This window comes from Glycine max, chromosome 13, assembly GCF_000004515.6.
Source record: "Glycine max cultivar Williams 82 chromosome 13, Glycine_max_v4.0, whole genome shotgun sequence".
NCBI lineage: Eukaryota > Viridiplantae > Streptophyta > Magnoliopsida > Fabales > Fabaceae > Glycine > Glycine max.
This window is the reverse complement of record NC_038249.2, coordinates 20,968,973-21,209,451: the sequence shown is the minus strand read 5'-3', so window position 1 is coordinate 21,209,451 and position 240,479 is coordinate 20,968,973. Positions and strand designations below refer to the sequence as shown.

Below are 240,479 nucleotides of genomic sequence, written 5' to 3'. Positions count from 1 at the left end.
TTTTATTAGTAAAATAGATTGCACTTATAATCTCTTTTTTTCTTAACCACCCATCAATCTTATATCTCTTTGGAAATATTTGTTAGCATGTAGTATATTTTTATGATATATACGTTGAAAATTAGTTATGATAATTTTGATATTTGCACAAAATAGTTGGCAATAATTGTCCCTCGCATATATTACTCAATTCAAATCACATATTCAATAGGGGTTTGTTTCGCAGGAATTTGAGACGTAAAGTATTGCCTGCGAAGATTCTTAATCAAATAACACATACACATGTGTATTTTTTGTTATTAGCATCACAGTTTATGAAATCATACACCTTATCACATGATCAAATAAAATCTTTTCATTTTATACTTTTTAGTATTTTCTCAAAATTGTATGTGTGTGTTTATTATGCATGGGCATATCTATTGATATTTGAAATATGGATTGAGTTTTTTTAAAAGGAAAAAAACATGCAAAACTTTAAATTGTGCTTTTAACAAATAAGTTCCTTAAACTTTCATTTCACTTTAATTGATTCTTAAATTTCTATTATTGCTGCAATAAACCATTTTATATGTCCACCATTTAGATTAAAGATACATTAAGATAAACTAAGATAATTCAATATATGTTCTTATCACAGACACAAAGTTTATAAGGTAAATAAGAGGTTCAATTTTATTTAGTAAATCCTAAACTGATAAAAAAATTCTACTATGATGATTCTAAAAATTTGAAACTTATTATTGAATCAAAATAAAAGTTTAAGATATTTTTTGAGAAAAAAACTCAAATTTAAAATTTAAAATAGCTTCACCTTATATTTCCTTTTTTTTCGTCTATACAAATTATAATTATAATAATGAGCTGCATACAATGATAACTCATGTCATTACAACTTATTTCAACACTCATGTGAGTAATTCTTATTTTTATTAATTTTAATAAATAAATAAATAAAACACGCATCACCCTAATTCTATGAGACATAACTCACTTTTATACGCCTCATATAAGCTTTAGCAAATAATTGAACCATAGAAGTAAATCATAATCATCCAATCTTTTACGTATGTGTTTAGTTGTAACTTCCATAACATATATAAATATACTTTCCTTCTATAATGAGAGCAACTTTTGAGGAAAAATGTTATATATCTAATTACAATATGACTGTATTTGTCTATTCTTAAAATAAATAAAAAAAAAAGGAAAATGAGGGTTCGAAATGTGCAAATTATGAATTTTCTAACAAGAAGTGAGGCATTTACAATTACAGCCATTTTTTATTTTATTTTTTCGGTATAATTCGCTGGCACCTAAATATTTTATTAGCAAAATAATTGGAATGAGAAGAGAAGTTTTTAATACAGAGTTACGGACATTATGGTCGGTATTGATGTACTAGTAAGTACGTATGACATGGCAATCACGTTCAAACTCAAGTCCATAAAAATCGTAACAATGCAACTCTGACCCCAGATTCCTACTCCCTTCATGACTTTTAGTATAACACTTCATGTTAAAAAGTTAAAAGGTTTATGCTGTCTTTTAGCCTTTGAAAATTATTTATTTATTTTTAAATCAATATACAGTTTTTATTCTTGTATTTTTAAAAATACTCAAATTTTAGTCTTCAATGTTAACTCTTTTTCCTTCAATACAGATATCGAAATTAGAATATTTTAACAAATATAGGTAATAAAATCAATGTTTTGAAAGTCAGGAAAAATATCAAATTTTGAAAAAGTAAATAAATACTAAAATTATTATTAACCTAGGCTAAAAATTGAGAAGTGGTCATGGTAATTTTCTTTATTTATTTTGTTTTTCATTTATTTTATTGTTATGTTTTGGAGGGAAACATATAACATGAAAATAATACACAATAACAGAGAGTATCATGTATTTCTCCAAAAACATTGTGATAAACAAAATAGAGAAGATATGTTTCTCATAATAAAATGATTGATGCTTATTTATAAGAAAATTGCATGAAAAATAAATAAACTTTCAATTTTATCATATATGAATCCACGATTCTAAACATTCATGTCCATCGTGTTATAAATTCTTAATATATGAATTTTAACCTAACTCAATTTTAAAATTAAAAAATATTTTATACTATAAGAATTATCTCTACATACATATTTTATATTGACATTATCCTTAATCGGTATGAGATTTAAGTTTTTTTTAATATAAGTATTTACTAATTAGATATTTTTATTATTTGATATACAAAATACTATTTCTTTAACTCCAATAATGTACTTATTATCATTTACAATTTTTTCTTTTTCGAGAGAGCAAAGGCCATGAGGATGTTTATAGACGGGACAATGAAGACAGTAGGGGTGCAGGGTGAAAAACAATGTTTATAGGTATTGGATGAGTCAAAATATAAATTGAGATATCATGGTGGTAGTAATAAAAAAAAGATTTTGAGTTTGATAATGGTATTGAGGATTTATGTGGTTATTATTATAGTTTGGAAGGTGGAGACGAAGAAGGCTGTATAACTTGGAAAATGTGATGGAATAATTGTAAATGGTTTTCTTTATATATTAAACTTTAACACGAAGAATATAATTAAACTGTGATGAGGTTGGCAAATGTTATTTTGGTGATCTTCAAGAGGCATATTTGTTTTACTCTTGATATGCTAATAGCTTTTGTGTATGCAAAAGCAAAGTTATTAAAAGTTGCAAGGGTGGAAAACTATAATTGAAATTAATATTTATGATTGAAATAAAAAAACAATATAACATATAAATATGTTATCGTGTCAATTTTATCTAAAAAAATATATCATGCATTCATGAGAGTGTTTGCTTAGATCTTCATTTTTTTTTTATTAAATTTTAAACTAAGATATACTGTAATTTTTTATGATAATATATATATATATATATATATATATATATATATATATATTATTGTGTGCTGGTACAATAGTTACCAAACTCTTAAAACATCCCAAGGTCTTAAGTTAAAGTTTTCTAAATCACCATTTATAAAAAAGATTATCGCAGGTGCAAAATATTTTACCGCATAAATTTTTAATAAGTCCATAAATTATATAATAATAATAGTAATAAATTTTGTTAATAGCCAGATTTTACAACTACGATTTAGGGTTATTAGAAGCACAGCTAGGAAAGAAACCGTTGGCGGTGGCACTTGGCAAAATGCAAATTCGTAAAAATCTCCCAATTGGAGCACATGGTTGGGTCTCCCTCATGGTAACACCTTTCTTTTTCCCTTTCCCTGTATGACCCATAAATAAAGTGTCCAAGACAAATTCGTTTGATTAACTGCTTTCAACTTTCCAACTCTAGCTTTCTTAAGTTCCATTTATCATCTTTAATAACTAATTTTCCACTCAAACAAAAAAAATCTTTAATAATCATCAATATAAAATTTAACTATGAATATTAAAATAATTATTATGCAAGTTAACAAATTTATTATATATAATAAATTATGAGGATCAATCCTCCAGCGGGTGGCCGGTCTCTAGATTCAAGCTCTATGGTTATTTAACCTTTAAAATAGGTTACTAAATACACTTCTCTGTTTTTCTTTGAATTGTGATTTTAATTTCCATATACCATGCCTTTTTATATTAAATGCATAAATAATGTACAAAAATTATATACCATAATCAAAACATGACTTATAATTTAACTAAAAGTTGTCAATTTTGAATTAATTATTTTAAAAGGTATATGTAGGATGATTTTTAATTAGGTGACAGTATATATTTTTTATAAATTAAAAAATTAAAAGATTATTTTTACAAGACCAGGGTCAACGGGCTGAATGGCTGGTCATAATCAAGGATATTCGTTTCTGTCAGTATGTTGCAAGTCATATTAGCCATGGATACACCCGAACTTTGTCAGTCAATAGAAATAAGTCTACGAATTTCGTAGAGCTTTGTCAGTCAATAAAAATCTTGCAAGTCAAACATAATTATGTCATCAATAATACAATCGTTAAATTATTTTCTTATCTTTTAATCTTTCAAATCAATTCAATTTAGTTCTGTCATCCAAATTAGATTACTCATATTAAGAAATTACATTTTGTCATAGTTTAAAACAATCATAATAATAATTTTAAACTACCACAAAAATATATTTTTTAATACCAGTAATTTAATTTAGATGATATGATTAATGAATCAATTTTAAAAAATAAATGATTAAATTAAAAAAAAATTAAAAGATCAAATCTAAATAATAAATTAAAGAAAAAATTAATTTAACCTAATACAATTTGACTTAAATGAAGACAACAATACGTCGATTTTATTTTCTGGCTACAAAGTTTTGAAATAAAAAATTTCAACGTGTACATATTGTTTGATTTGCTTCAATGAAAACTTTTTATAAAAAAGATTATCCGTAACCAATTTTGTAATGATTACCCAAACGTACAACGTTCTCATCGTAACAATCAACGGGAGATTTGATGCTTTCCCCATACGGCTTTACAACCATTACCAGACCAAATTAGTAGCAAGTAATACTACATATTTAAGTAATGCGCTGTCGGCTCGCAATTTTGCTAAGCACGGTAACTTGAAAGCATCACCTTAAATAAGATATTATATCTCGAGAAATTAATCTCTAATTTTCAAAAGGAATTTAGCACCTCAAGAAATTAATCTGTAGCTTTTTGCTGGAAATATCCCAGATTTACCAAGAAAAAAAAAAAACTCTTGCCCAATATGATACTACCTTGCCGATTTTGCAGGCTGATTTTGTTTCAAGAAAAACTTGGTTGGGCCTTGCAGGATGACATCTATTTTTGCTGGCTATCCAACATTGGTAATTGGCAATAAATAAATTAAGACGGGGAACAAATCATAAATAAAGGATACAGACATGTACAACCATGCATTTTCTCCAATTCAAAAATTAATTTGCAAACAAAGCATTTATGAGTACAAATACGGCGCGCAATATCTAAATCAGGAATAATCATACAGTGATATGCTCTTGTCATCTGATACACTAGCAAGTCGAACACCTCGCACATCACTCCCTCCAGGTGATCTAAATGCCACCCCCCATACCTGGTCTGAATGGTTGCTCATTGTCTGCACAGATGCCCTCATGTTAAGATCCCATAGCCTTACAGATCTATCACTTGAACCTGTAGCAATGGCCGCCCCATCTGGGCTCACGTCCACACACAATACCCAACTAGCATGACCTGACATGGTCCCAATTAAAGCTTTTCCCTCAGCATCATACATGTGGACGTTACCATCATCCGAAGCAGTAAACAGCAGCCTTGGATCATAAGGAGAATACACAAGAGATCGCACAGGCATAAAGTGACCTTCAAGGTGGTGTAAAAATTTGGCACGGGGCACATCAAAAACAGAAATGGTGCCATCCATTGAACCACAAGCAAGTCGTTTCCCATCAGGACTCCATGCAATGGACAGGACAAATTTCTTGCTGCCACTTTTGTCTGTGGGCTTCTGCCCTTCTGGACGAGGAATTGACAGAGTGGCAACAAGTTCCCATGAGGAAGTGTCCCAAAGCTTGACTGATGCACTACCTCCGCCAGCAACTGCTAGAATAGCACCCTGAAGGGAGGGGACTTTGGTTGATTAAATATGTGGAAATATGATAAAAAGGTTTAAATTAAAGACTAAGGATGAAATGCTCATTTGCCCTAGTATCACAAGGCATCAAGGCAATGAATGATTTCTACTACACTGCAAATTCATAGTGGAACAAGTACAGTTTCCATAGAAGGGCACATACTGACAGTGAGTCAACAGAACAAGCAAATAAATAGTTTTAGCAGTTTGACGAGTACGAGCTGAGTAAGTCCCTTTATTTTATACAATAATGAGCTATATGGGGATTGAGATTTCATGCTTATAGTTTAGTTGCATACATCCTTTAAGAATGTTGATGAAAAATATATGGATGAGTTTTCTAATAATTTTTTCACATAAAACTCATCCCTGAATTTTTCACCCCATTTTTAATACATCAAAGAATATTTTACATGACCATAGAATCAAACATTTGCAACCATCAAAGCAATCATGATCCTCCATATTACAAAAACTTTGCATCATAGAATATGATAGTAGTCAACAGAAAAAAAAAGGGCAAGTGAACTGAAGATATAATATATAACTGCAGAAGAGAAACACTGAACAAACCTGCAGTTGGTACAAGTATAAGTTAACCAATCAAATTCATGAGATGTTGAACTTAAGCACACAAAATTGCCAGTGCACGGGTGCCGACAAAAACAATGAAAGAGTCAATTTCAACACTTGTCGCTATCTCAAGAAAAAGAGAAAAGATAATTAGTACAAAAAATCAGTTACGAAATAAAACGAATAAAGTGAATATAACGTACAGACATTTCATCAAGTGATTTTTCCTATTCAGCACATGTATGGATGTGATTGATTGGTCAAAAAACTCTTTTGCCATTTTTCGTATAAATTTCTTTGTACTAAATAGCTCTTATGCAAGAAAAATTAATAAAACTTCAGCCAGCATGTATGGTTGTGCTTGGTCAGTCAAAAAACCATTTTGTCTTTTTTCGTATAAGTTTCTTTGTACTAGATAGCTCTTATGCAAGAAAAATTAATAAAACCTTCAGCCAACATGTATGGACGTGCTTGATTGCTCAACAACTGTTTTGTCGTTTTTCGTATAAATTTCTTCATACTAAATAGCTCTTATGCAAGAAAAATTAATAAAACATGCTTTCACACAAGGGCAATTTCTACTTGTTTTGAACTTTAATAAGCCTATTCCCACAAAATATCTTAAAAAGTGGCAGGGTAGGAAGAAAAACCTCTCCAGCAAACTGGATGCATTTGCATAAGAATGAAATCTTATCTGTGATTAAGAAACATCACTTCATAGATCATAAGTTTCAGCTTTCAACAATCATTGGTAACAAACACGTTGCAAATCGCGACAAGCATTTAGAATGTAAATAATAAAAATTGAGCCCTGTTATAGCATACAGGTTTTTCACCTAGCCTGACCTAGGGTTCACGAAACATGCATCACAATCATAAAAAAAACGAAAATTTGCAGTTGTCCACCATCTTTAACATCAGAATTATCACCACATGTCTTCATAAAAGATAAGTCAGCATAGCATTTTCATACACAACAGGTTTCACTCTCAGTTGATGAATTTTCAGTTTTTCTGTTTTAGGTTTTCGGATTAGCACAATCGTTGTGAAGTGTTACGAATAATAAGGCCGGTGGTTGTTGGAAAGAATTGCAAAAGGTAAAGACAGGAAAAAGCCCTATCCTATTATACATACCTTGGGATCGAAGCGCATTTGCCAGACTTCAGAGGGAGGAGCCTCGAGGGTGGCGATGGTGGCGTTGGAATCGACATCGAACACGCGGACGAAGCTGTCGAGGGAGGAGGAGGCGACGACGGAGCCGAGGGGGTGGGCGGCGACGGAGGCGACGCCGAGGCAGTGGCCGGTGTTGGTGAGCTCCAAAACGAGGTCGTCGGAGCGCCAGAGCCTGACGGTCTCGTCGAGGGAACCGGTTAGGAGGAGCGGTGGCCGGTTGGCGGTTGCGGGTACCCATGTGACCGCCCACACCGAATCATCGTGCGCGTTCTCCACCGATTTCAGTCCACTCAGCTTCATGCTAAATTGTCTCGTCGCAAACTCAACTCTGCTATTGCTATATCCTCTTTCCTCACTTCACTTTCGTGCCTTCAAATTTGGTTGACTCTGATGGGCCTTACTCTAGTAGCTGCTGGGCCCATTCACATCACCTTTTATAAGTTGAATATTTCCTTTTTTGTTTTTTTTCCTAGGTCAAATACATATGTGTCTTCTTATTGCTTGGTCAAAAACCTATCTCACTTGTGATGTATTATTATCGCTAATTAAAATATTAAAGTCGAATATTAATTTTTTTATTAAATAAATCATTCTTCATATCGATGTAACATGATTTTACATTATTACGTCAAACATTTGAGATGTTTGTTATGTTTGGACATTAGAAAATAGGAATTAAGATAGTACTACAAGGATTTGCTGCATTGTTATTTGTTAGCTTAGCTACGTAACTTCTCTTCACCTGTAAATTTCTAAATACCATAGTTTGTTTTGAGTGAAAAATTATACCTTAATTGGATTTTGTTTTATTTGCATGTATTTTGATATTGACCGTTCATATTCAGAATCACACGACTAAGAGAATACAAAGGTTTCTTTTGGTCCATTTTAGGCCTTAGGAGTAGCTCCCTTATTATTTATAGTACATCTGATGTGATACAGTGGTCCATAGAACTAAACAAATTCGATAAGACCTCATAAAAATTATTAGATCACTTATATTATTGAATATAAAATATTAACAATTTATATAGAATATATGGACATTGTAAAACAAAACATTGTTAATAATAGTTTTAAAAGTCATATTTAAATTGATTTTTAATTGGTTTACAGTACACAAATTTTTATCGTACTAGATTATCTTATTTAATTACAAATGTAGATTTATTGATTTTTATAATGATTATTTTAAAATTTATCCTAAATTGATTTATAATATTTTTTGGTACAATGACGAAAATAAACACAAGAAAGACTAACCAACAAAGGCTAGATCACGTAAACAAAATCTATTTATATTGATTTCTAATTGGTTGTTAATAAAAAAACTTTTACATTTATTGTGCATAAAAAATAAACTCAAAATATTGATAGATTTTAATTTTGATATATTATTTGTAAAAAAAAAACTCCACTTTCAATCAATTAAAAATCAGTCCGTTTAGGAAACAAATTAGGAATTTACAAAGTATGGTGCACTCTTTAGTTTTTTTTTAAAAAAATAATTATGATCCTCAAGATGTTGAATAAAATAATAAACGCAAATTGATTGGAGCTAGGGTACATTTATAATTGGAGCGAAACAAAAAAACCCTAACCTGCTCTGTAAAGGCTTAAACCCCAAAGTTGCACAGTCCTCACGCTTTCTGGGTAGCAAGTAGCAACACAACCTTAAAGTTAAAACTCAGATATGGTTTGGTTTCAATGCGAAGATTGCGGAGACAACCTCAAAAAACCCAAGTTGTCTAGTCACTTCCGAACTTGCTCTGCCTACAAAGTTCACATCCAAATCCACTTGTCACTAATTCTTCTCCACAACCTGTTTCGAATGGCGATGCTAATATTTTTTTTTTCTTCTGTTGATTTATTTATGTTATGCAGTTGTCGTGCATTGACTGTGGGGAAATATTTGGGCGTGACACCGTTCAGGATCACACGCAGTGTATCACAGAAGCGGTGAGTCTCTCATTCTCACTTTCTTGTTCTAATCTATCAATTTCTACTAATGGGCAAAATTTTTTTTCTGATGTCTCACTTTTATTATGATCACACTCTCAGGATTGAACTTATCTAAAGTGAGGGGGTGCATTTTTAGAGGATAAGTTCACTGAGGCTCTCTTCTTACTTTAGAGGAGCCAAATTTGTATTCTTTTGGCAACATATTGGATTTTCATACAAGTCTTAAAAATATTAATCTTATTTGCTCAACCTCCTACATTTTACTTTGAATTCCAGGAGAAATATGGACCAAAAGGCCAAGGCAAAACTTTGAACGTTGCAACTGCAAACCCTAATAAGGATAGCAAACAAAGGCCCGACATTGATATTAATGTGGGGTTATCTGACCGGCCTCCTTGGTTCTGTAGGTATATAATCTATTGGATACAATTTCTAAATTCTAATACCATGGTAGTCACTAGTTGTTAGTCAGCGTATTTATAGTACAGAGTAAATGTTGATCAAGATCCTGCATTATATGTTTTAAAGGCTACCCGAGAGAAAGATAATTATCAATTTATCATGGTCATAGAATCCAATTGCAGGGTATGGGACTTGAGTCCCACATTGTAGAAGTATGGAATTCTAGTGTGTGGTTTATAAGGCCTCGGGGTCTCCAACTACAATAGCTAGCTGCCTAGATTTTGTAGTGTGGTTTTCCCAAGGTTCTTATGGCATGGCTTACATATATGTTTGGATGGGATTTAGACTTCTAAGTTCTTACTCCTTGCATTTGAGTTGCCTTATTATGTCTTATGGGTTCCTTGGATCGTCAAGGTCTTAAGTTTTAACCTTTTCTTTTTTTTCTTTTTATCTTTATGTAATGTAAATAATAGGTGTAAAAGGGCACTAAGTTTAATGTGCCTTTTGTTACTGAAATATGCAAAGTTAAGATGACAATGGGTACGCTACTACAAACTTTGCCCTATTCCCATGTAGGTGCAGCAACTTCAATACTTGAGACACATTTTAGAAAGTATGTTGTAGTAAAGAGTGGGAGATTAATTGTTCTTGGCCATTGTCTGCAAAATCTTCACCAAGAAAGATTTTTTCTTATATTGTGTCACCCTTATGGTGTTGTCTGATTTATTATACTCATTTGTGGGTTTGCAGTCTTTGCAATACGAAAGCTACAAGTAAGCAAACACTTCTTCTCCATGCTGATGGAAAGAAACACAGGGCAAAGGCTAGAGCATTCCATGCTTCAAAGCAACAACCAGTTGAGGCAGACAAATCTACCACTGATGCAAAGGTTGCTGTGGAGACTGCTCCTAATGATGATGTGAGAGATGGCAAAAATGGAGGGCTGCCAAAATTGCAAGAATCTTCTGAACAAAATAACTCAAAACCAGGGAATGAAATTTCATCAGCAAAGAAAAAGAGGAAACTTGAAGCATTGGAGGATGACCGTATTAAGAAAACCAAGAATGACACTTCAGTTGACATGGGAAATGGAGAAGTAATTCAGGGTGAGGAAGCAACAGGAGAGAGCAATTTGAAGAAAGAACGGAGTGCTGTCAAAAATAAAATTAAATGGAAGAAGTTCATCAAATCAGCCTTGAAATCTGTATGTGTTTTGAATTTCAGAATGACATCCTTTCTTGGTTTGTGATTGATTTATGTGCTGTTATATTGATCTTATCTTTTTACTGTGAGCATAAGATAGATAGAATCAATGAATTTTAAGATGGACTTAACTACAGCTACAATGACATCTATAATGAGCTTGCTCAAAATTTGTATTTTTGAATGTTGCTCCACACATCTAATTTCCTTAGTGCACTTAAATGTACTTATTTTTTTGTTCGTGGCAGCATCCTGATAGAATTTTGAAGATGAAGAAACTGAGAAAAGTTGTCCTCAGAGCACTGCAGGAATGTGGCATTGTAGTGGATGACACTGAATTGAGTGAGGCGCTTGAGCAGAAGGTAAGCCGATCTAATGGATTATGTTTTTGTTAATTTTTCCTTTAAATAATTATAAATATCGGTATCCTTATGAAAAAATTGTGTGGACAGATCAATTCCAGCTCTAGATTTGCAGTTGAGAACAAGTATGTGCGATTGCTGGCCAAAGATTGAACACTAGTTAAAGTTCTTATGACTAGTAATCCATGCAATTTTTCGTAATTCTCTTGTTGCTTGGTAGACATTCATTCATACAAAAAAAAAATCCTCATAAAGAAATTTTTTGTAACGAATACTTCATTGTTACTTTGTGCAAAATTATTCAATTATTATCTTGTAGAAAAACCAAAGAAAAGATCAAGGCAGAGAGATTCGTTTGGTTATTATGTTGAATTACTAGCAATGAGTTGTAGAATCTGCAGAACATGGTTCTTAAATCTTATGTGACCCTATGTGAACTCTTTTAGACGAGTTTAATAATCAAGTTTTACTTTTTATTATGTACTTTTTAACCGAGGGTAAGTTTCATTTTAATCGGGATGTTTATACTAACTTCCCTTGAGGTTAGTAGTAGTTACACCTAGATCTTGCTTGATTTTAGTATTACGCTTACACACATTTTATATACTATTCTTACGTTTTAACTTTATTTTTTTTAATTTTTTATTAAATTTATGCATATTTATTTTGTTAAAATAAGTTATAGACCAAAAAGTTCCAGGTGTTACTATACACACCATGCAAATTGCTGGTACATTTGGCATAATTCACACAATTTTCATTTTTCATTTTGTCCTTCTGTAAACAAATTAATTATTAGATCAAAATTAATTGCTATAAAATTTATTATCTAAATTTATATGTGTATTAAATATATATTATAAATTTCAATGTTACATATAATAATATTAATTATTTTATAATACAATTGTATTATTAGTTCGATTGGATAGAGTTTCCTGTTAATAATTTATGGAAGAATAAAATAAAAATTGCATTGATTTGCTGGATGTATCAGTACTTGTGCTGGATGTGCGTAACAACAGTCAAAGTTTCATGTTTTGCGGCCCACATGAGTACATGACCCGTCCCTATATGAAGGACAGAATGAAATGATTAGCAGTGTGCATCAGTTATCTTGCGTTAGTTTTCTACCTTCGAGCCTTGCACCTTTCATATCTATAGGAGAACATATATAATAGCACTTCCACATCCAAAGGGTATAAATGAAATAAAATTAATAGTGATTTTGGAAGATTCATAAACACTCGTCAAAAGATTTCTTTGAGTATACATCAGCTCAGAAAATAAACAAATAAGGGATATGGCGCATTATCTTCTCTCAACTTATGGTATAGCCAACAGATTTTCTTGCTGTGATTTACTTCACCAACAATATATGCAAGTCTTTTTCCATCTATTTGAAGTTCTTATATACATATGTCCAATTGTTTCTAATATCCCGCCGGAATTGATTCCAAATGCTTCTACTTCTCAATTTTCACCTTTGCATGTGAATTAGACATAGAGGTACCGTAACACAAGAATTACTCCAATCATCAGCGACGCTACCGAACACACTAATGCCTGCAAGTTTATCACCATGCTAATTTAGACATCACTCAAGCAAAGTGATATGCAATAATTCATAATGTCTGCAATGCAGAAAACGAACTTGCGCAGCAAGAATAATACGTACAATCAAATTGAAGAGCAACCTTGACTTTATTCATAGTAAAACTGTTCGAGCTCATTATGCTTGATCAAGTTATAGTTTTTTTGGTTTATATCTCTCTTAGCGTGGCCTATTTAACAAGTTGAACTGGTAGGCTGTGGCCCGATTCCCAAAACCATTCAACAAAAGAAGTTTACTAAATGCCGGTAGCATTGAAACACATTTCGAATGAGTATGTTTGAATAAACTTTTCTGTAAACACTTATATAAGAGAAAAAAAAAATACAAAGGTAAAAAGAATTGAACTCTTACTCCAAGTCAAACTTTTCTGTAAATGCTTATATAGTGATCTTGAATTTTTATAAAAGTTCTTCCATCTAACTTTTTCAAAAGTTGAGGTGATAAGTAGATTTTAACTTGTAAAAGAAACTCAATTCATTTTAACTTGCTATTTCTGTGCCCTCTTATCAGTGCTTATGAAAAGGTTTCCCCAAACAGGGCCTTGTCATTTGGCGTGTTTACTTGTATATATAATTCATGTTCATAAAAAACTAAAAAGTGAGGTTTTATCCGTGAAACTTGCCCCATAAACTGGAGTTTCTAAAGCTTTCTTGTTTATTTTAGCTTGATCCAAGCTGAGCAAGGTAGTAAGTACTGGCCTCTGGTCAAAACAATCCTAGTTGACAGCAGATTTTATAGTGCACAACGTTGTTAACATATATAAGGGTATGCATGAGCAAACAGACACAGACAGATAGACAGAAAGAGCTGAGAGAAAGGGGAGAGATTACAGCAATTGCAGAGGCTCCCAGCCCTGCTCGCTCCCTAGGATCCTTCCGATAGTGATTTCCAAAATAGAGAATTGTAGCATAGAACCACATAGGAGGGCATAGAAATCCAAAAAGAAATCTGCAATTCAACAAACAGCTGTGAGACAAGATGAGGCAATTGGGGAAGATAGTATATTAAAATTACTTACGAGAACCATCCGATTCCACATCCAAAAAATGGAAGGGGCTTATCATAAACTCCCGTTTGGAAGACCTCTGGGTCTCTAATTAAGGCATACTTTCCTTTTCCATGGCCAGCTGCATCTGTTGATTGTCCTGCCACAGCCATAAAATTTGTTAATATTTTGGGGAAGAAAATCGCGTTGAGATCAAGAGACAACTGTGAAAAAAAAGAAACTTTGATTTGTGCAGCTGTCTTTATCAAGTTAAATTAGTTAATACAGCCCATTATCACTGGACTTGTTATCCCCAACCCTATTCTTGACCTTGTTTTTCAAGGAGGAGGTGCTGCTTGGACAAAATTTATGCATATTTGTCATGGTACATAGAATAGTACGTTCTTTAAACTCTAGTAAAGGGACAACTGGGTCGTGAGATTGAACTCAAGGACAAAGGGTAAGGTTCTGAAGGAAATTATCCATAATTCTATATAAATATAATGGAAATAGAAGTCAAGTGTCACTGAAAATGTGATGCAGAAAAAAACATACAGTTGCATCCATTAATTATGCGAAGAGAGCTCGTTCTTTATGATGTAATGCAAAGGAAAAGGCAGAAAGCAACACAAACAAAAAAAATAACCTCCAAAATTGTTAAATTTTGAACAATAGATGCACTAAAGTAAGATATACTATTCAGTAACATATATCCCTTGCCGCATCCCCTCCCTCCCTATATAAAAAACAAATGGAGGATGATACAATTCCATTGGTGCAATCAGCATATTAGTCATTGTGTACTAATAGATCCAATTTTATAATAGAATACTTGGAAACAAATAGTAAAATTATATATTTTGCATTCCAGTATATAGACATATCGTTAATATTGTTACCTCTCGAAAGGTTCCGAGCAGATGGCCTCAAAAGATCATGATGCTTATCAGAGACTGATCTAACCAACTCCACATTGGTTCGCAAATCAACAGTCTCTTCCACCCTTGCATCTGCAACAACAAAGGAAATCTCATTTCACGGCAAGCAAGTGCTTTATTTCTTCTCGAGTTTCAATTCCCCTACTTATATCACGAATGCAGTTATATTCTACAAGCATATTAACATGCTAAGCAGAGGTGACAAAGCTTGTTCCTATGGAAAACCATGTTTTCCTTGATAATTTGATTTAGGTTTAAACAAGATTTTGATCCCCACAATTTTCATTCATTTGGGATAGTCCTTGTATATATACATATACATCTATATATTCTTTATTGGGATACGGTTCCTATATTCCAACCATGAAGGTTTTGGTCCCTTAGGAGCTGGTACCTTAATAAGTTAAAACTAAAAAGGATCAATCCATCATTGTAAACAGGGATCAGCGCCTTAATGAGTAGAAAACTACAGGGTCCAAAATCCAAATGAGTGGAAAATATAGGGACCAATATGTAAACGGAAGGGACTAAAAACCCACATGAGTGAACACATAGGAACTAAAACCTAAAAGAGATACTCAAATTGGCGAAAATTCAGGGACTACAATCAACCTTAAACCTCTAATTTATGTTGGTGCGAGTATATTACAGTCTGATGACAGAATACACGTCCTCTCTCCATGAAAGCTTATTACATGGAGGTTAATTCTCACAATTTGGTCACAAGGAACAAATTATATTATGAAACTCTTCCATGCTTTTGGCAGTTTATTCATAGCTTGTCAAATGTCAATTGTAATGATAATGTAATTCTAACTGTGACATTTAGAACCGAAAAACTTAATAGCTCACTTATCCAAACAATGGTAATTGATAAGCTATGTGATAAGACTGGAAATCAAGTAGACTGGAGCTAACTAACATATTATTCAATATAATTGTTTGGACTTTGCATAAATTCTTGTACCAACTTATGTGATAACTTAAAAGGATAAGTATCAGTGTCAGAATAGACAAGTCAGGACAGGATGTTGTGCATATTGGAAAAAAGAGATAAATAATGAAGTAACATTTACAATCAAATAAGTATATGCAATTGTACTTATATCCATAGGATTTTGTTGGCTAATAATAAGAAAAATGCTAGAGTACCTTTATCCATGGATTGTGGAGTTAGTTTGCACTCTCAGGCCTCCAGCAATTCAAACAACGCTCAAAATCCCTGTTTGGAGAAATCCATCATGTTAGATAAAAAAAATGATTTGTGAGACTAGCATCTTTCCACTTACAAACAGATAAATCAAAAGAATATTTCAACAAACTCGCCACTAACAAATCCGAACAGGGAAGCAAGAAGGCCTCCCATATTCTTAGAAATATTTGATGTTTTCCTCAAAAACCATACATAATCTCTTCAGTTTTCAGTAATTCTGAGAAATTGGGAAATTCTACTTTATTCTTGGTTCCCAGTATAAGCATGTATGAGACCTAAGCATTCGAATCAACAAACCGTTCTCGTAAAAAACCAAGAGCTTCTTAATTAAGATACAACACACCCGCAATTCAGAATTTCAGCTCACATAAAACGCATTGAAATTTTAATTCATGCAGACAATACAAGTAAAAAACATGCCAAAAAGGGTGATGGGCAACAACCAAAAGAAAGAAAAATCCCTGAATCTACCCAAATAGTCATCAAGAAAAAAACAAAAAAAAACTTGGATCAAGGAAATAAAAACCAAAAAAGAGAGAAACTTTATCTGCATCAGAAGGAAAACTGGAATACCCATTTAGATAAAAGAAACAGAGAATTAGGAAAATTGAAGAGATACTGGCCTTTGAAGGAGTCCTACTGGTTGGTCAGAAGAAGGAAGAAAGGAACAGGAAATAATAATTAAAAAAGAGAGTCTCTTTGTCTTTGCATTCGATGGGTATTGAGCAAGAAAAGTTGGTGCTGCTGCTTCTTTTCTAATTCATCTGTTCGTGGCGCAAGCGCAACACATTCAACAATTCAAAGCTTGACTATGCTGTGTACTTGTGTGTCTATGCCTCTATGGGTCTTAAGTTAATTATGAATTGGATAATAAAAAATTCAAGAGAAAAAAGAAAAGAATAAATGATGTCTTTATTTACAATAATTGAAATTGTAGTTGCGGGTTAAGACAACTTTAAAAAAAATAGCATATCAATTATTGGAAAATATTTTAGACATCTTTTTAATTTTAATTAAAAGTTACCCTTTATACCTAAATTTCTACAAAATAAGGAGGTTGCGGTTATTTATGCAGATTCTTTGGCTGCTTCGCGTGTTTTTCTCTGGCCTTTGTCTTGTCTACGCAATCTTTAGTTTTGCATAGTTTTATTATTTAAACATTAAACAAATAATACTGTAAGAAATAGTATATATAATTACTCGTATTTATTTTTCATCTGATCTTTTTATATATAAGTCTAAAACATACTTTTTAAAATAAAAGGTTAATATTTATTATTAATATTTTTTACATAAGGATGTTTTTTACTAATATTCTCTTCTAGGGGCTGTTGCCCCTTATTCACACACAAAAAAAAATGTTTTTTTAATAAATCGCGTCCAAAGAAGACAAATTATTGAACAAAAATACTTTTGGTTGTTGGTCTGTGTCTGGCTGGCTTAGTGGTTATGAAATTATATTTGTTCACTCTCGCATCATTTTTTTTTTACAAATTTAAATTTATAAAAAATGATATTAAATATTCTTTCGAGGAAAAATTAAATTGAATAACCCATTGCCGTGGCAATGACTGCATCTGAGCTAGATGGCCTGAATTAGAGTAGTTTCAAAATTGAAAAATTTTCTTTTCAAAGTAAACTGCGAATATGTCACGTAACAGTTATGAACTTTAAACAAAATAAATTACACTCAGTTTTTTTTTTTTGAAGTATACGCTCAGCTTTGCTTATTAAGAAAGGGTGTCATTCATTAGTGAAACAATAAATTGTGTAAAAATCATCATATCAATGAGCTAGTATCAAACAAGGCACGTATGAAAGAAAAAAAAAAAGTCATTCTGTTTCTTATATTGTGCACTCAACAATACATGAATTAAAAACATAATTGATATTTTTTTTATTCATATTAAAATTATTTTATTTCATAATATGACTTTTGTTATTATAAAAACATGAAATATTTGAAAATTAACTATAAATAAGAGTATATTAATAAGATAGCAATTAATGTTACCTAAAACTTTTAAGTGGACAAATAAAAACAAATATTTTTTATTGTAAAAGTAGATAAATAAAAAAGAGTAGTAATCTTAATCTTTAAATTATAGATCAGAACTAAAATATAAATAATTATGTAATTTTTTTTAAAAAAAAAACATCTGACATTAGTCATTATGATTGTAAGATAAAAATTTGTTCTACTTACTCTTATAATAAACAACGAATAAATCTAGTAAAATGATTAGAAGAGTTAACCTTAAGCATATAACAACACATTAGGTTATTCATTGTATATTAGGAGAATAAACTTGTAATAATATGTATATCTCAAAAACATTGATTCGACCAATCTCTCTAGTTAAATTAAATAAAAAAATGTTAAGTAGCTAAGTTTCTTATATATATATATATATATATATATATATATATATATATATATATATATTATATATATATATATATATATATATATATATATATATACAAATGCTATACTATAACAAAGGTTGCTATTATAATATATATTTGCTAGATGATTAGATTATACTCTATAAAAGAAATACTAACAATATATCCTCTAACATACTCTTTTAAATATATATTTTTATTAACTAAAATTTATTAAAATTATAATTTTTGATGATTTTACTATCATTTAATATTCTTTTTTATTTTATAATTTTCAATATATTTTAACTAGCATGTTGCATCTCTAGTGATTCGGATTCGCATCCGGCAACGAAAATATTTGGGCTTTTTCTCTAATACCCAACATCGTAGACAAGGGCCCAAAACCCACAAGTAATACTTTGGGAAAGCCATATCCACGATTGGATTGGCCCGGGAGCAGCAGATAAACTTCTCAATGTTGCAGGGGAAGAAAATAAAAATAAAAAATAAATTAAACATATATTGATTTTTTATTACAAAATAGATATTGATTTTAATTTATTTAAAAAAATCCTCTTTATCTTTATCCCACAAATGCATGTAAAATTGTTTATTTTAATTTATGCAAAAATTTAGTTCATTCTCAGCTCTTTATGTTTCTCCCAGGAGAACGTGTGAAAAATGTTTATGGCAACAATCATTTAAAAATTCGATTTTCAATTTCCTTGCGTGGAACAGTCATATATGTGGTTGAGAGATGAATCGAAAAATATATGTGATTGAGAGCAATTGTTGAGCCTTTTGCCAGTTTTCATCGATCGAACTTTATTACCTTTTTTTCTCTCTCAAGTGGTCAGTAGAACAATAAATTATTTAAGTATTTTTTTAAAGTATTAAATATTTATTATTTTAGTTTCTAAATCAATGTATTTTAATAAAATTTAGGATTTTTTTTTTGTTTTAATACTTAGAAAACTATTAATATAATTTATTTTTGTCTCTCTTTTTTTAGATTTGAGATTGAATCTAGTGATATCCTCTCCATGAAACTAATTCTTTAGAAAATAGAGTATCAATTAAGGAGAATTTTCTTTATCTACATTTTTTATTCTATTAACATAATTAATCAGAAGTTAAACTCCATATTTATGACACCTTAGACAATCTTCAATAGTGTTAATATAAGAAATTTAATTTATGTCACATTAATCTTAAGCAATTTAATTAATTTTCTTTCTAATATTCCTATTAATAAATTACTTAATTCATAAATATTTTATTTTTCTCTCCTATGTTTGATATATAAAGTTAAGCAACTCACAAGTAATACTTATATGAACAATCATCTCCAATTTTAAGTAACTAAAAATCATGTATAACATACAAAAATAATATTTTTTTTGTTAAGTAAACCATCAACTAGTTCTCGTTATAGATGTTCTTATGAGTATTATTATTATAATTTTAATACTTATACAATTATTTCATTATTTTTTTATACTTTAAAGATTATATTTAAGAGAAAAGGTAACAGTTAAAACATAAAATTGATGGTTACTTGAAAAAATAGACATTGTGATATGAAAGTATAGTGGATATGGAAAAATGAATGACATTTTCGTATTGCGTTGGAAAAGTGAGTTGACACCTCCTGCAGTTAAAATTCCACAAAAGTGGGACCTAGGCTAGGCTAGCTATTACAAGGTCATCATCAAAGTAGGAAATAAGGATATTTGACTAATAAGGGTTTAGGGGTACTTGACTAATTAGGTTACTTGACTAAGTAGGATTTAGGGGTATTTGAAAAATTAGATGTTTAGGGTTACTTGAGAAATTGGGGTTTATGTGTGTTTGACTATTTCAGATTTATGTGTACTTGACTAATTAGGGTTTTGTGTTACTTAACTAATTAGGGTTTATGGTTATTTGACAAATTAGACTTTAGGGTTACTTTGCTAGTTATGGTTTAGGGGTATTTATGGTTATTTGACAAATTAGACTTTAGGGTTACTTTGCTAGTTATGGTTTAGGGGTATTTCAAAGATAATGGTTTAGGATTACTTGATTGATTGAGTTTTAATGGGTATTTGACAAAGTAGGGTTCAGGGTTTCTTTACAAATAAGCTTTTAGTGGTATTTGACTAATTATGGTTTATTGTACTTGACTTATTAGGGTTTAGTGTTACATGACCAATTAGGGTTTAGGATTATTTGAAAAGATAGGGTTGCTTGACTAATTGGGTTTAGGGGTATTTGACAAATAAGGGTTTAGGGTTACTTGACGAATTCGGATTTAGGGGTATTTGACTAATGAGGGTTTATGTGTAGTTGAGTTAATTAGGGTTTAGTGTTACTTGGCCAATTAGGGTTTAGGGGTATTTGACAAATTAGGGTTACTTGACTAATTAGGGTTTATGGGTATTTGAAAATTAAGGTTTAGGGTTACTTGACAATTTGGGGTTTAGGTGTATGTGACTAATTAAGATTTATAGGTACTTGACTAATTAAGGTTTAGTGGTACTTGACTAATTAGGGTGTAGGGTTATTTGACAAATTAGAATATTGTGTTACTTGACCAATTAGGGTTTAGGGTTATTTGATTTATTAGGGTTTATGAGTATTTGAAAATTTAGGATTCACGTGTTACTTGACAAATTGGGGTTTATGTGTACTTGACTAATTAGGGTTTAGTGTTACTTGAATGCTTAGGGTTTAGGGTTATTTTACAAATTAGGGATACAGTTACTTGACTAATTAGGGTTTATCTATATTTGATAGATCATGGTTTAGGTTTACTTTACTAATTGGGGTTTAAGTGTGTTTGATAAATTAGGGTTTAGGGTTATTTGAAAAAATAGGGTTGCTTGACTAATTGGGTTTAGGGATATTTGACAAATAAGAGTTTAGGGTTACTTGACAAATTCGGGTTAGGGGTATTTGACTAATGAGGGTTTATAGGTAGTTGAGTAATTAGGGTTTAGTGTTACTTGGCCAATTAGGGTTTAGGGGTATTTGACAAATTAGGGTTACTTGACTAATTAGGGTTTATGGGTATTTGAGGAGAAAATGACTTTTATCTTGTTAGTGGCCTGCACAAAATTGCAGGAATGAGGAGAAAATGAGTTTGTTGCAGTACCAAATACCTTAAATACTTCTTCCTCATCACCTAGGCACCAAGTCAATTTCCCTTCCTTGACATCAATCAATGTTCCTATTGTGTTGAGGAAGAGTTTTCCCAAAATAATTGGTGTGACTTCATTCTCCTCTATATCTAGAATCATAAAGTCCACAGGGAAAATGAATTTTCTGACCTTGATCAGTAAGTCTTCCACTATCCCTTGTGGGAAGCAGAGAGTCCTATTTGCAAGCGGAGAGTCCTATTATTATTATTCTTGTTGTTGTTGTTGTTGTTGTTGTATTATGAAAGAAAACTGAACAACATTGAAAAACAATAATTTTGTACCCATCGTCATCATTTATTTGCCGAGTAAAATCAAGTAATACCCAGAAAAATATCTTGGAATGAGTAAAGATACCAAGTACTAATCCAAATCAAAATAGTCAAATACATAGAGTTTAGTTCAAATGCAAACAAATTGATCAAAAAAGTAAAGACGATAATATCAGTCACATATCAAGATGATCAGAAAAACCTGAAAGATGGAGCTAACCTCATTATTTGAAAACATTGAAATTACCCATTTGTTTCCTATAGTTGTAATAACTTTCCCTTTTAATCCGTATAGTTTAAAACATCTCATTTTGGTGCCTATAGTTGCAATTCTTTACCTTTTTGGTCCTCACTATCAAGTATTCATTTACATAGTTTGAAACGAATGTGGCATGGCTCATTTAATCCACCTTCATCTCAAAGGTGTTAGGTGACTTTAGACAACAAGGAGAAAAAGGTGATTGCAAATATAGGGCATATAATCATGGATTCAATTTCTCATTTATTTTTTTGGCTAGCGCTTGTAGTCTACATGGGTGGAGTTTGAGAAAGACACATTGATTCATTTTCTCTCTCTTCTTGTTGAATCATAACCTCAACTACTCAGATCCACCTTCTTTGGTTCAAATCATGCACTATAAGATTAGATATAATCTAGCCCAATGACTTTCCTAGAGACATGAGCCTAGCTACATTGCTTTCCCAGATTAATCAGTCTAGTCTCACAATGTTAGGAACAAAATTGAAATGATGAAGAAAAGAAAGAATTTTACTAAATATAGGAACAGAACAGAAAATAGAAGAGAATATTTCATATCCTTCTTCCCCTATTTATATCTAATAAAACCCTTTAATTAACTAACTCATTAATAGTCCAAATATCCTTCTCATTGTATCCTAAATCCTAACACACAACTTTACCACAAGTATCACTAAACCCTAAATCCTAAACCCCGAGCCCTAAACCCCAAACCCTAAACACACAACTTTAATCCATGCATTGAAGGCTTCAAATATTGCAAGCCACTTGTGCAATTAGATGGGACATTTTTAACTGGCAAATACCATGGTACTTTGTTAACTCCCATCGGACAAGATTGTAGTAGGAACAATTTTCCACTGGATTTTGCAGTTGTTGAGAGCGAGACTAGAGAAGCTTGGATGTGGTTCTTGCATTATTTGCGAAGATATGTTACTCCGCAACCAAATTTATGTATTATATCAGACAGGGGAACCAGTTTGCTAGCAGCTTTACAATCCGAACGTGTTGGTTGGAATGAACCAGATGTTTCGTCTGTGTATTGCATTCGTCACATTGCATCAAATTTCAACAAACAGTTTAAAAATGTTGACTTAAAAAAACAAGTAATCAATATGGGTATGTTTCTTCCTATTTCATGCATCATATTCTTGCTTTATTACATGTTTACTATTTATTACTCATTTTTCTATCTTTTCGCACATGGTATGAGATGAGGAAACTACGATTTGAGGCTAAGTTGCTCGCTATGCGAGCAAAGTTTCCACAAGCAGCATATTAGTTGGATCAAATTCCTAAGAGTAAATGGACTCAGGCGTATGATAAAGGAAAACAGTATGACCATATGACTACCAACCTTGCTAAATGTATGAATTCTGTTTTGAAAGGAGCCCGAGCATTACCTATTGCTGCCTTAGTCAATGAAACATTTAATAAAATAAATGATTCATTTGTTACTAACGGCATCAAAATCATGAATATGATAAAGGCAGGGCATAGGTACTCCAAAGACGTATATGTCATGATGCAAGAAAATCAACACATTGCTACCTCGCATTATGTTCGCATGTATGTTCGAGAAACAGGAGAGTTTGAGGTTCAAGAAATTGCAAATACGCGACTTGATCGACGAGCAATGGCATGCACTGTCAAATTGAATGAATGGTCGTGTGATTGCGGACAATTTGAAGCACTTCGACTACCTTGCTTGCTTGCAATTGCAGCGTGTGTTTTTTGCAATTTAAATTATGATGACTTTGTTGACCCTGTATACAAGTTGGAAAACATTTTCAAAGTTTATCAACATCATTTTCATTCCCTTGGAAGTGAAGACACATGGCCACAATATTTAGATTCGTATTTTATGTCTGATCCTTCGAAACGACGATTGACATCAGGCAAGCCGACCACTACTCAAATACATAATGAGATGGATGAACCAATTCCAAATAGGCCTAAGAAATGCTCATTATGTAAAAGTGAAGGACATAATCGAACTAACTGTCCATACAAACAAGTACATGACTAAAATAACTTGTAATTTTTATGTTTTTCTTTCATTTGTATTGTGCGTTTTATAGTAATATATTAATTATGTTATTTTTAATTTTTATTGATAGATTATTTAAACTTTAAATAAGAAACATTTAAAGTAAACTATATTCAAAATATATATAACATGTTTTTAATAATAAAACATTAAAATAAAATAATAACATATCAAATAAAATCACAAAAAATATACTAATAAAATCAACTTAATATTATTTATTATATATTTAAATATATTTTTAACTTTTTTAATTTAAAATAAAAATAAAATTGTAAAAAATATTAAATTTAAAAGAAAAAACATATTTACGAAAAGAAAAAAAAAAGGTTAACATAACAAAAATATGTCTACAAATAATAAAAAAGCATTTAAAAAATTTAACAACTTAAAGCAAGTTGGTCCATGCTATCATAAATCATGTTTACAGCATAAGTTAAATTTGACTACTTTATTTCTGGCAAGATTCCATGCTATCATAAATCATTTCACCATAAATGACCTTATAAGCATGCTTCATGACTACTTTTATTCTATTCATGCATGTGCAACCTTCACGGGTGTAAATTATTGGAGCCTATGAAGCTTGTTTTCAGCATTATTGTTCTAAAGTTATTCTCTTGACGGTTGTTTTCTGCTATTTCAGTGTTGTAATGTGAGTGAACAATGCATTGCATTAACGTGAGTGAACAATACACTACTGATCTAAAGCTTGTTTTTCTTTGCTGCATGAACAATACACTACGCATGCTATTTTCAAGGATGCGTACTTTTTCTTGTTTTCTTTGCTGCACAAGTGAACTAATGACATGTTCTAAAGCTTGTTTTTCTTTTCTGAAAATAACTAATTAGTTTTGCATTTTTAATATCACTTAGTTATTATTAATTTATGGTTTAGTGTTAAATTAATTTTGGTAAATTATTATTTTGTGTTTTAGAATAATAGTGTTTAGTTATTATTAATTTACGGTTTAGGTAGATAAATTATTATACATGATAAATTAATTTTCTTAAATTATTATTTTATGTTTTAGAACAATAGTGTTTAGTTATTATTAATTTACCTCTTAGTTAGATAAATTATTATACATGAAAAATTAATTTTGTTATTAAATTATTATTTTATGTTTTAGAATAATAGTGCTTAGTTATTATTAATTTACGAATTAGTTACATAAATTATTATACATGTTAAATTAATTTTGTTAAATTATTATTTTGTGTGTTAGAATATTAGTGTTTAGTTGTAGCATGAACGGTTCAATAAACACTGTTCACTCGCGTGAAATTTATAAAAGGAGGGTTCATTCTCACCTCGGTGCATATGTTGCATCCAAACAATTAATTGGTTCTCTGATTTTGACGTGTTTCTTAGAGTCATACTGACATAATTTTTTTAGTGTTACACACACGAAAAAGATATTTAAAAATGTTTTTTTTACGTTACATAGAATCCAATGATTCCTTACTAATCAATAATTCTTTTACAGATGACTATTGAACAACCCATAATAAGAGATAATGTTAGCGGTGATGACGAGCAACAACATGATTTTGATGAACATGGTGAACCAAGCAATTATGCGTTTTATTTGTATTGTGTGTTTTATATTAATGTATTAATTATGCTATTTTTAATTTTTATTGATAGATTATTTAAACTTTAAATAAATTTTTTTAAAAGTAAACTATATTAAAAATATATATAACATGTTTTAAATAATAAAACATTAAAATAAAATAATAACATATAAAATAAAATCACAAAAAATATACTAATAGAATCAACTTAATATTATTTATCATATATTTAAATATATTTTTTAACTTTTTTTATTTAAAATAAAAATAAAAATGTAAAAAATATTAAATTTAAAAGAAAAAACAGATTTAGGAAAAGAAAAAAAAATAGGTTAACATAACAAAAACATGTCTACAAATAGTAAAAAAACATTTAAAAAATTTAACAAAAAGAAAAAAAAATAGTTTTACGAATTTTTAAAGTTGTAAAACAAAATATGACTTCCGTTTTAAAAAAAATGACTTTAAAAGTCGTAAAAAAAATAACATTTGCACTGAAGTCGTACATATTTTTACGACTTCAGTTAAATTTTTTTTTAAAAAAAATAACAAGTCGTAGCCGGTGTTATTACTTCTGAGTCAGAAGTCCTAACACCTGTTTCGACTTACCCCATTTTGAGTAATTTTTTTAAAATATATCCCCAATTGAAAAATTGAATATTTTTGTTTATCCCTAATTGATAAAAAAGCTCATAAGTAGACTCTTTTTCCCTTATTTTTACCTAATGTCAATAATATAAGATGTTCAATTTTATAATTATGTTGATAATTTTCTTTTTTATATATATAGATAGTGAATAAAAGGTAAATGTAATAATCTCCTATTCTTACCAATATCAATAATATAATGTTCAATCTTATTTTTAATATAGAGAGAGTGAGAGTTTGGTTTTATATCCGTTAGCGGTGAATTTGGCCATTAGAATATAATAATATAATGTCCTTTAGCGGTTTTCTGTTATATATAGAGAGTGAGAGTTTGGTTTTATATCCTTTAGCGGTGAATTTGGCGGTGCATTGACATTGGAGGAGGGACTTGAGAAACTGAAGGAGGCTCTCCAAATCTTGAATTCTCCTTCCCCTTCTTCCCCTACTGTCCTAAGACCTTCACTTTGTTTTGCTCCCAACCCCACTCCTCCTCGGTCTTTCCTCTCATTTATGTATCCAAGAACGACGCCGACTCTAAATCACTCTATGTCAATTTCGATGATAATGTGAGTCACCAGAAAGAAAGGTTCTTTTTGGTTTTCCATACCTCAGGTAAAGGTTCAACAATCTTATTGCCATTACTTTAATAACTTTAAATACTAATTCTTTTGCGGCTCCCAGATTGAGTTAGATGAGCTGGAAAGTGTTTCCATTCTGTCAATGACCCTTGCATGGGATGAATTTTCCTTCTCTACTTTTCAAGAAGCCCATTATTCGCTTCAAGATTCTCTAGACCAGGTGCCTGACATGCCTTTTTGATATCTTTTCTGCTTTTGTTGTTTTATTTACCATCGTTCCCTGCTTCTATCATTTTTCATGTAATTTGGAATATTTAAAGTTAAATGGTCAATTCTTTTTTGTATCAGTTTTTACACCTTTGTGAATGAAAAAAGGGAATCTTTCATTATGGTTTGGTTGGGCCTTTCTCTTTGTTTTCTATAATCTAGAGGATCCTTATCTTCTTGGGTTCTGAAAAAATAAAAACATCAACTCCCTCCTGTATTTATGCTTGATGTTATTTCCTACGGTGTGGGTTATGTGTCATGTCTGGTCTACGATTGACACATGTAAATCCAAATGCACTAGAGCTGCTCTCAAAAATCTCAATTTGGTAGAAGATAGATCTATTCCAAGGGTACAAGCTCATTTCTTTCCTAAGAATATGTAAGTTTTACTTGCAACTAGTTGTTACTTCCCTGAATTCCTTGTCCAAAAGTCAATGATGAATGTAACCATGGTTTTCTTGAACTGAGAAGCATATTGGGTCAACATTTTGTCTGAGTTAGTGTGTAAAGCAAAAGAACTAGTGCAAGCATACAGACAACTTCTGTTCATGTTTGAAGCTTGATAGAAACACAGATGTTAGCTATAGTAATATGAGGAAGGCTGCTTCTTGGGAAGATTTGACTGACAACTATTTATTCTGTTCTAAAGCTGTAGATCCTCAGTACAAGGATTTAAGGCATTTTCAGTGGCATTGGGAAAAGGGGGAGCCTGTCATTGTCAGCAATGTGCTTGAATGTACATCTGGTTTAAGCTGGGAACCGCTTGTCATGTGGCGTGCATTACGTCATGTAACTAATACCAAGCATGGCCAACATTTGGCGGAGAAAACAATTGATTGCTTAGATTGGACTGAGGTTTGCTTAATTTCCCAATCTTTAACTTTATTGACCATGGAGAGCTTTTTACACAAATTTCATTCTTCACCTTCATTCTCATGAAGATTATGTTTAATTGTTTGATGTTGGTACTTATTTTAACTGGAACCACTGCAGTTATGGCATTTGGAGAATTATTTAATATTAGCAATTTTTATGTTGTTGAATTTCCTACATGTTTCCTGAATTCAGTAACTCCACCTTTTCTGGATTGAGACTTGAGAGTTATTTCAGTGCATTTAATATTGTCAGTTATTGAATTCCATAGTGTCATCAGAACAGAATGTCCTTGAAATATTTTGTGAAGTACTGAAAAATTACAATTTTTTGGTGGATGGTTCCACTTTAAGAAACAGTTTGTAGATGTTCTGCTATCTGGGTCATAAAGAGATACCGGCCTAAGGTGGAATGTTGGTAAACAAAACGCACATTAGGGTGATAATTAGAAATCATTTTTCTGAGTGTAGTTTTTATATCAGTCTCAAATTTTAAGCCCTTGTTTCATGCTTTATGCTGTCTCTCCATCATTCTCAAGAAATATGGCTAGTGTGATCAATTTATCCTGCTACCATCATCATCATATTCATCTTCTTAGTCCTAGGTTTTGCTCCTTATCATATCATCTTAGAAAATTTTATCTCAATGTTTGGCTGTTTCTTGTCCCTGCCCCATTTTGCTGTTTTTGCTTTGCCTGCCCAGACCTTTCTTGTTGCCCTTGCATCCTTTGGTATGTTTGTCTAGTTCTTAGACTTGCAGCATCTAGCTGATGTTGGGTAAAATGTACTTTTTATTTTTTTTAGTTTGTTGAAAATGTTATTTTCGATTTGTACTCATTCTGTTTTTCTGTTTAGTAATCAGACTAGAGTAAATCATATCTGCTTTATTTTACTGATTTAGTAATTCTTTACTGGACTTGTTTATTCAGTTGCTGCTGATTTCTGCATTTCTCTTTTGAGGTATTGGTTAAATGCAGGGGGAAATTAATATCCACCAACTTTTTACTGGCTATACAAATGGTCGTAGGGATTGGCTTGCTTGGCCACAGATATTGAAATTAAAAGATTGGCCTCCTTCTAATTTATTTGAGGAACAATTGCCTCGTCATTGTGCTGAGTTCATATCTTCCTTACCCTTCAAGGAATATACTGATCCTCACAAAGGTTCTCTTAACCTTGCTGTGAAGTTGCCTAATGGTTCTCTAAAGCCAGACCTGGGGCCAAAAACATATATTGCTTATGGATTTCCTCAGGAGCTTGGACGTGGTGATTCAGTGACTAAGCTCCATTGTGATATGTCTGATGCAGTATGCTCTATTTGCTTATTTCTTTCCTGGGCTGTTATTTTCAAGGATTTCTTCTAAATTATTTGAACTTTTTAAATAGATTTCATATTGGATGGTGTATAGTTTGTAGGATGTATAAAGTGTTGTCTTTGATAAGCCATTGCATTTCTCTGTTCTGTTTCTTATGAGTAGTTTGTGGCTTCAATTCCATGTCAGTTTTTAAGTTCTGTGCATTGTCTTCAATTCATAAACTCTCATTTGATTCTATATTTGACGAGTTATTTCCCTGGTTGTTATAATGATTGATTGATAATTAGAAAAACTACTCTTGTTATGATAGTAGAATCATCACATTAGTATGGTTAAGGACTTGAAATGAATGATGCCTTTGGCTTAGAGAAGGCTTTAATTTGCGTATATATACTTATGTCAGTTGCATAGATTTTCCTGATCAAACATTGATTAGTGTTTTGTATATTTTGCTGTATGTGGCCCTGAGTGCATGCTTATTAATGAAGGAATTGAAGCATTTTTTTATATAATAATTTTGCTGTTTTAGGTAAATGTGTTGACTCATATTGCTGAAGTGAAACTGGATTCTGATCAACTTACTGTCATTGAGAAGTTGAAGCAAAAGCATCTCGAGCAAGAGAAAAGGGAGCTACTTGGTGATGATCAGGATGGAGAAACTAATGTTGACATGCTTAATATAATTCATCTTCTACAATAAATGCTTTGGACAGGCAAAGTAGTGTTGAAGTCATGGAACAAGAAGGTGGATTATGTGATGGGAAAGAAGTTGATCAGTTTCATCAACCGTCTGGTAGTAATGAGGTTGCCATTGCTAATGAGGATGGTATTTCATATGGATCAGAGCTCATAGAGGTTGACAAAGTAAAAATAAATCAAGGTGATTTGTTGTTTGGGGGGATGCTTCAGATGGTGCTCTCTGGGATATTTTTTGGAGACAGGATGTCCCTAAGTTGCAGGAATATCTGGAAGAATTTCAGAGAGTTTAGGTATGTCCATTGCTGTCGTTTAAAGCAGGTAAATTATTAAAATGATTCAGTTATCTGTCTGAGTACTCCTTATCAACCTGAGTCATTTATAACAAATATTTTCACCTTTAGGTTATATTTTTAAATTTTAATATTTGGAGCTTTGCACCCTTATAACATTGACATTCTCCCATTCCCTTATTTTATTCTGATAAAAATTTCATTAAATATGCATGTCATAAAGGATTGGGTGAAGGATCAAGCTGCTAATAAATAGTTATTTAGAAAATAAAAAAAATGTTTTCGTGTTTATTTTATTATGTGGTAAGGAGCTTTTCATTAATATGACAATAGATGTCATGCAATTGCAACTGTGTTCGTTCTTTAAACAAAGTCTGGGAATAGCATTATAGTGCAATTAAAAACTTCGTACCTCATTGTCCGGAGGCTCTTCGCTATGCGAAGGTATGGGGGAGGGATGTTGTACGCAGCCTTACCCTTGCATATGCAAAGAGGCTGTTTCCGGATTCGAACCCATGACCAACAAGTCACCAAAGCATTATAGTGCAATTACCAGTCCAAAATACTCATTAATTTTTCAAATAAATATGTTTTATAATTTGCAAAGTGAGAGAGTACAACTGGGAAATTGAGTGTATCCGACTAGACCGAGTTTCCCAGTTCTTACTGGTTCAATGTTGGGTTGATTACATGGCACCGGGTTAGATGCATATCCGATTTGATATGTGACCCGAGCCGGTGCTATGCCCGGGTTCCGGTTTAACCGGTTGGCCTGGCTGGTCCAGTCTGAGTTTTATAACACTGCACACAAGATCCCTTTGGTCTTGAATCACAGACAGTACACTGCCCACTTACCTTGTACTGAAATTCAACATTTTATTAAAAGAACGAAGACAGCACGTTTGAACTCTATTCATGTTACATTAGGTAAAGTTTATGAATTGTTTATACTCTTTTTATTACAGCTCTAACAAAAAAACTAATTCAAATTCAATTTATAATTTTTTTTTTTTGCGGGATGATTGACTTTTGGATGTATAGGTCTTTACGCCTTTATCTTATTCTGCAATGACTCTGTGAGAGAGGAAGAATAAAAGGGAATGGAAGTTTGGAAAATTTTAGACTAGAAGAAAGCCAACTTAGAGTTGAGCTTTTTAAGAACAAATTCTATCTCAAAATCAATTATAAGATGAACAAGATTTTTAAAATTTAAATAACCAAATGGTCTAGATCTAAAAATAAGCTCTATTTCACCTAGATATCTAGCTTTGATGGTTGCCACCTTAGATTTTGGGAAATTTAATTCCTGTACCATAGAAAAAAGAAGAAAATTATTCATTTGCCAGGTTATTTCTAGTTGTTATGTTTATCTGTTGTATTTGTCTGAAGTTTGTCCTTGTTATGTTTGTCTCTTGTATTATCAGTTGGATCATGCCAATGAATTATCAAACTCCCTGAAAGAAAGTGCCAATATTAACACTGTTTGGGCATCGCTTATTGTTGAAGAATGCACAAGACTTGGTTTGATGGTGAGATGATCTGATAAATATTACATATGCACCAATATTAATGCATGATTCTGATTTATTCTTTTGTTTAGTATTTGTGTATTGCTCCTGGATCTAGACCTTCCCCTGTTGCTGTTGTTGTTGCAAGTCACAAATTAATCACATGTATTTCATGCTTCGATGAGCGTTCACTTGCATATCATGCTGTTGGATATGGAAGAGGATCTCACATTCCAGCAGTAGCCATTACATCATCAGGCACTGCAGTTTCCAACCTTCTTCCTGCTGTATGTTTCATTAATATTGCTTGTTTTACATGGATGTCCTTATTTTCATGAATTTATTTTAGGGTAAAATACATTTTTGGTTCCCCTATAATGCTCAATCTGCAATTTTGGTCTCCTAGATACTTTTATTTTTCACTCAATGTTTGACCATGGATAATCAATTAACGGTCAACTAACAGAAGAACCAAAATCGCTGATTTTGAAAATTTGGGGGACTGAATGTCTTGATTTGGAAATAGGGGGACCAAAATTGCGGATTGAGCATTATAGGGGACCAATAGTGTATTTTAGCCTTTATTTTATTTTGAATGTGTGATGATTTATTAATTTCTTTCCTGTGACTTGGTTTGTTGTCATTCTGAATGCTGTTGCTAATACATGCATTGTTGGAGTTCAATTGGTTGCTTTGCTGGCTCTTTTTTTGCACTTAGTTTTTATTTTTATTTCCATCAACTTGATTTGTAGTTTTCTCTTTGAGTTTAATTCCCCTCAAGGTTTGAATTGTATTTGCTTTTAGAGTTTAATTCAAATTCACTAACTATGATAAAAATCTGATCATAAATTATCAATTATGATAAGAGTATTGATTTTTATAATAATTATTTAAAAATCGTATCTAAAATAATTTTTTAGAATAAATAATACATAGTAAATAATTTATGCACTGAAATTTTATAAAAACTTTTTACACTTTTATTTAATTATAAATTATCATATATATTAAGACTGTTAACTTTTATAATAATTAATTTAATAATTTTTTATATGTCATCATTTCTAGTTAGTTGATTGAAAGTGTAAAAAACTTTTGCACTATTATTTAATCACAAACTGTCATATGTGTGATAAATTTATTGATATTCATGATAATTATTATTAAAGTTATATGATAAATATTTCTAGTTGATTGATAATATAATTTTCTTGCACAAACAATGCACATGCCTATTAATTAACTCAATATTAAATTAATTTACAATTTTTTTTTTACATTTGACAGTATATCAAAACAAAACTTATGCTTTTATACAAAAACATGAGATCCTTAATGCACGTTGGTTTTATATTTTGTTATATTGTGTTCATGTATTTTTTTATTTTTTTTTTATACAGTGTTCTTGTATTCAATATACTTAAAAATGAAACACTTTCATGCATTCAAGTATACCAAACAAAATTCCAACACTATATTTTGGAGAAATATGGTTTCAATGTGTATTCTTTTTCAAATTTGTAAGAAGAATTTATTACTGTTTATGGTTAATATGGGCTGATATATATTTTTCCTGTAGGGACTGCAACCTAATCTACTAACTACTACTGACCTCTAATGCAGGTCAAGTCTGATCTGGCTAAAAATATCCAATCATTAGAACCAAACTCTAAATGTTATGTCTTGTAATGAGTGATTCTCTTACACTCTGAAGTATAACAATTTTACCTTATAAGGTTTCAATTCAATCAAAGTAAAATGGAAAGCGTTTCCTTATTTATCAAATATGCTTATGTTTTGTAATGTTCTTCTACTAATATGTGGCGAGCTTAATCCAAAGTGATCTTTCTTTTGGAACTATCCAGTTGAATAGCAGCATATTTTCAGCCTTGAACTTTATATTTTATTTGTGACTGTTCTTCTTTAAGAGTGGTATTGATATTTGATGCACGATAACTGGCCTTCTATCAGGTAAAGGTTCAACTTCTTATTGCCATTACTTTAATAACATTAAATACTAATTCTTTAGCCGCTCCCAGATTGAGTTAGATGAGCTGGAAAGTGTTTCCATTCTGTCCATGACCCTTGCATGGGATGAATTTTCCTTCTCTACTTTTCAAGAAGCCCATTATTCGCTTCAAGATTCTCTAGACCAGGTGCCTGACATGCCTTTTTGATATCTTTTCTATTTTGTTGTTTTATTTACCATCATTCCCTGCTTCTATCATTTTTCATGTAATTTGGAATATTTAAAGTTAAATGGTCAATTCTTTTTTGTATCAGTTTTTACACCTTTGTGAATGAAAAAAGGGAATCTTTCATTATGGTTTGGTTGGTCCTTTCTCTTTGTTTTCTATAATCTAGAGGATCCTTATCTTCTTGGGTTCTGAAAAAATAAAAACATCAACTCCCTCCTGTATTTATGCTTGATGTTATTTCCTACGGTGTGGGTTATGTGTCATGTCTGGTCTACGATTGACACATGGAAATCCAAATGCACTAGAGCTGCCCTCAAAAAACTCAATTTGGTAGAAGATAGATCTATTCCAAGGGTACAAGCTCATTTCTTTCCTAAGAATATGTAAGTTTTACTTGCAACTAGTTGTTACTTCCCTGAATGCCAATATTTGTTTGACATGTTTCTTTAGTTTATATTTGTCTTTTGCATTTTCTTTTCCTTGGGTCTGGTTAAATGTTAATGCTCAAAAGGCTATTTTCGTTATTGTTGTATTTTTTTGTATTATATGCTAATATTTTAAGATTTAAATACAATGCAGTGCAAACTATATTTGGGCCAAGCCCATATACTTTCAATAGTCTAATTCTAACTCAATCCATAATAACTCTTTAACATTGTTCCCAAATCCCAAGTTTGAGCATAAATATTAATCATGCCTAGCTTGTTACAAATGAAATAACAGTGTTTTCCGGTCACAACCTTTGGCTAACAATTTATGGGTAAGCTTGTCTCCCTAAGGCAGGCAGGACCATCAACCATGTAGCAATTCTTCATTCCAGGTCAGCTTCCTTTCTCCCTTTCTTTCTTATACATAGTCTTATGGTGTACCCCTGGCCATCTTTGATTTTCCTTTTATCTGCACCCCTGGCTTCTGTATTTGGACCTCTGGTTTGTGTTCTCTGTTAACTGCCCCTTGTTCCTCAGCTTTTGTATCAGTATTTTCCTTTTATCTGCACCCCTTCGCTTTTGTATAATGGTTTTTTTTTAAGAGTGTCTATTATGCTAATGAAAAAGGATACGCTCACTGCACATTCAAAATTCATTTATGTTAATCACTAAATATGCATTATAATATTCATAATTAAATTCCTATGCTGCCATATAGTGCTCATCCAAAGTGATGGATGATGCTTTATTTCTAGCTTGGTCTTGGTTAAAAGCTAGAGAGAAAGATTTCAACACTCTTTTTAACCACTGGTCTACCAATCTTTCAGAGTCTTTTGGTTAAGTTGGGTTGGGTTTCCTGTATCTTCTGTGGTGGGGTCTTGGTTGGGTTCTTCTCTTTTTTGGAGGGCGGCACCATAGGTGTCTTGTATTTGTTCATCTTTCATCCGTACCTCTGGTACTGATATGTTTATATTAATACTATATATTTTCTGCCTTCCAAAAAAAAATATTCATAATTAAATTGTGCCTTCCTCAATGTGGGAAAGAGGAAGGGAAAATTAATCACAATGTGGGAGGATGAAGTGGGGCCAGAATATGTAATGGTAATGGTTAACAGACAAGTTATTTAGGAGAGACAAGATTCAACAAAGGCTGGAAAAGAGGAAGGGAAAATTAATCACAATGTGGGAGGATGAATTTGTGCGATGTAGCCAGTTTCCTTCTTTGATCCTTAAGGACAAGGCTGTAGCTCCAAGAAAGGGCCATGTTAGGACACATGGTTCAGTCATGGAGTAGACAACATAAGAGTTGGTCAGGAAAAAGACAGATCAGGAAGCTGGTTAGCAGGAGTTAGTGAGTAATGATGAGTTGGAACTAGTTAGTTAGACTTGGGCATTGTTGAGAGCAGGCCAGCCAGTTATTTAATTTTAACTTGCTAATCACATTTCTAGTATGCATGCTAAAGTGAACATAAGTATCATCACAAGTATGTTCAGCTTAGCAATAACATAAATATTGAAAAATTACAATGTTTTGTTACATTTATGTGGTGCCACTGCCTAGCTACTTCCTAAGAAACTTCTGTGTTTTAACCAACATGTTATTTTGCAGAAAAGTTGGCATCTAATTTTTTAGCCATTGAAATGCCTTCCCTGGCTTGCTGTGGAAAATGTCTTAATTTATGGTTTAAGAAGGATCTGATTAATATCTGACTAGTTGCACATTTTACATACCTTGTTTTCTATGGTATTTTAGAGTCCAAAGAAGGTCAACTTGGTTGCTGCTCTGGTTCGTGGTATGCTTGTTAAAGATGCATCGATGCAGTTGGAATCGACAATAAAACGAGCAGCAAAAACTGTATATCAGGTAGTAACACTAGGTATTTTCATTGTCACCTCATTGGACAAGCTTGCAAAATCTATAATTTTAATGATCTGCTAATATAATATGCATTGTAAGACATTTTTCTGAAGGATTTACTGATCCTTGTTTTGTTTTTAACTAATGGAGCAGGTTAAAGAGTTCCATAGAAGAGATGGTTTTGAGGTAGCAAGTGCTGACAAGATGGCTAAGTCATGCATGGTTTATTTTGAAATGCATCTATCCCTAAGGAAAAAAATAATTACAAAAGCTTTTAATGGTAGTTATAGTATCTACAAGGAAACTTTTTGTAACCAGGTCTATTGCCTTTTTGTTTGAGTAACTGGACATGCAGGTACAATAATTGTTGTTGAAGATGACAAGGGACCTGAAAGAGGAATGCCGAGCTTCAATTCTGAGTTACCCAATTCCAATTCATGGTAAATTTTGTCTTTGCAATAGTTCTTGGATTAGGCTTTGCATATGTGGAAAAATCTTGTTCATTTGTTCAATCATTTTCTTTACTTTCTGCTGAATTTTTGTTGTGAAAGCTTTGTTTTACTTATTAGTTGCTCACTCGTGTGGTACATAAGATGTTTGTTGTGGTTTTACATTGAGATGTTTTTATTAGCCCTTTAATGATGTTGGATGATACTTAGAATATTTATAGCATTGTGATATTTGTGGTTGCTTGGTTTTCTTTGTTTATGAATAAGGAATAAAATACTAAAAGGGTGATACTTAGAATATTTATAACATTGTCGTATTTATAAACAGGGTTGAGGATGTTACAAGAGTTTGGGATCCTTGCTGACCAGTGACTAGGGTTGAGGATTTTACCAAGAGTTGAAGACCGTTGCTGCTAGAATGTATGCAGCTTTTCTTTGTAAATGAATTTGAGCTAGTTGTAAGATTGTCACAATAGTTTTCCTAGCTATAGGAATTTGTTGGTTTTGAGCCAATTGATGACAATCATAATCTTCTAGGCTGAGAGGTAGTTGATTTGTTGTCTCTTTTGATGTGTAGGTCAAGGTAAAGAGAAACGTTGTTAATTAGTATCCTTTTAAGGTAAAAAAAAAGGGAAGATTTTACCTATAAGCGGAGCTTCACAAAGGTACGTAGCATTTATGATTTAACTGTTTGTTGGGTTGACTTGGTTTTCTTCAGTTTTGTAGAAGGTACTAAGATGTAGGCATGCTAGATCCTTATTGCTTGACTGTTGACTATGCATTCTGGTAATACTAATTTCATATGGCTTATACTCATTTCAAGCTTTCTGGTAATACTCATTTCATAACGGCACTTAAAATTTTTTCAGTTGGATGGAAAGGCTACTTGTGTGTTACTGATTTCATATGGCTTATACTCAATTGGATGGAAAGGCTACTTAAAATTTTTTGTTTTTCTACTCTACTCTAGGTCCATTCTAGGTTTCTCTTTGACTCCTTGTTCGCTTTTGTGTGCTTTTCATTGCTTTAATTATTGAATAATCCTTGAAAATTTGTCTTGTTAAAACTCTATTGGTTTAGCTTTCATTTCATTTTTTTTTGTCTTTGCTTATTGTTTGTCTCTTTGTTTCCTTGCTTGTGATTTGTCATATAGGGAATTGGAAAGGAGGATTGATGTCATACCTTGAAGAATTTGAGTCAAGAAGCAAGGGGTCAACCACCTTAAGAGCTATTGGACTAAGAAGCACTCCAAATTGAGTGAAACACATAAGATAAAATAGCCACCACAATTGAGGACTTTTTTTTTGTAATTTTGTAATGAGTATTAACACCAAAGATAAAATAGCCACCACAATTTGTTTTGCTTTCAAATTTTGTAACAAAAAGGTCTTTCATTGGAAGTAAGTTGGGAGCCTCCAATAGGTTACCATCCTTCCATTTGTGTGTAATAATTTTAGGCAATTTTCCCTTAGGATAGTGAGTGTTTTGTTGGGAACCTTAAATAAGATCATCCAAACACTCATAGGATCCGCCTAGTTTGCATTTCTTGCACTTTAATTTCTTGCTTACTTTCATAGCTTATTTTCTTTACTCTCAATTGTCAAACCGCCTAGGTAGCTTGTCTTTGCTTATTGTTTGTCTCTTTGTTTCCTCGCTTGTGATTAGTCATATAGGGAATTGGAAAGGAGGATTGATGTCATACCTTAAAGAATTTGAGTCAAGAAGCAAGGGGTCAACCACCTTAAGAGCTATTGGACTAAGAAGCACTCCAAATTGAGTGAAACATCAAGATAGAATAGCCACCACAATTGAGGACTTTTTTTTTGTAATTTTGTAATTGCCAATTTGCTTTGCTTTCAATTTTGTACCAAAAGGCCTTTCATTGGAAGTAAGTTGGGAGCCTCCAATAGGTCACCCTACTTCCATTTGTGTGTAATAATTTTAGGCAATTTTCCCTTAGGATAGTGAGTGTTTTGTTGGGAACCTTAAATAAGATCATCCAAACACTCATAGGATCCGCCTAGTTTGCATTTCTTGCACTTTAATTTCTTGCTTACTTTCATAGCTTATTTTCTTTACTCTCCATTGTCAAACCGCCTAGGTAGCTTGTCTTTGCTTATTGTTTGTCTCTTTGTTTCCTTGCTTGTGATTTGTCATATAGGGAATTGGAAAGGAGGATTGATATCATACCTTGAAGAATTTGAGTCAAGAAGCAAGGGGTCAACCACCTTAAGAGCTATTTGACTAAGAAGCACTCCAAATTGAGTGAAACATCAAAGATAGAATAGCCACCACAATTGAGGACTTTTTTTTTGTAATTTTGTAATTGCCCATTTGCTTGCTTCAATTTGTAACAAAAAGGCCTTCCATTGGAAGTAAGTTGGAGCTCCAATAGGTCACCCTACTTCCATTTGTGTGTAATAATTTTAGGCAATTTTCCCTTAGGATAGTGAGTCTTTTGTTGGGAACCTTAAATAAGATCATCCCAAACACTCATAGGATCCGCCTAGTTTGCATTTCTTGCACTTTAATTTCTTGCTTACTTTCATAGCTTATTTTCTTTACTCTCCATTGTCAAACCGCCTAGGTAGCTTGTCTTTGCTTATTGTTTGTCTCTTTGTTTCCTTGCTTGTGATTTGTCATATAGGGAATTGGAAAGGAGGATTGATATCATACCTTGAAGACTTTGAGTCAAGAAGCAAGGGGTCAACCACCTTAAGAGCTATTGGACTAAGAAGCACTCCAAATTGAGTGAAACATCAAAGATAGAATAGCCACCACAATTGAGAACTTTTTTTTAGTAATTGACAATTTGCTTTGCTTTCAAATTTTGTAACAAAAAGGCCTTTCATTGGAAGTAAGTTGGGAGCCTCCAATAGGTCACCCTACTTCCATTTGTGTGTAATAATTTTAGGCAATTTTCCCTTAGGATAGTGAGTGTTTTGTTGGGAACCTTAAATAAGATCATCCAAACACTCTTAGGATCCGCCTAGTTTGCATTTCTTGCACTTTAATTTCTTGCTTACTTTCATAGCTTATTTTCTTAACTCTTCATTGTCAAACCGCCTAGGTAGCTTGTCTTTGCTTATTGTTTGTCTCTTTGTTTCCTTGCTTGTGATTTGTCATATAGGGAATTGGAAAGGAGGATTGATGTCATACCTTGAAGAATTTGAGTCAAGAAGCAAGGGGTCAACCACCTTAAGAGCTATTGGACTAAGAAGCACTCCAAATTGAGTGAAACATCAAAGATAGAATAGCCACCACAATTGAGGACTTTTTTTTTGTAATTTTGTAATTGACAATTTGCTTTGCTTTCAAATTTTGTAACAAAAAGGCCTTTCATTGGAAGTAAGTTGGGAGCCTCCAATAGGTCACCCTACTTCCATTTGTGTGTAATAATTTTAGGCAATTTTCCCTTAGAATAGTGAGTGTTTTCTTGGGAACCTTAAATAAGATCATCCAAACACTCTTAGGATCTGCCTAGTTTGCATTTCTTGCACTTTAATTTCTTGCTTACTTTCATAGCTTATTTTCTTTACTCTTCATTGTCAAACCGCCTAGGTAGCTTGTCTTTGCTTATTGTTTGTCTCTTTGTTTTCTTGCTTGTGATTTGTCATATAGGGAATTGGAAAGGAGGATTGATGTCATACCTTGAAGAATTTGAGTCAAGAAGCAAGGGGTCAACCACCTTAAGAGCTATTGGACTAAGAAACACTCCAAATTGAGTGAAACATCAAAGATAGAATAGCCACCACAATTGAGGACTTTTTTTTTGTAATTGACAATTTGCTTTGCTTTCAAATTTTGTAACAAAAAGGCCTTTCATTGGAAGTAAGTTGGGAGCCTCCAATAGGTCACCCTACTTCCATTTGTGTGTAATAATTTTAGGCAATTTTTCCTTAGGATAGTGAGTGTTTTGTTGGGAACCTTAAGTAAGATCATCCAAACACTCTTAGGATCCGCCTAGTTTGCATTTCTTGCACTTTAATTTCTTGCTTACTTTCACAGCTTATTTTCTTTACTCTCCATTGTCAAACCGCCTAGGTAGCTTGTCTTTGCTTATTGTTTGTCTCTTTGTTTCCTTGCTTGTGATTTGTCATATAGAGAATTGGAAAGGAGGATTGATGTCATACCTTGAAGAATTTGAGTCAAGAAGCAAGGGGTCAACCACCTTAAGAGCTATTGGACTAAGAAGCACTCCAAATTGAGTGAAACATCAAAGATAGAATAGCCACCACAATTGAGGACTTTTTTTTGTAATTTTGTAATTGACAATTTGCTTTGCTTTCAAATTTTGTAACAAAAAGGCATTTCATTGGAAGTAAGTTGGGAGCCTCAAATAGGTCACCCTACTTCCATTTGTGTGTAATAATTTTAGGCAATTTTCCCTTAGGATAGTGAGTGTTTTGTTGGGAACCTTAAATAAGATCATCCAAACACTCTTAGGATCCACCTAGTTTGCATTTCTTGCACTTTAATTTCTTGCTTACTTTCATAGCTTATTTCCTTTACTCTCCATTGTCAAACCGCCTAGGTAGCTTTCCTTTTACCAATTAATTTTTACCTTATCTTTCACACCTCTTTTAGTGTTTATTTTGGCTAGTTTCAATCATAGTTTCTTTTACCTTTTGTTTTCAAACCCCCAACAAGAAAGAACCATAACTTAGGAACCAACATGAGTCTTCATTCTTCATCTAGTGTTAATGGTGAGGGTTTTACTCCTAAGGACCCCTTGTATAAGATATTAGATGAGTTGAGATCCCTTAATTAGGGTTTAGAAGTATTGACTAATCAAGGTTTAGGTCTAGTTGACTAGTTGGGGTTTAAGGGTATTTGACAAATTTGGGTTTATGGGTATTTCACTAATTAGGGTGATTTGTACTTGACTAATTAGGGTTTTGTGTTCATTGACCAATTAGGGTTTATGACTATTTTAAAAACTTAGGGTTTACGGATACTTCACTAATTAGAGTTTACGGGTATTTGACAACTTAGTGTATAGGTTTTAGGGGTATTTGAGTAACGAGGGTTTATGTGTAGTTGAGTTATTAGGGTTTAGTGTTACTTGACCAATTAGCGTTTAGGATTATTTGACAAATTAGAGTTACTTGACTAATTAGAGTTTAGGGTTATATGACAAATTAGGGTTACTTGACTAATTATAATTTAGGGGTATTTTACAAATAAGGTTTTTTGGTTACTTGACAAATTAGGATTTAGCGGTATTTGACTAATTACGGTTTATGGGTACTTGAGTAGTTAAGGTTTAGGGGTATTTGACAAAGTAGGAAATAAGGATATTTGACTAATAAGGGTTTAGGGGTACTTGACTAATTAGGTTACTTGACTAAGTAGGATTTAGGGGTATTTGAAAAATTAGATGTTTAGGGTTACTTGAGAAATTGGGGTTTATGTGTGTTTGACTATTTCAGATTTATGTGTACTTGACTAATTAGGGTTTTGTGTTACTTAACTAATTAGGGTTTATGGTTATTTGACAAATTAGACTTTAGGGTTACTTTGCTAGTTATGGTTTAGGGGTATTTATGGTTATTTGACAAATTAGACTTTAGGGTTACTTTGCTGGTTATGGTTTAGGGGTATTTCAAAGATAAGGGTTTAGGATTACTTGACTGATTGAGTTTTAATGGGTATTTGACAAAGTAGGGTTCAGGGTTTCTTTACAAATAAGCTTTTAGTGGTATTTGACTAATTATGGTTTATTGTACTTGATTTATTAGGGTTTAGTGTTACATGACCAATTAGGGTTTAGGATTATTTGAAAAGATAGGGTTGCTTGACTAATTGGGTTTAGGGGTATTTGACAAATAAGGGTTTAGGGTTACTTGACGAATTCGGATTTAGGGGTATTTGACTAATGAGGGTTTATGTGTAGTTGAGTTAATTAGGGTTTAGTGTTACTTGGCCAATTAGGGTTTAGGGGTATTTGACAAATTAGGGTTACTTGACTAATTAGGGTTTATGGGTATTTGAAAATTAAGGTTTAGGGTTACTTGACAATTTGGGGTTTAGGTGTATGTGACTAATTAAGATTTATAGGTACTTGACTAATTAAGGTTTAGTGGTACTTGACTAATTAGGGTGTAGGGTTATTTGACAAATTAGAATATTGTGTTACTTGACCAATTAGGGTTTAGGGTTATTTGATTTATTAGGGTTTATGAGTATTTGAAAATTTAGGATTCACGTGTTACTTGACAAATTGGGGTTTATGTGTACTTGACTAATTAGGGTTTAGTGTTACTTGAATGCTTAGGGTTTAGGGTTATTTTACAAATTAGGGATACAGTTACTTGACTAATTAGGGTTTATCTATATTTGATAGATCATGGTTTAGGTTTACTTTACTAATTGGGGTTTAAGTGTGTTTGATAAATTAGGGTTTAGGGTTATTTGAAAAAATAGGGTTGCTTGACTAATTGGGTTTAGGGATATTTGACAAATAAGAGTTTAGGGTTACTTGACAAATTCGGGTTTAGGGGTATTTGACTAATGAGGGTTTATAGGTAGTTGAGTAATTAGGGTTTAGTGTTACTTGGCCAATTAGGGGTGTCGCGCTGAGCGCGCCTACGAAGGCCCAAAGCTCACTTCAGCAGCTATAAATAGAGAGTCAGTCCAAGGGACAGACACACCACAACAGAACCCCCTCTCCTAGGGGTTTCATTTACTCTCTTTCTTTCTTTCACCCCTTCTCATTGTAAAGCCCTCAATGACCATGAGTGGCTAAACCCTTAGTTAGGGTCTGGCAGGCCTAGAAGCCAATGTGATGTATGATGTACTCTTCACTATTTATCAATGCAATACAGGTTTTTCATTCCTATTTTCTTTTCTGTTTTTATCTTGCATACTCATCTTTTATATTCCGTTGGGGTTAGTCCACTCGGGAGAGGGTAACTTCTAAATAAGATTTAAAGAAGATATGCATGCATTAGTTTTAGGGGTTCGATGCTCGGGAGAGGATAACTTCTAATAGAACAAGAAGAAAAGATATCATAATAAAATCATTGCTAGGCATAGAGTGATTGCATTATGCCCATGCGTCAAAACAAACATCTAGAATTTAATCTTAATGCACCTTAGTTATTGAGTCTTTGCAAAGGCATTTGGAAGATAGGTAATTAAGGTAGGCTTGTTATCGTGAGGCATCAGGGCCAAGTAAATGAATAGATGTGGGTAGGATAGAATCACCTGAATTGGTAAAGAAAAAATCATAAACTCATACATCCTAGGCAGGCTAGGCAAGTCAGTTCCCAACATTATCTTATCTTGACTTTATCTTTTTCTTTTATTTTAAATTTTAAAAATCTTTTATCTTATCTTATCTATTATCTTTATCTTTTATTTTAAATTTCTTTCATCTTATCTTATCTATTGTCTTTATCTTTTATTTTAAATTTTAAATTTCTTATCTCTTGCTTTTAAATTGGATTTGCATTAATCTAAGTACAAACAAAGTCCCTGTGGATTCGACACTCGGACTTCCGAGATTTACTACTTGTGACGATTTGGTGCACTTGCCAACGAGTTAACAAGTTTTTTGCGCCGTTGCCGGGGAAATAAGGAAAACATAAAAAAATCAACTGCCTCCGCCCAAGTCTGCCCATGGGCCCCAGTCAGCGGTGGCTAAGTCAGCAATGAGGTCCTCATCGACTGTAGGATCCTCAGCGGCTCCAGAAGGCTCTTCCCCCCTGTCAGTGGAGGGCTGGTCTCCTGGCCAGGCGACTCGCTGACGATAAGCCTCTGGAGTGGTGAGCGGGGGGTCCATCTGCAGGTGTAGGGACAGCCTGTGCATATTCTCCATGATGAGCTGCTGTCCAACGTGAAGGGACCTCAGCATCTGCCCATGCGTGTCCATGGATGCTGAGGTGGAAGCAGGTGGATGTCGCGGTCGCTGGGATGGCTGAGACGGAGACTGGGTAGGAAGAGGGGCCTCGGAAGCTGATGCTGAAGCTCTGGTACGTGTGCGGCGAGGCCCAGGGAACGTGATCGATGGGTCGGCGGGGTTCCAGCAGTTCTTCTTCACATAGGCTAGGTTGATCGCAGGTCTGAGTGACTCAAAGATCAGGGTATCAGAAACCACCCCCTGAATGTCACACAGCGCTATAATCAACGTTGGGAACCCGAGCCTCGAGGTGCTGGACTGGGCAATCTGGCTGATCTGCTGTGATATAAAGCTGCCCACATCCATGTCCATGCGGCTCACCAAACCGTAGATCAAGCAGGCCCTGTCAAGATTAACATCAGAAGTGTGAGAAGTGGGCGCAAGATCGTAGTAAGAAAGGACACTCCATGTCTGAGCAAGTTTCATCATGTCCTTCCAGGAGCTTCCAGGGGAGACCATCAACATTAAGGACAAAGCGCCCCCCTGGAGTGCACAGTGTGGCCGCGATGGTGTCAGGATCGGGGTGAGTGCTGAGGTATCTGGTGTATGCTGGATACTCCTCCCCGTCCTCCAAAAAAACCGGGGTGTCGAGGAAGTCGTTAATGGTGTCAGCATCAAAACGAACGACCTGTCCTCGCACCCTGCAGAATCTGGGACTGTGGTCCTCTGGATCATAAAGGTTCGAATAGAACTCTTTCACCAGAGCCACGTCGATCCGCTTCTCCGGAAGGTGAGTCAGCACCTGGTCCCATCTGCGCCTCCTGAGTTCCTGGAGGAACTCGTCAAACATCCCGGGTCCCAGTTCAACATTCCTCTCCGGAAGGATGTTCCGGAGCTGAATGTTGTCTTGGTACCTGTGCCAAGCTATCTCAGATGTGAAGCGGGAAGTGTCCCAGTTGGACGCTTCCCCTGGTGTGGGCACGGCACGGCGCTTGCGAGAAGACATCCTGGTCTTGAGAACCGCGTGAAAAGCACAAGAAAAACAGGTAGTTGCCGATAGAGAAAGAGAGAATGCAGAGAAGAAAGGAGAGTATAGATGCTGAGGCGTAAAGAAAAAGAAAAAAGAAAATATGGGTTCTGAAATAAAAACCCCTGGGGGCAACTGAGGGGTTGGGGAGTTTCGAAAACTCCCCAGAATTTATGACGTTCGCGCTTAGCACGCCTGAGGGCGCTAAGCGCACCAAGGGAAAACGTCCCTTGGTTGCCCCTCAGCTTAAAAATTCAAATTTTAAAAACTTACCTGGGCGCTTAGCGCGATGTCGCGCGCTAAGCGCGTGGCTTCGTGTAGCTCACTTGACTTCTGCTATTGGCACCCCTTCTTTTGCTATCTGTACCTTGGGCTTTTGCTTTTCGTACCCCATGTTTGCTGTTTGCACCTGTTGGGCTTTTTTTTTTTTTTTACAGAAATAAAACTCTACATTTTTACACTAAATGTTGGGTTGCCTCCCAACCAGCGCTTAGTTTATTGTCCTTAGCTAGACAGTAGGCTCTCTCAAGGATCATTTAAATAGATAATGGTCGTCAATCGCTCTAATTGTCCTCCGTTATACGGCTTTAAGCGCTGGCCATTGACGATCCATTTCTTCTCGAAGCTCCCTTCTCTAGGGTCCACCAATTCTACTGCTCCATGAGGTCTAACTTCTTTTATGATAAACGGCCCAGACCACTTGGATTTCAGCTTACCTGGAAACAGCCTTAGTCTTGAGTTAAAGAGCAATACCTGCTGTCCTGGCTGGAATTCTCTCCTCTGCAGCTTCTTATCATGATATGCCTTTGTTCTTTCCTTGTAAATTCTGGACGATTCATAGGCATTCAGTCTCATCTCTTCTAACTCCTGAAGCTGCAGTTTCCTCTTTTCCCCGCATGCATTATTGTCAAAGTTAAGCAATCGGAGTGCCCAATATGCTTTGTGCTCCAGCTCCACTGGTAAATGGCATGACTTCTCATACACTAGCTGGAACGGTGATAAGCCGATGGGGGTCTTGAACGCTGTCCTATAGGCCCAGAGAGTATCATCGAGCTTCAAGGCCCAATCCTTTCTGGATGATGCAACTCTCTTCTCTAGGATTCGCTTGAGCTCCCTGTTAGAGATTTCTGCTTGGCCATTCGTCTGAGGATGATAAGGTGTGGCCACCTTATGTCGGACATTATAGTGCTCCAGGACTTTCTTCAACTGATTGTTGCAGAAATGCGTTCCTCCATCACTGATCAAGGCTCGTGGGACTCCGAAGCGGGAGAAAATGTTCTTCTTTAGAAACTTGATTACAACCCTGGCATCGTCCTTCGGCGTAGCTATGGCCTCCACCCACTTGGAGACATAGTCAACTGCTACCAAGATGTAAATATTCCCGTATGACGAAGGCAGGGGTCCCATGAAGTCTATGCCCCAACAGTCAAAGATTTCCACCTCCATGATGTTCTGCAACGGCATCTCATTTCTCCGTGATATCCCCCCTGTTCTCTGGCATCTATCACAACAACGCACAAACTCGTAAGCATCTTAAAAAAGAAAGGGCCAGAAAAAACCTGATTGTAACACTTTTGCTGTTGTTCTGTCCCCGCTATGATGTCCGCCGTATGATGAACTGTGACAGTGCCAAAGAATGCTTCGTGCTTCTTCATTTGTGACACATCTTCTCAATACATTATCTGCCCCTGCTTTGAACAAATGGGGGTCATCCCAAACATAGAAGCGTGTGTCATGTAGGAACTTCTTCCTCTGATTCCAAATGTACTCCTCTGGAATGACTCCCGTGGCTTTGTAGTTTGCCATATCTGCAAACCAAGGTCTGGTGGTAACCTGCAAAAGAAACTCATCAGGAAATTCATCTCTTACCTCTGGCTCTTCCTTAGTGACTTCTTCATTCTTTAACCGAGATAAGTGATCGGCTACCACATTCTCGGATCCTCTCTTATCCTTGATGACGATGTCGAATTCTTGCAATAAGAGGACCCATCTAATCAGCCTTGGCTTCGAATCTGTCTTGGGAAGTAGGTGCTTGATGGCAGCATGATCTGTGAAAATGGTGACCTTCGATCCTATCAAGTATGATCTGAACTTCTCCAAGGCAAAGACAACAACTAGCATTTCCTTTTCCGTGGTGGCATAATTCAACTGTGCTTCATTCAGGACCCTGCTAGCATAATAAATAGCATGAAATACCTTATCATGTCTCTGTCCAAGGACTGCTCCTATGGCGTAATCACTGGCATCGCACATCAGCTCAAAGTCTTTACTCCAGTCGGGTGCAATCATCACAGGTGCAGTAGTAAGCTTGTCCTTCAGTGTCTGAAATGCTGCTGAACATTCTTCATCAAACTTGAAGGCCACATCTTTATTCAGCAGGTTGCTTAGGGGTCTAGCAATCTTTGAAAAATCCTTGATGAATCTCCTGTAGAACCCTGCATGCCCTAAGAAACTTCTGACACCTTTAACATTCAGTGGTGGTGGCAGCTTCTCTATAACATCTATCTTTGCCCGGTCAACTTCAATCCCTCTAGCTGAGATCTTGTGGCCTAGGACTATGCCTTCTCGGACCATGAAATGACAATTCTCCCAATTCAGGACTAGATTAGTCTCTACGCATCTCTGAAGTACCATCTCTAGGTTCCTCAAGCAACTATCGAATGAGGATCCGAAAACCGAGAAGTCATCCATGAACACTTCGATGCTTTTCTCCACCATGTTTGAAAAAATGGCCAGCATGCACCTCTAAAATGTGGCTGGTGCATTACATAACCCGAATGGCATCCTTTTGTAAGCAAAGACGCCAAAAGGGCATGTGAAGGCCGTCTTCTCCTGGTCTCTAGGGTCCACCGCAATCTGATTATATCCTGAGTATCCATCCAAGAAACAATAATACGCCTGCCCTGCAAGTCTCTCCAGCATCTGATCCAAGAACGGTAGAGGGAAGTGGTCCTTTCGGGTGGCCTCATTCAGCTTGCGATAGTCGATGCACATTCGCCAGCCCGTGACAGTTCTTGTTGGTATCAGGTCATTCTTCTCATTCCGCACCACTGTCATTCCACCTTTCTTGGGAACCACCTGTACTGGGCTTACCCAAGCACTGTCAGAGATGGGGTATATGAGTCCCGCCTTCATTGTCGGATTTAGCCGTCTCTGGGGTTGCCGGATTGGCTTGTAATCCTCTTCCATCATTATCCTGTGCATGCAATAAGCAGGGCTGATTCCCTTGAGATCCGATATATGCCATCCAATAGCTTCCCTGTGTTTCTTGAGGATACCTACTAACATGTTTTCTTCTTCTATTGTGAGTGCATTGCTGATTACTACAGGCTTGTCTTCCTCCAAGAACACATACTTTAGGTGATCTGGCAATATCTTCAACTCTACCTTCTTCTTCTCGGACGGAACTTTCTCTTCTAGCGTCTCAAACTTGGCTTCTCCCTCCGGAATACTGTCTTGTCGATCCAAGTCTTCCAAGCAAGCCTTTAGATCTTCCTCCTCTTCACTGGTCAGACAGTCCAAAGCATTTACCATTGCTTTCTCCAGTGAAGACTGTGGTGTCTCGAGAATACTGGCATCTTCCTTATCAATCTCTTCTACTCTGAAACACTTCCAACCTTCCTGTGGATACTTCATTGCTTTGAAGAGGTCGAAGGTGATCTTCTGGTTGTCAATACTCAGCTCCAAGTTCTCATTCCCCATATCCACCACACAGTTGGCAGTCAGCATGAATGGTCTGCCTAAAATGAGGGGAATGTCTGCGTCTTCTTCGATATCCATGACCACAAAGTCCACCGGGAAAGTAAAGTGGCGGACCTTGACTAGGACATCTTCTACCACCCCGTAAGGTCGTGTAATCGAACGGTCTGCTAGCTGAAGCGTCATCTTGGTAGGATCGATCTTCAGATTCCCAATTCTTTTACACATTGACAAGGGCATCAGATTGATGTTTGCTCCTAAGTCAATGAGGGCCTTGTTCACCGTCTCCTTCCCTATGGTGCATGGGATGGTAACACTTCCGGGGTCCTTAAACTTCTTGGGTAGCTTCCTCTGTATTATAGCGCTGCAGTTACCCCCTACCACAATGTTCTCATTGTCTATGTACTTCCCCTTCTTGGTGAGGATGTCCTTCATAAATTTGGAGTAGAGGGGCATCTGCTGTAAGGCTTCCCCGAATGGCATAGTAATCTTCAGCCCTTTGAATATTTCCAAGAAACGCTTGAAGTAGCGTTCTTTGTTCTTCTTGGTGGGCACCACAGGATATCGGAGATCTTGTGGTAGGGCTGGTGGTTCTTCTTTCTTGGCTTCCCGCGCTTTCTGGCTCTTGGTTGTAGGTGGTGGTGCCACCTTCTCTTCTTCTTCTTCTGTCCTTTCCTCCTGTGTCTCTGTCCTATCTTCCTCTGTCTGGTCTTCTTCTTCAACCTTACCTTCCTCCTGTGCTTTCTTTTGCCCTCGAGTCAGCACGGCCTTGCATTCTTCCTTTGGATTCTTCTCTGTGTTAGCCCCGAAAGTTCGAGTGGGCCGTTCAGCTTTGTCTTGTGCCAATTGGCCCATTTGAACTTCCAGATTCCGAATGGCTGCATCCGTGCTCTTCTGATGGGACCGTGTCTCCTGGATAAATTGCAGCAAGAGTTCTTCTATGTTGGTGGGCTTGTCTTGCTGGTTGGGGCCCTGACTAGGATGTTGGTATGGCGGTTGGTATGGTTGTTGATTCCTCTGCTCCTTGTACTGGTTTCCCTGATTCCTCCACCCTGAACCTTGCGTGAAGTTCCTTCCTTGATTGAATCCTGGTGGCCCATGATTGAATCCTGCCCCCCCTTGGTGGAATCCAGATGAGTTCCCCTGGTTGTAGCCCTGGAATCCGCGATTTGGTACGCCCATATAGTTTACTTCTCGAGAAGTATCCTGTTGGCTTACACACTGGCCAGGCTCATGGGTTCCTGCACATGTGGGGCATCCTTCTACCTGCAAAACAGATGAGTGAGAAGAACTTACCGCTTGTAACTGTTGAGGTAATTTGCTGAGGGTTTCAGTAAGGGCTTCAATCTGCCTCGTCAACAGCTTGTTCTGTGCCAATGTCGCGTCTTGCGTGCCAAGTTCCAAAAGGCTTCTTTTTGTAGGCACAAAGCTTCGATCACGAAGGATTGCTTGGTCACTGGCCGCCATGTTCTCGATAAGCTCCATCGCTTCTTCTGGAGTCTTCAGTTTGATTTTTCCCCCTGCGGACGCGTCTAGTAGCTGTTTTGAGTGAGGTCGCAAGCCATCGATGAATATATTTAGTTGTACCGGCTCGCTGTATCCGTGTGTCGGTGTCTTTCGTAACAGCCCGTGAAAACGGTCTAATGCTTCGCTGAGGGACTCATCCGGAAATTGGTGGAAGGAGGAAATCTCCATTTTCCCTTCGGCGGTCTTCGACTCTGGGAAGTACTTCTTTAAAAACTTTTCCACTACTTCTTCCCAGGTTCTTAAGCTGTTGCCTTTGAAAGAGTGCAACCATCGTGAAATTCTGATACTGGGGACAGATGTCGTACAGGATGTCACGACATCACGCTTCAGAACATGCAGATTATATTTGACAGTGTGTACAGTTTAAACAAGTAAATTACACAAGAGAATTGTTAACCCAGTTCGGTGCAACCTCACCTACATCTGGGGGCTACCAAGCCAGGGAGGAAATCCACTAAAATAGTGTTAGTTCAAGGTCTAACAGCCACTGTTTACAACCTTCTCACCTAACCACTACCCGTGCGACCTCTACCTAAGAGCCACTCTTAGATATGAGAACCCCGCTCACTCCCTCTCAATCACACTCCCGTGTTTACAATTAAATCAAAGACACACCAGAGATTGCTCTCTGAACAATAGAGATCAACTCCACACACTAGAGATCAACTCTACACACTAGAGATCAACTCTACACACTCAGGTCCAACACTTGATGTTAGGGTACCATCAAGGTGGCTCACAAAACACTCAAGTCCCAAAACTCACAAAATAACTCTTCAATCCCGGACTTGGTACAGAACTCGTGCAGCCTCCATGTTTATATAGCAGTGTGCGTTTCTGGGCTGCAACTACTTGTGCTGGATGAGATCTATCATTCTTCCTGAAAATCTGCACTTAAAGAACTAAAAGATACAGTTTGATCTTTTAGTTTTTATCTTTAATCTTTAATCTTTAATCCCTGAACGAACTCTTCTAGTTTGTAATTCGAACTTTAATTATCTTTTAATTCGTTCCTAAAGATAGATCATCTTATCTCTTGCTAACTGCACAATAATCTGTTAAAGATATAACAGATTTATATGTCCAGTATTTTCGGGCAAGATGTCCTGGACATCGTATCCGACATCGTGGATCCTGCAACTTCAATGCTTTTAGCAACTCCAGTATTTTCGGGCAGGATGTCCTGGACATTGTATCCGACATCGTGGATCCTGCAGCTTCAATGCTTTTAGCAATTCCAGTATTTTCAGGCAGGATGTCCTGGACATTGTATCCGACATCGTGAATCCTGCAGCTTCAATTCTTCATTTGACACTTTATCTTGCCTTGTGCATTGTGCAGCCCGATCTTATTCTTTGACATAACGTTGGACATCATGTGCAGCAACTCCAGCTTTCCTTCATTGTCTAAGTGCTTATGTTTTAACAAAATCTTAGCCAATCTTTTAAAGCTTAGTAAAGCTAAGCACTAACACATCGTTTTGCCTCTCCTGCTAGAGAAAAAGAGAAGAGGTTAAGGCGTACCGCATCTTCTGGGACTCCAGCAATCTTTACGGTGTTGCATATTTCGATGTACGAGGCAAGGTGAGCATATGGATCTTCGCTTGGAAGACCATGGAAGAGATTCCCTTGGATTAACTGTATAAGGGAATGCGGGTAGGAGATATTTGCGGCTTGCACCTCCGGTCTTGCAATGCTTATGAAGAACTGAGGAGTGGCGGTGTTGGAGAAGTCCTCTAAGGTGACTCTTCGTGCCGGTTCCCCGTCCATTTCAGCGTGATGTGGAGAGAGAGGAGGTGATGTGTGACTGCTTCCTTCGGTGTCTTGTTCCCTTCTTCTTCTTGCAGCGTTGTTACGCCGACAAGTGGCTTCTATTTCCAAGTTGATAGGGACCACGTCTCCAGATGCAGTTCTAAGTCGCATAAAAACAAGAAGGCACTACCCGTGCAATTATAGAAGAAAGAAAGAAAGAATAGAAGTAAAGAAAAAAAAATACTGATAAAGTAAGCCAAGAAAAGAAGAGTTGGGCTTACAAACTGATATAGTATTAAGTGCGAAAACAAAATCCCCGGCAACGGCGCCAAAAACTTGTTAAGACTTTGGCAAGTGCACCAAATCGTTACAAGTAGTAAATCTCGGAAGTCCGAGTATCGTGTCCACAGGGATTTTATTGCACTTATTAAATACTCCTCAATTTGTAAGCGAAAGTAAAATATTAAAAACAGGAATAAAAGTAAGAATAGAGTGCTATTACTAAAACAAATAAGTAAAAGGGAAAACAATTGATAGAAATGCCAAGACCAGACAAACCCAATTGGCCTACGATGCATGTAAATATGATATTCATTATCAATGAAATGGTATTAGTTCTACCCACATCTATTGACTACTTGCCCCTGATGCCTCACGTTGGCAAGCCTATTTTAACTACCTATCTCCCAAATTCCTTTGCGAAGATTCAATAATTAAAATGCATTAAGATTAAGTTCTAGATGTTGCTTAAATGCATGGGCAGTGAGTTATCATTCTATGCCTAGCAATGCTAACCCAATGATTCTTTTCTTTAGATGTTCTATTAGGCGTTACCCTTTCCCAAGCGTATAACCCCTAAAACTGATGCATGCATTGAATCTTAAATATTTATTGGGACTTACCCTCTCCCGAGCGAATAAAACCCAAAAAGAGATCTAAGAATGAATGCAAGAATACAAGAAACGAAATAGAACAGAAAAACCTGGAATAAATTCCTTTGCATTGATAACTCTTGAAGCTCATTGTACATCGTTGGCTTTTTAGGCCTGCTAGGCCCTAACTAGGGGTTTAGCCACTCATGGCCATTGAGGGCTTACAACTGGGGATGAAAGAAAGAATAGGCTAACAAAACAAAGAATATAGAGAGGGAAGAAAACTCAGGCTTGAAGTACTGAGAGTGGTGCTCTAAGACGGGATGAAGTTTCCTTGGGACTGCCTCTCTATTTATAGTTGCTGAAGTGGGCTTATGGGTCTTCGTAGTCGCGCTCAGCGCCACATCTCGCGCTTAGCGCGTTCAGATCGCGCGCTGGGCGCGCCATGCACGCTGGGCCTGTGCTTCTGTTGGATCGCGCGCTGGGCGCCTAGCTGGGCTTAGCGCGCGTAACGGTTTCCACCTTCGTGCTTAACGCCACGCTCAGCGCCTGCAGTTAGTTGTTCGCTTAGCGCCTGATGCGCGCTTAGCGCCCCTATTGGATTGGGCCTGCTTCAGAATTTCTTCTTTTTTTTTTCTTCCTTTCTGTGCCATTTTTGCTAAATGCAACCTTATTTTTTGTATCTGCAACCAGAAATTCAATTAAATTAATTTTCTCACTTTTAATTACAAATAACTGCTAAATAATTAATTTTAAACCAAAATTTGACTATTTAACTCCTATAAATTCACAATTATTTAGCAGTTATCAGCTAGCTATTACAAGGTCATCATCAAAATCAGTGGTCGTGGTTACTTATTGCTTAGTACTACTGTTTTACTAGTATTTTCTTGAATGAATGGAAGTTAATGGCTGTGACTTGTTATTGTTACTCACTCGTGCATTAATTTTGCAGACACATGTGCCAATCATGTTTCTTTCTCACCATGATCCAATCCTAAGTCCTTACCCTCAACCTGTGATTCTCAGTGAATTGGATTGCTTAGCAATGTGTGTTATGTTTGCTCCTTAGCATTCGCTTCTTGTATATACCAATAACCCAATCGTTCTATAGTGAGCTCAATAATGATATTTCATGTTCAAATCACCAATTAATATGCATATTAGTTGATTGTTGGTGTGAACATTTTCATAGTTATATAAAAGTTTTTCCAATAGTTTGTAACGAAAAATTATAATCTATTTTATATTAAAAAAATCTATAATAATAATAAATAGAGAAAAATAAGTTTGTGTATTGGGATATGTGTTTTTGAAGTAATAAAATTTTTCTTCAATAGTGTAAAGACTAATGTATTTACACTACAAAATCAATTTTTGTTATCAACTTTTTTATGAGTGAAAATGTGAAAAGACTGTTAACACATTTAATCAATGTTTAAAAAACTTTTTTCTTCTTTCATTCAATTGTTCTTACCAATGTCTTAATTTTATCATAAAGCTCAAATTCATTGTCTAGAGTTGGTGGATTCCTTTTTAATTAATCATTAATTCTACAAGTATTTAATCATATTCAATATTCATTCAACTAGTACTCTAAGGCATTAGGTGTTCAAAATTAAAATATAGCAAATAACTTGTTAATTACTATGATATTTCTTCTTAAGAACTTTCTATTGACATGTTAAGGTAATATTAATTATTAGAAATTCTCAATTAAATAAGTTCAATGATGACATTCACATATACATCATTTATATATGCAATTTAATAAATGAGATCTATTAATTTTTATCCAATAAAGATCATTACATATATATTCATCTATCAAGATTATTAATGTCTTATTTACAATAATCCTACAATCAAAAACAATTTAGATTAAAATTATAAATGACTTATTTTTCATTATCATAATCTCTATCATGACAATAAACTTCTAATTTTAATCAAGAACTTGTCAAATTAACAATTTAATAAAACAATAAATATGATAATAAAATAAAGAACAATTCTTTACTAAAATTGATAACATTATGAATTTGATTTTGGACATACATATTTATCTCCAACATATTTTGCTTGAGTACTATCCATTAACGCCTTTGTTTTCCCTTCACCGGATGAATAATTAGTGCTTTAATTAATTACTCTATGTAAACAATTTTTATAGTAGTATTTTAGTTTCTAGTCCTAAAAAGTAATTGTTGCATTATCTACACATTTTTAACTCGTTATAGTTTATATACAGTTTTTAACATGTTTTAATCCTGTAACTGTGGATAACAGAGACTAAAACGAATAAAAAAATATATGAATAAGGACTAAAACAAGTAATTTTAACATACACATTGAACTAAAATCTAAACATTGTATAAGTATAAAAACAAAAGAGTAACTAAATGATAGTTAATTAATACAGTCGTTTACTAGAATTTTGCTACATTAATTAATACAACATTGCTGTATTAATTTCATCCTAGACATGTCAGTGTTCATCAATGAAATAGTGATACTCTTCTTTATAATTGCCAAATAGGAGAACTCCATATAAAGAACCTGAAAGAAAAGTGTTTTGTGTTTAAGGAGAGGGATTCCAAACTCATGAGGTCCAAAATGGTGCTCGCAGAAACTATAACAAACCAGCTTGTTATGTGCAAGCAATTGATGTGATAACTGAAAAAATTATGGAGCTGCACCAAGCAAGGCCACCAAAAAAGGTTGGCTACTAACACTGAGTGGGGACATTTGTTTTGTTGCAGAACTCTTTGGCATTTATATTTTGTCTAATTTTCTAACAGCACATGCTATTTATTATTTTGATTGATTAATTCAATTTGAATGTCTCCCAACACTCCTAGGCCCATTCCAGCCAGGTAGCAATATCTGCACACACTTGAAACAAAGTCTTTTCAACATACTAATATAATATCTTCCTCATCATTCCCTTCCCAAGTTTTTTCCAACCACGTGTTTCTCAGTGCCTTCGTTACTTGAAAGTGTTTTTCTTTCTTTTTTGAGATACTATCAATTATTATCTTCTCCCTTCTCTTTTATATTCTTGGGTCCTTGGCTAGTCATGAAATTTGACAAAAATTGAGACATAAAAAAAATCTACCAGTATTTGTTTAATATTGTTGACTAGAAAATTAACAAGCCAGATTGAAGAACAGGTTTGAAACGTGTTTTTTTTTTTTTGTCTGTGGACGTCGATGATAACAATTTCCACTAATACTTTGGCTGGAGCATTCATAGTTATCTAATGATGGCATTAATTTTTTGCATAAATGTGTTAACAAAGCCGTGCGTTTAATTAAGCCATTCATTGAAGGTTTAGAAGATTGATGGTATGGTTGGAATTTGTTTTCAAAATAATGCAAAAAAATCAACTTTCCTTGTCTGATTTAATCTTAAATGTATCATGTTGAATAGACAACTTATCTTGATATATTAAATAACCAGCTTACTTAAAAAAAGACGAACACGAAATTGACGTCACTAATTCTTGTAGAATGACATGTAAAAAGATGGTGGTGAGTAACTGTTTCTATTCCAAATGAATTTGAAAATATTGGAAGACACTTGTTAAAAAAGTAAAAATAAGCATTTAACATTTGTTTTAAGTAATTAAAATAATAAATAAAATATATCTAATATTCTTTAATTACCGACCATAATTTATAATTTGGAAAAAATAATTTTAAAATTATTAAATGTGATTGAAATCCATACCTAAATGAATCTAATCCTGGGTGTATTTATAATGAGATATGAGTAAAGAATTGACTTTTACACTAACAAATGTAAAAGATATTTTTATTATCAACCAATTAAAATTTTTATAAAAGTAAAAGAGGAACCATCTAATATACCTGTGAATTTATGATGACTTTCACATAAGATTATTTTGTGAAAAAAATTTACACTTGAGAAAAATATTATCAAAATACAAGTAAAGTGAAATCTAATATCAAATATGAATGAAAAAATTAAATATCATATAAGTAAAAATAAAATTTATAAACATAAATATTATGTTTTAAGTTAAAATAAATATTATGTTTTAAGTTAAAATATGATATAATGTTTATGTTTATCTTCTTGAGACTATTCAACATTGTTATATATGACAATTTTGTAAATTTTTACGATAACCATCTTAAAAACAAATTATATTTTTCACAATATTAGAAATGATTTTTATGACACCAATAATCAAAATTGGAAATCTATGGTACAATAATATGGCTGATGATTTTGATTATTGTATTTGGACTTAGCAATATCAATATGCTCTTTTTAAAATGAAAAATCGTGAAGATTGTTGGATAATTGTTTCAAGTATATTGCTGAATCACATGTTACATGAAACAATTTAACTAACGCAACATTAATCATATATATTACTTTTAAACATGGTATCTGGGTATTAGCACAGTATTGGTGTGGCAAAAAACGATGGAGAAATGAGAAAAATCAATATATTGCCGACTTACTCTTCTTGTTAATGTCAATAGGGCAGGCTTCCTTTTCTTTGTAAATAAAAAAAAAAAAAAAACTAGATGAAAGAATCTTAAGAGGCGGCAAAGAAACTTTTGCAAAATTTAGAAAGGAAGAGAATGACTGTGCACATTAGATAAGGGATCAAGGAGCTAATCTCTACCAAAAAAACAAAATAGCAGCAACAGTACATTATCCATCATCTTCCAATCCTCCACAATTTCTATAGACACACGTTCACACACAATTCCACAAGCATCAATTAATCTAACCATTTTATGAATAATGAGTTTGTGTTTTTTATGCAATGTATTTGTCCTATTTTAGTGTTGGTATGTGTGAGAAAGAATATTGAAATGTTTTTATTAATATGGTGTATGATATAATTGACAATTTTTTTTGTATATAAAACAATAATTATTGAGAAAACTAGTCTCCAAATAAACTTTAATATCTAAACAGATTAGTATTTAACTTTTGATTAAGAAATAATCTTAGTATTTTATTAATATGATACGTGATATAGTTGATTTTTTTAAAGTACGTGATCAAATATTCAATATACTAAAAGAGTAACTATTGTGAAAAATTGTCTCCTTTGATAAATTTTGACATGAAGAAATCAGTATTTGATTCTTGACTAGAAGATATAATCCAGATTTAGAAAAAATAAATATTGAAATGTTTTTTTTTTTAAGGAGAAGAAGAGTGTGGGACCCGGGTAAATTGGCCATAAAGTCTGAAAAGTCAACAACAGTTCCATCTTCAAAGCTGCTTCTTTCTTCAATCTTCAGTTCGTCAATGGTGACTGCTCTCTGTCAACCAATCACAAAATTTAGAATTTTCAATGTATCATTTTTAACTTAAATACTGGTACTAATAGTATATCCTATTGTACTATGTCTTGATTATATATTATATAGACACACAGAGATAGAAAGAGAGAGAAAGAGTCTAACTAGAATTTTTTTTCTCTCTTTCATAACCTAGTGAGACTCTGTGTCAGAGTTTGTGAAGTGAATCCCATAATCATGAAGAAAGGAAACTTGGGACTTGGTCTCAAACTCTCAGTTCCTGTGTCTGATCAATCTAATTTTGCCAGGTTCCTGTGAGTCTCGCCCTCTCTCTCCCTCTCTCTCTCTCTCTTTGTGATGTGTGTGAATGTGATTGATTAATTATGTTTGGCTTTTGAGCCAATTGAATTATTGGTATGTGTAGGACTGAAAGTGGGACTTTTAAGGATGGGGATCTGCTTGTCAACAGGGATGGAGTTCGAATTGTCTCTCAGAATGATGTCGAAGCTGTAACATATTTCTCTCACTTTTTTATGCATTCTTTGCCTTTGTAATTGTTTATTTGTTAACAATGTGTTTATTTCATTATGTGTCCAGTCCGATTGCTCAATTATTTGTTTTTATGCATTTGATCTTTTGGATCTGATGAAATGCCTGATAGATAAGATAACAAGGGATTCATGATTTTTCTGTAGATTCCTTATTCTCAGGTTTCCATACCCAAGTGAACTATTATATGATTTAAATTGAATAAAAAAATTATGAGATGGATTATTTGCTGTTTCTCCTTGGCCATTATTTTTCGTGTGTGTGTGTGTGTTTTTGGGGGTGGGGATTGAGCCTACTTTCACTTTTCCTAGCCTTTGCTATTGTTTTTTAAATGAACCTGATATTGTTGACGAGATTATGCATTTCTCATCTTATTTGCATTGTCTTTAATCAAATGGAGAACAAGTTGCAAGTTTATGAAGTGAAATTGTGCTCAGCATACGCCATCCACTTCATGAGCCACTAAACAAATTGAGTCTTTCATTTCTACTCTTAAACGAAGTTTGTTGCATAAAACTGTTTGCATTCTGAGTTAATGTTGGATCCTCTTCTTCCTTCCTACGTCTTATTTTTTTTTTTTTGGGTGGGACTCGGAGGCTTTCATCAATTTCTGATGTATTACACTGTCAATCATGAAAAAAAAAAAAAATAATCCGACTAATTATATTGAAAAACTTCCTATGCATACTCTTATATGGTCAATACATTTTAGAAGACAAAATGAGTTGATTGTAGATACATAGCCATGTTAAATGAGGACCCAAATTTATAAGTGAGTAAGTTTAAATTTGTTCCTGTTAAACTCCGCATATCTATTGTTGTGCATTCCAACCAGTGGCTTATGGTATAAAAAGAGCAGGACAAAGGAGAATTGAACATTGAAATTCGTGCATATTTTTTTTATCTAGTCACAATACACAATACAATGCTGGCTGAATTCTGACAATATGTTGTGTATGATTCTAACATTCATGTTATTTTTTCAGCCACCTCCAATCAAGCCTACAGACAACCAGTTAACTTTGGCAGACATAGATGTAATCAAAGTTGTTGGAAAGGGAAATGGAGGGGTAGTTCAATTGGTGCAACACAAATGGACTAGTCAGTTTTTTGCGTTGAAGGTACACTTGCTGCATGTTGCATACCATGCTCTGAATTTGCATGGTCTGTTCTCTCATTTTTAGTTAATTTATCCTTTTGTATTGGCATTGTCTACCCATATTACATACTTTTTGATAATGTCATTCCCCTCTCCATTACATCCATTTCATAGAGCAAGGGTGTTTGAAAACTTGTTTTCTCTTGGAATTTCAGTGTCACCCAAAGTCATTATTGGTAAGTTTCATAAAATGTTATTTCTTTCAATCAATATTTAATGATTTAATTTCATTAGGAGTGGTTCATTTTCATTCAAATAGTAATTTAGTTCAATGCTATTATGCTGCCAGTGCTTTCTTTCTTTGTTATGTCAGAACATGATATGAACCAATAATTAGGAATGGGAAAGAAAAGAAAGATTTTATTGAATAGGATGAAAAGAACCAGGAATAGGAAAGAAATCTCTCTTCCAAGGGTCTCCACTCCAAGGATTTCCCCTTCAAAAAGAGCTAATGCTCTATTTACAAATGACAACTTATTCTCCGAATCTTGCTATCCTACCTCCCCTATTTATATCTAATTAACCCCTCTAACTAACTGGTTAATATTCTAAACTTTTCATCTCCTTATACCTTAACAGAACATCATTTTGTTCACCCAACTTCGAACATTTGAATTGTGTTTAACATACTGATTGAAAGTGGTTCTCTTCCGTAGGAACTTGTATATATTAATCAATCATTGAACAAGACAAATTTAAACTTGTATTTAACATCTAAGGTCTTCAATCCCCCCTCCCCCTTCATTATTGAAATGTTCAGTCTTTTGTCATTCCTTTTCTATTAATTTTCCTACTAGTTTTTGAAAATAGAGCAGCAATGATTGGGTAACATGTCGCATATTGGTTTCCCTCCTGCTTTTAGCAATTTTAAATTTCCCTCTTGCTTGGTTAACAATTTAGTATTTGTAGTTGTACTAATAAACTAATTACTTTCATTTTTTTCTGATATATTCACAACCTTAATGTTATCATTTAAATCTATTCCTCTTTTTTCATTTGTCGCAATGTATGCATTCTTCACAATTCAGGTAATTCAGATGAATATTGAGGAGTCTATGCGCAAGCAGATTGCACAAGAGCTGAAAATTAATCAACAAGCACAATGTCCTTATGTTGTTGTCTGCTACCAATCATTCTATGAAAACGGTGTCATATCAATCATCTTAGAGTACATGGATGGAGGTTCCTTAGCTGATCTGCTGAAGAAAGTTAAAACAATTCCAGAGGATTATCTTGCTGCCATCTGTAAGCAGGTACGGAGTAAGGAATTTCCCTTCAGTCTAGTACCCATAATTCTTTTCACTGAATCGCAAACAAGATCTGATCTCTTTCTTTTTTAATGATGTAGGTGCTGAAGGGTTTAGTTTATCTCCACCACGAAAAGCATATTATCCACAGAGACTTAAAACCTTCTAATTTGTTAATAAATCATATTGGTGAAGTAAAGATTACTGACTTTGGTGTGAGTGCAATTATGGAAAGTACATCTGGTCAAGCAAATACTTTCATTGGAACCTACAACTATATGTCTGTGAGTAATATGTACAAGTATATTTATCATTTTACCACCAAAATTTACCAGTGTTTCCTAGAATATACAGTAACAATCACTGCCAATTTTACAGCCAGAGAGAATCAATGGAAGCCAGCGAGGCTACAACTACAAAAGTGATATATGGAGTTTGGGACTAATATTACTTGAGTGTGCTTTGGGTCGGTTTCCATATGCACCGCCTGATCAAAGTGAAACATGGGAAAGCATTTTTGAGCTTATTGAAACCATTGTCGATAAACCTCCTCCTATCCCTCCTTCTGAACAATTTTCTACAGAATTTTGCTCATTTATCTCAGCATGGTAATTGTTATATGTGATACTAGTTTTAAGCAGTCAAGAGTCTTAATCCACCATAAGAAAATGAAAACACAACCAAACACACACACAGAGAACACTAACATAACGGTAGTAGTTTTTTAAAGGTCATCCTGAAATTAGTGCATGGATGCTTGAGTGTTTATGTTGACAAACCATTATTTTCATTTTTTATTCTTATTTTTAAGGTATCTTTCATAATTTCATTAAACAAACCATTTAAACATGTATAAATATTAGCACCTTCCATTACTATTCTGCTGCCTGTTTTGCCAAAAACTCTATTTCACTGTGTGCTTTTTATGTGTCTACTGATCTTCCTTTTTCAATCTTGTTGTTTAGTCTACAGAAAGACCCAAAGGATCGACTGTCAGCTCAGGAATTAATGGTATGCGTAAATCTTGCTTATGAACACACACCATGTAGAATATTGTCCTTCTGATGCTATATATTTGATTGAAACTCCAGGCACATCCTTTTGTCAACATGTATGATGACTTGGAGGTGGATCTTTCAGCTTACTTCTCAAATGCAGGATCTCCTCTTGCAACCTTATAAAAGTTTGTATGTTCCAATCTTGGACTCTATTATTAATTTAAGTAAAAGGTTATTCTTTTGTTCTTTACTTGCGAATCTATCAGGTGTTTTTGAATGTAGATCCCTATATAATGTATTGATTTTATCATAAGTAGAAATATTTTTTCTTTTATATTAAGAATTTGTTTTTTTGTTCTGTAAATGATACTAAGGGTATTGTTTTCTAAATTATGATGATAGGATGTGCTCTCATGCAACCATGCAGTTTCAGATATTAATATTTCTGTATAAATCTGAGTACCTTCTTTCTAAACAATGAGTTATTTGTAACTGTAGTTTTCCATTTCTGTTGTACAGCCCTGCTTGCAAATGAGGAGCGTTTGCAGATGAGTTGAAGAACCAGCTCCTAGAGTCACTTCAAGGATTCTGTATTTAGTTGTTGAGTGATTGAGTTCAATTTGTTGAGAAACTCAGATGCAAGGGTCAAGAAATTGCAATAATTGACATTTGAAGAACTTTAATGCTGAAGTTAAGTATCAGGGGCTACTTGCAACAAAATGTTTGAAATTTATGATTGCAACAAAACGTATCACTAGGATTTGCCTGAGTTGCTGATAATATGATCTGATGTACAAATTTTCATGAGATGAAAGTTTTGTCAAGCTGTCCCAAATGAACGTTTTGAGTCACACTAGGTGAACAGTTCCTCAAGTTATATTTGAGACTTTTTATTTGGTTAAAGCTTGTCAAATTTCCTGATTGATGATGGGTTTTCATTGCTTGCAAATTACATATCAAATTTAAGACTTGGAACCATTTTGTTACGTGATGCCCTAGGGATGACATATCCGCATCTGTAGTCTTCAGTTGCTGCTTTGTTTCGTTTTCTGTTTTTTCTCTTTACGTAACCAAAATAAAATAAAATTTAAGAGTGTCTCCAAGGTGCGTATGTAAGAGACAATGAGCTGATCAATTGATTAGCTAACACAATATTGGCTCTTAACATTTAAAAAAAAAAAAAACCTTTGTTATGCTTGGAAAGTTCTCAGAGACAGAGTGATAACTCATCCAAGCTGAAGGTATCCTTGTAAAGTGCAAATATTAGCATATATAACTTAGCTTAGCCCTGGTGAAAAACTGACGGGCTAAAAAGTGCCAATGACTCTAAAATACAATAAATCAATAGCTTACAATGAAGATATGCCAGATGTAAAACACATCACTTTATGGCTTTCTCTTAATTTTTCTTTGAGCCTTTAAGTCTATCACAATTACAGAGATGTTATCTTGGCTTCCCCTGTGGATGGCAAGCTTAGTTAGATACTCTGCAGCTGACTGAGCTGCAGGATCCGCTCCTTCACTGCGTCCTGTTGTGCCGTTGTCACCATACTTCTTGTGCCAAAGAAGGATTCGCTTCTTTGCAACCTCGCATGCTTCTTCATTTGTCATTACATCCCATAAACCATCACTTGCTAGAATAAGACACTGATCATTTTTTTCTCGACGCACAATATTGACTTCAGGTTCTGGAATTATCCATGGTTTCAGGTATCTATCACCTGTTGGGCAAGAAGAAAAATTAGACAACAAAGATTATTTGAATAAGAAATTTATGTAGAAAAAAAGTTGTAGACTGAAATCACATTGAAGGAAGCGTACTAAAGTCACCTTTTGCTCCAAACGTATTGAAGGATGTGGAATGAAAGAAACTTATCTTGATAGGTAAGACTTAACTTTAAAATAAAAGAAGAGTTTGTGCTCTATGTACTAACACTGTCAAAATTTCCACAATCATGATAGGTAAGACTTAACTTTAAAATGACTATTTTTAAGTTCATAAACTTATTATACATGATTAGATGACCATGTAAAAATTGCATACATTGTTGTTTACTTGTAAAAGAACACTTGCATAGAAGAACAATGTATGTCCTCACATTCAACTTCAGCACAGACTCATGATTAATAATATTGTATTGTAGTAGAGATGTAGAATTGAAAAAATAACGGTTAAATCATTTGATTATAGTTTCATATAACCACATAATATTACAAGAAAACCAATCATATTCTAGAGATCATGCAACAAACACATACCTATGGACCTTGACATCGCCAAGACACCAAGAACTCGATATCCTTTCCAATGTATGACTCTTCCTCCCGCAGCTTCTATCCGAGCCCGCTCATCCTCTCTATTTGGCTGCAAAACAGGAAGTCAAGTTTCCTCTATCAGACATCTTCAGCTTCTAATATACATTCACCAAAAATACTATAAAACTAGAATGAAATGCCTTACTTTGTGGTCAGAAGACAATGGCATGGCTTCTTTTCCACGGTATAAGACAGTTCTTGAATCTCCACAATTTGCAACTATGATGTGGGTTTGGCTTAAAATGGCAACCGCTGCAGTGGAGCCAGCAGTCTCAGGAGCAACAGTTTCAATATTAGACTCAGACCCACCACTGTTGTTTCCTTTGTTACTTGCACCAATTCCTCCAACCTCATCATCCATTTTCTGAAAACAATTGATGAATGCTTTCTTCCATTGGTCCTGCCAATCATCTCTCCCATTTGTTTCAGCCGAACTTGATTGTGCAGTCTCTATCTCCTCAATCAACGTTGAATGAAGACGTTCCTGGCAGTAATTGGCAACCTATGAAAACAAAACACCTCATCAGTGAAACACTAATTTCAACAATACAATTTGTATAATTTGATAGAGTATTTTTAAGCCATACCTGAAGGCCCCCATGTCCATCGTAGACAGCAAAAAAGTGGGCTAGTGACTGTTTTCCATTCTCATTCACATGGTCATTAATCAACATCTGTGAAGAAACTTGAAAAAGTTGAGGTCTAACAGAAATAGCATCTTCCATCTCCTGTCTCATTCCACAAATTGATGAACAACCCCAGAGAGGGCCACTATTCAATTTCAAAGCATTCGGGTTGCTTGTTCTCCATGTTTTATTCTCCCCTGGCAACTGATCAAGAAGCACAGCGGATGGTCTAGGATCAGACTCATCTGATCCACTTTGATCCTCGTTAGTAATATCCATAGCAAAACAAACTGTGTCCTCCACTAGCTTCGTTGATGGACACAGCTTGCTTATTCCAGACTTACCATCAACATCATCATCCACCTTAATGATGATTGGTGAATCTATTTCAGAAAAGCTACTCTTCCACAACGCAGCTTCCTCCCTACAAGGATCACTTTTGCCATTAGCCACAGATTGAGAGCTTGAACTATGCAGACACTGAAAATCCACTGCTAACATTAATTCATCTTCCTTTCTTGCCTGGTTAAGGCCTTCATTCAAGACCCAATTACTCTCACATTCAATAACCATTTCTGAAACAAGAGCAGCTCCAACTTGATTCTCCTTTAAACACTCCACTGCCGGATTTAACATCAAAGCAGCAGCTGCTGTATTTGCCATAAGCTTCAGCCCAGTTATCTCCATGTGAGTGGTCACTGCAGACTCCTTTTGAATCAAATTTCCAACACCAAGTGTAAAAGGTACTGCAACACTAGAAGATATTTCCTCCATTGGTTTACTTTGCCTTGTAGCAATAGTCTTCTTATCCTCTAGTATCCAATAAGTTGCTGTCCCTTTTAACCACTTTTTTTCCACCCTTTTCCCTCAAGCCTCCTCCTTTCTATGATATAATTCCAATCGACATCAAAACACCAAGAAGGCTCCTACGGCAAGAAATTGAAGGAGTTTAGAACCAACCTCCTAAGGAAACAGTCAAATACAGTGTAACAAAATTCAATTCTAAGGTTATTTTTATTATTCTCAAAGACTAGAACAAACAAACAAACAAAACAGCCCACAAGATCCTTTCTGAATTCACCTGTTTTGGACTTTTTATAAGCCAAGAGAAGAGGTCCCAAAACCTTGTATTTCTTCCTCCTTATGATCGATCCCCGGAAAAACCAGACAACAGATTATTCAAGAAACTAAGCACCACCAAATAATTGACAAGGTAACTGCCTTATCCCTTTCTAAAACGGAGTCAAGGGGGAAATGGGGTCATTGAAAATGAAAAAAAAAAAAAAAAAGCAAAGGAAATAAGAGAGGTTTCCTAGATCTGAGGCAAGTCACACCGGCCACTGAAATTTCCTTTCAATTCCCTGGGTTTTTTTTACCTCTTTGTGTTCCTTTCATGTGTCAACTACAAGAAGCCTTCACCACCCACCCCGCAAAATGAATAATAATCATATCAAACCAAAGGCAAATAATTTTGGTCATGTCAACTCGTACCCACTTTGTGCCTTCACCATCTATGCTGAAAACTATGCCTAGATTCCTTCTCTAAAGTGCACTCAGTTTAATACAAATAATGAAAAAAACATAAACTTTAATTCAGTAATCTGAGTTATGAGTTATATTTACCTTCGTAAAATGAAAATAGTGCATGAAAAGTGAAGGGAGGGAATGAAGGAGGAAGAGAAACCTCAACAAGCAATATGCAGTACGAACATAGTATTTCATTCATGGTTTTTTATTTTTGAGTTTTGACGATTAAAAAAAGAATAAAGAGAGGAGTTTCAGCTTTTGAAAATAAATTATATTACGCAACAGATGAATATGTTTTCTTCCTTTCTTTATTTTTACAAACAAAAAGTAAATGTATTATTAGCAGGCTTTCCATTTCTTCCCCTGCATGACCGACACATAGCCCTTTCTTTTTAAAAAAATAAATAATAATAATTAAATATTTAATCGTTGGCTTGAGTTTTGTTACATCGTTTCCCAAGAAATGGAACTCTTTCTTTAATCTACCAATACAAGAGTAAGACGTGGAAGTCATTCTAATCTCAGTCTCTCTCATCCATTATAGACTTTAGCATCTTTTCCAAATGTGCTCTTTATTTTATATACTATGTTATGTTATTCACTGTTCATTGTTGATCAAAGATCAAAGGTTGAACCATCCACAACATTATTTTTGTTTTTTAACAGAAAAACCACGCACAAAAATAAAAAGGGCCAGTACGAGGAAGCCACGTGGGCGTGAGAATCGATAAAAGGAGGGGGGGGGTCCAATCACCCAAGTTCAAAGGGAGATAAACATGTACGAAACAACTACTAACATAATAATACCAAATTCTCTTTTTATAAATAAAAGTAGAATAAATTTTGTTATTTATTTTAATTTTATTTAAGTATTTCTTAGATGTTTGTATTTGTCTAGAGATAGCATATTTTCTCCACAAAAGTAATTACTTTTTAGTTAATTAAGATTATTATAAAACAATAAAACTCTTTTTATTCTACTATTTAAGTCAAGATTCAAATTTGATCCATATGATTAAATTAAAATAATTTCATATCAGAAATTCTTTAAATATAATTGATAGATAGTTGAATTTTTTAAATATATTTTGTATCATATGAATGAAGAATACTTTGCCTAGAGAAATAAAATTTACTTTAAATAATCTTTATGCTTTAAAACAAATTAATCTTCTACTATCAATTAAAGTATATATTTTTTGATAAATAATAATTATATGTTGGTTATGTATGCATCTAAAAAGACTCAAAATATTCGGAGATAAAAGTATTATATTTATATATGAGTATTAAATATAAATTTAATAATTTGATAGTAGTATTTTACTAAGAATGCAAATGGGGGGATGGAACAGAAAGGGGAGTTGCTGTATTTAGAAATAGGGAATAGAGAGATGCATGAACTGAAGTGACAGAGACAAGCAAGACAGTTGACGCGTACAACATGAGCATGCTCCAAAAAAGAGATTCTTTTGCAATGCAATTGGTTTTGTGCCGTAAGAAAGAAAACCATGAACTTCAACTTCAACCTCAACCCCTTCCCTTTGTCTCCACGTGTTCTCCATCTTTTATTTTTGGTGCTGACCAACCAACCATATCATATTCATTTCTCATCTCTCTCTCTCTCTCTCTCTACCCGTATGCGTATGTCTCTTTCCATACGTATTTTAAGCCAAAAAAAGGAAATGAATTTACAAAAATAACTAGTATGAATTTGTTCATTTCACCGCTGCGTTCATATCTAAATATAATTTTTTATTTAGATAGAATTGATCATTTCCATCTCCCTCTCTCTCTAAATTGGTAAAATTGGATTTTTTTTCCACTGAATTTGAATATCACGAGTGTCATACTATTCAGTCGATCATAAATTAATTTCGTTCACATACAGTAAAAATTAAATACATATTTCTTTATTAAATAAATTATTTTCTAATCTATAAACAAAATCTTACACCATTTCGTCAATGATTTGAGTAATATATTTAAGTTCCCAAAATTATTTTAATTGTATACATATTGTAAAGATTATTAAATTCACTTGTTCCATATTACATGTTTTTATATCACAATTTATAAATTATATTATTTGTTATTTTTATATTGTACTATTATAGTTGGAAAAATATAAAAATTTATATTATTATAAACTATTTTTCAGCATATAAGATAATGCTTTAATAAAATGGTAGTTAAAATAAATCTTTTATTAGAATTATTCTATTTTTATTTATATAAACTGTTTTATTACAATTAACTTCTTATTTTTATTATCACTAGTGCAAAAAGGCATTCCTTACCTGGACTTGAAAGTTACCTGGATATGTAACTAGATGTAACTTATTTTAAAAAATGTAACTGTTTTTGGATCTTAAAATAAGATGGTGTAGTAGTTTATAATAATTGAGGGTAAAAACATTCATGACACCAAATGGAGTAAAAACAATTTTCATACACGTTATTTTTTTTACCATAAAACTCATTTAAAGAATTGTAACTTTAAAAACTATTTTTGTTGTACTTTCTCAAGTCCGTTAAACATATTTCTTTTTATTATAGTAGTATTGTTATAGTATTAAAATTATTATCATATTCAAATGGATAAATAGATAGATAAACATATAACAAAATATGTCTTAATTTATTTGCTTTCGTCAAACTTTTCTACTTTTTTATATAATTTACTTCTCTACGTTTTTTCATTTTAGTTTATATTTTAATATTTAAATCAAATGTCCCTTCTTATGTAAAATAATGTTAAACTATTATAATAAGTTTATAGTACAATAACAGAAAATATTACTATAAAATATTATACAATTATAAATTGATATTTTTGGATGACAAAATATTTATTAAAGGATAAGTAAATATAAATATTTTATATGTTAAATAAAAATGTTAACTTTTAAGCATCTAAACTATAATCAATCTTTTGTTATAATAGTCAGAAATTATATGAAAGGATTTATTAATATAATTACAAGGCACTTCAGTAAATACATAAAGACTACTCCTAGTCTTCGGTCGTTCAATATATTGGCTTAAAAAATAAGTAATAAACAGATATCAACATAACCTATACTCAGCAGGCATCCGCGGAGGATTGACCAAACGGTTTTCTTTTAAAGGTTTCTGAACGAGAATCGAACTTCAACTCTCACAACAAAACTATATTGAATCCCATTATCGATCAATTATTTTTTGTTGCATTATTCTTAATTTTGAAGCAGACAGCCATGTAAAAATTAAAAACTAAACTAAATTGTTGACTTGTTCACATCAAGTCCCAATATAAAGGAAAACCCTGGTCACAGCAACCTATAATATGTAATTACATAGAGGAAAGTCTCTGGCTTAAGGAGGAAGATAATCCATGTGAGCCGCATGAATTTTATGCGTGTTTGATGTCCCAATGTAATTTTACTACAATATCATCGAATAGTCTTCCACTATATACACATGAAAATTTAAATAGAAAGTTTGAAGTTAGGAAGGCCAGAAAGGATTCAAAACTTACCTCCCTGCATAAAGGGAACTGCAGCTCAATTTCATCAGGGAAGAAAATTCCCTGACACATTAATTTCTTACAAAGGTTAATCCTGTCAAGAATACTTGAAATTACTCAAAAAGGTCTCCCTTCAATCATCAAAGGTTGTAATTCATCCAATGACGGCATCTGAGAAGTCAAAATCAACTAGAATGAATATTAACAACTCTCAGCTCTTTTGCAAGACCTTTTATGCATGGGTTATTACAATATCAGGCAACATGTGTAATCCAGATTCATTTTCAACCTTAATTGGACAGAGAGAGAGAGAGACTGAGCGATGAAATACCCAGAATCTGCTTCATATACCTAAAGTAGCACAGCAACTGGATTATCTGGAGCAAGGCAGACAAGACAACAATCAGTTGATCACATTCACATCAGTATCAGTTTTTCCTGGGAAACCTCATACAATAAAGTGGATAATACCTGGATGAAGCCACTGAAGCAAACCACTTGCACTATATCACATTGAGTTACGTATCTGCAAAACACAAAGTGCCAGGAAAAGAAAACCCAAGGAGCAGGGGGAGAGAAGGGAGACCAACAGAGTGACCAGCTAGGTGTAATTTCGGCAAATGAAAAGCTGATTTTATTAGAAATATTAAATGTATGTACAAGAGGTCTTGTTCTCTGATTTGTAAGAGCTACAACCAGGAAGTGTTTGCTAAGATATAATTACCAGGAATGCTAACTTGTACCTTGAACAAAAAGATCTTTACAGTGGAAGTCATGAACTTTAACACGAGCAAAATCCGAAACAGCTGGAAAGGTCACTCAAAAACAACTTGGAGGGAATAGTCTACCAAAGAATCTATATAACCTAATTGTGGACGGGATTAGCCATAAGACCATCCTATGTAACTAGTCATTTCTTCAACGTACTTTGTTTGCTTTGTTATTGGTATACTGAACAGGACTATACAAAAAAAGCAGCTTCAAACCATCATATTCAAGTCCGATAGATCATCCATTGGGATTTCAAGGCCGCCCATAAAGTCATCATGATCTTGTAATCCATCATCATCAATATTCAACCACGAACCAAGATCCTGACCTTGGTCATCACCAACACCAAGTACATCCATTCCAGGTAGCTGCAGGTTGGACAAGTCAATAGGCTCGTGGTCATCCAATCCACCCAAGCCAAACTCATCCTTTTCCTTTGCATTGCTATTTGTAGGCATTTCATTAGACTTTGGAACAGAAGGCAATGCTGGTTTTGGTTGCTCTGTTAGCTTCCCAAGGAGGCCATTCACAGAAACAGAATTCTGAGTTGCTTTCTGCTTAGGCTTTGTTTTAGATTTTCTATCTCCCTTAGCACTGGATGATGCTGGCCTACCAACTTTAGTAGTTCCATTTCTGGATAGTACCTCCCTGCTGTGCCCCTTTCCGTCTCTGTCTCTCTCACTTCTCTTTCCTTTTGCACTGCTTGTTACAGAACTTCCGATGCCTGGAGCACTAGAAATACCTGGAGTACCGCCAACATCGTCAAGGGACAATTCCCTCTTCTTCACTCTGTTTGACCAGAGATCTTCCTTCCCACTTGTTTGCTCAGATGAGTAATTTAAACCAGGAAGCACATCTGATGAATTGAGATCATGATTATCCATATTCTGACTAAACTGTGATGGGCTCTGCTGTGAACCCATGGAAGCTGCAGCAAGTAAACAAATAAATTTAAATATCAAAATCCAGTGTCTGTTGAGATAAACAAGATGACTTGACATAGCATATTAGACAAAGATGGTATATACAATCAAAGTTATTAGAATGTAAGCTAAAATGGCAATGCTGAACACAATTGAGGTAGAAGAAACAGAGTAGATCAAAGCATTTATTCCAAGAAAGTAATGAGGAAGACACCTGTTCTTGCTTCCACAGAAAGGGAAGAGGCATAAGGTTTTGAGGATTCAGCAAGGAACATATCCTTGAATAAAGGATCACTGAAGCAGCTCTTGCCAGTATCTTCAAATTGATGGCATCGCCCCAATGTCCGTTTGACAAATCCCAATGCAGCTTGCTTGGCCATTTTGTTGCTTGTATTTTTCCCACCAGAGGGACTAGGACCCCAACAAGCCTGTCAATCAATCAATCATTTGTCAATTACTCAGCCATGTGACCTAATTATACAATAGGCAAAATTCAGGGCATTTTGAGGGTGAGCCTTGCATAGCAGTAAGGGTAACAACCTAGTGACATGGTAGTTATGGGTTTTAGTTGCAGAGCCTCTTTTCTCACAAGTAATAACACACACATCTTATCCTCCTTAAACCCTGTAACTCTGACTTAGGAGCCTAGTGCATGGACCAACTTTTTATTGACATTTGACTATACTAGTAAACGGAAGGCTTGGTTCTTTTTTCTACAACAATTTTGATTATTTTAAACAAGGCAATAAGGCAAAGCATGAATTTTGGTTTTACTCATAAAAACCAAGAATAGGTCAAATATATCACGTCTGAGTTTAAATAATAGAGCACAGATTTCTTGAGACTACCTACAGTCCTTGTTCACTTTGATGTGTCTCTACTCCCCCCTCCCCCCCAAAAAAAGGTTTTATTAACATAGGCCCTAAGAGCTGATGTTAAGCAATTAAAATTGGAAAATATAAACAAAGGATTTATTACATCAGAAATACAAAAGAATAGCAAATGTTTCGCTTCCAAATAAAAACCTTCCCCATTTAGTTGATTAAAATCAGCCCCAAGGGCTGATGATGACAAAACTAGGGGGAAAACGCTACTCGTACCTAGACAATCATAGTTTCTAGACCAGGCTCTCACAATCCCTTACCCATTACTGTAATATAAGATCTCCAGCCTTTTCAATAGGTGCATAACTAAAATAGCATACGAAAATTTTATTCTAAAATTGAAAGCATATTATTATATACACAAATAGTATTGAATGTTAGGAAGATTACCATGTATTTCTCATAAGCCATCACAACAAGTTTATCTAGAGCACGTTGCTCAAAATCCCTGTTACACAGAAGTTTATATTTCCATTAAGAAGAATGAAAGCAAAAAAAAATTAAAATAAGCAAATAATTAGGCTATAAATGCCAGTGTAATTACTTTTCTTGAAGTTCTTTATCCACTGAGGCAGATTCGAACAATCCATATAGCAAGTTTTTCTTCTTGGAAATCTGTGAAATACAAGAAAATAGAAATCAAAGTGAATTACATACGATAAAGAACGAAAAGCATTAAATGTTTAATGAAATCTACAAATTGAAGGTTTCCATCTCTATGACTGATCTATATATTTATATATTGGAAAGCAATATATAAAATCTAATATGGGAAATATCACATAACAAATAATAGTTATGGGAAAAAGATTTTGACAACTAATAAAGTATAACTAGCTACAGCATCAATCAGTACCTGTCCTAGGTAAAGCTCCTCCAACCTAATAATATCCTCTGATATTCCTTCATCATCTGTTTGCAACATATCAGGCTTGAAAAAATAAAATTAAAATCAGTATCAAAGTAACATTAAAGATTCAACAACAAAGGTCAAAACATCTTGAAGTATATCTATTAGTTGCATGAACACAAAGAATGAACAATATAGTTTAAATCCTTTGGATTAGGGAAGTACACTTACCACTGGTGCTGGGGAAATTCCAATACTTTTAAGCTCCAAGAGAAGCTTATCATTTATATCCAAGCTATCATATTGTAACTCTGAACAGGTGAAGCTAGACATTGCTTTATCATGAAGAAAACCATTTACGGATTTATCAAAGCTTGAATTCAACCCAGTTGGAGGAATACCAACTATATCCCTTTCAGTTTCATCCTGTTCTGGCTTGTCCAAAATCCTGAAACCATTATAAGCAGAATGACAAGCAAACTGAAAATCTGTTCCTGAGTGGTGATCCAAACCATTCAATTCTGGTTCCCGATCAGGCTCAAATTCATTATCATATGCATCAAACTTGAAGTGTTCACTTCCACCACTACACTCCTCCTCTGAGATTAAAGCAGCTATAAGCCTTTGACAGAGAGGAATCACATTATGATCTCCCTTAGATAGTTGTGACTGTTCTGCAACAATTCCAGCATTCCATTGAGCATCAAATCCAGCATCTCTTTCACAGCCCATCAACCCATATCCATTAACAATGGTTTCACAGCCATCTATATTTGAAGGAACGGGAGTTGGTGTCAGAGTGCTTGATTCAAGATTTACCTGAAGGGCAAGTGAAGTATTAAAAAAAGTTTTAATAATCTATTCCTATTCTAGGTTTATCTCAGAAATTCCAAATTTTCAAATGAATTTAATTTTGCTTTAATCATCAATAAAATTAAATACAATTTATAAAACAATAAAGGGAGTTTTTTTAAAATATATCAAAATAAAACTGAACAGATATATGAAACAAACATAACTAAACCAAAAAAAGTTGATAGCCATAGTTCTATGCTGCATCAGAACATAATAAACATTTGTAGTTTTCAAAAAAGTTCTAACACTGAAATAGTCAAATCAAGGTCACATCAATGCTATCTGTTGCTCGAAATTACTAAAGCCAAAAAAGTTGTATTCATTGACCTCATTTTGATAAACTTACTACCAAAATAAGAAGATATAATGAATTGAATTTTGCACATAAGCTAAAATCAACTTATGCACTTAATTTTTATAAAAGCTCTTTTCGTTTATCTTCTCCAAAAGATAAGGTGTATAAGCTGATTTTTTAGCTTATGGAGAAGCTCAATGCATTTTACCTTCTCATTTTTTCCCAAGAAGTGCTTATGGAGAAGTTTATTCCACACCCCACCCCACCCATATTCCCAGATACAAGCCAATTACAGTGAGCATTTTCAATTTAGATTCTGGGTTTAGTTTAACCTAAACAAGAGGTAATGGAAGCTAGCAAATACAGTTTTCAAATGACATTGGATACATACAGAAATTGATCAGTGTCAATGTCATATTAAGCTACAACAGTCAATGGCTGTGCTGTATTTTATCTTCTAGATCATATCTATAACACCAAATAAATATCTAAACCAAAAGGCAATATTGCATGCTTGATCTACTTGACATTTAACCACTTCTCAGTAATAATAGTGACGTATACCATTAACATCATTGCATGCAATAGAACTAATAAAAAATATCATAAGTAAACAAAATAAACCTGCCAGTAGTCAACAATAGCACCCAGGTATGGTATCCTCATTAATAATTACTAATACATGATTGAGTTAATCAGGTACTGCCCATGAAATTAAGATATTATGGAATATGGACACCATAAAAAAAAAGTGAAAGTAACATTTCAAGAATGTACTCTCTTTTTTTGAAATTTTGAGCTAAAAAAGCATTACTACAAATCTAATGCAAAAGAAAAAGGTTAAATTAAAAAAATTGGGTCTCACACTTTGCATCATTTCTCGTTTTTGTCCCTACATGAATAAACTTCACATTCTGATCACTATATTAAAAAATTTCACTAAATGTTTGTCTAGTGTAAGGACCAAAAATATAAAGACCAAAATGAAGTGTATAATTTTTTCATGTAAGAACTACAATGGAAAACCATGTCAACTAACAAGTATAGGGACCAAATCTAACACTGGTGTAACATCAACAAACAATAAGGACTGATTCACATACATTTATTTTCATGTAAGAACCACAGTGTAGAGTTTTTCATGTCGGAGTTAAAACAAAAAAAGGTGTCACTAGGGTCAAAATTATTAATTTAACCAAAAAAAAAAGTCATTTGTAATCCTTGAAAAGGCAAAGATTACCTTTTGCTTCCAGTAAGTAATATCCTCCTCAGTTATCAAACTGAAGAAAGGCTCCATCTGCCTCCAGAAGGGGCTGGAGAATGCATGAGCTGCAGCAATAAGAAAAATACCAAACAACTCCATCAGGGGGAAACATTTTAGGCTGCAAATATAGATAGTATTCAGTAAGATTCAAACCAGAGTTGATAACACCCTTTACAGCAGCTAGCAGCTCTTCATGTCCATCTTCCGACCCAACTAAACCAAATAAACCAAAAGTGAATAACAATATAATTGTACTGCAGTTAAGAGTTGAGTTCATTAAATCTTTTCTAGAAGAATGAACTACCAAAAAAATCTGCAGCTGCATTAATAGCAGGCTTTTGACGTGCATAGGCCTTGCGATCAGAAAGTTTCCTGGATGGTGGACGACCTGCCTTGCTGCAAGGGTTTCATCAAATCATAGACTTTAGTCCATCTGTCCAAAAAAATTGCAACTTAAACAAAGTGCTTAGATAGAAGGATGTGAAGTGTGAACCTTTCATTCTTATCGGATCCTAGTCTTGCACTTCTAAGCTGTTTTGCAGTTCCTATATTCCCAAGCTTCTCAGATGTCATTGGAATCATTGACCTTGTGGCAGCAAGACTGCGTCCTGTCCTCCCTTGCCTCCGAACACCATCTCCATGTTCTTCCCCAGAAACAAGCTTATTCTTTCTTGTTGGCAATACCATATTAGACACCTTTTGAACATTTTGTCCAGATTTCTGATCTATCTCTTCCGCTTTCCTACCCTTTTCTTTTGGTTTAACATCAGCTACCCCTGACTCTTCACTTTCAGACAAGGCAGCTGAAGATGAAGGATCACCTTTTTGTTTAATTTGCTGAGGAGAACTGCCAGCCAAGCGTCTGGCAAATCCTAACCCAAGATCATTACCAGCCACATCAGATGCAGTATCCAAAGCTGAAGCTTCATCACTATTTGGAACAATAGGCATGAAATTTGTTCTTCTAGCAGTGCGAGAGCTCTTTTGTGGTCTCTGCCAGGGGACAACAGGTGGGGAAGATGACCGTGCTGATGCTACACGTTTACGATTGTTAGTACCACCAGCAGCAGGGGGCTTTGTGGTAGAGTGAGACAGTTCCCAATCATTAGAAACACCTGCTCTATGGACAACTGGTGACAACTTGGGGGCAACTCCAGAACCTGATCGTGGAGCCCGAATAGCAGTGTTTATTTTGGCACTTGAGGTAGGGCTAGCTGAATTAAATTCATCACGTGCAGTTGCCCTGGTCATAGAACATAACACAGATACTGAATCAATCATCAATTGCAGAAAAAATATCACAAAGATGAAGAGATATATGAACTATAATCACAAGGCTCCATAGCAAACAGAAAGCAAACAATTGAACAATTCTACCAAAACAAGACGAAAATAAGGAGAAAATGAGAAAGCAACATGCAAAAACATTTTAGTGAAGGACAATTCTTTTTCCCAAACGCACAATCATATAAAGAAAAGGGGTTCCACAGCTTGTATTTACTTGTTTACAGCTCTGAAGTTCACCCTTTCCTTGTCTGAACTAACAGGACGACCCCTCCTATCATTGACAAGGGAATTATTATCTTGGTTGTTTCTAGGGGTAGAAGCTCGTATGCCCAACCCAGTTTGTTGAGAGATACCATCTGATTTTCCAGCTCCAACAGTTCCATTAGAAACTACTGGCCTAAAAAAAATACATGAAATTATTATATTTATCGGCTAGGTTTAAGCAAGAAAATCAATCAGAATTGGATAGAGCAAATAAATAAATAAATAAATTGTTACATGATATCATCCATCAAAGATTTTAAATTCATGACCCTTAATATCAGCAAAATCCCTCACAACTGTATTGTTTTTCTTTGAAGAAAATCCTTTCACAATTAACACTCTGGAGAGAACTCCAAACAGTTACTGCCTATAATTTATTTTCATTCTCCAATTGTAACATTTGGCAGCAAACAGGAGGCTACAATTCTATGGAACTAAGCAATTTATACAGTTATCAGGCAGATTATTAGAGAGGAATTGGAATGATTGCATTTTCAAGAATGTCTCTTTGCCCCATCATTCATGTATGGATTTTCTCTAGGGATATGCTCGTGGTTATTTCAAAGGAATTTCTTTTGTTGATGTGCATAAAGATTGAAAAGCCTAACATTTTTTTTGGACATTTTGACTCTTTTTTCCTCATTTTAAGGGAGGATTTTCTTATCCTAAATCCTCCCACAAAAAATGTGCCTACTTTCTAATCTTCCCATAAAATATTATTTTAGCCTAAAATAAGAAATATTATATGAGAACAAAAAAAAATTAATTGCATAACACATTCATACCTGAAAGAATGAGAATCATTAGTCAATTTTGATCGCGAATCGGTAGCAAGTCTTTGTTGCATTCCCTGTTTAGTTTCTTGGAAGGTGTTAACAGGTTTAGTCAATGTTGTACTTGGAGAAACATCTAGTTTGATACAGGAACGCTTCTTCTTCATTTTTGACTTTTCCCAACCATCACCTCCAATAGGTAAGGTTCGTTCTTCACTCTGAACGACACCATTGTTGGCAATCCGTAGCTTTTCCTTATCTCTGTCAACTGTCCCTGATGGCCTGACGAGAGAATTAGTCCGCACATCCATCTGAAATTTATAAAAACAAGTCAGTTTTGCTCAAAAGGTTTTATTACAAGTCACATTAATCTGAAAGATAATTCTCCATATAAAGGAAAGAACAAAATTTTAAAGCTGAGTCTACCACTTAATTATGCCTTATTAGAACCTAAAAACTGAAAAAGTAGAATATCCTATATTTCACCCCTTCCAGAGAAAAAAAATGGGAAAGGCATAAACGAACATAAAGCTCTTTACAAGCTTCAGACAGAATACATAATGTAAACAATAAATCTACATATATTTTTTTTCAAGAATACCACTGGAGAAATGTTCTAGCAGGCAATTTTTGCAAAGACAATTTTTAAAAAAGGCGGTTTCCATGTAAATCAGAGATACTACAAAATCAAAATATACTACTAGGCCATATATACTATTATTTATGACTGTACAGTATTTATTTTAAATTTTGAAACAGTAAGAAAATGAATAAGCAATTGTAGGAAGAATTAAAAAGAGTGAAATTGAGCATGTTTACACTTGCAAACAAGCATGGGGGAAAATCAAAGACACATACCCTTACATCAACCATAGAAGTTCGAGTGCGCTTGTTTGGAACAACATTTTTGGTACGTTCATCAGACTTTTGCTGCTCAAGTTCAAAACCACCTGTGACAGGATGACCTTGAACTCCAACCTTGCCTATGCTTGGCCCCAAGACTGGACGATCACTTAACATGACATTAGAACGGTCATTAGAAAAACCTTCAGCTCGAGATCTTTTCTTTGAAGTTATAGCTGGGAAAACTTCATGGAATACAGATAAAGCCTCACTAAACATTTTCACACGTTCCCTGTTGAATAGTGCATATTATGCAATGTTATAAACTTAATTACACACACCTAACTTCAATGCAAGTAACAAAACCTACAAAGAACTACCTTGCCTTCACAATGTTTGCACCCAAAGCATCCTTTACCCGTTTCATGTCTTCTGGTACAGGCGATGGCAGTAGCTTGCCTTTTGAAGAACTAGATGGAGATTCATCAGGTGAAATTCCAAGAGCAGCATTAACATGTCGCTTAAAATCCATTTGACGATTAGACTTATGCTCTAGTGTTAACAACTTTGGATCAAAACGCACATAATTGAAGAAGCTTTCCACATCTCCATTTGTTGCTAGAGAACTGCTTCTTAACATGTTCGGAAGAGAAGACAGAATTGGATTTTCCATGCTTTCGCGAAAGCTACCTGATCTATCTAATGAAGCAGCTATGTGGGATCCACGTTGCCCAGGGTACAATGGTTTGTCCGGGCTACTAGAAGATGGATCAAACTTGCTAGATGTTGCCATTGCCCTAGTTCCCACACATCCTTTGAGTCAAAAATACAGAGCAGAGACTGGTGCATGACAAGGATGCAGCACTATGGCACATAAAGGGCAAATCTAAATTACAAGAGAACAATTGAACAAAGCACCTGAAAGGTCAAAATAATCACAGAAAAATTAAATTATTTTGACTGAGAGATGTTATGTGCACCCCAACAATTCATCAGAGGTATGACTTGGGATTGCAAATAAGGACTCATACTCAGGCTATCACAAACTCGTATGACCAAAAAAAAAACTTTTAAATTTATTAAAAGGTAAAAAACTAGTAACACATCATAAAAAGCTTATCTGAATGGTTAAAGTTGTATTATTTTGTTATTCCAAATCTCAGTACTCTATAGTAAAAAAAAAGTAAAATATATGACATATATTCTAATAATTTCCACATATGATGAAAACAAATCTACATAAATGTCAAAAATTATAAATATAAATAAAACTACCAGTGGCAGCAGCATTCTAATTAAAAGCTACTTAAAATGGTTACTCCCGGAAAAAAAAATATTACATCCTTAACTCCAATCTAATAGACAAATCTCATAAAAATTAGATTAAATTGCATCATATATTTCACAAATTCTGCTCTGTGTAGGATTAGATCCTCATTTGTATATAACTAATTTACCATTTCTCCATATAGTATACCATTTCAACCAAAAAAAGAAAAATTAGAATGCCTGTTTGTTGGTGAATTTTTTAAATATATATATATATATATATATATATAATTATATATTTTGAAAAAAAAAGACATTTTAGTGCTTTATTTAGGCTACGAAAATAATAACTCCCGGAAAAAACACTAAAAAACTATAGTATAGAATCACTTTATTTTAAGAATAAACAAACATGTCATAAATCTCTTATATAAAATCTCATTTTAGTAATATATACACAATGAACAAGCACTTGAACTACCAAAGTTACAGTTGAAGTGAGGCTAAAGATTAAAAAATCATGTAAAATGTTTGTATGATGTAATATGCATACCTTTAATCTTAATCTTAAGGCAAATGCTAACTGGTACCCTAAGGGGACTAGTTAAGGAATTAAAAGAGGAAAGTTTTTTATTGGGATGCCTAAAATGCACTCCCTATGATTTTTAAATGCACTCCCATATGATTTCCAATAATATCTTCCCCTTTTAATTCCTTAACCAAAGCCCTTAGGGCACTGGTTAACAAGATCCTAATCTTAATAGCAATTATCTGCCACTAGGCATGCTTATGTTATAAATGTAGGTAGCTTTTGAAGTTGCAAATTATTGAACAAAGGAATCTTAAAGTTAAATTATTAACAGACACTCCCAATCAATTTTAGGGAAAAAATGATTCATATAACCATGTGTAAGAATTTTTCCAACTCCGACAGTCAACATTGATTCTGACCATATAGAACAGACAAGCAAGCTCATCATATGCAAGTCAGACGCTCTAGCTCGTACTTTACCAAACATTATGACCATATAAAGAAATATAATTTTATGTAAATAAATGTTTAATAATTGTAAAATCTATATTGTTACAATAAATGCTATGAAGATTTGTCAACAATATGCTACACACAAACCACTTACTATAACTATTTATGCTGACTAGACTTCAAAACACCAATCAAAGCCATTAATTGACTCCATTTATCCTATTCACAAAAAACAAACAGAATGTCAATCTTTACATACAATCAACAAAATTTTTGACAACGCGAAAAAACAGTTTAAGTCCCACCCTCAGAATGTGCCAAGCAGCAACATCAGACACGCACTTCAGTTTACAATTTGTCCTTCCTATACTCACGCCCATCTTCTTTGGTTCTAAAGTTTACTTCGCCAGTTCAATGCACTACTATCTACCAATATATTAAGCAGTGACAGCACATTAAAATTTACCATGCAGTCTTTACTTTTTAACATAACATAAAAACATAATGCAATATAAATGCAATTTTAGCCAATTAATATCCTAAGTGGTAAACTATTTCTAATACAAAACAAAGGAAAATAAATATGCATCAATCAACAAGATAACTCGTGCTGCCTATGCTGAAGCAAGTTCATTCAAGCAGATACCCCTTCTCCAGTTCTCCCTAATTGCCTCCGTCTAAATTTGGTTGAAAGCACAATTTTAATTTGAATTTTTTTTCAGGAACACAGATAAGCAAGAAGGAGAAACCCTAGGGATCAAATCAACGAAAAAAGGTAGACGAGAAATAACGAAATACCTTCGTGAAGCAGCAAGAGCATTACAAACTGCAGAAAAACAAAACCCTAGAAGTTGAATCAGGAGAGATGGAAAAAAATAGAGCGAAATTCAAATTTGAAGACCTTGAATATCGCAACGATGAGAGAGTGCAATTGGCGATGGAGAGAATCGAAGGGAAAGTTGGAATTAGGAAGAGTTGAGTTGCCCGACTCTGAGTTGGAGCTCCAAATTCGTACAAGGCGAAGCCATGGAGTCCGGTGTTTTGATCATGATCGCCAGCAATTGGACCGACTTCAAATTACCCTTTTGCCCATCTTTTCCCTTTTTCCGAATTTAGGATCCCCATTCAATCAGGGGCGTTTTCGGAATACCGCTGTTCCAACACCGTATAACTGGCAATGTGTTACACACATGTGCTATGATTATTATGGCATCATGTAAATTATTGTAATCAACTATATTACAATTAGTTAAGATTCAGGTATTGTTTCCTGACCAGAATAAAACACTATAAGAGTAAGATAAAATAATCTTATATTATTTACTGTGTGTATTAAATAATCTTTTATTTTAATTTTATACATTATTTTTACTTTCTAAATTATAAGAATATCAAAATTAAATAAAAGATCAACGATACAATTAAAATTTAATATTTTATAATAAAATATAAAATACAAGATTACAAATATATATATATATATATATATATATATATATACATATACAAATGTTATAATATTTCTTAAATAATTAATTTAATTTTCTATTAAAATATAATATTTATAAATTTTATTTTCTTTAATCTTAGTCTCACAGATTCTATTTTAAAAAAAATGATTAATAATATATTTAAATTTATATGTCAAATTTTATATATATATATATACTATAAAATAAAGTAATATTGTAATATTCTTTATCATTGAATGTACGAGTCAACTCACTTAAATTTGTTTTAACTAAATCATTTTTTACCCATCCTTATATAAAAAAGTAGCTCATGAAACAAATAGTAATAACTTAATATAACATAATGAAAAGAGATCCTAAAAATTATTTCAATGTTAAAAAATAAAAAATAAACATCATGATTATTTAAAAATTTAAGTTATGTTTTACTTATATGTGTGTGAACACATATTTGGTGAAAGTATAAAAGATGTTTATGATTTTTTAAATAAATAGATAGAGAATTTAAACATATTTTTATCATGTCAAAATTTAACAGGATGGATTCGGAAGAGATCTTAAAAATTATTTCAATGTTAAAAAATAAAAAATAAATATCATGATTATTTAAAAATTCAGGTTATGTTTTACTTATATGTGGGTGAACACATATTTGGTGAAAGTATAAAAGATGTTTATGATTTTTTAAATAAATAGATAGAGAATTTAAACATGTTTTAATCATGTCAAAGTTTAAAAGGATGAATTTAGAAGAGATCCTAAAAATTATTTCAATGTTAAAAAATAAAAAATAAACATCATGATTATTTAAAAATTCAGGTTATGTTTTACTTATATGTGCGTGAACATATATTTGGTGAAAGTATAAAAAATGTTTATGATTTTTTAAATAAATGGATAGAGAATTTGAACATATGTTTATCATATCAAAGTTTAACAGGATGAATTCGAAAGAGATCCTAAAAATTATTTCAATATTAAAAAATAAAAATAAACATCATGATTTTTTAAATTTTTAGGTTATGTTTTATTTATATGTGCGTGAACACATATTTAGTGAAAATATAAAAGATATTTATGATTTTTTAAATAAATGAATAATGAATTTGAATATATTTTTATCATGTCAAAGTTTAACAAGATGAATTCTTTTAGAGCTCACGCCTATTATTTTGGAATAGTGGTTTTGGACTGTAAAATTATTATGTCGTCTCTTCGTGATTTTGTTTGCTCCCATATTAAAAGGAAAGCTAACTAATTAGCTCAGTTGTTAGTTAGATTTGCCTTATAGTTAATGATGACTTCATTTGGATAGAAAAGGCTCTATTGTATTTTTTTCAGCTTGGGCCTCTGAATTCTTACTTAGCTCCCAGTTTGTTTCTGAATAATACTGCCCTTTCTTGTAAAAAAAATCAACTTTAATACTTTTATGAATATTAAACAAGTCTCACTTATTCAATATTTATTATCATAAAAACAGCGTTGTGGTTTGTCTAATTTTTTTAGTAAAATCAAGAGAACAAAAAACAATTAATATCACCGGTTATCTTTACTGGTATTTCTTTTTCTAATCATCTTTATGATTTAAACTTTAATGTTTGTTTTGGATGTCAAGGACCAATGAAATGGTATTTTATTTTAGCTTTTAGTTTTATAAAGCTATGATGTTATATTTATGTAATAATATTCTATGTATTACTATAATTATTTTATTAATATTGATTCGACCGAATCATTAAATCATGAATAAGTGCATTGACTAACTTAATTACCAATTTGATTTTAAAAATATTTATTAAATACTACTATCAAAACTTACATGGAAATTAATATTAAATTATTTCTTTAATATTTTGGAATTTCACATCATATTACTTATTAAAAAATTTACGATATCACATAAGTCATTCAAATGACAAAAATAATCAATCTTCTTTCGAGTAATTATAAATAACATAGACTAATTTTTTTTTGTATTTTAATGTTTTTAAAAATTAACATCCCAAATGCTTAAAGGACTAAAATAATGATAAGTAAATTTTGTTTTTTTTACCGTAATGGTTATTCCCTTGTTCTCAATTGGGCTCCTCATCGTGGACAATCACAGCATAACCCTATTCGTTGCTATCGTGAGCGAGATCTCCTTTATCCTCGTTTGCAAGACCACGACAAATTTATCATCTCTTAAATGTCGAGCCTTTCATTGGGGATACCAAGGAAGCTTTCCCACCCTACATCGTCTGTTTAATTAAACAATTTTGTCACCATTGTAGAAACGACGAAGACGGTGGAAGGGAGAAAGAGAGTTTAGGAGTTTGTTTAGGGTTTTGAGGATTTGGTCTTTGGAGAGTAAGAGGGAAAGTGAAAGGGAGAGGAAGAGTGAGCACGAGACAATAGCTAGAGGGACACATATTCAAATATTAAAAATAGTGGAAAGTTTTTTAAAAAGATATCATCTTAAAATGACAATCTTTTAAAATGATTTTTGAAAAACCACGATAGAATGATTAATTTTATTTACAAAAATGTCATCGCGTTTTTTCTAAGATGATTTTTTATCAACCGATATTAAATCAGCGTCATAAAAACTCTTTTTTCTAATAGTGGATAAGAAAATTTTGAAAAACTAAATTAGTAGTTTGATGTAGATAAGATTAAAGTATTCAAATTTTCAAATATACTACGGTCCGAAATATTAGTATATTGATAATTTATTATTTAACTGGTTTTAAATTACAAAATAATAGCTTCTAGTAGCAGTACAAACGTAGATATAATTTTATTTTATTAGTATATTTTATTCTTTACAAACAAAGAATCTCCTCTATGGGCGCACTGTAAAAAAAAAAATAGAATCTCCTGTATGCGGATAAAAAAAAACTCCCATATCACCAAATTAAAGTTTAAAGTTTAAACTAGTTAATAATGAACAAAATTACATCATTTAAAGCTTCCATATAGGTTCTATGCAGTCTGCATACACGTTGGAAATCGTTTTCATGGCAGGCATTGACACTCATACTCTGATCTGATGCATTATGTTATGGATGCCTCTTTCTTGTATAGGCAAGCAAAGATCATGTACGGCATAATTTAGAAAAGTGCAACCAAAGCAAAGCACCATGAGACACGAGCCAGTCAAGACGAAGCACGTGTGTATAAACTGGAATCAAAAAATGAGTCAACGACAACAAATCACAATCCGTACAATTACAAAGTTGCAATTGACATTTTATCACTCAACAGTTAACTAACACTGAAAAGCTTACTATTTCGTTAGCATTCCACTAGCCAACAACTATGGTAACATCATAGATCTTCGGTTTCAACTTTAATGCAGTTCAAACTGACCAAAGGGCCCTCAATATGGACTATTATCAACGAATGTTCAAAAATTATTAATTAATTTTTTTGGTAAAATTAGAAGTACACTCACTGATAATATTGAATAGTATTAAACTTTTTTATATATATTTTTCCACTTTTATTCGTTAACAAATACCTATAAAATAGTATTGATTAACAATCTATATTGTTGACAAAGTACTATAAAGGAAATTATCAAATGAAGATAAATGTTAACTATATTTCATTATTTTTTTTTCATCTCCATACAACATTTTGTACAAAAGAGGAAAGAAATAAAAATGTATAATAAAATGAAATTAAAAAAATATTATAAAAGCATCTAAAATATATTGTACAAATAATTTAATTTGGAAACTAATAGCTTGCCTCACTACAAAAAGGCGAAATGATGACAGATGATTCAAAATTTACCACGTGTGATGGCATGTATCTTTGGTCATGACCCTGTGACAAGGGACAACTTTACAAACTTGTACTTTATCTAGTTATCTTCAAAACTTCCAAATTATATATATACTCCTGCTTTAGCTGAGCTCTACTGAACCCAGTGCTTCAGCTATGAGTTTGAGTATGACACTATGACGATATCTCTGTACACTTGTGTTGATATGTCAACTCGAAAGAAGGGCAAACCTTACTTTACATTATTAATTTGTTGTTTCCTTTAGACGGGAAATGGATTATTTTTTTTTGGTATTGAAGGGAAATGAATCTTTATTACCTTAAATAACCAGTTAAAGATCTATCTGATTTGATGGTGAAATTACTATCATGCATCTTTATTAATTTATTTCCTTAAATGACAGTTGAGGTTGTCATTATCAGTTAATCATCAGCATGGGCCCTAGGCATGGGAGTAATAGTGAAATACAGGAGGAGACTGAACATAAATAAATAAACAATTGCAATACAATTATTATCATCAAGAACCAATTTTCCCAAAAGCTTAAATTATTATTGGATGAATGTTCATGGCTAGTTTTATGTCTAGCACGCACACCACACAAAAGCAGTTTTAGAGTACAGACCCACCTTAAATTATACATAAATTTAAATTTTATTTTAAAATAAACGGTGTCAAAGATTCAATTTTACACTGCTTGATCATTAATTGAATCTATGAATACCACCATATCAAGAACTGCCTCTTCCAAAAAGTAGCTTAAATTATTAGGAAAAGGCTAATGAATGGCTTTAAGTTTAACACCTACAAAGTGTGAGTTTTACCGATTGATTGCATGTGATGATGTGAAGATTTAGTAATTAGTACAGTATATTAGGAATACAGATAAAGACATTAGGCGCTTGACTAAGTTTTGTTGACATAAATGGTCGAATGATGCCTAGTTTTGGATTATTCAGGGACACAAATTGCAGAGACACATATTGTAAAACGTACAAATAGATATTATGTCAAGCTTCTAATTAGGACTCACAATTGACTTTAGCCTTTATTTTCTCCATTTCAAGCGACAGAAGCTTAACACAAGTTTGGATTTGTCTGGAGCAAAATAAACAGTTATTCAGGAATCATCAAGGGAAGAAATAGCAATAATATGAATCTTGGGTAAAGTATTATGCATGTGACAACTGTTGTTGGCTTTAATTACACCTACTTCTGGCGTTAAGAACAACCTGCGTCACATAAATCTTGGATATGACACTCACCAGTTACCAGGGCTGCAGGTAATTAAGGAAAGATTTATTTTTTTTAAGAAAAAGGAAAGATTTCATGAATAGTAGCATCTTAGGATGAAAAATCATTAATTGTTATAAGTCTTATTTTTTAATGGTTCTGAGAGAATAACTCGGATAATTGTTAGATTAATCCAATGGCTGAGATCCTATTATAGATAGAAAGACTGCTACAGACTACAGGGGTGAGAGGACTCGACTTGATAAGTTTTTAGTCTTTCATTTTTTTTAAAGTTTGATTAAAGTTCTTTAATTTTTTTATTAAGAATTTTAATGTCTAAACTTTTGTTTAAATAAAATTTTAAACTCGATCATTCTTATTATTTATTTAATGAGATTTTAGAAATTAAAAATTATTTTTTTTAATATTAGAAACTAAAACCTTTAATGAAAAAAATTAAGAAACCTTGATCAATCAAATTTTTGCTTAAAAATTAAAAGACCTTGATCAATCACTAAAAAATAAATTTCAAAAAAAGTAGTAACTAAAAATTTAGTTAATCCTAACTGATAATAATGTGATGAATGAAAAAAAAAACAAAAAAAACAAAAATCAACATTCAGGTGTGTGAATAGTATTAATATATTGCAACAAATCAACAACATGTTCTCACATAGGATACGGAATAAATACATCTGAAAGAAAAAGAAAGGAACTTTGGAAACATTATTCACGACATAAAATAAGCACTAAAACATGTAGAAGCTACCAACAAAATCTCAGTGAAAAATTACAATGTCTTGCTCGGGATAGAAAGAAAAGAAAAAATGCTGTCATGTCAGGTTCGAACCTGCAACTCCATTCTCCTTCACCACCCTATCCATGTGATTCTCCGTGTCTAAAACCTTTTTTCTCCCGAAGAAAACAAAAGAGAGGGTAGAAGGGAACATCTGAGATATTTTTATTTATTAATTTTACTCCATCATATCGTTCTCTAACGTCATTTTCCGTCACACAGGTGCTCAGTGGTTGTTAACATTTACGAAAGTGCATGCGTGTAGTTTGAACCTGGAACATGTCGAGGCAGAAGGAAACATCTATTAACATAAGAAACCGTGACTTGTATACGTGTCTTCAAAAATCAAAATAGTCTTAACTCTCGAATGTGAAAAGGGTGAAGGTAGTAGTTGGGGGGTGGGGTTGCAGGGTACTGTGAAGCAGAAAAAGAAAAAGAGTAAAATTTTAACGCGAAAACGGACAAATTAACAACTCAGCTGCCACAATTTTTTAAGAGTGGCCATTCATAAACCATTCTGATGAGACCAGCAGCGTTCCAAATGGAAAAATACAACCAAAATGTCTCGCCGTTATTCTCTGTAACCATAATCTTGGGAGCAATACCTACGAGAGGGAAAAATTAGACATGACAAGACGTGACTGGACTTTTAGTATATTCGATTTAAATTAGAAAAATAATTTTTTTATAAAAAAATTTAATTTTAAAAAAAATATAAATTAATTGTTGAATATTTATTTTTTAACTATTTATATATTAATAAATTTATTATAGTACATATATCTACAAAAATCGTTAAGAAAATAATATTAAATTATATAAAAATTTTAAAATAAAATTAACTATTAATAAAATTTTTAGATCTTTTGATTAAATTATACAAAAATTTTAAAAATTTTAAATAGCGAGACAGATTTAGGTTAGGACGGATCTAATAATCTCATGTCGTACCCGTACAGGTTAGGACAGATCTAATAATCTCATGCGTACCCGTATATTACTATTGGTTATGGAAAAAAATCTAAACTCAAACTCATACTCAATCAACTTAAGTATTATTATAAAATACTAGAATCGAATAAGGAAAAACACGTTAACTGCTATAAATAGAATATGAGAAATTCTAACCATATATTTTTAACACATTCATTTAAATTCCTTTTTTTTATAAAAAATCATAAATTTTTATAAATCTCACTTCTCATTTAATCATTAATCATTGTTTTGCTTAATTTTTATAATTTATAATAAGTTTTAAGGAAAGAGTGTGTTGCTTGTAAGTCTCATAAAAAGAAACATGCCACAGAATCAAAGCTTACATTGATTGAGGAGTTTTTAACGACCATCGCAACTCGAACCCCAGCAAGTTGTTTTGTTTTTCAACAAAAAACAGGAACAACTAAACAGAAAATCTCTGAAACCTTACGGACATGGGCAAAAAGCTTTCTAATTGAGAAAATAAAAAAATAAATATTCATTCATTTCCTTTTTTAATTGGGCAAATTAAAGATATCTATACAAATTGATACATACCAATACCCATTAACATCAAAATCTTATTATAATGTGACTATAATAATAAAGCCATAGCCAAAAGAATTAATGAGAAACTCTGATACCCCAAGTACAACAACACATGACTATGACCATGGCACAAAATCGAAACTAGAAGTCTACAAAAAATTAGTCCCTGCACGACCATGGTGCAACAAATAGTGCGCTATCTGATCTCTGGCTTGCTCTGCAGCATTAGAGCGAACGTTATTCTCCGCCACCATCTCATCATCGAAGATCTCAAACTTCCAGTGAGGATCCATTTCCTCATCTCTCATCTCACAAATATTATGCAAAACACAGCACGCCCCAAGAAGCACGGGCAAGTCCTCAAGCTTCACTTCGGTCCTCTTCTGCAAGCAAGACCACCTCCCTTTGAGCCTCGCGAAAGCGTCCTTAGCAATGCTCTGAATCTCCCCAACCTTCTGATTAAACGCGTGCTGCGTCCAAGTAAGATTCTGATGCGTGTAAGGAACCAAAACACCGTCCATAAGAGGGTGTCCAGAGTTTCCCACCACCCAAACGTCCTTCAAAGTCCCCATAGTCGCTCTCTGATACAGCGCGCTTTTCTCCAACACTTGATCGTCGGAGAGAGAACCAGGCCAACCGATACAAACATCACTAAAGACACCTTTGGAATCAACCACGCCCTGAACGGTTATAGAGTAACTAGTCTTCTGGTTTCGTTCTGTGTGGTGCTTGTTGAAGTAAGCGTTGACGTTGGACTTGGGTGCAATGATGGGAATGTGAGTGGTGTACATTGAGCCTCCCACGTAGGGGATTCCGGAGAGAGATTCGAATTTTTGGGTGATGGGTTTCATTTCGGCTTCGTTTGGCCAGTGGAGGAACTTGGGCATCAGAACGGTTTTTATGGCGGAGCAGACCTCCAGCACGAGCTTGTGACACGTGGAGATTCCCAAGCCGAAGCGTTTGGAAACCTCGCGGAGGGGGTCGCCGGTGGCGAGGCGCCAAATGCACACCGCCACGCGCTGCCGCACCGGGATCGCCTGGCGGAGCATCGTGTTTTTCTTGGTGACGGCGGAGTCCAGATGCTGGCAGATCATGTCGAAGGTGGCCTTGCTCATGCGGAAGTAGCGCCGGAATTCCTCTTCAGGGAAGTCCGGCTGGTTGCAGCGGTCCCACCAGTCCTTGGAGCGATCCTTGACCCACAGGCGGCGTTGTTGTTGTTGTTGTTGTTGGACCGTGACATTGTGGATGTCTTCAATGGCACGACGAGGTCTCTTGGTTGGGGGGGAGGAGTCGAATTGGAATTGAGTAGGATCCATGAGGGTTTGTTTGTTGTCTAAGTGGATGAGGGAATTGAGGAGGTCGTTGAAAGCGGTGTCGTTTCCACGACGCTTGGGATCCATATCAGGGAAGAAGAAGGAAGAATAGTCTTCGAGGGAGCTGATTTCCATGTGAAATGAAGAAAGGTGTGAAAAGGTTGTGTGAACGCTCAAGAGAAGGAGAGGGGTTCTGGTTTTATATGTGCTGCAATGGGAACGCGATAGCTTTGACCCCCTCGTGCGTGGAAAAGAAAACGTGGCTTTTTCTTCAACGCGTTCCCAAATGAAAAACGTTGGAATTTTTTAGGAAACTTGTCAGAAGTGTCGGATCATCCTTCAAGCCCAAAAGCCAACAGGGATTGGGAAATCAGCTTTTTCTCGGCACAATAATATATTTACCATTAGATTAAATTGTATTTTTCTCATATTATATTTGTTATCTTTCCTTTTTTCTTTTATAAAATATTCTTTAAGTTCATATTAGATTCGACTCTCATCCTTCTTAAACACTTTTTAATTATTTTTAAAAAAATAAACATATGTTTTTCACAATATTTTTAATAAAAATTTATATTTAAAATATTCTCTTTTTTTTCTTAACTTCCTAAAGACATCATTCTCTTTCTGAAAATATTTTAACATTTAAATCCAACTCTTTGTTAGACATGAACCTATCTTATTGATAGACATATATTAACACTCTTTATTATTTTTTTTGTATCTGTTGAGTCGTTTAATTGTTGATTTTTTTGGACGTGTTTCAAGTAATGTCTATTCATTAAATGTGATTTTTTGTTTCAAATTTTAGTGGTTTGCTCTTGCATTAATGTTTATATCTCCTTAATTTAAAATATTTTTTTTGATAACTAGGTGTTTGATATAATTAATATTTCAATTACAAGTTGCATCTTCTTCAAATGTTAACAACAATAAAGTAAGAGTTAAATATTAAAAAAAAATTGTTATTGCCTTAAGAGATGTTCATTCACATGACCAATTATTAATTTATTTTTAAATATTTAACAAATATTTTAGAACAATTTCTTCTATTCATATATTTTAATTGATGTTAATTAACGATACTAATAAAATAGAGATAAAAATAATGTAAAAAAGGGGAGTATCAATTGCAACAAGAAAAAACATAGAAGGTGTGAACAAAAATATTAGAACAATTTCGTCTTTTTATATATTTCAATTAATGTTAGATAAGGACGTTAACAAAAAAGATAAAAGTAATATAAAAAAAGAAAAATATCGAGTATAATTTAAGAAAAATACATGAGATACAAGTATAATTTACTCTTGTCTTTAATACCTTTAATAATTTTACTCTCATCGGACTATTTTATTTTTTCATACTACTCTTACAAATTAAGAAAAATATAAAATAGAAGGAGTTATAAAAAATAAAAGTAATAAATTTTACAATAAAATACGGTAAAAATTATTATAAGTCGGTTCTTACTTATTAACTTTACCGTAGTTTGAATGTTTGATTTTTAGGGTCCGGCTAAAAGTGTGAAAATACTATTATTGGCTTAGATTAATGAAATCCTAAAAAAAAATTGGATTATTAAAATAATGTAATTAATGCCATGATGATATTAGTATTAAGAAAATTAAATTAAAAACACTTCACTGTGACGTGATTAATCAAAATATTTACTTATATAATATAAGGGATATAATAATAATTAAATACTTATTTTATTAAATAATTTTCTTATATGGATCAAACAACACGAGCATCACTCAATATACTAAGTTAGAAACTAATCTTATTCATAATACGTACTTGTTATTCACTTAAGGAAACTTTATAAGCAAGGAATAATAAATATATCTTTTTTTATTAAATAGATTGTTCTCACATATATAATTATGAAACAAATTTTACATCATTGTATCAATTATTTAGATTATTTTATTAAATAATTAAGAATACTTCGTACTGATGTATTTAATGTATCTCAACATTCTCGCTCGCTGAGATCTTTAATAAAATTTTAATTTAAAGGCAAATGTGTACTAATCTTTAAGAATATTGGTTAAAGAATTTAAAATAAAAATAATTTTATTGGGAGACAAAAAAATTACTATGTCCATGATAGTTTTTAGGCTCTCTCATAATTTACAGTAATTTTTTTTCTTTTTAGTTTCTTAATCAATGAAGTAAATATATAATTTGTGAACTCAAATTTTATTTTCCGTGTCCTGAGCATTTGATTCTATTAATTTGTTTTATTTTTTAAAACGAATAAATTGGATGAATTTATTTATTTTTTGGTAAAAATTGAATGAATTTATTGTAAATAAATTGAATAGCCAGTGAATAAATGGATTCATTTGCCACCCATTTTTACCGGCCATTTAGGAACTTACAGGATATTAGGAACTTCGTTTCTTAGGAAACTTCCAGGGTTTGGTTTCCCCCAACCCCGATATATTTCATGCGTATAATAAATGAGTTAATTGAAGGAGACTCCTTTAACCTCAATGGTCTGAACATTAATTGGCAACTGTTATAAAAATGGTATTTCCGATTTCGATTATAAGAAAGAAAAAATACATATTTTATATTTATTAAAAATTAATTAATTTCATTAAATTATATAATTTTCAATTAAAAATGTATTTTTTTTTAAAACTACCATTCATTTAAACTTAATATCAAACATAAAAAATCTTTGACCTTAATAAATAAAAAATATTTTAAGAATAATCTCATTAAATAAGATATAAGTAATTCAAATTTATTTATATTTAAAACAAAAAATAAGAGAGTTTTATTGTTTATATTCGAGATGAATTATGTTAATCTCATTTACTAAGGGTGTTTGTTATTAATCTAGATCAATTTTACATATCAACAAAATCAAACATAAATTTTCTTATTAAATAAATTATTTTTTTTCTCTCGTGTAAACACAACAAAAATCTACATCATTGTGTCAATCCTATATAACATAATATATTGAAATTAATTTTTATAATAAATCTTTTTTATTCACATTATTTATTGAAAAGCCTTTTAGGAAAAAAAGTTTATTTTCTAAATATAATTAATATAAGTAAATTACATTAACCAACTTTCATAATCAACTTAAAATTAATCATCTTTACTTATGTTTAGGTTCGGGCAGTACTAGTTAAATTTTTTTGTGTGTTGTGCTTGATTTAGAAGAGAGAAATGAAGATAAAAATAGGAGAAAAATAATTTGAAAAGAAATAGTGTAGAAATAAAATAATATGTTTTGTAAATAAAGTGAAAATAATTGAATGAACTATTTAAAATATAATATTGTCCTCAACAGTTGCATGATACTTAAAAAAAAAAAATCAAAAGAAGATAATTCATAAGGGTAAAATAGTATATTTATTATTAGAAGACAAAAGTTATCATAATGGAGCCGATCAAATTTAAACTAAACTTTTTTACTTATCTCATGTGTAAACCAACAATTGTTATTTTTCTCTTCTCAATCATATCCCCGTCTTTACTGAACACAACCTTAGTTTTTGGTATATTGGTTATTATAAAGATGCTCAATAAATAGTAAAAAGAAAATTGTTCAATTACTCTAAAACTTTAAAAATTATTCTTAAGTATTTAATGATGGATGAAATAAGGTGAAGTTAAAGTTTTATTTAGATGTTTTTATAATAGAATCAGGAAAAAAAAAAAAGTATGATTCCATTTCATATCTTTAAAGTTCGAGGAATGGAAATAAGAGATGCACATGAAATGTATTTGAATTTGTCTAATTTTATTTTATTTATTGTCGTTTTAAATTATTCAGATAATAAAATATTATATACAAGTTTAATTTTTGGTAAAAATAATTTTTATCAAATTTTATTTACTATCGATTGAATCTCATCATATATCATTTCATTTTGGTATTTTTCATATTTTCCATCATTTTAAATATAGCAAAAGGTTGATTAAAACTATCATGTTTAATTATAAATTTATAATTATGCAAATAAGTTGAAAAGCGATAGTTAATAAATTGCTACAGTTATTATGTGATCCGTATAAAAATGAATTAGACAAGTAAATTTCAAGAGTATGTTGTCCAATCATAAAATTATCTCACCATGTCATTTTCTTTCCAAAAGCCAAATATAAATATTAAACTTAAATTTTAAATTAATATATTAAATTTAACTTATATATATAACACTAAAAGATTTATAATAAATGACCATTTATTACCATTTATTATAAAGAGTGACATTTATATAAATTAAATACATGGGAATTTTTAATTTAACGGTAGATTTTAAAATCAAATTATGATTAAAATTATCCAATAGTGTAATAATTAATATAAATTTAAGTCTTATAAAGCTTGACATTTTTAATTAAATAGAATTCTTTAAAAAAACTAAGTCTAACAATAAGTTAGGCCAATCCAGGCCGTTTAGGCTATGTTTGATTTTTCCTTTAGGATGTTGCAAACTCATTTAGAGAGTAAATTAAATTTTTGATAATCTTAAAAAAAATTGTACAGTCAACTTTTTATTAAAACTCAATTTTGTAGAAATAAGAGTTAGATTGTTTTTGCAAATTAAAAATTTGCAGACTTATGTTTGATCTAAACTTAAATATATAGACTTTAAATATTGGCAATACAAAAATCTCATATGAATTACTCGGGGTTCCAACCTAATATTTATTTAGTTGTGAAAACATTTGACTTTGGCAAAACAGCTTACATCAATTGAAGTATTTATAAATGAATAAATCATATTTAACTTTCAGATCTATTTCCTTTTGGTATTATACTAGCCACTAGGAATCAAATTTAACATTCTGTGCATATGTTTCAATCAAAGTTAATGTTCATCGCAACCAAATAGTTTTAAGCATCAACAAAATCAAATTAGAAACGAAAGATAATAATAAAAAATACTAGGTCAACTGCTGTAATTAATATCATGCGTAACACGTGAAGATATCATTATATTTAAAAAACGTACATATAATTTATTCAATTTTTACTCCTAAATCATTAAAAAAAAAATGAAACCATATTTCAAATCATTTCCAATTTTAAGCATCTCGTGGAGCCACATGCATTTTTTTTTTTTTGTATACGTGTGGTTGACCATTATGCCGGGTCTTAAGCTTACTCGTCTTTTTCGTCAACACAAATTTCTATCCTAGCCCTCGGTTGCTTGAGTATTTTCAGGTGTAGGTTATGTTAGATAAAATTAGGTAAAAATTAGTTAGTGGTTCAAAGTTAAAAAATAATTGTTGAAAGTTTAAAAATTATTTTATTAAATTATAAATATTTAATAAAATTAACTGTTTAAATAACTAAAAGTATAAAATGATAGAAAATAATAAAATAATAATTTATTTTAAAAAATAATTAAAAATAAAATAGATATATTTAAGATAAAAATAAAAAATATAAAAAACTAAAAACTAATATTTTAAAAAATGTTACTGATATTTTTTAAAATTAATAAAAAAAAACAACCAAATAAACTTTTTAAATCAATAAAAAAACTAAAAATTAATTAAAATATCTCGATAAATATAACCTTAACATCACATATTGAATATTTTTTAATTATATAAGTGATTAATCATATTAATTAGACATATAAGTAATTAACTAATCGAAAATAATTACAGCATCTCCCGAGAGTTTGGTCAGGGGAGTTTCATTGTTGTCATAATTGCAATGCTAGAGCAACTTCTACAACTGTCGTATGATTGGATTCTTAAATTTTGGGTTGTTAAATTTAAGAATCAAACCCTTACATAATTTTGGGTTGCTTTTACAAGCAATAATTATTGCTTGAGAATAAAGTACAAGGAAAATGCAAATAAAATTGTTCACAAGCAATATTTTAAATCCAAAAAAGTTCTCAACAACAAAGTCCCACAAAACACGCCCAACGTCCAAGCTTTATAAACAAAGCAATCAATCAATATAATATCCAAAGAGAGAAAAGAAGAAGTCAGGAAGGGTCGGTTTAAATTTATTTTAATAAAATACGTTTTTTTTAAAATTCTTTTAGTGTGTTTATCTAAATTGTTTTTATTTTAAAAAAAAATATATTTTTTCTTATTTTAAGAAATAATTCTTATATATTTCTTAAAAAAATGTTTATATAAAAAATATTTATTTTAATTTTTTTAAAGTTTAAATAAACTCACCCATTTTTTATTATATAAGTGCTTATATTATAAAGTATTTGAATGCATTTGTACATCAACACTTATAATATATTAGCTTATTTTAAAAAATTATGATTGAAAATAAATTAAAAAATTCAAAAACTATTTAATAATTAAAATTGTTCTATTCGTATGAATGAATTCAAATAATAGCAAAATTGTATAAACTCAAATATATTGTTAAACTCACAATTAATTTTATAATCGGTGCAAAGAATGAAGTCTGTGGAAATACTCCTTGATTCACTGGGAAACCAAGGATCCTGGTCAATGGTAAAAAAAAATATACATACTGCAACAACTGTATTAAGAAAAACTGAAAATCAATATTCTTGCAAAATGTGAATGCTCTCCATAGTCTATCATATTCACAGATCGGTCTCTATTATGTTGGGATTTTATAATAGTGCGCTGTACCAAATTAGTGGCCAGTGTTTAGTGTTTACTCTGAAATTTGAGGAGCACCAGAAGCTGGTAAGGGTGCTGCGTCCACTCATTATTACTCATTCGGGGTTTCCAAATTAGATGAGTTGTTGTTCTTGCTCTGCCATGGCCTTCCTTCTCAAAGCACCTTCCTTTCTCCCTCCTCTTAACCAAAAGGTGATTTTGCAGCAATCTCTTGTCACTTGTATTCTGGGCTTTTCTGTTTTGCTTACAAGATGCCAAATTGGGTGTCCTATAATAATCACCAGGGATTTTAATTTGTGTTTCTACTGTGGGGGAGGGGGGGCGGTTAGGATTGGTGACTTTGGTGGATGTGTTTGCCAAATTTTTTCTACATGTTGTGCAAACTCATGGTGCTTTATTGCATGGTGCAAAATCCATGCATTTCTAATGCATGAGCTACTCATGTTGTTGGGATGTTTTAATAACTAACTAGGAGTGTAAAAATGTTCAGGAAATAAGTTACTGTGTTATCACTTGTTTCTGATACTGCCCTTCTCTTCCTTACCCTTGATGTTTTGATATGTTTTGTACCACTTGTCCTCTGGTCGTTGGTGGTAAACATGGTCATTGTCCATCGATAAGTGTTATCCACTGAAGGGCTAGGAGGGAGGAAAGTGAATTTTCTTGGGCATTTTGATGCCTTTTCAGATTGTAAAAAAATCATCACTGATTGGGATTTTGGTACCATCTGACTCCTTCTTGCCTCTGATTGTTTTGACATGTTTCTGTCTCTTTAGTGTTTTTTTTTTTTTTTTTTGTGTTGGCAGTAAACATAGTTGTTTTCGTCTTTTTGATTTGAATAACTTGATTTGATACAATTTGGCAAGCTCACAATTTGTATCATGTGATAAATCACAAATGCCTTTGAATCTTATGATACATGGATGAATAGCTATGATTCCACATCACACAATTTAGTAATTAGCAATCCACTATTTTTTATTTTTAACTTTTCTTTCAATTAGCAATTAGCATATGTTGATATTTCTCAATCATATTGGGGAAAAAGAGGATTAATTAATGGATTTTGAAAGTGTGTAACTTCAATTATTTCAAACTGAATTTCCACAATTTCTGACACTTCACCTCAACCCTTTTTTGTTGCAGTTGAATTATACCCATAAAAGCTTTTCTCCCATAAACCTGCAATCCAAATTTTACCATGCTAGTGTCAGAAATGGGAGATGGAACGTTCCTAGCATGACAATAAAAGCTCAGGCAGCTGTTGAAGGGGATGTACTACTTGACGAAGAATCCATCTGTGTCAATGAAGAAAGTGGTATGCAGTTGGTTATTGTCCATTGTCTGCTTTATTCATGTGTTTCATAGTTGCTTTTGATCCATCATTTTTATTTTGATTTTGATGTTGCTGATATTTTTCAGATTACGGGGTCGTTTGTATGCACCATGTTGGAATTTTATGTGAAAACCTAGAAAGATCACTTGACTTTTATCAAAATGTTCTAGGTATGGCAGCTTGTCAAACTAATATTTTCTGGTACATTGTGTTTAGTGTTTACAATGAAGCAAGTATATGAATAACTAAATTGAATGGAATTTAGGCCTCAAGATAAATGAAGCAAGGCCACATAATAAGCTTCCATACAGGGGTGCTTGGTTGTGGGTAGGCTCTGAGATGATTCATTTGATGGAGCTTCCAAACCCTGACCCTTTAACTGGACGACCTCAACACGGTGGTCGAGATCGTCACACGTGTATTGCAATTCGTGATGTTTCTAAGCTGAAAGCAATCTTTGATAAAGCTGGTACAACTTCTTTCCTTCTTTAAACAACATAACTTGTGGTTCACCATGATTTACAGCATTTTAAATGACGTATGCTCTAGGATCTATTTTATGTTACTTTCTCTTTGGTCTTCTACTTTCTAGGTATCGCTTACACACTTAGTCATTCTGGAAGACCAGCAATCTTTACACGTGATCCCGATGCAAATGCTTTAGAGTTTACACAAGTAGATGATTGATATCTATGGATGTTACCTGCTAGGCCACACCCCTTTGCTGCTATAAGTCACCAGAAGGTAGAAATAAATGTACGAATGATTACATGTATGTAAAGGCTGAAGGGATTGTAACTAGTACACCATAGTAAAGTAGTCTGCTACTCTGCTATGCAGTGGCACTAGCAGCAATAGAATACTGGCTCATCTTATATATAGCACATTTGTAAGGATTAACGGAACGTGAATACTGAGAAATAAGATTGAAAGAAATTAGATTATGGAAAGTGATGTTTTCAGTCAAAGTGCTAGAGGCTCCACGAAGGGAAGCATACAAGTAGGGCGTAAAATTGAAGATATTCAGAAGCCAAGACTTTCATTGTTTGAACGAATGGGATATCGTGTACAATTATTTTTATCTTACTTTTTCCTTTATACACAAGTAATTAGTAATTTAGTATGTTCTATCTGTTCTGATCTCACAAGTGTAAATAACTACCACCCGAGTAACATCATTACATCATAAAGCCTTAAATTTCATTATGAATTACAAAATACCCTCAATGACATTAATTAACTTCGGAACAATTATTGATGTTTAGCTCAGTTAGTTAAATAGGATGTGAATTATTGTAAATTCTTAGGTACTTGTCTTCAATTTCTAGGATCAAAAACGAAAAAATTAACTTTGGCACAAACAAAGGAAATAAAATGTCCATTATATTATGATCGTTAGATTTATAACGTGTCAATACTAATGGAACAATGTTACGATATACATGAATTAGTATTTCATCCGCAAAAAACTTTCATTTTTGTTCAACAAGTTCGTAAGAAAAGTCTGCACGTTGGCACGTTGCTAACATTTCTCTTTGTGCTAAATACAATGGCTAAAGAAAGTTTATATACAACCTTAAATGAAAAAAAAAATTAGGAGCACGCGCTGCTAAATTCTCAAATAGTTATACTTTTCATACAACAATTTCTTACTATACTTTTTACAATATTATTTTTTTTTTCTCTATCTCTCTCCATCCCATCACCTATCTTACAAACCTTTTGTACAATTCAAATTGTGACTGGTTTTATGCTGCAAGTAAAAGTGGGTTGTGATGAGCAGTAACTAGTAAGATATTCACTGCTTACTAATCAAAAGGTCACTCCAGACTTCCACTCCTGAATGGCTGAACGTAAAGTATGGTTTGGAGTCAGCACAGAATACTGAAGTTTAAGCTTTGTCATGGGTGACACATTGTGTTTGCTGAGCCATGCCTTGATTGCTATGTACTCATAAGTGAACCCATCCGCAGCAATATATGGATCATCCATGATTTCCTGCAGTACTCACAAATCAACCAAGAATTAACAAATAACTGAAAATGATATGCATCACTAAGATATCAAAACACAATAATCAAATGTTCATCAGATAAGTGCAGGTTTATACCTGAAGGATTGGACAATAATACTGGCTTGGCACACTTACACTATTTATTCCCATCCTTGTACTAGAATTTGCCGCATCAGAAAATCTTTCAAGCACTGGAAGAACTTCAGTATCAATTTCTGGTCTATCTCTGCATCTAAGTGCAGAGCATTTAAGGGCTACTTGAGCCAATTCCACTGTCACGATGAGTCCACGTGCATGGCGACCAGTTATCAATTGGAGAGTTATGACTCCAAAAGCATATACATCTGATTTTGGTCTGACAGTGCCAGTTCTCTGATACTCTGGGTCCATGTAATGCAGAGTACCGGCAAGAATTGATTCTCTGTACTCAGTGACATTGTCAGGCACTACTTCTACAAGGAGTTTAGCCAGCCCAATATCTGCAATTTTGCTCACATAATTTCTGTCTAACAAGACATTGCCAGGTTTTATATCTCGATGGACAATAGGCTCTGGCTTTGAATTATGCAAGAATGAGAGCCCACAAGCCATTTCAAAAACTATACAAAATCGAAAAAACCACGGAAGTGGGGGTTTTCCATTTTTTTTTTTTTTTGAGAAGATAGTCTTCTAGACTTCCATTTTCCTTGTATTCATAAACAAGACAACCACTCTCAGGACAGGCTCCAAATAACAATACCATATTAGGATGATGTAGTTGACTAAGAATCTCAACCTGCAACATATGGGAGACTACAGAAACTCAGAAAGGAATGCTTTCTCTTGTTATTGCAGCTTTCAGATATTGAATTGAATTCATTTAATATATTTAAAAGGCACCTAACATTAGGAAGCATTGGAAAATGAGATGCAAGGGAGTAAAGTTTGAAAATTCAATAAACTTTTAAATCAGCAAATTTCATATGAGAACTATTGCAGCACACAAAAAATGAACAAAGAGTAAATCCTAAGGAAGCTTGATCTGTCAAGGATTAGTTTATTAGTAATTTTTTATCAGTCTGCTTTTCCTGCAGTAGAGGTAGTGGGATAGCCAATTTTTAAATTTTCCAAGGCACTTGGATACTTGAGCTTACATTAGTAAGTTTTATAAATCAGTTCATGCTTTAGATTCTTAGATCATTTAAAATATGATATGAAGAACCATACTAGAAGGACACGACAAAGAGTTAGTCTCAGAATCTCACTCTCATATAAACAATTTCAAAGGGAAGAAAATTCAAGCACAAGAAGGACCTCTTTTAGAAACTCATCTTTCTTGTTGATTGCGTCTTGATGCAGAACCTTTACAGCTACTGGTGAGTGATCAAGATTACACTTGTAAACTTTCCCATATCCTCCTTCACCAATTATCAAGTCCTCAGCAAAAAAGTTCGTTACTAGCTTGATTTCATCCATGGTGTACTTTCTGTATCTCCTGTCATTTGAGAGCAATGTATCCACAATTCTCTGTTTTTCTATTGATTCTTTAAGGACATCAAGTTCAGCCATCTGTCTTTCATATGACTCTTTGGAAAACTTATTTTGGCCTCCTCAAGCTCCTTCATGACTTTTAAATACTTTGTTTTCTCTTCAGCAGGCAACTTTCTCAAAATCTCCTCTCTTTTTAGGGAAGCATTGACTATTTTAGTTTCTTCAAGAGATTCAGAAGAAAGTAAAAGGGCCTGCAAGTAAAAAGGGCTAACTCGTAAAGACATAAATTTCTCTGGTTGGAGCATAATTACTGTGAAGTGCCAAACTCGAAACTAAAGATTTAATTCAAGTCCAATTTGAGCAACTGTGCCACAATGAAGCAGACATGGCTGTGATTTTTAAAAAACTAAATTTTGAATTAAAAATTTGTTGAAATTAAAGAGTGCATAAGCTATATGTTTGAATATAATTGAAACCAATTATTTTTCATTTTGTTGACTTCAAGGCTCTTGATCAGGTTTTAGTCATCCAAAATTTTATGTTTAAAAGTAATTGATAAGCAGCATTATATGCTCGCAGGGAAAATGATTTGCCTTTTCTTTTAACAAATAATTTGAGTTGATACCTTTCATAGGCATTGACTTAGGCATTGAGAACGTGGGGGGAGGGAGGGGGATAAAAAGAAAGTAGCTTAGCTGAATTAGAGATCCAAACATGTATTTCCTTTTACAAACAAAAGAGAACTCAAATATTATCCAACTCTCACCTCGTTTTGAGCTTGAACCAGCTCTCCACAGACCTGTTTATACATGGTGATAGTATTTTGCAACTCCAGCTGCAGCCGTTCCACTTCTTCTTGCATGACTAACTGCATCAGACATATAAGTACACATCATATGAACACCACATCCATGTTGGAGAATAAAAAGAGTACCGCTTTCACAAGAATTTATTCATATGTGACACCCCCCCAATAATTCCTTTTGACTAAAAAGAAGAAAGTTACCTGTTCACGTTGTGCAGAAGGAATGAAATCAAATGAATGGAGGCTGATAGTTTCAATATCATCTCCGCAGTTTTCTGGATTTTCTTCTTCATTTTTGGTAGTATTTTCAAAAGAATCCCTACGACTAGATGATTGCAGACCAATGTAACTACGCTCTGATATTGATAAAAACCGGAAATTCCTTAGAATTTTAGGTTCAGTCGAGAATGAACTAATTCCAGACATTTCTCTGCCAATACCAGCACGATTGTCCGCTTTGTTTACTTTAGTGGACACGAAGTTCCTTGGGCTAGTTTCTGTCGGAGGGAAAATAAAAAAACTCAGAAATTATACAACTTCTTCCATAAAGATTTAATTCAAGACCCCTAATTCTATGAAAGCATCATCCAAAACCAATATAAGATGGTCGTGTGTATCAGGGCATAGGTGCAGACATCAAAATCCTGAAATGCAAGATCTTCAATCATACCACAAGAACGGGAAGATGAAAAATCAGCCAACTTGGATATAATTCTATCTCTAGCTACAATATATACAACACAACTGTCAGGAGCACATCTTAGAATGGTAGTTGGTATCCCAGGTCCTTTTAGCTTCCTGGAAGAAGAAAACTGGAATTTAGAAGACAGTAACTAGTAAAGAAGCATTGTTGTAAATTACTTTATGATCCATTCTCTCTTAGATGAACTGTTTGTAAAAAAAAACTGAAAATTAATTTCGTTGTACTTCCAATGATAGTTTTCAGTTGAGGTGACAGGTTTAGCATGCAAGTGCCAAACTCCTAATTGGAAAAATCTAATTAGATAAAAGATGCCTACAGAAAGTTAACATCTTTCCGTGGAATTTCAAATTCTCAATTTTAACAAAGATTAAAATTCCGACAGATATTCAATTCCCTTTAAATTATTATCTAAATATTAGATTTAAAATGACAGATATTTAATATTTCATTTATTCATCTAAACACGAACACAACATAAGAGAATTTAGAGAGATAATAAGAAACAAGAGATTTGTATTAAGAAATTCAATCTAACTAAAAACAATTTACAATTCTTTTATACAGGATTTAGATTTAACTAACCTAAGTTATTCAGTGACAAGTATAATACAATTGTCCTAACTAACTAATAAGAGTCTGTCTACTAATTATTGTTAGATTTATTGGTTTAATTAAAAAAAGATCGAGTGTCAAGTGAGTGTACTTCAATAACCGGCAATATAAATTTTTTTACACAATCATTTAATCATAAATTATCATGTATGATATAAGTTTGTTGACTTTTAAAATAATTATCTTAAAATAATTCAAATAATAATTTGTGATTGAATGACACGCTAATACATGAACATTAAACTTATAATGAAAATGTATAAATATAAACATTTAAAACTTTTAATTTAGAAAAAAAAAAGTAGATTAATTAAAAAATTATTTTGATGAAGGCAAGCAAGTCGTTATTTAAAATTAATTGAAAAAAGTATTGACTAACATCTTTAACAAATATACAGTGTGCTAGATAAGTATTTTCATATAACTTTCGTTTTTTTTTAAAAAAAATTGTTTGAGATAAACAATTTTTTTTAATAATTTATAGTGTTTTGCATATGCAACTTCAAGTAGTTAGTGTTTTTTGAGATGTTAGTTTCTAACTTATTTTTATTTTTATTTTATTTTTTTGTCATTCTTAAAATATTTATTAAGTTTATCTTTTATCTTTTTAGTTTACATAATAGAGTTTTTATTTTATTTTATTGGTTTTTTATATTATACTATTTTTAAATATTATTTATTTTATTATTTTAGGATTGTACTTCAAAATATTGATAATCGATCCACATGACAATACTTATATGGAGTGTTATTAAAAGTACGCAACGATATTATTATGCTAATCAATATAATGAAAGTATGGCCACTATTTAAGCATATAGTATCTGTCAAAAAAATTTAAGCATATGATATTTTTATTTTATTTTAAACTTAGTTTAAAATATTTAAAAATTAATATAAAGTTAATAGTAAAATAAATAAAATAAAAATAATACAATAACTGAAACTAAAAGTGTAATTAAAATAAATAATATTTAAATAAAAATTATAGAAGTTTAAAATTAATTAAAACTAAAACTAAAATTATTTTTATGCATAAAATAATATTAAAATTTATGTAAAAATATCATATAAACATCTTTATTTATGTCATTGTATATTATTATCATTTCAACAAATAATTTTATTAAACACTTATATTTAATTATCAGATTAATAACTTTCAATTATTAAACAACTTTTCAACTTTGAACTATAACTTTAAAATTTTTAACCGATTTTTCTACTACTTTTTTCAAACATAACTATAATGACATTTTCAATTTTCAAAAGAACTAAAATAAGGTTCATTTAATAAATTCTGTACCATGCACCATGCTCTTCTCTAGTGTTTTGTATCTAGGATTTTGGGTGTTTTGAAACAAGACATTCTTATGTCTTATATATATATATATATATAAAGATATTCTTATGCAAAATGAGTTTTCATTTAAAATTCCTTTAAGTAAATGATTTATTTGAAACCTTATTTAAACAAAGACTTTATTTATAAGCTTAACTACTATGGAACTTACTGACATTATTTTTTTACAATAATTAATTAAAGAGTTATCATCGATTCAAGGTTCAACATATTTGCTAGCCTGGTTTTAAACTTCAATTCCGTACACTTGGCTCATTAGATATATGCGCAGGGGTAAGAAAGAAATTTAGCTGCTTCTGAAGTTCTAATCTTTGACTACATACATACATGCAAAATTGTAGATGAATATGTACAGAGCAGAAATTCGAGTCCCATACATTGCAAGTTTTGCATCATCTAGTTTGGGATATCTAATGAGCTGCTGCTGCATGAGATCACCAGTGCCAGCATACAAACAGTCTCCATGGCAATCCTCACAATATATATAAACATCTTCATATAGTTGGCATTAATGAAGAAAAAAATTTAACACATTAACAGTCACATAGGAACAGGTATCCATGATCATTATAATTTGATTCTTTTTCTTTATATTCCTTATATTACCTGTTATTTTATAATTGGCAACTGAAATATGCATATGATGAGTGATGACTTGCACTTGAATATATCATGCAATTGAAGTACTAATATAGAACTTTCAAGTTTATATATATGCTACAGGCAAAAGATCCTAGCTAGTAAGAAATGAAGAGGGGAGGGAATTAAAGGAGGTGGTGACAGATAGAGAGAGAGCACACGGCTTTTGGCGTGAACTTAGATCCATGCTAGGAAAGAGCCAAGTGCTCACTCTCTTCTGTCACCTCCACAAATTAACAAACCTGAAGCATGCATATATAGACGATTCGATCTGTTTGATTCACTTCTTTGTTAATTATCAATCCAATGGCAGAAGAAGATATATTATGTGTTCTTAATATCTTCTGTAAGTAATTTATAGGATTAGGAGGAACTGGTGATGAGAAGGTATCTACCTCCCAATAATGAAATATGCCCGCAGACGAAGATAAATTCTCTTTCATTTCATCTAATGATTCTAATTGGTTATTTTTTATGGCAAACTAATAACCATACAATACATTCAAAAGAAAGATATGGTGCAATGATATACTTTGCCACATAGTTGTTGCAAGTAAGCAGCTTTGCCAGCTATTCGATCGGTTGTAGTCAGCTGAGAATAAGTTAATGTACAACAGGTGTCTACTTTGTTTAATTTCTTGGTTTTATTTCTAGGTTATTTCATGTAAAAGTAACTGATAAGTTAGTTAAAAGCTGTAGAACTAATCGATGGCTAAAAGCTGAAAGCTAGCTAATAATTGAAAAATTAATTTATTAGATTATAAGTGTTGTATAAAACTAATGGTTGAATTAGTTAAAAAAAGTGTGAATTAACAGAAAAAAAATGAAATCATAATTTATTTTAAAAAAATAACTAGATAATTAGATAGATATATTGAGAATAAAAAATGAAAGAAAATATAAAAATTTAAAAGTTAGTATATTAAAAGATGTTGCTTCAAGTAATGTGTTAACAAATACTAGAAGCTATTCAAAAAACATGTTTACTAAATAGTCAAACAAACTTTTTAGTCATTAAAAAAAAAGTTAAAAATTAGCTGAAATGCCTTACTAAAATAATCTTAATTAATATTTTTTTTATTAGAATTTCATTAAGGCCATGTTAGGTAAAATTAGGTAAAAGATAGAAAGTTAGTTGACAACTAGAAAATGAAAAATTATCTTATTAAATTAACTATTAAAGCAGCCGAAAAGTGTAAAATGACAGAAAAATAATAAAATTGTAATTTATTTAAAAAAGATAACTAGAAAATTGAATAAATATATTAAGGATAAAAATAAAAAAAAATATAAAAAATTAGAAACTAACATTTTAAAAATGTTACTTCAAGTAGCATTTCAAAAAATATTAGAAATAACTAAAAAAACTTGTTTACTGTTAAACAAGCTTTTCAATTAGTAAACAAATTAAAAATTAACTGAAATGTCTTATTAAACATAGTCTAAATATAATGTAGTGTAAAAAGTTTTATAGTCACTCAAATAATGTGGGATGTCACATTATTTAGGAAATTTAACATTTCAATAAATTGAAAATTTTGTATGTTATTAAATTTATTAAATAATACTTAATGAAAATAAGCAGTTGACAATACAAGTTGAACCTCTAAGAAAGCATCAAACACATCCTTAAATAGAGGTGATAAATTTTTAAGTGTAATCAAGTCTCATATCAAAGATTAATCTTATAATCAAACAAATAAATCAACTTATAAAGATATTTTAGGATCTCGTGTACCGGAATGGAGAGCTAAATGATCTATCAATGCTAGTTAATTTTTTTTTTGTAATAAGTCAATATATCATTAAATGCTAGAATAATTCTTTTTGTACTGGTATTACACATAATTTTTTTTATAAAGAGTCTAGCCAACAATTACCTTCAGCATTTATAGAAAGCAAGTTTTTTTTTTATTTATAAAATTTGAAAAACAAGAAAAAATAAAAAACAAGATGATATATTCTTTAAGATAAACACATATTAACTAAAAATTAAAATTAGAATTGGATCACAATCAAAATCCTATATTTTTGCATAGACAAATACATTGAGTTTATGTATGTATAGGGACGTGTCAAGTGTTTGAAGATAAAAAGGGACGTGTGCCAAGTGAGAATATTTTTTATTGTTGAGAAATGAAAACTATGAATATAAATTATTAAATTATATTTGAATGGTGGAGATCGATTAAAAAGTTAGTTAATACTCACATGACACTTAACAAATTATGTGTATTTTTTTTTAATCTTGACCATTTAAAATGTATGACTTCCTTTAAAAAAAAATGTATGCTTGTCTTGGAAGCTATTAGAGATTTCCTATTTTATACATGGTCGGTGATTTTTCATATGAAATAAAAGTAAGAATAAATAGTCATTTTTGTTCACGAATGTATAGAATGTTAATAAATTCGTTCTTGAAATATGAAAATTCAAATTTTAGTACTCGAAGTGAAAAAAATACGATAAATTCACTTTTGCGACAAATTTGTCAAATCCAAAATTTCATTTTATTTAAGGATAAAATATAATTTAATCTCAATCTTTTTCTTTTTTATCGTTGGAAGAATAGCATTACAACAAATACTTAAAAAATAGAAAAAAAAAACATAAGTTAGAACAAACATAATATTGATTAATAAACATAATTTATGTGTTGCTCTGAAATTTTTATTATAACAACATTAGACAATGACAAAATTAAATTGGGTTTCATTTTTTGCAAGAATTAACTTAATAGTTGTACATTTTTGTTTGAGTCTCATATTTTGGAGTCACGTTAATTTGTTGACCAATAGTATCTCGACCCTTACCTATCATAGCGTTGTAAATATTAGGCATCTTTCCAGGGAAAAGCTACATCTAGTATCAGACCAATTATTTGGGGCAATACGTCCCAGATTTTTTTTTTCAAGTGCAGAAACCCGAGGACCAGAAGTAGTAAGATTGATTCGCATATAAAAATATATCCAATTTTTTTTTGAAAAATTTTTGAAATAAAAAAAGAAATGTTCACATTAGAAATTTCAGAACAATAGACAGATTATGTATATTAATCAATATTATGTATATTATTACGTTTGTTCTAACTTATGTTTGCTTCATTATTTTTTAAGTTTTTATTATAATGTTATGCTTGCAATAATAAAAAAGGGGGAAAATGAAGATTAAATTATATTTCATCCTTAAATGAAACAAAATTTGGGATCTGACAAATTAATCCAATGGAAATTTATTGACATTTTGGTCTAATTTACTCAGGAGTCATGTTGGCAATCATTTTTATGACATTTTCATCCCTGTGTGTCACGTAGGCTCTTTCATTAACGGTAACAAATAGAAGTTAATGGATGAATGAATTTATCACACTTTTTTCACTTTTGGGATTAAAATTTGAATTTTCATCTTTCAGGAGTGAAGTTATTAATGCTCTATGTAGTCAGCGACAAAAATAACTATTTATCCTAAAAATAATATAATCTTTCCTTACCTTCAAATTTTTCTTAAAGGAATGTTGAATATCTCACTATTTGTAGCCTACTTTTTGATAATCATTGTAATCAGGGTATTTAATATATTTGGCAGGCATTAAATCCATATCATTTTTCATAAACTCAGTTTATTTATCAATTGAGTTACACGTTCTAACCTATCTTACTCTATGTTCATTTGTATATTGCATTTTGTGGCCCTATCTTAAGTCATCCAAGCTTATGCTATTGAAGTTTATTTGCAAAGTGCATGTTCTAGAAGATGATAAGCATTAAGGTGAAGATTTATATAATTATTTCACCATTGGCCAATTGTGGAGAGTGGGGCCTGGTGGGTTAAGTTGACCATGTGTATAATTTCTGACATGTGGTTAACATTACAAGCCTTTACACGCTGATGGAAGCTTATTGATAAATAAAGGTTGAGGATATCAATGCTAATTTTACGTGGCCATCCTTATCAAGTAAATTTTAATAAGGAAGGAATAAAGAAGGGGACCGATATCTATCTAGTGAAAACATAATTTATCCTTCAAGTAGGAAAATTAAGCCACTTGAAACTTAGAAAATCAAATGCACAGCATTGTAAGAAAGGGATGTTTTGTTGTGCACATACAAAAAAATCTATATTGGCATAAGTGGCTTATTATGCATAAAGTATATATTCGTTCATCAATTAAACAAACACAACTGAGGCAAGAATCATTAAATGTTATTATTTCATAAGGAAATTTGCACAAACTAATGTGTACAGAGATTTTAGACGTGTCGATCTGCCAATGAGACGTTCCCTGTTGAGTGCTAAACTAACAAATAATTTATTGTACGTGATGCTCAAGGAAGGCCATTCTATTTGCTTAAAAAAAAGGTTTAAAGCAACGATTTAAGTTTACCAAGCACTATTGATTCTACAAATCAAGACCTAGTAATTAAGAATAGCCACTAATTACCCAGGGCTTATGCATGGAGCTGTCAGTTTCGATTCCAATTGCATTTGTCAAATTCAGTGCGTGTTCAAACATGAAAATAACAAAGGACAAGGAAAAATGCCAGAGGTATTTGTCTGTGTAGAGGAATATATGAATTTTTGTCTGTAGCAATTGACAGTTTCCTTATTAATTTATGTTTGAGTTGTCTCAGTGGGGCGAAGGAAATGGCATTTTTGTGTATGTAATGGGTGTTGCTACACACACCATGCAAATTGCTGGTACACCCAGCATAACTTGCATAATTCCTATTTTATCCTTTCATAAAACTGATACGGATTAGGGTTTAAAGGACAATAAAAATAAGATTTTAGATAGAATTTAAAGAACACTAATGATAGGTTAAAAATAAGACTAAAAAACATAAATATTAGATAAACGTTTATCATTTTTTTTAATTTCTTATCAACCATCTTAATTCTTAAGTGATATTTTATTGAAAAATATATGTTTATTTCAGAAGTATATCTCTGGAACTATGAATCATAGTTTTGAAGATACATTTCTAGAATAGATATATATAATTCTAGAAATACATTTTTAGAAAGCATAAGGGACGTGCTTCTTTAACAAACAAGATATAATTGTAGAAAGGGGATAAATGGGTGTACTTAGGAAAAATGAAGGTGTAAATAGGAAGAGCCTAAATAAGAGTTTGAAGGAGTTCTCTTTAAAGTTTTATTTCACACAGACACATTTGTATTTCTCTCACCCTAGCTAAATATAAATTCTCGAGGATGTGAAATCATATTTTTGATAACTTTATGGGACAAACTCGTCCATTTGAGTCCAGATATGGTGTAAACCAGGGCGTGAGAAAAGGGAATGCATGCAGTGTCAAATTAATTAAAATTACTTATTGTTATTTGTAGTAAGCCACCCCCCAATCCCATGTGGCGATGGCTTCATTTTTACCAATTATTCCGTTGCAATCTGCTGCTTAGTGCTGGCGGCTGCAATATTGTGCTCAAAATAAATTTTTATATGAGCCCAACCTAAAGGTTCAATATCATCGAATAAACATACTCAATTTGAAAGTGTGGTATGTTGATGAAACTTGTCAAATTTTGAGCAATATTGTAATTAAACTAGGATCCTATTGAAACCAGAGAATAAAGACAACCCAAAGCACTGTCTGTTATAAAGAAATATACGTGCATATCAACTTCGACCTTTTTGATATTGTTAGGAGGACCTTTTTAATATTGTTATTGGTGGATATATATATATTGTGGTTTGTAGGATCTAATTAATTCTTCATGGTTACGTGGAGTACTGTCAAACAATAAAAAGGAAAATACAGCAGTTTAGTAACAAAGACTGGTTGAAAAGTTTGGCGTAAAAATGTTATTTTTCAACCATAGCCTTCTGATTATTGTTACAGACAGTTTCAGATACATGCCGATCTCATCCTTTTTGAGGCCATCTGATTCAATTAGGATGAACAATGTCCTGCATTACTTTACAAGCACAAGCACGCCCACTATAATTAAAAAAAAAAAAGGTGTCATTAACAAAAAAATGTTAATAATTAGGCAGCTGCATTGATATAGTTTTTGTCTAACAAAAATTTAATTTGTTAAAAAACACAAATTGTATTTGCTATGTTAATCATGTGATGCAATATAATCATATTAATAAATAATTTCATTGTATAAGAAATGGATATATACTGTTAAATGTTAATACATTACAAGTAGGATGCACATTCTGGCGTACATTACATAATTATTATATAAAATACATATCCGTTGTAATGGATGTCCTATCTGTCTTAAAAAGCTGTCAATTAATTAACCTGAAGATAGTTGTAGAGAAGTGATCTTCTCCTTCTGTAAGTGGTGGTGTGTCAAATAGGGAGGGAATGGCTAACAGAAAAAAAAAATGAACATCATATTGAATATTGATAATAAAGACAAATTTTCAGCATAAAGTTTCTCACATGCACAGCTATGTCTCGAGGAATTAATGAATCTAATCGTCATATCCACAGCCAGTCCATCAAGAAGAACTCTGAATGGACTGTGCTATTAAGTTATCAAAGTAAACTTAGTTAATGGAAGAGGCACCCCATGCATGAGTCCACATATTAATCAAGTTTGGGTTATTAAAATACAGAACGCGTGCAAAACTGGAAAATCTGGCAAGTTGGAGGTTTATATTATATATTTTGGTGCGTCTTAATTCATGAACTCGAAGTTGAAACCTGGCCATTACATAGAATTTGATGACTATTGCATCATGCATGCCAGCGTAACATCACACTAGCATGTGACGTGAGGTTGATAATATACTACTAATTTGAAGGTTGTCATTCTGGATCACTTATGTACATAATTCTAAAGAGAATAGGTGTTTATAAATTTGGAAGATTGATTTAATTATGTATGCAAATCAAATTATAATATTAAACAGCCTAAAGGATATATTAAGCACACAAATGTTGAATTCAGTCAAACACGAGGCCACTGAGCAGCAAATTAAGTCACAAGTGGTGTGGTGTTTTTATGTGAATATATAAATGTGGCATCTCTGATATCATTGTCTATAAATTAAGCATATACGTTTCCAAATTCATAGTTGTCTGGCCTCTTTTTATAATTTGCATCCTTCCTTTGGTCTTATAGTTATTAGTTAGACCTTGCACAGTAAATAACAATGAAGCGGCCATTTAGTTCGAGCGGTTATCACTTTTGTCTAATGAATATGTTCCTGTTGCTTTTGGCAGTAAGGTCCCAACTGACAACAGACTTTTATAAATCATCATGTCCTAACGTTTCCAAAATAGTAAGGAGAGAAGTTCAAAAAGCTCTAATGAATGAGATTCGAATGGCTGCTTCTTTGCTTCGCCTTCACTTTCATGATTGTTTTGTGAATGTAAGTTTAATGGTTGTTTTGTTATATGCATACTTCATGATCAGTCAAATTGTTAGGGATATTGTTATCATTCTTATCCTTGTAACCTACAGAAAATGTTAACAACATACTATCTCTGATACACTTTTTAAAACTAAGTCTTTATTATTAACTGATATTGGAAATCCCATAATTTATTGAGTCCGACTTCATATTTAATGAGTCATACTAATGATTTTATAGTTTCTAATCAACTTTAACGAATGATAGAAAATGTGTTGGAGAATATGTTACTAACACATATCTAACCTCAAAGTCCCAAATAATATTGGTAGTAAAGGATTGCAATTTATTCAAAGTTTTAAATTGTAGTCAACAAGTGGTTGCTATATTAAGGGCACATTGCATCAACTGCATTTGCATGCAATTGTCCACAATATTAAATTTTTATTGGTCTCTGCAATCACGCGCAAACACAATTTGAAACTTTGATTTGTACTAAAAATATTTTATTGGTGCAATTAAAGGGTAGTAAATTGCATGCTTAGATAGATTATGAGTTCTTGTATCAACACAAAGTTGTCAGTAAACTGCACTAAAGAATTTTTAAAAAAAATTATCCAAAGAGAAATTATCGTGTTATATCGAAATACTGTTACTAGGTATTCCATATTTCCCATTAATTATGTGACACAGAATCAATAAGTTAGAGCATAACTCAAGCGATTAAGGTATAGGGTGGGGTAGAGATCTTAAGTTCCACTCTCATATAAAACATGGAGTAATCACTGAAACTGAAATGCTTATTCTTCCTTCCATCATGGTATAATTATAATCTGATACACCTAATTTTCATTTATATCAATTTGTTTTTGGTCGAACATCATCAGGGTTGTGATGGATCAATACTACTAGATGGTGGTGATGATGGAGAGAAATCTGCTGCTCCTAACCTGAACTCTGCTAGAGGATATGAAGTGGTAGATACAATCAAAAGTTCAGTGGAGAGTGCATGCAGTGGGGTTGTCTCCTGTGCTGATATATTAGCCATCGCTGCCAGAGATTCTGTTTTCCTAGTAATTCTATTCAAATCCCATTATTCTCTATATTAATTTTACTTATTTCGTTTTCAAGTCGAGGAACATGCACGTGAATGAAATATAACTTACCCAAACAAGTTGTAGAAGTGGTTAACTAGATCTGTCATGTTTTTTATGTACTTCTTCTTAGACAACCAATTTGGGTTTAGCATAATTACATATATCACTCATAAAGTCACAATGTTTCGTAGAGTGGTGGTCCTTCTTGGAAGGTTCTGCTAGGACGAAGAGATGGAACAGTCTCAAACGGAACACTAGCAAATGAGGCGCTTCCTTCGCCATTTGATCCATTAGATACCATCATTTCAAAGTTTACTAATATGGGCCTTAATCTCACAGATGTTGTTTCTTTATCAGGTAACATATATAGAACTTCACAATCTATTCAAGCTAGCTAGCTCGTAAACAATTAATCAAGAAAATTATATATAGTTTTTTAGGTGTTGTTCTCCAATTAGAGTTGAAGTTTCACCTTAGTAATCTATATAATAAAGGTATGCATTAAAGGATTGTGCAGATTATGAAAGTAAAACTTCAGTTCGGATTGGAGAGCAGCACCCAGAGGGAACTGTATCTAAGTAAAAAGCTTAGATACAGTTTCTCAGGTGTTGCTGGTGTTGTTCTTCAATTAAAATTGAAGTTTCATCTTAGTAATCTGTGTAATGAAGGTATGCATTAAAGATTTACATAGATTGTCAACATGGAACTTCAATACTGATTAGAGAATTACACCAACAACTCTTAAGAAACTGTATCTAAGTTTTTTTTCTTAATTTGTTAGCTTAATTGCTTCAATATATATTTATATATATGGTAACTAACATTTGCTAATCCAATTATTTGTGAAGGTGCCCATACTATTGGCCGAGCAAGGTGTACACTGTTTGGCAATAGATTATTCAACTTCTCAGGAACAGGTGCACCAGACAGTACTCTAGACACAGACATGCTCTCTGACCTGCAAAGTTTGTGTCCTCAAAATGGAGATGGAAACGTTACAACAGTCCTTGATCGGAATTCCTCGGATCTATTTGACAGTCACTACTTCAAGAACTTGCTCAGTGGAATGGGCCTTCTCAGTTCTGACCAGATTCTATTTTCTAGTGATGAAGCTAATTCAACTACTAAACCTTTAGTCCAGAGCTATAGCAACGATAGTGGACTCTTCTTTGGGGACTTTGCCAACTCTATGATCAAGATGGGGAATATCAATATTAAGACTGGGACTAATGGAGAGATTAGGAAGAACTGCAGAGTGATAAATTCTTAGTAATATGAAATTGGCTTTGGAAGACATTAAATAAGCAGAATATTGGACATCTTCCAGTTATATTAGGTAATTGAGATGGTGGTTGTTATGTTATGTTTCTCGAAATGGAATTTGTAGGTTGAATGTGCTTTTCAGGTCCCACATTGTGGATGTGAGAACCTAACCCAGCAAAAGACAAAATATAAATAGGATAGTCTGAGGTATTTCCCTTGTTGTTGTTCTACGGGGACCAGCTTATTCTATTCAGATTATTGTAATAAATATATATTAAAATGGATAATAACATAAGTCACTAAGATACCTTTGGATTTGGACCTTTCCATAAAAAGAAGATAACTTTGGACCTTTGATAGTGATAGAAAAGAGATAAATAACAGGTGAATGAAAATAGTAAAAAAAGAAATAAAATGAAAATGTTTTGTTTAATGGTGGCAGTTAAATCCGAGGGAGGTGAAAGTAGGGTGAATTAAAATAGGAAAAGGGAAAGAAAACAGGTAAAAAAAAGGAGAGATGAAAATAAACGTTTTTGTTTAGTCGTTTGTTTGGTAGCAGTTAAATCCAAGGGAGGTGAGAGAAGGGAATTGAGGGTGAATTGGTGAATATTTTCAGTTTGGTAAAAAAGCTCAATTTTTGTGCAATTGGAAACTAAGGACTCAATATCACAATTGCAATAATTAGTAGACCAAAAGTACAACAGGGATTGGAAATAACAATTGTGATGAGAAATATTCACTTGGAAAATTGTAAAAAGAGGCGGGGTCAACCAGTTTATCCCGGTCGCGGCCCGAATCCAAGGGTCATCATCCTCTTTAAAACGACGTCGTTGACTGCACTTCTTTGCTGAAAAAGCGAGCGGCGAGTAACAATGTGCGGCGACGCCACGAACTGGGACGAAGACGCATACAGAGAAACCGTACTCAGGGAGAGGGAAATCCAAACCCGAACCGTTTTCCGAACCGCTTGGGCCCCACCCTACACCTCTAACCTCGACACTCTCCTTGTCGCCTCTAGCGACGGTTCCGTCGCATCCTACTCCATCTCTTCCTCCGTCGTCGCCTCTAAGCTCAAAAATGTTCGCATCGTCTCAATTCCTTCTTTCTTTCTTTTTTTTTTAGTTCAATTCAAGTGCATACCCAACCAATTTTGTTTGCTTTCAACTATCATTTCACTTCACGCGCCGTTAGCAGTTTATTTCTTTCCAATTTTGATGGTGAAACTAGCTTTTCTTATTTCGTTGTTTTTGCATTTCTTATTTGTTGCAGCCATTCGGTTTTGTCAATGCCGATACAGATGAGTACGTCTGCCTTCACAGAATTTATGCTTAATCAATTATTTATTGGTCTTAGGGCTTAACCGTGTTTCGTGTGCAATGCTACTGGTTTAGGTTATTGGCTGAACCAAATTGCTTCGTTCAAGCGCACGCTGGACCTGCTTACGATGTCAAGTTTTATGGTGACGGCGAAGATGCTCTGTTGCTGAGGTTCAAATTACTACTGAATACTGATACCTCTGTTTGTCTCGTCTTACTGTCTTCTCACGATGTACCGCGTTAGGATACTTTTTCCGCGTGTGCGTAGTTTATGCATGAAGAGGCAGACTCAAATGTAGGGCTATAAGAGCATGATTTGTGCTAGCTGCATGAATGCTTCTATTGTTTCTTATTTTCTACTTAGAAAAATTTCTTTTCAGCCATTTAAATTTTAAAATGAGAACCAAATAACAAGTTCACTATTGAAGATGCTCTTGAAGTTTTTTCCCCCATCATGCCCTCCTAGTCCTATGTTATGCATTTGTGCCTTTTAATGTGTATTTGCATTTACTATCATGGTCTTGAAGGAATTAATTAATTGCATGATGAGCTAGTTGTGAACCTGCTAGATGCTTTATAAGGGTTTTGTTTAGGGAGTTATGTGTTGGCAGACGTTATAGTTCTTTTTAATATAATTCATATGCACGCTGAAATGATTTTTCATGACTAGATGCAAGAATGAAACATATTAACCATTTGGCACAACTCCTGACAGCAGTTTTATCTTGCAGCTGTGGTGATGATGGTCAGATTCGAGGATGGAGATGGAAGGAATTTTCAAGCTCAAATTATTCTGTTTCTTCCCAAGGTGATATTGCTTGTTTGGGAATGATTAATTTTTGGGAAATTATTTATTTTTGCAAAAGCTGGTAAAAATAAGCAAATATTTCCTCAAAATAAACTGAGCCAAACACGCACTACTGTTGAAATCGAATATTAAATTAGCCTGAGCATTAGTGCATCCATTTTTATCTTTTTCGTCTCTGAAGCAACTTTCATCATTGTTTTCTTTGTTTTTCCTCAATTATTTTGTTTCTGAATCTATGAATCTTAGTGTTTTATTTTTACTTGCAAGTGTTTCTTTTTTATATTGAAAGTGCCCCTTGGATTTGTTCCTTTGTAAAGCATGATAAAACTAAATCTGATTGATTTGTTTGATTGCACTTTTACATATTTTATATCAAAAAACTGCAAAGTGTTAATAAGAATTGAGATTTTTTCCACTTGGAATTTTAGGGTAAAGATGGAATTATGGAAAATACAGAAGAGAGAAACACAACTCAAATGATATTAGAAAAAGCTTTGATGTATATATATGATATAATACACTAATCTATTACTTTATTTTATTTTATTTTTAACATATAGGTTAAGTACTAGTATTGTAAAACTAGTACAAAACACAGATCAATAACACTTCATGATAAGACCCATAAAAGGATATGTCAGTGAGAATCCTAATACTCTAACAGTTCCATCTATCATTTTCATTTTCTTTAAGAATTTAGAATTCTAAATGAGAAACATCAAAATGATTGATGTGATGCGGCAAATTTATGGTTCTGCTAAATTTCTTTGGTTGGCTAAAGCTCAATATGATATTGTTCTTTATCCTCTACAATACCTCTCCCTTATTATGCATTTGATTTGATTGGGAGTTGTGTCATTCCCCTTCAGTCCTTCACTTACTTCTACGTCACTTATTTTCTTATTTTTACTGTTGAATTAATGATTTATATGTGTTATGTATGTCATCCCTTAATATTTCAGGAAATGATATCAAGCCTGTACTTGATGTGGTGAATCCTCAACACAAGTGAGTTTTTAAAGAATTGATGCATTTTTTTTTTTGCTCAGCAAAAATAATATGATATATTAATTGAGTACCAGGGGTACTAGTAATACATATTACAGTTCAAATTTGGCCCCATAACAATGCATTAGACCAAAGATATGAACTATATATAGAATATTACAGAAATCCTTAGTACTAGAAAATGCTGTAATAATCTATCCTACTCTATTGAGAAACCCTGCTCTAACATTGGAAGACCAGTAGTTATAGTGAGTGTTGAAATCCTTTTCCAAGTTTGTAAGCCACGCCCATAATGTGAAAAGTGCATCATCTAGGATTCTGTTGGCATTTAGTGAACCATTGGAGAAGATAATGTCATTTCTTTGCTTCCAAATGGTCCAAGTCAGCGCCAACCACCACCATTTCCATCTGGTAGATCTCATTCCCTCTGTCACCCCATGTATGTGTTGGAGGAAATGTTGCCTTGGGTGATTTGGGAAGGCCCCGGACAGATCTACCCAAGACAAGGATTCCCACCATACTGGAATTATCTTGTGACAGTGAAAAAATAAGTGACCTGCGCTTTCCTCCACCTCGCTGCAGAATGGGCAAGTTGCATCTTCAACCTGAATCTGTCAAGTCCGCAAATTTGCTCTAGTTGAAAGTCTATCTCTAATTAGCCTCCACGCAAATATAACAAACTTAGGCGGCAGCTTAAGCTTCCATAGCTCCTTGAATGCTCCATCCTGTTGGTGTTCAGCTATTTCCCCCCTCAACACAAAATAAGCAGATTTTGACGTGTATTCCCCACTCGGATCTGCCTTCCACACCCATTTATCACCTATGTGCGGCTGAATTGGGTGACGTGCAACCTCCGATAAGAATGAAACCGCCATCTCTATTTCATTATCAAACAATGGTCTTCTCCACCTAAAATCCCATTCCCACCCCGCATCTTTGAAGGCCCCCATGTGCTGTATACTCCGGTTTTGCTGTGTAGAGATACTAAATAACCTAGGATATCTTGCAAGTAGCGTGTCCTCATCACCCATCCATCTATCCTCCCAAAATTTAAACTTGTCCCCACTTCCAACCCTCCATGATGTTGTAGAATTGATGCATGTTTCAGCTTGTTTGCTATAAGCACTGCAGATCTACAGGATGCTTTATGCTTCTTGATTTCATTGTTGTTTGGCTCATGTTTCATGTATATTCTCTGAATATACTATTTTAGATTTCAACATTTGGCATTATTGTCTATTGCACTAAAAAATCATTTAAAATGATTTGGAAATAATCTTGGATATTTAAAATTCTTCTTTATCTGATTTGCTTTTACAATTGTCATAGTTAATCTTTATGGTATTTGCCTGAGTTGAAACCTGTCAGAAAAGATTCTTCTCACAATCAGGGCATGTGTAGAAAATTTGTACCTTATTATAATTTAGCATCGGGCTATCAGCAGTTCCTTTGTACCTCTGTTTTTGGTTCTGATTGTCCTCTATATGTCCACTCACTATTGTCTTTCAGAGGTCCTTGGGGTGCACTTTCACCCGTCCCAGAGAATAATGCTATTGCTGTCAATACTCAGGTTTGCAATTGTTTTTGAGTGTTTGTCACAATAATTTGTTTGTTATTTCAAGATTCAGTTTGTGTCGATATTTTTTTGTTTAATTGTAGGGGGGATCTGTTTTTGCCGCATCTGGTGATTCTTGTGCATATTGTTGGGATGTGGTATGTAATTATGTATTCACGGAAGGTGAATATAATTCTTGGATAACTTGATTTATAACTATATTTGTGTTGATACTGGACTAACTTGTGTTAATGTTTCTAGGAAACTGGTAAAGTGAAAATGGTATTCAAGGGGCACATGGACTATTTGCATTGTATAGTTGCTCGCAACTCATCAAATCAGGTCTTGATTCTTGACCTTATTATCATTTGAACTTGATGATAATTATTAACTGAGAAATAAACCCAAAGGTGGAGAATGGAGTTTGCATCTTGTTTAGACATTGGTCTGAACTTTATTAAATAAAGGGGAGCATTTTACAAGCTTTTACAAGACATAGTGGTCCTAGTGGAGATAATGATATTATTATAAAATAAGGAGAGTGGAGAGATTACCTGGAGTTTTATTATTTAAAATAAATTTATTTGGTTTTTTATTTTTGCACTATATATGATGTCTGTATTAGTCGTAAAGTTATATTTAATACTTTTTGGAACATATACAAGACATAGACAGGGCAATAGTTATATGTACCATATAAAAAGGTATTGAAGGGGGAGATGAGAAAAAGGAGAGATATATACTGTTGAAGCAACTAGAGATCTTTTCTGCAGAAATAATTTATAGTTTCTACACAAAATGTTAAAATTTTAAACTAGTAATAGAATTTAAAGTTCCATTACTGTTCTTGTGCTAGAGAATATGTGGGTTAGTATTTTAAAATCCTGACTGTTAAAGTATCTTCTCTGTTGCTATTTCTCTTTTGCTTAGTGATCTTGTTGTCGTTCCACATTATTTCTAGGTTTTTAACTGTTGATTCTTTCTGATCAATGTTTAGATCATAACAGGTTCGGAGGATGGGACAACACGAATTTGGGGTATTATTCATTTTTCAGCTCAAGTTACTAAAGTTGAACAAACTACATTAATTATATTACTTTTTTTAATGTAAATTAATTGGTTATTGAAATATATTGGTATAGATTTATTGGGTACTTACGTTTTTTAGGCTTATTTACCATATTTACTAGATTGCAAAAGTGGAAAGTGTACGCAAGTGATTGATCCAGCAAGAGATTTGAAATTAAAGGGATCTGCTTCATGGGTTGGTTGTGTTGCTTTAGATGCAAGTGAGAGCTGGTTGGTAAGAGCATAAATCTTATTTTATAATTTCCTTGCCACTTCCCTTCATGTTTTCGCTTTACACATCCTAATTTGGTAAAAGAAATACAAATGTTCAGACAAAATGTTGATCGCTTCTGGGCATAACTACAGATGCAGTTGATGTGATGTTATGAGAACAGATATTAGACAATGTTTTGTTCTTTGGAAACCAAAATAAATTACGCATGCAATGCCTTGTTATTGATATATGGTTCATTAACTATTAAGACTTGGATAACTGTTATTTCTCAGGATTGAGAATAGTGTGCTATAGCACCGTGGTGGAGTGGGCCCTGGCCGCAACCGGGGCCTCCATAACGGCACAGTTCAATGTCGTGGCTGTAGTGGCAGGGACAGCGCTGCTATTCTGTTTTACTGAAAATGCTCTCCAAAAACGTGTCACCTATCTCTGCCATTTGACCCTTCTCTTTCTCGTCTCTCCGTCACACCACTTCTGACCATCTCTGGCGGAGTGTGCAGCCCGTTTTGCTGTTTTTTAGCTTCCCTGTTCTGTGACTTTTGCCCTTGTTTCCCCTTTGTTCTGCTGATCTTCCCTAGTTTAGAGTTGCAAATATACATTGTATAATGCAATATAATAGAGACAAATATATAAAATATAATAATTAAATAAAATATACATAAATATGAAAAAAAAATTAGAATAGCAGTCATCCTGCTTTAGTGTTTTTGGGGTCAGCCGCTAACTGGGATTTAAAACATTGTTATATCTAATTATGATTTATTTTCTTGTCCTGTGCAATTATAAGCATTATGTGATAAAGCTATTTTTGCTAATAATTTTTTTATTTCATCTATAAAAAACACATGTTTCTTGCAAGAATAATCTTCACATTTTAAGGTAGTCCTTTCTCTGTAGGCAAACTGGTAAAATGAACACATGCATGGGAAATTATGGTGTATATGTTATTGAATTGTTGGTTGGTTTTATAATAGTTAAGGGACTATTGCCACTTTTATTCAGGCTTGCAGTAGTGGACGTAATATATCACTTTGGAACCTTCCTGCTTCAGAATGCGTATCAAAGATTCCAACTCGTGCTTGTGTACAAGACATGTCATTTGACAATAATCAAGTGAGTCAGTTATCTCTCTATTTTTTCTTCAGTTGTTTCAAATGTCACTAGTAATATTAACTTTCTAATAATATTTGATATTGGTGATATGTATCTGATGGACTGGTATGGTGACACTGTCAAAATTGATTAGGTCATTTGTAATCTTCTAAATGCAAAAATATATGCTCTGGTAAAAAGATGAAGTATCCACTCTGGTAAAAAGAATACCGTGCTTTAGATTCACAGTTCAGCACCTAGGGTCTGTCCTTATATTTTTGTTTGTTAGCTTAGCTCCTAGATTTTTCTGGTGCAAAATTGCCTGCATATTTTTCTCCTTTCAAATGTAAGTAATGCAATTATCATTCAGTATCTATCACATGGAAATTGTTGTTCACTTGTTCTCTTCTGAATATTGAGTGACTCATTTGTTCTTATGATATCAATAGTTCTCACTATAATTTTAGCTCTCATAATTTTTGTTAATTGTTTGTATTTTACTCAGATTTTGACAGTTGGTACAGATCCTCTACTCAATCGCTTTGACATGAATGGCACTATCCTTTCACAAATACAGTGTGCTCCTTCGTCATCTTTTTCTATCTCCTTACATCCTGCAGGGGTATGTTCTGATTCAAAATCATTGCTATTTAGTTGCTTTTAGTACCTTGGATTTAGATCAGCTCAAAGATGCGGATGGACTCCTTGTTGCTCTGCTTTATTTGATATATTGGGGGCATTACCGCGTTATTCATTTCAGGTTATGGCAGTTGGAGGTTATGGATGTCTTGTTGATGTTATCTCACAATTTGGCAGCCACATGTGCACATTTCGTTGCCAGTGTGTCTAAGCGAAGATCTAATATAGTTTGACAATTTTGATACCTCAAGGCCACCCAAAACAATTTCGAAGTCAACGAATGACAAGCTTTGGGATTTAGTACAGAATTGCAAGCTCTTCCAAAATTAAGTTTGAAATTTGATTGAGTGAATTGTGGATATCTTATAATTATGTGAATTGCCTGAAAATAAAAAAGATATTATTTTTTCTATGACTGTATTTAGGCTTCTAGTGCGAGGTTTTAAAAAAAAAAATAAAAATGGGAGTGGTGGCTGAAATATTAAAGTAGGAAAAGCTTGGATCACTTCGGAAGTTTTTGCTTCCTGTGTTAAGTGTTAACATCTAAAGCCCTTATGCTGAATGAGCAACACATGGCCTGTCTGTACTCTGGATTCCATTCTTCTCTACATATGCCACTCAGCTTATTTACCAAAATACAAAGACTCCTCAGCTGCATCATTTGTATGTTTCTGAAGTTCATATCGTCAAAATGAGTGTATCATGAAGATAAAAGTACAATAGTGTTTGATTTGTCTTTCCAAGTAGGAAAAATGCTACTATGTATGAATTCCTAGTGGCAGGAAAAACTTTATAACCTCCAACTGCTTTTTGATTTCTGTGAAAGGTTTTAACTTTAAATTTCTAATTTAACATTCAGCAAATGTTTTCCCAAAGTATTTTTGCAATTGATTCGAACTATAAGTATATAACATTGCTGTTCTAAGGAATTATTTCACTTGGTTTTAGTAATGAGTACAAAATTTCACATTATTATTATTATAGTATTTTGTTTTCTAAAATTATATGAAAGAAAATGTGAAAATAAACAGAAATTAAACGGGGAGTTTGAACTCCCATAACATCAGCTCGCAGTAGAGAACTAAGAAACAAAGGTTGCTGCTCAAAAATCACCAGATCTCCCTCCATGCTACACGCATACTCAGCTAGCTCATCTGCACTAGAATTAGCCTCCCAATAAACATGATGAATATTGAAATGGGAAAATTTCTGTTTGATAGCTCTTATATTTTGCACTAACCTCCATCCTGAGGCACAACCAATCCTCTCCCCTCTAATAGCATTGACAACTGACAGGGAATCCACTTGAATAATCAGTTTACACACCCTTTATCTTGAGCCATTTGCATGCCCCTCAACACCTCCCACAACTCCGCTATAAACGCATTTGACCTACCAATACGTTTGCTGAAACCACCCAACCATCTGCCATGGCATTCCCTTAACAGCCCTTCACAAGTCCATTGATTTTGCACACTCAGCCAAGGACGAAAAAGAGGCCAACTCCAACCCATTCCAAACAAGAGGGTAGTCAGGTTCTCACAGCTTCTAGAGCACCTTACAAGCATGTTTAAATTTTTTTTATCATGTTCATAGTTCAGAGTGACAAATGCAACAAACTCGTTCACAAACAAGTTTACATAATAATTTTTTTTAATATAATTAAAACTTGTTTCCATTTTTTTATTATAACTTGACAAATCCAGCCAGTGTGTTAAGTTCATAACAAAAAAGAAATCAAAGTTAGGAGTGGGAAGATTAAAGTGTGAGGTGTGAAAATGAAGGCCCACCCGGTGCTGTGTATATGATTGGACCAGAAACCCAAAGGAAAGGTAGGATCAAATGTTTCGCGGGAGTTTGACCGTGGGCGTAGACCGGGTACAGAGGGGCAAAATAGGAAGCACAGAAAAGAATAGAGTCTGGTAGTAACCCTGGTTTTTATTTATCTCTTCATACACTCACTTCCCTCTCTAAGTTCGGCACCAGCGAAACGCTCTTCGTTATCTTTTCTCAGACTCCGCGGCGTAGATCCGAGGAGTTCGGGAAATCCTAACTCATCATCTCAACTCAAGGTCCTTCTTCTCTCTCTCTTGTTTTCTCTCACAACACAATACTTTCATGTTTTTCTTTTTCTGTGCGCTGTTTATTGTTCTTAAACTGCGTTTTATTTTGTTGGTACCATATAGTTTGTGTTTTGCTCTTCGATTTTACAGTTAGAAACCACAATTTTACTCGTGCCGATTTTGTCGATGGATTGCACGGCTTAACAATTTATTATGCTCGTTTTGCAGTCATGGCTGGACTTGCACCTGAGGGATCACAGTTCGATGCTCGTCAATATGATTCTAAAATGAGTGACTTGTAAGATTTTTTGTTTTTGTTTTTATCTTTCTTCTGAGCAATCTGGTTTTATTATTACTGAAACGTTCTTGTTTTGTGTCGAATATGATTGCAACAGGATGATGTTAATGTTATCTGTTAAATTTTAATTAATGGCCTTATCTTCTTTTTTTTCCCTTTCAGACTTTCATCTGATGGACAGGACTTCTTCACATCCTATGACGAGGTTTATGATAGTTTTGACGCTATGGGTTTGCAGGAAAATCTTCTCAGGGGAATTTACGCATATGGTATTTTAAATATTCTTCCTATGGATTGCCATTGGTGTTTCATTGTTTTTTAATGAATAAACCACCAATTTTGTCCTCAAATTATTGAACAGTCTCTAACGCAATAAAATTATTTATTGTTATCCCTGATGTATTGAATATCTATCAGTTTAGTTCCCAAGTTGTATCATTAAAGTTCAGGTACTAATTTGAAGGATTTTTTTTTAATATTTAAGGGACTACTTAGCATGATTTCTAATATTTATGGGACTACTTAGCATGATTTCTAATATTTATGGGACTACGTTGGTTTTTTGCCTTACTTTAAGAACATTTAAGAGAGAAGGTAATACTTTAAGGATCAAATTGGTGGTTTACTCAATCTTGGTATCAACATAACACTAGACAAGGGGTTAGTCTTACTATGCTGTATTATTTTAATAAACCATGGTGTTTTTATTGTCGAGCTACGGTTTCTGCTTTGTGGTATGTTCCAATCCTTAAACTAGAATTAATTGTGCTTTAGGTTTTGAGAAGCCATCTGCCATTCAGCAAAGGGGGATAGTTCCCTTCTGCAAGGGACTTGATGTTATTCAGCAGGCTCAGTCTGGAACTGGGAAGACGGCTACTTTCTGCTCTGGTATTCTGCAGCAACTTGACTATAGCTTGACGCAATGCCAGGCCTTGGTTTTAGCACCAACTCGTGAGCTTGCTCAGCAGATTGAGAAGGTTATGCGAGCACTTGGAGATTATCTAGGTGTGAAGGTTCATGCTTGTGTGGGAGGTACCAGTGTGCGTGAAGACCAACGCATTCTATCTAGCGGTGTTCATGTTGTGGTTGGTACCCCTGGTCGTGTGTTTGATATGCTGCGCAGACAGTCACTTCTGCCAGATCACATCAAGATGTTTGTATTGGATGAGGCTGATGAAATGCTTTCCCGAGGTTTTAAGGATCAGGTACTTTTCACTTTAATTATTACTAAATTTTTTTGTTGTTTTTTACAAGTAATACCTACACTTGTCTACGGATTTTTTTAAATTGATGTGTAAACGTTCGTGTATAAACTCTGTTGTACTTTCTTTATGTTATCATTATAATATTTATATTTTCAACTTGGTTCAGATGCATGTTTCTATTGTCTGAAATTTCTTGTATAGTAGTAACATGTAATAAAATATGAACACAAGTGCCTTTGAATTGAATTTTTTCTGAGCCTATTGGGTTTGTAGTGCTAAAAGAATTGATTTATGTATAAATACTCTAACCTTGGCTTTATTGTTATCAGATCTACGATATATTTCAGCTGCTGCCATCTAAGATTCAAGTGGGAGTTTTCTCTGCTACAATGCCTCCTGAGGCCCTTGAGATCACTAGGAAGTTTATGAACAAACCTGTTAGGATCCTTGTGAAGCGTGATGAGCTCACCTTGGAGGGTATTAAGCAATTTTATGTCAATGTTGAGAGGGAGGATTGGAAGCTGGACACACTCTGCGATCTTTACGAGACATTAGCTATCACTCAGAGTGTCATTTTTGTTAATACCAGAAGGAAAGTTGATTGGTTGACTGACAAGATGAGAAGCCGTGACCACACAGTCTCAGCAACCCACGGAGACATGGACCAGAATACCAGGGACATTATTATGCGTGAATTCCGTTCTGGGTCTTCCCGTGTCTTGATAACCACTGATCTTTTGGCTCGTGGTATTGATGTGCAACAAGTGTCTCTAGTTATAAACTTTGATCTCCCTACACAGCCTGAGAACTATCTCCACCGTATTGGTCGTAGTGGGAGGTTCGGAAGGAAAGGTGTTGCGATCAATTTTGTCACAAAGGATGACGAGAAAATGCTGTTTGACATCCAGAAGTTTTACAACGTGCAAGTTGAGGAGCTGCCTTCAAATGTTGCTGAGCTCCTTTGATCAGATTTTGTCCTCCGTCGTAGTAGATGAAATTAGTTTGCGTTTGGAAACTGTTATGTAATGTTTCTCACTCTAACCTGTCTCCCCCCCCTTTCGTTTCTTTGGTTGTACTTCCGCTCTTAAACTTTGTTTAATAGGCTTAGTAATTTAATTTAAACTGCGAGTTTGTCTGAATATCCAAGTAGTTATTACTTGCTATGTGGAAACCCATTATTGCCCCAATTGGTGTATGACTTTCGTTGCACATTTCTAGCGTACGTTTTAATTTTTACATAATCGAAGAATTGCATATTCGATTCTTATGCAACCAACTTGGTTCGGTTGTAATTTGGTCACTAATGGACCTGAATTGGTGTTATAATATGTCTCCTCTGCTCCAACAAATGGCAGCCACATAACACTTCCACATACATACACTGCCCTATCCATGATTAGGACAGGAAATTGCTCGAAATTTCCTACATCCTAGTCATGCTGCCCTTGGAATTTAGGGGACTTAGTTGTGCTTGTTATTAGGATGAGTTAGAGCATTTCCAACCCAGTAACTCACTTGGTGTGCTTAATGGGGGACCCACATATATATATATAACTCACTTTTACTCTTTTCAATACAAATATCTTTAAGCACTTAATTTTCATAATAGAGTAACTCTCTTTGAGTGCTTCTAATGAGGTCCACAAAAAATTATTTTATTAACTTATTTCATATAAGAGTCACTTTCAACGGGTGCTTAAAGAGAAAAGTATCTAATGCGAATGCAATGGAGAGTGCTTATTAGGCACAGTTGGTTGCGGAGTTCAAATGCTTAAAGTTGCTCTTAGGGCTTAGTTTAGGGTGATTTTGACCTTGTTTGACTAAATTAGTCCCGGGTTAGTGTGTTAAACCAAAACTTAGTAATTGTATTCACAATTTAGAGAGTAATTAGTAATTTTCTAAATTTAAGTAGGTCAAAGTATAAATTTATAAAAATTTAATTACTAATAATAAATAGAGAATTTTTTATATGCATTTAATATCATAAATAACTTGTCCTCAAATTCAAGAAATTACACATTTTACTTAGAAAAGAATATATAATTTTATCCTTAAAATGCATTACTTTAGTTTTTAAAAGTTTGTGCGTATATAAATTTTTTATATATATACCGCAAATATTTTTTGAGACAATTTTGCTTTAGTCTTGTAGGATTACTATTAATGGTAAACATTTCCTTCTAAAATTTAACTTAACTACATATTCGTAACTTAATTTTAAAATCATTGATTAAGTTAAAATAATTCTGTCTCATAATACACTCCAGTGATTTATTTGTATTTACTTCGGTCTATGAATTTATTAATTTTCATAACAAAATTAGTCCTTTTTACGATAAACTCAACTAAGTTTGAGAGTTAAATTTATCATAAAATGGACGAATTCAATAACTAAATTGCCAATCTAGCTAGAGATTAAGAGATAAAGACAAATTTCTCATGAATTAAATAGATTTGAAGACTAAACAGTATATATGTAAACTTTTAAGAGTTAAATCAATACAAATTATTTTCGAAGCCCAAAATATATATTTACTTGAAAATATATAATTAAATTAAATATTTTCCCATCCTTCTATAATGTTATAAAATAAAATTGAAGTATATTCATTATTACAATTTTTTTATCCTTAATTACTCTTCAAATGGAGAGAAGTTAAGGATACGCTTGGAAGAGTATATTCATACTTATCTAATCAAATAACTAGTGAGTATTTTTGTAAGTGTTTGAAAGAAATTATGAAAATAATTTATAATACATCCAAAAACGGTTCGATTTATTTCAATAAATTTTATAGAATAACTTGTATAAAAATAGTTTTACTCTTTCTTTTTTGATTATAGGAATAACTAGTACATAATAAGTGTTTATATAATAAATACTTAATTAAGTTATTTATCTAAAGTGTTATAAAATTACAGTGGATTTATATTTTTTTTCTATTTATCTTTTCACCCAGTTAAAGTAGGTAGAGACCTTTTGTTAAATGTTTTTTTCTTGGTTAATTCTTTCCAAAGTGAGTGGAATCAATTAAGTGTAAATCTCATTTCAATAATTGTGGTATCACAACTAATGTCATTTCATGTTATTGTGCTTTATTTTTCAACGATTTGGATCAATGCAAATCTGATTTTGTATTATTTCGTCAATTTGAAAATGGTTCTAGTAAAATGAAAAATAGTTATTTATAGCATTGTTTTCTGATTTATGTTCAATGGATGAAGATGCAGACAATAAATATTGCAAGCCAAGAGATTCCCTCCATCACCTTTCTACGCTTCCATTTTTTTTTTTTCATTTTTAATAACGAATTAGCTTCTGTCATATGAAAAACAATAATGCTTGGTCTTTGTTCAATTTTGTGTACTCGTTAAATCATCAGTTTTTAGAAAATTTGATTGAATTATCGTCAATTTCCATTTTGGTAGCAGTTATTTCCGTTGCATTATCTTTTTGGCAAAAGCCAAGTTTGAATACACGTAAAGCTTTGTTAGATTTGCGTGAACACGAACAGAAAGAGAAATTCCAAAAAGAAATAGCAAAAGAAAGAATATTGTTAATTTCCATTTTGGTAAGTTTTATTTCCGTGGCTATGATCTGTTGTTAAAAGCTAGTAAGTTTGAAGGAATGTGCTTTGCTAGATTTAGGTGAACATGAGTAGAGAAAAAATGGGCAAAAGAAGTGGTAAAAAAGAAGTTATATTTTACACGATTTGGTTAATGGAATAAACGAATAGAGAAGTAAAACATTTATTTGAAGCTCAAAAAAAAAAACTTTGGATAAAGGAAAAGAAAAAAGATGAGAAATTATTGGTTTTTCTCATTTCTTGAATTAAATAAGAGAAAAAATAATAATTTTTCCTTTGTTTCTTTTCCTCATCTAAATACTAAAAGAAAAACTTCATTTCATTTTCTCACTGCACTTAAAGCAATAAAGTGATAATAGCACAGAAAAAGGGATGACAAAATAGCAATAAAAAAAAGCAGCGATTTTTAAAATGTTTACATATATTTTTCAACGAATATTTATAAAAAAAATAAGAAGAGAAATTAATTTTCTCTTATAAGTCCAAATTAGTTTATGTGTAAATTAAAATCATATTAAATTCAAATTATCATTCTAATAAAAAAATTAATAGATACTTCACATCAATAATATAATTTTAAAAAAATTTAAATAAAAATATTTTGTACAAATTAACTTATGTATTATAAACTAATTTAAATAAAAATATTTTGTACAAATTAACTCATGGACCTAAACCGATAACCAAAGAAATGATAAGTTAAAAGATGTAAATTCTGCATAATTTATGCATTCTAAAAGAAATTATTAATAAAATTATTTAATATTATTTTAACATTTTTTAATTATTTATTGATTATTTTTAACAATATATTACTAGTTCAACCATTTAAAAGCCATTTTGATTAATAATATACAAATAAGTTTCATATCATATATTAAAGTACTTTTGAGTAAAGAAATATTCAATATGAATTATGTTGCGTAAACTATTTTTTTAACAAACTTAAGTTTTTAACATAATTTTGATTTAAGCTTAAGTTCATAAACTTTGATCGAAAGATGCACTTTTGTTTAGCAAACTTTTGTGTTACGGAAAGTATATCACCGCTGTTTTAACGTTCGGGCTAAGGTAACTGGTAATGCAAGTGTTAAACTTGATTAAGCATATATAGACGTATCATTATATTTATCAAGCTATATAATTAGCAGTTATTACAATTAAGCTTTAAAAAATTATAAAGTTAAGACCACATGAAAAAAAAAAAGTCAATAAAAAGAAAACAACTCTAATGATTCGAAAACTATTATAGTTTGAAACAGTTGTTATTTATATAATAATTAACTAGATTTATTTCTCTTAAATAAAGTTTTAAATTTAAGTTTTATCAATAAAAAATATAATTAGAAAGAAAAAAATCTATTATAAATAAGTAAATTGGAATTTTCAAAAAAAATAATTATCGATAAAATTAATAAATATTTGATATCAATAATAAAAAATATAGAGTAATTTAATCATGACTTCTAAATTTTGATCGGTTATTGGAGATATGAGTAGAGAAGAGACAACAAGTTTTGCATGGAATGAAACAAAATAAAAGTGACTCGTGTGAGGGAGTGAGAATTGGAAGACGAAGACGTGTCGAAGAACTTACTAGGTCGTGCTCGTACGTGTCAACTTCAACAATATCATTTCACCAAATTGCAAACACAAACACTACACAACATCCTTTATTCTTTCTTTTGTTCTATTTAACACTTTGGATTCACATTAACTTTTAAAATATATTTTTCCTTTTCATTTTATATTTTTTCATCCAAACTCATCCTTATAAAAGGAAAGAAAAAAGAGAAAAAAATGTAAGTATAATAAAATTTAATATTTGATAGAAAGATAAATAAAAAAAAATTAAGTGGTAAAAAAAATATTTTGAATAATAAGATATTTGGGTAATCTAAAATCTCATGCATTTATCATAATTCTCAGTTAGACGGATCATAATGAATTATTTTGTTGCTTAATATGTTGACACTTCTTTGATTATTTCTTTCAATAAAAATCCAAACACTGTTTGGGCATATTATGAAAGATTAGTCCTTTATAAACCCGTCTTAGATTTCCAATCCTCACCACCGCTTTGCTTAATTTATTCGAATCAGATTCCTTTTTATCTTTGCGTATCAACACGACAAAACAAACAACACCCACTATCTTCTTCTTTTTTCCTCTTTCCCTCTTCCTCCCTACTCTCAATAAATTAATAAATATATATTATTATTAGTTAGGCTTCCTTTATCATAGACGATTTCTTTGCATCTAAAATTTTAATTTTTCCAATTACTTTATAAAAAAAAAGTAAATACACTTAATTCAATGTCTTACAAATATAAAATGCATTGAGCACTTATTGCATACAAGAAGTTAGGAGATTTGGAATTATTTTATTATATAATGTGAGTAATAATTATATAAAAAACAATTACCTTATTACTATAATGAAAGGTATCTAACAATTTCCAAATTATCATAAATAAATATTTATTTTATATAACTAAATTTCTTAATAATAAATATATTTTAATATATAAACTAAATTATAATTATTTTTTAGACAAAAAATAATTAGAATTTATAATAAATAAATATCTTTATATATATAATTTATATTTTAAATTTATGAAAATAATTTATATTGTTATATAAGATTAATTTATATTGTTATATATATACTAGCCAGTATTTTAGTAGCATGTACACAGGTAAATTCTATTTTTTTTTTAGGTAAAGGGTAAATTCTAATTTATATGTAGAAATATAAATAGATTATTATTATTAAAGAACAATAGAAATCTGTTGTTTATTTTTTGGTGAAGAGAAGACTGAGTTAGTAAACACGCTCGCTCGGTCTTCTTTTCCAATGGCGATTTCCGATGAGCCTGAAACTGTAGCCACTGCTCTCAACCACTCTTCCCTGCGCCGCCGTCCCACCGCCGCTGGCCTCTTCAATTCGCCCGAGACGACCACCGACAGTTCCGGTGATGACTTGGCCAAGGATTCCGGTTCCGACGACTCCATCAGCAGCGACGCCGCCAATTCGCAACCGCAACAAAAACAAGACACTGATTTCTCCGTCCTCAAATTCGCCTACCGTCCTTCCGTCCCCGCTCATCGCAAAGTGAAGGAAAGTCCGCTCAGCTCCGACACCATTTTCCGTCAGGTTCTCGCCGTTAACTTCTACTTTACAATTATTACAATTCCGTAACTATTTCAAACTCAACCAGAACGGTACCGTTTCGTTCCCGTTCTGCATTAATAAACTACTCAATCTCAATGCATGACTCATGAATGCAAGCGACTCGTAGTCTTTTAGGTGCTTAAAATAGTGTATGCTACTGCTAGTTAGTTAATTTGTGTGTACGGGAAACTAGTTATCAATTTATGATTTGAATTTAATACAATTGAATTGGTGGATCAGGTTTTTGTACCTGCTATTGTGTTTGGTTTATAATTAGGTGTGATGAGTCTGATATGTAATTATATTTCTTTACTAATTATTCAATCAGTTGCAGAGTCACGCGGGCCTCTTCAACCTCTGTATAGTAGTCCTTGTTGCTGTGAATAGCCGACTCATCATTGAGAATTTAATGAAGGTTTTGCCTCTTCCATGTTTAATTGTGCATTCACCTGCAACAATTTTCTGTTCTTTTTATTTATGACCTTGATTTTGACGGTTCGGGTTTTGTTGTCTGCTTTAATGAGTGTTTTATTTGTTCTGCAGTATGGTTGGTTGATCAAATCTGGCTTTTGGTTTAGCTCAAAGTCATTGAGAGACTGGCCCCTCTTCATGTGTTGGTAATGAGTGTAATGAATTCCCTAAAGAATTAACTATGTACTATGTAATTATTCTGAAATGTTGTTCAACAGTATGTGGTTGTGCACTTGGTTTGCAGTCTTTCTCTTGTGGTATTTCCTTTTGCTGCATTTATAGTGGAGAAGTTGGCACAGCAGAAGTGTATACCCGAACCAGTTAAGTGATCAGGCCATATGAGCTTTTATTAGATTTCATTCGTTTTATAACCTAAAATATTTTTGGGATATGGTTAGTTGTGATGTGCTATTCTTAACTGTTCAATCTTTAATATTTGCATACATGAGAATATTATATTACTTTAATATTGCAGGTTGTTGTTGTACTTCATATAATCATTACCTCAGCTTCACTTTTCTATCCAGTTTTAGTAATTCTCAGGTCAGTTAAGTTCTTTTGTATATATTCTGGGGCTGCAGTTGAGGCACCTTTTGTTTTGACATGGGTGGTTACACAATGTGTCCATTTTGAAAGAATTTGGTAATAGAATATGGTTTTAAGTTGATAGTGGTGTTAAGTAACAAACTTTGTCACTATCCTGCACAGGAATTTAAATTTTTTTATTATATTTTAAAATTACTTGAGAAGAAATTTAAAGCATTTGGGTGAACCTTAGTTTAATGTTTGGTTCTTATCATGTTGGAATTGAATTATGTTGCAAAATATGAAGATGAATGCTGAGGGATGAAATAATTATACAGTTGTGCATTCTTAGTCATTTCATAGATAAGGATATCCCAGAAAGATGATTACTGACTTGTAACATTCTTTGCAGGTGTGATTCTGCTTTTCTATCAGGTGTTACGTTAATGCTATTTGCTTGTGTTGTATGGTTAAAATTGGTGTCTTATGCACATACAAACTATGATATGAGAGCACTTACCAAATCAGTTGAAAAGGTAATAAATACTCTCTGTTTAAACGGAGAGAAAATTTTGAATTTTTTTTTCTTAAAAGTCAACTTTTCTCTCTTGTCTTTAACTAAACAAAAGAAAATCTATCTTTACGTGTTTTTTCTTTCATCTAATTTTTTCCTTAACCAAACATATTCTTAAATTCTACTTGGCACTTGTAAGTGGGTAGATAACTATCACAAAATATCATCGTCACTTATTTGTATACTTTAAAGATGACCATATGTTGTACAATGTTTGTGATGATTAGTTTTTGAACCTGAACATCCTGCTTGACTTAGCAGTAGCTTATGGATCATGTACTCTTAAAACTTCATTATATGCTGAAGTACAGTTTTATTTCATCTTCATTTGAATTACTTCCATCCTGTGTTCCGCTTTATTGCTTCCTTCTATCTAGATGGTTAGCTCTTCAAACGTGTGAATGTGTGATAGATAAACCATCTGCTTTCCCTCCTTATTCAAACATGTTTCATGTGTTATAGGGAGAAGCTCTGCCCGATACTCTGAACATGGACTATCCTTACAATGTAAGCTTCAAGAGCTTAGCATATTTCCTGGTTGCCCCTACATTATGTTACCAGGTAGCAGTACTTTCAAGTGATTTAGTTAATTTTTGGAAGCAATTTTTTTTAATTGTTGTGGTGTTGCCTCATTTAGATTCGCCTATTTTACATTTGCATTCACTTTTCTAGTCTTAGATTGCTTATAGGCACAACCATGTGGAGTTGCTTACTCATATATCTTTGGTGTGGAATATGTCTGAGGTTTTTAGTCAGTGTCTAATTGGACATGCTGTTGGGAACCCAGAAACAGAGTATGAGAAAAGAATGCTTCTTGTACTAATTACAGAATATTGAATGACAACAAAGAAAAGGGGAAAATTTTGCTCAAAGAGTTTCTCCTTTCACAACACAGATGCTTAATTGAATGACTCCCCCCCCCAAAAAAAAAAAAAAATCTTCCTATATGTTTCTCACTAACCCCCTCTAACTAAGAATCAAACTAATTGCTCTAACCATCCCAACTAATTTCACTGCTAGGAATTAAGTTCCCATCTAACAAGTATAATTGATCCAGAATGTTGGGTTGGCTACATAGTAGGATTTCTCTGAATGACTCTTTAATCATTGTCTTCAATACATTCTATACCTTTCAGCAAATTTCTCCATTTATTATCCTTTCTTTCCTTTCCATCTTCTAATTTTGGCCATTTGACCTCGTTCATCTCACATTCAATACTCCTTTCTATTTTGTAGCATAGAATATTGTGTAATGAAATCTATAGCAGGAATCCCCCAAACCCTTCTCATGCCCCCCCTTTACTTCCTTCGTACAAAATTCCCATTGCAATCTGCTAGTTTCTAGACACAACCTGCTAGTCAATGCACGGTGTAGGAGCCACAATCTGTTAGTCTATGTGTTCCTCAATCTGCATATAATACTTCTTGCTTCTTGCTTTTATATGAAGCTAAGAATAAGATTTTAAGGGAATGAGTATTACATGACTCCCCGGCATAAAATGTAGCATGCATTTCTAATGCTTTGTGAGAATACTGGATTGGCTTTGGCATCTTCAGTGTTTACCTACGTTGCAGAAATTTTGCTTGGGGTTCTTTAAGTAGGTTTCTGCAGTTCATTTGTCTTTGCATTTTCCTGCATAAATGTATCTCCATGTGAATTGCATTTGTTATTTTTTTTATTCTGAGAGCAAGGTCTTTCACATTTTTATTTGCATGTATTTTGTTTTATGAACTGCTCTTTTAGCCAAGCTATCCTCGCACACCTTATATTCGAAAGGGTTGGCTGTTTCGCCAACTTGTCAAGCTGATAATATTTACAGGAGTTATGGGATTTATAATAGAACAAGTAAGCAGTTCCTGTTAATAAATTGTGTTCATTTCTACCTTTTTTTCATTTCTTTTTTTATGTACATTTTTTTCTTGAGGTCTATTTCACCAATTCTACTGGTATTCTGACATTATTTTGACTGTAATTTTGCAGTACATTAATCCCATTGTACAAAATTCACAGCATCCTCTCAAGGGAAACCTTCTTTACGCCATCGAGAGAGTTCTGAAGCTTTCTGTTCCAAATTTATATGTGTGGCTCTGCATGTTCTATTGCTTTTTCCACCTTTGGTATTCCATCTCTTGTTTGGTTCAACATGTGTGTATGTGTGTGCATTTTCCTTACAAGATATTAGTATGAAGTTATCTTCACCTGCCATAAATTGAATAATTATAGTTCTAGTTTATTTTGTTTGATGCCTTGACTTTTGTACCCTGGCAATTTTCTGATGATGATGATGTTATAAGTTAGTAATTGATTAATCTTTCAAATCATCCTTGAAGTGATATCCACCTTCCTAAACACCTTAAAATAGTAATTACATCATCAATGGGAAGATCTAGCTGATCTAAAGGTGTGCATGTAGAGACTATTGGTGTCTTGAGTGTACACTTCTAAAGATATAAAATAAACTTTATAGCCTGTTTGGTGTGCCACCAATGATTAATTTAAGTGACACTCTGACGGATATGTGAAAGGATTTGAGAGCCTTATTTTATTGATGGATTTGAATATTTTTCCTTTGGCCAGTGAGGATATATTATTCTTCATTTATGCTCTTTTTTCTCCTCTTTAAGAACTACTCTTAGAAAAAAAACTAGATCTTTTTTTGCAAGCATAAATGCTGATCTGCTTGTCTCATTTGTAGATATTAGAAAAGGTTCACCTTTGATTTTTTAAGATTTAGTTAATATTTGAGGAAGCTTATCATTGGAGTGACTGTCGTAATGTAGGTTAAATATATTGGCAGAGCTTCTTCGATTTGGTGATCGTGAATTCTACCAGGATTGGTGGAATGCCAAAACTGTTGAAGATGTAAGTTATTTGTCCTGATATTTTGTCGTTTACTTACAGTATTTTCAGTCTTCATAAAGAGAAATTGTGACTTTTTGTTTTTGTTTCTGTATTTGTGCTGTTGTTGCTGCTTCCATCAGTATTGGAGGATGTGGAATATGGTATGTCTCTTTTTCAGACTTAATTTTGATGAACAAATTGATTTTCTTGTGTTCAGCAAAATGATTTTCAGGTCTCCTGTTGGGATGAAATTCATGTGAACACACGTACATATATTTGATATAACTATCCCTTTAAATGTATAATGAGGGTTGACAACTCTCCAAGACTATTTTAACAACGGAAGAAAGAGAAGTTACAACTTTTTTCCATCTTACTGACTAAATGGTTTTAAAACTGTCTTTCAGAACATATCATTAATTATTTATCACGTAAAGTTCCAAACCATTAGTATAATCTGAGCGGAATCTTTTACATTGCAGCCTGTTCACAAATGGATGATCCGCCACCTATATTTTCCATGTTTAAGGCACGGTATACCAAAGGTAATCAAGCATCCTTCTGCGTTGCTGAATGGATCCTGAACTTATTTGGTACTGTAAAACATTTTTAGGATTTGTCAGCCTCTGTTTACCATCTCGGGTTGCTACTAAGATCATCACATTTAACATAGTTGAATTAAAATGAACATGTTACTTTTATCCTAATAATCACACTTATGTAAAAACTTATCAATAAACCTATTACATAAGTTTTTTTTCAAAAAATAAGTATTTGCACTAATTGTATGGTTTGATATGTTTGGTGCACTGGGGGAGCTATATGTAGAAAGTTTGCAATTGGTAGACAGTAATTTAGCTTCATCTTCTGTTCTGTCATTTCAGATAAATTACTTTGGAGTGCATAAACATGACTAAAACAAGAATTGCAAAGGAACTCCATTAAAAAAAAAAAAAATCTTATGTAATCATGTTCAATAGCTTTGTGATTTTTTTCCTTGGTCTTTGCCATCAACAATTTCCTATTAACATATAGTTGTTTCTCATTGGTTAATATTTGGATTGGCTCTTTTTTTGTCAAGCATTATTGGTATTTCAATTTTTAGTTCTAGATAAAATTTTTATTTTTCATCATTGTACAGGCCGTTGCTCTTTTAATTGCCTTCCTGGTTTCTGCTTTATTCCATGAGGTGTGTTGCTCATCTCTCTGTACAGCCTTCTCTCTTCTTTTTTTGGTATTATGTCATTATGGTTGTTCTGCTTGAGTGTTTGTCTGCATCCTACACTGATTGAAGTCAAACTGTATCTTGCAATTAATATATTTTTGGAGTATCCTTTCCTCCTTTTCCTTGGGCTGTTTGGACTTTGCTAAGAGTTAGATAGAAGGGAAGGGAAAATTAGTTACAGATGGTTAGAGTAGTTGATTAGTCAGTTATAGGATTTGGTTAGATATTAATTACGGGGATTAAGAGGAAAGGATCCATTCTATCTAGTTGATTAGTCAGTTATAGGATCCATTCTATCTAGTATCATTTGAGAATTGAGCTTGGCTCTTTTGAAAGGAGAAATCCTTTGTGAGGGGGAAACCCTTGGAGGAGAATTATCTCTTCTTTTTTCTGTTCTAGATGATAAAACTGCCCTTTTATTTCTTTCTTTGCTTTGGGTTCGTAACAGACTGTGGGAGAGGACTGAAAATTAGATACTAAGTTGTGGCTGATTTGTTAAAAATTGGTATAGGACCCATGCTACTTGTCTTTGAACTATCTACAACCCACTATGGCCCCAGAAACCTTAGGCAGCTAGCTACCAAAATCTGTAGTAACTTGCAGCCTGTCTGTCTGTACCTTGGCAGGTGTAGATGTTACAGCTTCCATATCTTATATCTTAAATATAGACTGACATAACAATTATGACAAACTGTTATATTTTCTAGTTGCTAGTTCTTGCAATATTAATTTTGGCACCAAAATTTCCCTACATGTACTCAAGGATGCTTACTTTAGCCATGAATAATTTTTTTTTTCACGTGTTGTAATTATATTTTCAATTTATCCTGTCATTTTTTCCTGAAAAAGGTACATACACAGAATAATTTGATAACTTAAGGTGGCGCTTGGTTTGAGTGTTTTGTGTTTTCATTTTCAAAGAAAATAGAAAATAAGAGTGAAAATATGTTTGCCTAAAATTTAGAAAACATTTTCTATGAAAATATTTCAAAAACAAGCCCAAAACTGAAAACAACCAATAAACTTTTTCAGCCTTTTTCTGAAGAAGTGAAAACACGATGTCACTTTAGAGTACTTTCTTCTCAAAACACGTTTTCTAAATCTTGAAAATCTGAAAATGAAAATAAAAATTATTTTGAGAAAATGAAAACAGAAAATAAACATTCAAATCAAACGCCACCTTAATTGTCATAGACAGTTGTGCAATTTTTCTCACGATATCTCTTTCGTCTGAGTGCAGCTGTGCATCGCTGTTCCTTGCCACATATTCAAGTTGTGGGCTTTCGGTGGAATTATGTTTCAGGTAAAATCAAATTACCGCACTAAACTTTTGTTTTCCCATCTTCTATTATTAAACTAAAGCATTTTAATTCAGAGTAAGAGTAACACGAATTTTCCAAGAAACCAAACTTCTCCCCTCTTCCCTCACGAAGAAGGTGAAGGATTGCCGAGATTTTTTTTTCCTGTTCTTTTATGGCCAAACGATAGAAAGTATTCTCTGGAATAATGAATTTGTGCCATGTTTGAAAGTTGATGATTATGATATCATCCATCTTTTTGGTTCAATTAACATGATAAGGAATGACTTTTTTCTAGGTTCCTTTGGTCTTCATCACTAATTATCTGCAAAATAAATTCAGAAACTCGATGGTACGTCTGCTATTTAAGCATATTGATTCATAATATATCTTATTACTCCATCATCTTGAATTTGATTCATTGGTTTTTTAATTTGTTTTTGTCTTCATGCCAGGTTGGAAATATGATTTTTTGGTTCATATTCAGTATTCTTGGTCAACCTATGTGCGTACTGCTATATTACCATGACTTAATGAATAGGAAAGGCAAACTTGACTGAAGGTGCACGTGGATAAGCTTTTCTGTTTTTGGAGTGTATAATTGATGTCGATATGTTGATCAATATTGTTTTCCACGAGTACTTTCATCTACCATGGCAGTGGCTGCTCTGAAGGATTTCCACCTGATATACCAGGTCGCGAGGCTAATTCATCTTGATCTATGTACTTATCAACTCTCCTCTGGCAATTGTATCGATATATGCAATTTTGAGAGCCATACACTGGCATTGATAACTGCCAAGGAACAGTGTAGCTGTTTTCTGTTAAATGTTAATTAGTAGAGAGCTAGATGTAAATAATTTATGCTCAATATATTTATTTCTTCCTATTCTTCAAGTTCCACGGATGAATGATGATGTCTTTTTATATAGCTGTTTCTTTCTGCTACAAAACTTACATAACACTTTATAGGTGCTGTTTATGTTGTTTGCTAATTAGAATTGAAGTTTCAATTCGATAATCTTCATAATGAAGGTTAACATTTAAAAATTATGTAAATTATCAAAATAAAACTATAATTCTGATTAAAGAAGACTACAAACAACACTTAAAGAATTGTAAAGTTTTCCCCTATACCCTTAGGATACTTGGAATGTTTAAAAGAGTGCTTTGCAGAAAACTTTAGTAACTGCAAGAACTATGTCCAATTTTCATTGACTAAAAATAGTTTGATAGTTTATGCTTGATCTAAATCTCTCAATCAAAAAGGTGGCACGTGTTGAAGGTTACTATTATCATTTTTCGTTTAAACTTTATACCTTGTTATTGATTACTTTATTAATGATTAATAAATATTTACAATATCGTTAACTGATTAATGACATTTTTAACAATAAAGGTTAGTTATATATAATTAATTAATAATTAACTCTTGAATAGCTAAATTAAATATAACACTGGAACGTGTTTAGTCAATACTTTTTACTAGAACCAACAAGATCTAGTACAATTGGTAAATAATTGAATTTTTGAAGTATGATGACAGACATTCAATTTTAGGATGGTAAAAAAGATTTTATTGGAAGAAACAAAATCTATTTTAATGATATCTATGCTTAGACGGTTGATCTCATAATTTAGATTTTAATGATTTCTATGCTTAGATGGTTGATCTCATAATTTTTTGCTAGCAGGATACCTTACTTTAAGGAGAAAAAAGAAAACTAAAAAAAAGTGAGGTTTGAATGGCAGGTTAAGTGGCAATAAAATGAAGTAGCAGGAGCACCTGATCCAATTAACACAGACGGCGTGCTTATCACGTGACACTAATGACGTGGCACGTTTCAATTGGCACCTTGATCCACGCTCTAACAAAACCAAAGCCCTTTATTTTTAGCACCGACGCGACGCCAAAAAGGCATAGTAGTCAGCGCCCCCCATCAGTACCAGTCGATTAAGAAAACGCGAAAATCATCGCTGAAAAACAAACATGGTCTGCCTCTGTTAGCAGCAAATATTAGGTTGTTTGTTCCGAACCCAACCATGGAAGAGTTCAGATCCAAATCGTACGGTGACGGAAGGATGCAGATTGAGGCCTACCGTGGAACCAACATGCAAGATCTCCGGTGCTACAGCGCCTCCTACGCCTCTTCGGTGCACCCAACAACAACACAGCAAACCCAGATGGGAAATAACGACGCCAAGTTTAAGAAGGGAAAGTCAACGAATGGGTCCACATCCAAAAGTTGGAGCTTTAGTGACCCTGAGTTGCAGAGGAAAAAGAGGGTCGCTAGTTACAAGGTCTATGCTGTTGAAGGAAAACTCAAAGGCTCTCTCAGGAAGAGTTTCAAGTGGTTCAAGGACAGGTGCAACAGAGTTGTCTATGGCTGGTAGTTATTACAACAACAACAACAACTATGGGTGTTTTATATAATGTAAGAATAATAATTTTATAATTTATTTGGCTTTGTTTATCTATTTGCTGCACTTAGTGTTTCTTTTCTGTGGCTGCTAAAGTACCACATAAAGGGTGTAATATGGAAGAGAAATTGTGATTCTTGTGTTCATTTTGGTCCATGTAAAGAGTGCAATCACCTTGCTTGCTTGCTGTTTTCCTCACTCTTGTTGGTTCTAGGCTGAAATTTTTAATAATTGATTATAATTTTGGACAAAATTAGTGCATGCATGTTCAATACTTTAAGTTATAACTTTCAATAGGTGCCCCCTCATTTTTCATGCTTGATGTGTCGAGTGAATCTCTAATAGTGAATGTGGTTCACTGGTTTTCTCAGTTGGTATTCTTCTTTTTTTTTCCCTCATCGGAAAATTGATGAAAATTTGAATTGATTGAGTAGTCGAGATTCGGGGTCCACAAGGACCTTTTCTGAGTGATAATAGTGATATGGCTCAGGAAGAAACATTTGGATGCTGCATGCTGCTTTTAGAGTTTGTCAAGTCTTCTCAAAGAAGGCTTCAGTACAGGGGGGAATTCATCTCTGTTAATTGAAACGATGCATATTAAGGGCAGTAATTGAATTTGTTATAGCATGTTACTAACAACCCTGTAGATCACAGAGAAATTTTGGCAGGTGAATATGATTTGGTATTTAAGTGAGTTTTATGCATGTTAGAGTCTCTTCCATTACAATTTTTTCAAAAACAATTAATATTCCTTGCCAATTCTTGAATGATTCTTCCATTTTAGCAAAATTGTTTCTTATGTATACTTCTTTCTCTCTTGACAAGTAAATCCTATCTGGGTATCATCATGATTTGCTAAGCAGCTAGTGTATTTAACCAAGTTATAGGACTTGCATAATTCTAGATTGCATTGCGTTAGGACTTTCACCAATGAAACCAACTTATTTAGTCGTTCTGACCAACCTTTAAGGACAGAGATGTGTTAGACTCTATTTTTCAATCTGACATTGGGTAGAAATTCAACATGCACACTGCCAGCATGTTCCTTAACAATCCTCGGCTAAATATTATTCATAGTTAAACAAACGTCTGAGTGACAGAGTCCTCCCTTTGCAAATAGCAGAAGGATTGTTCAGCAACAATCCTTTGATTTGCAGGCTTCCATCGCTAGCTGTCTGTGGTTGTCTTCCTGGGTTTCACATCATGAATGATTCCTCATGCAGTGGCAGTGCCAAGAAGATTCTCGAGTAAGGAGAGTCAGAAGAGTGATGTACTGTGATATTTAGGCAGAACAAGTATTAAATATGTATTTTAGGCCGATAGATAATATCAACAAAATCAGTTTTGAACGGTTGATTATATGGTCGACATTTGCCGACCCCCTATATCTACAAGAGATCACATTCAAGATGTCTGTATTTCTCAAATTCAACCTTTGATTATATCTACAATCCAGTGAGGCCAAGAATAGCGATTCAAAAGTCAGAAGGAAGCAATTAAAGTTTAAGACGGCAATTTACATGTAAAAATAGCCAGATGCTGAAAAAACGTGAGGCTTCCAAAAAGGTATATATATATAGTCCCTTGCTTTTTACCCAAAGTATTAGATTTTAGATCAGATACAATTGGCTACTGTCACTACTGCCAAGGCCAAGAATTCATCATAGATTTGCATCTGACTTACCATTAACGAACCGACTAATGGACAAGTTACCTCAAGTCAATCAACATATACACTATTTTTCGCGAGTAAATCTTCTTAAGAATTCCTAGATAACAGGGTCATACAGATAACATATTCCCATTGCAAATTAATATCAGCTTATTAATTTCGTACGTCAGATTTTAAATCAGATACAATTGCATATATAAACATTGTTGTCAAACTGAGTTAAGGACTTACTTGTCAAACTTCTTTCTAGATAAACTTGGATATATCATATGCTTATGCAAACTCACATAAACCCTCTAGTAAACAAGTTAGTGAGTCTCAAATATAATTTTTGCCTCCAATTGACAGGACTGTGTTTTATGCCACCACCACTGCGAGAAGCCAACATAAATGTAACATTTTACTCTGGCTTAATTACACAAATTGATCAAACCCTCACCATTTTAAAATTTCTGCGAACCAATCAAAGCTCAATCGTAGCATAAATTTTTGTCAATATCAAACTTCATGTTGTCAACTTGTGATCCTTCCTCTGTCACAAGAGAATGCCTATCAACTCAACATTCATTGTGAACCCAACATCAAAAGAACCCGGTGTTGTCAACTCATCGTCAAGAATCAAGGATATGTGCTAAATAAAGGGCATTGCACAAACAATGATAAAGCATTGCACATACAATGACAATAACTTATCAATTATATCCTTCTAAGTTCTAACATGCTACGATGCGAAATGTAATGTGACCATAGTTTGTAACATTTTAACAATGTAGATGGACCATAATTTCAGAGTAAAATCAAATGATAACCAAATCGTATGTACAAGCATGCAAGTCTATGTGTCTATTATGACTTGTGATAGATTTTTCTTATAACTGAATATTATCATAATTTTTAGGCTTAATATTTTTGTGGTTGTTCTTATTTCTTACAAAATAAAATGTTTTAATTAGTCCATGTCGTTGGATTTTTTTATTTTATTTTGGTCTGTCATTAGTCACCTATCAAGTGTTGACATGACGCCAGAATGGTTCATGTAAAATATAAATAGATTGTTTTTTGTTTTGTCCTTTTTTTTCAAAATAGTCCCAATAATTTATTTTTTTTCATTTTGGTCTTTGACATGGTACTGTTGCTATTGACAATCCTACATGACATCCCATGAGTCACAAGCACTTAACGGAAGGTAACGACAAGAATCAAAACAAAAAAAATCCGGCATTACAAAAGACTATTTTGAAACAAAAAAAAAGTTACAACTAGGAAAAACTAAATTATATTTTAAAGGAACTAAAATGTTGATTAAGCCTAATTTTTAAATTCAGTAAACCTTGTTTCCAGGTCTAAGAAAGCATTTGAAAGCTTGAGTTTTCTCAAGCTCGAGTTTGCAATCATGCAAACAAGGATATTGAATTTGCTAAGCAAGTCTTGTTTCATCAACGAGCATATAAAAGGAGTACATGAATTCCAGACATGATGGGTACAGCGGACAATACAATTTATATTTTAATAATGAAAACCTTTTCACAGATCAACATAAAATGCATACGAGTTCATTGTGATAGATCTAATAAAAACTACAGAGATGCATTTAAGCTTTTGAAGGAACCTCACAAATACGAACATTCAAGTTCCTAATACCAAAATATTTGCCAGACAATTACATCGTGTAAACCAAGGGAATCTTATCCAACAAGAGTACAATGGCTAATTACATTTTTGCTGGTATTTGATAGTTTTTGACATTTGCAGTCCACGTGAAACTGTAAACATCTGGTAAACCAATATAATAACTCAGAAAAATGTTATAAAACTTAGGAGTTCCAGCTAGAAGAACCAATTAAAACTGAGCTTTACAGCAAGCACAATCCCTGGTTTGGCTCAAATTATTTCAGCTTCACAGCTTCATCGGTTTGACCAGATGGGTTAACAATACAAAGCCAGAATTTCAAGTTCAGATCCGAATTTTCTCACAGCTCAACTTAGCAACACAAGCAACGTTGGCAGTGCCTATCAACTCACAAATTAATAGGAGAGAAGTTGTGAAATTAATAATGGGTCCTCTCATCATTTTCTAATTGCAAACCTTCCATGCCCCTAAGTGCAGTGTCATAATTTTTCACATGAGAAGCATTTCTCCCTGATGATACAACTCTCTTAGGATCAGAAGATCCAATTGGAGAACTTCTTTGCCCACTCAAAGCTCGATGTGCTGCTCCAGGGCTAGCCTCAGCAGTGCGAGTACGGATATCTGACTCAGCACCAACAAATGCATCACGGCTACTAGAGACAGCAACCCTCCTAGATGATCCACTTGACTGACCCAAGGCATTGGCACTTGATAACTGCATGTTCATAGATGAGGAAATTATTGAGTCAGAAAAAGTAAAGCTAACTTTGATTGCACATACAATATACAGATCAGTAACAATGATCTTATTTTGCAAAAGGAACCACATGTAAACCATGTCCTCTAAAAAACTCAGAACAGCATCCTTAATAACAGTTGGTGATCAATTTTTTTGGCTTTGAGAAACTTACAGTATTTAAAATGGGCCCTGACATTCTGCGCCTCGAGGAATCCACTGAAACCAAAGCAGGAGGTCTACCTTCTTCCCCTCCTGTGAGAGATGGGAAATATAGAAAAACACCAGACAGATCAAAAGCCAATTAGAAACCCTTTAAACTCGAGTAACAAATTCCAAGAGGCATGCTATTGCAAAACCTAAATCACAGGATCATTGAAAAACAAACAGAAAGTAATAATAAAGCAACATTGAAGAAAAGAAGATGGCAAAAAATCAATATTTTCTGTAGAATGAATAAAAAGAATATTGTTTAAATCAAGAAAATATCAAACGAAAGATTGATCATTTCTGACACTACTAGAAAAGCATGGTTACATGAATATAGAGGAAAACATACACTTGACAAATAAATTTACTTAACTACAATGTGATAAAGGAACATGCAGATAAACATATGAGAGGCCTATCACACTCTACAAGAGAACTTGAATTAACTACCTGTATGCCTATCAGCATTAGTAACAGCGGGGGGCATTCCAGAACTGGTTCCAGCACTAGGACCCTAAATAAAACATCAGGAAGTTTCATCAGTTGCAGACAACAAAATAACCCCAAAAGGGGAAATAAGAAAAACACTTACAATGGCCCGTGTTGGAGGAGTGGCTAGCTGTGATTGCTGATACTTCAAAATGGTCCAGTCAAAGACATAATCAAACTGGAATCCTGTTCAAATGCTAACTTGATAAGAAAAGCAAATTCAAAACATGATCCTACATATATTGAAATGCAGAAATATACAAGGAAGTATACAAATGATAAACTTAAGAAGTGGGGAAAAAGGGGCACTTTTTATATGAAAAAAATTGCATACCTTCACGAATAAACAGGTCACGAAATATCCTTTTGAGGTACGCATAATCTGGCTTATCATCAAACCTCAATGATCGGCAGTAATGGAAGTAAGATGCAAATTCTGTTGGATAACCTCGACACAAGGCCTGCAATAAGCAATAAATTCTCAGTGTAATTCATGAAAAAGCACATCTTATATGCATTAGAAAAAACTTATAATTAACTTACTTCAATCGAGGTAGAAACCTTTTTTTCACTGATTTTCTCATACTTCTGTTTCTTTGTTCCCGCTTTAAGACCCTGCCAAGGAAGACTACAAAGAAAAAAGGAAATCAGACAAAGTTTACAGTTGTGGTAGACACTGGAGTAGGGTAGGTTGCAACAATTACCTTCCTCTCAAGAAGTACATCAAAACATAACCAAGAGACTCAAGATCATCTCTTCTGCTTTGTTCTAAGCATCAATCACAGAGAAGTAGAAGCAACATGTATCTATTAGTATTAGATAACAAAATTTAACCATTTATCATACAAATGTTTGTAAAGAATCATGAAATAACACATACCAATGCCAAGGTGAGTGTTCATGCTGGCATACCTTGCAGTTCCAGTCAAATTCTTATTTTCCCTGCAGTATTAATGATTGAATAGATTACACATTACAAATAAATTGATATTCAAACTGCAGCTGTCTACCCTTCTAAAATATTTGCTCAAATATTGGTGATATTAATTTTAACAATCACAATGTAAGCCTAGACACCAGAAACTAGAATAAACAGAAGACAAAATTAGTAAGCATAATTAATACACTTCTCACCACCCCAAATCATCAGGTGAATAAATTGTTTCATAAAAGAATCAAGCAATGATATCAACGCAAAATGAGAAGTCATCTACAGAAAAGAGGGATTCAAGGAGACGGTGTGTGTGTGTGTGTGTAACTTTTTAGGATATGGGGAGGATTTGTATGCAGGAGCAGGATCATAATTGCAGGAATGTATTAGGATAATCTAAGACTAGAACTAAACAAGGTATTCTTTTATTCAACAAGTTTACTATTTAAGTGCTTCCTTCCTCATGGCTTACAATTTTTAGCAGCCAGGCTGGCCCAGTTCTTGTACAGCAGAGACAGGAACCCTCCCAAGAATATATGAATTCATAATTTTAAAGTCAATAGTCTATCTCCTTACATTCTTCTGATTTTCCTTATTTTTTTTTATAATTACTGTTTACAGTCTGTTTGCAGCATTAAACAAAATCAACCAAACAATATCTGGCATTAAGCTAGTTAAACGCCAAATTATTGATAAAACTCGGAGACATTGAAATCAATTCAAATTTAGATAGATTTGTGACAATAAGTTTAAATTCAAACAGCACAGAACTTGTTTTAATCATGCAAGCTAAAACCCTAGAACTTTGGTAATCCCCAATTTAGCTACAGCCAGAAGTTACAAATTCCACCTAGAATACAGTATATGGAATTATAAATAGATAGGCATTTGAAGCCTTCGTTATCTAATGTCCAGAAAAGCAGCAAGTAGCAACAATAGATTACTGGTATATCTACTCTCTGAAAAGGTATGCTACTGCAAATTTTGTTTGATATAAATATTATATTCTCAATAAAGCCATAACTGCATATACCATCCCAAATCAATAAAAGCCATTTTCATATGGTAGTTGTTTAATATATAACAACTTGACAAGATACAACTACACCACCAGGTAAATGTAGTTCAAATTAAGTTATGATAATTTTACTATGCCATCAAGGCCTCACAACAGCAATAACCTAGACAAGTATAAATTTAATGCACACCAACTATTTGTACCTGTAAGGAATGTGTTGATGTGTTGAACTATCTCTGTATTTCTTAGCCAAACCAAAATCAATAGCATAAACCTACATGCACATCAGTGCAATAAATACCTCCATATGTAAGAACCTACAAGATATACAAAATCCACATTTTAACAAGATTAGTCACCTGGTTTGCACGCCTTCCTAATCCCATTAGAAAATTATCCGGTTTGATATCCCGATGCAGAAACGATTTTGAATGAATGAACTCAACACGGTTGATCTGGGTAATTTATAAAAAAAAAAAGTTAATTTAAATTTACATGAAAAAGAAAGGAAAAAGTTTGTGTGTGTAACTGGTTGTGTATACTGAAAGTTTACAAAATTGACCACAGCCTACCATTTGATCAGCAAGCATGAGAACTGTCTTTAGTGATAGCTTTCTACTGCAGAAGTTAAAAAGATCTTCAAGACTCGGTCCAAGCAGATCCATCACTAAAACATTGTAATCTCCCTCCACTCCAAACCATCTGACATTTGGAATTCCAGCTGCCAAAAACAAACTTGGGTTATGGCTAGATATAAATTATAAATGAGATAACTTTACAGGGGAGGCACTACTATGCTCCTTGCAGGGAATGCAAACAAAAGAAGGATAAAACAATTAATATAAGAATGGTCCTTACTTCCTCCCTGGAGAATTCTGTACAACTTGGACTCATACAGCAATTGAGGATGTTTTGTCTTGACATTTTCCTAATTTAAAAAGTAGCAAGGAACAGAAAGTTCAAGTAAATCAGCTCTAGTGCACTTGAAGATATCAAGGATCTAGTGACTACTTAAGAAAAACAAATTCTAAAATTAGCATGAAATATCAGCTTAACGAGTTAAAAAAAAGGTTCCCAAGACATAATGTTAAGCCATATTAGTATGACATTGCTTCCAAATTCAAATCCAATCTCCAATCCAAAACCATCAAAATAATGTATCACAAGTCTTGAATAGGCAGGGAAATGTCAATATTATGCTGAGGAGCAAGGGGATTTTATTGAATAAACAATAAATGTTTCATTCTTGTTTATCCCCCCTCCTCCATTCTTTTGAGCTAACTCCTTTACCAGTATCTATCAAAGAATATGTGAGAACCATCGTTTATTTTTGCACTACATCCAAGCATCTATATAGCAGCTCTAGCTCATTAAACATTGCACTTGATCCACAGAGCATATTACTTATGGGATCCAAGTACAACCTACCCTTTACCATAACTATATCTCTGATTCATATGATAAAATTTCACAGTTTTCTGATGGCTAAAGATTCCCTATCACAACCCAACTTTTATTCACAATATCACTCAGAGCATGTTTGGCAATCAGTTGCAAGATTACGTTTGAGGCAAAAGTAATTTTACCAATGGATCAGGACCCTAGCTTCTGCGTTCGTTTTACATTTAACCATTGGATTTTCCAATTACTTTTATCCGTTGGATTTGAATTGGAACGCTCGTCACAGCATTTCCAACTGCAAACCATACATGCACTTACAGCCTAGTGTCTCTTTAAAGCTTTAAAATGCAAAGAATCGTTTCTATACGTCAAATGCCTTTCACAGGCACTCTCTTAAGAGGGAACTTCATCACCTTCCAAGAAATAAGACGCAGGAATAAGCTCAGAAATGATACTAGACATCTAGAATACAAACATACACCAATGCCATTAAGAATTCTCGATAAAACTACAACTCCAACCCGAATTTCACAACCCCTTGCAGATAATTCAAAGCATGAACCAAATCCACAGGAAACCATCTTTCCCAAAAACCAATTTCAAAATTCAGATTAATTCATAACATAAATTAACACGCATAAACAAAAATGACAATTTACCCTCCATTTCAGACTCCAAAGACCCAAAAAAGGCAAAAAAAAAAATAATCAGAAAAAAATGCTAAAATTTGAAAAAATCCGAAACCCAATTGGTGAAGAAGACTCACAAGCTTAATTGCAACCTCTTCATTTGTCTGAATATTAGTGCCTGCACGAGAAACAACAAAACTCATCAAAACATAGCCAAATTACGAAAAAGATAGCAAAAATCAGCGCGAGAAAAAGAAAAAAAACCTAAATAGATCTCCCCAAAGGAGCCACTTCCGATCTTCCGACCCAGGCGAAACTTATTCCCAACGCGAGGTTCCATTCAAAACAACAAACTTTGGAACCCTAAGCGAGACACAACCCACCCACCCCTAATCTTCAAAAAGGGAAAATACTAAGTGCCATACATGGCAGCCACCCTGAACCAGAATTCACGAAGGAAGAAGAGATCGATCTACGCTAGGGTGAGGAATTTGGGGTAATTGCGATTTGTGTTAATGGGGCATAATTGTAGGGTTAGGTTAGAAGAAAGAGAGAATTTGGAAGAAAAAAAGAAAGAAAGCGTAAGAGTGATGGGATTTGGATATGATACGGTGCGGTGTGGTGCGGTGTTTGTGTTTCTCTCTCTGTCTTGCAACCGTCGGTTATTTTTTGTTTGTCCACGCGTGTTGTTTACGCGTGGCGCAATTCCTTCCTCGCTGTAGCTGGTGGGACCCACTGTCACGTGACTTATCCATCATCCGCTATCATTGGCCGTAATACACACGTGATCCGATTGCGCGTAAGTAATTACTCTTTAATAATACTCAATCATTTTCCTCTTGTCCATTCACCATTTGGAGTTTTGGAACAAAATATGAATTCCGGATTTGGAGGCAGATTTTCTAAGTAACTTTTTACAGAAAAAAAAAATAGTCCCTTTTTTTTTAGAAATAATGTTATTACTTTCATGATACTTTAAACAGTTTTTATGTGTCATTTTGACTACGTAGCAAAAGAATTGTTGCCTACAATGAAAAAAAAAAGTCTAAGTTTGAATAATAATAAAAAATCTATGAATAAGTATCGGTGATTTGTGAACTTTATTTGATACAAATTTTAAATTTTTTTGACATGGAGAAAATTTGCTTAAATTGTTTATAAATTAAAAAAAAAAACATAGTGCGTTGTAACGAAACATATTAAGCAACTTTGATGAGCATTATATATGCTTAAAGATACTTCTTGAAAATTGGTTGTCATCGCCCTTCTTGGCTCGTCTAAACATACAACTTGTGATGCAATCATTACTTAAATTTATAATAGTCGCCAATGCGGCAATGCCTCTATGGTAATCCCATTGCAAACTGATACTATTGGACAGCGATATTACCATCAAACAATTATTTTTGTACTACACCTTAAGATGGGGTGAAATAAAAAAAAAAAAATGTTAGTGTGATTATCAATATGAAAAAATATATTAAAAAAAGATAGGAAAACTATGAAATTAAGATATAGAACAATTAAAATGGTTATGTTATTAGATTAAATGTTTCACTCCGAGCATTTCTACTTTGAAGTGAAATTTAATATATTTTGGAATTGATTTTACAATCTTATGTGTAGGGAAAAACATAGACAGATTAAGTCATCAGTTGTAATGTTTAATTGTATTTTTAGAATTTATTCATTAGATAAACTTTATAAAATAAATTATTTCATTAAAATAGTTGTGTAAGGTAATAAATGAAATTAAGTAGAAGCCTCGTCTCATTAAGAAAAGTTAACTATATAAATATTTCAAAAAAATTAACACTATATATCTTAACAGGATGATGGGTTTTATTTCTAAAAAATTTATTTTAAAATATTACCATAACTAGCACATCATTCGTCCAAGATTGAATTATTTTATAGGATGCGACACTTCGAATAAATTAATTTTATATCAAGATAAAATAAATGAATGAATAAAAGTTGTAAAAATTAGGTTCCCGGTTAGCAATCAAATCCTAAATTATGTGATCACGGATAAGTATATGTTTCTTGAAAATAAGAAAAAAAAATTATATATATATATATATATATATATATATATATATATATATATATATATATAAATGTGTTAGAAATGTCTTACGTACATAAATTTCTTGTTTCTTGTAAAAATATTTCCATATGATGTAAATAAAATAATTGACAACACTAGTTAATAAGAACACGTGATTCAATAACAAAATGCACTTTCATTACATAATCAAGGGCATTCATATATCACCTACAATTAACCTTTTTTTTAAGTTTATTTTTTAAAAATACATCAAACTATCTTGGATAACTCTAGGGGTCACAGAAAGTTGACCGATTCACGTTTTTTTTTATTTTAAAAAAAGTCAAAGACAAAGATCAAATTAACTTAAATATTAAGTCATGAGATATTCAATTTGACTAGTTGGAATGATTCATGTCATGCAACTGAAAAATATGTTTTTCCTATACCGTGAGTTTATAATATATTAATTATACGTGTTTATCGACCTTATTATTAATTATATGACATTAAAAGTACAAGCAAGGTATCAAACAATATTTTTCACATAATTAGGCTCATCATCCATAGTTAGTTGAGATTTCTGGTATTGAGAGCTAAACAGTTGTAGGTGGTTCGTATTAATGCATTGGCCAATTTAATGCACATCCAAACAAAATTATTTTAAACATTTTTTTAAACTTTCTTAAATATCTTCAAAAAATATTGATTCGTATCTCACAATTAAGTGAGTTTGAATTTTGCTACTAATGTGAAAAATCTTATTAATATACCTTTGTAATAATTATTTAAGATTTTTGGATCTAACTCACCCAAACTTTTAATCAACAAAAAAAACTTAAAATATTATTTATTTCTGGCAAAAAATAAAACAAACATTGTCTTGTAACTCATGTAAAACAACTATAAATTAAAAGTCATATCTATATGCTTACATGTAACCCAACATGACTTGTTATAAAAACAACTTACATTTTCAAGTATGATTTTGTTATTTATTTTTGCCTTAAATATATTTTTTCCTTCCCTTTATCCTCTTCCTCTTCTGCTTTGTCCTTTAAATTTGGTCCATTTTCTTTTTTATCCTGCCAAATTGAAAATTATTTTCTTAATCCTTACAATTAAAAGAATTGAAATCCCCTAGTTTTGTGGACAGTTTTTTTAACCCAACACGCGTAGGCCGAAACACTAAGTGGTTTGAAGTTGGACCAGTTCGGTATTCTCACTTTCCGTGTAAGTTCCAATGGGACTTTCCCTTGGCTAATATACTGTTAAGAATTGTAAGAAAAAAACGAAAAGAGAAAATAAATAAGCTAAAGACAAAATATGAGATTATTATGTTTTATAATCTGTACTTATCTTACAGTTTAAAAAAAATGAATATTTCTGCCTTCCCGAAAAAGAAAGAGGCAGAACAATAATGAAGGGTCCAATTTGCCTTCAAATCCAAATTCCTGAAAAGAATGAAATAAAAGTGTGTTTGGATGAGGAAATTTAAAATTTTGAAAAATTTTAAATTTCTCAAAATTTTAAATTCTTCAATTGAAATTCTTTTATTTTCAAAATTATGTTTGGATAAAAAAAATTAAAATTATGAGGTGAAAAAAAATGAATGAAAAAAGAAAAGATATAATTGATGTGCTAGTTATACGTGTTTTTTTACACTCACGTCCGACGATATTCCACGAGCTCAAACGATGTTTCTTGAAGAAAAGTGTAAGAAGAGAATTTCAAGTTCTTATCTTTTAGAAGTAAATTGAAATTTTAAATTTATAATTATTTAAAATTCTGTTTTAAAATTTCAAAATTTTAAATTCTTCACAAAAAAACATCCAAATAATGAATTATAGATTACAAAAATTCAAATTCTCTATAAATTATTTTTCTCAATTAAAATTTTCTATCCAAACACACTTTAAATGAATTTTAAATTTAAACAATAAAAAAAAAAGTCCTCTGATCTCATCATTTACTAGTTGCCACCCCCAATAAGTGCCCCTCTACTTTGACCATAGTAATTTTTGTCAACCTTAGTCCTAATTCCCTACTATACTATGCATCTTTAACTTACAGCTGGAATTGGGTTTCTTGGACTGGGCAAGCCTATGTAAGCAAGCCTGGGGGGCATCCTCACTTTTGGACTGGGCCTGGGTGAAGGAATTGGGCCATAGCTGCTCAAGCGTGCAGAAGTGGGCCTTGGAAACAAATTGACCTGCTCCAACGCTCTCGACTGCAAGTGTCCAGCATAGTCACGGACACTCCCAATACGAGGTCCAGCCCCAGTGAACCACTTGCAAGGCAACCTCTTAGACAGGTTAAATGTTGCTGCATCATCCTTTTTGTGCATGTTGCTATCATTGGCATTGATTGCACTTGCTGGGCCTGTGTGAGAATTTAGAGTAGGGTCCATATTTTGTTGTGATTCATTAGTGGCAGTAAATGAATTAGTCCCAATAAGTGATGGAGTATCATCATCTATAGCACATCTCTGCATGTAACAACCAAATTCATACAACCATTATTAGTTATTTATATATATAATTTGCTTCAATAAGTTGTGTAATTTTGGAGAGGGCCAAACACTTAACTTTACATTGGTGAGGTCTACACTGTGCTCCTCAAGAAAGCTTATAAATTCTTTGAAGTTCTCTTCCGTGGGGTGGTAGTGACCACTATATGGCCAAATATATAGCCTGCATTATTGTGCATGTAACAAAATTTAATAATCATAATAATGACTTTGGTTATGATGATGTTGTGACATGAAGTGTTGTTAAATGTTCCGTACCTGAAGGGCACCTTGATGGGCCAGTAATCTACCAGCTGCTGCTGTGGTTGCACCGCCAGAAAGAAAGCTTGAGTGTTGAAACGTACCCTTTTGTTTTCGCCCCACATACAAGGTCCTTGTGGTGCTAAGAACAAATATCCATTTGGATTTCTCATCAGTGTCCACTAGCCTACCGTCCTTTTTGTAAACTAGCTAGCTTTCCATATTCAACTATTACTTCATATTCTTCCCTCTGTTTCTGCAATGGTAACAATTAAGAGAGATAAACAATATTATTAAGCGTTTATGTGAAACCGAACGAGGGATTGTTCTGAGATAGATAACTTACCGGTCCAAGATATTTAATGCATTGGCTTAATTTGTAGAGTGCTCCTTGGACATTTCTTAAGATTTATTTCTTTGGTATCCCCAACATCCAACCTAAGTATTATAAAACACCAAGTTAAATCACCATCCATATAACCTTAGCTTTTTACCATCTTCATCATTATAATTACAATCTAGGAGAAATAGATATCTCAGAACAAGAACTTACCAGTAGAAAAATGGTTGAGTGCTTTGACTTTCAAACCAAAATATCATAATACATGTGCAAATTGTGTCCATAACGATGACGTGGGTCAATCTGTACAGCAAACAAGACGGAATTAATTAATTAACTGTGTTAATAACAACAAGACTATAACTTAAAATTAAATTAAATTCCACAGTTAAATAATGGCCGAGAGGGGTTGGGATTCAAGGACTTACAGCTTCACGCCAATGTTGCAGGGCTAGTTTTTGTGCTTTGTCATCTTTGGATAAACCTTTGCCGACCAAGTTCAAACGTGTCAAAAACTTGAAAACGAGAGAAAAACAAGCGCAGTCGTTGAATTCCAACACAGCTTCGGATTGGAAAATAATAAAGGATGGATTATGTTTCTTCTAAGGTTACTTTTTTGGTTTCCCGATATCTATATATCCACGATTTTGTGGAATTCAAAGCTTGGTGGGTTTGAATTCTTCTTTTCAGTTTTGTGGGAAAGTGGAAGTCCCTTGTAAAAAGGTTGCGTTTGTATTTCTCCTATGTATCATTATCCAGCTACCATAAATAGCATATCCACCACGTAAAGCTGGCGGTCAAAGAAAGTAAGCTTCCATGAAGCACCAACATGCTTTTTATCTGTTGTCTCACATTCTTACACTTAATTTTTACTCATAATCATTTCGATAAAAATAAAATAAGAGTATAAAACTATCATTGCTATAACTTTTAATAAAACAAACTTATGACGATTTATAATTAGACATATAGCTTAAAATTTCTTTAGGTTGGTATAAACTATTTACTCGTAAAACAAAATTATCCTTTTTTTTTCTTTTATTTATATTGATTGGGACGGAAATATAAGATAGATTGAATAATTAAAGGAGAAAAAGATCACAAATTTCATTCCTATTGATAAATACTAAGGAATAATATTTGCCGACAAAAAAACTATTATTTGAGACATGATCCACGTGTGTTCATATCAGTTTTGGTACGACCATGTCCCAAATACCGACCTTATCTAGTTCTTGAACCTCGGATGTACTCAGTTTCTGTCCTTAAAAGGCATGAGTCTTGTGTGCATATATATACTCCTTACATTTTAACGTGAATTGCTCTCTTGCTCAACATGATCCTTCTAATTGTAGATGCGTTGATGAATTTCACAGACCACCTAAATGTCACTTCTAGCTCATATACTCTTATATACTATATGTCACTTCCTAGGTACATACATTCTCTCTCTATATATACCATCTAATTATTGTTACTTTGCTGATTTTTTAATTGGGCATTGAAGTTTTTATGTGGCCATCTATGAGAAACTGAGAATGTTCTCCATGCCACCCCCTAGCCTTGATGACCACAGTGCGCGCTCCCCCGTTGTTCAGCTGTAGATGCGCCTCTAATCGTCATTTTGTTAGTCTCCTAGACCCATATGTTTGAGCAAAACAAATATCTTAGCAAAATATCTTAAAATAAACAAAAAACAACAATTTATTTTAATATACACTAAATGAATGAGAATTTGACTCAATAAATAAAAAGGTATATATTAGTATTTTTTTTGTAAGAAACACGTTGATAGCCTTCATTTATATCCTTAATTAGTACTACTATTTTAGTAAACGGGTGTATTGTGTTTCATTTATGATGGTCAACGAACCCACTGTCTGGGGTAACAGTCAGCTGAGATCCCACCCTCATAACCCGTTATATCAAAATGATTATAATCACAACTCACAAATAGTTGACAGAATAGTTAATGAAAAAAGAGATAAGAGGCACGAGAGCTATGACTATAAACTTTACATTATATATTTACATTATCTTATTATAATTAAGCAAAGGGTTCACGTATGCATGGATCATACTATTTTTTAATTTATTTTCTTCAAACGTGTAGATACACACAATACATCCTAACATTTGAGAAGAATAATTGATAGTGCCAGTTTGTATAATAATAGAATCAAAGGAATATATATATATATATATATATATATATATATATATATATATATATGTATGTATATATAAGTAATTTACTATCGATCGAAGATCATCAGTACCCATATTTTGCTTGTTCTTTAAGAAATCAACTTGCTTACTTCAAGAGAAAATTCTTCGTTTCTTTCTGTCTATGTTGGTTTTAGAAGCTTACCATATTCAAATGTTAGACCAGAAAACAGCAAGTGAACAAGTCCTAAAAATATTATAAACTCCAATAATGAAAACTGTGACAGTTGGCCCTCTTTTTAACTATTAGCCGCGCCTCAAAATCAGACGTCAAAATCTTTTATACAGCTAGCAGTTAGTGATCACCACGTACTTGATTTTATGACTAAGTAACATTTTAATGTCCATGCAAGTTATAATTGCACCATAGAAAATTCGATAATGTTGTTAAGACGAAACACAAACTCAATGGTGTACGTTTCTATTTTGAAGGATTGCTGTTCATTTTTCCTTTGTTTATAGTAAAGAATATTTCAGAAGACTTTTTTTTAAGAACCAAAATGGCAAACATTGACTCACATGTGAAAGCTACTGGGATAATTTAGAGTAGATAGAACATAAACGACACTCACGTGATGTGATAAGAAGGAAGCTAATATGTTCTCGTTACTAACACCATCTTTAGTGTTAAATCTTAAATTAATAAATTAAAATCTTAGATCATATTTTAGTGGATCTCACATGTCACATAGAATTGAAAATTTCTTAAAATTTATCTCATTTTTTCTTTTAGTGGTAGATCATATTTTAAAATCTTAAAAATTTTTAATAAGTTTCACATGGACCTATTTTTAATTTTTTTTCTCCTAATACACATCTATTTTCTTTCTTTTTCTTCTCCCAAAGTTCACTTCCTTTTTCTTTTTTTTTTCTTTCTTCTCTATTTTCTTTCTTTTTCTTCTCCCAAAGTTCACTTCCTTTTTCTTTTTTTTTTTTCTTTCTTCTCTATTTTCTTTCTTTTTCTTCTCCCAAAGTTCACTTCCTTTTTCTTTTTCTTTTTTCTTTCTTCTCCTCCCTCTCTCGTGACCTTTCTTCTTTTCCTCTCCTTCACCTTTCCTTCTTCCTTCTCCTTCCTCCCTCCACTTCACGCTACCCCCTCCTCCGGCCATGACCTCCTTCCCCCTTTCCCTCTACCACGAACGCAACCTCCCTTTGCAACAAAGGTATTTTTTTTCTTTTTCTCTTTTGTTCTTCCATTTTCATGCTTTTTTTTCTTTCATTGTTTTTTTATTGTTCCCACAAGTTGATTGTTAGTTTGTTGGTTCTATTGGTAATTTTTAATTTTTTTAAACATTACGCAAAGATCTTTAGGATCCTTCTACAAGAACTCATTCTCTATCTTAGAGATTATTACACTATCTTTATTGTAAGATCTTTCCAAGACCATATCTTGAATACAAGATTTTTGTTCAAGATGTGATATTAAAAATGTTCTAAGTGAACCAATGGAAACTGCACTACGTAACAACATCACATTACAATATACATTATTAATGGGCCAATGGCCTATCATGGTGCAATAACCTAACCTACTCGGGCAACAGATGTAAATAGACTCCGACAACGGACCAGAAAATGAAACAAGTTTTTGTATGTTCTTTAGTTAGATGGTAAGTGCTTTATGCACCCATTTTTACTCGGTGCATCCCCAAAACTTTTAATATCGCCATCTTACCCTTATCCCCTCTCCCACCTTTTTCTACTCTCCATCTTCCTCTTCACCGCATCACACCATCTCGTGGTGGCGGCAGGTCTAAGCCTGAGGCCGACGTAGTGTGGGAGCTTGGTGAAAGTCCAATGGGGTGCGACGTGGGAGAAGTTAGAGGAAGGGAGATGCACGATGACAAAGGAATCAAAGAGGTGACCATCGTGAAATGAAAGCAAAAATCAAATTCGAGAATCATAATTTCAAATTGAAAAATATGAAATACATTCAATATGAAATACATTTGTAGTACTCAATTCGTAATATATTTGTATGTATTGTGGATCAATTTCTATAATACATACAAATGCGTTACATATTAAGTAATTTAGAATATATTTGTCTTTGAAACTTTAATAAATTTAATAAACAAAAATAATGAAGTTCAAAATTTTATTAAAAACTAAAAATCTTGAACAATTCAAATTAAGACTACAAATTTAACAAAAAAAAGTCGAGGGACTTGACAATCAAATTTTTGTTCAGACATTAAAAATTGAATTTTAAAAAGGTTTAAAACTAAAAAACTTACTTAACCCTGAAAAAATGTTATCTTATGTTATCTTTTTAATGCTTATTTCTTCCTCTCTCTTTTTTAACATTCATACAAAGTGTTGGTGTCGACTTTTGACAAACTTTCTAATTCTGTTTTAATATGCTATTCAATAAAGTATTATTCTTTAATAAAAAATTTACATATAATTTATAATTTTTTAGTGAATATTTTTAAAATTACCCCTTGTCGTAAATCTTTACTATAAAATTTATATTTAATGCTTTACTGTACATCTATCATCTCTTTTCAAATCATTATTATCCTTTTGAATAAAAAAAACTTTGTCAACGACGACTTCGTTGCATCTTAACTCACTGCAATCAAGTCCTACCTAAAGAGAATACAAGTGGTGAATCTCAGAACGCACAATGTTTGCAATGTGTGAAGTTACTAGTGAAAAATCCAAACTGTGTTGATCTAATTAATAATGATAATCTATTATATTATTAATTATATACAGGAAATTATCCACCAAACTCTTGGATGTTAAATGTTAGGGAGCGGAATTAAAACGTAAGCTATGTTAGTTTATTCCATACTGAGCCAGAATAGTTAAGACAAAGAAAGTTGCAATGGAGTGTTCGGTTTGTGTTGCTTTACGATGAGAATGCTGGTTTCTGATCTCTGACTCGGGCCATTTGTATGGCACACTAATGCTCCTCTAATAACTGACTTGGGCAATTCAGGAATTAAGTTGATACGAACTCATGCAATATGGAGAACTATCATAAGAATTTGTTAATATCTTATGTTAAGAATTCTTCGGAATGTGCCTGTCAATTAAATCTAGTGTTTATACTAAAGAAAGAAGTGATTTTATTTCTGACTGATAAAAAAAAGTGATTTGATTTCACGGGAAAGACAAAAGGGAAGCAGGGAACTGAAAAGCATTTTCTGTATTACAAATTTACAGCTTAATTACATAGTTAATTACTACATCACAAGAGGCTTAGCTATGACTATATATGCTGATATAGGACTTGAGATCCTAAGTTAACAAAAGGATCACAAAGAGGAGAGGGCTATATATACAACATAAGAACAATTTGGACCCGGCCAAAAACACAAACATGAAAAGTCTCGCACTCTCGCCTGATCATATAAAAAGCTGGGGCGAGCATCTACGTCCTACACTTTCAAAGCTGGTAAGTGGTAATTGAAGAGCCTTATAATATTAAGCTCTTCATCTTGTGTTGCAGCAGAGCATCTACACAAACACACACATGCAACCTGCACACAATTTCAAATGCAACAATAAGGGCCACCAGATTATTCAAAACTATTGAGATTTATAAAGTTGGAGAGGAACATTTACCAATTGCAAGGCACTATTCCACTAGTGAGATTAATTCAACTGGTTTGTTCCACCAATCCACTTGCAGATCCAACAGACCAATCTGTTGGCTTAGTAATCAAATCCTCTAATTCGAGATAGATATTTGAGTCATTCACATCTAGTTCTTCATCAACTATAGAATTTTCTCTCATTAGTTTTTCTGACATAACATGATAGGCAGAAGAAGATGCATCTTGCGCACTTGCTCTAGAAATACCATGAGCCCTTAACCCTTGCAAAGAGCTGCATAATTCATCTTCCAAAGGAGATGGAGTTGGGTGCTCCATCCTACCAGTGTTCACAGTTTCAGACAGAAGTCCATTGAGTTCAGATTGCAATGTAGCAAATTGTTTATGACCTTGTTGGTGTCTATGATCAAAATCAGGTGTTGTTTCCATGGTCTTGGGGAAGGGTACATGGCACGGGGTTCCCATCAATCTAGGCCTCTTAACCATTTCATTACCATCAATCTCTCTTTTTCGCCTAATCTTATGGACTAACTGCTCAACAAACGCAGGCCTTCTAGCCATTCTGGTGAGGAAATACATCATCTGATACTGTTTTACCTCTGCACACCGAATTCTCTCCTGAACATTTGTGAGCTGAACATGCGAATTCTCCTGCTGCTGCCTCAGCTTCAGAATCTCCACCTTCAAAATGTTCTGGTCCTTCTTCAGCTTCTCCACTTCAGAATCCACACATGGCTTCATCATATTGAATGCTCCCTGATGCAGCTTGTTGTACTTACACCTCCTCCTTATGTTCTTCAGCAAATGCTTCTTCCCTCCTTGGAATCCTTCATTCGCAAACTCCCAACGGTCCGAATCAACCTTCCTAAAGCCCTGTACCCACAGAACAGAAAACATCATTGCCATCACAATAATTATATTGTATAAATTCAGATGAATACAATCCCTCAATCACTTCTCATGGGATCTTTTCATTATGCATACAATTAGACCAAAAAATAAAATATTATTAGATCACAAGATTATACGTTACAAATATTATGAAGATCTAATCAGAACCTTTACATTTTAATCCCTACATATAGGAACTACTCCTTCTTAACTTATTTTAGCTCCTTTTCATACATTTTTAATTTGTTTTAGTCCCTTCAATTTTAGAAGGCATGGATTAAAAGTATACATGTAGAAACTAAGATGGATAGTTTTTAAAAATGTAAAAATTGTGCAAGGATAGAGACTAAATAAGTAAGTAAAGAGGTAATTAGGGCTAATTTGATGTATTAGTATAAGTATAATTTTCCAGAAAGAAGAGGACATAGAAAATTTAGAGAAAATTAATGAGACATAGAAGAAAAGCTAAGGAAGTGGAAAATTTGACTGACATAGGTGTTGAGCTGGCGAACGAAGCTGGAGAAATTACTGTGCTTGAAGTACTTAGGGAGAAGTGATTTGGAGAATTCGTGAGAGTCCCAAACGATGAAACTGTCGCGAGTTTGGCTCCACGACACAATGGGGTCGGTGTGAGGGTCCTCCACCATTTCGAACGTCTTCTTCAGGAACGGTGGGGGACCCACCTCGTGCAACCCTTCCATAGGTTTCGGCGACGACGACCCGTTAACGGCGCCGTCATCTATCTCTTCTTTAACTACGTGAGTCGTCATCGTAACTTCTTCCGTCGTCACTCCCGAGTCCTTGCTTTCGCTCAAAACGTCGTCGTGGGGATCTCCTTCGCTGTCTTGGAACAACTCTGCTTTCACTCTTGTTACTTCTTCTTCTCCCATGGTGCTGTGCTGCTTTTTATTTATTCACCGCTTTTAACTTTCTATGCAAATGTTGAATAGTTGCCACTTGCGAGTGTGAGAAACAGAGAAAGTGTTTGTTTCCTTCACACGGATCTTCTATGTTTTTGCATTTATAGACGATAATAAACATTTTAAATGAATACACGACATGAGAGAGGAGAGTGGCGTATCTTTGAGACTGTCCATTTCAGGAAACTCCGTTCGACAGCCACGTTTTCACGCCTCTTACTTTCTTTTTCTTGCCACTTGTACGGATATAATCAAGCTAAGGTACAAATCTATTTTTGGAACATCAATTCACCTTATCCCTTTACGTCTCTTTTACTATTTCTTGAATAAAACATAAACAATACTACATCAACGAAAGAATTATTAATTAAGCAAGAAAATGTTGGAGTATATTTTAAAGAGAGAAAAGTTAATTATAAAAAAGACAAGAAGAAAGCCACTTTAGTTAATTGGCAAATTATTATTATTAATAACATATGTGCTGAATTGTTTAGGCAATTGAGATAGTTTAAGATTGAAATATATATATTTTAAGTTTGAAATTTAAAATATTATAGCATACATAATGTTATTAACTTAATATAATATATATATATATATATATATATATATATATATATATATATATATATATATATATACACGGAATTAGTATGGATGGACTCAGCAGATATGCAACATCCACATGCCACGCGTCCAAAAGACTGAAATAAAAGTGGCCTTTATCAAAACTAATGGTTCAAAAAAAGTTCATGTTATCGGACCAATAGTATGGTGAGCCGAAACTTTTTAGCCTATCCTTACTCTTACTTGAAAACAAAATTAAGTCAATTTAAGAATATATTTTCAGGCGTATGGTATTCTTGAGAATGTAATTTTTGGAAATCCAATATTATACCTTAAAACAAACTTTCCTTTAATGAATTGAATGTTACAAATATATAACTCGTTAACTGGTTTTTCTTTTAATTTTAAATGTCTAGTTTAATAAATAAATTTAACTTGAAATAATAAATTAAATTTTTTAAAAAATAAGCCGATACTTTTGGATTAACTGATATTCAAACTGAGTTAAATTGAACTAGAATTTTATTAAATTTAACTTTTTAACATAACAAACGAAACATAACCTTGACATAAATTTTTATAGTAAACTTTAGTCTTTTAAATTAACTATCTTGGTGTATAACTTAATTAGTAACACTAAAAATTCTTAGTTATTTTTCAATGATGTACTATTTTGAAAAAAACAAACACAAGTCCTCAACATAAATAAAGCATGTGTTGTGAGTTGTGAAGCAGTAATGTTGGGGAAAAAAGAAATACCAAAGGGTGGCAGACAGATAAACTCGTTGCAGAAAAGATTTAACGGTTACGGTCCATGTGGTTCGGTTACTGCGCCATCGTTGTCGGTGATCACTTGCATGCATGACAAGTGTAGCGGTCCGTTTCTCTCGGTTGAATGTTGTAACAGCTTTATCAAGTTGTACTACATTGATTCATTGAAATGTAAAATAACATTTTTAAATAATAGTTATTTTTGATAATAAAAAAATTGGAATATAAATAGCTAGAGAGAAAGAATTGAATGCATGTTAAAAAGTGTATGGAATTGGTATTGGCTTATGGGTTAGCATTTCTCTTTTTGACTTTGTAATAAAATTTTGAAATATATATCTCTAGTAAACTTGATCTTTTGAGCTTGTTATCTCTCTTATAAATGTATTTATCAAATTTGTGTTTCGGGATATTATATGTTAGTTTGTGTCGAAGCAAAATGGGTTAACATTTATTGCCTTCAAAAGGATTTTTTTTCATCAAATTAGACATCCTTTCTCATCTCTTTCAATTTTAATGCGAACTTTTTATCAAACTATATACCCTATCTCTTATAAATTTCAAAATACACATCTTTCTATTTTAATGTCTCAATTGCACTATTTTGTTAAGACAATGAGAATTGGAGTTATCAAATCTCGACTTTTATCCCATTAAAGTGCTACAATTGAGACATTAAAATTACAAGATAATAAAAAAAAATCCCATCGTTGAAGCATTAAAACTTGTATTTTGGAATTTAATAGAAGAGATGATGTGTAGTTTGATAAATAAAAAATCCCTTAAAAACCATAATCCATATTTATTATGAGGTATAGCACCGCTTATAAGAAGGATAAGGAAACGGCTTCTCACCTCAAAAATTGTGGCTACGGGCTTAACACCTCATTTTTAATCACAGGCAATAGAAAATTGATATTAAAAAAATGTTTTTCATTTATTAGCTTTAATTTCATTCCTTCAAATAAGGGAAATGATATAATTAGTTTTCTTCCATAAATATTTTATCTTATAAAGATATATTAAATAAAAAATGTAATTTCTCTTATTGTATTTTATTAAAAAAAATAAAAATACGAGACGAACAAAACTAAATCATACTTAAAAAAAAGTACTAATCCAAAAAAATTTATAAATATATTTTCTTTGTATTTTTAATATATACTTTCGATGTATTTTGTAAATTACATTATGTAAAATAGATTTTAAATGGATTAGTATTTATATATTTTAAAATATATTTATAAATTATATTATACAAAATATATTAATTAACTTTTTTAGTTATTAGTAATTATTAAAATCCTTCGAAAATAAAATATATATTATATAATTAGTATTTGGTCACAGTTATTATCAACTCTAAATGCGAATAATTTATTGTTGAACGATTCTAATAATTTTATTAATAATGAAAAAATATTAATATGTTTTATATATTTTTTATTATATTTTATATAATATAATTTATAAATACATATTATATGTATTTTAAAATGAATATATAAATATATTTTAAAATATATAAATACTAATCTATTTAATTAATATAATATACATTAAAAATATATTTAAAAAAATGAGAGATCAAATTATACTAGTATAACTTTTATAACTATTATATTATTTTTATAATTTTATATATAATATGATTTTTATTATTTAATTATTAAATTATATTTATATGTTACCAAGATTATTTGTCTTAAATTTTATCAAAATTAAACAGCAACAAAAAAATAATCAAATAATTCATATTTTAATATATTTTAAAATATTTATATCATGCTAATTTTAATTTATATGAATAAAGTAATAAATAATTTTTTTATTAATATAGAATTTTGCATGTGTAATTTATGTGAAAGAGACTTTTAATTCAACTATAAATTTTAAGATATTATCCAATTAAAACTTATAAAATAATATCATAATTTTCAAAATTACTAATGTAATTTCATCCCTCCTCAATATGAAATATATTATGTAAGTAGTATTTGGCCACAATTGTTATCAACTCTAGATACAAATAATTTATTGTTGAACGAGTTTAATAATTTGACTAATTACAAATAGAATTTTATTTATACATTATATATTTTATTTAATATAATTCACAAAACATATTTTAAAAATTACATTAAAAACATATTTCAATAATCTATTCAAAATGCATAGAAAATATATTAATGAAATTTCTGGATTAGTTAATTTGCTACATATTTTGTTTTATTTACATAAATAAATAAAAGATAACTACAGGAAATATAGGTGCGATGTGTGTCCGTATTTTTATTTGTATTTTTTTATACTAAAATTGAAGTATTTTTAGAATTTATTTCATAAAGCATTGGCGTGAATATACTAATATTAGTTTAATATGATTTTTGTATATTGTATGCGTGCCAATAGTATAGTGGTATAAATTAAAGAAGTGTAGTTACTATATACACAAACATAAAAAAAAATAAAAAAATGTTAGAAATAACTTGTTAGTGTTGTGCCCACCATGTGTTTATTCCATTTTTACTATGCTAAAATTATATTTCTTTTGTGTTGCTTATGTGTGTTCGTATTTTTATTTTGTTATTACATTTTTTTTACATTAAAATTATTTTTTTTTTCAATTTATATCTCCATGAATTGACGGGTATAACAATAAAATAGAAAACTTTAATCATATACACATGAAAAAAAGTAGAAATATTACGTACATAAAAGTAAAAGTAAAAATATTATTTATGGGTAATACTTTGATGATTAGTAATTATAAAGTTTTTTTAATTGAAAAACTAAATGATGCATATATTTCAGGATGATCTTTAGTTTTCCTAATTGATAATCATAAATTAAAAATAAGTGGATTCCTCCTCATCTTTTATAAGATAAAAAATTTATCAAAGAAATTAACTATATTATTTTGTTGTTGGAAGGAATCAAATTAAAACTAATAAATGAATAATATTTTTTTATATTTGATCACTTGTCGACTTTTTATTAATTGTGTGTAAGAATGAAATAAAAACCCAGGGAAAGCTCGGCGCCCACCGCACCAAAAGAAAAAATCAAGGGCAAAACCAACGGAATGAAATAAAAACGGTGGTTGCAGGCACATGCAACGACGTCAGAGCCATGTCGTTTCAAGGGATTAATAATATTAACGGGATAGGTTTGATATCTATAATAATTGCATGGACTATTAAAGTGATACGCATACAAGTTTTGAGTCCTGACTTTTTGGCATCAAGACAGAATGCGATAAAATGAGATAATTGGTATAATGAATGTGATCCCATTGTGATCCAAAATAGACATTACCACTAGCTATGAATCTACGATTAAGCTTGACTAGACTCTACAGTGGATCCATGTGTGCGTTCACTTTTCTTCTCTTTTTTTTCTACCCATATTTGTATCGGTATTGATCAGGTTCCGCAAACTGATCGAGGTGTATTACCAATCGGTCATGAAATAAGACTAGTTAGTATGTGTGAAATTTTGAAGCTTTTGAATTTCTTATGGCCACGTAATTGGTTCAACATGAATAAAGTGGGACATATATAGCTATCGTGTAAGGCGCGAGGGCACTGTGTTTAAATGTTGAGGTTGATTTTGCATTGTGGTATTGAAAGATGGTTGTGCAAATGTCAAAATCCTTCTAACATACAAGACCCACCTAGGAGAGAAGAATGAGCAAAGCGTCGACCTTTCGTTGCAAAACATATTTCATATTGTTGAGTTATATAAGTAAATAAAAAGATATAGTTATGAAAATAAGACAAACAGAATAGTTAAATTAAAACATATATCAAAATAGGTTAGTTAATTGTGTAATTATAGACGAAATATATAAGATTGTTAGTTTTTATATTAATTGTTTCTAAAAATATATTTAAGATAAATACAATCAGTTCACAGTAAAAGTTGTATTATTAATGTATCAAAAGTAAACTTTAAATTTAAAGCCTACTAACTAGAGATGAAAATAAGACAAAATACATCAAAAACCTATGATATAACTTACATCAAACTCAAGTTAAACCAAACTTATTTGCTATGGGGATCTGCTGAGTCTTAGCAGCAAAATGCCGTGGAGTAAATTGTGGATGGATGCTTCCATACCCATGTTCATTTTAACGTAGTCATTGATACTAGGAATCTTGTTAGGACTAGGTCCTCTGTATATTTTTCTCATGTATTTCGAGAAGTCAATAATGTGGTAGATGTGTTAGCTAAGCATGGTCTTACCATTCTGGTGGACATGAGGCTATTTGATGTCCAGCCAAGTTTTCTTTCCTTGTATTTGTTAATAAGATTCTGCTGGTATTTGTTTTAATAGGTTTGGTTGAAGGGGATGTTCTTTTTGCCCCCTTTTGCGCATACAATGAACAAACTTATTTGCTATATAAGTTAGATAAAGCTTTTGTTTTATTTTTATAAAAAAACTCTATTTAATTTAGAAAAAACATAAGATTTTGCGTCAATTTTTTTAAACCAATCAAGACAAAATACTTAAATAAATCGAACTAAGAAAATTATGATAACATTATCATTATTGCATTGAAATTTTATCCTAATATTTTGATATTATATACTATATATTTATTAGGATATTTAAAATCTTATTTAGAGATATATGGTTGTAATCTTATTCCATACACATTATTATACATTAACAAGTCATTTATCGGAGTGGTATTAAATTCGATTTTTTTAAGTAAAGTTTTATATTCAAATTTTGTGAATAAAAAGTGTGATTGAGAGGTGAAAATCCCACCAAATCTAGTAAGTCAAATTTTCATATGAAAATTAGTCATCAACAAAGTTGGTAGATACTCCGTATCAATAATAATATGATAAAAAAATTCAATTTATTGTACAATAGTACTTTTGGGACAAATTGATTTCTTTAAGAAGATGATGTTGAAAACTTCTATTCCAATAATTAATTTGGCTAATATTATAAAATAATTATATTAGCTATTTATCATTAGTAAATTTTATTTTATGTAGTCAAATTAAGTGAGTACGTTAAACTATTAAATAAGATAATATGAACTTAAACATGTAAATATCACTGTTGACCTAATAGGGAATAATGAAAAATCTATTAGGTTGACACGCTATAAGAAACCTATGATCCCCAATATACTAAATTGTCACACATAGTTTGTTTTCTTCTCATCTGAAAAGTAGGTTCCATTGAAGAATAAAGAAGCTCAGGTTAAGAAAAAACCATAATTTCATTGTTTGTGATGAACAAACAACTATAGAGATCTTACAACAAATGTCAAAGAACGCCTAAATTAGGAACCAACTATGGATTTAGATATTTTATCTAATCCTTAACAATCAAACATGTTGTAGATCTTATGACTTTTGGTGAATTGCTCTAGATCATAAACCTGTGAATTTTTAGATTACGCACAAAGAATAAAGATTAAAAATATTTCAACAAATGGTATCAGAGCATGTTACATACATGACAAAAAAAAATTGGGTGAATGGTGATGTTATAATAAATTTGATATAGCATGATAATATTATTTACGAATGAGACAATGATAAAGGATATGATATTTGTTTACCATGATTAATAATTTTTATATAATTTAAGTATAATCCTTAGGCCCAATACGGATTGTCAATCTGTAAGCCGCAGGAATTGAACCCGTGATTTTTACGTTATTAGCACAATGCTCTAATCAACTGAGCTAATAGACCAATTATGTTATAAAATAATTAATGTCGCTATATATAACACTAAAATTTCTAATGTATATTTAATGCACATGTAAATTTATATAATAAATTTTGTGATAATTAATTTTTATCTAATAATTAGTTTGTTTACATATATAAATTGTAAATAAAAATCATAGGTTTAATAAAAATTTACATATGTAAAAAAATATCAAATTTATTTAATTATCAATTGTTGTAATAAACATCTAAATACACCATTTAATTAAATACCATATTTGCTTAATTTTCAGTCATTATAATAAATATCCAAATATATCATTCAATTAAATATCAAATTTGTTTAACTATTAATTACTGTAATAAATATTTAAATACAACATTCAATCTGCATGATCATACGGATTGACAATCCATATGAACTATACAAAATTACAAATTATCAATTCGTATGTTGTGAATTTTTTTTTAATACACACCTCTTTTTTTTCGGCGACGAAAAATCACCAAACTTTATTGCATATTCGTAAAAAGCACACGTACACCACCGGTGACAACAAACACTTACAAAAGGACGTTAACAGAAGCAAGTTACACTAAGGGAGTACGGTTTTACGGAAGAAAAAAAGCGCTGCAAAATTAAAAAAACTAATCTGATACCCATAAGGACAGTTTTGGTATTTTGGAAAACTGCTGGGTGTACCAACAAAATGCTGGGTGCTCCAAGCAGTTCCCAATAAATAAATAAGACATTTTCTTTAATTTTTCGGGTCCGGATTGTAATGGTGGGCTTTTTGAAGCAGACTAAGGGGTTGGACCCCCATAAAGTATTTTCATGGACCAGTTTCGTCGAATGATACAAAAGAGTAAAGGAAGCCCTAGGCTTCAAGTTGTGCAAAGGAGGAAGAGGAAAAAGAGGATTGGAGGGTCGCCACGTTTAGCAACAACCAAACCCTCTCTACTCTTTCTTCTTCTCTTCGCTAGGGTTTTAGCTTCTTCCTCTTCACTTCGTTCTTCTGGCCTCTACAATGAGCAACGACAAGGACACCTTCAACGTCGCTGATCTCACTTCCGGTACTCTACTCATTTTCCTTTTCTCGTTTTCTCTCTCTTATATGTTTTGCTTCGCGCGTCTGGGATTTTATTGAGATTTTGATTCCTTGCTGAAGCTCTCAACGAGGACAATAGAGCAGACCTTGTCAATGCTCTCAAGGTTAGTATTCACTTTTCCTTTATTGTTTATCTGTGAAGTTGAGATTGAGATTTGAATTTCTCAATTTTTACAAGTTAATTTAGCCGTTTGCATTGTTTATGTATTTTTTTAATTGTGTGCAGAGCAAGATACAGAGTTTGGCTGGACAGCATTCTGATATTCTAGAGTCTCTGTCGCCCAATGTCAGGAAGCGTGTGGAGGTTCTTAGAGAGATCCAGGTATTATTATCTGCAGCATTAACCTAGGTTGTTTGGATTTCTTGTTCCTGTTTGTTTGATGTTAATTCTAGTTCTTTTGTTTCAAATCGGTCGGGATTAATAGATGTGAAGTTTTGTGAGTTCTAGTTATTGTTTTAAATTTGTCAGGATTAGTAGATGTGAAGTGTTGTGTTGTAGCCTTGCATGTAAGTTTTTATGTTGATTGATTGCATATGCGTCAAGGTAGCATTTTTATGTTTTGGAGCTTCCACCATGTCGGTATGTGCTTGTTTTTAAGATTATTTTTTTTCCCTAACCCTGCAGGGTCAACATGATGAATTAGAGGCAAAATTTTTTGAGGAGAGAGCAGCTCTTGAGGCCAAATACCAAAAATTGTATCAACCACTTTACACAAAGGTAAAGCTAGCTAGTTTCATTTTAAATTTTAATGTCATAAGCTCTATGTATGATGTGTAGTATAATTCAGTTTCATAATCTGCATCTTCAACCATGCAATTTTCTTTTAATGGATTTTAGAATTTGCAGATCGTGATTCTGAACTCTATTGGGACCATGAATGTAATAATTAATATCTTTATTCCGACATTGTTATTACTGAATGCAGCGGTATGAAATAGTAAATGGTGCTACGGAAGTTGAAGAAGGGGCAGTGAAAGAAACAACACCAGATGGTGAGGAGGATCAAGGTAATAATTACTAATACATGATCTGTTAACAGTGTTTCAATTCTATAATACTTGACACAAGAATTTGCTTGTGTAGAGAAAGGAGTGCCTGCATTTTGGCTTACTGCCATGAAAAACAATGAAGTGTTGGCTGAGGAGGTTAGTCTGTTGGGTTCAATAGTTAATTTTTATAACATACATTTTGCTACAAATTTTCATGTTTAGTAGTCTTATTGTGTTTCCTTATGAAATATAGATTTCAGAGCGTGATGAAGGTGCTCTTAAGTATCTCAAAGATATCAAGTGGAGCAGGATAGAAAACCCGAAAGGATTCAAACTTGAGTTTTTCTTTGACACCAACCCTTATTTTATCAATTCTGTCTTGACAAAAACATATCATATGATTGATGAGGATGAACCAATATTGGAGAAAGCAATTGGGTAAGCTTTATTGTTGTTGTTATTATTATTATAAATGTAACCTTACCACCCTTAACTTACTATCATGTCAGAAGGGTTGGCGTATCCTTGAATAAAAATTGTTTGCTAATTTTATTTTATTTTTTTATAACTTTCAGGACTGAAATTCAATGGCACCCAGGAAAATGCCTGACACAGAAGATTCTTAAGAAAAAGCCTAAGAAGGGTTCAAAGAATGCTAAACCAATTACCAAAACTGAAAATTGTGAAAGCTTCTTCAATTTCTTCAACCCACCGCAAGTTCCTGAAGATGATGAAGACATTGATGAAGATGCGGTATTGATATTGATTTTAGATTAAACAGATTAGAAATAAAAATCAGTAAATTTTAATTTTTTATACTGCTGCTATTTGCAGAACTTTTTTTTTTTCTGCTTTGATTGATTCATTTTTTTAAACAGGCTGAGGAACTTCAGAATCAGATGGAACAAGATTATGACATAGGGTGAGCTTAATTGCCTTTTACCTATGTTAGTTGTTGCATGTATTAAGTTTCGAACATGTTACACATTTCTTGCTTAAGTGTAATTGTTAACTTTCATTGCTAACCATGATCTTTGGTATTTTGTAATCTTGATTTTTGAATCTTGATCTCGTTTAGGTCAACAATAAGAGACAAGATTATTCCCCATGCTGTATCATGGTTTACTGGGGAGGCCATTCAGGGGGATGAGTTTGGAGATCTGGAGGATGACGAGGATGATGAAGATATTGAAGAGGATGATGATGAAGAGGAGGAGGAAGATGAAGATGACGATGATGACGAAGATGATGAGGAAGAAAGCAAGACTAAAAAGAAGGTATAACTGTTAATTGCTTTAAAGTGCTAATGCACATGGTTTGTTTTCTATTGAGGTTTGAATCTTGATGGGTTTTCTCTTTTTTTGGGATCCCTCTGTTGGTGTCAATTTATCTGTAATGTTGCTGCAGTCATCAGCACCTAAGGTACGAAATTTTGATTTCACAATTCATGATTAAGTGAAGTAGTGTATGTTACTGAAACACAGGATTTTTATGATTGTCATTTTTCCCCTGGATATTATTTTTTCCTTTGTTTTGGCTTAATGATGTTAGTTGAGTTATAGATTTTCATTCCCCTTCCCCCACTGACCCTGAAATTTTCATGTTTATTGTGTAAATCTTCAGAAGAGTGGAAGAGCACAGCTTGGTGATGGCCAGCAGGGTGAGCGACCTCCAGAGTGCAAGCAGCAGTAGATGCAGAAGGTCATTTATGTAGTTGTTGAGTTTTGTTGGTGTTCGAGAATGTTTGATGTGAAAGTGGGTTTCATGTTTTAATGCTTCTTAAGTTGATTTTCCTCACTATATCTTGGTAGTTCGAATTTGTTGAGAGTCCCTTCTCTTATTTTGCGCCTGGTAGAGAGAATGTGGTTATAGGTAGAGATGCTGTGATTTGTTTATGTTGGAATTTGTACTGCCGTGTCAGGTATACTTGAAATATAGTTCGTGCTTTCAACTAGTAATTTTTGCTGTTTTAAAGAACTCGATCTACATTGTTTTACGTATTTGAAGGGAAGCCTCTGTAAAGGTTTATATAGTTTAATATTGTTAATGCTAACAAACAATAACAGATTTTCACGCCGATTTTCTTTTGCTAATATGGAAACAAATTGGATTATTTGTTCTACAAGTTTAAATGTTCTACAATATTTATACACAATGTATATTATGAGTGGAACTTGTTACATTTTTGTTATCAGTGGGAGTTTCAAAGCAAAAAAGACTATTTCCCAACGTTTTCATTTTTGGTTAAAATTTATTAAAATAATGATTAAAACAAATTATATAAGAAGTTAATTTTAAAATAACAATAAATGGCAATAATAAGAATTTTATTGGATGTCTTCGAGGGGACTCAGGGTCTGGTTGTTTAAACTTGTGTTGAAACGAGTGTCTTTCTAACAAGTAGTTTACGTTTTTTTAGTGTGTTTATTTAAATTTTATTTTACAAAAAATTAATTTTCTATAAAAAATATTTTATTGTTGATGAAAAATATATAATATATTCTTTTATAAATGATTTTATAATTATATTAAATTTCAAATAGTCCATGATTAAAGCTAAAATTTAAGTACATGTTAACATTAAAAAAAAACATACACATGTTTTAAATTTATACACGTTTACCTACGTCAATGTTATAACTTGGATAGAAAATAAATCATAAAATTCAAATAATTTTGTATTCGTATTTAGTATTTTTGAAAACAACAACCTTTCAATTAAAAAATAACAAATTAATCCTCCTTAATTTTAATATAGTTTTATTTGATATACACTAAATATCTTTTGATCTATTAGTGTACCTTTGAAAGTTGCAAAAACTTGGGGATTTTCTCGTAGAGGAATGGCCTATTTTATAGTGACAACTCCCTTAATTCTTCATGCACACAATTCGATGACATATTGGATTACTGAGAGAGTCAATGAGATGAAAAATGAAGAAATGGAAAATGAGAAAATATTATAGGAAAGAGAATATGTAGTTAAGAACTTTTTGTGAAGAGACTAGGATGTATCTGAAAACATGTGAGAAGATATAGCGTATTTATAGAAGAAAAATGAACTGTTAGAAAAGGTATAAAACTATAACAACGTCCCAACATGTCATAAATGTTAAAGGGTTGGAGGTGTTGTGAAAGAGGAAGGGAGTAAAATAGTGGTTTGTTGGTGTATGAATTGTGGTAGTGCCAATAAGAACCCCCTTACACAAATATGATACATGAGTAGACAGACAGGAAGTTGAAAAGCCCAGTACCACACTACTGCAGTCTCTCCAGAGAGGACAATGATGTGACAATGATGTCTTTTGAAAGGACACAACTGCAACTTGAAAGGAAACAAGAGAGAAATAGGTGATATAACCGTTTTTAAACTGCATTCCGAGTGAGATCGTAATCAATTTCAGAAACTATGTTTCTGATTGATATGGCGATTCAGCATTGCATATCATATATAACAAAACATAGACGTGTTAAGTAGCTTAGGCGCTTTCCCTTCCATGTGGTTTTCCAATGGTAATTAGTTATTCATGAACTTCATTTATATGGAATGTGAAAAGTTTATTGTGCTGTAAAAAAGAAGAATTGCCCTTCAGTAAGAAGGATTTCTGAGCATGTCCAAGTCCTCTGTTCTCTGCCTCAGCACTAACACTAACACTAACGACCCTCTCTGATTGGTGGAATGCAAAAGGTAGGGAAATCAAACAAAACCCTAAAAACAGAAAAGGAAACCTTGTGATGTGACTCATTTTCACTTCATGACATGCCGTCTCATTCAATTTTCCTTCTTCATTTTTTCTTCTTCTTTGAACCCCCCAAAGGCAAACCTGCTTCTATGGCGAGACTGCTTCGGGATACTTTCCTTCTCACACGCCCCCCATTTATCCCCAAGGTTCCTACGCGCCTTTTTTCTTCGCTATCAGTGATCACATGATTTTGTTTATGCACTGTGATCACTTATTTATGATCATATTTTTGTCACCAAACACATGTTACCGTTCTCTCTTTTCTTCTTCTGTTTTATGCACTATTCTTATTTGATGAATTCTAGTGCACTTCTCTGTCACATCTTAGTTTCTTATTTGTTTATTTTTAAATTAATACATGTTCTCCTGGGAACCCAAGTCACAGGAACATTTGTCCTTTAACTAAAGAGAGGGCAAAGGGAAAAAACAATGGCCATTTTCTCAGTCATGGTCATGGATATGCATGTAACCATTTCCCTCACCCTTTGCATTGCATCTTCTTCCTATGTTAGTTTCTGGTACCCATATTGGTGCATGATCGGTTCTTGCTTTCATTTGCAGGGTTTTAAACTAGGAATAATTGGCACTTCTCAGATTTTGAGCTTTTCGTCTAAAGGTTTATTGCAGTTTCTCTTGCTTTCCTCCCTTCCCTTTTAATTTATATTTAAATATTGTGCACACCGATCAACATGCAAAAGAGATTATCACATGCTTTAGAAAATTTTAAAATATTAACTGTCATTGCATGGGAAGTGTTGAAACCAAGTCTACTCTATTGGGGTACTTCTGTAATTTACATTGGAAAGAATTTATAATAATCATGAGGAGTGGTTTGGCTTGGTTAGTGCAGTTAAGCTCATGGTGGATGATGCTGGATAAGGGAATTTTTTAAGTTCTTAATAATTTGGACATCTGAGGTGACGTATTCATGTGTTGAACCAACCAGAACGAAAATTTATAGTTGTTTATTTCATGATTTTTGTGTATTTGAATACTAGTAAGCACAAACGAATTAGGAGTCTCTGTTTTTTCGTTGTGCAACATTTATCTCATTTTCCCCTTTTTGTTAGGCTTCCTACTGTGACTAGGGTGCAAATGTACTATAGGATGGATGAGTAACTGGTGTTTGAGGAGGGTTGCATGAGAAGTAGCAGGACAGTATGGAAAAATCTACATGGGACAGCTGTGTAACCTTGTGCCATGTGGCGGGGTGGGAAGGGAATCAAGAAGGGGATTGATTAGATGGTTAAGTAGAAAAAGGAGGATTAAAAAGAGGGAAGAGAGATGGAAGAAAGAAGCGAGCTTGGAAAGAGTGGGAGAGAACTAGGACTCAAGAATGGCGTGAGTATTTGTATTTTCTTGTTTGGAGAGAGTTCGTACCAGTTTCTGTACACGTCTATCTCTGCCATTCATTTCATACTGACAAAATGAGCAGATTTTTAATAAATAATGTAGTTTCAAATCATTCTCCTCTAGTTTCTTATCATCTCTGAAGTTTTGTTGAAGTTTGAACTTGACAACATTTTTCATTTCTACATACCTAAAGGTAGAAGGCGCTCTAAATCTGATGGAAGTGACTCAGATGAAGAGAACATGTCTAAGAAAGAGTTGGCCCTTCAACAAGCTCTTGATCAGATCACTTCCGCATTTGGAAATGGATCCATCATGTGGCTTGGTCGTTCTGTCTCACCAAAAAGTTTACCTGTTGTGTCTACTGGTTCTTTTGCTCTTGATGTAGCACTAGTAATTGGTGGTCTTCCGTAGGTATCCTTAGATCCTTGCATGAAGAAGTTTCTTGCTCATTTGTTTCATGTAAATAAGCTCTGAACTTTTTTTAATACATCTAACTGTTTGTTGGTGACAAATTGCTATTTTTCTCGAATTTGTGTCGATAGGGACATGTTGTGGAAATATATGGTCCAGAGGCTTCTGTAAAAACAATTCTTGCTTTACATGTGATTGCAGAGGCACAGAAGCAAGGAGGTTATCTTCATATAATGCTCTTACAATGATATTGTAATCACTATTGCTTTTGGTTGTGTTGGATTTAGGATTAGGATTCTAACTTCTGTAGATGTGATCATGACCTTGTCATAATTCTGGTTGCCAGAGATTCACAGATGATTTAATCTCCCCGTCCCTGTTCTTTATGTTTTGGTAGTGGTAATAATGTGATTTTTTCTTAATGTCTAACTTAGCTTCTTAGAATACCCTTTGGCTAATATTTTTTGGAAGTGGCAAATTGGTGGTTTGATTCTATGCCTGGTTTCGCATTGTCTATAATCCCTGCTTTACCAACATTTTTTGGGTGCTAGCACTTTCCGAGTTGTAAACCTAAATTGTGTTATGTTCTGCTTTCACTTTTTTTATCCTTTTAAACAAGAAGGAAGAGGTATACTGTGCCTGATTTAAATTCTACAAGATAAGCGTCTTGGGGACTTGGGGGTTGCGTTACGCTTTCAGATGTGTTTCTTCCATTAGTTCAACTTTAATTTTAATAATTTAATAGTGAAAATGGGCAGGCCTGTATATTTAGTTCTATGATTTATTTTTTAAGAATTTTGCAGTTGGTTTATGCAGACAATGATACGATTGTTTCATACAGGCTATTGTGTCTTTGTTGATGCTGAGCATGCCCTTGATAAGAAACTTGCAGAGTCTATTGGTGTGAATACAACGAACTTGCTTCTCTCCCAACCTGATTGTGGTGAACAAGCACTAAGTCTTGTGGATACCTTAATCCGTAGTGGTTCAGTTGATGTAATTGTTGTTGATAGTGTAAGTATGAAGCTCTTTTTTCATTTGTTTCTGTTTATACTTTCCCTGCTTTCATTGTAACCCGTTAATGACTATATGTTAAGTGGTAAGTCTACTAATATCTTGATGTATAGGATTCATTAAACCAGTGTATCAGGTGGCATGCTTTGATCATCTAATATCTTATTGTAGGAAAGCAATTTTAGCCAATCATTGTTGAATTAGACCTAGTCATTATAAACTACTCATCCTATAAAAGTTATTTATTGGTGTAAGAAGTATTTTAATTTAATTTATGCGTGTAATCCCCATACCTAAATCTTGTTTTTTAATGATGTTATCACCTGGAGATATTTATGGTGTCCTCAGGTTAACTTATTGGTAAATGTATTAATTTTATTAGAAGTATTAAAAATTAAAATGAAAGTCCAAGTATTGAATCCATAAGGACTTTGATTTTAAGTGATGTAAGTCCAATTATTAAGAAATGAGAAAAAATAGAGAAAGAAAAGATAAGAAATTGGAAGTGCGAAATTTGGAGTAAGGCAAAGAAAAAAATAAACAATAATTTAAATACAAAACATGAAGTCAAAATGTGATAATTTTGGGGTCTAGCATGTCAAAACTACTTATAATCCAATTTAAGATACTCTATCTTTGGTTTCCTGTGTACGAAGAGTCTAGTTTATTTATCTTTTTTTCCCAATTTTTTTTTGCAAAAATGAAAATAACAAACCGCACTAAGATAAAAGATGTAGAAATTATTGAGCAAAACAAATGTCAATCTATTTCTAACAATGAATTTATTTAGATACCTTTTTCTAGCTTTTTAGAAAATAACCATTTTTCAATGCATTGCCCTTTAAACATTGGATGATCATACCATAATAGCATAAAAACACAGAGAAGAATAATAAAAACAAAATTGCATTAAATAGATAATAGATAAAATTACATTACAAAGAGTTTGGCATCCAGTCTCTCAACAAAAGGGGGTTTAGCCTTTCATATTTACGAGAGACTTTACACTTCAGGGGCTAATATAGATAGAAGAAAGGGTTGGATGACTAGAAGAAAGAAAGAGGGGAGGGGAATGACTAAAGAAGGAGAGTTTTTCCTAAGGGATAGGCTGAGACTCAGTGTCTTTTCCTTCTGCTTCCTACTTCTTTTATAGGCTCCAAATAACATATTTTTCACGCTAACTTTGTGCTTAGTGCGGGCTGTCACGCTAAGCGCGCCTTTGGGCTTCGTCGTGGGCTTTCTGCGCGCTAAGTCTGGAGTGCACGCTAAGTTTGGACTTGCTCACTAAGCCTGGAGTGCGGGCTAAGCCTGAAGTGGCCCGCTAAGCCTGGAGTTGTCCAATTCTTTCAACTTTTCTTCAAGTTTTTTTTTTTTTTTTTCAGTTTTTGCATCAGTTTTCATTAAAACACTTAAAATTTTCTTCTTTTGACTTTTGCTAATAAAAAATTACAAAGATATTAATTTCTTCGTTATTTCATTAAAAACAATAATAAAGTGAAGAAATTACAATTATTATTAATTAAAATTGACTATCAAATTAATTTAGATTTCACAGTTATGACCTTTATTATGCAGAAACTAGTGTGCTTGATTATAACATAACTTCTAGAGAGGATGAGAATGAGATAGGTAATGTGGGAGTGGAACATTGTTCTGGAAAGGGTGCATTTCTTAGCATGGACTTAGGGGTCAAATTTTAGAAGATCTTTAATAAAATTGTAATTTGTTTTTTGCATGTTGTCCTCTTTAACTCTCTTTTGTAGACTTGTTGAGTTTGATATGATTGAAAAGAATAAGTAAATTTTTGCATGTTGTAATTTGTTTTTTGCATGTTGTCCTCTTTAACTCTCTTTTGTAGACTTGTTGAGTTTGATATGATTGAAAAGAATAAGTAAATTTTTAGTGTTCCTCTTTGAACTTACTCTGTATTTCTCCCTTATGTTTTTCAGTTTTTTCTTCCATATCGATTATACTATGTAATTCAAATCTTGTTTCATTAGTTTAAATACATGTCCATTAACTTTTTGCAGTCTTTCATGATAGGTGGCTGCTCTTGTTCCTAAAGGTGAGCTTGATGGTGAAATGGGCCATGCTCATATGGCAATGCAGGCTAGGTTGATGAGCCAGGCTCTTCGAAAATTGAGCCATTGCCTTGTCACCTTCTCAATGTATATTAATTTTTATAAACCAGGTATCAGCTAAAGTTGTTAACAGCAATGTTGTCAATTTTACTTTGGTCGGATTATGAATATCATTCAATTTGAACCTGCACAAGTTGGTCTGTATGGGAAACTTTTGTTTGGGTTAGTCTATCCTCTAATTATTTGATCCTTGGTATATCACTATATTCTTGACTTATGTGGAGCAAAGTTCCACTATCATAAATCATATATTCTACTTTTGTTGGCACTATTAAACTTTTTTTCATACCCCCTCTGACTTTTTTCTGCTGCTGTCCTCTGCTTAATGTAATTGTTTAGATTCAATTCATTGTCTTTCTTTTTAATGCATGTAAAAGCTGCATGCATGCAAAATTTAGGGTATAACTTTATGTGTAAATCTTAGATACTAAAAGCTATTAATTGCTGAAACTTCATTAGTCTATTTTTTCTTTTAGATTACAAAAAGATTATAAATATTAAGGAACAACGTAGTTGGGGTTCATTGCTGTGGTAAATATCAGAGCCATAAGTGCTAAACTTAGAAGATGGAATGGAATGAGTTGATGTACTTTTGCTTTCCAAATTATCTGAATTGTTTGAAAATACTAATTATGTACTCGCCATGCATTGGTCAGCCATGTACCAGTGAACCTATTTTGTAAACTTATGGATGAGTGGAGCTTGCTCTACCAGGCCTAGATTTGACAATGTGTTTTTGGTATAATTTTTTGATCCTAAAGAATGTTAAATAAATGACTTGGATAATATTATCTTTTACTGTTTGTATATTCTGTCAGAATATATTATCTTTTCTGTGTGTTTATATATATCTATTTTCTTTTGGGGGAAGTACTTTTATTAAATTACCTGAGGGATGTGTGTCTTCTATTAACAAGAATTCTTTTGTATGTTTCTTCAGGTGAGGTCAAATATTTCAACTTTTGGGGGATTTAGTGGGCCTACTGAGTTACTTGTGGTGGTAATACATTGAAATTCTATGCTTCAGTGCGGCTAAATATCAAGAGAATAGGGTTTGTCAAGAAGGGTGAAGAGGTAATCATAATTCTTTTTCTGCCATGCTTCCTTCTATAGTATTCACATACTGTTCAAATGTTTTTTTTTTTTGAAATAGCAAATATGCAAACTCAGTTTGATGGAATCAGCGATGTTCTGTTCTTTTTCTGAAGTAGGCTTTCTTTTTTAATCTATGTTCCAAATTGCTTTCATTTGGTTGATATGCTTTGGACACGAGTGTTGTGGATGCTAAGCTTTTGAACTCTGATATTCTTTAGGTAGTTAAACAAATAGGAAGTAAGAGCTATAACCTCGAATAAACATATTGCAATCTTGGTAATATACTAGCAGTTCTGACCCATTCATTATAAAAAAAATGGAGAATATAAATTAAATGTAGTTGCTTGTTTTTTTATGGTTCAAATTCTTTTGTCTTTCGTGGTCGATGCATTCCTTATCCTGCAGTAAAGTAGCTGTTGGTGCTTAGTATGGAGTATACATTGTAAAAGAGAAAATATATTAGCATTAGTCATTTGAGACCAATCTAGTAAATTTTGGGGGAAGGCCTTTGTCATCAATTCAGTGTTTTTGGAAAAACTGATTGCTTCACACATACTAGTTTGATTGTTCAAGAAATTGTCCAATGTAAAATACTAAATGCAATGATTATCTTTTAGTACTTTAACCATCCATGCAGTCCCTAGTTTTGGATTGTGGATATCTATTATTAGTTAAGCAAACCATTTTTCTTGTTTGTTCTTTGGATTATTGATATAACGATGTCCTGTATAGAAGCTTCAAGCTAGAGCTTTTCACTCTGTCGTGGATACGACTTTTTTTCTTCTTGCACATAATCTTTTATAAGTTATTGTTTGTGCAATATTTTGGGGATCTTAAGATTGCATTGAATTCATTAGGTCTAATTTCTGGTATGAATATTTATTCTTTATAGATTTTTATTGGTACAGATTTTAGGAAGTCAGGTTCTTGTCAAGGTTGTGAAGAACAAGCTTGTCCCTCCATTTAAAATTGCCGAGTTTGAGCTTCAATTTGGCAAGGGTATAAGCAAAGAAACAGAGATTATAGATTTGAGCGTAAAAAACAAACTCATCTCAAAGGCTGGTGCAATGTTTTACTATAATGAACAGAGTTTCCGTGGTAAGGATGCCCTAAAGAATTTTCTGGCTGAGAATCAAAGTGCATTAGAAGAACTTGAAATGAAACTCAGGGAGAAGCTTCTTAATGCTGAGACAGAGAAGATGTGGGATGTAATTAATGGAGATGTTAGAGAAGCAATTGCAACAGTTGATTCTACTGACGAAGAAGCTGCAGCTATAGTTGAAGCATGATTTTGTGGATGAACATAAAGTATGGATCACGCTATTTTCCCTGCCTCAATCTGGACCGTGATTCATATATGTCGTAGTTTGATGAGTTGGCCCCAAAATTGTCCATTCAAACGAAGGTCCAATGTTGAAGTTATTATACTACCTGTAAATTGTAATTTTCTGTCATTTTATATAGGCCTAGTCGTATGGCACATGTAAATTGAGAATGGAATGGACTAACTGCATAGGAAGCTAAATGGGATATCAAATTCCCGAACCAAATCATGTGACTTCACATTTATTTAATGAACAGAGAGGGCAAATAGATGCAAATAACATTAAAATCAATAAGAATAAGAAAGGGATATAGCAAGTCAAGAACCTGATCTAAAAGCTTGACAAAACAGCATGTAAACAACACCCCTAAACCCTTAAAAACATGAAAACTTTTACAAACTTTTTTTTTTGGTTCCTCATGCGTTTGGTCTTGATGTATGTTTGTGATGAAACCTCTTACAAAGAAAAATCAAAATAGAAAAAAAAGAAGCAAAATCGAAGAAGAGAAAATGAAAAAGTTTAGGATATGCGGAGAGAATAGAACATGCATTATTTTTTTTTCAAAACCACTGAGAATGAAAACTTTTGGATGGTGCTTTTGTTTTTGCGTAAAAAATATTCTTGTCACAGTTGTAGTGCCTATTCAGTTCTCAAATATTTTAAGATAAATTAGAGAATTAAAATTTCATGAGTTGTTGCAAAAAAAAAACCCAATGCATTAACTATTAATAATTAAAACAAAACTTATTTTTTGTGCATTAATTTTAAGCATTTGAACTTTCTTTATATATATAAAAATATTCATCTCATGTAAGAATGACACTAATCTCATCTAGTCATTGACACTCGATTTCTAAGCACTTTAGGCCTTTAGGTATGGATTTGTTTGTCAAGAAGATTTTTAATACAAGAGATCTCTATGTTCATGAATGTGTCTTCTCTTCACTCATATGGTGTTTAACTTTTTTATTTCTACTCGACGTGAGATTTCATTTCACACTTATATTCCAACATATATATAAAAAGACATTGGAGACAAGCTGTTTATTTTTATTTTTAATTTTCATGCTAGCTTTCATTTTCGAATCAATATTAAAAAATAATAAGAATGAAAAATGAAAAGGTCGTCTTATTCAAAATTCCAACCAATTATGAAATCCTCTATCTCTCACTTCACACTTCAGAATGTACCGTTTCTCATAGAGAGAGGTATTTTCACATCTTATTAGGTTGGGGGAGAAAAAATGTTCCCATTTTTTAGGATATTTCGGGAAATAAATATCTAGTGGATTGGAGAACGAATCAAATAAGATGATTCTATTTCTTATTCTTAATGTTTTCGATCTGGCTTTTGTAGGAATAAGTCATAGAGATTGAGAAAAATAGATCATTCACCACCAATGATGAAAAATTCCTTGAAAAGTTAAAGATTAGTAATTATTTCAAAAATTAAAAAAAGAAATTTTTTGGTCTTATACATACACAAGAAAAAATCAAAAAAGAAAGAAGAATTTAGTCTCTTTCTTTTATGACTTAGGAGCCGTGCTCCTAGATGAAAATCTCATGCACCATTTTGAATGAGAGAAAGAAATGAAAATTTTTCTTTTCGAAAGTTCCTCCTGTTCAATTTCATTTTTTGAGAGGTGACTAGACTATTATAATCAAGTCAAAGGAACCACAAGGGAAAATCCCTCTCTCCTGTTCACTTCATAGTGTAAATGCCATTACGTTGACTATATCCAATAATGCTTACATGCAAAGGATTGTCTTTTATATATGCCTATGATTATTATGAATGTCATCGACTATTCTTGCTAAGAAATGTCACTCATAAACTTTATAATTGTACGATGCGCGGCATGCTAAAAATTTAAAGTTCTGATTCATATTTTATTCGTAAGTTGAATATTAAAGATTTTGGATGAGTAAAACCTTAGAATAGTCAAAATGAACTATATGAATACTCTTATAAATAAAAAAGAGTTTAATATTGACAATGTAAGATACTATAATTTTTTTATCCTAATAATATATAATCATTTTTCTCAATAAAAAATAAGAATGCAATGTGATGAACTCAAAAAATATTTGGCAAGAAAGTCTGGGGTAGAGAAAAATGTCCAAAATTTGAATGGAAGACAAGATAAAAGAAAAATAAACTTTTGTAGGAAAATCATTTTTCTCTATTTGTTTTCTTTCAAAATTTGTCTTTAACAACATAAAATTGTATCACCATTTATATGTTTTTAATTTTTTTTCACTCACTTAAACACACTATAAATGGAATTTTTGACACCAATAATATAAATAAAATATATATTTACCAAAATGACACAAACTAACTATTATTTACATCTATGATATAAATTACTATTCATACGTGAGAAATCAATTCTCTCCTAACCAATTTCTCACCTCTCTTTTATTTATTTTTATTCAATTTTATGTTGTATTATTTTTGTTGTGTAGTGTCAGTCAAGTTGTCACTAAATACATATTTAATAATTACAAACACATTTTTACTCAATTTAGCGTTGATTAAATTGACGCTTAACTTTTCACTATATAATTATATTTTATTGTAAACTTTGTAAATATAATATACTCTTCATTTTGTATTTATATTTTATAATCTAAACAAAAAATTGAAATAAAAATTAACAAAGTACATATGAATAAAAGTACTTATGTTTTTAAAAGTATTTTTTAATGAAATAAGCAGTTTTTTTTAATAATCCAATATAGGTATTTTATGTCGGTTGAGCTGACATTAAACTCTTTGATGCATAATATTACTTTGATATCAAACAGCTCTATCATATTTAAGAATCTAGTCATTAAACATGTATTTAGCGTCAGCTTGACCAACATTAAATAAAAAAATAACATGATGTGAAATCAATTCTTTAGGAACCAACCTTACAACATAAAAAATGAAAAATAAATAAAAGAAAGGTGAAAAATCGGTTTGGGGAACCAATTTTTCACCTATGAACAGTAATATGTATCATGGATGTAAATAATAGTTGACTTGTATTAATTGGGTAAATATATATTTTATTTATATTATTGGGGTAAAAAATTCACCATAAATATCCTATAAAAAGGTGTTAAAGTTACAACTTGTAATGAAGTTCATAAAAAAAACAAATGAATTCTATAACAGATTGAGTCTTTAACACCTTTAATTATTATGATTGATATTTCTAACAAAAAGTAATAAATTAACCTTTGTTGATAAAAAATTAATGCATATAACATAATAAGAATCAAAAGAAATCTTTGCTAAAAAAATATATGGAGGTAATATTATTACATTTTATTGTGTTGACTATGATATTGGTACAAAATAATCTTCACTTGAGCACACAAGATGAATATTTTTGTTTTAACATAATTTATTTTATACTCAAGGATTAGATAGGATTTGAACCCTGAATCATTTTGTTAAGGAACAAAAAATGAAAATTTTCATTTTTTTAAATAAACAATCCATTTATTCATAAAGAATTGGTAGAACTAAAACGAACCGAATGATTATAAGTAACCATTCTTTTAATCTAGAATTAGACATTCATTTAAAAATATGAGATTCATAATTATTATTAGTTACTTTACTAAAATTTTCAATAATAATATTTTTGAAATAATCAAATAGATATCTATTTGATAAATTGATCGAAATTTATTATATTATTATTAATTATTAATCCCTATTATCACATTTGACAACATTTGTTGGTTGTAATATTATTACATAAATTAGAAGAAATTTATGTAAGGTAAAAAAAAAACAAGAATTTTAAGTGTAAATTAAATGTAAAATTATTAAACTTGAATGTAATTTATTCTAAAAGTAAGTTCATGTGAAGAAGTTTCACTATGAATCCCATCATTGGGTAGTCTCGATCCTTTTCTTAAATGAATCCTTAAAATTATAGAATTAAATTGAGTCCATAGTAAAATTTGTTCTTTTAGTCTTAGACACTCAGACTAACACGGGTTGATATTAATAATAATAACTTATATTTTTTAATTAAATAATTTAAAGTTTAAATATTGATTTTGAGTATGAAATAAATCATATAAAAAAATATATTTACTTTGTATGCGTGGTAAGTATTTCATGTGAATGCCCTGGTAAGAAAGAAAAAGAGATTATGACCTCAACCTTCTTTCTCTATGATTGGGTGTAGATATTTTAAAGAAGAAAATAAAAGTAAATAAATAAGTAAAAGGAAAACCAAACTTAAAATATTTTTTTTCCTTTAAAAAATTAAATTTGGATGAAATTGATTATTTAAAAATAATTTTAAATTTTTTTAGATGTTTTATTCCAAAATAAAATAATATAATAATATGGAACTCGTTATAAACTTTTTAGTCCAATATAAAAACTATCCAAAATTATTTTAATTTAAAGTTAAAAACAATTCTTTAATATGAAATTAAACATATGAACATTTACATAAAATCTCATATTTTATCTTGATTTTTACTTATTCAACAATCAACATGAATTCAATCACCTCTTGTCAAGAAAAAGAAAAAAAAAAGAAGCATGAATTAATTACCCATTAATACTTTGACTTCTAAACTTGAGTCAGAGCTGGTGTCCTCCCTCCTCCGTACCCATTTTCGACAAAGAAAAATCGATAACTTAAAACTTACAATTAATAATCCTCAAAATATTCTCTCTATCAAGTGGTAGATTAATCATGAACATGAACACAAACACGAACAGCTGGCGTGGATATATAGATTATTGGTCCAGTGGTTTCCACTGTATTGTGTCAGCAACCACTCTTCTAACTGCTTCCTCCAAGGCATGCTCGTCCCATTCATTGCCCTGCAATGAAAAGCAAACAAACACAGAGACGATTATTCTTCCTTCATCTTCAGTCAAAACAGTTAAAGCGTTCACCTTTAATTTTTGGGTTGTTGTCTTTTGAATAATTGGCCATGTCTTCTATGGGTACCCTCAAGGAAAAAGTGATGCTGATTGATGGCAACATTATCTCTATATAATTAGGTTCAACTCTTTATTTATTTACAGTTTTATATTTTTTAATAATTTTTTTATCAGCAAATAAAATCCATTATTGGAAAAGAGTATAAGGGTATAAGGGTACTCAACCCATAACAAAAACAGAACCACAATTAAATTCTGTATACTTCTCCCCAAAAAGGAAACCTCCCCAACTACACAATGCCATTATTGGAATACGAATCTATACAACCTGTAACCTCCCTTCCCATAACAGATATATCTTGAATTTATTCAAATACTTTTAAAAATTTAGTTTAATAGTATGTTTTGTCGAAGGAATTTTCTTAAAATATGGAAAACCATACTATAGTTTTTTTTTTTTTAATGCGGTTGTGGTGTTTGGGGGAGGGAAGGAATTTAGAGTCTTGGTACCAGCAAATTATATTAGAAATTAGTTAATACAGAGACCAAATCAAACCACGTCCTTTACAATTGGACCTTCTGAGCGTCTTCTTTCAACTGTTGAACCATAATTATATCATATGAATGCTTGATATCGATTTTTTCATCTCAATATAATAAAGGGGAAAATATCTTCGATACTGCTATATTATAAAGCTATATTTCTTCTAGATTTAATTGAGATCGATTAACTCTGTCGTGATGATAGTACAGACTAATTAGAGACATTATAAGACTAGGTGTCATTGTCATGGTTAAACCAGCTGTGCAAATCACTGTCAAAAAGTGTATTGATTAAGAGATGAAAGTATAAAAAATGTGAGTTAATTTTCACTAGTTTTCTTATTTTTCACGCTCAATATTTCCACTGTATTCCCCATCTTATCCTACTCAACTCTAAACATTTACTGGAACAAGGTTAATCAGAGTTGAAGTACTTTTGGTTTAACCAAAGCAAGTGTTTGATACCAGTGTGATCAAATTTGTACACTTACACTAAATAGTTTTTTTAAGTATAAATTTAACCAATTAAACGCGTTAATTAAAATTTTGTATACAATAAATTAAGTTTATAAAATTTATACAAATTAAAGCTTATCGTTACTTCATTGCAATTTTTATTTTAATGGATAATATATAATTTAAAATATAAGCACATGGTGGTTACTAGCTAGATAACAAGTAACCCTACACACGTAAAAATAATGTTTTAACATGAACTACTACATACCTCAATAATCCTCAGTCTGAAGGTTAATTGGTTAATGGTTGTCCCTCCTATAATATGGTTGTTTGCGTACATGGAAACCAAGTTTACGTTCTGAACCCTTTCTAAGAATTCCAATAGCCGAATCAATACATCAACTCGAGAACTTTCTCCTCTCAGTGTCACTTGCACGTCCACCATTCGCTCTTCTGATAATGAACTCGATTCCAACACGGCCGAAACAAGAACATTCAATCTTTCATTTGAGGAGCTACTGCTAGGTTTAGCTTTGTTTTCTTCAGTACTAGTAGCTGACACTGTAGTTTCTTTTGCTGATAAAACTGCCATCAGCTGCTGATTTCTCAAGTTAATCTTTTCAATTTCATCCATCAATGATCTCATTGTATCCTTTGCTGTTGTAAGGATCGTCCCTTTGGCTTTCTAATTAAACCATCCAAAGTTCACACCTCTTAATCGGGTTCAACCAAAAAAACAAATATATGATTTTTTTTGTATAATTGCAGTGGTGGTCTTCAGCACAAGGTGGACGACCACCTAGGATTTCATATTTAGAGGACACCAATTTTTTTTATTTAGTTTACATTATTTTTTTGTTTGTTTGTAATAATAATACGTATGATTCATGATTTTATGAAAAAGCTATAAGCATTGAATTGCTGAATTATAAGAAAAATGTTGAAATGATGTTTGATATATATATATACCTTAGTTCCTGGAGGAAGAAGAGCTCTAAGTGCCTGAAAACTCTCATTGAGTTTTTCGCGCCTTCTTCGCTCTGTTATCATATGATGCTGCTGGTGTTGGGTACTAATGGGACGGGATGCAGGTTGACTAACGAGTTCTCTCATTCTCATCAAATTTAAGTTTGTAAAGAATGCAAATGATCTATTCTGTGGGCTTTGCCTGCGAAAATTGGATCCCATGTAGGGTGTTATATTAGGGTTCATTGTATCTGATCTATATGTATTGAAAGCGGTGGCTCCTGGATGTACTATTGAAGTATAATTAGGCAAAATTTGGCGGGGTTGATGCTGCTGAGAAGTTGAAGAAGAAGAAGAAAGTGGAGACATAACACTCATAAGTGCTCTTACTATTGCTTCATGTTCACCATCTGGTGTGGGAAAATAACTTGGAATGACAGGAGCTAAATCTATTTCTTGGATGCTTTGTTGTTGGTGTGTTTGTGTGGGAAGGGTTTGAGGAAAATGGGACTGGGAAGTACCCGGAATACTACTGAGTAATAGTGATGATGAACATTGATCAGGGCTACCCGTGGATAATGACATGAAGCAAAATGATGATGAAGGTAGTATAGTTTTCTTAATTACTTGAGAAATGTTGGAGAACCCAAGCTCAATTTCTCCGTTTTTGCACCCCATGAAAACAGCAATCTGCGATAAAGAGCAAATACTGATTAATTATGATTTAGGACGGGATTACTGATTAAAGGTTTCCAGCTTTTTTTTCCACCATGAAACTATACCTCAATCCTTGCTTCCTGTAAAAACATAAATAACAAGTTACTTTAGACAAAAATTAATTCCTTTCATCATTATTTTTGTTTTTTAGACATCATTATTTTCAAATTGATTACTTGAAAGAATTGTGTTTGTATTTCTGTCGAAGTCAGTCTTAGAAGATCCAATAGTTGCAGCTCAATGTAGGGAAGCTGATTCCTGAAAGCGACTCCAGGTACACATCTAAAAAAACAAAAAGAAAAGTAAAACCAATTATAGGAAAGAAAGATGATGAATAAGACAACATTTACACGCTGAAGTACGGTACCGAACTTTAAATGTAAACGTACCAATCATGTTAATTTAAATAAAAAATAATAATTAGAGAACAAGTAGGCTATTAGCCTTACTCGTGATTGACATCAAATGTTAAAGCCCGATATTGGTGAAAAAGCCTTTCAGCTACACTCCCTAAATAAGAGCTTGGTTGGTTGTTCGTTACATCGCAGTAACCATCAAAGAAGAACAAACTACCAAGAAATATTAAAAACAAGACTGAAATCAGAAATCGATCAGAAATAAACTATCAAATGACGTGTTAATTACTTAGTAGTCTTAAGTATATATATTATATACTTTGATAAATTGGAGTCATATTGCCACAGACAAACGTAAGTGCAGCCAAAAGATTGCACCAGAGAGCGAAAAAAATCAGCTCTGGCGGCTTTAGGGAGGGTGAAGACGCCATCCATGGGGTGCAATGGAAAAATATTGCTAAGGCTTTTGCATGATATTGGTGAATGAGAGCAGGGTGTGTGTATAATATTGTGTCATATCTTAATCAATTGATTGGTTACATTGACATAAGGTAACGTACTCCTATATATACGTTCATGAGAGATGGTGTGTGATGGCTATAGCTTGGATTCATATACATTGCAAAAGACAGAATGCAATTTTTTGAAGCCGTCATATATAGTTGATAATTTTGTATGTGAAGGGAAAGGAACGTTCAGATCAAAGAGCTAGGGTGTGATCATGTTTATTGAGAAAAGTCTGGCCCTAGAAAAAATGTATATGTGTGAAACCCAACCCACAAGGAAAGAGACGTTAACGTTGGCAATGAATTAATTCAATTGCATGTGTGAAACCCATCCCATAAGGAAAGACACGTTGGCAATGAATGAATTCAATTGCATGTCCCTCTTGCTTAAGACAGCTGAGAGAATTGTCTTTTAATAGCAACGGACTCGTTCAAACTTACTAATAGTAACTAGAAGAAGCATTGACTCTATACAGTATAATTAGAGAAATGATCATGTACATTTCAATTTTTTTATATAGGCAAACAGATCAAAGGAAGTTGAAGAAAAGAAAAGTATATATGATAAAGGATGTGATGTAATAAAAAAATTAAGGTAAAAATAGATGGAAATGTATGAATATCATTATTGTTAAAATAAAGAAAAAAGAAATCGTACTTACACAATTTATTTATACAACAAAGAAAGAGTTAATGAAAAAAAATCAAGTTTGATATAAAATAGTTAATGTAATATATTGAGAGAAATATTAAAAAATAATATTATTCATACAATAAAATTTTACATCTATTTTTTCTTTTTAATTATCTTTCTATCATACAATACATATTTTATTAGAAATTTCGATTCTCTATGCGATCTATATTTAATTATTTTATTAGAAATTTTTACTTCCATTTTTCCTTTTTTTCACAACAAGAAAATATGGAAATGACGTTCAAAATGTAGTGTTAACTCTGAACCAACGTTAATAGTGTTGGTGAAGCCGACACAAGATATATTTTTAAATTATTTTAAAACCAACAATTAGTATCGGTCAAAATCGACGCTAACTTGAAATTTAGCATTGTTGTTGTGTTGGTCAGAGAACTCTCTTAGTGTAATTCAGATAATTTGAGAATTTGGGTCTTAGAGGAATGCAAGTTTGGTTTCTTAATGCCTCTCAATTCGCAGGTTTTGAATGTGATTTAAGCGATAACAGATACAATTTTATCCGAGAAATGTAAATTTAAGATATGTTTATAGATCACCACATCACTGTATAATAGGTGTTCGCTAAAAGCTTCATAATGGTCATACTTCCCATTGTTCATTTAGCTTTCATGAGATTGAGACTTATAAATAGAAGGCAAAGTCAAACAATTTCATTTGTTGAATCATAATTTTGTCCTTGTACTTCAATTTTTGTGCCTGTTTGCTAGAAATTGGGAAGAATATGGTGTTTGAGTTGGAGAAGGGTAAATTTGCTAGCTCAAGTGTGATTACTTTGTGGTGGTCTAAAATTGCCAATAAATGTTAATCAAGTTTTAGGGGTTTAAAACTGTTATAGATTATATTTCAAAATTGCCACAAAATATAAATGTTACAAGCCACTAATGGAATTAGTGAGGTGGGACATAATTCACCGATTTCTTATAGTTAAATCAGACTCATTGACTTGAAAATATAAATTAAGACTAAGTTTGATCTGAAAGCATATGGACCAAATACATATTTTTCTCCTAAAAAGTAATTAAGTTAATTAGTTAACACATAGTAGCTAGGCTAAATAGTTTAGTCTTAATAGTTGATTCATCTTATAATCCAAGTTGGTTAAGTAAAAATATGAGTTTTTTTTTTTATAATTTAAGGCCTATAACCAGCTTTAATCCATAGAGTTTTATGTGGGCCTTTGAGTGTTGAAGACATTTTTGGTGTTGATTCATGTGGATCGGGGCTAAATAGAGTTTGATGAACCATTTGAACAAACCTAATTACATATGTATGTTCAACTCACAATGCCCACGTCGAGTAAATCTGTGTAAACATTATTGAGTAAATCATCACTCTAGTCTCTAAAAGTGTCTAGTGTTGTCACATTAGTTTCTATAATTAAGAAAAATCCAAAATAAGTTCCTAAAAGTGTATAATTCATCAGTTCAAAATTTAAAAATTGTACAACTTAAAGTGATAATATTATGTTTATATGTGATTTTTAGAGACTTAAATAAAACCACTAAAAATTTTGGAGGCTTGTTCAAAATTTTCTTAATTTTAAAGACTAATTAATATAACATCACATTATATTTCCAGTAAGTGAACAAAATAGTAGTTTGCTCAAACTTTATTCTTAAATTCATATAAAAATTTGATTTTAGAGGAAGAAATAGAAAGAATGGAAAAGCACCGAGTAAAGTTCATGGTTGAAAATATTTGAAAATTGGTCAACTGGTCAAGGAAGGAAGGCACGCTGTTTCTTTCCTGACACTTACGTTGCAAGTCTTCATCTAATTAAAGTCCAATTACCAAAATTTTTCTAAAATATTATATATATATATATATATATATATATATATATATATATATATATATATATATTGGAGAGCTACTTAGCAAAGTCAAATTACTCTAAAATTCCAGGCTATGCAATGGAAACCAACCCACTTTCTTTTAGAACTGTATGAACTTTGTTCGATTTTCCACTATAATAGAAATTAAGGGAATTCATTTGGTGTGTATAGGGAATATATATGTGTGGACCTAAGACAAACCACAAACATGAATTGGAGTACGTTATATGGTTGCGACTTAATTGGGACGGCGGGATGCCTAGGGTGCAAGTAATTCGTGCCAAGTTTACGCAGTGTTCTCACGATGCATGCATCCAAAGCGTGCAAGGGATATCCAGAATTTTGAATAGTTTACGCAAAAAAAAGTTATGTATGAACAGTAAATTTTTCATATCTTAGAAAAAATATTTCTCTTTTTAATTTTTTAATTAATGCATTAAAGGCACTAGCTAGATTAGCATTTGCCTAATTTAATTTGGAGAATCATCACCTGATGGAAATCATGGAACCCTCTGAATGTGTTTAAATGCGCTCCCATTTGGAAATTGGAAGCTACCTGATGAGTGATGACTTTCCCCAACCTGTAGATATATATCATACGCACCTGTCATTGGAAATTCCAAACTATAGGTTAGGGTCAAAGAAAAACCAATGTCAAACTTTCCAGGAAGCTAGGTCAAGTACTAGATCTGTTTATTCATTGTGTTTTAATAAGTGCACCATTGGACACCTTAAGAAATATCTAGATCCCTAAAATAATTAGTTATCCACTTTTGAATAAACTTTAGTGACAAAAGAGAATGATTTTGGATTTTAGAGGAACTAAAATATTTTCTAAAACAGATACCAAAATCAAAATTAACTTGTTTTACCATAAATAAAATCAATGATTTTACATTTTAGAAGGAAGAAAAACAGATAATTTTTTTATAAAGACCAAAATCAAAACATGCACAATTTATAAAAACTAAAAATATATTTAAGTTAAAACTAAATGATAATAAATAAAATATTATTTTTACATGTTATCTTTAAATAATAACATCTTGTCATGTGACTAGTGTGTCAAACTATAGTTCATATAATTGTCAAATTGTTACTTAATAATTTAAATTAACTAGAGAGACTAATTAACAATATTTTTTATGGAGACTATGATAGATCAAAAAGGACTAAAAGCAAAAAAAACTAACATAAAATAAAGACGAAAGATCTATTTTAATCATTATAAACTTACATAAATATACATAACATATGTTTTTGTTCCTTTAAAATATTTCAAAATGTTAATTTTAGTCCTATAAATGATTTCGTACTTTTTAATTTTTACTTCCATCAAAAGTGACATGATTTTAATCCTTCATAAGAAACTAAAAACACATGTTTGTTGGTAAATATAAGAACTAAAAGCATATTAAATTTTTTTAGGAACAAAAATCAATATTACAAAATATTTTGAAGGATTGAAAAATATTTTATCCTAAAAATATACATTTTCATTTGCACTATAAATAAATAAAATATCATATGTAAAAATAAAAAACAAAATAGCATGCATCAATTGTAACAATAAACAAATGTTAGAAATTAAAAAAAAACTTAATTATCATAATATATTAACCTTAAAATAGGTAGTAACAACTAAGACCATATCATCTTAATTAAACTTATCATTTATGATTTGTTAATTATAAATATAATTATTCGGGCCAACCACTCGTTAAACCCATTAGGATTGAGTTAGGTATGATTTGAGCTAATAAAAAGGTGGTCCAAATCAAATCAAAATAAATTGAAACTTAAATACGTATTTGTCTTTTTATCAGAATAATTATCGTCCAATATCATTTTGCATAAAAAATAATAATTAAATAAAAGAGAATAATAAGTTTATAAAATTAATATTATATTATATTATCATTAATAATTTATTTATAAAATTTGTAGTTTATATTAATATTATTAAAAATATAAGTAGAAAAAATAATTAATATTAAAATTAAAAATTAAAATAATAATTATTTTAAGATAAATTTTTATTATAGGATAATTATAACGAGAGGATGAAAATTCAACTTAACTCAATCTATACATTGAACTTATCAGACCTACCCATTAAACTTGACGCATTTTGACACTGAAACGCGCGTGTTCTCAATGGGAAAAAGAGGAATTCTCCCTTGTTCTCAAAAATGATATACCGGACATGAGGAACTTTCAAAAACAGTCTATTTGTCTTTTATATTGGTTTGAACTTCTTGACAATGAAGTATGAAAAAAATTAGTTATGTATGAATGTAATAGAATAAAATAATTTTATAATGTTATTTAATTACAAATTATTATATATAATAAGTTTATTAATTTTTATAAAATTATTTTAAAATGTTTTACACCAATATTTCATCACCGTTAATCTCATCAAGTATTGCTACTGCCATGGGACATATATATTAGAGATGGACTGCTGACGTGGACTATTGTTATTGCTCCACTTGGCACTGTATTACGCCAGTTCTTGGTAGGCACCCTCGTCCCAATCACTGCCCTGCAAAGCATTTCATTTACCTTTTGTCACATTTTTATTAGTCTTAGAATTATTGGGCGTGCCTAGCTATTTTTTCTCCATGGGTAGGGAACCCTGAAGAAAAAAAGGGATGTTGATTTATTACAATATCTATATCTGGTTATGTGATACCTAGCCTGTTCTCATCTTTTATATATATTTTTGCTTAGTAAGATGAAAAGAATAAATCAATTAATTTATAATATAATAGCAGTATCATTTTAAAAATAAAACTGGACAATGCAGTTACAGTATAGTTATTTAGACTCTCAGTACCAAGAAATTATATTAAAAATTTACTAACTCAGGACAAGAGTAAAGTTATTTAGAGGGAATGTCTAAATATCAGTGTGTTTAATGGATCATGCAGGGATGCTTAAGTAACCCTATACACAAAGCAAATATTACTTGCGATTAGGTGCTTCATGAACTGTTGTTTTGGGGTACGAACCTCAATAATCCTCAGCCTGAAGGCTAATTGATTAATGGTTGTCCCTCCTGTAATATGGTTATTTGCACCCATGGAAATCAAGTTTACGTTCTGAACCCCTTCTAAGAATTCCAAATTAATAACCGAATCAATACATCAACTTGAGAACTTTCTTCTCTAACCGTCCCTTGCAAGTCCACCATTTAATTTGTTCTTCTGATGAACTTGATTCCGATACATGCGAAACCCCAACATTCAATCTTTAATTTGAGGACCTAGCTTTAGCTAGCGTTGCTTTCTTCAGTACTAGCTAGTATACTAGCTGTAGCTTCTTAATTTGGCTGACAAAACTTTCATCAACTGCTGATTTCTCATGTTAAGCTTTTCAACTTGTAAGAATCCCCGCTTTGTTTTTCTAAACCACCCAAGTTCAAACCGAGTCATTTATTTCGAATTAAAACAAAAAAAAAGTCATATACTAATGAAAAAATGTTAATTGTTAGTATTATATAAATACATTAATTTTCTATATTAAAAAATTATGATCATAATGTGTCATACTGTCATACAAGAGCTTAAACGAATCAAGTTCTTAAAGCTTAAACTTGACTTGTAAAAAAAATTAATTACTCAAATTTGATTCATTTAATTATTTTATCAAGCCTAAATAAAAGCTTGAGCTTGGTTTGTTAAAAAAACTTAAACTTAAACTAACTCATTTATAGGGTGAATTTGTTTAAACTTAAAATAAGTAATTTTTAAGAAATAAATAGAAATTAAATTATTTTTTTTAAGTACGAACAATTTAGTCAAACACACTAAAGAAAATGAAAAATTACTTATTTTATTAAAATAAGTATTTATTTCAAAAAATAAATTTAAATAAATTATATCATAACTTAATCATTTTTGCTTTTATGAAATTATTCTTTAACTTTATCAATATAACATTTAATATTTACTTTATACTACATAATTATTTACTTGCTAATAGAAAAATGTGCTTTAACATATGATATGTGGAATTAAAAAATTTAGACTATTGCATTTTCATAATTTAGTAAATAAAAATAAAACATAACTTATTGACTGTTACAAAACAAAGAATATACTAAACTTTAATGTTGAAACAACATGTATCAAAGTTTTATGCAAATATACAACATTACCAATATATATTGACAGTTGACAGTTATTCACCAGTTCTTAATGTTGATCTTTTAAAACTTAAATTCGATATATTTAAATAATCAAGTTTAGTTTTAAGTTTAAATTTATTTATTTAATTAAATAAACGAGCTTGAACGAGTTATTAACCAATCAAATCCGTATAATTCACGAATAACTTAACTTGTTTACTCCCTATTTTCATAGTAGTATATTATTAATATTATGCTACAGTTAGACAAGAAATACAGCAACAGATGTATAAACTTAACTCCTACCGGCCGGTCAGCCATAAGACATTTGTTTTTGTAATAAAATAATAACAACACGTATCAAAAAGCTATGAGCATTGCATTGCTAATTAAATTACAAGAGAAGTGCTGAAATGTAGTTTGATATATATGTACCTTAGTTCCCGGAGGAAGAAGTGCTCGAAGTGCCTGAAAATTTTCATTGAGTTTTCCTCGCCTTCTCTCTGATATCGTATGATAATGCTGAGTACTAATAATCGGACGGGTTGCTTGATTGCTTTCTCTCATTCTCGTCAAATTTAAGTTTCTAAAGAATCCAAATGATCTACTGTGCAGGCTTTGTGTGTGAAAATTGAACCCCAACATATGGGGTGTTATGTTTGGGTTTATATCTGGTCTATATGATCTCTTGGAAGCTGTATCTTCTGGATGTGTTATTGAAGCATAATTGGGAAAATTTTGGTGGGGTTGATGATGCTGAGGAGTTGAAGAAGAAGGTGTAAATAGAACACGCGGAGAAATGCTTCTACTATTTGCTTCATGATCACCCTCTGGTGTGAAGAAATTGCTTGGAATGCTATTTTGTTCGTGTGGGAAGGGTTTCAGGAAAGTGGGACTGGAAGTGCCCGGAATACTGAGTCATAGTGAAGATGAACATTGAACAGTTGTTGATTGTGAATGTATATAGAAATCTTCAGGAAATAAATTTTTAAGTGCTGCTGAATGTCAACCAGTAGTTAGTTTATGAGAAGTCAAATTCAAACAAGACTGATGAAATAGAGTTACATAATTAATTAATTAATAACATGATCCATGCATGATAGTAGTTTGCTTAATCAATTACTTGAGACATGTTCGAGAAACCAAGCTCAATTTCTCCTTTTTTGCACCCCATGAAAACAGCAATCTGCCAAAAAGAGCAACTGCTAAAACATATTGAGTTTTTTTTTTTCTTTCTCAGATTCATTATAATTTTAGAAAACGACTATTAAACGTTTCCAGTTTTTTTCCACCATGAACCTACCTCAATCCTTGCTTCCTGTAAAAGCTTGCATAAAAATATTATAATTAGTTACATTAGCCAACGTTTCCTTCATAAATATAGACATAGCTTTACTTTTCATCAGTAAACTAATTATTATTATTGTTATTATTTATTTATAAAGTTATATATAACCTGAAAGGATTGTGTCTGTATTTCTGTGGATGTCAATCTCATGAGATCCATTTGCTAGCTGCAGCTCCATGTAGGGAGGGTGGTTCCTAAAAGCGACTCTAGGAAAACAGCTAAAAAAAAAAAGGTAAAATCAATTATTTAGAATGAAGAAGAAGACAACATTTATTTTCTGAAGTACCGAAAACTTAAATACAATTATGCAAACGATATATCGAATCATGTTAATTTAGGTACATAACAAAATTAGACAACAGGAAAGCTATATATAGCCTTACTCATGATTGACATCAAACGTTAAAGCCCGATATTGGAGAAAAAACCTTTCAGCTACACTCCCTAAATAAGAGCTTGGTTGGTTGTTCGTTACATCGTAGTAACCATCTAAGAAGAAAAAACTAAAAGAAAAAAGAAGAAAAAAAAGGCGTTGACTGAAGTGTAAGTGCAAGCAAGCCTCAGAAATCAGAAATAAACTATATATATTATCAAATGATGTGTGTTAATTAATTAGGGGTCTTAAATTATAAATATATTATATATTTTGATAAATTGGAGACAAGATTACATCAATGAGCGGAGAAAATCAGCTCTGGCGGCTTCAGGGAGGGCAAAGGCTTTTGCATGATATTGGTGAATGAGATGAGGGTGTTTGTATCTGTATAAATCTTAGTCAATCACTCAATTGTACTTGGTAATTGCGTAACGTAACCTACGACTCCTATATATAGGATTTGGGACCACGGTGTACGAGGTACGTGGCATTGGCTTCCTTGAAGTGCATATATTAGGATGTTTGCACTAAATATATAGTAGTAAGGTTATCACGAGTAAGGTTAAACTAGTGAGTAAGGAAGAAGGAAAAGAAAAAAAAAAATCAGAAGTTCAAATTTTTCTCTAATAAAAATTTATAATTAATATTTGTCTAATAAGAAAAATTGCATTTATCAATTATATCTAACGGTTTTCGTGACTTATATATAAATTTGAAATTTGATTTGATTCATCATAAACTCTTTTTATTACTTGCTTCATTTAATTCAATGAATATAATTATATCAGATTGAGAGTTAATTATATAAGATTCATGATAAAAGAAATAATGAAAAAAAATATAGTAAATTTGAATTTCTCTACTCATGGACAAAAATTAATATTTACCAAAATTGTGAAAGTGAGTTGCACCGGATCGGAATGCAATGAAAGTTTTGAGCGTATGTATTTGTTACGTATCAATCGTTATTACTTAAAGTTTTTAAAAATCATGTAGGACCTACAAGCTTTAACTTTCATCTCAATGTGAGATGAAAAGAGCAAATAGATAAAAAAAAAAAAAAAAGACCATACTATGCAGTAGAACGAGAAGAGAGACAACATCATCAATCACACACTTTTAACACTAGCGTACTTGATTATGCACAAATGCATTATCAATCATCTCTTTCAAATTACTTTCTTTTTCATTTTTTATTACCTACCAAATGACTTTAGTTTAATTTTTCTCTCTCTCTTTTATCTCCATCAAAATCTAGAATATATTAGATTAAGATTTTAAAAGATTTTTTTATAATTTTTTTTGTGATATTTAATTAGGATTTTTAAATGATGTAAATAAGTTTTGTAATATTTTATTAAAAATTTTAATTTTTTTAAAATCTAGTGGTATTCAATCAAAAATTCTTATAATTTATAATTTTTTTTCATATTTAAAAATATACAAATTTTGATTAATTATTTTTAAGAAGGATTTTGATAGACTTTATTAGTATAAAATATATATTAAACAATCTCACAAAAATCAATGAAATTTTGTTAAACTTTTTTTTATTGGGTTATTAAACTTTTTTATTATTATTATATATTTTTTTTTCTCTTTAATATTTTTCAAGATGTAATCTTTATGACTTCATGTAATGTTTTTGAGACTTCATCATTAATTTCATCATCTACATAATTAAATAATTCTCATATCAATCTAGCATCATCCAAATAACTCAATAACTCTTTCTAACAACTCTTGTAATTTTGAATGTTTTAAAAAATTCATTTGAATTCTTTGAAATCCTTTAAATTCTAATGATATAAATTTATTAAAATTCAAATTATCATAAAAATCTTATAAAAAATATAATAAATCATAATATTTCTATATAGTTTTTAATATTCATCAATTTTTTTATACTAAAATAACCTGTTGTGATATACATTTATTAAAATTCAAATTATCATAAAAATCTTATAAAAATATAATAAATCATAATATTTCTATATAATTTTTAATACTCACCAGTTTTTTTATCCTAAAATTACCTTTTATAATCCTAATCGAATATAATCCTAATACTCCCTTTCATTCAGTTTCGTTTCTTTTCATCCTTCACCCTTTCATCTCTTCTCATCTAACTCTACCAAATACACCATTATGACCTTTAGGACAAAATTGCACGGAATCGGATCCAATCCGTTAAGTAATTAATTGGCATATTATCGCTCCTAAATCCTAATCCGACGCTGAGTGAGATACAAGGAACAGACAAGACAAGGAGTGAGTGAGGACCGAGGAACACACAAAGACAAGACAAAGGTAAATGGATCGTGTTCAAGTGCATATGCATCTCATCGGCCAGAATGGACACCCTTTTGCAAAATGCTTCTTCACTTTTCTTCAATTCATCACTTTCTACTACGCCTAAAATTTCCCGTTACCAGGTTCGCTTTTCCATCCCTCCCAATCACAAACCCAGAACCAGAAGAAGGGCCTTCACCTTGAACATGGCACACACCCCAGGTGATATATGTTGTCTTTTTCATTGCAAAAATTGAATCTTTGGCAAATTTCAACGAAAAGAAACTGATACAGTTTATGTGTTAGTTACCCTTTTAGCTGTTGAGCAACACAAAGTGATAATACCCAACAAGCACGGTGAAAAACTAGTGGGTATATTACATGAATCTGGAAGCAGGGAGATTGTAATCTTGTGCCACGGTTTTCGCTCCTCAAAAGTTAGTGTCTCTAATATATTATGCTTTTATATATAAATTCCTTTTATCCAATGAGTTTCATCGCTTTAGTTTTCTAATGTTCAGGAATCCAATTCCTTAGTGAATCTTGCTGCTGCTTTGGAAAATGCCAGAATGAGTTCTTTCCGCTTTGACTTTGCTGGAAATGGGTGAGTTTAGTAGTAGTACAAAGCAAAACCATAAATCCTAAAGATGTTGTTATTGTGTATACTTCTTCGTCTTTGAAAGATGCAAGTGGCTTGTTACTGTAAATGTTTGTAAAGTATTAGCATTATGTTACCAGTGATGAGATAAAAAGAGATGTGGCCTTGTTAAGGTTTGGATTGTTTGAAAGATATATCTAATAAAAATATCAATATTTAAAAACATTAAGCTTGGGTTTCAATTGAAAAAAAAAAAAGGAATGTACAAAATTGGATTAGATGTATAGATCGTAAGGGAAATTTGCTGCTACCTTTTAAGAGCTAGAGCTTGGAACAACCTAAGTTGGTATCAAACCAAAGCTGCTTGACAACAGCTCATGCACAGTAAACTAGGAGATTACCAATTTAATATGGGATGGGATATGAGTTTGCCAATAAAGAGATTTATTGGTATACTAATAACAAATATGATAGGACAGCTAATATCACTGCCTGGAGGATTAAGCAGTCTTGAATACACTTTAAGCATGTATGTTTCTGGTCCTTTGGCCACATGCAGCGATAGGTTGTAAATTCGGTGGTAGTTTCTCCATTTGCACTGTGTTATGCATACTAAAATTTCTGCCATCTGGTCTTGATCATGGTCTTGCTTCACTCTATGTTGTCCTTAGTTTAGCTGTTGGATTTTCCTTCTAGGGAAAGTGATGGCTCATTTCAGTATGGTTACTATTGGAGGGAGGCAGAAGATTTGCGTGCTGTAATTCAACATTTTCATGAATCAAACCGTGGAGTTAGTGCCATTGTCGGGCACAGTAAAGGTATTTTAACTTATTCTCCTCATTCGGCATTCAAAAGTGTTTTTTCCAAAAAGAAAAGGTTGAGGAAAGATAAGTCAGATAGCATTTAGGATGTAAGTGCTGATTTAATAATCATTTGTCAATTATGCCCCTTTATATAACTGATAATGTTATGAGATTGTTCTTGCCATTTAATTTCCTACTGGCTTGGCTTTAAAGATAGAAACCATGAATGATGCAGTAAGAAGAGTGTTATGTTATTTCTGACATAGAACCAGGATCTACGCACAGTTAGTTGGTACTTAATAACTGACTGAATCTTCTTAGGCAATATATTGAAAATTGAAATAGAAAGAAACCTTAGCTTATATTTCTGGGCTGCTTGGCGAAAACCTGTTACAGCGGAACTTGATGAGTATCTTTCATTTTAATATATTGATGAGAAATAGGATTATAGAAATGTAGGTCTTGTGGGTTATATTTCTTAAACTAGGTATTTTATAGGAATAGGTAAAAATGATGAAAATTCCTACACTCCTACTCTCTATTGATGGTCATTATCTTTTTATTTATACCCAGCGAGACCTAACTTATTAGTGCAGCTTTGACCAATACATCTTCTCAAATTGTTTCTCTGAATTTGCATGCATAATTGAACTATTATTAGTTGTTGCTGTCCCTTGATGCAGGAGGTGGCGTGGTGCTTCTTTATGCTTCTAAATATCATGACATTAAAACAGTTGTCAACCTATCTGGACGCTATGATCTGAAAGTAGGAATCGAAGAACGCCTTGGAAAAGATCATATTGAAAGAATTAGGAAGGATGGTTTCATAGATGTGACGAGGTCAGGTAACCTGTTATTTAATGACACAAGTTTCAATGCCTATTAGTGTTAGAGCATGTTATAAGAGATAGTTTGAACAAATTCAGTGTCTATGAATTACTTGTTTTCCTACTTTGAACTTATTGTATAAGTGTATTTGCTGAAATTAGCAAGTCCAGAACAAGGGTTTGTTTTGCTTTTTGTTGGACAAGTGGTCTCAATAACTTAAGAGGGGGTGGATTAAGTTTTAAAAATTTCCTAATTAATCAAGTTTTAATTTTTCTTTTAAATCTATATGTTCAGAATATTGAAGATGAAGATTAAGATGCAAACTATTTCAACAATATTCTTCAAGTATGCAAGATAAAAATATGCGAGATAAGATAACCAAGATAGGGAAGAGAGAAATGCAAACTCGTTTTATTCTGGTTCGGCCACTTTCCGTGCCTACATCCAATCCTTAAGCAACCTACTTGAGATTTTCCACTAACTTTATAAAACTCTTTAAACTTTTGAACAATCTTGAGATTCCTCTCTCTTGTGTTCAGGATTCTTCTCATAAGTCAAGAGACAAACAATCTCTTGATTACAACAATGCTTTTTAGAAAGTACAATTTTTTTTTCTCTTTTCAGAGTTAATGATACAAGTTGAAGATCTTAGAAGAATACTTAATTGATTTGCAAGTGTATGACCAATAATTTGTTTTTGAGAGAATATGTCATTTAGGTTTTGCTGGAAAATTCTAAAGATTTTCGTAGAAAAGTCACATATTTATAGACCTTTGGTAGCTTTTCAAAAACTTTTGAAGAAATGTGATTTTTCAAAATATTTTTCAAAAATTCTCTCACTGGTAATCGATTATAGCTTCTTGATAATCGATTACACAATTATGTTTTGAAGGGTCATGACTCTTCAAAGTTAACTTCAAGTTTTGTCATTAGTAATCGATTATATACAAGTGGTAATCGATCACAGCATTTAAAATTCAAATTTCAAATTCCTTTTAGAAAAAGTCTTTATGTAATCTGTCTTGGTAATCGATTACCAGTGCAAAAACACTTATTTTTGTGTTGGTAAAACATCTTTTAAAGCTTTATATAATCATTTGAAAAATCAAACTGAGGCCAAATCTTATTAACCAATGTGAGATTCTTTTAACAAACAAACTAAGTATTTATCTAACTCTTGATCTTAGTTTCTTGATCTTGAATTAAAGTTTGAAGCAATCTTGGTCTTTGACATCATCAAAACCTGTATACATACATTCACATTCTCCCCCTTTTTGATGATGACAACCATCTGAAAGGAGTAAAGAAAATATCTCTGTGCGGCACGTTCACTCCCCTTTAATTTTGCAATGATTGCTTGGTAGAAAAAATATTTTCAGAATATATGTTCAAGTAAAAAAATCCCCTTTACCTTACGGATATCTCTGCCCCTTTGGCAACATAAAAAACAAGGTTGCACCATATCAAATAAGGAGCATAAAATCGATACATAATAGAAATAATAATAGAAAAAACATCCACATATCAGAATAAACAAGTACGAAGCAAAGGTAGAAAGTCTGAAATATGAATAAGACAAATAACTTAAATGAATAAGACAAATAATGTTATATAGGATAGTACTAGAGAAGCTCTATGGATCAGTAGTAGGGTCAAAGCATTGACAGGTAAATCTTATATCATCCTCAAGCCATGTGATACGGGTATCCATAGCATCAAATCGGTTACCAACAAAAGCCCGAACCCTGAAGCTCACTTAGAACATCTTGCAGCAAGGAAGAAGAGGAATTCCTTTGTGGTGGTGGAGAGGGTGTGCGTTCATTAGGAGTCGGTGGAAGATCTTGTTTCCGCACCCGTTGACCATCTATGTCTTTTCGATATCCAAAAGATGCAACAACAGCGGCCCCAATAGCAAAAGAGCATTTAACTTTAACAAAAGACTCATCATCTAGAGGAATGTTAAAGTCTTGGAGATAAAGAGTGACAAGTTGGGGATAAGGAAGATGTGCATTTGCACGTAATGCCTTATGCATACGGTAGCAGACAAGATGAGCCCAGTCAATTTGACGACCAGTTTGAAGAGCTTACAACAGAATCAAATCCTTTTTAGAGGCATGAGCAAGATTTGTGGAACGAGGAAGCAAGACACGACACAAAATGTAGTGCATGATATGACACTCAAAAGTAAATGAGCCAGCAAGCAAACAGTCCGTCATATCAGCATTTTCATTGCAAACAATTTTACACGGGCATCATGACTAGAATAAATATGTTTTCAGTCATCAACCAAGGTGCCCTTAAAAGATACACCTTGACAATGAGTCTTTTGTTTTGAAGGGTCATGACTTTTCAAAGTTAACTTCTGAGTTTCGTCACTCATAATTGATTACAGACAAGTGGTAATCGATCACAACATTTAAAATTCAAATTTCAAAATCCTTTTAATTTTTTTTTATGCAATGTGTCTCTGGTAATCGATTAGCAGTGAGAGAATTTTTGAAAAATATTTTGAAAAGTCACATCTCTTAAAAAGTTTTTGAAAAGCCACCAAGGGCCTATAAATATATGACTTGTTTACGAAAATATTTAGAGTTTTGCATCAGAACCTAAGTGACATATTCTCTCAAAAACAAATCATTGGTCAAACATTTGCAAATAAATTAAGTATTCTTCTATGATCTTCAACTTGTATCATCATCTCTAAAAAGAGAGAAAATCTTCTGTATGTTCTAAGAAACATTGTTGTAATCAAGAGATTGTTTGTCTCTTGACTTATAAGAATCCTGAACACAAGGGAGAGGAATCCCAAAGTTGTTCAGAAGTTGTAAAGAGTTTTATAAAGTTAGTGGAAGATCTCAAGTGAGTTACTTGAGGACTGAATGTAGGCACGAGAAGTGGCCGAACCAGGATAAAACGAGTTTGCATTTCTCTCTTCCCTATCTTAGTTATTTTATCTCGCATATTTTTATCTTGCATATTTGAAGAATATTGTTGAAATAGTTTGCACTTCATCTTCAATAGTCCGAACATATAGATTTGAAAATGGAATTAGAACTTAATTAATCGGGAAAATTTTTAAACTTAATTCACCTTCCCTTTAAGTTATTGAGGCCACTTGTCCAAAAAGAGCCATACACTATAATTTTGAATTGGTATTATTCTGTACTAAACACAAAGTTCTTGCTGCAATACTTTTATTCGGCTGCATTTCATTCTCTTAAATTGATAATGTAACAAACCCAAAAAGAATTGAGGAAAAGGAAAGAGGAAAAATAAAAAATCTAGGCAAAGCAAGAATTATCAACATTTGCCTTTAATACTTGAACTCTTCAAGATTGATTGACAGCCATCATAGGACATCTGCCTGATGACATGGAATTCTGTTTTTGTTGTCTAACATAGACCCTCTTATATTTAGTTATTTTAATATATGACCATTTGGGGTTGGGGACATTTACTGCTGCAGGAAATTTTGAGTACCGTGTGACTTTGGAAAGTTTGATGGATCGCTTAGATACAAATATGCATGAAGCTTGTCTTCAGATTGATAAAGAATGCAGGTGACGGAAATTCTTTTGTCTGGTCCCTTTTGATTGATCCTTTTGCATCTTTTAGATGGTAAAGCATGTGTATAGAAATTGCAGAGTTTCTGTAAAAAAGTTTTATAATGCAGAGGCAATAAAACATTGGATAAATTTTTGTATGGCATTGAATTTAAGAACATATGATTTAAAACTTGAAAGTGCAAACAGAGTAGTTATTTGGATTTTGGAGTGGAGGGAGTTTATACTAAGCTATGAATTTTCCATGATGCACAGTCAGCACAAAAGTGTTAATCTCAAATTGCATCATGTATGACAGGGTCCTAACAGTTCATGGTTCTTTGGACAAAGTTGTCCCCACTGATGATGCATATGAGTTCGCCAAGATTATACCAAATCACAAGTTACATATCATAGAAGGAGCTGATCATTCATTCACTAATCATCAAGATGAATTAGCCTCGGTTGTTGTGAACTTCATAAAGGAAACCTTGCACCAGGATAGGAGTACTGCTAACTAGGTATTTGTCTTGCCTAGCAGCATTTGAACCTTTTTTTTTTTTTGCTGGACATCCATTTTTCTAATGATATAATTGTGGTAGATCTTGCAGTTTCAAGCCAGTTGAATTCCTACTGATGACAATTATTTTTTCTTGTCATGGATGAACCTGCCTTTGATGTTCTACAACATATTTGAGCTCTTCTAGTTTTTGCCTATTAAATTAGTGAATCTTGCATCATTGTGAAAATAACGGCGAAAGCAGTATCTGCGAGTGTTATTTACCTCTGATCAGATGCATGTACAAAGTTACTTTGACATTATCAATTTATGAATGCAAACAGTTATCTCATGGTACCACCCTGTGGCCAGGGCAAAAGCCTTAGAGGGGTTATATAACTACAAATGATCATATATAACGGTCATCCTAGTTATGTGTGTGCTAAGTTCCACATCTCATATTCGTTGTGGGTAAATGTTATGACATGGAAACTTCCTAGTTTTTACACTATCTTCTATTAGTATAATTTATTTCATTTTATTTTTTACATGTATTTCTCTCACATTCGAAAGGTGTGTGGAGTGGGGACATCTTGTATTATTACCGAAGGAAAAAAAAAATCTCATGCTAGGAACTTCCTAGTTTTTGTTTTTTGCTGAATGTAGGAACTTCCTAGTTGTCGCCACTGTTTGTGATTTTTTTTAAATAAAATAAATGAGTAATGAAAGCATTTGTAAAAGTAGTTGCTAAGTTATTCATGGTGTGAGGTTTTAATACAATGCTAGAGTAATACGTTAAATTAATTCATGAAATTTCCACATCATCCTAGTAATATTATGCTAGAATAAATTCTAGCCAATTTAATTATCAATATTAGATGAAAATGTTTAAAACACACCGATGGTTTAAAAGTATTTTAGATGGTCATTGAATCATGAAATGTCATATAATTAAAAACTATCAACTTCTGTAAGAATTATTTTAAAAGTTATAGTTAAGGTGATTTTTATATGGTAACTTTTTTTTTACATTTTTATGATTATTTTTTTTTACATTGACATTGCATCAAAATTTAACTTTAATAAAAAAGAAATTAGTCCTGGACTTTCATGACTATCATTCAATCTAATCTTTAAATTTGACATCATCAATCAATTTAGTTTTTAATATTACCAAATCAATTAATTTAGTTTTTGAAGCTCAAAGAGTTGATCAAGTAGAACACAAAATAGGATCTCACATTTAACATATAGATTCTTGAGTATGCTTTCATCTTTTTGAAGTAAAATAAATGTAAGTTTTTCTATGTATTTTTTTTAACTCAGAAAGTTTTCTTTGCCTTAAATTTGACATTATCTCCTATTTCTCTTATTAAAGTGATAAGTGGTTATAATTTTAGAGACATTTAATTATTTTTTTCTTCCTATAATGATATTAATGAAAACATCAACTTGATAAGAGAATATGTTTAATATTTTTTGTGTGTATATCATGTTTATTTTCCACTAAGGAAGTGTTTGGTGAGAGAAAAATTATTTTATACAAGAGAAACATAATTTTCGGAAAAACTGATTCTTGAGAATCATAAATCATAATTTCTAAAAATACGTCAAATATGTTTGATTTGTTTTAATATGTTTTTAGAAAATTAAAAATTTATTTAAAAAATGTAACTAATTTTTTTTCTCCTTTTAGAAAAAAATGAGCTAAAATTTATTAATGTTCGAGAATCATAATTTTTTGATAATTATTTTTTTTATTAATTACATATCATGAGAATTATATTTTTTTTTGTTTTAAGATTCTTGAAAAAGTAACCGTCTATCACTAAATCGGGGCTAGAGGTGAGGAATTTGGGTGTCGGATTAGTGGTTGGATATTTCGATTTAGGTTTACACATATCAAAAGAAACAAAAAACTATTGCACGAAAGTATGTGTTCATATTTTACTGGATATAAATTAAATAAAAAGTTGTAAAATACAATCAGACGAACATCGCGTGTTGGCATTGCAATATACAGTTTTTGTCGAATACCTACAACACTGAGTCGTTATCTCGGACTGTGCAGCATTTTCCATAATACTATAATTTTTTAAGAATTTGGATAATTCTATGATGGTATGATATGATTACTGTCTTGACGGGTCCGGTCGGAACTTTACCTCATCAGGTTTTTGAATCCAGGAAGCATTCACAACCAATCTTTTCTGATTTTTCTCGCAAATTGGTTCGCATTTCCAGAAAAACCCTGAGCTTGAAGATGGCCCAAGCTGCTCAAAACCCTAGTGAGTTAATTTTCATTAGGTCCCAAAGGTTTCAATACTCAACAGCTTCCATTTAGTTCATTTTGGAGCTACTGATTTAATTCACTGAAGGAAAAAAAAAAAAAAATCTAGAAATGGTTTGTTGAGTAGCAAAAATTTGACTAATTAGTCACTATCCTGAAATAAATGTTGGTTGAGTGCTTTCAAGTTGTAAATAGGTTCTATATATTTGGGTTTGCTTGCATGTTACCTGGAATTAGAATGTAAATTTACTTCTTAAGTTAGCAGTTTCTAGATAAGGATAACATGTTATTTGAGGAGTTTCACTGCTTATGTTCAAAGCTTTGGGTTATCTTCACTCTTTAAATACTATGTTCTACATATTTAACAAGTAAACACATTTTATCTAAGCAACTTAGTTGCGGGTTGTTGGAAACAACACCAACTTACATGCTTACACAAATTGATAGGCAGCTGAACTGATGCTTCTTCTCTTCCTTCCTAGTCCCAGCTATCTCTATCAATTAGATAGTTACCAAATCTAGCTTAAAGTTAATGTTTTAATTCCACTTTTTTTTTTTTTTTGTGTGTCAAAATTTGCATCTATAGCTTCCTCATTTGAAGATTTGTTGAAGAATGTCTCTCAAATTTTCTCACACTGTGTACCATATAAATCAAATTTATTTTTTGTTCATAGTCAACGGACTTCTCCCTTTAATTGTATTACACAGAGTTGACCTCATCGTAGAGGTCTCTGTCCTGGGAAACAGGATTCCATATTCCGTGATTTATAATCTATTTTCTATGCCAATAGAAATAACATGCAATGAAAGTAACCAAAGTGGTATTTGAAACTTATGTGTTATAGCATCTGTTAATTTTAGCCTTTTAATTTCCCTGTTTCTGCTTTTATTTGTACAGATTTGTTTTCCTGTAATTAGTTTCTATTTTATTTCCTGTAATCATGTTAGCAAGATTCTTTCTTGTAAATTAGTCACTTAGTAAATTTGTAATCAGCCTGTATTACAGAATTGTGAAAAATATTAATCTTTTTCTCATATTTCAAGTGTATGGTATGGTATGTGATGCTTAGAATTTTAAAAAATATTTAGTATTTAATATAAAGAATGACAATGATTAATCTAAATTGCATGTTGAGGATTCAATCAATCTCAAAGAAATTGACTTACAACTGTTGAATTATTTTTTTCAGCTCGGCAGCAGAAAGTCATAATAACTAACAAGTATGGCAATAAACTAGTGGGCATTTTGCATGAATCTGGAACCAAAGAGATTGTTATCCTTTGCCATGGTCTTCGATCCACCAAGGTTACTTTTCCTTTTTAATAAATTATGAACTTACTATTTTTTATTATGTAAATGTTATTAGAAATTAATATGGCATCTGGTTCCATTATCCATATACATTAAATACCTTAATTCAATTATTTTCATTATTTAATTAAATTTTTGTATCTTCAGGAAGATGATATCATCATAAATCTTGCTGCTGCTCTAGAAAATGCAGGAGTCAATTCTTTTCGCTTTGACTTCACTGGAAATGGGTAACTATATTAGAGGAAAAAACTGTGAACCTATTTGTGTTTGTAATCTTGGTCTTAAAAATATGCAACCAACTTCACTTTTTGTTATGAACATCAATGTTCTGAACTATTCTAAAAGTGCAACCTAAAAACCTTTGGAGAATTATTCTGCAATGCAAGATGTTCAAAGGTTATACTTGTATGCAGTTGTTGGCATATGTTGGTAACAATTGTGAAGCATATGATTTTCTATTGAAAGAAGCAGATACTGAATATTTATATATTTACATATGGATTAATATATTGTTTTATGCAATGCCACTTAACATTATGTTAATTATTACTGAGTTATTTTACTTATTCCTGGAATATATATTTATCAATTATCAAGAAACAAGATTCAAGAGTATAATTTTTTTACCAAAAAATAACACATTAGAGGTCAGGGGGTATATATATTTAATATTTTATGCAAAAACATGAGTTCTTGGTGACAAGGGAATTTGGAGACAAACTTTTATGTTTCCAGTTTTTACAAAGTAACTATTTCCTTTGGCAATAAGAAAGTTAAAACCATTTGAGGTGGGATCTCTTGTCCTAACAGTAGAAGTATAGAATCACCACTAGCTTCTCCATTAATGCCATGTTCTATGAAACTTCTCTATGTAATCCTGATCACTAGTATTGTTTAACCGTTTCATTTTTTTATTTAGCTGTTGAGTTTTCTTTCTAGGGAAAGTGAAGGTTCATTTGAGTTTGGTCACTATTGGAGGGAGGTGGATGATCTACATGATGTGGTTCAACACTTACATAGGGAAAACCCTAAAGTTATTGCAATCATTGGACACAGTAAAGGTTTGTTGTTTACATTCTTACATGCATATATAATTTTACAGATAAGAATAGGTGGGGGAAAGAAACATCCATATTCATTTAGGTTATTGATCTGTATCATCAATTTTGTGTTTCTATTAACTAATTATAACTGAAAGTTTTTTTTGGTCAACAATGATTTGGTTTTTAAGGCTGAAATCTTGAATGAAGCAGTATGATGAGAACGGTGCAGTTTCCTATGTAAAACATTAACTTTGCATCTTTGCCTATTTGTATATGATCACTCACTAAAACTTCAAGCATGTGCTTAGTCCATACTCTGAGTAATTTTTTTTTCTTAATCTACTGAGCTAGTCAATGGAAGTACTAAAATTAAACTGTAGTAGTTTTATCGTATCTGCCATCCTGTGAACAGTTTTAATGATAAAACTTAATAAATGTAAAGAGGATTTACAAGAAATATTATTATTTGTGCCTTGATGCAGGAGGTAGCGTGGTGCTTCTTTATGCTTCTAAACATCATGACATTAAAACTGTTGTCAACCTCTCTGGACGCTATGATCTGAAGGCAGGACTTGAAGAACGCCTTGGAAAAGATTATTTGGAAAGAATTAGGAAGGATCGTTTCATTGATGTGATGCAGTTAGGTAACCTATCATTTAATCACACAAAAGTCCCATGGCTCTTAGAGCATGTTGTAAGAGATAGTTTGAACAACTTCATTGTCCATTAATTACTTGTTTCCCTACTTTGAACTTATTAAGTGTATTTGCTGAACTCAGCAAATCCAAAACCATGGTTTGTTTTGCTTTTGCTATACATTTTATACCAAAATTTGGAGTTGGGGATTATTCTATCAAAGTTCTTGCTGCAATACTTTTATTTTGCCACAGTTCATTCTCTTAAATGTCCGATAACAAAACAAACCAAAAAAGAAGGAAAAGAAAATGAGGGACAATTGAAAAATGTAGGCAATTATTATCAATGATTGTCTTCAATACTTGAAAATTGGTAGGCAGTCATCATAGGTATGGCACATCACATGACATTCTCTGTTTCTATATGTCTAACATAGTCGCATACTTTCTATATTATTATATGACCAATTTCTTCTATTGCAGGAAGTTTTTGATTACCGTGTGACTATGGAGAGTTTGATGGATCGATTAGATACAAACATGCATGAAGCATGCCTTCAGATTGATAAAGAATGCAGGTGAGGAAATTTTTTGTCCAATCTCTTTTGCTTCACCCTTTTTCATCTTTTTGTTTCTAAAGAATGTGTGTGCAATTTACCAAGTTTCTGTAAAAAAAATTTAAAACCAAGGATAATTTTTTTAAAGAATTTGATTTCCTTTCCTTTTAATTAAAGATCGTGTGGGATTTGCAATTAAATACACATTTTGAACCATTATTTTAAGCTAATGGCTGTAAATAAATGTTATTATTTCTCACAATAACCAAAAGTTCTTATCTGATACGTTATATAAGGGATGTATCTAGTGAAGAATTCATTTTCATATGAAAGCAAGAAGAGCAAATCTGAGTTGTACCACTGTATATGAATGATTAACAGTTTTTTAAAATTGCATAATCACTTAGTCTGTGTGTATATAAGACTGATAAATCCAAAATGTTATACATTTTAAGACTTTCAAGTTTGTTCTAGGGAAAATTTATTAAAGAAAATTATTTAACTAGTTTTTCTACTTTACATTTGTTGGAAAGTATGTAAATAATCATCATCATGCATGCATATAAGTGCTAGTCTCAAATCACATAATGGATGTCAGGGTCCTCACAGTTCATGGTTCTTCAGACCCAGTTATCCCTGTTGGAGATGCATCTGAGTTTGCCAAGATTATACCAAACCACAAGCTAATTATCATATAGGGAGCTGATCATTCATACACCAATCATCAAGATGAATTAGCCTCTGTTGTTGTGAACCGCATAAAGGAAGCCCTGCTCCAGGATAAGGGTACATCCAGCTAGGTATCTATCCTTGCTAGTGGCATCTGAACTTCAATCTTTTTTGTTTGGCATCCATTTTTCTAACGATGTGTAATTGTGGTAGACCTTGCAGTTACGAGCCAATAGAAACTGCAACAGGTGACAAAATTTCAGTTATGGATGAACCTGCCTATGATGTTCTACAGCATGTTTGAGCTCTTCTAGTTTTTGCTTATAAAATTAGTGAATATTGCATCATGGTGAAAATAATGGCAAGAGAAATACCTGTGAGTGTTATTTGCCTTTGATCAGATGTACAATGTCATTTTGACATAATCAATTATGACAAATGCAATATGCAAACAGTTATCTCACGGTAGCATATGGTAGCCTTAATGGGGCTTAGTCCCACATTTGAAGGATCTGGGGACACCTCACACTATTATAAAATAAGTATAAGAAAACCTTATGGTTTACTTATTAGTCGCCACCTGTTTGAACCTCTTAAAAATGATGAAAATGTTTGTAAGATTGATTTCTAGATTGAGGGTGGCGTGAGGATCCCATCATACTCTCAAAGCATGTGCCATGAGTCCATGCTTGTTCAATTCATTGTCCTTTATTCTGTGACACCAAAACATACAAATAGAAATATGAATGCAAATTGGCAGTGATCTATTGTCATAGTAATAATAGGGTCGTTGTATTTATACCGAATGAGTAGTAGTATGAGCGTTGATATTTATCTAAATATGAGATAAATATTAAGGTTAAGATTTTAGTCTAGTTGTTTCTGAATTAAAATTCATTTTAAAGTTAAAAGTTAGAATAAGAGGGATTTTTTTTTTAAATCGAAGTTGCTTGAAAATTTTAAGTAAAGCTCCTTTTAAATTAAAATTCTATTTCATTGTTTTGTGTTGATTAGTTCAAAATGAGTGAAAATAATATTAACATATACAACTTATTAAAAAGCTTAATTTCCATAAATCTTTTTTATTTCAAATAGCTTAAGTTTTGATTTAAAGGAGAATCAAAATAAAAAATGAGTTAAACGATTTTTGCTTTGTCATTTGGTATATTAGGGTAAAGGTTAAAATATGTTTATAATCTCTTGATATATATTTGACTTTTATTTTTATGTTTCATAAAAAAAATCGCTTTTGTTTCTTAATAAAATAAAATTTTTGTTTTTTATCCTTACCTTTTTTTAGTTTTCATCTAATGGCTCATCTTTTTTTCTTTTTCTTTTCGTCTTTCTTTGTTTGCCCTTTTTTCCCCTTCTGTCTCTCCTTTCCTTTTTCCTCTCTGGCACCTCTGCACACAACCACCATCTGCCACCACTTTGTACCACCTCATCTCCATCACTCCATTTGTTTTGTTGTGAACTGTGAATAACGGACAAACTTTCTTTTTTAAATCAGCCAAAAAATGTATTATAGAAAAAAGGGGTATAAGTGATACCCCAAGTCCCAACACATAAAAATAGAAAGCACAAAATAAAACGACAACATGTTAATTCCCGTCCCTATATTTGATACCCTTCACTGATCACAGAGACTCTTAGAACAGAGCCTATAACTGATTCCGTGACACAATAAATTTCTGCATTGAAACCCCAGTTATCCCACCTACCCAGTAAAAGCCAGTATATCCACACCACTTGGGATTATAAGCCAATCAAATGAATACCTTGATAAAGGCCACCAACAGAACACTTCTTGAAGATATTGCTGCAAATTACATATTTAATGTTGTCACAAAATCCATTGAATAGCCCTCCACCACAAACTTATACTTCTTGATTTCAATTTTCAACAGAGCTTGTCACAAAAAAAGAAAAACACATAGCTCCTTATAAGTGTTGTTTTTTTTACTACTAAGTAGTATTATCTAAAAGTAATCAAGAGACAAAACCAAAAAACTAACTCGTCAGGCGCCAAATAATAAAAGGTTTCCCTATGATGGGAAAATTTATTACATATCCATATTTGTAATACACTTCAAATAATAATAATAATAATAATAATAATAATAATAATAATAATAATAAGCTCTACATGATATACAGTTAAGATCTTTAATTTACAAGAAACTAAATCTTATGCAGAGATTAATTGGGACCATATATGATATATGTATATAAAAAAATTGGGACCATTCCGTTGGACAATAATTTGTCCCTTATGACATTACCTGACACGGTCGAAGGCTGAATTATCAAAAGGAGCCTTTTGTGGCACAGTAAACTCAAATTCACTGAAGGTTCCGCAAGCCCCTTTTTCCAGAACTTGAGGATGGCACAAAACGCATGTGAGTTATTTGCTTTATGTTCGATACAAGCTTGATGTTCTGACTTCACTTAACCTTTGTTGTCTGTATGCTTTTAAGTTGCTAATAGGTTCTATGTTTTTATTTTGACACTGGAGAGGTGATTCAGATTAGATTGTGTGCACTTAAGATAGCAGTTCCAGAGTTTATGTTGAAAGTTTGTGGGTTGTCTTTTAACTCTTCAAGCACTCTTCTTTACATATTTAAAAAGGAAACACAGTGAATGCAAGCAAATTAGCTTTTAAGATGTTGGAAACAAGCACTCTTCTTTACATAGTTAAAAACAAAACACAGTGCATGCAAGCAAATTAGCTGTAAGATGTTGGAAAAATCACACAATCTTACCCGAATTGCTAGGCAAGTGAGCCCATCAATTCGATTGTTGCCGAATCTTGCATACTGTGAAGCTTCTAATTCTACATCTGATTTTTCTTTTTAATTTGTCAACATTTGCATCTACTGTATACCATATAAACCAAATTTATTTTATGTTCATTGTCAAGAATAGACTTCTCCCTTGTTCACTTCACTGTGGCAGTCTGCTGTCCTTGGAAACATGCTTTCACATTCCATGATTTATAATCGTATTTTCTATCCCAATAGATATAACATGCAATTGAAGTGTCCAAAGTGGCATATGAAAAGTATAGTACAATGATGCCGAGTTTTTCAAGAACATTTATTGTGGTATTTGAAATGAATCACTTTGTTAACCTGAGTAGCATATTGAATATTCACTCAATTTCAAAGAAATTGACTTAAAACTGTTGAATTACTTTCTCAGCATTTCAGCAGCAGAAATTCATAATACCTAACAAGTATGGCTATAAATTAGTGGGGATATTACATGAATCTGGAACCAAAGAGATTGTTCTCCTATGCCATGGGGGTCGAGCTTCCAAGGTTACTTTTCCTGTTTTATAAATTATGAACCAATATTTTTAATTGTTATGCAAATGTAATTAGAAATTCATGACATCTGATTCCATATAGCATATACATATAAATACCTTGATTCAGTCACTCTCAGTGTTTAATTAATTTTTCCTATCTCCAGGAAAACTTTATCATGACCAATCTTGCTGCTGCTCTAGAGAATGCAGGAATCAGTTCTTTCCGCTTTGACTTCACTGGAAATGGGTAAATTTATTGTATTATAGATCAAAACCGTGAGCATATTTATGTTTGTAATCTTGGCCTTCAAAATATATGCCATTTATGCCATGTTCTATGAAACTTCTGCTATCTAATCCTGACTACTAGTATTGCTGTTTAACTGTTTCATTTTGATTTAGCTGTTGAGTTTTCCTTCTAGGGAAAGTGAAGGTTCATTTGAAATTGGTGGCTTCTGGAGGGAAGCTGATGATATACATGCTGTAGCTCAACACTTTCAAGAAGCAAACCGCACAGTTATTGCAATTGTTGGGCACAGTAAAGGTTTGTTGTATAAGTATTACATTCATAAACATGCATATGTAATTCATACATTTAGGCAATTGATTTGTATCATCAATTTTTATTTTATTTTTTTCTAATGATAACAGATTATAAGTAATTCTGGTCAACAATGATTTAGCTGCAAGGCAGAAACCACAGAAGCTAGCTATTGTAGTTGGATTGTGTGGAACTCGTGTCCCATACATTGCAATTGGATCCTAACAGACTCAAGGCATAAACACACTAAATTCTGAATAATAATAGAAATAATCTGGTTTTGAGGCTAAATTTGAGTACAAGCATCAACAAACACAGGGTTTCGCCCTAACATGAAGTTTCCTCCCTCAAAGCATTAGAAATAACAATCTGACTATAACTGTCACACCATAACATGTAATTGCCTAATCTGAAATATGTACAAAATAACTGCCTAATAACTTCTTATCCCTAATACAGAATTTCAACTACCGAATTGAAAACCTGGCCTATCCATTTCATTATAGAAAGAGAAGCATGGATTCAAGCACATAAAGGACAAGTAAAAGAATTTTGTCACTACATGAATTAGAAAGTTGATATGTATGTTGAAATTGTTCAGAAGAGTTTGTATATTGGTGCAGGAGCTAATGCAGCACTTCTTTATGCTTCAAAATATCATGATATTAAAACCATTGTCAACCTATCTGGCTGCCATGATTTGAAGGTGGGTCTTGAAAATCGCTTTGGAAAAGATTTTCTGGAAAGACTCAGGAAGGAAGGTTTTATTGAGTTTAAGGCAGAGTCAGGTAACCAGCCACTTAATCAGCCATGTCTTAAAATGCTTAAATTGGTGGAGAAGCATGTTTTTACAAGATGCTTTTGAGAAATCTGTGCTCCATATACATGTTTCTCTACTTTGAATTTGTTATTTGTTGCATTTGCTGAAATGAGCAAGTCCAGAGTCTTTCCTTGATTTGTTTTCCTATACACTTTTGCTAAAGGTCCTAAACTTCTTTCTTTTTTCAAACCAACTGGAGCTCTTTTTTCTGGTCTCCATTCTTTGATGCAATGCTCCAACTGCATCTGTCTTACCATCTTGTTTGCTATAACTCTTCGTTTGAATGCGAAATAACTATGCATCCAAAAAAGAAAAATTAATATCACCAGTTGTCTTCTGTTCTTGAGGACATCATATGACATCTACTTTTGTAGGTATTAATTATCGTGTAACTGAGGAAAGTTTGACGGATCGGTTAAACATAATTATGCTTGAAGAATGCCTGCATATTGACAAAAAATGCAGGTGAGGGAAAAATTGTCTGATAGTTCCTCTCTCTTCATCCTTTTCATCTTCATTACAGAGTTTCATTATAATGATCTACACACAGGAATCCGTAAAAGGGTGAGGGTGTTTTGGGCATGGTATATATCAGATGACATTTTCCATTTATAATCTAATATCTTTTTTAGTTAAGCATGTGACTTAACTTTTTAAGTGTTTTTCCTTGAAGAACTTGCTTCTGCCAAATTTTTAAATAAAATACAATCCTTATTATGATCATGTTAAAAAAATTGATTTGAAATGAAGACCTAAAGATTTTTTGTAAGTTAAAGCTTAAGTAAATATGAAAAATGATGAAATACTTTTTCGTGAGGATGAAATACAACGAATTTTTGTTCTAATCCTTGTATTTTTTTTGTTGGTTTTAGTTATACATTTTAAAAGTTTTGAAAATGATTTCTATCACCATTTACTCATGGCAAGTCATACATTTTAATATGTCAGTCACGTTCTCAAAGTAGTTGCTGACATGACATGTTTAGATGATAACACCTCATCACCCACCAATTTGTGTAGTAGATAATCATTATATGTAAATTGATGTTCCAAAATGCAAGATGGTATGTCTATGAATATATGGAGTATGGACTAGTAATTTGGAATGGATTTAAAGAACTACAACTTTAGTTATGCTAATTTGTTGGGGGGAAATCAAAGGTTTTTATTAATGAAGTTATGAAATTTCCATAATGAATGGGTGTATAAGATATGACAGGTTCTTTACAGTTCATGGTAGTGCAGACATCCAAATCCCGGTTGTAGCTGCGCATGAGTTAGCCAAGATCCTACCTAATCACAAGTTGCACATCATAGAGGGAGCTGATCATGTATATACTGATCATCAAGCTGAGTTAGCGTCAGTTGTGCTGAATTTTATAAAGGAAACATTGAAACTGGACAAGCTTAATGCTAGTTAGGTATCTAACTTGGCCTGCATGTTAACATTTTATATTTTTCAAAATTATTAGCCTCTAAAAATATATGGTGATAGTCAATTTTGCTGCTTTGAGTCAATTTAATTTCGAAAGTTCTACTCGTAACAAACTTGCTTTCTGTAGGTCCTTGATGGAATCTGCTTCATGATGCAATATTGCAACTTGGTACCTTAGAGAACTTTGCTCGTGCTGGAGAGAGTCGTCTTTGATTTTATTAGAGAGAACCATTTGTGCTTTGTGGCTGCAATATCTATATCATATGATAAATAAGGTTGGGGACTTGGTGCCTCCTAGTTGTGTCCTACGTTTTTAAAGAATGAAAACATTAGCGTTTGTTTAGTGGATGGACTTTGTAGAATGATCCTACTCCTACGGTCGTAATTAGTCATGATATTTTTCTTTATTATATTAAAGTATTGCTTTACTAATTTATGTATATAGGAAGTTTTATAGTAAGAAAGATAAGAAGATAAACAAGTAGAGATAAGAAGCGATTAGTAAAATGGATGAAAAGGTTAAGAACTGAATCTGTTTTTATTTTTTTTTAAACCATGATAAGAAATTCTCCTCAACAAAAGGATAAAGTGTAAATGCAATTATTGATGTTTGGCTGTCTGTATATATGAGGAATGTATTATGTGAGAGTGAGATAATCTTAATCATCATGGTTAAATATTATATTTAAAATAAAATAGGGGTCATCCATGTCATCAAATATTTTTTTTAGTTTAATTTACGTGTATCTTCTATAAGAGATAGAGTATTGAGCAGCAAAGCTTTCTCCAAATATCTACTGTAACTAATATCAAGATTTAGACTCAAATTACTATTTAAGTTGGAATATCTCCATACTTCTACAGTTCTACCGGAAGAGAATAATGCAAAAAACATAAAATATGGAGTCCTATCTGAAGTGATTAATAGCTAATGATCGAAGTCAAAATATCATAACCTTCGACCCAAAAGAATTTATTTTGTGCAATATGAACATAGGCGCAGATAACATGAACCACCTTAATCCAAATGTATTACTAATATTACCCGTTAGATTAATCTTAATCCACATTATTATGATACATCTTTCATATTATATTTTTTCTCCCTTAATTACTACCTTAGTCTTCTCCATCAACCTACAACCTACAACCTCCAACCTCCTATTTCCAACCCCATCCTCTAATTTTTTTAATAAAATATAACATTTCATTTACTGTAACTACACGTATGCAAATAAAAATATCAGACTTAGAAAAACATTTTTTTTTTTGTTGATTCAAGTCTTGCCTTGTTGCAATCATCCAATCTAAGCTTCAAATGATTTTTGTTTTACATCACATCACTTAAATAGTTTAATACTTCAATTTGGCCATAAACAAATATTGTTTCTCAATCGTGCTTCATACTTTGAACACCTTCAAATTCATTTCTTTTTTAATTTTCACAGAGGCAATCTTAATCATAAGAACAAAATCAATTAATATTCAAATGAAACATTCAAATAAATTTGAGAAGTTAGAAAACAATCAGATCTGATCCATCTCTTTTTTGTAAATGGATGTAGTTTCATCTAAGGGATTTTCTAATGAGGTTATTGTTGTTAGAGATGTAAGTGACTGTGATGAAGGGTTTGTTGTCAACCAAATCCATCGCGCACGCTGTTGACAACCAGATCTACTGCACGCGATGCCCTTCCACCTTTGTGAGACTTGATGTCAACCAAATCTGTTGCAGGCGCGGTGCCCCTCCGCTTTCACTAGTCTATGTGGAAGCAGTGTCACTCCACCTTCATGAGTCTTGCCGTCAACTAGATCCGTCGTGTGTTCCACCAGCAATTAGATCTACTGCTCGCCATGGCACCCCTCCATCTTCGTGAGTTTGTGTGGAAGCGGTTGTGCAAAAGGAGTAATTGGGAGAGGAATCCAATGTAGAAGGTGCAAGATAGAACCATCTAGAAGACATTAATCAAACAGTACATAAAAGTGTTACAAAATAAATTACTTATAAAAGTGGTCCACCAAAATAATGACGAATGAACATGTAATGTATGGGACAATATAACAGTTTTAAAAGCAATGGTCATAGAGAATATAACAAAAATATTCTTGCATATATGATCCACAGCATTCTCCTTAGCATGATTCACTTTCTTATAATTTTCTACGCAGGGAAGCTTGTAGGTCATTCCCCGATACAACACTATGCCTCTAATTTTACTCTGATCAAGCACGAACACAGCATCGAGAATAAAAAATCACTAGCAGTTTAAAAGTAGTATTGGATAAAAGACAAGACATAAACAAGAGGAACACAGTTTTTACTAATGGTTGAATGAATGAGTGACCTATTTAAAGAGTCGTACTCGTAATTTCACGTGTGGCAAGAAGACAGTACTACACTAGATTGAAAATGAAGGGTGCATTTCCTTCCATCTTTGAAGTCAAGTGAAGCATAGATAAAGATAAGGATGGGAATGAACAATGAAGGGAGAGAGATAGAGATACCTGTAGAATTTGATGAGCCTTTTTCATGTGAGCAGAAAGAGGAATACCAAACTTGAATTTGGCAACTTCACTATCCCTCCACTTTTGGTGAACTTGAATTTGATGAAGGAAGCTTGGCCTGTTCGCTACCTTCACTCGTTGTGGAGTGTCAAGTTGCGATGTCTGGTTCGAACAAGAAACTCTGAATTTGATAGTGGCGTGGCCTTGGGGTTGGGAAGGAAGAAGAGCCACACGGTGTGGAAGAAGAACAATTCAATGGAATTGGTTGAAGCGCCATGGCATAATAATTACTCCCTCTATCATATGGAATGGAATCGCATAAAACCTCTCTACTACTTCACTATTTTCAGAAGCCTCTTACTTGCTGCACCTCCAAAAACACCCAAACAGACAAAACTACCCCTGCAGCCAACCACCCAAGCATCCAACTCTAATGTAGGGAAGAAGGTGCAGATGGAGTCAAAGATGAAGACGAAATAGAGATGTAGAACACAACCCTATTTCAGAAAAGCTTGTCCAGGAGTTACTAATTTTTTTTTATACTTCTGGAGAAGCCTTTCCAGAATTATGCAAACATACTTCTAGAAAGTCCTTTTGAGAATTGTAAAAAAATATTAGTGTCTTCCAAATAGGCCGGGAAAGGTCTTTCTAGAATAGGGTTGTTATAAAAAATCAATGAGACCTCAACAAAGTGGTGTAGCATGAAGTCCTAGTCGCATTTGGCATCGCCACTGCAGTCATCAGAGGAGGCGTTTGCTGATGGAGGCTATGTGGGAGGGGAGTGGGTCAGTGGCAGTGCAGCAGTATTTGTGTCCATTCTGGTCTTTTGGGGGGGTTTGAGGAAGCCATATAGGGGGTGCAAGCGTAAAAGCCTTTTCACAGACACATTCCCAGTCCGAATTTTTTGTTGTATTGCCTTTACAAAAACGTAGCCCAGTTAGTCCACCAACTATATGAAAGGCCCAATAAGTAGCCCATAATTATTATTTAGGCTGGGCCTGTTTTGAAGCTGACCCGTAGTTATTACTGGTTACGGGATACATCTCCATCTTCCAATTTTTTTATACTATTTCAGCATTCTTTCGTTTGTACTAATTTTTATTTAATCATAAGAAATGGAGTACTCTTTAAAACTTGATTAAAAAAATATATTTATGTGGAAAAAAATTAACTCAACTAAGTGAAAAATATGTATATCTTAACGTATAAGCTGCTTGACACGGGGCATGTTCAACATACGAACAGGAAAAGAAAAAGAAAAAAAAATACATGAATGTTAATTGGTATTTAGTCCTACGAGTAGTAAATATTGCATCCATTAAAAGTGTGAAAAAAAAATTACACTGTCAAACCAATAAAAAATGTCTTGTATGGTAAGTTTATTTGTTTAATTTTATGATAATTATTTAAAAAATTATATCTAACATAAATTTTAATTAATTACCATTTTATGCATAAAAATTAAATTCTACAGTCGAAGGCTTTTTAGGAATTTTCATCATTCGAAAAAGCTTCTCTCTGTTATTTAATGTATACTATTACTAATTCTCACAAGAGAGAGAGAGAGAGTATATACACTATTACTAATTCAATTGTGATATTTAAAAATGGTACCTATATGTTAAAAAGAAATTTCGCTTACTGAAGTAGGCAAAAGGAATTTTGACTGGGTATATAATATGATTGCAGTAACTGAAAAACAAGGCACATGTAGTATAAGAAGTCTGGTGTCAAGTGGTGCCAATGCCAATTAATATGTTTTTGTGGCATCAGCAGTTCAGTTTGGCATGTTCTGAATTCTGATGGTTGATAGTGGCAAATTGATATGCCACTGTGCCTGCAACAAGTACAAGACCCAGTAAGTAGGTCACTGTTGGGTCTTGGAATGATCCATAGCAAATCCTAGCTAGCCAAACATCGGATTCATAATCATAAAGGACGTGTTCGAATTAGGAATAGATTATCGCATGTGACATTTTCACTTGAATCCTCTTATGTCTTTCTTTTTTTATTACTTAAATTTTCTCTCTCTTTAGATTAAAGACTAAAATTTCACATGATAAAAATGTCACATAAGACAATTCAAACGCGTTTGAATTTTGTTACTGACCTAAAACTCTTACAAGTAAATAATTTATAGGTATTTCGATAAATAATTTCTAGAAGTTTAATGAGTTGCCTTTATTGTTGATTTGCTATAAAGAGTGGTTAGAAAACGGTTTTAGAAATAAATGACAAGGAGATTTGGGTTTGGAAGAGTACAAATTTTACTTTTCTAACTAATAGTTTTAACATTTTCACTTTAGGTCTATCAATTTATTATGTAAGTGGAGATATAATGTTGGTTTAATTGAAAAGAGAAAAAGAAAGGGAGAAAATATCACTGGTTCAAATCTCTTACTAATAAAAATTAATAATACAAATAAGTAATATTTGTCGATAAGAAATAAAAATAAAAAGTTTATGTGCAAGGGTAACATGAGTTTTCCATGAGTTGAATTGATTGAAGAAAAGAAAGTTAGTGTTATTTTTAAATAATGCAAAATAACTCAATGGATGTGGATCATTGTCTCAACCTCTATGTTTAACCCATTCTTATATAAGATCGAAATTCTTTTGAATGGATAGGAAAATAAAGAAGACAATGAAAACAACGTCTTGCAGAATATTTACAAAATTAGAAGACAAAAATGAAATGACATAAAACCAAATAAAAAGATAACATACGTATATAGTTGTTAACGGAGTTAGATGTAATTAATGAAAATAATTAGTTTATTGGATGTTTAAAAGTTAAGAATATAAAAAAGAATAAAAAAAAATAGAAGAATTTTTTTTATAAAATTTAAAGAATGAAAATACTATGTTTTTTCTAAATAAAATTTATTTGTTATTAGTCGATTCTCGTAAAAGTATAAGATATATATCAAATATGAAAACATGTCAATGGATTTACCATATCTCTGCAACAGGATTTAAGATACTCTTTTGAAAGGAAAATCTAGTTATCTCATCTCACATATTAATTCTACCATCTGCCTCGATAAAGATTGATCACATATAGTTCCTTTGTAGCCAAAATCATAATCAACTTCTATGGTGATCGACAGACCTGGAACTCGATCTTTCATAATCAATGTTATCTCGGTCTCATAATTAATTGTAGAGAATCATAATCCCCAACCACCATCCTCACGGAAGCTTTCTAAGATATGCAAGTTATATCATTTCATTAACTTCAATATTGCAAGAGACAGAAAAAAATAGGATAGGTTTCAACTAAGTTTAACAACATATAGTATATATAGAAAACATAATAATTAATCAACCACCAAGCTCATATCAACTGACAAAAAAATTAGCTTAATTATTAATCTTAAGTTTGTATTAATTGGATATGCACGTGTTAATTTAATACTTAGAAAATAAATTGTCACATATAATAATTTTATCTAATTTAAACAAGATTATTTATAACAGAAAATACTTGTGATCTTTCAAAAAAAAAAAACATAATCATAATCACGTGAAAAATGGACCAGTTTGACATACGAAGCCTTGTATTAATTGGAAAATCTAGCAGTGAGTCTTGGAAAATCAATTTGCTTGCAACTTACTGTCATCCACCATATTTTTCATGAGGAATCCTATCTATATGTCTTGTATATGTAGCGTGGTCCAGAGTCTTGTACTGCAAATCCACCATTATATTTACTTTTTGGAATATTGTTATTATGTCGTTAATGTGAACGCGCCCTCGATCTTTTTGATTTTGAAAATGTTTGATATGTTCACATGGGTTCTTCACTAACTGAAGCCTGGCATAGCTTAAGCATATAAAATGAAACTCAAACAAACAAAATAGCTAGCAAGGGCAACACCAATTGCTCTTTTTATTCCATTTTTGAGGTTTTCTATCCAATCGTTGGTAATTAATTATGATGACATCAATTTTGTATCTTTCTCCACTCATGCATGCGGATCATCTTTATAGAATCTTTTGAGACCATTGCCATAAATATTCTCATGCCACTTTTTCTACACAGCAACCTAATATCATATATTACCCACGACAAAATAATTACTACACTGAAAAGTACGTGCACCCATATTACAAGTGAACAGAAAAAACAACAAAAAATTGCTTTCGTTTTGGCCACTTTCCTGTAATAGTTTTCAGACATCTGTAGTGATTCTGAAGTTCTGTAATAGAATTTATAAGTGGGTGGAAAGTAGGATTGGTGGTTAGTGCATGCCACTTTTTATATTGAAACTTGTTTGCTATATTGATTTCAATAGTTTTACATAGTTGCCATATTTTTCACTAAAATAAATAAATAACTTTTTTAGTTATCAATTTTTCTTTGAACAATATAATCAACTTAACCCCCAAATGAAAAATATGGAGTGAAAGAGTGAAAAGAAAAACAAACAACATGATAAAAATAAAGAGACGAATTTTTTAAAATAAATAAAAGAGATAAAAAAATAAGTATATATATATTTTGATTTTCTTGTTGTTGGGTTGTATTCATCAAATTCAACGCACATCATCTCCTAAGAAAAATATAGGATTTAAACTGTCATGTCACTTTGAAATCGTAAAAGAAGTCTTGCTCCATACTACTAGGAAATTTCATCTGTCACCCCTCGAATTTTGGTCGTTGGGAGGGGAATAGGCACGGCACTGGGAAGCAAATAGCCCGATAGGCTTTACCTTCGAATTGACATTACATCTTTATAATATTCATATATATGTTGAATTGTTCATTAGATCGATAGAGGTCAAATTACGTGAATAAGAATTATGTTGAAAATTGTAAATTTAATTTGTGATCATATTTTTTAATTTAAGAGTTTACTATTTTTAATGTTTATAAAAATAATACTATGTCATTATTTTCTAAAAATATCGAGGGAGTAAAAGTTATTTTAATGTAAAGAAGAATTCAGCTTTTTCTGCAATATGGACATTTTGCCATCTTTAATTATTTACTGTGAACCTTCATGGCTTTTTGGACTTTGAATAATGCGTTTCTCATAAGCTATTATGTGTAGCGTTGCTGAAAATGTAACCGTATGAAAAATTTAAAAATAATTTTTTGTTACTTATCCAACTCAATTTGAATACATTAAATATTCAATGTAAAATCTAGGTACTAATAATCTTAGATAAAATATATATGTTGAATTTATCATATAGGGATTGATTACATGATATGACATTACAATATTTTCTCACTATATGAATCAATTAAACTAAAATTAACATATATATTGAGAATAAAATACTCCTAGTATGGAATTTTAAGTTAGATTAATAGTTTATTTTCATACAATATTAATTCATGCATAAAATTCGATTCAACCTATTGATAATTGTTTTGTATAAGTATATTTTGAGATTATATTATATAGGAATTAATAATTTTTCTCTTTTATTTTTTCTTTTTTGTGTAAATAATTGAAATTTTAACATCATTTAAGTTTTTGTGAAAAAAATATTTGAAGTTGATGAATTTATGATGCTTGGTGAATAATTGATACAGAAAAACAAAGTAAAATCCAAAAAACAAATTGAAGATCTAAAATTGTTCGCTTAGCGCATCTTAGGTGCTCAATGCGATGCACAAGCGCCATAAAGTATGGATAATTATGTAAAGTGAATGTGTGTTTAGCGCGAGACACGCGCCAAGTGCGAATACTGCCAAACTCGCAAGCATGCTTAGCGCAAAGGTTGTGTGAAAACCAAATTGTTCTCCACTTATAAAAGAATGAGAGAGAAAAAGAAAAAAAACACACAAAAATTTCAAGAGAATACAATTCCTTATAGAAGGAAAAAAATTAGAAGAAGGAGAAACAAGCATTAGGAGTCATTCTTTCCCTCTATTCCCTTTCTCAATTATCCCTTTACTAAATATTTTCATCTTGTTATTGTAAAGTCTCCTATGATAATGAAAAACTAAATCCCTCTTGTTGGGAATTTAGTCGTCTACTCTTGATATAATTTCTATTCCTATCTATTATGAATATTATTTTTGCATTATCTTTTTCTATGTTTAATTTTATTGTTTATGGTATGATCACCCATTTGCATGGTAAGTTTTAGGGATAGTATTAGGAAGCTTTATTCTCTAATAGAACCGAGAAAGAGTATCTAAATAACTTCATCACTAAGAATAGGTTGATTTTATTTAGTCTTTTATACATATATGTTATTAATGCAATTTAACTATTTTATCTCTTAAAGGGATTTGTGAGAGAAGATAGATAAGTTAGACTTTTCACTCGATGGATCTTGGTTAGAGTATATGAGTAGATGCAAGTGTAAATTGAAATAATCACTAATAGAGAAAAATCATATAATATTACATAAAGAGTAGCTCTGACATGTTCCTAACATTCTTATCTTCTGAATTTAACTTCTATAGTAAGATTGAATTTTCTCATCTCTTTTGTTTTAGTTAATTAAATTACTTTTAGATTTGTTTCCTTCTTGTTTAGTTTAATTTAATTTAAGTCAATTTATTGTACTATTTTCTCCACAACCTTTTAAACCAATTTATTTATTTCTTGAAAAATTATATATTTACCCACTTAAGTACAAACAAAGTTTTTTTGGATTAGACACTCCAACTTTTATTTTAACTTTATTACTTATGACAATTCGGTGTACATGTCAATCGTTCAACAACACTTTATTAAAATATGATATCAAATTTTAAAATTAAATTAATGAATGTTATTTATATTTAATAATATTTAGATTAACATATAAGTTATAACGTATAATAATACATAAATTAAATTAAAGTCAAGATGTGTGTGCAGAAAGAATGTAAAAAAGTGTGTAAATTAATGTATTTTTTTTTAAATAACTTCAAGTTAAGCAAGTAAGCAGACACAATTTCTTTTGTTTGTTTAGGAACTAAATTTCATATAAGCATACAATAAAAATAAATTAATTTGATCATGAATTTAGATAGAGAATGAAACTATCCTTTGTTTTTTGGATAGAGGTAACTAGATAAGTTTTCCCTTTTTGTTAAAAGACACAATTATTGAAGAATAATTCCAAGAAAACACGTGTTGTCAATTAAGACATGACTTTGCCAATGTTTTTTCCTCAATAAGCTCTTGGGCTGTTTTGTCCATCTTTTCCCTTGAAAATTGATCAATCTTGAGTCCTGACAAAAGCATCAAAGGCATAATCAAATAAACCATAGTTTGATCCTACTTTTTTTTGGTGATTTTTTCATCAACATTCAAAATGATGCATCTTGGAAGTATATAAACAATTGATGATAACATAAGTTTAATGTGGTTAGGTTCACATAATTAATAATTCTTTTTGAATCCATAGACGGGAAAAAATGGAGGAATTTAACTCCTACTTAGTTTATGAGGGGGGAATATACCTTGAACAATGTTCCAATCTCCTCTCTCACACGTAACAGGAAAAGAGTAAATGAGGCCAGTTGGGATACCATAAGATCCATCAGAATATACTCCCATTGATACCCATTCTCCCTGAAGTTGATGCAAATAGAACAAAAGGTAACAAATGTCAAAGAGGTAGTATAAATTATAAGTAAGCAAATACTTGCAAAGGCTGAAATTCTACTGAGGATAAAATAAAAGAACCAACCTTAGGAGTACCTAGTACCCAATCACGTATGTGATCACAAGCAGCACTTGCTGCTGATAATGCACTAGACTGCTTCCTTGCTTTAATAATGGCAGCCCCACGTTGTTGAACAGTGGTGATAAACTCATTGTTTAGCCTATGACAAATCATAAAGAAAATTACATTCCTAATGAAAGGAAATTATATGTTTATGTTTGGAATATGAGTAAATAGTTTGTACACCAACAATGCAAATAATTTTTACCGTGTGTATCCAATTAAATGTATTGACTTTTAAATTAAAATTATTTTAAAAATTATATGTATTGTAATTTCTGATTGGTTGACAATATAAAATATTTTACATTGACCATGCATAAAAAAATAAACACTTAAAATATTTAGATAGTACTTATTCATATATTTATAGTTTTATACACACATGCAATGATGGTTAATGTTGTTGATTGAATAGTGACAGATTTAGCTTGTCATTTGAAAACTTGTTAAGGATCAATATTTTCACATATGAGGTTTGTCAAGGCTCTAGATCATAGGAATAACTCCAAGAAGTATAACTAAATGTGGTGTTTCAATTTGGTGTATAACAAAAAAATGAGAGAATGTTATATAACCAAAGGTGATAACTACCAAGGAAATAAGTACTAGAGGAGTACCAAATTTTTTTTCCATTTCATACCTAAAAAATTATGAAGTTTAGTAATTTACTACACATTGGCATAGGAAAGAATTAGCGTGATCCAAACAACCCAAAGAAGAACTCAAATATGTCAATGACATTATGTAGCATCTATATCCAACTCAAATTTTGGCACAAGTAATCAAATTGTTAAAACATAATAAATTTTAAAATCAAACGAAGTTAGATTGAGAATCTTAGAAATAAAGGTACCAATTATCATCCACAACTAATTCTCTAACTGGTTTTTCTCCACTATTGGTAGTGACGGTGGCATGGTTGACATCTGGATATTGGGTTGAGGAGTGGTTGCCCCAAACAATGACATTTTTCACATCACTAACAAGAACATTTAGCCTCTCTGAGATTTGGCCTAATGCTCTATTGTGATCAAGTCGTGTAAGGCAGGTAATGTTTTTCTCAGGAATTGAAGGAGCAAATTCTTTCAAAATGAGAGCATTGGTGTTTGCTGGATTGGCAACCACTAGTACCTACATCAACAAGAGTCGTTAGGTTCTAGAGGACTAGGTAAGATATACATGGTGATCCATATCAAAGAAGCTATCTCAATCATTCTACAACAACCAAAAAGTCCTAAATTAATTAACATTATTATAAGAAAAATTTGTATAAGAACCAATAACATAAGATCATAAAAGGATGTTCATCTTATCATTCAAGTAAATTATCTAATGATAACACAAACAAAAACATAACCTCCATGCAACATCAAATTCCACATAAAGGAATATTTCAAATTGCAATACCAAATATTGACATTTGAGATGCAATTTTTATTGCAAATGCTGAACAACACATAATTAAGACCAGAAACTACTAATGGAGAGATGATAAAAAAAGATTATAATTGCAAAAATTTATCTTGGTTGTGCTATAATAACAATTAAGGATTAGTACTAATAAAAAAAAACAATAACAATTAATTTGACCATTTTGAAGTCTATTAAGACCAATAGATGTATGTAGTATAGTGCAAAGACATGTAGGATGCATGAAGCTAAGTGGTTGAATTTAGTACATATTAAATAAGTTATTATCAAATGAGAACTTATTCATAAGCTTGACTTTGAAGCTTACTAGAATAAGTTAAAAAAGAGCTTATTTAGATAAATTTTTCGAGGAAGCTTATTAAATAAAACTCAAAGAATTTATAAGAAAGTTATAAGCCATACCCATAACCTAAATAAACTATTCCAATCACCCTTGTTGTAGTTTCTCCCAACCCGAAAATATGTCTAAACTCAACATGTTAGAAAGCATGTCTAAAATATCATACTTGAAAAGATAAAACTAAAATAAAAAAAAATAAATAAATAAATTATCTCATTAGTTTGGAGTTTAGACTTATTCTTAAGCAAGTTCAGGTAAAATCTTATATTTAAAACATTCATGTTTCTCTTTGTTTGCATGTATCTTTAAGTAAAAAAAAAAAGAAGGAAAGAATGTGGTTGTTATGTTTTGAGTTAACTCATTCATATAAGTATTTTGTTTTTAGAAATAGTAATATGTTGTCAATGGTATTCAAAATTAAAACACACTAATTCTAAATAGAGTGACAAAGTAGTTTCTAACCTTACAATCTGTTGCAGCATGCTGCTCTAGTGCTGAAGCCTGAGCCTTATAAATTGATACATTTTTAGACATCACATCTTTTCTTTCCATTCCTTCCTTTCGCGGGAATCCACCAACCATTACAACAATATTGACATCCTTGCAAGCTTCAACAACATCCGTAGTAGCAACAACACCTATTCCATTTATATATACAAATAATGTTATGAGATCACAAAGTGAAGAAAAAATCATGATGTAACAATTAGACTTAGGTCATCATTAATTTTAAAACCATGCCTCTGAGAAGTGGATAAGCAGCATCAATTAGTTCCATCTTCAGCCCTTTTAAGGATTCTGTTGCCGGTTCAATGTCAAGCATGTGTAGAATCATAGGTTGATTTGGGCCCAACATTGCCCCTCTTGCAATCATTGGAACAAGAGCATATCCAATTTGGCCTATTGTTGAACCAAATCAAAATTAAAATGTGCATGCTAATGAAGTTAAAAACGTAATGGTACAATAAAAAATTACTATCTCAAATTTTCAATTATTCTTATGAACACAAATGCTCACACATGTTCAATAAGACCACAAGAAAACAATGCATGTTTTGAAATTGAATTTAACATGTAACATGATATTGGTACATATAGCATGCATGTGTATGATTTGCATATATAGTCTAATAGAGCACGCATGTGTATGATTTGCATGACAATGCCAAGATACAATGTTTTTAAATATGGTTTATGGCAATAATTTTAATCACAACGTTAAGATTTTTGGAATGTTTGCAACCACAATTGTTATCACATTGGCTATATTTGTCCACAATTTTCAAATAATGCAACAAAACCACAACACAACTTAAAACCTTGTTAAGATAGACAAGTACAAGATACATTAGAAGAAATTTAAAAATAGGAGAGAAAATCATACCTGCTGCACCGGTGACTAATATTGTGATTGGTTCTTTCTCTTCTTTGAGAAGACTGAACATGTATCTAACAATCTTACAAAACAAAATAATACAAAACAAAACAAGAATAATTTTTTTAAGAACTATATAGTCCGCAATCTCCACAGCTATCATTTCCAATCCCATGATTTCTGTTAATATGCAAGGAACACAATCTACTTTGTTATCATTTATACATGTAACATAAATTTAAATTTGAAGAATCTATGCACATGTAACATGCCTCTACACCAAGGCAATCATATACCATAACTAAGTCTACACGAAATGCAAATGTAAGAGAATCAATCATCACCACCTTAACAACAAAGAAAAGAACGTTTTCAAAGTTTGATCTATAAAGTAAACATTAGATGGAATATTTATACGTGACATTATTTTTCTTAGATGGAAACCAACCAACAATGAATTACCGTGAACCTTCATGGTGGGGCTTTTGGACTTTTAATAAAGGTTATATACTAAAGTTTTCCGACGGAAGCTGTACGTTTTCTGCCACAAAATTCCAAAGAGAAGTGACTGATTACTTTCCTTTTTTATCTTCCAAAATTCACAAAGAAGGCCAAATTAATAAATTATAAGACTGCTATATATCACACCGGAAAAAAAAATTGCCTGGTGTGTGTGTATATATATATATATATATATAGGCATGAGTTGGATTTCAGAGTTGGGGAGAGTCCCTCTCATGTGATCTCGTTAGGGGTTTCTATGTCCCGCAGTTGACCTATATAATTATTTTTTTAGTTTTTCTTTTGAGCCTCTTCCTATAGTAGTAAAAATAACCAAATTCATCTAATAATTCTTTTCAATTAATTTTTTTTCAAAACTCGTGAATAATCTCTAGTTTATTTGTTTTACATTAATAACAAAATTTGTCGTTTAACTCTGCACTATCGCATTATATATTGAAAAGTTTTAACATCTTATTGTTTGCAATTAAAGAATTTTAATAATGTGATTAATTAAGCTTCAAGAAAACCTTTGGCTTATTCAAAAACATAAATTGATTCTTTTTATCATTAATTGAGAAATAACATAATAATAATAACAACAATAATAATAAAATTTTATTATAATAGTTTGGCGTTATATATTTAATTTATATAAAGTTTTACATTCATTGGCATACATTTAAAATTAGGTCTACGTGCTATTTAACTAAAAGTAGGTTTACTAACCTAGCTATTTAATTAAAAATAAATTTGTTAACCTATTTAAAAGATCTTATTACATTTTTTTCCATAAGTTAATTTTAATATTAATTAATTCAAACCTTATCAAAGCCTAATCTATCTCAACTCATTTTCACGCACCCTTAATGATTGATTATACTTGCACGACATGTACATACTTTGGACTGAAAAAAACATTACGATATTCGCTAGTCGTTTTGTATATATGCAACCCCCTCACACGTGGATACACAAATTCTTTCGATAGGCAACTCCCTCACACGTGCATTTATTATATTATATACCGCACCACTTTCTTTTTGGTAAGCCTATACCTATACGTTGCCTCGCGAGGAAGATAAATTGCCTCTATATTCAATGGTAGGGCCCGTATGTATTGAACATTATCGCCTCATTAATTTGCTGTTTTTATATCCAAGTGCAAGGAGTGAGTTGGAAGCATAGTACTAATTGTCAGTTTAAAAATCGATGCTTGCTTAAAGAGACACCGAGCTGGTCGATCAGTGATAATCATAGTGTTCTAAACACATCAGATAGTGAAATTCAGCACTAATCATTACATTAGGTGTATCATGCATGTGCATGAATGAATCTTATTAATTAAAATTGTATCCCTACATTTGTTTTGGGTACATCTGCATTCCTATTTCTTGATAGATTCTTTTGGGTGCAGGGGTACCTGATATTCAAAACACACACGCACACATTAAAAAGTATTCATGTAATTTTTTATTATTTAACGTCTTTCTTATAACATGACCATTTTAAGATTATTGAATCTTCTATATATGGCTACAGTTTTGTTTAATTAAAGGGGCCCGAACTGATATACATGGCTTATTTTCAATTCATTCAAACATATAAAATGTCAATCAATTTATATTAGAGTAATAATTTTAGAAAATCAAACAATCAATTAAGATATAAAGTAAGCCCGATCAGAAAGTGAGAGATATAGTGATACAAAATTGCCAAAAGTTTACAAAATTTGTTTGGAGTTGAAGAAAGAAGAAAAGAGGAATAGATTATAGGTTTAATTTCTTTCAAAAAAAAACTAACAAATTAATAATTAATATTTATTAATAAAAATAAATTCTAGAGTCAGAAATATAGTGATATACACAAAATTGCACCATGTAGGAGTACGTCCATTATTACTATTTAATTACTACTAGTACTAGTTATTTGTTTTTCTGTTTTGGTAATGTCTCCAAAATGAAAATTCAAAGAACGACATAATAAAATATTAGCTAAGCAAGAAAGGGGTATATATAGTTA

General features: G+C 32.3%; 25 protein-coding genes, 1 long non-coding RNA gene, 2 other non-coding genes and 1 pseudogene across 79 annotated transcripts; 15 read left to right on the top strand and 14 right to left on the bottom strand.

The window, feature by feature from the left end:
- Window positions 1-4,910: 4,910 nt before the first annotated feature.
- Window positions 4,911-7,771, bottom strand: LOC100790793 (WD repeat-containing protein VIP3). Its single transcript, XM_003542298.5, has 2 exons — window positions 7,334-7,771; window positions 4,911-5,608 (listed from the first exon to the last, which is right to left on the bottom strand). The coding sequence occupies exons 1-2, from the start codon at window positions 7,670-7,672 to the stop codon at window positions 4,982-4,984; spliced, it is 966 nt and encodes a 321-aa protein (XP_003542346.1). The 5' UTR covers window positions 7,673-7,771; the 3' UTR covers window positions 4,911-4,981.
- Window positions 7,772-8,947: 1,176 nt separating this feature from the next.
- Window positions 8,948-11,780, top strand: LOC100790272 (UBP1-associated proteins 1C). The gene is made up of 6 exons (XM_003542297.4): window positions 8,948-9,152; window positions 9,257-9,331; window positions 9,611-9,741; window positions 10,487-10,940; window positions 11,188-11,301; window positions 11,392-11,780. Exons 1-6 carry the CDS (start codon window positions 9,066-9,068, stop codon window positions 11,452-11,454), a joined length of 924 nt encoding a protein of 307 aa, XP_003542345.1. The 5' UTR covers window positions 8,948-9,065; the 3' UTR covers window positions 11,455-11,780.
- A 723-nt stretch (window positions 11,781-12,503) lies between these two features.
- Window positions 12,504-16,912, bottom strand: LOC100306083 (uncharacterized). Of its 3 annotated transcripts, none has more exons than XM_041007756.1 (6): window positions 16,676-16,912; window positions 15,992-16,061; window positions 14,801-14,911; window positions 13,935-14,049; window positions 13,747-13,864; window positions 12,504-12,867 (listed from the first exon to the last, which is right to left on the bottom strand). In XM_041007756.1, exons 2-6 carry the CDS (start codon window positions 15,999-16,001, stop codon window positions 12,799-12,801), a joined length of 423 nt encoding a protein of 140 aa, XP_040863690.1. In that variant the 5' UTR covers window positions 16,002-16,061; window positions 16,676-16,912; the 3' UTR covers window positions 12,504-12,798. The 3 variants fall into 3 exon arrangements, with proteins under 3 accessions (XP_040863690.1, XP_014620629.1, NP_001237263.1); XM_014765143.2 differs by having other exon boundaries at window positions 13,935-14,061; window positions 16,626-16,900; NM_001250334.1 differs by having other exon boundaries at window positions 12,605-12,867; window positions 13,935-14,061; window positions 16,676-16,735.
- A 9,421-nt stretch (window positions 16,913-26,333) lies between these two features.
- MIR4353 (microRNA MIR4353) lies at window positions 26,334-26,392 on the top strand. The gene has a single exon (NR_048672.1). It is a non-coding gene; the product is annotated as a microRNA MIR4353 (primary transcript).
- A 46-nt stretch (window positions 26,393-26,438) lies between these two features.
- LOC100777277 (2-succinyl-5-enolpyruvyl-6-hydroxy-3-cyclohexene-1-carboxylate synthase) lies at window positions 26,439-38,268 on the top strand. Of its 19 annotated transcripts, XM_041008016.1 has the most exons (14): window positions 26,439-27,044; window positions 27,114-27,230; window positions 27,927-28,132; window positions 29,110-29,456; window positions 29,995-30,482; window positions 31,879-31,983; window positions 32,055-32,249; window positions 34,002-34,118; window positions 36,344-36,454; window positions 36,602-36,888; window positions 37,226-37,317; window positions 37,475-37,480; window positions 37,616-37,683; window positions 38,051-38,268. In XM_041008016.1, the coding sequence occupies exons 5-10, from the start codon at window positions 30,198-30,200 to the stop codon at window positions 36,785-36,787; spliced, it is 999 nt and encodes a 332-aa protein (XP_040863950.1). In that variant the 5' UTR covers window positions 26,439-27,044; window positions 27,114-27,230; window positions 27,927-28,132; window positions 29,110-29,456; window positions 29,995-30,197; the 3' UTR covers window positions 36,788-36,888; window positions 37,226-37,317; window positions 37,475-37,480; window positions 37,616-37,683; window positions 38,051-38,268. The 19 variants fall into 19 exon arrangements, with proteins under 19 accessions (XP_040863950.1, XP_040863955.1, XP_040863956.1 ...); XM_041008021.1 differs by having other exon boundaries at window positions 36,602-36,634; window positions 36,804-36,888; window positions 37,475-38,268; XM_041008022.1 differs by having other exon boundaries at window positions 36,602-36,634; window positions 36,789-36,888; window positions 37,475-38,268.
- A 20,576-nt stretch (window positions 38,269-58,844) lies between these two features.
- On the top strand, window positions 58,845-63,766 carry LOC100789734 (mitogen-activated protein kinase kinase 2). 3 transcript variants are annotated; one of them, XM_006593876.4, is made up of 10 exons: window positions 58,845-58,989; window positions 59,107-59,224; window positions 59,335-59,419; window positions 60,446-60,580; window positions 61,647-61,871; window positions 61,967-62,149; window positions 62,244-62,473; window positions 62,831-62,876; window positions 62,957-63,052; window positions 63,383-63,766. In XM_006593876.4, exons 2-9 carry the CDS (start codon window positions 59,148-59,150, stop codon window positions 63,044-63,046), a joined length of 1,071 nt encoding a protein of 356 aa, XP_006593939.1. In that variant the 5' UTR covers window positions 58,845-58,989; window positions 59,107-59,147; the 3' UTR covers window positions 63,047-63,052; window positions 63,383-63,766. The 3 variants fall into 3 exon arrangements, with proteins under 3 accessions (XP_006593939.1, XP_006593938.1, XP_003542344.1); XM_006593875.4 differs by having other exon boundaries at window positions 58,883-58,920; XM_003542296.5 differs by having other exon boundaries at window positions 58,883-58,965.
- A 347-nt stretch (window positions 63,767-64,113) lies between these two features.
- Window positions 64,114-67,627, bottom strand: LOC100789207 (protein phosphatase 2C 77). Of its 4 annotated transcripts, none has more exons than XM_006593874.4 (6): window positions 67,429-67,627; window positions 66,887-66,945; window positions 65,767-66,768; window positions 65,325-65,681; window positions 65,123-65,228; window positions 64,114-64,584 (listed from the first exon to the last, which is right to left on the bottom strand). In XM_006593874.4, exons 3-6 carry the CDS (start codon window positions 66,577-66,579, stop codon window positions 64,250-64,252), a joined length of 1,611 nt encoding a protein of 536 aa, XP_006593937.1. In that variant the 5' UTR covers window positions 66,580-66,768; window positions 66,887-66,945; window positions 67,429-67,627; the 3' UTR covers window positions 64,114-64,249. The 4 variants fall into 4 exon arrangements, with proteins under 4 accessions (XP_006593937.1, XP_006593935.1, XP_040863939.1 ...); XM_006593872.4 differs by having other exon boundaries at window positions 65,767-66,731; XM_041008005.1 differs by having other exon boundaries at window positions 65,767-66,731; window positions 66,887-67,627.
- A 3,824-nt stretch (window positions 67,628-71,451) lies between these two features.
- On the bottom strand, window positions 71,452-83,171 carry LOC100775655 (uncharacterized). Of its 9 annotated transcripts, XM_041008000.1 has the most exons (18): window positions 83,005-83,170; window positions 82,902-82,929; window positions 82,409-82,529; window positions 82,258-82,322; window positions 80,230-80,767; window positions 79,865-80,141; window positions 79,019-79,317; window positions 78,184-78,366; window positions 77,176-77,925; window positions 76,987-77,078; window positions 76,836-76,895; window positions 76,659-76,747; window positions 74,500-75,087; window positions 74,275-74,349; window positions 73,963-74,033; window positions 73,809-73,866; window positions 72,749-72,962; window positions 71,452-72,539 (listed from the first exon to the last, which is right to left on the bottom strand). In XM_041008000.1, exons 5-18 carry the CDS (start codon window positions 80,640-80,642, stop codon window positions 71,821-71,823), a joined length of 3,888 nt encoding a protein of 1,295 aa, XP_040863934.1. In that variant the 5' UTR covers window positions 80,643-80,767; window positions 82,258-82,322; window positions 82,409-82,529; window positions 82,902-82,929; window positions 83,005-83,170; the 3' UTR covers window positions 71,452-71,820. The 9 variants fall into 9 exon arrangements, with proteins under 9 accessions (XP_040863934.1, XP_040863931.1, XP_040863935.1 ...); XM_041007997.1 differs by having other exon boundaries at window positions 80,230-80,713; window positions 82,902-83,171; XM_041008001.1 differs by lacking the exon at window positions 82,409-82,529.
- Window positions 83,172-90,826: 7,655 nt separating this feature from the next.
- Window positions 90,827-92,395, bottom strand: LOC100788672 (protein ALP1-like). Its single transcript, XM_003542294.4, has one exon. The coding sequence runs from the start codon at window positions 92,346-92,348 to the stop codon at window positions 91,050-91,052; it is 1,299 nt and encodes a 432-aa protein (XP_003542342.1). The 5' UTR covers window positions 92,349-92,395; the 3' UTR covers window positions 90,827-91,049.
- Window positions 92,396-98,795: 6,400 nt separating this feature from the next.
- Window positions 98,796-101,375, top strand: GLYI-18 (putative lactoylglutathione lyase). Its single transcript, NM_001353874.1, has 5 exons — window positions 98,796-99,018; window positions 99,973-100,144; window positions 100,249-100,332; window positions 100,428-100,631; window positions 100,755-101,375. The coding sequence occupies exons 1-5, from the start codon at window positions 98,944-98,946 to the stop codon at window positions 100,847-100,849; spliced, it is 630 nt and encodes a 209-aa protein (NP_001340803.1). The 5' UTR covers window positions 98,796-98,943; the 3' UTR covers window positions 100,850-101,375.
- Window positions 101,376-101,743: 368 nt separating this feature from the next.
- On the bottom strand, window positions 101,744-105,517 carry LOC100820557 (U-box domain-containing protein 34-like). The gene is given in 7 exon segments (XM_014765509.3): window positions 101,744-102,160; window positions 102,273-102,821; window positions 102,823-102,951; window positions 103,470-103,756; window positions 103,759-103,897; window positions 104,413-104,514; window positions 104,653-105,517. Coding segments are annotated over 7 exon segments (1,617 nt in total). The 5' UTR covers window positions 104,878-105,517; the 3' UTR covers window positions 101,744-101,974.
- A 2,379-nt stretch (window positions 105,518-107,896) lies between these two features.
- On the bottom strand, window positions 107,897-108,001 carry MIR156Q (microRNA MIR156q). The gene has a single exon (NR_126656.1). It is a non-coding gene; the product is annotated as a microRNA MIR156q (primary transcript).
- A 6,836-nt stretch (window positions 108,002-114,837) lies between these two features.
- On the top strand, window positions 114,838-117,779 carry LOC100787073 (peroxidase N-like). Its single transcript, NM_001253985.1, is given in 4 exon segments — window positions 114,838-115,122; window positions 115,992-116,177; window positions 116,393-116,558; window positions 117,050-117,779. Coding segments are annotated over 4 exon segments (993 nt in total). The 5' UTR covers window positions 114,838-114,903; the 3' UTR covers window positions 117,472-117,779.
- A 412-nt stretch (window positions 117,780-118,191) lies between these two features.
- On the top strand, window positions 118,192-125,595 carry LOC100820024 (WD40 domain-containing protin). Its single transcript, NM_001354302.1, has 13 exons — window positions 118,192-118,543; window positions 118,734-118,765; window positions 118,856-118,951; window positions 119,512-119,588; window positions 120,551-120,596; window positions 122,106-122,166; window positions 122,256-122,309; window positions 122,413-122,493; window positions 123,149-123,188; window positions 123,342-123,454; window positions 124,457-124,567; window positions 125,052-125,168; window positions 125,307-125,595. The coding sequence occupies exons 1-13, from the start codon at window positions 118,337-118,339 to the stop codon at window positions 125,394-125,396; spliced, it is 1,125 nt and encodes a 374-aa protein (NP_001341231.1). The 5' UTR covers window positions 118,192-118,336; the 3' UTR covers window positions 125,397-125,595.
- Window positions 125,596-127,024: 1,429 nt separating this feature from the next.
- On the top strand, window positions 127,025-129,890 carry LOC110991261 (DEXDc domain-containing protein). Its single transcript, XM_026124997.2, has 5 exons — window positions 127,025-127,257; window positions 127,477-127,546; window positions 127,709-127,815; window positions 128,321-128,751; window positions 129,081-129,890. The coding sequence occupies exons 2-5, from the start codon at window positions 127,479-127,481 to the stop codon at window positions 129,714-129,716; spliced, it is 1,242 nt and encodes a 413-aa protein (XP_025980782.1). The 5' UTR covers window positions 127,025-127,257; window positions 127,477-127,478; the 3' UTR covers window positions 129,717-129,890.
- A 5,231-nt stretch (window positions 129,891-135,121) lies between these two features.
- Window positions 135,122-143,382, top strand: DGAT1A (diacylglycerol acyltransferase). Of its 3 annotated transcripts, none has more exons than NM_001250360.2 (16): window positions 135,126-135,498; window positions 135,851-135,931; window positions 136,060-136,133; window positions 136,232-136,307; window positions 136,463-136,530; window positions 136,925-137,048; window positions 137,549-137,647; window positions 138,831-138,932; window positions 139,068-139,204; window positions 139,868-139,949; window positions 140,069-140,089; window positions 140,411-140,473; window positions 141,070-141,117; window positions 142,394-142,456; window positions 142,750-142,803; window positions 142,907-143,382. In NM_001250360.2, exons 1-16 carry the CDS (start codon window positions 135,199-135,201, stop codon window positions 143,009-143,011), a joined length of 1,497 nt encoding a protein of 498 aa, NP_001237289.1. In that variant the 5' UTR covers window positions 135,126-135,198; the 3' UTR covers window positions 143,012-143,382. The 3 variants fall into 3 exon arrangements, with proteins under 3 accessions (XP_040863774.1, NP_001237289.1, NP_001336395.1); NM_001349466.1 differs by having other exon boundaries at window positions 135,845-135,931; XM_041007840.1 differs by lacking the exon at window positions 140,069-140,089 and having other exon boundaries at window positions 135,122-135,498; window positions 135,845-135,931; window positions 142,907-143,340.
- Window positions 143,383-144,352: 970 nt separating this feature from the next.
- LOC100306567 (uncharacterized) lies at window positions 144,353-145,125 on the top strand. The gene has a single exon (NM_001249920.2). It carries the CDS (start codon window positions 144,495-144,497, stop codon window positions 144,843-144,845), a length of 351 nt encoding a protein of 116 aa, NP_001236849.2. The 5' UTR covers window positions 144,353-144,494; the 3' UTR covers window positions 144,846-145,125.
- A 2,987-nt stretch (window positions 145,126-148,112) lies between these two features.
- Window positions 148,113-154,243, bottom strand: LOC100785851 (casein kinase 1-like protein 1). The gene is made up of 14 exons (XM_003542288.4): window positions 153,853-154,243; window positions 153,726-153,766; window positions 152,417-152,486; window positions 152,131-152,279; window positions 151,918-152,013; window positions 151,762-151,832; window positions 150,490-150,551; window positions 150,314-150,377; window positions 150,153-150,237; window positions 149,944-150,070; window positions 149,713-149,795; window positions 149,571-149,634; window positions 149,086-149,165; window positions 148,113-148,889 (listed from the first exon to the last, which is right to left on the bottom strand). Exons 1-14 carry the CDS (start codon window positions 153,926-153,928, stop codon window positions 148,593-148,595), a joined length of 1,365 nt encoding a protein of 454 aa, XP_003542336.1. The 5' UTR covers window positions 153,929-154,243; the 3' UTR covers window positions 148,113-148,592.
- A 3,291-nt stretch (window positions 154,244-157,534) lies between these two features.
- LOC102665262 (IQ domain-containing protein IQM4) lies at window positions 157,535-159,565 on the bottom strand. The gene is made up of 6 exons (XM_026124927.2): window positions 159,177-159,565; window positions 158,962-159,051; window positions 158,755-158,846; window positions 158,427-158,664; window positions 158,226-158,331; window positions 157,535-158,126 (listed from the first exon to the last, which is right to left on the bottom strand). Exons 4-6 carry the CDS (start codon window positions 158,579-158,581, stop codon window positions 157,701-157,703), a joined length of 687 nt encoding a protein of 228 aa, XP_025980712.1. The 5' UTR covers window positions 158,582-158,664; window positions 158,755-158,846; window positions 158,962-159,051; window positions 159,177-159,565; the 3' UTR covers window positions 157,535-157,700.
- Window positions 159,566-164,116: 4,551 nt separating this feature from the next.
- LOC100818430 (heat stress transcription factor A-2) lies at window positions 164,117-166,495 on the bottom strand. Of its 2 annotated transcripts, XM_003541242.5 has the most exons (3): window positions 165,923-166,491; window positions 164,551-165,413; window positions 164,117-164,465 (listed from the first exon to the last, which is right to left on the bottom strand). In XM_003541242.5, exons 1-2 carry the CDS (start codon window positions 166,319-166,321, stop codon window positions 164,586-164,588), a joined length of 1,227 nt encoding a protein of 408 aa, XP_003541290.1. In that variant the 5' UTR covers window positions 166,322-166,491; the 3' UTR covers window positions 164,117-164,465; window positions 164,551-164,585. The 2 variants fall into 2 exon arrangements, with proteins under 2 accessions (XP_003541290.1, XP_040863929.1); XM_041007995.1 differs by lacking the exon at window positions 164,117-164,465 and having other exon boundaries at window positions 164,567-165,413; window positions 165,923-166,495.
- Window positions 166,496-174,286: 7,791 nt separating this feature from the next.
- On the top strand, window positions 174,287-177,445 carry LOC100785314 (putative nucleosome assembly protein C364.06-like). Its single transcript, NM_001254189.2, has 12 exons — window positions 174,287-174,466; window positions 174,562-174,605; window positions 174,728-174,823; window positions 175,127-175,219; window positions 175,428-175,509; window positions 175,586-175,647; window positions 175,745-175,929; window positions 176,067-176,244; window positions 176,370-176,413; window positions 176,570-176,768; window positions 176,899-176,913; window positions 177,115-177,445. The coding sequence occupies exons 1-12, from the start codon at window positions 174,421-174,423 to the stop codon at window positions 177,181-177,183; spliced, it is 1,113 nt and encodes a 370-aa protein (NP_001241118.1). The 5' UTR covers window positions 174,287-174,420; the 3' UTR covers window positions 177,184-177,445.
- A 2,225-nt stretch (window positions 177,446-179,670) lies between these two features.
- On the top strand, window positions 179,671-186,761 carry LOC100817894 (DNA repair protein recA homolog 3, mitochondrial). Its single transcript, XM_041007994.1, is given in 9 exon segments — window positions 179,671-179,850; window positions 180,781-180,998; window positions 181,130-181,217; window positions 181,840-182,012; window positions 184,056-184,160; window positions 184,162-184,203; window positions 185,094-185,139; window positions 185,142-185,227; window positions 186,157-186,761. Coding segments are annotated over 9 exon segments (1,308 nt in total). The 5' UTR covers window positions 179,671-179,681; the 3' UTR covers window positions 186,538-186,761.
- Window positions 186,762-191,000: 4,239 nt separating this feature from the next.
- On the bottom strand, window positions 191,001-194,961 carry LOC102667064 (putative transcription factor bHLH041). The gene is made up of 7 exons (XM_006595273.3): window positions 194,846-194,961; window positions 194,620-194,739; window positions 194,347-194,452; window positions 194,236-194,250; window positions 193,457-194,143; window positions 192,756-193,172; window positions 191,001-191,422 (listed from the first exon to the last, which is right to left on the bottom strand). Exons 1-7 carry the CDS (start codon window positions 194,959-194,961, stop codon window positions 191,336-191,338), a joined length of 1,548 nt encoding a protein of 515 aa, XP_006595336.1. The 3' UTR covers window positions 191,001-191,335.
- Window positions 194,962-200,505: 5,544 nt separating this feature from the next.
- On the bottom strand, window positions 200,506-203,626 carry LOC106795631 (putative transcription factor bHLH041; annotated as a pseudogene).
- Window positions 203,627-205,525: 1,899 nt separating this feature from the next.
- Window positions 205,526-212,655, top strand: LOC100784783 (alpha/beta hydrolase domain-containing protein). Of its 9 annotated transcripts, none has more exons than XM_041007787.1 (9): window positions 205,527-205,751; window positions 205,877-205,955; window positions 206,052-206,170; window positions 206,255-206,337; window positions 207,028-207,149; window positions 207,818-207,979; window positions 211,429-211,522; window positions 211,824-212,025; window positions 212,116-212,507. In XM_041007787.1, exons 2-8 carry the CDS (start codon window positions 205,940-205,942, stop codon window positions 212,023-212,025), a joined length of 798 nt encoding a protein of 265 aa, XP_040863721.1. In that variant the 5' UTR covers window positions 205,527-205,751; window positions 205,877-205,939; the 3' UTR covers window positions 212,116-212,507. The 9 variants fall into 9 exon arrangements, 8 of the variants coding, with proteins under 8 accessions (XP_006593410.1, XP_006593409.1, XP_040863721.1 ...); XM_041007786.1 differs by having other exon boundaries at window positions 206,040-206,170; XM_006593349.4 differs by having other exon boundaries at window positions 205,528-205,751; window positions 212,107-212,507.
- Window positions 212,656-213,969: 1,314 nt separating this feature from the next.
- Window positions 213,970-219,265, top strand: LOC100783719 (uncharacterized). Of its 4 annotated transcripts, none has more exons than XM_006593856.3 (8): window positions 213,970-214,291; window positions 215,484-215,599; window positions 215,753-215,835; window positions 216,548-216,669; window positions 217,134-217,290; window positions 217,770-217,864; window positions 218,468-218,643; window positions 218,726-219,265. In XM_006593856.3, exons 1-6 carry the CDS (start codon window positions 214,132-214,134, stop codon window positions 217,789-217,791), a joined length of 660 nt encoding a protein of 219 aa, XP_006593919.1. In that variant the 5' UTR covers window positions 213,970-214,131; the 3' UTR covers window positions 217,792-217,864; window positions 218,468-218,643; window positions 218,726-219,265. The 4 variants fall into 4 exon arrangements, with proteins under 4 accessions (XP_006593919.1, XP_006593918.1, XP_014620899.1 ...); XM_006593855.3 differs by having other exon boundaries at window positions 213,973-214,291; window positions 218,442-218,643; XM_014765413.2 differs by having other exon boundaries at window positions 213,981-214,291; window positions 217,134-217,295.
- A 1,488-nt stretch (window positions 219,266-220,753) lies between these two features.
- Window positions 220,754-225,050, top strand: LOC100817361 (uncharacterized). Of its 5 annotated transcripts, none has more exons than XM_006593858.3 (8): window positions 220,754-220,911; window positions 221,714-221,832; window positions 221,987-222,069; window positions 222,245-222,366; window positions 222,987-223,151; window positions 223,558-223,648; window positions 224,403-224,599; window positions 224,746-225,050. In XM_006593858.3, the coding sequence occupies exons 1-8, from the start codon at window positions 220,896-220,898 to the stop codon at window positions 224,751-224,753; spliced, it is 801 nt and encodes a 266-aa protein (XP_006593921.1). In that variant the 5' UTR covers window positions 220,754-220,895; the 3' UTR covers window positions 224,754-225,050. The 5 variants fall into 5 exon arrangements, with proteins under 5 accessions (XP_006593921.1, XP_025980836.1, XP_014620897.1 ...); XM_026125051.2 differs by having other exon boundaries at window positions 224,403-224,604; XM_014765411.2 differs by having other exon boundaries at window positions 224,394-224,599.
- A 1,046-nt stretch (window positions 225,051-226,096) lies between these two features.
- On the bottom strand, window positions 226,097-227,573 carry LOC121173296 (uncharacterized). The gene is made up of 2 exons (XR_005887812.1): window positions 227,124-227,573; window positions 226,097-226,570 (listed from the first exon to the last, which is right to left on the bottom strand). It is a non-coding gene; the product is annotated as an uncharacterized lncRNA (long non-coding RNA).
- Window positions 227,574-234,020: 6,447 nt separating this feature from the next.
- Window positions 234,021-238,217, bottom strand: LOC100783188 (malate dehydrogenase, cytoplasmic). The gene is made up of 7 exons (XM_003542284.4): window positions 237,966-238,217; window positions 237,323-237,481; window positions 237,044-237,219; window positions 235,664-235,941; window positions 234,772-234,907; window positions 234,542-234,653; window positions 234,021-234,310 (listed from the first exon to the last, which is right to left on the bottom strand). The coding sequence occupies exons 1-7, from the start codon at window positions 238,129-238,131 to the stop codon at window positions 234,216-234,218; spliced, it is 1,122 nt and encodes a 373-aa protein (XP_003542332.1). The 5' UTR covers window positions 238,132-238,217; the 3' UTR covers window positions 234,021-234,215.
- Window positions 238,218-240,479: the final 2,262 nt, after the last annotated feature.

Excerpts from the sequence above, each read along its gene's own strand:
- LOC100790793 (XM_003542298.5), bottom strand. The coding sequence starts at position 7,672 with ATGAAGCTGAGTGGACTGAAATCGGTGGAGAACGCGCACGATGATTCG. Across the intron at positions 5,609-7,333 it reads AAATGCGCTTCGATCCCAAG|GGTGCTATTCTAGCAGTTGC; the intron begins GTATGTATAATA and ends CCCTCCCTTCAG.
- LOC100790272 (XM_003542297.4), top strand. The coding sequence starts at position 9,066 with ATGGTTTGGTTTCAATGCGAAGATTGCGGAGACAACCTCAAAAAACCC. Across the intron at positions 10,941-11,187 it reads TCAAATCAGCCTTGAAATCT|CATCCTGATAGAATTTTGAA; the intron begins GTATGTGTTTTG and ends TGTTCGTGGCAG. Across the intron at positions 11,302-11,391 it reads GTGAGGCGCTTGAGCAGAAG|ATCAATTCCAGCTCTAGATT; the intron begins GTAAGCCGATCT and ends TTGTGTGGACAG.
- LOC100306083 (XM_014765143.2), bottom strand. Across the intron at positions 14,062-14,800 it reads TGCTCGGAACCTTTCGAGAG|GACAATCAACAGATGCAGCT; the intron begins GTAACAATATTA and ends TGGCTGTGGCAG. Across the intron at positions 12,868-13,746 it reads TGGGAGCCTCTGCAATTGCT|GCATTAGTGTGTTCGGTAGC; the intron begins GTAATCTCTCCC and ends ATAAACTTGCAG.
- LOC100777277 (XM_041008015.1), top strand. The coding sequence starts at position 30,198 with ATGGAACAAGAAGGTGGATTATGTGATGGGAAAGAAGTTGATCAGTTT. Across the intron at positions 30,483-31,878 it reads ATTGCTGTCGTTTAAAGCAG|TTGGATCATGCCAATGAATT; the intron begins GTAAATTATTAA and ends TTGTATTATCAG. Across the intron at positions 31,984-32,054 it reads GCACAAGACTTGGTTTGATG|TATTTGTGTATTGCTCCTGG; the intron begins GTGAGATGATCT and ends TCTTTTGTTTAG.
- LOC100789734 (XM_006593876.4), top strand. The coding sequence starts at position 59,148 with ATGAAGAAAGGAAACTTGGGACTTGGTCTCAAACTCTCAGTTCCTGTG. Across the intron at positions 60,581-61,646 it reads GTCAGTTTTTTGCGTTGAAG|GTAATTCAGATGAATATTGA; the intron begins GTACACTTGCTG and ends TTCACAATTCAG. Across the intron at positions 61,872-61,966 it reads TTGCTGCCATCTGTAAGCAG|GTGCTGAAGGGTTTAGTTTA; the intron begins GTACGGAGTAAG and ends TTAATGATGTAG.
- LOC100789207 (XM_041008005.1), bottom strand. The coding sequence starts at position 66,579 with ATGGAGGAAATATCTTCTAGTGTTGCAGTACCTTTTACACTTGGTGTT. Across the intron at positions 65,682-65,766 it reads ATGGACATGGGGGCCTTCAG|GTTGCCAATTACTGCCAGGA; the intron begins GTATGGCTTAAA and ends TTGTTTTCATAG. Across the intron at positions 65,229-65,324 it reads CATTGTCTTCTGACCACAAA|CCAAATAGAGAGGATGAGCG; the intron begins GTAAGGCATTTC and ends CCTGTTTTGCAG.
- LOC100775655 (XM_041007997.1), bottom strand. The coding sequence starts at position 80,642 with ATGGCAACATCTAGCAAGTTTGATCCATCTTCTAGTAGCCCGGACAAA. Across the intron at positions 76,748-76,835 it reads AAAGGGTGTTATCAACTCTG|CTCATGCATTCTCCAGCCCC; the intron begins GTTTGAATCTTA and ends TTATTGCTGCAG. Across the intron at positions 72,963-73,808 it reads TGGCTTATGAGAAATACATG|GCTTGTTGGGGTCCTAGTCC; the intron begins GTAATCTTCCTA and ends ATTGATTGACAG.
- LOC100788672 (XM_003542294.4), bottom strand. The coding sequence starts at position 92,348 with ATGGAAATCAGCTCCCTCGAAGACTATTCTTCCTTCTTCTTCCCTGAT.
- GLYI-18 (NM_001353874.1), top strand. The coding sequence starts at position 98,944 with ATGAGTTGTTGTTCTTGCTCTGCCATGGCCTTCCTTCTCAAAGCACCT. Across the intron at positions 99,019-99,972 it reads TCCCTCCTCTTAACCAAAAG|TTGAATTATACCCATAAAAG; the intron begins GTGATTTTGCAG and ends TTTTTGTTGCAG. Across the intron at positions 100,632-100,754 it reads AGCAATCTTTGATAAAGCTG|GTATCGCTTACACACTTAGT; the intron begins GTACAACTTCTT and ends TCTACTTTCTAG.
- LOC100820024 (NM_001354302.1), top strand. The coding sequence starts at position 118,337 with ATGTGCGGCGACGCCACGAACTGGGACGAAGACGCATACAGAGAAACC. Across the intron at positions 122,167-122,255 it reads CTATTGCTGTCAATACTCAG|GGGGGATCTGTTTTTGCCGC; the intron begins GTTTGCAATTGT and ends GTTTAATTGTAG. Across the intron at positions 123,455-124,456 it reads ATGCAAGTGAGAGCTGGTTG|GCTTGCAGTAGTGGACGTAA; the intron begins GTAAGAGCATAA and ends ACTTTTATTCAG.
- LOC110991261 (XM_026124997.2), top strand. The coding sequence starts at position 127,479 with ATGGCTGGACTTGCACCTGAGGGATCACAGTTCGATGCTCGTCAATAT. Across the intron at positions 127,547-127,708 it reads GATTCTAAAATGAGTGACTT|ACTTTCATCTGATGGACAGG; the intron begins GTAAGATTTTTT and ends TTTCCCTTTCAG. Across the intron at positions 127,816-128,320 it reads CAGGGGAATTTACGCATATG|GTTTTGAGAAGCCATCTGCC; the intron begins GTATTTTAAATA and ends ATTGTGCTTTAG.
- DGAT1A (NM_001349466.1), top strand. The coding sequence starts at position 135,199 with ATGGCGATTTCCGATGAGCCTGAAACTGTAGCCACTGCTCTCAACCAC. Across the intron at positions 135,932-136,059 it reads TCATTGAGAATTTAATGAAG|TATGGTTGGTTGATCAAATC; the intron begins GTTTTGCCTCTT and ends TTTGTTCTGCAG. Across the intron at positions 137,648-138,830 it reads CCCCTACATTATGTTACCAG|CCAAGCTATCCTCGCACACC; the intron begins GTAGCAGTACTT and ends CTGCTCTTTTAG.
- LOC100306567 (NM_001249920.2), top strand. The coding sequence starts at position 144,495 with ATGGAAGAGTTCAGATCCAAATCGTACGGTGACGGAAGGATGCAGATT.
- LOC100785851 (XM_003542288.4), bottom strand. The coding sequence starts at position 153,928 with ATGGAACCTCGCGTTGGGAATAAGTTTCGCCTGGGTCGGAAGATCGGA. Across the intron at positions 152,014-152,130 it reads TCATGCTTGCTGATCAAATG|ATCAACCGTGTTGAGTTCAT; the intron begins GTAGGCTGTGGT and ends TAAATTACCCAG. Across the intron at positions 149,166-149,570 it reads TAATGCTGATAGGCATACAG|GAGGGGAAGAAGGTAGACCT; the intron begins GTAGTTAATTCA and ends CATCTCTCACAG.
- LOC102665262 (XM_026124927.2), bottom strand. The coding sequence starts at position 158,581 with ATGAGAAATCCAAATGGATATTTGTTCTTAGCACCACAAGGACCTTGT. Across the intron at positions 158,332-158,426 it reads CCCATCAAGGTGCCCTTCAG|GCTATATATTTGGCCATATA; the intron begins GTACGGAACATT and ends ACAATAATGCAG. Across the intron at positions 158,127-158,225 it reads TAGACCTCACCAATGTAAAG|AGATGTGCTATAGATGATGA; the intron begins TTAAGTGTTTGG and ends TGTTACATGCAG.
- LOC100818430 (XM_041007995.1), bottom strand. The coding sequence starts at position 166,321 with ATGGGAGAAGAAGAAGTAACAAGAGTGAAAGCAGAGTTGTTCCAAGAC. Across the intron at positions 165,414-165,922 it reads TTCGCCAGCTCAACACCTAT|GGCTTTAGGAAGGTTGATTC; the intron begins GTCAGTCAAATT and ends CTGTGGGTACAG.
- LOC100785314 (NM_001254189.2), top strand. The coding sequence starts at position 174,421 with ATGAGCAACGACAAGGACACCTTCAACGTCGCTGATCTCACTTCCG. Across the intron at positions 175,648-175,744 it reads ATGAAGTGTTGGCTGAGGAG|ATTTCAGAGCGTGATGAAGG; the intron begins GTTAGTCTGTTG and ends TATGAAATATAG. Across the intron at positions 176,414-176,569 it reads GAACAAGATTATGACATAGG|GTCAACAATAAGAGACAAGA; the intron begins GTGAGCTTAATT and ends GATCTCGTTTAG.
- LOC102667064 (XM_006595273.3), bottom strand. The coding sequence starts at position 194,961 with ATGGATGGCGTCTTCACCCTCCCTAAAGCCGCCAGAGCTGATTTTTTT. Across the intron at positions 194,740-194,845 it reads TATGACTCCAATTTATCAAA|TTTGTTCTTCTTTGATGGTT; the intron begins GTATATAATATA and ends ATTTCTTGGTAG. Across the intron at positions 194,453-194,619 it reads ACATTTGATGTCAATCACGA|ATGTGTACCTGGAGTCGCTT; the intron begins GTAAGGCTAATA and ends TTGTTTTTTTAG.
- LOC100784783 (NM_001255532.4), top strand. The coding sequence starts at position 205,796 with ATGGACACCCTTTTGCAAAATGCTTCTTCACTTTTCTTCAATTCATCA. Across the intron at positions 205,956-206,039 it reads GAACATGGCACACACCCCAG|TTACCCTTTTAGCTGTTGAG; the intron begins GTGATATATGTT and ends TTTATGTGTTAG. Across the intron at positions 206,338-207,027 it reads TTTGACTTTGCTGGAAATGG|GGAAAGTGATGGCTCATTTC; the intron begins GTGAGTTTAGTA and ends TTTTCCTTCTAG.
- LOC100783719 (XM_006593856.3), top strand. The coding sequence starts at position 214,132 with ATGATTACTGTCTTGACGGGTCCGGTCGGAACTTTACCTCATCAGGTT. Across the intron at positions 214,292-215,483 it reads CCAAGCTGCTCAAAACCCTA|CTCGGCAGCAGAAAGTCATA; the intron begins GTGAGTTAATTT and ends TATTTTTTTCAG. Across the intron at positions 215,600-215,752 it reads ATGGTCTTCGATCCACCAAG|GAAGATGATATCATCATAAA; the intron begins GTTACTTTTCCT and ends TTGTATCTTCAG.
- LOC100817361 (XM_014765411.2), top strand. Across the intron at positions 222,367-222,986 it reads AATTGTTGGGCACAGTAAAG|GAGCTAATGCAGCACTTCTT; the intron begins GTTTGTTGTATA and ends ATATTGGTGCAG. Across the intron at positions 223,649-224,393 it reads CATATTGACAAAAAATGCAG|ATATGACAGGTTCTTTACAG; the intron begins GTGAGGGAAAAA and ends TGGGTGTATAAG.
- LOC100783188 (XM_003542284.4), bottom strand. The coding sequence starts at position 238,131 with ATGGGATTGGAAATGATAGCTGTGGAGATTGCGGACTATATAGTTCTT. Across the intron at positions 234,908-235,663 it reads TTAGTTGTGGATGATAATTG|GCTAAACAATGAGTTTATCA; the intron begins GTACCTTTATTT and ends GATTTGTCATAG. Across the intron at positions 234,654-234,771 it reads GGGTACTAGGTACTCCTAAG|GGAGAATGGGTATCAATGGG; the intron begins GTTGGTTCTTTT and ends CATCAACTTCAG.